The sequence below is a fragment of the Corvus cornix genome, chromosome 2 (assembly GCF_000738735.6).
Source record: "Corvus cornix cornix isolate S_Up_H32 chromosome 2, ASM73873v5, whole genome shotgun sequence".
In the NCBI taxonomy this organism is placed as follows: Eukaryota; Metazoa; Chordata; class Aves; order Passeriformes; family Corvidae; genus Corvus; species Corvus cornix.
The window spans coordinates 119,767,095-120,055,452 of record NC_046333.1 but is presented as its reverse complement, the minus strand read 5'-3'; the positions used below and the strand labels follow the sequence as shown (position 1 = coordinate 120,055,452).

Sequence of the window (288,358 nt, the reverse complement as noted above, 5' to 3'; positions counted from 1 at the left end):
GTCACAAAGGCACACTGTAAGCTCTGCTGTTTAGTCCAGGAATGTACAAACTTTATGCATTTAACATCACATACATACACACAAAACCTATTAAATTTTAATTTCTTTTTCAGATGCTCAATATCTCAATGTTTTGCTAACCATTTCCATCCTCACCTCTAGATATTCTTCCAAAGGTCACTCACCATCTTTCTTGCCATGATCTCACTCCCTCACAGCAAAACCTTGGCTTTATATGCATCACTGGCCAAACTCATATTTTACTGCAGTGGAGCAGGACTTAACTCTTCTAAGTGTGCTCCCTGTGCTGCTTATTGTTCAAGGAGCAGTTTCACAATCAGTTTAAGCTAAACCAAATCTGTGCTGCCACTGGAAGAGTCAGACCCCATGTCCCCCATGTCAGCTGAGTAACTTGTCCCATCCTTATGCCAGCAGCCTTGCTTGTGTGACCCACAGCGAGCAGGGCCAAGGAGCTCATCTCTCGGAAGGTTCTCTCTTTCTTGCTGCGTTGATTTTGCGCTCAGCTGTGACTCACTCATCAGTATCTTCTCTGATGGTTTTTGCTCAGGCATGGACCCTCTTAAACAGGCAATGAAAAAAGCTGAATTTAAAATACAGCCTAATATTTGTTTTCAACTCAGTGTCTATGGTATAAAACCAGCTACATTAAAACAGGGCAACGGTTTGTTATTTAAGTTAAAATAGAAGATACCACCAGGAAGCATCTTCATAGAAAATAGCAATACTAAATCATCTAAAATATCATTTCTATTTTCCTTGGAATAGGACTGAAATCCTATAGCCTACAATTAGACTAAGTATTTTTTAGATATTAGAAATTAATTTTAGGATTTAATTTTAATTTAGGATTTTAATTTAATTTTTAAATTTTACTTTAACAACTCTTGCTTTGCATTTAGTTTATGCACAAATATTGTATGTATTATCTTGAGATCACTGCAGTAGTAGTTAAGTACAGAGAAACATACAGAAACTGTCAAAACTTTCACAACTCCAAAGCAAAAGGTTAGAACATAAATTTGCTTCAAAAATTGATATTTAGATTAAATCAACACTCCCAACTTCAGGGGGGAAAAAAAAAAAGTGAAATAAGGAAAGGACTCCAAATAGAGTTATGTACAACAGCCTCCGGTGTCTACTTTTACTTTTTACAACTCCATTAACTTCAAATTACTTAATATCAAAGATAACTTGGATCCTTATATTTAAATCTAGCATATTTCCTCTTTCTTTCCTAATCTTTGCCCATGGCCATGCTTTCTTTTAATAGACTTGTTACTTAGTGCATATTCTTATTGTACTTGTCTCTCCCTCACCCTTCTAGTCCTCACTAATTATGCACAGGGTCCAGTAGCTATTTATGATAACTGATGACAGCCCAGCCTTCAGTTGAAATGCTTCTTTAGGTTATTTTTTACTTATTTTCAGCATTCCTATTTTGTGATTTTATAAAGTGATGATTACCCCTGATTTATCTTTTCAGTAATTGTTCTGTTTGTGAATTTCTCATCTCCTGAATTCTTTTTGTCTCCACAGACTTCCAGTCCACCACCTCTCTTGAAGTATAGCCTTCACTACATTTTGCCCTTTCTTCATAATTGTCAAAATGTCCTAGATATAATAACACCTACTGCCAGTATATTCACATACAAAGAACGACGGCTTCATGAATGCTGGGTCATTAAAGAAAATGGTAACAGCACTACCTTTGATGTTAGCAGGTGCAGTGCAGTTACTACAGTGAACTTGCAAACCCAAAGTATTGTGTACCACAGCGACCCTGTGAAACGCAGCAAAGGCTAATGAGATTCTTGGTCTGCTCAAAAAGGCCTACACTTACAAAAGGTGGCACTGGTAGTGGTATCTGACTTGGAGTGTTTGAAACTATCCTTTTCTTGCAGGGCTTTTACTGCAGTACTCATAATTTTACCTGATGGAAGTTCAATCATGTAATTTCTTAAGGCAGCAATCAAAGAAGATAAATGGAATACTTGAAATTTTAGGTGGACTGAAGACCTGTGTTGAAATGCTGTTATTCACTTCTTTGTTTTCAATCTCACTCTCTGCTAATTTTTATCAAGGCTCTTCAAATTGCATTTTGAGCTCTGAAAATATCAGAGGAGCTCCCATGTGGAAAACCCACATTTGCTCCTTTTGTACTTAGCTATAAATAACCTCTTACTTCACTCTGTTCTTTCCTCTCCATGTTTATTCTTCCTCTGTCCTCTTTTTTTGATTTCAGCAATTACAACCAGTATTCCACTCCCATTTAATTTTACAAAATAGAACACTCTCAGAAGCTCTTCACATGCAATACACTATAAAAAGAATGTCTGGCCAAGCAACAGCCTTTTAGTATAAGTTTAATATCCTGTTTCCAAGTAAGAACAGGTAATTTAACAAGTTTGCATTCTCCCATGTTATTCACTGCTTTACATATTATTTGCTGATTGCAGCATTTACAATTACATTTATCTTCTAAATTTTTAATTCAGGATTGCATTTGGTATCATGTACAATGGTAAAAGCACACATCTTGCAACATACAATAAAATTAAAATTCAGCCTGGTAAGGAAATTAAAACACACAAGAAAGGTAGAGTTAGTTACTCTGTAAGCCGCAAACCTAATGCATCCTGAATTCTCAGGGATTTGTGTTACATCTCAATAATTCCTTCATGCTAATATCAGCTGTTTCTCTCCATATTTCTTAGAGTATCCCCTCTCTAGTAATTCTACCCACCTTTCTTCTTTTCCTCTTCTACATTAACTCAAACAGCTTGTCCCAAAATGCTTCAGCAAGCCAGCAGACGCTTTGTTTGTCTCAGAGCCATAATAGTGATCAATCTGCAGTAGTAACTCTTTACATTGTACTGAAGCTTCAGGATGGTACTAATGAGATTGTCTTCTAGGCAGATACCAACTTCCAGGGAATTGGAGGAAATTTCCTGGATTAGAAAACTGTCAGTTTCAGTTGAAAATTGACAGTAGATTTAAAAGGGCTAGAACTCAAAGACTGAGGGGCATGCCTTACAAAATCATCTAAGTCCACACAAAACCAACCTCACTGGAAAACAGGGGCTGAAAACTTACAGGGTGAAAAACAATATACAGGCGATATCACTATTGAGTTACATCACGCTAAAATCACTTGTGTTTCTGTGAACATTTTCCTCACTGAAATAAACCCCGGGTAAAACAAACATTTCCTTTTTTATCAGCTTTCAGTAGTTAGTAGTAAGCTTTAGTCCTTGAAATATTGTATACGTAAGGTCTCTGGCAGACTCACCCTGCCTGAAGTTGCTACCAGGAGAAAGCATCTTTCCCTCCTCTGCCAGACAGTGCTACTCTCCTAGGCAGAAAGAGCTCTCCTTAATGCACTGGGCTGAAAACAACAGTGATTCACAAGTTGATTTACAAGCAGATCAGATGTCTCTGCCTTGAGGGCTTCCATATCTATTAAACGTGCAGGGCAAGGCAGATGGCTGAGGGTGGCAACAACTCCAGCCAACAATCTCCTGCGGCAAGTCTGTCAGAAGCCAAGTAAGAATCAATTTATACTCACTAATGATTTTGCATGCCCTTTTTCATTCCTGCTCTAAACTGCTATCTATAAAACTCTCCAACTTCTGTCTGTCTTCAGTCATTTCCCTCTCACATCTTCCAATGTCCTTCCCTTCTGCTGCATCTGCTCTGAGGGTGCCTAGAACAGAGAGGCTTTATACCAAACTGGGATGAGGATAGCTCACTGGATACACACAGGAACAACTGAAAGACACAGGAAAGCAGGATATCCAGTGTAGACAGTGTTATTATTTTGACCTAACAGGATGGGTCAAAGGTATCTGGCTCCTTTTATGTTCACAGCTGTTCTGGGCCTGCAAACATATCATCACAACCATTCATTTTAATTTAGTTGTCTGAAGACTGTAGCAGTAGGACAAATCATTCTTTCTAATCTGTTCATGGACATTTCTCAATCACAAAAGACACCTAATATAATATTGTTAATTTTTAGAAAATTCTTCACTTGTTTTTGGCCCTGACCATCTTGGATATTTTAGTGTAATGTAATAAATATCACCTCACTTATCATGTACCTCCCATTAAACTGTAACATTCTAATATATTAGAATATTTAACTTACTGCTACTGGATTGCTAAAATAATAAATATTAAAATGCATCATGTATTTATTAATTATTATTATTTTGCCACATGGGCAGATATTAATCCATGACAGCACTTCATTTTTTGCTTTATGACTACTTTATCTCCTTAGTATCCTTTTGTTTGAGGTTATGGCAAAAGTTTGTTATGAAAGTCCAAGTCATCCCTACTAGTACGTAGTAGCCAATATTTTGCCAACACCTTCATGAATCATAAATACACACACTCAAAAAGGAAAAGATCGTTGCACTCAAGCCTAGTCACTAGAAACATCCCCTTTTGGTGGCTTTCTAAGGAGAAAAAATTGACATTACTATGAACATACACCTTTCAAAAGCAGAGAAAAATCTCTTATACTCAAATGGTTGGTTTACCAAATATTGAGAGAAAGAGAAGCAATAAGTAAATGTTTAGTATTTGAGACCAACATTAGCCTCAGAAGCAATGTTACAGCTCACATCCTAACAACATATTTCTTATGAGAAGTTGTGAAATATTTATATGGAAACTCCTCTGATGTCTTCTTTCTCAGAACTGAACCTATTAAGCAGCTAACTAAAAATTAACCAGACTGCAAAGGTAAATTCATACAAAAACTTAAATACAATTTTTTAAAGTTGGTCATACTCTGAAACAAATTTTGTAATAAATTCAATTGGTTTTAGTTTTAATGCAAAATAAGCACTTACTTTAGAAAAGGTTATTTTCTATTTTCACTACACAGGATGCTGGTTAATAAACGAGTACTGGGCTCCACAATTTTCCAAATAAAGATATTTGTTCAAAGATATTCAGTGTGAATTAATGACACTGGGACATTACATACCAGCTGACACAAAACTGTTATTTTACCTATCACCAAAGTGATGCCAGTAACACTAAGGAAAACACTTTTCATGACTATTCTTTGAATGGCAGGGTGTAAAATAATGGTTCTGATACACAGTGACAAATTTTTTTAATCAGGGGAGCTCAATCAGCCAACAAAATAGAATTCAACTATTCACTATGAAACACTGAACATGATTATATGTTCTTGAATTCTGCTAATCATGATCATAACTAATCTTGATATAGAAGTTACTTGAAATGCTGCATAAATGCAACATTACACCAATAAGGGTCAAAGTGTAACTTCCAAGCTCTCACAAATTTTGTACTGTGGCAAAAATTATAGTAAAGAAATGTGGGTTTGCCTTGCCTTTGCAATTGTGTCAGAACCATTCCATGTATTAAATGGTTTTGTAAATGCTGGCAACTTCCCCTTTCACGCAGCCTGGTTACACCAAGAAAACATTATCTATTTCACAGCCAAGAACCGTTCATTTGGTATTGGGCTGACGGCTTTTAAGAAATTATACAATGCCTAGGGGGTAGAAGCACTATTTATTCCCTAAATTTCAGCTCATTTTGTTAGCCAAGCATGCAAAAGGACAATAGCTCAGAGCCCATCCTGTTAAAATATGTAACACCAGAGACAGAAGTATTTGCCATACTGTTAGTTAAGCAATGCCTCTCTAGAGGTAAAAAGAGCACAAGCTTTTTCAGAACTGCACAACTGTTCTGGACCACTGAAAACAGAAATGTACTTTGATGATCACCAACAGTATTTCAGATGCTCATTTCCTCTTTTAGGAAAAACAACTCTGAGCTGACAAAGATAACTTTGGTGTTACCTGCTCTGTATTTCAAGCATGATTCATGCTAGTATCTTTTCTAGCTGAACATCACCAAATATATTTCAGCAACAACTGTCTTCACACAAACAGTGGAAGACTGATGTTCAGATGTCCGTGTCTCAGCTATATTCAAAAGTACTACGTCATTAAGTTGAAGCATATTTAATTCAAAACAGTACCAGGTTTTCTATATTTCTACCCAGTACAGCACAGGTTTATACCAGCTTTTTTACCCAGCAGCAAAGATTTTGGCAGGAAATCCTCAGAGATGGTGTTGCTGGAACCTACACTGTTGCTATCACACCAGCCTGAGAAAGCCTACTGGGCAGCAGTCAGCATCTGCTCTCAGAGTACAAGGGCTGGGAATTTCGAAGGAGTTGGAAGCCTGCAGTTTAAAGAAGCTAGAGTTCTAACCAAAGATCAGGTTTACATGCTGCACGTTGAAGTCAACATGGCATAATAACCCTGTCCCTTAACTGTAGATTTGGACATACACCATGCTTGTAAATTCTGAGCCATTATAGCCCCGGCCTGTAATTGCACAACTCACAGAGGGGCTGCCCCTGAGCCACAGATCTTGCAGGTCCCAGCAGCTCCTCTGTGAAAATTACATTCTTGTTTTTCCACCACTAACAGTAGCTGAGAAAGTGTTAAGAATGCCATTTTCAGCAGCCTGCAGCAGCGGAATCAGGCATCTTCACAAAAAGAGATTTACAAATTCCTTACTTGGAACAGAATATTTAAAGAAAATACTAAAAACAATGTCTGCTTTTCGGTCCACCTTAATATTCACACTTTTTCTTTGAGGTGTGTCTAAATAGGCATATAATTCAAAAATGTCAAAATTTCAAACCTTAATTGCAATTTAAAAATACTCTGCCAGTTTCAGTGATCCCCATGGTACAGGAAAACATAGAAGAAAGATGTCAGTGCTTCTCACAGGAAATGCCCTACCCTTTTATTGGCAACAAACTATGGGAATGCTGCAACATCCATACTCAGACTGCAATTCTTGACTTCAAATCTGTAATATCATGACAATATTCATGTTCATGGCAATGAATTAATAATACCCTATTATTTGTAACAAAAAGAAGCAAAATCCAGTAGTCACAGAAAAAACCCAAATATTAGGCTAAAAAAATTGTGATTGCTCAGTCTGAAAAAGAGAAGGCTTCAGGGTGACCTAATTGTTCCAATACGTGAAGGGAGCCTACAAGAAAGATGGAGAGGGACTGTTTACAAGAACATGTAGTGACAGGATGAGGGGAAATACATTCAAAGTGAAAGAGTGTATATTTAGATTGGGTATTAGGAAGAAATTCTTAACTGTAAGGGTGGTGATGCACTGGAACAGGTTGCCTGAAGAAGGTGTGGCTGCCCCATTCCTGGCAGTGTTCAAGGCCAGGTTGGATGGAGCTCTGAGCAACCTGATCTAGTGGAAGGTGTCCCTGCCCATGGCATGGGGATTGGAACTAGATTATATTTAAGTTCCCTTCCAACTCAAATCATTCTATGATTCTATGATTATATATACATACATATATTTGTGCATCACAGACTTTTGCTGGAGATTACTTGAGGTCATTCACATATGTACTAAACTTCAGCTGGAAAAACTGACATTTATTTTCTGAAAAATAAAGAACATGATTCTGCAGATTACTTAATCTGATTCTGTAGATTTACTTCACCCATCACCCTGAAAAAGTTACTTAAGACAAAGATGCTTTTGAGAAGTAAACCTTCAACTCTTGAACAACAGTACAACTGTTTTTCAGTTTCTTAGAATAATGATAAATATTTGCAATTTCATCTTGTTTTTTTCCTAACTTCTTGTACATCTCAAAAGATTTACAAGAAAATATTACTGAGTTCATTGGTTTTATCATTTCTAAGCGTAAAGAACACAGAAGAACGTCTGCCCATGTTAAGACAATTAAGCATCTATTTTACCAAGGAGTTCTTAGACTTCAGACACTGAGGCAGGAATCCAAAACTCATGAGAACTTCATAACTATCAAACATCTTATTGACACTTCTGTGGAAAACCTGGTCAATGCAGCCTCCTTTTAAAAGTCTTAAAACTTCAAATTTATCCAAATTTAGTAAAAGCTTTTAGGGCTAGGAGTTTATTCTGCCTACCATATAGGGATAATGACAGGTGTATCCTACCTGGTGAATATCCTACCTCGACATCATACATTCCTTTCAAAGGCTCCAGTATTGGATAGCTGCTCATTGTTTGTTCTGCTGGACACTTGCCAGCATTGTTTCACCAAGCAGCAGAAATGATGGAATGCATTGCAAATGGAGAGAAAAGTGAAGGATGGACTTGGTTGGAAACAAGCACAGAGAACAAGCGAAAATGTAATCATATATTGAAAAATGACATTCTAAGCATATATTCTAACAAGGAGTTCAAATGACATACGCAATAGAACCCTAAGTCTAGTATTTCTCAAGCTGTGATTAAACATCCTGCCATTTTAGGTCTGTTCACACTTAAAAAAAAAAAATTAGTCCTATGTTTGATAACCCACTTAGTGAAGATAGAGCTTACTAAGGGACTGCTCCTTGAAACTCTTCTGGAGTTTTAGTTTTGTCACAAAGTAAATCCCTATAAATTCACTTTATTTTTTTGCCAGCTAAGTTACAATTATGCCATTCTTTTATCTTGCACTCTTTTCCTGCTCGTTGTAACTCACTTCAGTTAATGTATGACATACCCCAACAAAATAATTCACACTATTCTCCATTCTGCGTTCTTATCTCCCAGGAATTACAGTTGAACTGCATCACAGATTCAGGTAAATACTCTCTAGAGTAAAGTTTAAGTTGAGCTAGTGATGGTTTTCAGTAACTGTATCTGTGCAAGCCTACATCTGTTTATAATGATCATCATAACCTATTAGATATGATCTCTCTGAAGGGAATATGAACAATACCGATGCTCTAGAAATAGATATTATTTAGAAGCATCTTTTGAATAGTATTAGCTTGTTTTTTCCCCTAATCTTCTGCGTGGAAGTGATCACTCACACACACACACAAGAATCTATCAGCACTGTCTTTTGCCTTACAGACTTTTGAGCCTTTCATTTTCACAGAGCAAGGACTTCTATTAATATTTTATAGCAAGAACCCCTTAAAAAGTAGGTGATTATATCTCAATGCCCTGTTTCCTTTTACAAAACAATTTCCAAAACTAATCGTTTTTTCCCTTATAAGATAAAGAAAAGTATTAGGGGTTTTCTTTATTTAAACCACAAGTTCTCCCTTCTTTCAACAGACTTAACTCAGTCAATTACTTGAGATAGGTTTTTGTATAAACAAATCAAATAATAAAAAATTCAAATCACTATAATAGTCAGACATTAAACAACTTGCCAGAAAAATAGTGTCAGGATTAGAACCATTTAAAATTCAACTTTCCCACACAATTCTAAAAAAGTAACAGGTGTGCTACAAACTAAAAGTACGAATTAAAGTTTGAAAAGAGAAAGCAATACATACACAATGAAAAATATTCTTTGCTGGCGAGAAGGAAACCTTTTAAACCCATTTAACCTACAACGTCTTAGAAGAAAACAAATTCTAAATTAAGTTCAGTAGGAGGGGTTTGACAGGAGCTGTATCACTAACTTCTTATTTTCTAGAGTAATCAACATATACTTCACAAATTAATTGCAAAACCTTCATGTACTTTTAATCAAAATTTAAAACAATCAAATAGTCCCTATTATCCCAATGCAAAGTCTTTTGAACACACCAGCTGAGAAGAAGTTATGTTAAAAGCAAAACTCATTTTATCTTAAAGCGAAAGTATCAAATTGGTTAAAATTCTAAACAACTGAAGCTGGAGATGCTGATCCCATTTTTTAAGTTCTATACATTTATTTAAAGTTTATTTTAAGTTCTATACATTTATTTAGAGTTTATTTTTCTGGTCTGTACATACAAGCTATTTTTTAACCTTATTTATGATAAACATTTTATAGAAATAATATCAATGTTATACTGAGGAAAAGGATATCATAATTACTGCAACAAAACAAGGAATAATTCTATTAATTTTGAGGCAGGAGGATGAATGAAAGATGACCATTTTGATGACTACTATGGGTTTCACATACATTTTGTTCCACACTAATTAGTTGTTTTAGCCTGATACAAGTGACTGTAGTTTTGTGCATATGTTCGATTAAGCACATGTTATATCATATACTATGTCATGCTCTTGATCTGTAAATCATTTTCCAGCACTATTTAAATGTCAGCATTAGTAAGTCTAGCATTAACTACATGCTAAGTTAATTACAAATGTAATAAAACTAAATGAAGTTCAAATTCATCACAACAACAACCTTTGTTCTTACAAAAATATAACTCAGCAGCTGCCTTAGCTGAACATCAGCAGTTCTTCTCCTTCTTACACATTTATTCCCTCCCCATACCTAAATAACTGCTTTGCCAGCAAACCTACAAAAATTGGCATAAAAATACGTATACAAGAGAACAGCAGTGGCAGTCTTTATGAGCAACAATTTTTGATATGATTCTGCCACATTTGACAAGTGTTGCTCTCTGAGTTCACTTGCTTCTACATTAATCAAGACGACACAAACCAGATATTCACAATTTGTACAATTAAATGAATGATGCAACAGGCTTATAGGACCACTAACCTAGACTGAAAAATTGGGCAAAACCCCCCACATTTTGTTAAAAAGGACGTATTTGTGCAGTTTCAGATAGCCACTATAATGCAGGCTAAATGGAGGCCTGTAAAGCCTAATTTTTTGCTGCACATTTCAGAATTTCTTGATTATACAGAATAAGATGTTTGCTTTCTTCTACAAAAATGTTACTTTTTAATTCAAGGAGTAAAAATTAAATCTGATTCTCATTTCTTCTGTGTGTTACTTTTATTTGATGCATATTTCTATGATAGTCTTAAAATCCACGTTCATCATGGAAAAAAAAAAATAAAAAGCCAAAAAAGTTTCTGTGGACCACATAACATTAATTAAAAATTGCTTATCAGTTCTTGCAGTCATATGCAGTCTTCAATATAAATTTCCATACAACTCTTAATAAAATAAAGCACCTATTTTGTTTTGATAACCTTTAAATGGAAAAATAACACTAAGCTGTTCCTTTTATTCCCCCATTTTCATGCCCATACGGTATTCCTCTCCTGCAACCTGAAGCACTTTGTTCGCCTTTTAAACAGATTAAATCTCATCTAGTTTTAGATTAATCAACGCTTAAGGAAAAGCGCCAGCGCCCCCTGGTGGGCACGGCTGCCCTCTGATAACACCGGCGTCACTCCAAAACCTCACCTCAGAAGAGCGACATTTCATCGCCTTCCTACCCGTTCACGCTTTCTAATTATCCACTAGGCTGCGGAACTAGGCCTGCAAACTGGAGAAGCACTCTCTTGTTTGCTCAAAACACTCACTTTTGGATCCTTATTTTTACTATAAAATAGATGGAAACAGGTTTATGAGGAATAGAACCTCCAAGCTCTTTACTTCGGCTGCTTCTTTCGCAAAGTAATTAGTACTAGTAAATCACATTTATTATGTTGGCTTGTTATCTTAAAATAAATTGAAAGCTGTTGTAAACTCAAAATAAAACAGAGGACAAAGAATGGCAGGCTGAACCTGAATGGTCCAATCCTAGTGCAAATGGACATAATAGGTGATAAAATGTACGTGAGTAAAAATGCACTGAGGAAGTCTCTTTTAGTGAAGCTGCTTGCAGGGCAAAGTCTAAGTTTGCTCCCAGCGCCATTCACAGTTTTGCACAATGTTTAACATTGCAGATTCCTATAAAGTCTAAAGTTACCATACAGAAGTCCCACCTGAACATAATTCCCATTATATAATTGGAATTTCAGGGTAAAGAGCAATCACAGTACCCCAGTTATAAAGTCTTCAGAGTATAAATATTTGGTGTAGAATAAAGACAGTGAAGCACCAATGAGAAACAGAGTCCCAAATGCAGAGCAGTATCTGGAACCATTGTGCCAAAAGCAGTAAACTCAGGAGCCTCTCAGTCCACTTCTGGAATTGTGTTCATCTCTGTAGGCAGAAAGCGTCTGAGGTCCCATCTCAGGGTTTTCACTGAGGCATATGCCAGGTCATTGTACCTACTATTTCCAGTGTATTACAGGAAACACTTCCTTTCTGGAAATGGAAATAAACTCTTCCAGGCTGTCACAAGCGACAGAGGCATTAGACTGAGTCAGTGCTGAGGAGCACTGCAGAAGATGAAGCCTATACCAGTCATTCTCATAGAAAACCGTGACTTTTTGAGCAACTATTTTGTCTATGTCCAAATACTTGTGGTAGGGTGATACTCAAGATATGAGGTAACTTTACGTCCAAACAAAAACCTTTAAACAAGGTTCCACTGAATTCATTGTACTGTATGAAATGAATGGGGACCTGTTTTTGTAAGAAATCAGTATAAAGCAATCAAAAATCTTAAGATTAGGTCAATACTGAAATAGCAGATTCCTTTATTGTCCCCTGCTTGTTCATCATTGATTTAAAGGAAAATATTGCTTATCCATCAAAAGTTTCTTTTGCCTTTGGATTATTTTCTTAAACACTATTAATCTCATCAAATTGAAAGAAAAAAATTAAATGTTTGCAAAGTATCTTTCCATTTTTTTAAAAGAATCTAAATAAATGAAAATAAGCCCTAGCAATATTGCAACAACATACATGAATTTTGAAGACAACATAAACTGAGGCAGAGGCTTCAAAGTATCCTGACTAGCTGTGCAGCAGTGGAAAGGGACTAGATGTTTTTGCCTCAGGCTCCCACATGCTCTTCCTAGCACTAGGCTTACCCAGTTCTGTAGCTTCCTCTCCTCACTTCCCAAGATGTCAATGCTGTAGTTTCTCTGCAGACTGCAGCAGTGAGCAGTGTGACTCTGCATCTCTCTGTAAGATACTACTAAGACACCATCTCTCACCTGGTCAATAACCAGGACTGCTTTGTTTGGGTCACAACAATACCTCACTTTAAATTATTATATTCATTGCATTTTAAATAACACTGCCTCCTCACCTGTGTCATAGTTAAATGCAGTATCCATAGTCTCTGTCAGGGATTTTGGAGACGTGAGGGTGTTGCTGATTGTCTGTAGAGATTCTATCTATCTGCCTTCATGTGCAATTTTCTGATGCTTCCTTGCATTGAATATACCCATATTTTGTCACCTCATATTCTACCAGATAAGTTGTACCTAAATAAATTCAGATACTCTCTATTGACTATTCACTTTTTTTTTTCTTCTTAATTTTCCATTAGGATTGTTCTATCTGTAGCCCACTGGTTAATACTAAACTTTCACCTAACCTGTAGGAACTGTTTCTTTCTTCTACCTAAATACGGGTCTCTATCACACAGCCTGGGATGCCTCCAGCTTTGTACTCGGAGGACTCATTTTTCCATCTATCTTGTCATTCTCCTATTCCACAAAAGAAGTGTTATTTAAGTGTGTTTTCAGAGCGAAATGGGCCACATTTATTACTTCTACTAACTTTTACTCATAGCATTTCACCTCCTCATTTTAACTTCCTGTTACTGCCCTCACAGCTGCTAAGCTACTTATCCACCTTTAAAGCCTGCTACCATTTTTCTAAAATTACTTGTTCTGAAGAGAAAGCAAAAATTGGAAGCCATTCACTACCACTTATTTAGATAATTTCAGGCAGGCATTTCAGTCCACTTCAAAGGCTCAGGAAAGGTAAACAACTGTAATGGGCTGTAATTACTTGTCTAGGTCATTTTATATTAACTTTTTATCTGTGTAATTTTAATATTAACTACTTTGGTGTACCAACTTCTAACACATAGCACAAAAATATATTTACTTCTGAGTGTTTAACTGGACAATACCCTTCAAACCTCCCACCTGGTTTTTTTCCTAAGCAAAATCAACATTTTGGTTTTGAATCAGCCTACTGCTTCTTTTTTACCCCCATGGTTCTGGAGATAACCATGAGGTTTGACAAAATTTTAGCAATACTAGAGGGCTCGTACAATTCTCATCAGTAAATGAATGTCCCTTTTAGATGACTGAACTGGTAATCAGCTTCTGGTTAGTTAGAAGTGCAGCTTGTACCTCTAATAGTTGTTACCATATTTGAAACTGCCTTCTTATGTTAAGTAATACAGATGTGAGAGGAATAAGGAAATACAGCAATCATTCATGCATGTTTGTGTCCTGGGTTGCAGTGTATTCTATTACCATCCCCATCAGCTGTTGAAATCAGGTGGGGCAGTGTTTCCTTGCCTCCTCCCCCCAGACTATCTTTCTGTTAATGGCCCATCATTGTCCTGCCGCCTGACTCAGAGATAACTCCCTCCGGACTATCTTCTGTTAATGAGCCTCATCAACACTTGGCCTCATGACTCATTACCCCATTGTGAGATGCTCCACCCAGAGGGAGGAACCAAGCATCCCATCGTGGATATAATCTGAGGCTGAACACCAGAGACACTGGCTTCCCACTGGATTTCCAGAGGACAGGAGCTACACAGCCACCACTGGACTTCCTGAGGAAGAGCAGACTGTTTTACTACAGGATCACTGCTTCAGAGGACTGCAGCCACCATTCTACCAGACTGCTGCCACCACCCTGCCTAACAGGGTGTCAGGTTGTACCTTGACTCTGTCAGTTTGACAGTGTTTTCTTTTACCCTTTTTTTTCCCCTTTTCTTTAATTTCCATTAAATTGTTATTCTGACTTGGTGCCTCCCACTGGTTTGTTTTCAAACTAGCACAGTTTGCATGACAGATATAATTCTTACACAGTTATCTAAACCATCTAATATTTTAAACCCCTCTGCATGTCTTCTAATCACACAGAAAATATCCTATTTCATTACCTATTTTACTCTCCTGAAGTCTAGATCTAATCCCTTTGCCTCAGCCTCTATGTTTTTTTTGGTAAAACATTTACTGGCACAGCAGCTTACTCAGATATAGATCAACATTAAGTTTCTAATTATCTCATTTTGAGTATATCGCAAGCAGAGTACAACAAAATTACATGTCATGGCCCTCTCTACACTGGCAATTCATTGAATCATTAAGGCTCAGAGGGACCTCAGAATGTCGAGGTCTGTTCTGCTCTAAGTAGGGTCATCCAAGATTCTTAGGGCTTTACCCAACTGAGTCTTGAAATCATCCAAGGTCAGTGAGTCCACAATCTCCCTGGGCAACCTGTTTCAGCAGTTAAGTATCCACATACTGACATTTTTCTCTTCTATATTTTATCAGAATTTAGCCTGTATCAGTTTCTGCCCAGCATCACTCACTCTCCTGCTCTGCACCTCATAGTAATAGGGTGTGGCTCCTCTCAGGAGCCCCCACTTCAGCACTGGAAGGCTGAGTTCCTTCAGCTGCAACCCATAGGCAGGACTCATTTATAAATACTGGACAGTCTTAAAAGGGATGTCCCCTGCTCCTAGCTGCTAGACTTGCTGCAGCATAACTTAGTCAATCTCTTTACTATCACAACTTATATCCTGTATACTACTCCATGCATTTAATTTTTTCTTTTTTTTTTTTTTTCTCACAAAGGATTGTAAGAAAACACAAACAGTGTAAGAACAGTGTAAGAAATGTGAAAGGCATGGAAAAGGCAGCACCTCTACTTCTTTACTATCTGCTTATCTCAAAACTGCTCTATCCCATCATATCAAAGTAAATAGATCTGCTCCAGCAGCTGAAGCTTCAGGAAACCTCAACTTACCATTTAACCCACATTTCTGTTCATGAGGTTTTGCCATTTTTAAAGAATTTTTTTTGAAATAGCCTCAAGGAAAAAGTAGGATAAGGCTCTATTTTTCTATTCATTCTCCTAGCTGTACTATCACTTCTTCTCGAAATCACTTTCTCATATTTCATTATTTTACTCTTAGTAGACAATATTACACATACACAAGGTATCAGATGTACTAGTTTATTATTGTTTCTGCTGGGAATACTAGTTATTTTGAAATATCCCACTTGTGCAGAAGAATGAGTTACTAAAGCTATAATATTATTCCCCCACCCTGTTACAGTACTTGTCAACTCCAATTTCATTTTGTTAAGTTTCATACTAAAAAATGGCAGTTTTACAGTCTGAGAAAAGACCTTACAATCCAGTTCCTTCCTCTCAATAAAATCATACACCTAATTCTCAGTCTCTTTCTCATACTTACAAATCCACATGGCGAATCTGTGAATCTAAACCCAAATAATTAACTATATATTAACAACTAAGTGATCAGTCTTCTGGAGTAACTAACATTGGTAGTGTCCAAAGTAACATAGACATTTCAGTCTGATTTCCAAAGTAATTAACTCACATTCAGCATTCCCCACTTATCTTCTGCCATTCAGAAACTTGTTAGAGTTTATCAGTATCTCTTGAATAGTCCTTCTACTAATTCTGCATCAATAAACCATAGTGACAATTGTGAATTATACCAATTGCTCAACTGGATGTCAAGTCTCAGCACAAGCTAACCTTACAAGTCAAAATTAAAAGGCTTTTAGTAACTGGTTGTATAGATACTACTTGAGTTTGGTTTTTTTCTCCCTGGTAATCCACTAATATTTATTGGGCACTGATTTTTCAGTATAGGCTTTGATGGTGACTGTGTTACTTTATCATATGATTTGCTGCCTAAACATCTTGGAAGATGTAACATCAGCCACCATGTTATCCTGCCACATGGCAAACAACTACCCTGTAGAGGCAAGTTAATTTGAATATCACAAAGCCTTGCCTTGTAACAACGGAAAACCCCATCAAAAGGAAAACGGAGTAGCACACAATTTTTACATCACCTTACCTTTAACTGGAAGTATTTGGGGTAGATGAGGTAGGAAATCCTGAAATCCCAATACGCAGACTGTTGGAATGAGCAAGAAGCAATACCTTTCCTGCCCAGAGAAAAGCCAAAAATATTTGGTGTATTCGTTTAATGAAAGGAGACAAGGAATCAGCCCTCAGGGAATATATTTTAATTTAGCTCTGTGTGATTTTCCCATACTATTGGCAGAACAGGTATAATTAATACAAGAATGAACTCATGAGTGATTTAGTGGCAAACAGGTATGTTAAAGAGTATCACCTAAACTGTAAATATATAAAACACTTTACCTAACTTCAAACAACAGGAGAAATACTTACTGTTTCAAGGGAAAGTACCTAAAACTACTCTGTATGAAGTCCCTAAAATGTAACTAGTACATAGCAACCAAATGCTACATTCCACATCAAAAGACATTTGTTTGAGAGGAGGAGAATGAGATGACAGCAATGTATTAGATACCTGATTTCTCATTACTATGATGGCATGCATGAAATCCTACACACAGCCCCATTCCAGCACTACCAGACTTGGGATCAGCTCCATTACATACTCCACCTGAAACTGAAACAAATTTAACTGACCCACCGAGACACAGAAAGATGTAGAAAACAGTCAAAGCAAAGTATAAAAAAATTGACTCTTTCTACTGTCACTGAGTCTTCTGAGCTGCTTGGGCCTTGCACTGTTTTGAGTACAGGTATGTATTTGAACCACACGTTTAGCTTTCATAATTTAGCTTTCACTTTTAAGTAAGAGGTTCAAGCAGACTGAGCCTTTTCAGGGCTTGTCACCTAAACACTGACTCTTTCTTTGAGACTAGGACACAGTTGTGTGATTCTCAATTTCTGTAACAACTTGAGGATAGTATTTCTCAAAATACTCTTTGTTCCCTTCCAGAATCTATTCACATGTGGTAGCTGACGTTCTCATGTAAGTGATATCTATCTACATTGAGATGGAAGATCAACACACCTTCTCCTCCGCATTTCTACTTTTCTTTAACGGCAGAGGAAGGAGTAGTATGAGCCCTCAGTTTAATGCCTAAGTTTTTAGTTTCTCCCAAAATTGTTCTTTAAAGAGTCATTGTGCACACCATGAGAAGCCTGTAAGCTCATGTCTTGACAAGTGCCAATACAATTACACTAAATCAAGTGAAATTAAGCTTCTAATATTAGGAAGTAACAAAATTATATATTTTGATTATGAATGCTTTCTGGTGATCATTTTGCACGGCATACATTATGAATTCTGGAAATAGAAATAAATAGTTTCAAATCTAACTCTTAATAGAAGCCACTATTATAAATGAACATCAGCAGAAAAGCAGTAATTAAAATATACTTTAATATACTAGTTAGGAATAAACAAATAACCTATGTCTCAAACACATTTGGAGTGCCAAACTCAACTACCAAAACCAAATAAAACAGAAAAAGAAGCAAATACAGTATAAAATATCGAGAAACAATACATAACAAGTTTTGAATCATAATACTTACATAAGTAGACAAGATATTCATAATATTACAATAAAACTGTCTTAGTTTTGGGTCCATCAGATGCAACAAATATTTTTTTTCAGAAATTTCATACACTTTCACTAACTGTACCAGAATGTAAAACATCTATATGCAGTATGAAATGTAAATAAACCCCTATTTTCTGTAAACGACATTAAATTACAGTTTCAACAATTGGAAAGGCGTCACCAACCTGATTAATGCATCAGAAAAACTAAATATGAAAAATATGCTGGGGTGTTCTGCAGCACATGGCAACAGAATCTGTTTTCCTACATGGATTTCCAATACCTTCCTCTCAATAAATTCTGGTTTAGAAAGACAGACAGAAAAGCACATTTTTAAGTATTTCATTCATAGTTTTGGCTTGGTTCATTTTGTTACAAGTCATATTTTGTGTTGTTATATATATCAAATTCTGTCCAATATTATAAACAGCACTATGATTCAGGGTGCAAAACCTAAGAAATACTCCTGCAACAAATATATTTTATTTGGGTTTTTTTAGAATTTATATGTGTGATTTTATATATATAAATAAATCTCTCTGGCCAACCATCAAAAGCCTGCTAAATTTTTACTTCACTGAATGTTCTTACTGGCAGTAATTATCGTGAGCAAATTATCTGTATATAAAATAAAGGACAATTTATTCAGAGAAATGGATACTCTAGCAATTCAGAAAAACATGACACTAATCAGCCACATGTTAACAAGAAAAATACCTTTAAGCTCTGCTGTGTTTGGATATAATTTCTTGCCTTCACATCCTTGCCTTACAATACAAATTAAATTCACAAATGTCTCTTTGAATAAGCCCTCTCCCTATCTATTACTCGGATGAACAATCTCCCCTCAGTAGCTGAAAAGAGCCCCAAAGCCAAGGAATTCACTGAAGCAGTTCAAACACCAGCTGTATGGGGATACCCAAAATCCAGTAATCATAATAACTCTCACTCTGCTGTCACCTCCCTGAATTTTCTGGATAGGTCTAGATCAATCCTGTTCTCCCAGCACAAAGACAGTGATTTCAAATGTGTTTAACTGAATAGTAAAGAACCCTCACCAGAGTTCACAGTGTTCCCATGCTCTCTTCTGAACCTCCAAGTGAAGAAATCCTGTCATTTTTTACTAAATTACAAGTTTGATGGTTGTAACTGACATTTTTCCTACTTGCTTTCCCTGCATGCTCCAAAAAGAGAATGTGATTGCTCAGGAACTGCCAGCAGTGTAGCACACAGACCAATCAATCAAGTGGGCCAGAACTCCCCAACCAGCTTGTGAACTCCAACATTCATATTATGAGCTTCAGTGTAAGCTAAAGAATATATGCGGAGTATATGAGGATGCAATTGCAGATTACTAATACTGGAGAGTCAGCATCCTGACTAAAACAGATCCAGGCACAAAAGCAGTTACATCCATTGCTGGATTTCCTTAGATATATTGCCACAGAATGATTTGTCCAGTATGTCTAAACTAACCTGAGTGTCCTAAAGAAGTACAAAGTAGTTTGGACATCAATTTATCTAGCATCCTAGGGATATCTCGTTCCTAGGGATGATACAAGATCAGGGCAGGTACATAAAGATACTTTATCAATATGCAAATGCGAGAGGTTAGCAAATGTGACACCCATCTACAAGAACAGCCAGAAGCATCTGGTGAACTATAGATTTGTCAGCCTGACCTCAGTGCCAGGGAAGGTCATGGAGCAGATCATCTTGAGTGCCATCATACAGCACATGAATGAAAAAAAACCTCAAGCCCATGGGGATCAGATTCAGCCAGTATGGGTTTATGAAAGGCATAGTGTCTGCTCGACCAACATGATGTCCTTCTATAACAAGGTGACCTACCTACTGAACAAGAGAAATGTTGTGGATGTTGTCCCCTGGACTACAGTAATTGACACCATTACCCCAGTATTCTCCTGGAAAAACTGGCTGCTCACAGCTTGGATAAGTGCACTTGTTCATTAAATGAAAAACTGACTGGATGACTGGGCCAGAGAAAGATGGGGAATGAAGTTACATCCAGCTGGCGGCTGGTCACCAGTTGTGTTCCCCAGGGCACAGTATTGGTGCCAGCCCTGTTTAATATCTTTATCAATAATCTGATGAGGGGATCAGGGGCATCCTCAGTCAGTTTGCAGATGACACCAAATTGGGCAGGAGTGTTGATCTGCCAAAGGAAGGCTCTGCAGAGGGATCTGGACAGGCTGGATCGATAGGCCAAGGCCAGTGGTATGTATGAGGTTCAACAAGGCAAAGTGCCAGGTGCTGCCCTGGGGTCACAACAGCCCCACCTAGTGCTACAGGCTGGGTCAGAGTGGCTGGAAAGTTGCCCAGTGAAAAAGGGATTGGGGGTGCTGGTTGATACATGACTGAACATGAAACAGCTGTGTACCCAAGAAGGCCAATGGCATCCTGTCTTGGATCAAGAATAGAGTGGCCAGCAGGACCAGAGCAGGGATTGTCCCTCTGTACTCAGCACTGGTGAGGCCAGCCTCAAATCCTGTGTTCAGTTTAGGACCCCTCACTAAAAGAAAGACATTAAGGTGCTAGAACATGTCCAGAAAAGGGCAACTGGTGAATGGTCTGGAGCACAAGTCTGATGAGGAGCAGCTGAGGGAAATGTGGTTGTGTAGCCTGGAGAAAAGGAGGCTCAGGGGTGACCTTATCACTTCTACAACTCCCTGAATGGTTGTAGCTAGGTGGGGGTCAGGCTCTTCTCCAATGTAACTGGAGAAGATGTAACAATGTAATGACAGGACAAGGATCCAAGTCATGCTAGGAAAGGCTTAGATTGGGTATTAGGAAAAATTTCTTCATGAAAGGTTTGTCAAGCATTGGAACGGGATGTCCAGGGAAGTGGCTGAGATGTGTAGATCTGATGCATGAGGACATGGTTTAGTAGTGGATATACACCTTCTCCACTCTTGTTTAGATACAGGTTTAAAAACAACTTTGGTTTCTTTTACAAACTATAAATGAATGACATTTTAGGCCTCTGCACATCATTATATTTAGTACACTTCTATTCCTTCATAATTAATCATTCTTTTGAACCTTTTTATTAGCTGATGTAACTTATTTCAACTCAAGAGAAGCTAGTATCTCTAGCTATAATTAAGTTTTCTCTCTCCACTTTCCCTTTAGCAGTATGAAGCACATTCAACCTCACATTCAACCCATTTTATGCTTATCTAACCAGCAGTTGCAACAAGTGTTGCAATATGTGACAAATTAATTTAGTATTTTTTTCTAATATTACAAACACACTATTAACCAAGCAATAGAACTTAGCTTATTTATTATCAGTCTCAAAATTTTATTTAAACATCAAATACCTCTATTATTAAGCACAGTAAAATGCAAGAGCAGGATTCTATTAGGACTTTAAGCACCAAATTCCTCTTCTTCGAATAACAAGTTAGAGCTTTGCCTATTCTCAGATCAACTAAAATATTCTCACAGATATTTCTGTCTCTTAGCAAAGGGCCACAAGATGAACTGAAATCAATGAACTCCATGAATGACATTAAACAGACCTGCGCATCTCTCTTGCTCAGTGACTTTATATATTTGCAGAAAAAAAAGAAAAACTGAATATGGTATTTGCTGAACTTTTACCTCAGAAAGATACCTAAACCCACACTGGATGGAGTCCAAGTGCTCTTCTAGTGGACATCTGTTACACACACTGGCACCAGTGCACTACATCTGCCACCGAAAACTTTTCAGTGTATAGCACAGCCAGTCTCTGCAGGCAGAGGAGGCCTCCTGTCTCCCAGGGGTGTCATTGTCTGTGCGTGCCCTACATGGCACATGCCCACTGGTAGTTTTGCTGATTTCTCAGTAGCTTCCAAAAACAGAAGACCAGCAAAAGGGAACATGAGGAGCAATTCACACATCTTTCTCCCACACAATCATTCTACTTAAATCACAACAAAATAGGTTACAGGCCAGAAAACTGTTCTGAAGATGTAGTACAACTCACATCATCTTTCCCAGGGCTTTGTGGCCTCTTTTCTGAAAAATTATGTATTCTAGTCACATAATGGAGGAGGTTTTGTTCATCTAGGAAGTCAATAAAAAGGAAGAACTTGTTGCTAGTATTAGTATAATTTATCATGCCTAGAGTCAGTTTCCTGCATGTTGTCAAAGACCTTCTGGAACCAAGGAAATCAGGAACGTCTGTCAAACCAGAGGAAATGTACTGAAAGCACTGCAGATTGCATACCCTTTCATTAAAGACTCAAAGACTCATTAGAAAAACAGTATAGATATTTAAAGGGTAGACTACCAGACACTTGAGTTACAATCAAATGAGCTTCAGGCAAATGCAATCTCCACTATATTCTATTTATCTCCTCTTGTTATAAAATGTAAACATATTACCAGATAACCTTTCAAGGGTGTTATAATGATTAAAAAATTAACATTTAAAAAGCTCTTGAAGAAAAAAGAAATTCTAAAGATTAGAAGAAGAGTTATTAAAGCAAACAGAACACATCAGGTACCTCCCATAGCAATAATTGAAAAGTTTATTACTACTTGAAGTACATTTCTATCTTTAAAGATTCTGGTTTGTTACTGTATAGAAGGAATTTACAGATAATAAACATGAGGCAAACAATCACTGAACTTTCACTTAAGATTTACACATTATGGGAAAAAAAGCATTATTTTTGTGAAACAAGCTCCAAAGAAAAGAAGAGATGGTTTTACAAGCCCTGATGCTCCAAACACTTAAGTTCAGCTCAGATATAAGATTATTTGCATTGAAATCAGAGAGGCTTTTCAGAATCATACAGACTGGCATATGCATCAATTGAAGGAAATTGGCTTCAATTATCACCACCTTTCACTTCAACCATGGTTTTGTGAGTCAACTTCCTGGGTACCCTTTGGAGTGGTGCTACAGAGTTAGCTATTCCATAGCATCTGTTAACATATGGTAACGTTTTTAGTACCATGAGCACACATAAAGATTGGACAAAACCAAGAAATTGCTGCTTGAGCATTATGACTAAATATCATGGAATCATAGAATCATTTAAGCTGGAAAAGACCATTAAGATTATGAAGTTCAACCAGTGCCCTAGCACTGCCAAGTCTACCACTAAACCATGTCCTTAAGTGACACCATCTACACATCTTTCAAATACCTCCAGGGCTGGTGACTCAGACACTTCCTTGAGCAGCCTGTTCCAATGCTTGACAAACCTTTCCATGAAGAAATTTTTCCTAATATCTAACCTAAATCTCCCCTGGCATGACTTGTGGCCTTGTCCTATCACATGCAAGAAGACAGAAAACTCCACCTAGTTTCAAAAAGGTGGAGAGTGCAATAAGTTTCCTCTGATCCTCCTTTTCTCCAGGTTAAACAACCTTTGTTCCCTCAGCTGCTCCTCACAGGATTTGTTTTCTATACCATTATTGTGTAAAACAATACAGAATGTCTTTCTTATCTTCCTTACTTGTAAAAACTTTAAGAATGTATATCTAAGTGTGCTACAAAAATCCTTATACTTTTACTCTGTGTATGCTTATGCACAGCAATACACTTAAACAATTATATTCTTAGACTTAAATAATTGATTTTTTAAAACCAAACGAGTCATGCTTTGGTGACCGTACAATCAATATTCACAGCATTTTCAGGGAAAATAACAGTTCAGTCCTCTCCAATGTACATCAGTGAGATACTGAGGGAATAACATAATTTCAAAGTCTCAATAGACTTCAGCCAAATGTGAAAGACAGCTTAAGCACAAACATCATAGAATTCCAAAAGGGCTGCAGAGTTTCTCATAGAACTACTTCAGCTCCTGGTTAGATTTACAAAACACAATATTTGGCATTATGATGTATAAAAAATGAGCCCCTTGATATAATTTTGAGTCCCAGACCTCAACTGCATGATCCTTTAACATTTACAAACACATGCAAATTTACAGTTCTCAGCTTTTTAAAGTCAGGAAGATCCTTTCCACTATGATGTTATCTGTCACTAATCTATTTCAGACACCTGCTCAACTGAACACACTCAGAAAGTCACCAGCATGGGAACAGCCCTCCTACGCATCTTATCTTACACAAAAAGAGTGATAACTAAAATCGGAATATAGCCCTGTAACATTCTTTTCCTTCTTTGCACATACATTTCTTTTGAAATGGATAACAATATAATTGTTTCTTTTATTCGGAATATAAAAGAATTCCAGCTAAAACCTTCATTGGCCCACCTAGACAGATGGGGTTTTTTTAAAGAAAATATGTGAAAAGTCAGCTTCATTCTTTTAATATCTAAATAAATCAACCAAATTCTGAAAAAGACTCTCTTGAACACACAAAAAGATAGACGTTTGTGGTCTCCATTTAAAGTAGTGCACATTTTAAATCATCTGCTCTAAATAGTAGAATTTTTTTTCCCACAATCCTGACTTAGAAGCATGAAGTTTTGTAATTTTTTAAGAAAGGGCTGAATAAACAAAGAATACTAAACTCTACAGAGAACAAATCAAAGAGCTATATGGTACAATGCCCTGGAATTCAGTGACAGCAGAAAGCCATGATTTGAATATAGTTATACTGCATATAAATTGTGTAAAAAGCATCAAAGCAGTTAATGGATTAATGTGGTACATAATAAAAAATAATTAAATCGCAGTATCAAACAGTCACTGACCTGGAAAATATAGCAGTGAAAAATACCTACATTCGCTGATAGAAACTCAAGTTCTTTATGTTATCTTCAAAGGAAAACTAGAACACCTGCCCTATGCAACACAGTCACATCCTTAAATTTTGAACAGTTCTGCAGAACAGAGCCTAACCATTACATCGAATATAACACACATACTGTCAGCAAATTGCAAAGTGAGAATTAAAATAAAAGCCAGTTTCTCCAAAGCACAGCACTTTCAACACCAAGATGTGCATACTGAACTTTCTCTCAGTGGTCGTTACTATAACATGGCGATATTATAATCACTACAAGCATGGCTACTCCTCAAATATGTCAGGATTTTGCCTCAGAATCTCACAATCATTTATAAACACCCCACCCAAAATGGAGGTCCTGTTCGTGAACTTCTTTAGTTTTAAGCTGATTTTGTACAAACTTAGCCAGTTTTGATGAACTGCATGATAGAAAGATATTGGAGGTTTTGCATGGCACGAAACTAGAATGCATGCTTACAATCAAGTACTTATTAAAAAACCCCCAAAACACTAGTCTGTACATAGATCATATTCTACCCAAATGTCAAGACACTAGATAATTCCTTTCTGCTGCCTTCCTGGTTCCAGACACCTTTAGGGAGTCAAGTGTCTGGAAGAAACGACCTATACATCTATTGGATACATTTTTCTCACTGTCTCCACAGATATTAATGTAAGATCCTATCTTATAAGATAAATAGTGAGTGATCCAGTCCATTCTCTTCTTTCTTGTAAAAACAATGTATGTATCAAACGTAAAACTACTGGAAAAGAAAAGGAAATTATTTATTCATTCACAATTATGCAGAATAAATTTTTTTTTTTTTACCATGAGCACAGTTAAGCACTGGAACAGGCTGCTCGGAGATGTTCTAGAATCTCCATTTTGGAGAAAGCCAAAATCCACTCAGAAGAACCCGCTATGGCTTATTTTTTTGAGGAAAAGGTTGGGCTTGATACCTCCAGCAGTCCCCTCCAAACTCAAATACTCTATGTTTCTCTGAAGACTACAGCAAGGACAACAGAAATATAGAAAGCAAAAAGAGCATGTGTTTTCCTGATTTTTAGATTAAGGTCTAACCTGAAAAAAAAAATTACGCCAGAATTCATAAACTCAGAATGCTGAGTTATTCTGATATTGTGAATTTTCCATGCTTTGATCCCACATAAATTTCCATAGAGCAGAAACTGTGAAAAAACATTGAAATCCATGACTACCTTTTAAGCATCATACACTGAAACTTTGAAAAATAGCAGAAAAGAGATTATTAAGTAAAATCAGAACTATTATTAATTAAATACAATTAGTAATTCTAGGAAAGGATGGCAGCAGCGAGCATCGAGCCTTCTAGAGTGCAATTTAAGATACAATACAGTCTAGAGGAAAATTACAATCAAATCCTCTTAAGAGGTTACAAATTCATATTACATAATCTTTGTGTAGCTAGTAAGTCAAAATAAAATCTACTGAAGTTAAAACTGTGATACTGCTAAGAAAAAGAAGAACCAGATGAAAGATGGGGAAGCTGATTTTGTTCCTTGTACAGAAATACATTCTGCAAGTAGAACTTGGAAGGGATTTATGTAGGAAACCAAATTAATTACTTTAAGCACCTGAAGCATTTGATTTAATGGGATTTTGATGCAGCTGGGAGTTTGTTCACACACATTTATGTCTTCCTTACACTTCTCCTGAAAGTTTCACATTAAACCCTATGAACCTTCACACAGCTGCTGAATACTTTAGCTTCAAACATAGGGAGCAGTTTCTGACTAATCTCTGTTTGATTTTTTATAATAAAAAATTTCAGAAAATACACATAATTTTTTGCAGTTACCCAGTAGTTCCATTGCATCATCTTCATTGTCAATGTCTTCTTCGGTTACAGATGGAGCTGTGCTTTGAGCAGAATCAAAGGAGTCCTGAGAAAGCATGGCAGCCAGCAGTTTCTTATGTTGCTGCTGTTGATGTTTTAATCCTTTGGTCTTTGGCTCCATTTTTAAGCTGTGAGGGAGGAAAGCACAACTTTCTCTTACTGGTGCTCTCTTCAAAGTATGTCACTCATTCCCTGATCATTGGATGTTCTAAAATATTTTGTGTTTTCAGTTTCTACCTAAAAATTTGATTGAATTTGGGAAATTTCCCATTGACTTTATGTGCACTAATCAAGTTTAAATAAGCTACACATATAGAAAACAGGATGTCAATTACTAATCAGTATTGCTAAGGCATTGATGCATAGCAAAAAGCTGACAACAAAGAACTGCTCCCTTGAGTGGTTTTGATACCATTACCCCACAGGATTAAGGGCCTTACATTTATAACAATTTTTCTGATTTGCTGAGTTTTGTCTCTGACCTAAATAACAGAGAACTGGAATTGCACAGAAGTTAGAAGGGTCTAAAGTAGGACTTGCTACAGTTTGCCATTTCTGATTCCTTAAAATATCAACATAAAACAGACAGAAGTTTGGTGCCCCACTTGAGGGGCACCTCATGAGTGACACCTCAGACTGTCCTTACAGTGTTGCAGGAAGGCAGAATTGTTGCAAATATATGATTTGTAGTATAATCAACAATCGTTCATTTCTCCAGCAAAGATAAACACTAATAAGACAAAGTGCACCTTGGAGATGAAGAATGGGCTTTGAGTTTAGGACATCAGGTTATGGATGGGGCCTCTGCAAGCTCTAGTTCATTTCACGCTCTAAGAGACAAGAGTATCATAATAAAAAACACTCAAATTCCTCATTATGTACATACATTATCCCTGGAGGAAGATTCCCAAGAGCCTTGCATCTTCTCAAAATTCCTCCAAGAAATTTTTCATGTAGAAAACTACTAACAGTGACTTGGAAATGAGTTTAATCCTATTTTCACGGTGTTCAAATTTCTGAAAGATGAGCTCAGTACCAGCAGGATTGCCATCAGCACTTTTCTATGGTCTCTTATCACTTATTAATACCTTGCCTTCCTTCCTTACAGCAGCAACAGAGAACAGTGCAAAACCAGTGACAAACACAATCTTTCCACTGTAGCAATCCAGAACATCAAGGGCAAAAAGGTGACCCTTCATCCATTTGAAAAGACATCACTAATACAGCTACCTCAGACTGGCCACACTGTCTTTCCCAGTCATAGTAGTGACACCTGTCCTTTCAGCTGCTCTCTTTTTTTTCCTTTTTTTGAGTTACTGGGCCACGCTTTCAAATAAACGACATGTCTGCTTCCGTTGTTCATCATCACAGGAATGCATGTTTTTCAGGAGGAAATGGTGATTCTGTCACATGACACCGATGGCACTTACTCTACCAATGATTTGTCAATGCCTAATCCCCTGGATATTTATATAGTGTTTCATATATGTAGCATTTCCTTATGTTTAGTGACAGGTAGAACAAAACATACTACCTAGGAATAATGGAACAATTACAGTTTTGACTTTCCTGTTCTTATACTTTTACTGCATATTACAATTAGTTCTAAGAGTTTGCCGGCTTATCCCATAAATCCTGATAAATAGTGATCAATAACCTATCAATTTTTATTAGAAATGTTGCTAAATAAAATTTAACAAGATAAAATTGGAAACATTGAATGGGAATTTTTCAAATTGCCCCCCTTCCATTTGCCAGGTAAAAACGTAATTTAATTATTTAAGGCTACATTAACTATGAAATACATAAAAATTCTTTACAACTGATAACTTCACTCTTTTGATAGCAAAACTTATACTCTTCCCACTGTTTTTAGATTTACGAGGCATTTGCTACATTAAAACCAAGTTATCATTACCTAGTACTTGTCTCATGCATTTGGTGGGCGGTCAATTCCAAATTCTGCTAATAGCACTTTAATTCACAGGAACACTGAATCAGACCTTGAAGCAACCACCAGTTATTAGTAAACTGCTATTAAATATTCAGATTAATCTTGATCAACTTCTAAACTTCCATATATAGTTGGCATCAATTTTAGTATCACCACTATCTTGAAGTTCTGCAACTTTATGATTCCTTTGCAAGACTGCAAACATGATTTTTATACATGCCTTACAAAAGCTGATGAAATGCTAATGAAGCAAAGAATTATCCCAGACATAAAATCAGTCAACCAAATGTAAATCCATGTGCTGCATGTAATTTAGTAGTTACTGATTTCTACTGAAAATCAGTACTCCCACTTAACAATACATATTTTTCAATAGGCCTTCAGCACTTACTGCACCTAAAAACAGAGATATCAGTATCCCATGAGTCTTTCCTGGCATAAAGTTCCCTATATTCTCCTTATTCACACACCAGGCAACCTGATTTTGTCATGTTACTCAACAAGATTCCTCAAATACTACTCTCAAAGCCATTCATCACATTTTTTAATTATAGCATTAGCTGTGAGGTTTCTCACAGCTTGCACCACCCTCTACAAAGAGAAGAATGTGCTGCTTTGAATCATCTGTTGCTCAGAACTAGACCTCTTTGCTTCCTTCTGGAAATTAGAGATGCTCATTTCTGCTCCTTTCTATTGACAGAGCGGATACAATATCCTCAATTTGCTCTGCAACATGGAACAGATCTTTATTCAGTGCCTTTACTGGACTGCTGAATAAGGAAAAAGAACCCAGGTCTGCACAATCAAGCTGTAGTGCCAGTTGCTGACTCCATTATTTTCCCAGGAACTGCACTGGAGAGACCCAGAGTCCGAGTTGTGTTGGCTCCTGTCAAAGGTCTGGCTGAGGGATTGTTAACTACACGCTGCTACTTCTTTGAAATAGCAGTACTCACAGGTACCCCCACGATAATTTAATTAAATGAACTACTCATGGATAACAAATATTCCCAAGATGTGAGGAAAGTTAATGAATGCAGTCTGTAAGAGCACATCTAGTCACACATTAGTTTCAGTGTGACAGGGAGTTGAATTCCAACATAGAAAGCACCTGGAAGAATGTGAAGTGAAGGAATACCTTAGACCTTTTCAAAGGGAAAGCAGAGAGTTTTTGCCTTCTAAAAAAAGGAAGAAAAAGGTGTCTGCTGCAGTCAAAGTACTTGTTATAACCAAGGAGAAATGCTACAAGGCTAAGGGAGAAACATAGGTGTTTAAGCCAATTAACAGAGGCAGTGCAGAAGATTTACACTTAAAAAGAAAGACCTGAATCCCTTTTAAAGCAAGGCTGTGAGTACTTAACCTACTGTGATAAACTTATCTTTAAATCATGGAACATGGACTCCTTGTATTATAATCTCATTCATGTAGCTGAAGCACAAACTCTTTCAGTCAAGCACAATAAATCTTCAGAAGTTATTTACTGCAAAGAACAAAATTTTCTCTTCGAGAAAGACTTGTTATTAACATCAAAAAGCTGAGATGTGAAATGAAAATGAATTTAGGAAGTCCTGTTAAAAATAACAAAGATATTGCTTCCCTTGTCTATCTCTCCTTTAAATGAGAAAATCAGATTTATCACTAAAGTGTCAAGAAGAGTAATAAATAGCTACTACCAATCCTGGAAAGAGGGAAGAGTATGAAGTATCTGAATGAAGCTACGCATCACAACATTATTACACAATGGACCCCAACCATGTCAAAATACCTAGCTTTACACATGGGAATAAATCCATAGGATTGCAAATGGGTATTAAGTTAATCATCTGTAAAAGCATGAGAAGAAAAAAGTCACATATTAATGACTTCTATTTATTCTACATGTGCTCACACTATGGCATGGGTATTAAAAAGCCCTGCACTCTGCCCTCAGAAATAGAATTTTTGTAACAAAGACAGCTCTGTTTCACAAAATATACATTTTATAGGCCAGATCAAACACCCACCTTCCTCCAGGACTGCTGCTATCCTCACTGTCCCACTGCTCATTTTTATTTCTTGGTATTGGTGGCTGCAACATCTCAGCAGCCAGAGGATCTGCATCATTCTCTTCACGGCCAATCCATTCTCCAATCACACGAGGTCTGAGAAGGGGGGTGTTGAAACCTGCTGTGTCCTGAAGAGAAATAAAAATTTTTAAAAAGAAACAATGCACTGTTTGGTCTCAAACATAGATGTAAATAGAGAAAGAAAAGAAAAAAAAATTTAAAAGTACAAAACCAATACATTACATTATCATTTCAGAAGGCTACAAAATACCCAGAAACAATAATGGACTAATGAAAAGTTTCCCATTAACAAAATTCCAAGAGATATTTGTGTACCCTGATGCCTCAAATGCCTCTTTTTTTTTAATTGCAACTGTAGAAAAATCACTTTTTTTTTTAATAAATGTACAGCTCTTAAAACCTTCAGTGTATCTGTTCTGCTAAGCAACATTATACATTAATTGGTATAAAAAAAAACCAACCAAAAGACTGTTGTAGATTAATAGCATCACTCTTATTTGCATTATGAATTTATGCAAAACTAATAAATACATCTGCATTTTGCATTTTAAAAATAACCCTGCTGGGCTTTACATAATGTATCTTCCTATTTTGAAAATGGTATTAACATTTGAATAAAATGCATTTCTGAAACTATTTTTAACCACTTACTGGAGGACAATAAGCTGGACAGGATTACAAGAAGCAAGCAAAATGTAACTGACATATTCAAAACAATAGCAATACCTTGCACCATCATATCAGGAATTTAGATTAAAGAAACAAGTTGTCCTTAAAATTATATGAAAAAGCATTCTGATGTAGTGAGTATCTCTGTTTTCAATTTTACTAGAATGGTTGTAGATAAAGGGTCATGTACAACAGTACAGTCAAACTAAAAAAAACATACCTGCATACCAGAAAAAAAAAAAAAAGATATGAAATTATGGGATAGGAAGAATTATTTTTCTTTAATTAAACTCTTCGTAGGCTAGTAAAGACATTTCAAACACAGTGTGCCTAATTAGGAGAGATATATTCCTAACATTTAACGAGTGAAAATTATAGGAAAGCAAATCCTTGGCTGTTACCTTAGTGCCTCAATAAATATTCCTGCCATAAAAGAATGCTTTCCAAACAAAAAGCATCTGGAAAAAGTACAGCACATTGACTACATAGCCTAGAAACCATATTTTCTCTCTTTCCTAAAAACAAACCACTTTTGAAATCTCCTCCTAATTGAAACAGATATGGTTAAAAGCACTGTTTGAAGTAGAGGCCTCTACTGAAATGAAAGAAAGAAAGAAAATAAAACAAAAATAAGGCTGCAAAGTGCTTTCAGTATGAATATATTTACCCTCCTGTGGCTAGATGCTGCGATTTTGCTCAGCACAAGAACCTTTTATTTTGAGAGTCAAATGTAACCCAGGCCCTGGATCTGACTCACTCATCCTTGGTCTTTTTTTCTGCTTTCTGCAATGTGCCAGCAAGTGCTTTACCACACTCTCCACACCTCTGCCCAGAGTTGTCCACCACTTGACTAATTCACTTTCATACAATGTTTGTTTTCTGCAAGGACCACTGAAAATTGAATCTGTGGCTTCAGATGCTTTAGGATACTTAACCACTGGTGTCCATTTTTTAATGTACTTACAAATACATGTTTTGTGCATCTACTTGGAGCTGTGTCATAGCCAGGTAATGTATACTAGATGAGAGTCACCTCTGGGTACTTGACAAGTGTAACTTGTCACAGGTGTGACTACCATCATATGCTTGTCAGCTTAGAAAAAAGATTATTTCACTACCCACAATGCCTTCATTACAAAAGGTGCTTTTATTAGTTTAAATATGAACCACCTGGCCCCTTACGAGGTTTATTCCTATTATTCTAGCTATTTTACCCTTCTCTTTCTCCCTAGAATACTTTCTAATAGTTAATAAAAATTTTTCCTGGAACTAGTTAGTTAGAATAACTTGCAATATCAATCCTGCTAAAAGATTTCAGTCCCTTAAGTGAAAATGCAAAGCACCTAAAAATTTGCCCTTTTTTCTGTACTGTAGGTTTTTCCTGACACTATGAACTGCAAAATCAATGTATGAATAAGTAAAAAATGAATGCTATGACTGTCCTCGCTATGCTTATTTCTTTCATAGGCATTTTAGAGATTAAAGTAGCACTTTCATATACTCTACTAACAAAGATGTAATTTACATTACATAGTTGTAATGTAATGTAATGTACATGCTTTGCCTCACTTTACCACTTGCTTTCCTTTTTGACTCATGTTAGATTAGTACACCACAGTTTCAGTGACCTAATTTATTGTCCTCCTTTTAACTATATAAGCACTCAGTGAAAACACTAAATGGAGAATCAGAGACAGCTCTATTCAGAACCAGGATGTTTATTTGGCACTGTATTTCAAAGCTGCAATAAATTGAGATGAAGTATTCTGTTCTCAAACAACATTTTATAGTTTTGGTTGGGTTTTTTCATATAAACTTTAGAATCTTAATTGATTTCCAATTTACATTCCCCCACAAATAGCAGAAGAGATTGACAGTGACATTAGTGTGCAGTGAAATATTTTCAGTACAGGTAGGCATTTAAATTTGCATTAAAACGAAGAGGACTATTTCATGGTGCAGCCTGAACGTCATCCACTTATCCACATCAGTGGCTACCAATTTGACACACTCAAGCTTCCTTTATGTGGAGACTAGGAAAAGAAGGGAAAGACTGAAGGACAGCTGATTCTCCTCTTCACGTTGCGCTGAGATGTGGTTGCTGGATGCAACCTCTACCCGAGACCACAACATTTGTATATCCATTTATTTACGCATCACTTAAAAAGCTCAGTATTCCTATTTTCTGATATGGATTTTGAGGGAATCTCCATAGTGAGAAATACTTCGGGGTGAGAAGAAATTTGGGGGTTTTTATGACTTAAGAATAGCTATTTCTTCTATTTTATTAACTGTAACATGTTTCCATTGTAGTACACTACATATAAGAAGAAAGTATGTCCTAGACAGCATAGAAAAAAATTTTAATATTGACATTGAGGGTCCAAATCTACTATTAATTTTTAGGTCTTTGCTTGGATCTTACTCTGGATCTCTAATACTTAGGTGTCTCACATTAATATGTTTGAAGTGACTGAAAGATATCATTGGGAATTCCAGACAAATTTCACAGTGCTATGACAGGTCTCACTATTCAATGTTTTTCTCTAGAGTTTTTTTCAGCCTAGAACTCTATGAATATCAAAGAATGGCTAACATCCTAGCTCTTCTTTGTTTACCTTAAACCCTTCACATTATGCATGGAAGTGCGCAGTTTCCTAAAACCCTTCAATAGTTTCTGTTCAGTGGCACGGAGGGTGAGTCAGTTCAGAAATCTGTATTATATTAACTCTGCATTTTAGTTTTAAAATATGTGACTGATAAGGCATCCCTTATTTTCTTTCCTTACATAGTGTACTTGCAGTGCCAGTTTCTGACTTTACATAGCTTCCATGGCCTAGAGACGGAGGCTGAATCATCACAAGAGACAGAACACCAAGCTCTGCAAGCCTGACGTAAATGAAAAAGAAGGGAATCTCTTATAATAAATCTGTTTTAATTGCATTAATTTTAGGAATTTTTTTTGCTTTTTTTGCAAGGCTACCAGTGAACTCAGAAATTTTAGAAGATAGGTCAAACTGAAAGATTCAATTTTGACTGAAAGACCGATCTTGTGTGCCATATTTTCTCTATCCCTGTCTTGCAAAAAAGCTCTAAGTACTGACAAAAAGCTAATATGAGCAGATATTTGACAAGAATCCATTTAAATGAAACACTCTTTCACAAAAGTGATTCAGAGAAAACTGGTTTTCCAAATCCAAATGCTCGAGTAACTAAGCAACTAACTTATTAACTGGATTACTTAGAAGAGGAGTTGCATCAACCAACAATACTGATTAAGTACTCCCCTGACAAAGGAAACTAGAGGTTACCGAAGCCAGAGAGAAATAATTTTTTAAAAACAGACAATCAGAAACAAAAATAAAGAAACATATACATGCATTCTCTGGTTTTTTAAGGTTCATAATTTAAATCACAGATAAAAGAGCATAATTATGGGCTCTGTCATAGTCTTAGTTCCCCAAAATATTCATGATCATCAGGAAAATAAAGCAAGGAAGAGCATACAGAAGAGTTTTATATGTCTCTCATAACATCTACGCGATGCCGATGTTTTAACAGAATCCAATGCCAAGTTTGGCCATGCTGTTCTAGACCCAAGACATGCATCTGATGAGTTAAACTGTTAATCCAAACCAAAGATAACGTGGTTTCAAAAATTATTCAGTGCTGACACAGTTTAGATACGGAAGCTTTAGTAAGAGCATGTATTTCTGAAGAAAGAATTAAACTTGACTACATTTGGACCTGAAAAATAAACATCACCTGTGAACACATTCAGATGAAATAGAACCAAATTCTTCTGAATGTTAAAACAACTATTATCAGGTAGTCTTTGGCTGCTTTTGGCCCAAGACAAATAATACATGTAGAAACAAGACACAGGAACATTTCAGGAATTAGCTTGTGTAAGGGATCATTCCTAGGAGGCAGGATTCCATGAAATAGTCCTGGGCATGCTTAAATTCTTAACACAGACTAGACTTTACATTCATTAAAATTCTTAAAGGGTCAAACAAGAAATAGAAAGTTCACTAAGTTCACTAAGAAAGTCTCACCATGGAGATAAAAAAATCACTCTTTGTGGGGCATACCCCACAACTCTTCATCTCTAAATCTGTGCTAAAGCCTGCTAAGAAATACTGCACAAACAATGTACTCTAAAGAGTTTAATTGTTTGCGGTTTTATTTATTGTACAAACAGCTTTTGACTTCAAGAACATTCAATATAAGAACCAAATGTATATAACTTAATTCCAAGTTTTATTTAAAAAAAACCTACTACCTTCCTATTTCAAATTATAAAAAATAGAGTATATAGTAACAAAAAAACCCTAACTCTTCACTCAAGCTGGATCCTGTGGAAATTCCCCAATTATGTTCTCCATCTCAGTTTTCACACCAAATAATTAAATTCAAAAAACATTAATTTTTTTGAACAATAAGAGATCATAGTTTAAAAAAATCCAAACCAACCAGAAATTGTTTGCTAAAAGTATGTGATACCAGGATCTAGCCTAAACTGTCTTTTTCCTCTCTCAAACAGTATCTTATAGAGTTTTTTTCAACAAAAAAACCAAAAACAAATGGAGTTCTTCATAAGTATTCTTAAAGGTGAGAGTTCTAATGGAAGGACTTTCTAATTGCGTTTTACATCACTTCTGAGCCCAGTTATGGAAAGAGTAGGAAGACTTAGGCCATAGTTTGGAAATGGCAGCCACAGGTGCACTACTGCATGGTAACATTGATCAGTCTTACCTAACCGGCCTTCCTTGGAGAACGCAGTGAAGGTATTTTATATGCACTTGTGTCAGAAAGATTTGTGTCCTCATTTTACCAGCAGAAATAAAAGTTATTTAAAAACAGAAGTGTTCTGTATTAAGCATTATTCCTCTGTCTTATATACCTTTTGATCTTATTTTCCTGACAGCAATGGTTTCTGACACCAAGAACACAATGCAAGTTTCTTGGCACTAGAAGCACACTGCTGTTCACTGCTGAGAATTGGTAAGAAAAATTGGTTCTGTTTCCTTAAGTAATTAAAAAAACCTAGCTTGATTACTCTTTCAACGTAGAATTTATTACAGCTAGAACTAAAATGCATGTTAACTGTGTACAGTATCAAAAATGGCCAGAACAGAAGAGACCATTTTTGCATTCAGCAAGGAGGTAAAGACTGATCTTTATGCCTTGTGCATTCCTCAGTAAACCTGGGAAGTAAAAATAATTTCTAAATATTCTCACAAATCATATCTGGGAACGCAGAATTCAATTTCATGAATAAAAGGTATTCAAGGCTAAATGTTTCCAAAAGTACACAAAGTAATCCAACAGACTATATTAAGCAAAGATGGCGTCAAGATCAAACATATTTCCACGGTCTCATTAAGAGTCTCTTAAACTCACTGAGTTTTTTTTCCATACTAGACAGCCCATCCTGGGTCAAGCTCTTTGTATACCCACATACACTGTACTTACCCATATAGCTTTCCATACCCAAACTTCCTCTGAACCCAACAGAACTGAAGCGTGTATGCCAGGAGAGTGGCATGTGCCTTATCACAATCATGTGTCTCTTTGTACTGTTCATTAGGCATCTTTTATCAATCTTACCTTATCAAGTTCATCAGAAATAGCAATGCCTGAAAACAAAACAGATTATAAAAAAGTATTTAGAAAAACGCTTTCTATAAATGTCTTTTACTACGGCAAGTAAAAGTAAGGTTAAATCTGAAAACTGTACATCCTGTTCTCTGCATGCTGCTGTACCATACAATGTATCATATTTTTTTCCGTTAGTGAAATTGCCTGGAAACAATACACTCTTCATTTTTCTCAGCTCCAATATTATCAAAATGACTTTTCAAAAAACTATGGAAATGAAAATAGCAGATGTGCCAATGAAGTGACAACAAATTTAAGCATACTTCTATCTTCTTTCTAAAATTAAATCAGCAATATCAGATTTACCAATGGACACATTATTATGCAAATCTCACCCTGACCAGCATGCATAACACATTATGCTGCAATTAAGGGCAATATGGACATTTCTCTTCTCTCTTTCTTCACAATGAAATGTAGAAATGATCCTATAAAAATAGGTGGAACTTCAGAGAATAAAGAAAATTTCACAATAGAATACAAAACTTTTTCTAAATCCTCTGAAAAAGAACTTGTATATTTGTTCATCTTTTCTGCAGATGCCTGCCCAAGGCTTCCCTATGCCTGCTTCCATCATGTCATGTTTCAATTATTTCTATTCTGTAGCACATTAAGTACACAGAGTTGGTCTCAGAATTTTTAATTTTTTACGCACATCAGTATATCACAAGGCATAATCAAGTCATCATATATATAATGCTACCATGTTGAAAATTCTGATACATTGGAAGCAAGCATCTCCTAGATTCTTATGAGGTTTAATGAGAAACATTTCCAGATTAGAACTTCAAAAACCAAAGAAAAGCTTCTCCTGGTGGAGGAAAATAAGTGGAGAAGTACCCATAAATAGGGAGAACACACATTTGAAAATTATTTTCTAATTTTTATCATGTTATCAAGACACCTTCTTTGACGGAATGCAAGAGTTGACATTGCAAAATATGTAGTACCAACTGAGTAGATAGTTACTCTTTCTAAAATCACACTAAAGAGTGTAGCCGTATAAGCTAATATATAAGCATATACATATATATAAGTCTATATGATTTGGTATAGCACAACCACATGAATTCTTTGGGGTTTCTTACTGTGCTTTTCATGATTAACTCGATTTGGCTAATTCTCACTTTAGAGGAATTCCTTACAGCAATTTCTGTTTTTAAAAGAACAAAGTGCTACGAGAACTGCAATTATAATTTAAAGACCTCATCAACATATAAGAAATATGGCATGAGTTAACAAAATATTCACAGTAATTCAATAGTACTAAAGTAGATTAAATTGAAAAAGATCTGTTTTGACTGATCCTTCTATCCCTCACTGCAATTAACCAGTTTTTAATAACTTCAGACTATTATTTAGCCCAGACACAACACTAATGCCCAAAGAGCATAATAACCTGGTTATGCACCAGACTATAAGGTGCTATGAATTTCTCCAGTTCCAAATGGACATCTTCTAGAGAGAATATAAGTGCACTCTTGAAGGTAGTAAAAACCTAATTCAAGCTTCTTTTCACCTCATCTTTGAAAACCTGATTACCATCAACCATCACATGAATGCATTTTGCATAACCAAGGTCAATCCATTCTAAAACCACATATATTCTCTCTCTAACCAGTCAAACTACGTTTTCTCAGCCATTTCCCATAATGTTAATACAGTTTATTTTGTTCTGATACAGGTTGATTCCCTTATATTAAAGGTTGGTACCCTTTTCTTCTGCTTTCACATATCTCTATGAATAGGTCTTTGTAACTTGGGAGTGGATGGAAGGGCAATTTTATCTTGTGTTGACTTACCCCTCAAAAATACGAATTTTCAAGTATGGTAAAAGAAAATGCAAAAGGTAATCCTGTCATTTCCAAAACTCTGTTCCAAAAAAATGCCAAATAATTTTTACTACCCAATCGCCTACGTTGCCTATCAAAGATCAGTACTAAAAGTACAAAGTAGCAAATGGAAAAAGCAGTACATACTACTATATGCCTCACTCAAAAAGCTTTACTAACTTCTCTGATTAAATTACATAAAATTTTAAAACATCTATAGTCTAAATGAGTGTGCTTTTAGTAAAATTCTTTGTCTAAGTCCTATTGCTCTCCAGAACTTACTCTGAATTTAGAGAAGAGACTGAACTGAATAATTGAATTGACCAGAATGCCTCAGATTTCTTCTTTACTAAATTGGAAACAGTATCAAGACACTAAAACAAACTGTATTTTTTAGACAAGCATGTAGAGAATTAGCAGCTTCTGAGGACATGTTGCCAAAATAAAATTTTGCAAATTTAGAAATCTTTGATCTTTGCAATCACAGAATTAAACCTGCAAACCCTTTTTAGCTCTCTCTCTCTCTAATGTGGCATCAATAGAAAAGAAAAAGGATTCTGGGGAAGAAACTTTATAAGGAGCTTGTTACAGCAATCTTAGCACAGTGATTCTTGTGGAGGTGGTATTTACCATGTCAGTCACACAGATCTTTTTGTTACGTCTTGAGCCTCATTAATATTAACAGCATTCTTTCAGTTACTGATAACACAACTCCATTAGCAGAGGCTAGGACAAATAACCCCAAAAAACCTTGGATTGTAAAAACACTTACTTCCTTCCAAGACACTACTGCACTATAGTTAGTGTGTGCCCAACTCTTAACAATTTTCTTTGCAGTTGCCAAACTCTCAGAATATCTTGGCTGAATTTGAGAGGAGGGGGATTTGCACCCTGTGTGCAGTAGACAAAAAATCATAACAGCAACATCAATTTTTGGGCACAGATGTCAGGTGGAGCAATATGGACTCCGGTTTTCACAAAACAACTTCTCAAAAAAATTAAAACTCTTGCCTATTTACCATAACATTAAAAAAACAACCCAACCAAAGAAACCTTAATCCCGAGTCCTGAGAACACAACTAGAGATAGTCACCGTTATTGTACAGGAGTATTTAGGATTTCTGTTAATTTCTTCACCCTTAGCAGATTCATGACTTTTCAGTAATCAAATAGGTTACTCAGTTACTTTATTTTCAAGTAATACACTGACAATTTAAAATAGTTGAATTTCTGTGAAGAAATGGTAACAATGGTTGCTATCTCCAGTTCATGTAATTGCTAGTATCCAGACATCAGAATTTTTCAAAAAGAAAACCCTTTTCTCACTTCTTTGCATAGGTGACAGCAAGTAATTGATTATGCTCTCTGTATTTTCTGTAATCATTTTCATTTACTTTTTATATCTTCTAAATAGGAAAACAGCATTATAAAATCACAGAATACTAGAGGCAAAGGGAAAGCCCATTCCATGAAACTACTAAATGGCAACAACGCTTCAGTTTTAGGCAAAACATTCATAGGTATAGCCAAAATGTCCATACACTAAGAAATTTTAACCTGACAATTTAGTTGCTTCTTCAAACGGTAGCCTTTTCCATCTAAACTTAATCCTAATCACAAAAAAACTCTAACACCAGAAAAACTGACACATCTAGTTTATTCAACCTTAAATCCTATGGCTTTGTTAGAATAAAAGTTACTATGAACAACTATTTTTGACTTCCCTCAGCTTAGCGCATTTAAAGCCTGATTCTGCATGATGATGAACATAGAGAATGGAAGTTCTAAAGCTGCATCATCCTTGCCCTGCTGCAAGACACTGAGTAGCAGAAAAGAAGGGAACGGTTAAAACTGCTCACCTGCCTTTGTTGGGAGAGGTCTTCTGATGTCAAAGGTAAATCCTCCAGCAATAAAGGAGTATGCTTTACCTTTTCTCGTATAGCAGCTGTTTCTCACAGACAACGTTTGACACAGTTTTATATCATAATGCGATTGACAACTGTACAACAGACCAACCACTCTTACTAACCATTCCAACTAAAGGGGTGAGAAGTTTGCTTCCATCAGCTAAGGCTCATGGACAAGGTTTATCGTGGTAATTATTTAGGTAGCTAGCTGCCAATTTCATGTCTTTAAAAAATCCTCCCTTTTACAAGTAATTACAGGTGCTAAAATTTGATCAAGTATCACAAGTATCCAGCCCACTCAGTTGTCTGGTGAATTAGGAAGACAAATTCCTTGTTTCCACTTTAGAATGTAACAACCCTCTGTGCTGTAAGGGTGCTGAACAACGAAATAATTGGTATGAACATGCTTCCACAGTCCTTCAGAAATGCTCCACAGCCACAACTACTGCCATCTCTGATCAGCAACAAATCTGGAGAGGGGCTGTTGATGCTAGCACAGCCTCTTTCTACCGGAACACTCATTCTCTCACTAGCTTGGTTTTTGAAGAGGACTGGAAGAACAATGTACTGTCTGATTGCAAGAAAGGTTTGGCATGCTATGATTCAATGAAATATATCTAACAAACAATGTAATAACAATGTAATTTATTAGTACTTATTATACTTTAATTACTATTATCATGTTTATTTTAAGCAGATTGCCTAAAAAGTGTATCTCACGCTGTATTAGCCATTTAACTTAGATTTCTATATTTAAAATACTAAATCAGTAGTTTGTCACGCCTCTTTTAAAATTAGCATGGATTATTAAAACCATTCTTTTCCTGACTATCTTAGATTTCTCTTCCCAGTCTTCTATCCCTATGACAATCTGCAGAAGCACAATAGTAAGTATGGAGAAATAAAGACGATGATCAATACAGCACTACAGCATCTTCTTTGATGTAAGCCACCTCTCAAAACCTTTGCAACATATCTTAATAAAATAAATTCCCTTCTGAGTCTAGAACAAGTATCTTCCACATACAGGCTTTCTGCTTAGGACATTCAGCTTCAATTCTAGATTATCAAGAAATGAACTTTCGTTTTAAAGAAAACTGAACATTGTTAATAACAATTCCATGAGTCTTAAAAATGCCTATCTTTTGCATACGCACTTCTTAGCAGAAGAGTTTTATTTATCCAATACCTAATGTGTCTACACTCAGTGATAATATTTCTCTTTCAAAAACAATTTTTAGACTTTGATGTTTTCAATTCAACAGCATAAAATTAATTTTCAAAACAAAAGGCACCACACAAGTTCAGGTCTTTTTGAAAAAGACCAACTGACATCATCTACATGGACTTGTGCAGGGCACTTGACGCTGTCCTGTATGACATCCTTGTCTCTAATCTGGGGAGATACAGATTTAATGGGTGGATCATTCAGTGGATAATTGCTGGATGGCTACACTTCAAAGAACTTTGGTCAACGGCTCAAAGTGGAAACCAGTGGTGAATGGCATTCCTCGGGGGACGGTATTGGGATGGGTGCTGTTTACTGTCTTTATTAGTAACATGGATAGTGGGGTCGAGTGCACCCTCAGCAAGTCTGCTGATGACACCAAGCTGTGTGGTGCAGTTGACACTCTGGAGAGAAGGGATGCCATCCAGTGGAACCTTGACAGGCTTGAGAGGTGGGGGGCTGTGCAAACCTCATGGAAGTTCAACAAGGCCAAGTGCAAGGTCCTACACCTGCACTGGAGCACTCCCAAGCGCAAGTATGGGCTGGGCAGAGAATGGACTGAGCACAGTCCTGGGTAGAAGGACTTCTGAGTGCTGGTGGATGAGAAGCTTGATATTACCCAGCAATGTACACCTGCAGCCCAGAATGCCCAACCTCACCCTGGGCTGCATCAAAAACAGTGTAGCAAGCCGGCTGAGGGAGGTGATCTCTGTCTCTGCTCTGCTTTTGTGAGACTCCACCTGGAGTACTTTTGTCCAGCTCTAGGGCCTCCAAAAAAAGAAGCGCATGGACCTGCTGGAGCAAGTCCAGAGGAGGGTCATGAAGCTGCTCAGAGGGCTGGAGCACCTCCCCTATAAAGACAGACTGAGAGAGTTGGGGTTGTTCAGCCTGGAGAAGAGACAACTCCAGGGAGACCTTATAGCACCTTCCAGTACCTAAAAACGGGCTACAGAAAGCTGTAGAGGGACTTTTTACAAGGGCATGTAGTGATAGAACAAGGAACAATGGCTTCAAACTGAAAGAGGGTATGTTTAGATTAGATATTAGGAAGAAATTCTTTACTGTGAGGGTGGCAAAACACTGGAACAGGTTGCCCAGAGAAACTGTGGATATCCCATGCCTGGAAGTGTTCCCAGGTTAGCTGGGGCCTGGAGTAACTAGATCTAGTTACTAGATCCCCAGCTCACAGAAAGGGCTGGAACTAGATGATCTTTAAGGTCCCTTCCAATTCAAACCATTCATAATTTATGAAATGGCAAGTCATAAAAAGCCTAACTGCTGCATTATTCCTGATCAGCTTTACAGTAGCTTAAAATTCAGCAATACTTTCATATGTTAAATACACCTGGTGTTCTGGTAAGAATGAAAGTTTTGGAACTTCAGGGATATCTACCATTTTTGCTTTTATGTGTGGTCCTTAAATAATTACAGGAAGAAATAAAACAAAATGAAACAAAATAAAAATTTGTGGAGGAGATTTTTAAAGACTTACATGTTTCTAAAGGCACAATGTACATCTGAGAAGTCTAATGTGCACCCAGTCTTAAGAAAATAAAATACTACTGCTTTAATGTATGCCAGACTACCATTACTTAACTCAATATTCAAGGAAATATATATGCATTTTCCTAAACATCCAGAAGATGGCCACAGAGCTCCCAATAGCCAGTTTTCCTACCTGCCAAACAAAGCTTTCTAGATTTGGCACATGGGTTTTGACATACAAAGTTTAGACATACTACGACAACCTCAACGCAACTCTGACTAACTTGACAGAATTCATTCTCAGGATCAGTCTAGGCCAGGGAACTTCTGGATGGTTGGACTGTCAACCTCATAGTGCATATCACAGGTTCTGTAACAAACTCCAGGACAGAAACAGCATTCTTATTCTACCATTATTAATCCTGCAGCTTTGAGCACAAACACAGGAATATCATATCACGTATCAACTGTCCAGCAGTTCACTGCCCCAATGCATTCTCCAAATCTAAATTCTCACAGAAAGTTTACGTTCTTCTTATTGGTGGGACAGGCCATCTTAAATATACTTGCATTTCCCATGGCAAAACCTTGTGCCATACTGCAGCAGGCAGCATTGTATGTTCTAGTGGCTGTACCTGTTTGAACTGTGTATTGAACACAAGGAAAATTGAAATTGTTTATTTCACACCATCCCTGGATTATAAAGGACATAAAGTGGTTGCTCTGGTTACACCAAACAAAGCATTCCTCCCCCAGAAAAAGAACACAAACCCCAAAAAATCTCACTCATTTCTGTGTAGGAACTTTAAAATACATTTGTCATTGACTGTCATAATAGCCTTTACCTACAGTGAGTCATTTTACCACTTTCAACATTAGACATATTTCCTCCAATAGTAACTCAGAGATTTTCTGTGAAGGCATAGTGAAATGAAACCTCAGAGTTTTTACCAATGAGGGGTGTATGCCCGCGTATTATTAAGCAACTTTAAACTTTTTGTAGTGGTATTCATCTTGAAGGAGGACAGTATTCCTCCCAACACTTGGCCATATTAGAACAAGAGAAACTGTCATCTACAAGGCACCACACATCAACACCGGAGCACACTATACATCTTATAGTTACTATCTAGAAAACATGGATTTAATCCCTCCTCCTCATACTGGCTTTTAAAAAGATTAAAAAAAATTAATCCCTAGCAAAATAATCTCTGCTTCAGACTTGCAGAATTTCTATATCCAAATTTCTGAGTGGCTCCAATGAAGAATACAGGTTTCAGGATTAGGTTTAGTGACTAATGAATTATGCAAACACAGAGAAATAAAAGGCAAAGTACCCAACAAATATTATATCCCAGAAACTCTCCTAGGCCAAGGTCATTTCAGAAGAGAATAATCAAAACTACAGAACTCTTTACGGGAAGGTGTACACTGCAGCAGGTGGGTTAAGATGGGTAGCCCACAGCATCCAGTAGCCAAGGATAGAGTCATAGCTCACATTCTGCTGCCCCACGAATGCCCCTTGTACTAAGAACTAGAAAGTTCCATATCCAAGATGACAGTCACACAAACCCCAGTTCTGCAATAGTATTAGAGAAACTTTTAGCAAGCCAAATAATGTTCCAGAAAAGGGCAAGGTTACTCAAAACAAGACTCTAGTCCTGAAAGTTAGGGTAGGTTGGATCAGAATGGCAAATACCTTCACAAAGGTGATTAAAATTTTAACGTCTGTAGGAAAAAGATACTTAAAACTAAAGTAGCAGTGATTTCCTGGCCATACAAGCCCCAGTTTATAATTGAATAGGAATAATTATGCTCATATTCATCCTGTTTCAATCTCAGAAATATCATTATTTTGTATTATTACTTCTACATCATATTAAAAATAAGTGGGTTTTATGAGCAAAGGCAGTATCAGATAACAGCTGCCATACTGAGATAAATTTATCTTCCCTAAAGGTTTGATTGAGCTTATCTAAAAATGTTGATCTCAAAATAAATCACAAGCATTGATCTCATGCAAGAATAACATAATTTTAAAGTTCAGATTGTAGAGAAGAAGGGAAAAATCCTCTACATGATGACTAGTCCTGTGGTTCAGTTAGCAGAACACATTTAAGACTAGATGATCAACTGATAACAGGGAAGTCATCTTTATAGACTCAAGTCCATTTCAGATCAACTGTATACAATTGAAAAAAAAATACTAACATGTTATGTCTTAAAACAATGCCCCTCATAAGGCAATTGACAAAAGTCTAGTTACGTGTCCTGAAGATGTGCTTTTACAGTTAAATCATCTTCACTAACAGAAATGTCTGGCTTCAATAAATGCAAGTGGCATTCAACTCAAGTTCATCTTCCATAACTGTAATGTAAATCATTAATGGTTTCCTACAGCGTAGAAGCTTCTAAATGAAACCCCATTCTAATGTGTTTTTCACAGACTGCTAAATACATTCAAGTAGTTCATGATGTATATATAAAGCTTCTCACATCCCACATACTCGCAAGTTCATCCACAAAACTGAGGACATGATTTTAGCGGTTTGTTAACATATTGTGATTTTGTTTAGAACTAGTTCTACCCTTGTAGTTATGAGATTTTTACTCCTGTTGCTTATCTTCTTCCCTGTAAAAGATAAACAGAACATATGCTTTTACGTTTTACTATTTTATATTTTTCTTAAAGAGGTAAGATCGTGCTTGCCTTTCTTAACATAAGCATAAACAACATAAACTGATTCTAACATTATGATAAATAACTGTTTGAGATACTCTGGAGGGACTTGGAGGTCTTTTATTCTTGAAGGTATTGAAGAGCCTTGACACGTGGCTCTAGGTGAGCCTGCTTGCGCAGCAGGGATGGACCAGACACCTTCCAGAGGTCCCTTCCAACTTCAACCATTCTGTGATTCTATAATTCATTATGATTTCCAGCAATATTTCCTACTAGATGGAAACCCATGGTCTCCTTATTTACTGATTGTTTATTGATTACTCCCCTTTGAAATTAAGAAACAAAAGAGGATTTTTCTCCTGTTGGTTGTACATAGATATCATTTTTTCTGGGATTCCCCGAAACTGACTTGGATTCATTATCAAATACTTTTGGTTAATGTTAACTAATTACCATTTTTTTACCTTAGAATTTCAATTGAATTCAAAGCATGATAAATTTGTTTCTTCCCCTCTGATCTGAAGAGCACACCTGGCCTGAACAAGTATTCAAACACTACTAACGAAATGTCAGTTATTTTCACTGAAAGGCTATGTGTGATTATGAAAGAGTACCTATCTCACAGCAGAAGACATTTTTTCATCAAATGCAGTTACCGTGTATAAACTGAAACCTTCAATATGCACACATTTTCAATATGCACCCTAATCCTTAACTATTCATATAAAAGATGCAAAGTTTTCATTAAGTATGCAGAGTTCCCCCCTAATTGCAGCAAGATCTCACTGATTTAGTCCTCAATTTTCCCCTGCTCAAAACTCTCATAATTCACTGGTTTCCATATCTTGTTATCTATTTTTCCATCCTCAGAAAATGGGGGAAGGACAAAGTCATATTCATTAGCAAGATCCTTAGCTATACAGATTTTAATTCTGTTTAAAGGCAAACAGGCCAGAAGGTGAAATACAAGAGCATACATTTGAAACAGGATGGAACTTTTCTTCCTTATGATTAGCAGAGGAAGAAGAATGACAACAATAAAGGTAAGAGACCTTGCAATAAAAGAAAATTAAACATGCACAAGGGAAATGAAGTATATTCCTGTAAATTGCTTTATAAACCAAAATCTTCCCTAAATAGATGATTTGATAGTTCCAAATCCACTTCCATGATATACAGCTGATTGAAGAAGCAAACAAAACCCAGTTCTCCCATGTGGGTAAGCCTCTGAAAAACGGTATACTTAAATCAGCAAGCTCCACCACGCTTAGACCATAATTACAACAGTAACCTTCTCCAGACTCTCAAAACTCCTAAGATACTTTTAACTCTGAGTATGAAGTCACTATCAGTTTCTCGGACCTACTGCAGCACAGACGTACACACTCTTGATGGCAGCTGGGAGAAAGGCTCCAAATATAAGCAAGTTCAGTTTTAATGACTAGGACTGAATACAGAAGAGACCAGACATCTAAGTGCCCAAGTCTCACCTTCCAAAGCTTACAGGCAGTTTGAATTTTGCATGAAGTGCACAAGTTTGTCTCAAAGCAGGTATTTAGACTGAAAAGTAAATGAAGCAATAGAAACTAGAATTTAATTCACAGGCTGGGTCAACTGCTTAACAGGCAACTCAAGACTCGAAACTCATGGAAACTCACTAAAAGATCCAAAGCTTATCTTTAAAATGTAAATAAATTGGATCCAGGACTTGATGGAAAATTCATTTAACTTCAAACATTTCATTTCATGTGTCACTCTTCCCTGTTAAAATACTGAAGAACAAAAGAGAGTGCTGTATAAAGCCATTGATAATATATTTTGATCATTTGTGTACTCAGCCCTCTGTTGAGCCCAGTGTCTGTCCCACAACACTTCAAAATAAGATTATTATCAAATGCAGCATTAGAGTAATGGCACACTTGTAGAACCAAAAGCACTAACTAGACAGCCCAAAACAAGCATCACGAGAGGTAGACATGGGAGCTTGTGATGGCTTTCTTAAAATTCACCACATGGGATGTTTATTTGGGTACAGCACAGAATGAGCTTCATGCACCTTATAAAGTCCTAGACCTTCTATTCATTTAAGCCCCCTATTTCCTATGTGCAATGTACATTCTATCTCTGGGAGAACAAAAAAACCCCTCATTTATTTTCAAAATTATACCTTTTCTATTTTTAGAAAAATTTCACATTTTTCATTTTGATTTTTTTATATCATGCTGACATGTAAGAAATAATAGCAAAGAATTTTTTTATTCCTTGAAATTAAATGAATATCAGAAGTACAAAACCTTGGACATATAGCTTAGAATAGAAACAAGGACATATAGCTTAGAATTAATCTGATGCAAGTGTTTAAATGATACAAAAAAAAAAAAGAAAGGTTAAAGTGCAGAGTAACTAACAACTATAAAAGAACATAAAAAGCCATAAGAAAAGATCCTGTAAATACACTAGAAAAGGAGAACAAATTAAAATACAGAACTACTACTTCAAAGAGAAGGAAAGCAAGTAAGAGATGATACAAAGAATTCCCAGTGTTAAATACTTTCACCACTTCAGTCTTTACAAAAAAAAAATCAATTGCAGCCAGATGCTTAACAGTAGTGGTTTTAAGAGGAAAAACTACAAGACAGACAAGGGAAGCTGAGAGATATGCTGGTGATTTAGATACAGTCAAGTATCTTGTGAAATTCACTCCAGAGCATTTAACTAACTAACTGAAGAAACCTCTAATCCATTAGCAACTGTCTTTCAAGAATAGAGAGGACAGAAAAGGGCAAATACGTATCTTTCTTTGAAAAAGAAAAAGAGAAGATGTGGGGAACTACTAACCACCAAGCCTAAATCAGACAACATCAAGAATCATACACAAAACTGCTAAATAAATAATGTATCGACATCTAATGGAATAGAAAGGTGGTAAGAACAAACGGACACGAGTTCATCAAGAATGAATCGCGTCAAATTAGTCTAATTGCATTCTCAACTGGGAAACTTGCTTAGTGGATAAGAGGAAGAAGCAGATGCAAAATACTTCAGCTATAAGACTGTTTACTGTCCTAGATGACACTTCAGTGAAAAAAAATTAGTGAATTACAATCTATGTGAAAACACTGCAAGGAAGATAAACATGTGGTGGGAAAAAACAGACTTACTGAGTAGCTTTCAATAGCTGGTTGTCAGATCTGAAATGGGATCATGAAGAGGTCTGACAATAATTCCATTAATGATCTGGATGAAGAAATAGAGAGCACATTCATGGAAGTGAACTTATTATCAGGCTGCAAGTGATTTAAATCACTTGGGGGGATGGGATTCAAATTCTGTATTATCTTGACAAACGACCAGAAAGCATCAAGTACTAGCAAGAAACAGTGAAGAATGCTTCATTTGTGAAATAACTATGAAAAACAGACTCCAACAATGCTGACCAGGTACATTCACCCAGTCCAAGTGTAGGACCCAGAAGAGCTGCAGAGTTTTACACTCCAGTTATAAAACTGTGAGGAAAAGAGAGGCACAGAATGCTGCAAAATCTATTTTAGGTTTAAGGATGTACAGTTATAGATCTAGGTAAAAGTAGAACCTTCACAATATTCTGAAGGAAAGACAAAGATGTAGGTTTGAAGAGTGGATTTAGGCATTAATTATTGAACTCTCACATCTGATTGGTTTATATCTCCAGAGAGTGAATAAATAACCCCTTCTGAAATTCAAAACAATTGTTTCTGTATCTGTGCATAGAGACTTTGCTACAAGTCTCTAAAGGAGAAAAGCTTGAAAACTACACTCACATCCATCACGGTCAGGCAATAGTAAGGCTGCAAATCAGAGACTCTGACCAGAGTTGGTTTAGCTCCTTACATGCAGATAGATCAATTTACTAGAAAAGTATTTCAAAAAAGCTCTGTAACTATACTACTATAATACAAGTAGGAAAATTTCTCAGAATATAATTGTGGTGATCAACCTAAAACATTTGGGAGAGTGTGATTTGGGCAAACTAGTTTTGGGTATTTGGTGCAATTTGGAAAAATGCTGAACCTCAAAATTCTTCACAAAACAAATCTTCCATTCCTCATTCAGCTCTGTCTCTGATGCCCCTATCTTAAAATTCACCAGTAAATCAAGAACTGCCAGGTATAAAATTTTAAGAGAGAAGAAATAAGCATTTCTCACACAAATATCTCCCAGATCATGCCACACCTAGTTTTCATCTAGCACAGCAAAGAGTACTTGTCATCATTTCATACTTTAAAAACTGTTAGCAGTACTTGCTCCCACAAATGTATTTCAGAATTCTCTTCTACAGGAAAGACAGCAAAAGGAAAAAAAACTAAAACAGAGCAGCTATTTCTGATCATATCCAGTAAACCTCAGAGCTACTCGTTACATGAGTGTTTAAGGGATAATACATTAGGTTTATTATGAAATAACTGGATTTCATGTTTCTGAGTATTTATTTGAGATGCTTTAAAATATTTTAATTTTTTTTGAAAACTAGGAGGTCAAGGAAATGATGGATACAAAATACCTAAATATTTTTCAATAACAGGTCTGAACTCCATCAGTGAGGTTAAGGTTTCACAAAGGTTTATCCTGTTTAACTGCTACCACACAAAGGAGAAACCTCCCTGCTGCATGTTCCCACCATTTTCATTAAACCAGCCTCCTCTGTTGATCTCTTTATTGTTGGGGCCCTCCCCCTGCCATGGAGCCCTGGGAGAGGGGCCCTGAGGGGACACACGGGGTTTCCCTGTCCCTGCTCAGCCTCGTTCCCATTGGTTGGTTTGTGTTCCCCTACACGGGCAGGGACCCTCAGGTCCCGTGATTGCCTCAGTTCCTCGGCAGAGCCCCGGCCATGCGGCTGGAGAAATAAACATCTCTGAAACATCTATCAAGAATCGGTCCATATATATTTCTTTTCCACAGGCATTGTTGTCTGATACGCGTGTTGCAGTACCCCCTGTTCTGTAAAAAATGGTAGAGAATTGCGAGCAGAGCAATCCCCGATCCCTAAGGACAGCAACTGATTTGTGAGTAAACTCTGGATTTCTCTTGTTTTTGTTTTGCTATTCCATCTCTAAATTATGGAGGAACCGTGGAAAGATTCTTGGCTCTCAGAGCCGCATATGGACATTTATCTTAAAACTTGAAAAGATTCTTGAACAACGATTTGTAAATTTTAGCTTAATTCAAGCTCAAAAGGAACGGAAACACTTCCTGGCATGGTTGTTTAAGAACTTTTTCTACGTTTCTTGGGATTTAATTCCTACCAAAGACTTTTGGAAGACCGTTTGGACACAGTTAATTTCTGAGTCAAAATATATGCCGATGGGAGAATATTTTCGTGAATATTATTTAATTACTGACACTGTTGAGCAATGTCAGCTGTGTCTTGGTGAAGGGAAGCCTGCCTCAGAGTCTGTGCGACCCAGGCCACGTGGACCGAGTGCTCTCCGAGCAGCAGCGAAGCAGTTCCCGCATGCGGGTGGAGCGGCGCGAGCTGCAGTGTTGGCAGTGGAGTGAGGCGCAGCAGGAGCAGGGCAACCCGGCGGTGTCCGCCCGGCCCCGTGCAGCGCGTGGTGGAGCGAGCCCCGTGAACGCCCGACTGAGAGGGGCGGCGCGCAGGCGGCAGCTCGCAGCGGTGGAGCGGAGCCGCGCCTAGCCGAGACACACCCTGGAGCAGGGGCCTGGCCAAGACGTGGGTGCGGCCCCAGGCAGCAGCAGTGCAGCTGAGAGCAGAGGCGGCAGCGTGCAGGGAGTGGAACGGCACAGCCCAGCCCGGCCCGGCCGGCACTGCCCTGAATGCAACCCTGCGAAGAGCGCGCAGGCACAAGCAACCCCGACAGCCCCAGCAGCCCTGGCAGCTCCAACGTGGGAGCGAGCGAAAGCGAAAGAGAAAGCAAAAACAGTGAGACAGAAAACAGCAGCCACTCGGAAAAAGGAAAAAATCATCGTAACTAAGGTTTTAGGAAGAGTAAAATGGTATAATGTTAAACAAAATTATGATTTTATAACAAGATGTGACAACCAGGAAGACATATTTGTTCACAGAACTGCTATTAAAAAGAATAACCCTAAAAACTACCTGCAAAGTGTAGGAGATGGGGAAGTTGTACAATTTGATATAGTGCAAGGAAAGAAGGGTTTACAAGCAGCAAATGTTACTGGGCCTGGGGGTATTCCAGTCAAAGGCAGCTGTTATGCAAAAAGTTATAAACAATATCCATCTCAGCAGCTTCCCTAACCACAGCCTACTTTCCCCTTTTACCCTATACGCAATATGAACCCTTTCTTAAGTTTACCCCATCCCCAATTTATCCCTAATCAGTTTTACACCCCATGGTTTCCCTCACAAAATCATGCCTTTACCAATTGTTCCCCCAAAAATCCCTTTCCAGTGCCGAGTGGGGGATGAAGAGGGGGAGGGAAGAAATTAACTATTGTTGTTTAGAGTTCCAACAGGTACAAATGGAAGAAACCCTCTCCTGCCTCCATTTCCCCACAAAGCATGCCCAGAGAGTCCTGTCTCCCTTCTGCCAGCCTTAAGATGTTCCAGAGAATCTGTTTGGACATTTGAAGACTCAGGAGGGTGGCTTGTTTTGTTTTGAAACTGTCCTTGTTATCTCATGTTTATCCAGTTGTTTCCAATGTTCAGTTTTAAATCTCTTTTTGTTCAAAATAAACGGGTGAAATGTTGGGGCCCTCCCCCTGCCATGTAGCCCTGGGAGAGGGGCCCTGAGGGGACACACGGGGTTTCCCTGCCCCTGCTCAGCCTCGTTCCCCATTGGTTGGTTTGTGTTCCCTGCGCGGGCAGAAGGACCCTCGGGTCCCGTGATTGCCTCAGTTCCTCAGCAGAGCCCCGGCCATGTGGCTGGAGAAATAAACATCTCTCTGAAACATCTATCAAGAATCAGTCCATATATATTTCTTTTCCACGGGCCTTGTTGTTTGATACGCATGTTGCAGTATCCCCGCTGTAATACTTTATGAGTTAATCCAGCTCACTAAGCTGGTAGAAAACTAATGTTAAAGAAAAAACCCAGCGTGGTGCAGGGGTAGTAGTTTCAGTCTCCAGGAGAGCTCCTGAATTATCTCAGACATTCTGTAAACCTTATCAACAGGAATGTAACTGCTGATGTCAATGACCTTGGTCTTCATTTAATAGAAGACCACCTTCCTGTTATATACTTCCAAATTACAATTCAGGCTGCATGGTTACATTAAAAAACTAAAATCAATCAACTTACTGCGAGACAGATTCTCAAGGGCTTTTCCAAGCTTTTTGCTCTCTTGAAGAATATGATTTAGTTCATCAAAATCATGGTTCTCCGGTTTTGTCTTCCAATCCCATTTAGGATGCTCTATTGACCTTGGCACTAAATATACACAGATATATAGATGAAGTTTAGATTTGGTACTTCAGACTCCTACAGTAGAAAAAAATCTGCACAGTGAGTTTACAAGCTCAAGTATCTTGAGTGGAAATTACTTAACTATCCTTTTATTTTAACAGCTGGAAATATTTTTTTTGGTCAATGTGAAATAAAAACATCTATGAACAAATGCATACCTAAATGATTCTTGCAACTGAATTAATTGGTAAACAGGATAAATAACACTAATAATTGCAAATAATAAAAAAACTAATGCAACAACAAAAAATATATTGAAACTATTGCACATGATGGTACTTCACTTACAACAAAATACAATTGTGTGGCCTAGGGGTCAGTAAGAAAATATGTCAAAACAAAAATGAGTAACTGGTAGTTTTGGCTTTACTAGTTATTTTATAAAGAAGAAAAAAAATATTTTAGATACAGCTTTTAAAACAATTTTTTTTTTCAAAAATCATAAAGTGTAGATAACACAGGTCATTAAAAACAGTGAAACAAAGTAAGTCTCTATCATTCATGCTGTACAGCCCCTAATCTTCATTTTGCTACTTAAACAAACTCAACCTTTGGGAAGCACAGACCTGAGCTTATAGTCTGATGTTCATTATCTATTACCAAAGCCTTTAATTTTAAAAGAACAGAATCTCATCTGCTGAGCTAAGTTTACCTACAACAAAGAGGAGTGTCTGAGATATGTAGGACGCACAACGAACAGAGCTTCGTTGAACAATGTGAACATCTTGAACAATTTGTAGAAATAACAACAAAAACAATGCTGTTTCTGAAACTGCAGTTTAACATGGTTTTTTTGCCAGTGTTCAGAAGCGAGCTGCTGCTTTTGCCATGAAATGCAATTGTTAGGTTGTCTCCAAACACAGCATTACCATGCTGAGAACTGCACATGCTGGTGTGAAGATGACGATGACTAGTCCACCTTTCCACCAGGAAGGACCAGCTGCACTTTTACCAACTGTCATTTACCAGCTGCTGACCACTCACTTAAAAATAATTCCAAAGAAAAGCCTAAAATGTCCAATATATCCTGGCCAGCTTCAAAATTTTTGTTTACTATTTTGACAGCTGCCAACTAATTTATGCTTATAAACTTCATTTTCACTACATGCTACGAAGGCAACTTACAGACTCCTACAGATTGTGCTAAAAAGGGTTTCATGGTAATTTGGAACTTCAGAGTGCTTTTATGATGGTATGGGGAAATTATGCTCAGATATCAGATCTGGTCGCTATTACAAAACGTGTTAAATAACTTGGTATTGAAATTTGCCTTATCGCTGACTCTGTGTGAATATGGAATCTGCTCCACTTTGGATCAACTTCAACTTTCCCTTGTGGAGTTAAGTCAATAGTCACTTTTCCAGGTAAAGAAATGGGACAAAGTTATGTTGAAGTCCTTCTTTCACAAAGAACATGATTCTACCTTCTGTAGACATAAACCAAGTCATCTTCAAAACAGACATCCAAAGAAACTGACAACCCAGAGTATATCCTGATCTGTAACACCCACTTAGGAACCTGGCTATTAGGGACGTTAATATATTATACTGCAATTACAGACATTCACAAAGACAGAAGACAAAAGAGACACTAAAAAAGACCTACAGAGGTAAGAATAGAAGGAAAGGGACACAAGAACCCTCAATAAGAAGAAGGGAAGAGAGGAGCAAGTTGGAGTGTCAGAGTCTTGTTCTGCTCTGTGTTCAAAAAAGACAAGTAACGTATTTCCTTCTCAGGACAATGGAAATAATGAGCTGTAGTGATTCCCAGTAAATACATAAAGGCTTTAAGGTATTAGGGTATGAGTAGTCTCTACTCAGATGAGCCGTTTGTAATTTTTGTTGATAGTTATAAATTTCAATCACTATTTTAGAATTCCCTGGCTTAAGAACTGCTAAGTCAATTAAAAGTTACAGAAATTCTTGTGTGACAAAATCTGACTCTATTCACAGACCTTATCATATACAAATTAAACAGGACAACTTCAGCATTTCTAATCCTTTTTTTCTTATTTACAGAAAACTTAGTATTTTCTCAAAACTCTTACTAAGTGTAAACAGAAATTTTTAATAAACTAGAAAAAGAATTCTATAAAGAGTTCTCTCTGTTTTCACCCACCTTTGTTTTACATTGAGATCACATGCTCCTTTGGGAGTCTTCTGCAGTCATCTTACCATCACCCTTCCATGTGCCAACACTATACAGCATCACCCACTAGCAGTACAACAGACTTTTTCTTTCCATACACTGAATTTACCATACCAAAAAAAATGTCACAGTACCACCAAAATAAAAACAGGCAACAATTTAATATAGTAAAACCATATAAAAAGAGGACCAAACCTTGGAACTTCCAGGTTGCAGAAAATTTCCACAAGTACCATGTCAGTTTGAAACAAAACACATTTTTCAAAATAAAAAACAACAGAATTTTTGAGAAACCATATGATTTTGAAGCAAAATTTGTCACGGGAGAGAAACTGGATGAAATAAATGTAAGTTCTACTTTACAGCTGTGGAGCTTCCAGGATCAGCAACTACCAAGTACGTGGAACAACTCGCATCAGGAAAAAAGAGTATCAAGACTCTTGCTCTTGAAAAGTAGGGACACTTGCTCAAGACAGTGACCTGGTTACTAATTTCAGAGAAATGTCTCACAAACACAGGAATCTTAGACTGCATCTCCCTAGAGAGATAGTGGGAAATCAGTCAAAACCATGGCGGAAATTTGCTTTGCATGCTAGTGTACAATCAGCTGTGTTTTACTGAACCATTTTGTACTTCAGTGAAAAGGTACCAAAATAGGTATGCTGTCATGAAATATTTCTAAGTTTCAATACAAATTGTTTCAACAATGATTTGGCTCATTCTGAGGAATCAAAACAGAGGGGGAAGTTAAACAGAATTAGAACTTACTGAAATTTTTACTACTTCCAGAGTAGACACAGCTCTTCCTGCTTACCTAGTCTTTTGAACAATGAATGGATATTAAAACAACATCTATTTACTTGCATCATGTGCCATGTGTTTGTCCTTTCAAGTTCATTTTCTGCTTGCTTACAGATTTTTTCAAAATATAAACTTGTATCTTCTCAGCTGTAGGATCAATAAGCACTGGTAATTTTCAAACGAATGGCTTTGTTGGAAGCATTCAGAACTGTACAAATACCATATGACCCTTCTTTAGAATCTCCTCAAATACATGATCCTCCTCAGTATGCATGAAGTCTCATAAATCGTTTACGTGCACGTGTCACTACACACTTAGCAAAATCCTTTCATTATACTCTGACCTTCACCTTTCTTTATTACACTCACTCATTCCACAAAATCATATCAGTAATTTCAAATCCCTCATCACATTACCTACCTCAACCTCATCTTTGTTATTTGAGAGATTTATGTAACACTTCCTCTTGATATTATTTGGCTACAATTCAGAAGATTTATTACATCTACATTGTAGCATTTGTATGGAAAGAGGTAGAGTTACCCTTTATGGAGCTGAGATTTCACCATCTCATCTTAGGAGACTGGACAGACACACTTGCCAGTATTTCTGATTTGCTGGTGGTGTGCTCTGGCCACAAATGCCCATTAGATTAATTCACAATTGTGTTATGAATTCTGCCACAAATCAGCACACCTTTATTTTCTGCTGGATGATGGTACAAGATCAGTACTGGTTTCATCTACCCAATACATGATCTACACACAGAATCAGACCAGTTGCTCATTAAATCCTACATTTCATTAATACATTGTATGACCATCTTACATATCAAAGAACAAAAATATGTATCATTTAATCGAGCATAACATTACTCATGCATTTACATCTTGTAATAGCATTCAGATTAAAGTTCTTTCATAATAAATCCAAACTGGATTACACAGTATCTGGATACTAAAAAGCTAGGAGAATGTTGGCTTACAGCCCAAGACTGACCGAGAGTAGCTAGAAGTACACAACATCATACTTGGAAATGGGATGTGGTGAGAATGCTGAACTGAAGCAGCATGGAATGATAATCTGTGATCTGGTTTAACATAGAGGTGGTGAAGAGATCAACCTATTTTGCCTAGAAGTAGCTAGCTGGGAAGCAAGAAGTCTGTTTTACAAACAATTTTGAAACTTTCAAATTTTTTTTTCTTCAAATACAGAATGTGATCATTTAAACATTTCATTTACATACACACAGCCACCCCTGGCTCCAAGCTTCTTCCTTGCCAGACAACAGCAGCAGCTTCTGCTTAATTCTGGTTTTGCACACACCAAACAGGTGGTTAGATGGCTTAGATATTAACACTTCTTGTTTGTGTGTTTCAGGTGCACCTGAGATCATAACAGGAAGGAGAAGGGAGTGGAGGTATCTTTCCAGTAAAAAAGTTGAAAGCTCAAGGAAGAGAAATTTGTGCAGGAATAACATGCACACTGTAGTCAACGTCACTCTACTGAAGGAAAAAAACATTCCCTAATTAAATAAATCGAATACCCTCATATTTCCAAAGATTCCTATGAAATTACAAGTTCAGGATCATTTGAACAAGACAGTCACAAGACAAAAACTCTGAAACAGATCATACAGCTGATAGACTCCATTAAGTTTTGGGTTGTTTTGGCAGTCGGGGGCAGGGAGCTTTTTAGATTCTTGGGTGTGGGTTTGCTCTTTCCTTTTAAACACAAATCTGAGAATAAATCTTTAGGCCTCAGCAGGTCCAAAACTTTCTGTTTCTCAGATGAGTCCTTGCTACCTCTTTGGAGATGCTTTGGAAAAAAAAAGTACAATGACGTAGAAGCTGAAGACACAAAACAGATGGAATATGGTGTGCACATTTGGATAGAATAATAAATGCCTTTAAACATGCTTGCTTGCTGATCTGTGTAGCTGAAGGAGCACATGGTACCTGCTGATTTTGCCATAAACAAGAAAGAAAGAAATGTCAAAAGAGCATTGATATTAATCTATTTGGCAGAAAATAAGGGAAGCAAGATACGGCAAAAAGGCACATGTCTGAAACCAACCTCTGTGATAGTAACTAAAACAAAATGTAGTTCAAATACACAAAGTATTTTCAAAAAGTTGCAGACACAACTAATTGCAGGTGTAAGTAATGAAAACAATAAGATTAATTAAGGTTTAAATCAGTGTCATGGAAAAAAAAAATGGAAGTGCATAAACTGCAAAGCATGGGAGCAGAGGATAATTAGGCTGGAAAGGACCTCTAGAAGTCTTCTAGCCCAGTCTGCTGCCCTAGACTGGTCCATTCAGGGCAGGTTGCTCAGACTATTCAGTTCAGTTTTGTGTATACCCAATGATGGCAATTTCACAGCCTCTATGGACAACCTGTTCCAGTGTTTGACTACCCTTGCAGTATCATTTTTGTTTCCTCTTGCCCTTTCACAAAACACTCTTGAGAAGAATCTATGTCTTCTCTACCATCCTCCAGCATACTAGTTGATGGTAACAATGAAATCTCCCCTGAGCTTTCATTTCTTCAGTATGACCAAACCAATTTCCTTCAGCTTTTCCTTGTCCATCACATGCTCCAACCCTGTCATCATCTTGGTGGACCTCCACAGGACTTGCTCCAATACATCACTATGTCTCATGATGTGCTCCAGATGCAATCTCAAAAACAAACACTGCTGGCTCTACTCTTGCTACTGCAGCCTGGTATGTAGGTCCCCTTCAGCACCACATGAGCACACAGCCACAGCTGCTTCATATTCCAAGTCCTTGTCCATTAGCATCTCACATCTCTTTCTGCAAAGCTACTTTCCAGACACACATATCCCATTGTCCTGGGATGACTGTATGATACTGTATTCCCTATCATCTGCCCTATGCCAAACATCAATCCTGTGCCTTTCTGTGCCTTTAAGCTGGGTCCAAGAGAAAGGGAGAAAAAAAAAAAAACTGGGACACCCTGTTTACACTATTGCTCAGGGTTATTCCATCCAAGATGCAGGATTTTGCATTTGCCCGTGTTGAACTTCAAGAGGTTCCTCAGCCCATTTCTCGGTCCTCTCCCTCTGAACAGCAGTCCTGCTACCCAGAATACCAACCACTTCCCACAATTTGGTCTCACCTACAAACCTAAGAGAAATTCTATCCCATCATCCAGGGCATTAGGAAATTCTTTTAAACGGCATTGATGTCAGTACCAGTCCCTTGAGCATGCCATTAAAGATAGACTTTTCAACTGGATTTGCATTGCTAGTCACAATCCCTTGAATCCACCAGCTGAGTTAACTTTCCATACATCTTCTTGTCCACTTATTCAGTCCATATCTTATCAACTCAGTTATAAGGATACTATGAGAAGCTGACCAAGGTATCTTTGCTGAAGTCATGGTATGAAACCTTCATTGTTGTTTCTCTAGTTACAGAGCCAGTTATTTCACCTAAGAGGGCAACTGTGTTGATCTGATCAGACATATATGATCTCATAAATCCATGTTTGATGTTCCAAATCACATTTTCCTCCTTGTGACTAGGAACACCTTCCAGGAAAGTTTGCTCAATAGTCTGTGCGGAGGATGAGGTTAGGCTGATCAGATTGCCCTTCCTCAAAATCAATGAGATATTTGCATTTTTCTAATCATCAGGAACATCCCACAATCCTTATGACCTTTCAATGATGACAGAATGGCCTTGCAATGATATTAGTCTCCTCTTTTAGAACACTTAGAATCAATCCCATGTAGTGCCATGTATTTATGAATGTCCAGTTGCATTAAGCATATCCTAATTCTACCTCCTTTGTAGGCAAAGCTGCACTCCCACACACTGCTTCTAGACCTGGGAACTTGGGTAGCTTAAGAATAGTCTTACCAGCTGAAGAGTATTATTAAGTGTCCTTCAGTCTACAAGGACAGATCCTTGACCCCAGTCTTACTATGGATGTATAAAATATTTCCTTGTTTGACATGAGACCTGGTAGCTTCGAATGCCCAGCCTCCTCTTTGTCCCTCTAATGGGACAAGCTAAGGACCAACAAGCACGAAACTTGTAGCAGGCACACAAGTGAGGGGAGTGACGTGATGTCACCCTCTTATCTGGGATAACGACACAGAACTCTAGATCTTTGAGAGATGGCATGAAAGTTATTTGATGCATACCACAAAGTATGAAGAGCAAGCACAGGGCAGAAGAAAGGAACACAGTATGATGAGAGGGACAGCTCACAATACCTTTGGCCACTGTTTCTGACAGTGGATCTCCATAAATTCCTGTTATCCAGCAAATCTGTTCGATTAGACACACATTATGGGTGACTACGAGCATTTATTTGAATGTTGCTATTTATTATTGAAAAGAAATTAAAATCCACATGCTTCTTTTGAACAGACTTAAAAATTCATGTGCCATTTTGAGAGGTACAGTGGAATTGATGATAAAATTTCAGGTTTTTTGAAGCAGGGAATGTGATTCATGAAGAAGAAACAGAGACCAATGCTCCATTTCTAGAAAAAAAAATCCTGAGAAAATCCTGTACAATGGGACACAGCTACCTGTAACAGCTATTTTTGTTGCAGTTATTTATTTTCAGTAAAAAATGTTTCATAACCACACAAGACTGTTAATCACCCAAAAGCACAGTTTTTCTATTGCATAAATTTATCATGATTTATTTTACCCATTGCTGTGTGGTACTTTGACTTAGTGAGGTCACTGGGTAATTTTCCTTTGACTTCTTTGAAGTCTAGGCTTTCCCATCTTGCTTTTAGAGGAAAGAAAACAAACTTTGTATTGCAGCATACTATATCTCTGTTCTCATCTGGTACACTCAGAGTTATTACAAAGACTTGGCTATTAGAAAAATTTCAAAAAGCTACAAGAGTCAACAGAAGAAAATATCGTTTTTCAATTTATTTTGGAGAAAAATCTTGTACAAACCAATCTGTGTGTAACTATATTTTTATATGTATACATATTGTAGATATATTTATTTGGGAAAAAACCAACATTAAGAATCAATCTTAAAAATTAGATTTCTTCAATAGCCAGTACACGGGAAGCACTATATTTCATTAAGGCTTGTTGTCTCCATTTTCACTAATTTTTTACAGACAATATTCTCTTCAGCCGCTCTGTTTCTATTCTGCCTTTTCTTTCAGTGTACATTTAGATTCCTTCAGCAACTCTCAGAACAGTATACCTGTTCTTCTGACACTACTCCCATACCTGGAACAGTATCTGTTCATAATTCAGAGTTTTGCATTGCCTGACCCACAGAAAAAAAACTATTAGGACCAATATCAACAGAACAGATTTTACAAAATGGCAATGCAAACTAACACATCAAACCATGATCAGTATCCGAACATAAAACAGTGCATGACACTCAGATATAAGTCTATTTTTTAATCCATCTATCCAGAATTCTTTTCTATCTACAGATGACAACATAGGGCATTATAAAATACTCATAATTCAAGTGAGATTAAGGCAAGAATCAAACTCTTCTAACATATATATATATAGGCATTTCATCTGCTCACAGTTTGCTTTCCATTTTAAACCTAATTCAAAAGAAAAACATGCTATAGGTTGGAAAGCATGCACAAATTATTAATGTAGTGAAGCTTTCTTACATGACTTGGACTCCGGTGATGGTGGAGAAATGTTGGACACAGCAAGGTCGCTCTTTGACTTTTTAGGCTTTTTTGCATTTACCTGCCAAGGCTTATCATAACTTCTAAAATCTCTTCTTGTTCCTTTATTTTCTGTTAAAAGAATCAAATTAGATAATTATAACATTTGTAGAGTCATTTTTCAAAGACTTAACAAATAATTAATCAAAAAAACCCCAAGGTATATCAATCCAAATTGAAGACAGCACTTTTTTTTCTCCTATTTCTGATTTCTTTTATATTTAATATATTTATTCCACCTCTTAAATATTAAAACTTATAAATTAATAGGTTTTTCATCAAAAACAAGTCTATTTTTTGTTATGAAAAAGTCTTTAATGCCAATGTTATGTACATGTTTTACTGCCTATGTTAAAACTGAGTATTTGATATAAATGGTTGATTTGTCAGTAAATTAATATTTTGACTATCAGCAACTATTTAAGATCTACTATAGTCTGAGACAGATCATTAGTCAACTTTTAAACACAAAACTAATATTGTAATAGCAGCTTGTACCAGAATATGAAAACCAAGACTTCTACTTTACAATCAGAGCAGATACTATTTCAGAATATTATTTTAATGCTTCTGAAGATTTACAATCATAAATTATTCACACTGGAATTCATGAAGTAGCATAGCATCTCCTATTAAAGGTTGGGATGATAAGTATATAAAAATGTGTATTATTAAAGAGAATACCTCAATAGAGGTTAATCTCCGGCACAAATACACCATGGGAGGGAAAAGGAAAACAAAGAAAGAGGACAGCAAGGGAACCTCTCTCATTGAGACTGGAAGTGTTTCCATTCTGTAACTCTGCTCCATACTTACATGATATGCACATAGATCAAGCTGACAGACAGCAATCTATATTAAATTCAGTATCTGCTGGACAAACAGGATATATTCTGCATGCTCAAAACCACAGAGTAGTACCTGTTCAGTAGGTACATGCGCATCCAGGAAATCATGGACGTAAGTGTGGGAAGATCATACTGGAGACCAGCCCTTTCCAGCACACAGAACATACCTGATGTTTCACTCTCTGCCCACAGGGCAGCAGAGCCAGACAATGTTCTCTGAAGCTGACTGCGGTTCCCCTGCTTGGACTGAAGATGATCAATTAGAAATGGGATTGGCTGGTCAGGTGTCTCTGTTATCAGCTTGGTCATCAACTCCTTTAGAAAATTAAACCAAAACATAAAATTAGTGAGATATTGCACCTAAACTAATCTTGTATTTACCAAAACTAAATGAGCATTTATAAAGGAAAGGTCTGTTTTCAAATTTGAAGAAAACAGCTGGAACATCCTCGAACTACTGCTAGCTTTGCCCCATTAAATGCTCGTATCTGAAGTGTTCCCAGCCTATACAGTCTCTTATCCACTGGAACATAGCTTAAAAAACCCAATCCCTGCTACCTGTTTGAATTTACCCCAAACAATAAGAATACTATCCATTTAACCATTCAGAACCAGCATGTCTTCAGAGCGGCAAGTAGCTCTTCTCTGACCAATACGCCCAAGTTTCTTCTCATTGGAAACTGTGAATTTTGTCATCTCATCCAGACATGGAACAATTGTCTGGTTAGAACATGCATTCATATCTGAGAACTCCAAGGTCTGATCAAACAGGTAGACAGTTTTTAAACCAAGTCCTCAAAAATACTATAGTATAGAAATAAGCAAATATTTTATTACACTTTTGGAGACACAGATACAAAGCCAATGTCAACAGCAAAGCATCTTCTATGCCATACATTGATACTATCCAACTGCTGTTCTACACCTTAGCTGTGCAGGACTGCAGAAAAAAAACCACTCTCCATTATTGCTGCTGGGGTTCTTCCTGGCTTCCTAAGCATAAAACACATTAGGAATCCAGAAAGAAGCTGTGGCTCTGCTTTGCACATGTGCTCTGAGAGGAAATGAATGACTCAGGGCAGGTGAGGTGACCCTGAAACCCATGTAGTTCTACAAGAAATCTGTGGCTGCTGCTGCTGCAAAATGAAAAAGCTCCACAGAAGCAAAAAATTACAGGAATGTACAACAAAATGAGAACAAAACCAAAACAAACAAGCAAAAAACATACACACACAAAAAACAAAACCAAAACAACTAAGCTAAGTTACTCAGAGCATATATTTTCTCTTCACCTAGAGCCAAGCATAAATATTAACATAACTTACACACACTTAAGTCTACCTGCTCTTCATCTTTTCCACACATTTTCATTTAACAAAAAATTTTTCAAATGCCAGTAGTTACTTAGCATTACCATCAGTAAAGTGTGTTGGGAAAAGATACTTCAGAGGAAGTATACCAAATAGCAGTAAACATTAATAACTGCACACAGAATTACTAAGGCACAGCAGGTTATCTTTGTCCACACAAAGGAAAAAATATGCCCAATCTCATGTCTTGTGAATACACAATCTGCTGTGATATGATTTTTGATACTTACCCACAGTGAAACGAAAAACCCCGGGTGTCTTTGCTTTTGAACTGGAAATCCACAGGGATAAATTAATCTACTTACTAATCTTAGAATTTTTGAAGCTATGAAGTGTAACTTCATCTAGACTGCCTCTCACCAAGGTAGGAGAAACCCTCCAATACACAACACAGGAAAAAATTCAGAAATTGGAGTAATTCATATTTTAGTTGCTTGGCAACCCTAACAGCAAACCTTTCTTCTTTTCCCTGCCAAAATGCAGAATTAGTGACAATGGAAGGATGTAATCTAGTGCTTGTAATGGACCACAATTGCTGTAGTAATTCCACTGCAGAGGATTCTATTACCAAAGGAAAAGCGCCAATCTGTAACAGCTGACTTGTAATTTAAATAATTTCTCAGAATCATGGTTTGAAAATTATTTTTGTCTTAGATTAATAATACATTGCAAAATTAACATAGTATTAAAAAAGGTAATACAGGAAAATCAAAAATTTTAAAATGCCTACATATCAATGTAAGACAAATGTTACTTGATTGTTGCCATCACTGACTTGCTTGCAACAGGAAGAATGGTTTTTAGGTAACAGAAACACATCTAATAAAATAAAACTGATTAAAGGATTCTTAATCTCTTTTGAGATGTATCAAAAACCTAAAGATCAAGGTGATGTGAAATTAGATCCCATTAAAAAGGACCACTTTTTGTACCTACTGTTATACCGATAAAACCAGAGTGATACAAAGATCTGTGCTGTCCCAGAGAATAATCAGTTTTATTCAGTGACAGCAGTTAGAAAATTTTAAAGAACTGTAGATAGAGGCTATTTTTATCTGGAATAAAAAATGTGTTGTACCAATCCTGTACACCTAAAGTAAAAAAAAAAAGAAAAAAAATATAACATTGCTGAAATCCTCAGAAACTGAAGAGTATGAAGTTCAGGAATAAATCTACTTATTTGTGTAATAAGCCTCAAACTAATTTGCCTCAAGCACTCTCAAAAATGTATTAAAAGTAAATGCAACTTAAAATAGACACAAAGACAACTCAGGTTACAAAATCTGCCATTTAAGGAAGACATAGGTCTTTACTACAAATATTCTACTGCAAAGGGGGGAAAAGAAACTCTGAGGAATCTGCTTCTCAAGCTGCTTCAAGCAAGGTTTGGAAGCAGTTTCCAATTTACCATTTTCCATGGAGTTCCTGAACTCCGGACAATGTGCAGAGAACACCTCCACTCCAATAACAATAGCTTCAGACAATGGGTAAATTCACACTCACATACTGGAGGTGTTATCTCTCTTCCATATCCTTCTGCCTTAGACACTGTCAGACATCCCAGAAATGGGATCACAGCTCCATAAACCTCACTGCCTTTGCCCTTCTACCACCAGTTTCTGCCACCCAGTTCATCAAGGGACCCAACTCCATCTGCTCAGCTCTCAACCTGTGCTCTTCAAGCTCACATTTCCTTTGAGACTTTTGTCATCCCCAGCAAATTGGCAATTACATGGAAATACGTTAGCTGCCTGCATTCAGTTGCTTGGCTATGCCATGAGGTGGAAGGGTTGGAGGGGCAAGAAAAACAAAAATAAAGCCAAACCCAAGTCACGCAATGAAAAAAAAAAAACCAAAAAGCTTCATGCCAACCTTAACTGTACATAGTGAGCACTCACCTAATTTTTAAAGTAAAAACCTATATTTTTCTGAAGGTGAAAAGATGTTACAGATTAGGAATGTCAACTAAAGGGTATTCTCATTCTAGCACCATTCTCTAGCAAAACTAACAAACTTCTGATTAAATCATTGAAAGCTTATTTGATGATCTCATCTGTTGCTCGGGTGACATCTTAGTAGGAATAACATACTACATGGCACTCTAAATAAACTTTCACACATTTGAAATGTTTCAAAAAAAGATGACAAAAGTGAATGCATTAAATAAGAAAAACTAAAGCGTACAGGGTACAAAAATAAAACTCCTTTTTGGTTAGCAGCAGTCTGATCTGACTCACAATGTGCTAAGTAGGCAAGGTTTCACAAGAAAAAGAAAAGGCAAAAGACCAACTAGTCTCACTGAAGACGCCTCTGCATTAACAGCAGAACAAAAATGGCATAAGATCACTGAAACTGAGATTCATTTTTTCATTAACAAATCATCAGATAAGTTTCAACTCTTCATGAAAACAGAAATGCAAGACACTTAAAAACAAATCTCTTAAAAATATTAATTATACTTTTCATATTTCTAGCTCAAAATTCTAATTTTTCTACAATTCAAATAAGGAAAGTTTGTTGTTCTGTGCACAAGGTGCCTTATAAAAACAAATAAAAAGCCATTGCAGATTGGGTCTCCATGCTGCCAAATGAACTGTTCACTACCCATAATCTCTCTCCTCCTATCTTCTTTCCACTGTTATGTCTTCCTTTCACTCTACATCCTTTTATCTTTTCTATCACTGGACTCCACGCAATCTCTTCCTCCCAGCTGTGTACCAAGTGAAGAAGCTGTTCAGAAGTCAGTAATTATGAATTCCCTGTGCACCCTCGAGACACAGTGGAGCACAGAAAAGGGGCCAAAGGAAACTTCCATGGTTACTCCAGACTAGAGCACTCGGGTGAATACATCAGTTTCTGCTGCTTCCCAATTATATTGCCCCAAATTAGGCTCTGCATTGTCTGAAGGCAGAATGAGAAAGAACAGCAAGGTGATACAAGCTCTTTCAGCTAACTGCTTCAAGGATTTTACCTTGCACTGTGCAAACCAGTTCTTCTTTCTTCTGTAAAGGTATCTTCATATGCTCCTACATTCACTAGTTTTATTGAACTATGTTACATAGAGTTTAAAAAAAAAAACATGTAAAAGTTGATTTGCAGATATTTCCAAGAGAGATCCATGCACATGTTAACGAGGCTGCAAAAGATCTTGGGAAAAAACCCCAGGTTTAAAGGAGTGGTTTAATATATGAATTATTTATAAAGAATATACAGAATCTATAAATAATAATTTATAAATAACTCTTTATCTCTTTCACTACTGTGCTATCCTGAGGTCCTCTATTAGTTATTCAGTGAAGGCTCAAATTTTAATTTCCTTGTAACTAACTGTCCATGCATTTAATACAAATGAAACAGTCTTCACAGTCTATTAATCATAGACCCAATTACAAGAAAGTCCTAATTAGCCCTGTCTAAATGTACCTATCAGGTTATTAAGTTAATTAAGAGACATTCTATCTTGCCCTGTAATTGGTAATGGTAACTACACAACAATCACATTTTAACTGTACAGACTTTTATAGACTATGGCACAGTGTGCACAGATTCTGGCTGTGTTACACTCTTTTTTCCAGGGTTTAAATTAGAAGTTTAAATACAATTAAATACAGCAAGTCATCACAGTGATGTCAGTGGTGACTTTGTCAATAAAGAAGTCATGAGGGGCAAGAGGTCTCGCAGCTGAGCAGCCAGAGTATGCCCACTTAAAATAAGAAGAATTGCTCTCCTGGCTCCACTGACTTATTGGAGATATATGCATTGACTACAATGAAGCGTGGACACTTACAGACAGACATCTAAATTTAAACTGGCTAACCCCTTCATACAGGCTGTAAGTGGACAAAGAAGATATAGACTTGTGGAAGGACAGTAGGTTTAAGAAACTTTTTAATGACTGACACTTTTCTGTTAGAATTCCTTTCTGATTACTGCAGTAACAAAGCAAGGAAACAAAAAGAAATAAATTTTTTAAAGTGTATTTTAACATTATTCTTACTGCCTAAATTAAGAGTCTGTAATTCTTAAATGAGAGCACAAAGGTAAATATCACTGCTTCTACCAAAAATACCAGCATCCCTCTTCTGGAAAATAGCCAGGATTTAAATATTCTTGAGCAATTTTTAATTGAAAGTAGTAAAATCACATTATAAACTATGAACAAAATGGACTTCAACATATTTTAAGTGTTCATGATATGATCACCACATCTCCCTATAAAATAAATTACTCAACCCTAAGCAAATTTCCACATAAATACAAGCAACATGCCTGTACCATACTATTTGCTTTAAACTAACCATGGTAGAGTAACAGTTGAGAACAAATAGTAGTCCTATTCAGCTTGCTTGTCAAAATATTCAGACTTTTACCTGGAATTGACTAAAAAATCTTCAACCTACACTTTCTTTTCTTCAAAACCTCACTGATGCCATTTCAGACAGCTGATCAGCTAAATCTAATATCACATGATTGTAGTACACAGCATGGGAACACAACCCAGAGAAATTACTTTGGACGTAGGAATAAAATGAAAATGCAAAGCTGATATGGTAGCTCTGATGCTTTGGGGCAAACAAAATTCCCCAAAAGGCGGCACTGCCGGGGGAATCTAAGGTATGGGACTAGTGGCACAGGTAACATTTCACAGAACGAGAATAACAGGAGGAATTCTGAAAACAAACATCATTGAATAGCTGTCTTTTAAGTGTTCATCTACTAAACATCTGTACCAATTCAATAAGAGAAGACCAATTTTGGGGGCTATGTTACTAACCATTTTTTTAGGGGGACTCTGGAGAGCAGAACGGAAACAGCAGACTCGTCCCACTACAAACCCGTTGCAGATCATAATATCAGTTTCCTGACTCGGATGAACTAGGCCTATCTGAAATCGAACTCATGTATATAATACTTAATAAAATATGCATCACTGATCTTATTTGGGAATGGATGGGGTCTGGTGGACAATTCCAAAGTTTCACTTAGCAAGTTCATGACATTCTATCAAACTCCACTACACACATATCTATATGCAATATCTATCTGAACCTCTTGCTGCATTTTTTCACTTATTAATCCTTTGAGGTTTTTTCCTGTCTTAATCTTAGCATTTCAAATATCATTGTCCCAAATCTATTTTACCACTCCCAAGTTCACAAAATAACTTCAATCCTTTAATCTGTGGCTTTACTGAAATATTTCCTTTCTCCCATTCAAGCATTCCAAGAATGCTGTCAAAAGAGAAGTCACTGCTACTAGGTTACTCTAAAACATTCACTAATTCTCAGTAGAAGAAGAAAAGATTAACATGCTCTCAGATATGCCAATCATGGCAAGAGTTATCAAATTTTCTCTCATAGGTTAGTTTTCAAATCACAAAGATTTCCTATGATATAATTTCTGCAATCCTGTATCTCTGCACAACACTCACACTTGTGGAATTATGCCTACCATATCACTATCTGAACTCACCAAGTATTTATCAAATAAGGGTAGTTCGTGCTATTGCAGAAACACTGTAAGGTTTCCCTGAAGCGTAATTCAGAAGCCTTCCTCAGTTTCCATCCATTCTATCAACCCCTGGAAATTCTGCCCTCAAGGCATGCACTTCACAGTTCAGCCAAAGTAAATGAAAACTGCTGGTTTTCTGAAAGGTCTGTAGGATTTACATCAAAAGGAATACTCATAGATAAAGACTAGGAAAGACTATTACAACCTGGACTTAAATTACAGCCATAAAACAACACTGACTGCACATCACTGCCTTACCTAAAAGCTAACTCAACAGGCTGCAGCTGATCTTTCTCTGATCAGCTGAAGTAATCTTATTTCAATTTCAAGGTCTAAGTTGAAATCACTTGTTCCACCATGTGCAGTGATTCATTACTGCAACTGTTAAAAAAAAATCTCATCATATTTCCAGTTTAAGCTTCAGTGACTTAGCTTCAACCTGTCTGACACGATTTTTTTTGAGGAAGGGTAATGCTAGGAACTAAAGTAGCAGGCATTTTTGTGGCTACCTCTGGTAGGCTGACCCCAACCAGCAGCTAAGCACACACCAGCCACTTATTCATTTCCACCCCCAGAGTGGGATGGGGAAGAAAATCAAAAGAGCAAAACCAAGAAAACTTCATGGGTCAAGATAAAGACAGCTTAATAACCACAGGAAAGAGAGAAAAAAACCCAACCAAAATCAAAGAACGAGTACCAAGGCAATCACTCACCATCTCCCACTGCCTTGCCAGTCCCCAAGCAACAGTTACTTCAGAAAATTTACTTCCCAGGTTTAATTGCTGAGCATGACATTATATGGCAAGGAATACCTCTTTGCCCAGGTTGAGTCAGTTGTTCCAGTTGTGTCCCCTCCCAGCCATCCCCACCCCAGGCCTGCTTTCTGGTAGACAGAGAGAAGAACAGAGAAAGCCTTGAACCTGTGCAATCACTGCCCAGCAATAGCTAAAAGACTGGTGTACTAACACTGTTTCAGTCACAAATTTGAAATACACCAACATACAGGCTTGCTCTGAAGAAAATCCAGTCCCAGTACAGTACCACTATAGAAATAGTTATTAAGGGTTTATGAGTGCTGGTCAGGAGAAGGCCATATATGAAAAAAACAATTGGTATATTAAGGAGTTGACTCAGCAAGGCACTTAGGCTTAGATATCCTTTATGCCTGAGACGTAAATAATTACCAAGCCATGGACATGCTTAAAATGCCTTGATGAATTAGATCACTGCCCTGTGACTGCAGAATTACAAACACTTCCTTCCTTCTTTCTGGAAGCCTACCAAAGGAAAAAGAAAAGGTAAACGAATGTTTTGAAGATTGATGGAAATCATTTCAATTGCATCCCATGGAAAACTTGAAGAATACACATTCTAAGTGTGAAAAATGTGTGCAGCAACCATTACACTTTCTAGGTGTTTTTCTTTCTCCTCCCAAAACACTCCCCCAAGTAATTTTGCATTACTACACCATTAGATTTACTCAAGTTATACTTTACTCAGAAAGATAAATGAGAAATGATGTTTTAAGAAATTCTACTGCCAAGTGTGTATAGCCAAAGTTATTAAATATTCTGTGTAAGTTCTATGCATTAAAATTATTATAAAAATTGCTTTCATATTTTTTAATCTTGACCAATAATTTTTTAACTGTTCACATGGAACTTCAAATAATAACCCGGAATTACAGTGACACAAAATGGAGAATGTGAGTTACCAGAGTCCAGGGTGAGGAAGTTCTAACACATGACTTTAGTTGCCTACATAAATTAACCCTAAGTTTGCTCCAGTAATGATCACTGAGCAAATGTCAAAGAAGTTAACATATGCTCCCTGATCATTAGAATTTACTTAAATCCTGTCATCTGGAAGTGTTCCTTTAGTATAGCAACTAAACAACTGTGGGCAATATGCAGTCTAATTACAAGTTTTATTCATACACTTTGAATATATTAATATCTATTCAGATACACATCTTAATTTCCTGTTATTTACCTGTGAGAGATTGACTTGGTCTCATAAGACTTCATACCAATGTTGTAATCAGCTTTTTAAATAGACCTAATGTTTAATATGCAACAATACAACAGAGATTTCTGAACTGGAAAGGTCAGAATTTATTGCCATAGAAAAATCTGAAAATTAATTTTTACCACAGCAAAATGCAAAGAGGTTTTTTATATTTGTAGAATTTATATACTGCAATTGTGCCTGGAACTCCTTAAATATTACTAACAAGTGGTTTTTATATAGCATTTTAAGAAGACAAAGAGGTTATTTCACATGTAAGCAGTTGCTTGATTGACCTAAAGCTACTTGTATCCTATTTTCCCCACAGGACATGTCACACTGATTTGCCTGTCACAGGTAACACAAGATGTGCAGTACCTTGTCAGAATAACCACCACTGCAGACTCTCTGCAAGATCTCAAATACTTTTGAGAAAACTTAGTCATGCTCAGTTTTGTTCAACACTGCTTATTCTCAGTGCTTCCCTAATTGCAACTGGAAACGATAAAAATCTTTTTACTATTACAACACTTTTATATTAACAGCTATTTCAACCTGTGTCCATTTAAGTATAGATGCAGCTTTTGCTTAATTAGGCATACACTTGAACTTTGCCGTTTGAGAAAAAAGCAAAACCCACAACGAAATTTGAAAGGAAGAATTGGTCTCTTTAAACGCAAGAATACAGGATTCTTTTGCCATGCAGAAGCCATCAGTCCACAGACATAACAAAATTTGATTATAATAATATTAATGATATTCTAGGAATAATATTAATTTATATTAATAATATTCTAGGAAATATCTAAATAACCATGTTAACTAATAAAAAAGAAATATTGACTAATTTGTTTTTATACTCTAGAAATCTTCCTCCATTTTGTGTACTATCATCTATTAAATACTACCACATAATACTGGCAACTATTTTATTTCTAGTAGATAACAGTGTACCTGAATCTATCTTCAGCCCCAACTGGGAAGACACCTTAATAATTCCAGTTCAATTGAAAGCAAAATCCACCTCTGATAGCTTCTATATGGATTTTTATCATCCATCAGTTAAGGCAAAATTACTTCTATGATTTTCCTCATCAGCAAACAAAATTACAAAGAAAATGCTTTAATGTTTTTTTTTTCTCTTAACATTTTTTGCAAAGTTCTGGCAGATTTCTAGCTTTCTCTGCCTTCATGGATTATCTCCTTATTTCAAGTCAAATTAAAATAGATATTTCTGCTGCTTAAGGCAAAGAAACTTCTGAGAGTGATGATCCCATCATAGTCAGACTTTAAAAAAAAAAAAAATTGAAGATTAGAAACACATAGGGAAAAAGACATGCAGGTGTCCATTTTGGTCTAAACAGGGCAGCAGGCTTGAAGTATTCAGGTTTAGAATGCAATACGAACTGTGAAGAATCAGGTAGGAGAGACACAGTGGCAAAAATACAAGGGAAAGGAAATGTTACCACTGAGTGCAGAGGTACCCATGTTCTACATATCTCCAGCCACTTTCCAGAGTTCCCAAACTGCTTCCCACTGGCACTACCAGGTTCATTGCTCTGCCTCAGCCCTGAGAAGTTATAGTCACTGCCTGTCTCCATCTAAAAACGGCTGTGACTTGGGGAAGCACTCCCAGGCTGCCATCTGGGATTCTCCCAAAAAGCAGGCCCTTGAGGTCTGAGCCCAGCAGGTGATACTGCCTTCTGAAGATGAACCCCACACTGCCCAGCTGGCTGCTCCTATGACAGACAACCTGTGCTTGCAAAGCTGGCTCCAAGATTACCCCGCTGAAAATGCATGGTCCAACATCCTCTCCACAGACTTACTTCACCTCCTTTACTGGCTGTGTGCTGCCTTGGAATAAAGACTCAAAACTCATCAAGCAGCTCTCTTTTGCAACATGCCTGGACAATTTCTGCCACAATAGGGTTCCTTTTCCTTGCTACAGCCAGCAGATGAAATTATAATATGAAGATAATAGAGATTTGCAGCAGACAATTGATTTAACTACATAGGAAGGACAATATTTTACATTCTGTTTGAACATCTTCAAATGTACCCTGAAAAAACAACACAACCGTATTCCCCAGAAAGCATGGAAAGACATAAAATGTCAGGCATACAAACATGTAGTCATATTCAGAAGAGCACAGATTCCTAAATAATATTTAGCTCTGTTCATTTAAGAAATACTATATTTTATTTTAATCCTGCAGTATGTAATGTCAAAAATTCAATCTAAACACTTGTATCAGGATTGTATCGGTCCTGCATTAACTTATTTACACAACCAAGAATCAATTCCCTGTGCCTAGACACAACTACATCATCTTGTGTGGAACTGTTACTTGAATGCTCTTGCTTACACCCAGGTTTGGCTACTAGAGTCACAGAGCAAAAAAAAAAAAAAAAAAAAAATTAGTCTTAACCAGTGCACAAGTGCATTTAGATGACAAGATGACACAACTCAAAGAGAGAGATCTGATCACCATCAGAAGAGACAAAAACCTCTCACTCTACTTCTCTGCTTTCCACAGTTAGCATGTCGAGAAGCACCGTGAGGATGAACACACCCCCATACAACTTCTGCACAGAAAGAGTCACTGGAAAATTTCCTTCAGACAAGACACTTCCTCCTTAGAGGACGGATGTTCTATAATCAGGCCCAAAAAACAATTCTTCAGCAAAAGACAACTGATGAGCAGAAGTGAACAGAGAGTCTGTTGAACTGTATGAGGAAAATTACCGAACTTTGTGGACCACATACAGTAAATATATCATGGATTACATCCAGGCACATGTTTAACAGAAGAGATGGTGTAATGCCATTATTTGCTTCATTACAACTTACTTGCATGCCCAAGTCCTAAAAAAATCCTCACCTAAGGAAGTAATGTGAAAGAACTCACAGTAGCCCTAAAGAGCAGTTGAAAATGGAGAACTGAGTCAATACAGAGCTGCAAAAAAGGCTCTGAAATGAGAGGATGTTGTGCACCACTGTCTGACCTCTGAGGCCAAGTGCATTGGTTGCACAGGCTTAAGGCTGACACTTTTATCATGCCCACAAATAAAGTAGGTCTGAGATAACAGGGACAGCTAAATAAATATTAGCTTACATAAGCAGGATACACTTTCCACTCTGTAAATTATAGATTAGCTAAACTACACATATGATGGCAATATTAAAGCCATTTTTATATAAACCAAAGCATAATTATGAAATAAGAAAAAAAATTATCAGTCTCTGCATACCAAAAAGTACAAGCTAATGAATACATTCTTCCTGAAAGAAAAAGTAGAAAGAAAAAATATTATAAAGACACCAAAATATGAGTACTAATAATTATATCATATGGATCAACTTACTAAAATCACTTTTGAGTCCAAAGAAGGTAACTTTAACACATACATAGAATTCGTATGTTTCTTGGAACTGTCATTTGCACTTTGACTATCTCCTCCAAATAAACTATCACTATGGATTTAGTCACCATGTCCTCACTAGCCTACCAGGGACATGACCTGCAACATCCAGGAGCTGTCCTCTGGCTCAGGTTTTCAAACAAAGGTCTAAAGATCTATATTCTACAAGAAAGCTTGAGCCTTAAATGGATATTTAAAGAGATACTGCTGTACCAACAACTGAAGACTTTCTATGGGTAGCAACAGTAATTCATAAGGACAGATAATTGAATTATACCTAGAACTGGAGTTAGGCCCATCATTTTTCATCAGACACTTCTACCATCAAGACTGCAATGGCTTAAGCAACTAAAAAACACTATTTCTAGAAGCTGCAATCTGGGTTATTTTACAAGATTATAGGGTTTGGGGGCTGTAGAGCTATTTTTAATAACAGCCAAAGCATTATTAATCTGATATTCTAACACTTTTTTATTTAGAAAACAATGTCTGTGAGTCACTGGTGTATGTTTTTGTTTGTTTCTGAGACTGCAAAGTAACTTCCCAACCCTGAAAGCAATTGCCCAATTAAAGCTTCCTGATGATTTGATTGCTATTTATTTAATATTAGACTAAATCTGATTGGTTATGAATGAAGGCCTTCCTCTTTGTAAACAGGGTCTCACCAGCTGCAGCAGGGCTCCCTGTGGGAATACAGCATGCTCACATGGACTACACTGCAGCCTTCAGACTTGTCAGTCCTCTGAATCTCCACACTAAGCAGGGGAGAAGGAGGGAGAAATCAATTTTTTTTTTGATTGTGTGGCACCAATTAATGGGATTAATAGCACTACCAGACACTAAAGCAACACAAAGAAAGAAGAGAAAGCAGAAGGCCCATAATGAGCTCAGGGCCTTGCTGTGAAAACTCCTAAACCATGTGAAGACGGTAGGAGCCAGAGGGGTTTGCAGGCTCTATGCAGACAAACAAGACAAAGGAGGGCGAAACACAAACACAGAATAATACATGATAATGCAGCAGGACAGCATCAGCCAAAGTAGGAACTGTAGCCAGATAACTGACTATCATTTTAGTATCCTAACTACTACGTATTTTATTTCCTCTCCTTACTAGTCAACTTTGTTTTCAGTGTTTAAGTAAATGTTAAGTGGCTCTTCATTTTGGCCAACTATATTTTTCTAATCTTTTTTCTATTATCACAGGGAAACAGAGAACAAAATTAATTTTCTTGAGATTTTTTTCTCCTCTGCTGTCTTTCTCTTTCAGGTATTCCTCCTCCGGGGAATAAGAAATCATGATTAAATCTGTTACACTAGTAATTTAGTCTTCTTTTTTTGTTTATCTCTTCATTGTTCCTTATTGCTAAGTCTTCATCCAGCCTTTGTCTCCAAATAGCTTCACAGTTTTACACTTTTTAGTTGACTACAGGTATTACTATCTAATGGCATTATTCAGAACCATGACATACTTAGGAGTAGCTCTGAAACATCTTTTTTAATTTTTTAACTGGGGTTTCTACATCATGCAAAAGTATTTCCTCAGCACAATTATGGGTGGTGGTTCATATGGCACAGCAGAAGAATTTCTGCATCTGCAAACCTCGGTTTTCTTCTCAGCTTGCATTTCCCTGGACATCTCTTCTTTATCTCATCCCTCATTATGTAGGAAGGACAAGACTCTTCAGAATGCTTAGGAGGATGAACACCCAGGTCACATTGGGTGTACTGAGCGTGTCATGCCCAACTGCAATGGACACGTGCAATTAATACAATGTGTCTGAACAGGAACACACAACACCTGCCGCATTTATATGGGTTCTCTGTCCAGCACACACGGGAGTCTCAGGCCTGTCCCAATGTTTCAGAGTGTCTGTATGCATTTTATAGAACATGCACATGCACACTCACATGTTTCAGTCTGAGAAATCCCAGTACCCCCAGTCATGGAAATTATCCCATCTCTCTTTTCTTCTCCTTCAAAAGAAACAATATCCTTATTCACACAAAACCCCCCAATTCCATCTCGACAAAACTATCACAGAATCTGCATCATAAACCTTTTCTCTTCCTAACTGCACTATACATAATTGCTTCCACAGGTTCTCTTCAAAGGTCACCTACAGCTGAAGCTACCCTTCCTCTTCAATTCTATGAGCCACCTCTCATGTCTTCAGAAGAGACCGCTTCCACCTATTTAGGCTTCTAGGATGAATTCTGTTATCAACAATAAAAAGCAGCTTTTCTGCACTAGTGCACCGAAAGAAACATGGAACTTATGATCATTCAGAATTCCTTTCTTTGATATAGATACCTGAGTATTATTTCACAGAGTAATATTTCACAATCTGTTTACCTCTCCACTCATACAAATGTCAGCAAGGGCACAATGCCTGTCAAACTGGAGTGCAACTCCTTCTTAATGAAGGAGTTCATGGCACAGCAGCCAGTGTTAATAGTGGTGCTAAGGACACCTTTAATTCTCTGGCAAATCCATGCCTAAGTAATATATCCAAGATCAAGTACTAGAAGACACTGCAAAACATACATACTCTTTACATAATAAGTTATATTTTCTTGTATTTGCCCTTTCTCATTCTTTGGTTATACTCTTAGCAACCACCAGCACTAGAACCTTTCTTTAAAAAAGATTCCAGGTAACCATTTGACTGTAGGGACTAAGATTATAAAAGAAAAAATAATAGAAAAGGAAAAGAACATGCTGGCAATGTGGCATTAATATTTGTCATCCCACCCCCTCCCATTTCCTATCCTTTCTCACTTTCACATTCAGTGTATTCATATGGTCTGTTTCTTCCTAATTCATTCAGCCATCCTCCTGAATTATTCAATTCCCTCTTCTGCTCCTTCACAGAATCAACTGGGCTCCACGACATTCTCCCAACACATGGGGAACTGGACCTTTAAAAGGTAAGATCCATATGAAGCTAACTTAAGCACACAAGCCTTGCAGATCTCTTATGCCCACCTAGTAGCTTGCTACTAGAACAAAGCAGTTGCTCCCTTCATCCTCAGGCCAGCTACATTTTCTCTCCCAGTTAATGCCACATTCCTCATTAGACTACATGGTGATACACTGAGCTCAGCCTACTGAACAATTTTCACTTCTTTGTAGACTTCATTTTCTTCTATTTCATATTCCCAAACTGGGTAACTGTAACATGACACAAAGACCAGTTCTGGAACAAGGACAGCAGGAATGTGCAGCCAGAAATGAAGATGAACAGGACCTGCAGCAACTGGCTATTAAATCAGCCTCACAGCCCATAGTCCCGAATACTAAACCATCAGAGTGTCTGGAGTAAAATAAACTATGAGAGGAGGAAAGATTCAATTCAAAAGGCTCCAACACAGTTGAAAGACCCAAACTCTCATGATTCCTGCCCCTGAAAGCAGCTCCTCCAAAAGCCAACAAAAGAGCTATTATATAGTAAGTATATTGTACCAGACACTATAGAGAAATACGGTTTATGAATAGAATTATTTCATTTATTGAATATTGAAGGGAGCTGGAAAATGAAGAAGGAGAAAGGGTGTTTCACGTAAATACACAAATAACAGTTTTCACTCTCTGTATGAACAGAAATTGTGTAAGAGGTGGCTAATGTAAAATAGCCTTCTACTTATCAAGGGTAATGAACATGCATTCTTCATTTTGTATGGGCATTCCTCATAACTGTAACACATCTCCTCATAGTGCTACGTATACTATATATATGGCAAAATCTGAGGCGTTTCACTGGAAAAGCCATGTTTAAGGCAAAAATAATACTTGAAGTTTATGTCAATAAGGGAAAAAACTGCTCAAATCAACAGAAGAGCAAAACCAGAGGGGCATCATAACTACGGCCAAACAACTCTATCTGAATATTTATAGATGGAACTGAAAATACGTATTCAGTGAAACTGAGTAGCCAAAGGAGAACTGATGCAGCACAGCATATGGGACCTGACATAAAAGTTAAGGCCATCAAAACCATGTCTGTTGCAAGCTTTTAAAAGGATCTTAACCTCCATACTAAGTGCAGATTTAGAAGTTGGGTTGTCTTAGCCATGGCATAGGGGTGCATTTCAAGTGATCATGCTCTTTACCTGTGTTGAGGATTAAACTCTGTAATCCTTGTTTCTCCTACGAGCTGTGTGCTGCTTTTCATTGCCTTTAGCAATGTGTGAAACAGCCCACTACCTTAGTCAGGAGGCCAAGGGTTTCCTAACAATTGTATCTGAAAATGTTCTTGCTTTCACTGGTTTTTAACCATGTCTTATGGTTTCAGGCACGGAAAATTCTTAACACAGAACATATCCTTCTGTCATCCTTCACAGCTAGTATGACATTTCTTAGGAGAATAAGTGTGCATCCGTGCAAGGGGGATAATACCCAATACAGGAAATAACACCTCATTTTTATCTGAGTTATTACAGACATTAAAGTGTTTGGGTAGTCTTTGTTCCAAAAGCTGGTGAACATAAAAATGCTTCAAGCCATATCTTATAGTCCAGAGGTTAAAAACTATCTCCATCCCCCCCCCCACTCATACAAAAGTACATATGCTTTCCCAGAAAAATAAAATATCACAAGATATTTAAAAATGTATTAAAATCACTGTACCAAAAATCCCAAATAATCACTAGACAATTGAAAATGAGAAATCATTAGTCCCCACATCTTCATTTGCATCAAGACAAATGGAAAGAATAAAAGACGTTGGGAAAAAAAGTATATTGATTAGGTATTCAAAATTAGAGGCAAATTGTAAAAGAAGCTGATGTTGAAATGCTCTTAAATATTATGTTTCTAACTCAAATATTATGTTTCTAGCTTTCATTTACTAAGTAACACTTTTAAAAGAAAGAACACTAATAACAGGTGTCTGTCTAGGTGTTACTTTTTAGTCAATACAACAATAAAGAAGCTAATTATGAAACCCATTTGCTCCAGAACAGTAAAATAGCACATCACATGTGGCAGAAATGCTAGTTAAGGTACTAGCTGCTTCCCTCCCAGACACTCCTAAACAAACAGAAGGCTGAAACTGTGCTGACTCTGGAGTGTGGATAGTATCTAGCCCGCTTGGAAAAGCATAGATCAGTAACAGTAAAGAACATGTTAGAAAAAATTATAGGCTGAGTTAAAACCATCAAAGTATTTTACTTTATATTTGCCACTTAACATTGATCTGTTGTACCAAAAGACGGGATTAATCAAAACAAACAAAGCAATTGAAGAAATTACTTCAGATAATTAACACTGTTAATATAATCCAAAAGTTTGAAGATACTACATAATGTGATAAAAGACAAAGAAATAAGACCAGTAGTAATGGGCTTATTTTGATCCAGACTGATTAATTATAAGAGGGGTTGCCAGACAAAAATTTAGTATCATACCTGTTAGCTTTATGCCTTACCATTGAGCAGCCAGGCTTTGCTGGTACATGATGGTGAGAGCAACTCAATTGAGAACTACATTTCATTTTTCCAGGTATTTTTTGATGCAAGACAGTTATGCCTTCTGCTCCCCCTCTCAAGAAACAAAGTAATTGTCATTTTGAGAGTTTAAAAACATTAAAAGTTCATGTAACAAAAGGATTTTATTATGATACTTTCACCTTATCATTCCGTATTTTAGATGCAATTCTTCCAATTTAACTACTACTTTGATTTGTATTTATTTCTGTGTCTTTTGCCACGGATTTTTTTTTTTTTTAAAGCAATTAAGAGAGCCCACATTTCCATTTCAAGCAACTAATGTTTTTGCCATTATGGAAACAAGGTTTATGTGATTACTATGTTTGTGACCACACAAGTGCATACCTGTATCTATGATCTCTTCCACTGTCTTTTTCCAATATGCTTTTAAAGTCTTAGACTAACTTCAGACAAATTCCCAGAGGAGTAAACACCAGAAAAATGCAACTCCTTTCAAATGTTCAGAGATTAACTAGGTAGCAAGACAATGTGATTTTCCTCACTCAGGAACATTTTTTTTCTTAATCTCAGATTACACAGGAGAGTAGAATTATGAGTGTCTCAACTACAAGGAAATTTCTGACAGTTGCATCTTGCTGGTCACCACAAAAGCCAAGTAATAAGGATAAAGTCACTGCTCATGGAACTGTTTGTTAATGAAAAAGGGTGTGTCTGTAGTTTTAATTAGGGTCTTTCAATTGTTTTCCCTTAAAGTTATCTAAGGCAACTATGAGAATATATGATGAACTCTCCAAAAAGCAAAGGACATCTCTACACCATTTTTCCCTCTGACTTACATTCCCCTTAAATAGGTCTTTACTTGCGTGCACATTAAGGCTACAATAACGTCCTACTGTAACAACAAAAATAAAAATTAGAACTCAACTATGACTCTCAACCCTCTACTGCGTAAGACTGCAGCCTTTCTTGATCACTGCTGGTTTCCACACATCCTTTGAAAAACAGCAAATACTGGCTCCCCTGCAACAGGAACTGCCAGGCTGAAACGATGTCACTGGGTAATCAGTTGGTGCCTAAAATGATCCTTGTGATGTCTAAGTATTGAAAATCCCGGCTTTTCAAAGGCTCCATCTAGCTGCTTGAAATTAAATGTTTCACTAAGAATCTAACCCATTAAGTACAATAGCAATATAAAATAAAATATTATCTGAGCAACCTCAAAAGAAAACAATTCTTTGAGGACATCTCTATCGTTCAAATTGCAGATGTTGCAGCTTAAAACAAAATTTTATAGTGTGAGAAATGGTACTCTGGTTAATTAGACATTCAAGTTGACAGTGTCTACCTTTGTGTATTTAAGAACCAAGGGTAAACATTGCTTCAAAAGACATTCCAAACTCCAAAATTCATCCCCAAACTTTGACTAAGTCAGTCATAAGATGCACTATAGATAGTGTTCATCACCAAATAGCCTACGGTTTAAGTGAAAAGCACAGTTATTTTATTTAAATAATGGACATCACTACTTAATATACACCAATAATGTTATTTCATTTAGGGAAAGAAAAAACATCATAGATTTTAAAAAAAAATAAAGTTTCCCATTGTATTTGCTTCAGTAACTATGTCTACTAAACAAAAACAAAAACAGACAAACAAAAAAAAAAAGCTAAGGGTGGTATTATGAAGCCTTTATGTTGTTTGAAATACAAATTACAGTTCTAACTCCACATTACTTGTAGAAAAAAAATCTTAGGTAACCAGGGTTTTGGCATGTTTATTTTGAGAAGAGTTATTTTGGCTTTTTATAACTCAAAGAAATTACAGTTCTTGGGTTTGCATAACAACAGTGTACCTGCTGGGTGCTTTTTAGCTGCAGTTCTAGAAATAAAAAAATTCCAAAACACTAAATTTATCTCAGAGCTCTTGAAGATTTATTGCAATCTGTTCTTAAGAGTGCTGATCTAGCTTTCAAATTCACAGAAACTAACTGTCAGGTTGTCCAAATGAAAACACAACTGGATGCTAAAGAGATACAGTCGTACAGAAGAATAGACGTATGGACACAGGCAGCAGGATTATTCATTGAGATTATTAGCACACAAAAAGAACTTGCTGGATTGGATGCTTGAAATGCAAAGTGGGTCAATACTTCACTCAGACAGAAATGAGTGGGAGCTGATTCTGAATATTCTGTCCCAGCCAATTTTAGGCACATACCTCCTGTTCACATTTTAGAAAGATGGAAAAAAAAAACCAACAGTGAAGCTTCATCACAGAAATAATTCATATTTAGACTTCTTGTTACATTCCAAGTTAATGTGAAAAAGAAAGAATCTAAAAAAATCAGGTAGTGCCATGGTATGTGTTACCACGAAAATCCCAGAAAAGAGGCATTTCTAAAGGGCATTCCTCAAATCTAAACTCGTTGTCTAACCACAGTATTCTCAGATAGCAACAGTCTCTTACAGGAAGATGTCTAAGCTTTCAAAAGCAAAAGAAAAGAAAACCACAACACACAAAACCTACACAGAACAGGATAAGGATGCTTATGAAATGTGACAGAATATAAAGGGTTAACTTAAGACCTTACTGTCACCACTAACACCACCTGCATGCCCTGAGGCATTTAGAAGCTGACTTATAGATTCACAGGGATCTCACCTGCAAAAATCCTGGGCACCTGAAAGATGAAATGGCAGAGAAGTAACGGTTTTGAAAAGCCATGACTTGGGGACCTACATTCAAAAGGGAAAATAAGGCTGCAGTATCAAAGTTGGTTTGCAACCTGTCTTAAGTCTCAAAATTGACACAGTCTCAGATGTACAAAGTAATTCCTGTCCACCTTCCTTCCCACCTCTAACCCATAAATAAGAATTTACCTTGTAAAAACGTTTGGGAGCAAGTGAATCTGTGCTGACTAACCATTCATAGCTGAGTGGATAGGGCTTCCTACTATGCATTAACAGATACTGGTAGTAGGTAGAAGACTACTGCCTGCTCAGTCAGCTTAAGCTCATTAATTCTTTCTCCAGGAGGTTACCCCTCATGTTTCTTTATAGAGAAGGAAACAACTTTCTAACCGAGGGAGAGCCTAAGGTCTTCCTGCATCTCGTGTGTCAGTACTTCTCCTTAAACGCTTCCCTTTCACACAACTTACGAAGATAATTCAAGTGTCAAACCACACAAAACTTTAGCAAAGATGTTCTTAAGTAGATACTGCTGGTTAATGAAGTACAAAAATCCCTAACCACTGTAACAGAAGGCCACAAATACAGGACAGAACGGAGAAAAGAGACACGACCAGGATAACTGCAAGCAACTGGAACACAATGACCAACTAGCAACAGCAAATACTGCTCCTAACTGTAATGCAGGGGAATTGTAGTTCACCTTCAGTACACCTCCAACTGTTACATCCATCAGCATTCTGTGCCTGTGTAATTGTCTAAAATCTATGGTGTAAAGTCCTCCTGATCACTGACTATTCATTACTCAAGTATGAAATACAATCTGTTTATGCATCACTATCCCTGACTTCATGTCAGAAAGCTTGCAGGTCCTCTCTCCATGTTCTTCTTTCCTGTGACTGGCCTCAGTTACCCAGTATTACTTTATGCACTCCCTAAAATGTTGACTTGAAGTATATATTGAGCAATTACAGTCACAACCTGCTCAGCAAATAACACTGGAGAAAACTGAATCCAAGTCCACTCTGTTCTGAATTGATATTAGAAAATTAGTACTCAGTGAAAAAAAGATGGCTGTCATCCATGACAAGTGATGATTAATTAGCATCCAAACCAGAGGTGGTATAAGAAAATGCTAGCTGTTCCTGGATGAAAGATGAAGCACAGGTATCCTTTTGCAATGTGTCAGAACTTTTAGACACATGAAAAACTGACACGTTAGTGACTATATCTGACTGTGAACACATGGTATTCTTGAAACACCACAAAGCACGTATTATAGGAATACTAGCATAGAGTACAAGATTCATCCCATGCATAGTCTGATCAATTCCCATCAACTTCAAATACATGTCTTCCTTTTTCTAAGGACGGCAAGATCAAGCACAGGTTGCAGATCTTCAATAAACTGTTGAGAACAAAAAGTAAATTAAAAAATTAAATATGCAAGTAGATTTTAAATGGCTAATCAGGAAGTAGAGGAGATAAGAATTATGATCTTCTTCCTCCCAGTGTAATGTAAACAGCTGCGGGAATGCTATACCTCTAGATCTTAAAACCAGTTGCTAGTATTTCAGTGTAAGTGGATTTCACACCAAAAAGTCTTCCTGGTATACAAGAGTGCACTAAGAACCTGTAGACAGCCTGCACGGTTATGCAAAGAGTCTTTCACAGATTCTTTCTATCGCAATGAAATTCCTACATTACAATGATTAGTGAAATATGTAGTGATATATGAAATGCTGAAACAAATACAACTTCCTAATCTTTCTCTCCACTATTGATAACTAAAACGCCCTACAAGAATCCAAACAATAGAGACAAGCATCTTATACTACAGAGAAACTAAGTTAAAACACAGTGACTCAGAACAGTGATGTCCAGAAGTTTGCTTGAATTTTAATGTGTAAACCAGTGGGTTAAGGAAATTTAGAAGAAAATGAGAGCTGTCAAGGGCCTAATTCTTGAGCAACCCCAAAGCACTGAATTCCCATTGAAATAAACAAGAGTCAGTTACATACATAGACCTAGCAACACTGCCAATTGAACAGAATTTTATTCAGGAATTGAACCACACAAATGTTTCCATTTTTATGAATTCCTTAACTAGAAAAATCACCTGCTGTTCCCTAGTACCCAGTTACTGTTCCATCAAATGAGGCTTTATTTATTGCAAAATAAAAAGATCTAACACCGCTAGCACTGAACCAGCACAGCCTAAGCACACAAAAAATATAAAAACAGACCATTCGTGAACGATTTTCAGACAAAATTTGAACCTTTCTTATGGGGGGTGGCAAATGCTACCCAAAAGATACACTGAAGACAAGGCATCCACCACTACAGAATTAAAACGATTTCATACATAGTAAGCTTGATTGAGAACAAGTTAAATACTGAAAAAGGGAGACTTGTGCCTTGTGATAATACAGAGTGCAGTGCATAATATATGTGCATTTAGATGTTTAAAACTGCATGAGAAACAGGATGATAAAATGGTAATGATCAGGATTGCTCTAGTACCCTTTCAAATTCTAAGTATTCACAGCTTATGTACTGAAATAGTAAAATATGCACATCTGTGCATGTACAAATCCCTGCAAGTGCGTCGTCGTAAGAAAACAGAAAATCTAAAGCAAAAACACGGTGTGTGACTGCAGATAAAAATTTCAGAAAACACCATCGACACGGACTTTTAGCAGGACAGACTTCTTTCCGAGTACCCGGTCCAGAGGGTGTGTTTCCCGGTGGGAGGCATCCACCTGTCCCTCACCACTGGCCGGTCGCGGAGGGGCAGCGCCTCGGGGCTCGCCGCGAGCCGTGCGGCGCCCGGTGCCCGCTGCTCGGTGCTCAGCGCTGCCGCCCTGGAGACCGGGGGGGTTTGGAAGCGCCGCCTCCCCTCGCAGCGCGCGGCGGGTGCGCGGTCGGTCCGCGGCTCCCCGGGGCCGGACGGCGGGGCCGGGCCGCTGTCCCGCGGCCGCCGGGGCGAGGCGGCAGCGCCGCGGGGGCGGCCCCGGGGACTCGGGCCGCGGGCGGGAGGGCGGAGGGGCACCTGTTTGACGACCCGCGCGGGATCGTGCGAAGCAGAGGGCGGCACGTCCGTGGCGGGGCGAAGAAGCGGGGCATATCCTCGGATAGCCGGGAAGAGAGGGCTGCGCGGAGCTCCAGCACTCGGAGGGGCGTGGAGGAGGACACAAGGGCACACGCGTGGTACGGGGCGGCAGGGCAGGGCGAGGGGTGCCGGCACTGCCGAAGCAGCGCCTCAAACTCATCCTCGCCCCTGCGTTCACCTGGGCTGCGCGGGGGGCCGCGGCCATCGTGGGGACACCCCCGCCCCCACCGCTGCCCGCCGCGGAGGAGCCGGGTGGCAAGAGCGCACCTTACCTCGAAGAGGGGACCGATCTTATTCTTCTCCAGGTAGGCTTGGATCCTTGTCTGCTGATGAGACGCCATGAAGAGCTCCGGGGGCGGGGGCTTGAGCTCGTCTCCCCCGGCGGCGGCTGCAGTCCCTCCGGCTGCGGGCGGCTCACTCCCCCGCCGCACAAGGGCTGCCACAGCGGGAGAGGGCGGAGGCGCTGCGAAAGTCCCCGGGACGGAGCTAACTCAGGTAACTGGGGGCGGGGGGGAGAGAGCCGGGTGCCAGTCGCCCGCTTAGCTGGGCGCGGGGCTGGCTGCCCTTAGGGAGCAGCGGGCGGGCGCTGCCTAGAGCGGAGCATGGTGCAGGGAGGAGAGGAGCTGCAAAGGCGGCCCCCGAGCCCGCGCCGCTCCGCGCTGCGTGTGTCTGTCAGTCCGTCTCTGTCTGTGTTTCTGTGCCAAGCAGCGCCGTGGTGACGGGCGCTGCCGTGCTCGCCACAGCGCCGCTGCCGAGGCCGATAGCCGCGGGCTCCTGTCAGCTCCACGGCCGCCGGCGCCCGTTGACGCCCGGGCTCGGCGCACAAAAGGCGGGAGCGGGAGAAGGGGGAGGAGAGCGGGCGGGAGGCGGGGGCTGCTCTGCCTACGCCGCTCCCCTGCCCGCCCGGTGACGGGCTTGCCCCCGGGGGAGCCGCGGTCCCCCCACACCACCTCCCCGCCGGCGTTTGCGGACCTCCCGCCTGCCTCCGGTCCCCCGGGCGGGGGTGAGCGCCGCAGGCCGCCCGGCGTGAGGCACCTGAGCGGCAAGCGAAAACTTCAGCTGGGGGAGGGTCGCGGAGGAGTTATAAGAGTCGCGCTGCCAGCAGGGAAGGGGAATGTAAGGACCAGAGCCAGCGCTTTTCCTTAATTTCTGTTTAAATTATCTTTAAATCTTAAAGTGCTACGTTTCTTATGATGCCAGTGAAATTCCCTATTAGCGACAATGAACATTTTAATGGAATAATTGGAGTAGCTATGCAGGTGCATCCTGGTCGCAGGTTGTGTTGAGTTCCAGCAAGCAGCCAAGGGCGCTCGGCCAAAATGCGATGGAGTAAATGAGAAATATTCAGCTGGCTTCAGAGAGTAGTGAGTTAATGAGTACATTAAAGAATCAGTATTTATTCTGTCTTCAAGTAATTAGTATCTCACCATTTCTGGAAGCAGGATCATAACCAGCTTCTTTTTTTTTTTCTTTCTCTCTCTGTTTAGAGAAGAACAAACCCAAACATGCTTCTTGGGGTTTGACACTTCTGCAATAACTGATTCTGCTGTACTAACATTAACCTGTTTGGTTAAAAAAAATAATTTTTTTCTTTTAATAAGAATTTTTTTAAAGACACAAAACAGCTTTGAAGACTATTGGGAACATTCAGCGCATCTGCTGAATCAGGCTGCCTGTTCCCAATCAAGCAGTGTTCTGCAAATGCAAGAGTACAAGCGTCTCCTGATGCAGAAACCACTAAAGAAAAGGATGAATTTTGTCAGGAGTCAAAAGATCCAGAGTTCCATTCCCATAGCCACTCACTGTTTGACTTCAAAAGTCCTCCTTACTGACCTAAACCTCAAGCTTCTACCTAGAAGGAGGTCAGGTGTAAGTGTATTATAAAGAGCTTGCAGTGCACCCTGTAGTGTAAGAAATAGCCTCTAGAATTCTTTAATGGTTTTGCTGGAATGAGCTCATCCCAGTCTTGCTGAGGCAGTGTTTGTTTCCATAGTAGTCACTTAAAAATGGCACATTTTTTTATTTGGATTCTTAGTGTGTTGGTACTCTTCTAAAATTCATATCAGCTCAGCATTTTAACGTATCTTCTTCAGCAAAGTACTGTCTGGTGCCACTTAAATAATAAGGTACTAAGCTAATCAGCCTAATGAGGATCATACAATCATAAGGGTAATTGCCAGTGATGCAGGTTCTCTACAGTTGCTCTAATGATTCCCATCAGATGAGGATGTTTGTAAAATTTCGTAAATCTCACCAGAACCCATACTGCTCCAATAAATAAAAGTTTCCCACTTTGTAAAATGATGCCCCCTCCCATGATGCAAAAATGAGAACATATGTTTCTATAGCCCTACACAGCCTGACTTCTCAAAGTTAGCAGCACTTCCAGACCTGCTGGGACCTGACTACATTAGGACCTGCAAACTGCCACTGCTCCATGTAAACCAGGAGGAGGACTGAAGAAAAGAAACAAGACTATCAGCAATACGAATACAAAAGAGAACTTATTAAAGGAGGTTTTAAAGATAGCATAACTGTCTACAGTTGCATATTGTGCAAATAGCTAGATCCCAAGATGTCACTGTTAAAACCTCAGAGTTTTGAGGAGTTTTGTGCTTTGGTTTGTTTGGTTTTTCTTTCCTCCCCCTGAATCGCAGAATGGTTGAGGTTGGAAGGGACTGGTCCAAGCCCCCTGATACAGCAGACTCACTTAGAACTCGTTGCCCAGCACTATGTCCAGATAACTTTTGAGAATCTACCATGGATGCTGGATTTTTTTGGTATCCATTGTTGTTTTTGCTTCCTTTTTCCCTAGACAATTTTTCCTTGTCTTAATTCTCACCCAGACATATAATCTAGGTTTTACTGTTGGCTTGGGAGACACAGTAGCAGTCCTGCTGTGGCTGGGAAAGTTTCCAAGGCCAAATGCAGAATGAGCTTTCTGAACAGACATGTCTTGTAACCCCCACAGCTCCCATGAGACTTAAGTGACAGGTTATCTTTGATATGGATTAGGCACTTTAGGGAGACATGAACACAGACAGTTCCTTACCAAGAGATTTTGCTACAGTTTCCTGGTTGAAGGTCTTCAGCAGTTCCCTGACAGTAAAGCCTTCTGAGTGCTAAAATATGGGAATTCAGGTATCTCCCGCAGAGAGCATAGGCTGAGTGGCATGGTATAATAGGAAAGGAACTTCACTGATAGCACTCTTTTCTCTTTTTTTCCAGGAAAGCACAAAAACTGTTGCTAGATCTAAAACAAGCCACACCAAAATAGCAGTCAATAAATACATATGATTTGCAAATAAGCACAGAAAACTGGACATGTCCCTACTGTCCTCTTAGTTGTTAGGAGAAAAACATTTTCAAAATTTAATTAATATATTCTAAGTTTTTAAGCCAGTATTAATACAGTCTGTTAAAGTTAACTTTCATCTTAATACCAAAGGAAAAAATCTCTTGGATTAAAATTACTGGTTTAGGCATGGCTGAATTTTTATTACTTTCAGCACCCTTTTTGTATGAGCAAATGAACACTAAATTACTTAACAACCCAAGTAATAAAAGATGGTCTCTGTATTGTTCTTTGCTATGGTCCTGGTTTCATTTCACGGATATTTTTCTTTCAAGAGTAGTATACAGCATGGGCATCTACATAACACTCAGCAGTGAACTGCAAGAACAGAAATGACTGAAAGAATTTGCACACGGGCATAAAAAAATGAAAAGTATCCCAATTTAAAAATATATTCACCTCACAAAACAATAAGGTTCCCAAAAAACAAGGAGGATGAGTCAAAAGAACAAAAGCTAATTTTAAGATGCTTGTGACCACACTCAATTCAGTTCTTATCTTGTGTCTGTGCCTGCGATATCTGAGCTCTGTGCTTCTTACCATCGTATGTTGGTGGGTTTCACACCCTTCACTCTTCAAGAGAGCAGTGTGCATGTTTTGATAGGTTGTTTATGGTTTGACTTAGTTCAAGGGCTTCACTAGAGTAGGGACCCATTAAATAATTCCGTAGTATTCTACATCATTTCAGTCCTGTCATCCATTTTTCAGGAATAAGTTAGCTGCAGTTCCAGTGCTGAGCACTGAATTTTTGAAGTTACAGTCAGTTGCAGTACCCATTCATCATTGCCAGAGTTAAGTTACTCAGGCTTCATATGCAAAAGTGTTCTTCAGTAGTCAGAGCTGCCACTGCCTAGCAGAAAGGGAAACTGATGATTTGGCTGGCTGTAAAGGTATTCCGTGGGTCACAAATACTAAGTGCCAAGTCAACAATCTTTTCCCTTCTGGCTAAAATTTGATCCATATGCTCTGTAGGAAGTTCATTTTTTGAGATGGCATCTGGAGTACAAAAGAGACATTACGATCGAAGAGAAATATAGCAGCAATATATATGAATTTATTACAGACCTTTAAATGGCTTTCTAGCTCCCATTAAGTGCTTTGTATTTCAGCTATCAAAAATCATCAGAAATTCTTTAACAAACCTTTCTAAAACAATTACAGAAAAAAGAAAAACTAGCAGGCACATCAAAATTCATCAAAACCTGGTGATGTTTTCCTTACAAAGCTTTCAGTTTTGTCAATGTTTCCTTTCATGTAATAACTCTATAACAAAGAATTCTTCTTCCATTACTGTGAATGTTTTTGTTGAGTTTGATATTCTATGCAAAGTCATTATCTACTTCATGAAGAGCTAAGAGCCGTTAGTCAACAGTCTTAAAGTGTGCTTGTACTTTAAAAAAAAATGGAATTGAAGTTACATGCAGGAGAATAAAATCCCTGAGTTCCTGCACTTTATAAATGAGGCATTATTTTTTATTGCCAAAGCACAGCCTTGGAACATTACAAACCCCTGTTGTAAAATTTTCTAAAAAAGCACACATGCACACACACACTGGCTAAATATTGCAGTGCTCCAAGCTGTTTAAAATAATGAAGGTCTAGCAGTTCATGACCTAGAAAGCTGCCATCTTGCTTTTTATTTAGTATTCTCCTAAAAATGGATCTGTTCAGATGACATGTTCTCAAAAGAAATGGAAGCATCTTACTGTATTATACTGAAATATCCAATTTACCTTTTATCCCATATCAAGTTAACTGACAGAACTGAGAATAACATCACTGGAGGGCTGATTTAGTACACTTAATTTTATTTGATGGGGTTTTTTTAAATGTACTCAATAAAGGATAATATACCCACAAGCTTTAGCTTAAGCAACCTCAAATAGCCTTTGTATGGTTTTCTATTCGCACCAAGATAAGAGCCATGCAACTTCAAAATCTGGACTAGACCGAAACTTGTTTTAAAGAGCAAGGATTTCTTTGCATCCTCATTTTCATTGAGAATTCAGCCTGTGTTTTGGATGCTTTGTCCTTTACACATTGTGATCTTGACCACAAACACTTAGCCTCTGTGGTAAAAAATTTCATATTCTCTGCAGGGCAGGAGCCCTTGGGAACTTAAAAGCTTGCATTATCCTCAGGCTCTCAATAAGGACAAGAACAAATCACTGGAAAATCCAAGATTCATAAACCCCCACTGTGCTTAAGGAGGATGAGTGTCTACCTCTTTGACTCCTCTTATTCTCAGATGTATTCTGTAATTTGTTTTCATGCACCATGTTCACTTCCCTGCTTCCAGTCATTTGTTTGGGAATACTCTCATCCTATTCAGAAAAAAAAATTTCCATCTGAACTTGAAAAACTTAGCTCATATCATATTACCAATCCAACCATTAATAGAAATCGTTACTCTTTCAAGACTTTAGTGCAGCTTATATCCATTTTTAGCACTTTTATAGTTGTTTTCTTTCTGTTTGGCTACACATTAACATAGTACATTAGTAAAAGTAGCAGTACTTACGAGAACATTGGGAATAGAGTTGGCTGTATATATTAAATACATTTCAATGACAAATACGCTCTTAGAATTTACTGCTTTTATGTTCAGTATGGAAGACTGCAGACAGGCTTTATTCAGAAGCCAGCTGCTGCAAAGCAGAACTCTTAGTACGCTCCTGGAGGTGGTTCGGCCAGGTTCATATTCAGCTTCACTGACACCCAGGGACTAAAGTAATTAAATAAAAGACTTGCAACCCTAAGTGACAGTTACATTCCTCTTCCTTTCTGAGGGATAAAACTAATAAATTAATTACTTGGTAGTGACTAAGAACATAAAACTTCAACTCTTCAAAAACTGTTCCTTTCCCCTCCTTCAGTATCACTGCCAGAGCACAGACCATTTTTCTGTGCACTGTTGGCATTCTGGTAGTGGGAATGGCAGCGGGGACTGAACCAAAACCTTTTGGCATGTCCTGCTGTCCCGGGAGTCTGGTCTAGTTCTAGCCCTCGCCTAGTAACTAATACTACGCAGACCAGCCGCTAGAGGGGAATAAAGAGTCATACTGTTCTAACATGGGTTACTGCATCGCGAACTGCTTTGCAGGGACGCCTCAAGCATGGCCGTGAACAAGTGCTGTATCTGACTCAGCTGGCAATGCTGCTTCATGCTGCAGCCATTACATTTGCATTCAGACAGCAAGTTTACTTAAGGGTCTTTAAACCTATAATATGTTTGTACACTCACTGCATAATTATTATAAATGTTTGTACTGCTTCCTGTATCCTAATTACTTGCACTGGTAAAGTTATGTAGGCTCTGAACCACCAAGCATTTCACCATGTTTTTTTAGCTAAAAGCATACATCCAAGTTAGGTTTTTCAGGTGCTAAAGATAAACATATTCAAAGTGTTTTGCCAGATGATGACATTTTCAAGGGCAGGGAGGTGTGGCCAACAGAGATCAGTCGCAGCTAACTAGCCTAGGAGGGCTGTCAAGCCTTAGATGCCCGTAAGACCCTCATTTAGGAGGCTACTAAAAGCAAGTAATGGTACTAAAGCAGCTGAAGAGTGAGTGAACCAGTGCACAGGCCAATCTAGATAGTTGAAGTTTAGGACAATTGATTTTCAGATGGTTGAGTTAGCTTTTGTTTACACAGCTTTGACTTCTCTGCTCTTAACAATGCAAGTTAAGACTAGTCAAGGATTCTCCTTACCCATCAGGAATCCCCAAAATGTACAGGAGGCTGTTTTGCAGGTTGGTTTTTATTACCAGAACCTACCTAAGAATGAACAGGATTATGGTAAATGAGCATACCAGTAATGTCATCTTCCAACATTTAAAAACAAACCAAAAAAAAAGCAGTTCTAATCCAAAATCAGCAAGAGATACCTTGAAATGTATTTTAAACCTTTAAATTTCACAGTTTCAAGGCCTCTGAGCACCCCTCCTCTCTTGCCTGCTCTCCTGAAACAAAGTTGTGATCTCTAGTAACTCTTTTTTTTAATAACAAAGGCGAAGATTCTGCAGTAGCCATTTGATTGCAGGAAGTAGAGTCAGAAAAAAAAACAACACAAAAAAAAGCAGTGGTAAAAAATATATGAGTTGGCAATGCCACTGTATCTTCTTTTCCAGGTTTAATAGAGCTGGATTTGAAGACAATATCCAGGGACAAGGGCTTAAAAATGGAAAATTTGCTAACCTAAAGTCTTATCTTTGCACAAAACTCCAAGCAAAGATGTATGTATTGCTTTTTAGTAAGAGGGAGGCTAGCAATGATCCCATTTAATTTCCTGTAGTAGGAAGCTTAGCAACTATTTAGTAATAATGTCTCCTTAGGTGACTACTCCTTATACTTGGAGGGATGTAAAATTAGAGGAAGTCCTTGAAATATTAATGCCAATGCCCATTACAGTCCTTGGAGAGGAAGACAAGGACATTGGACTGAATGTGCCATTGAATGCTTGCCCTTGGCAGTGTTTCAACCATCACACACACATCTGATTCTTTCTAAAGTGGAAGAATTCTTGGCTTGGGACCCATCCCCTTGGGTTGTTTCTCATGGAAAATACTGGACATGGGGTTACTTCATCATGGCTGATTTGCTTAATTGGAAAGAGAGTGATATTTCTGCTGTGAAAGTAATTGGTGTTTAACATTTTTGCATCTAACTGCTCTCAGAAAGTTTCAACTGATTTTCCTAAAGCAGTTTGTGCACAGGTCTTCACAGGCTGATGCCCTGATAATGAGTTGTATTTCCACCTGATACATGAAATCTTAGCAATACAACTGTCTCCCACGAGCAATTATGAACTTGAAACATTTGAAATAATATGCATTACAATAAGAACATAAATCAGACAATTAGCAGAAATGTAATTGAATTTGTCTCCTGTCTGAAAATAGAGGGAAAAGGTTGGCTTGTTATTAGTAACATGACATCCCTAATAACATTTTAAAATGTATTTTTAATCTAGGATTAATTTTCCAGCACTTGATTAAGCAATTTAAATTTCATAAGCTTCATTGTCCTAAACATTTTTGAAATAAAGGATTATCTGCAGCAAAATTGAAAGACTCATTTGGAGACTATATTACTGACGTGCCTAAGCTTTTTTATGAAAATCTGTAGACAGTTATTTTGCTGGAAACTTTTTTCATGCAAATAGAGGGATGTATTGTCTATTTCACAGAAATATTTTAGCTTGAGTCATGTTCTTATCAGGCAACTTAAATTCCAGACTGTATGTATAAAAAATACTATGTGGGTTGGTACCAACTTTCCCTCGAAAGAATAAAGCATGAAAATATAGATCACATATAGAGATACTAATTCAATGCTTATAGGCAATACTACAATTAACTATTAACTGTATTTTTTAAGTGTGAGTCAAGATTTTATTTTTTTGGTAATCATTGGCAGATCTGCTTTAAATCTTCTTACTAGAGGGTTAACATGAATTGGACCACAGCTCTATTCTGGTTGGATTTGTGAAGTCAGTCTTGAATGTTTTGTTTCAAATATTCATGCCGACTGACCAATGTAGAATTAATGTGGGGTTTTCATAATATGCTATAGAAATTTAGCATAGTGGCTTTCTTTACAACAAAAACTATTTCATAATTATTAGGTAAGCATTTGTACATGATTTACAAAACTGTAGTTTAGGAACTTCAATACATTATCAAGGATAAGCGTCAGAAATTTGTCACAATTTTTCTGGCTTTCAAGGCTTTTCAGCAAATTGTGTAGAGGAGGGATTTTTAAAAAAGAAACAGGGATACTCCCAACTGTGAATTTACATAATGACTTTTTGATGATGTCTAAATGATGGCATGGAAGCCGAAAGGACGTAGAGAGAAGCAAAAAGACTAATGGATAGGGAAACCACTAAGGGAAGTAATTGTGTGAGTATCTACAGAACTACCATAAACAGAGTGCATGAGAAAAGTACTAGAATCATACATTCTACCACATTAATTCGCCGGAGGATGTGGAAAGGTTTGTACACCAGGTATGATGGTTCATTAGAAAAAGATACCTGTCAAGCTTGTTGTACTATGCTGTTAATGACAGTTTAGTCAAAATGACAAAGTGAACAACACATTTATCTACTTGTACCTAAGAAGAGAAGAAAACGTTCCAAGAGATTTGGAATCACACCTGCAAGACAGAGACTAGGCATCTAAATCTAGTGTCAGGTCCACAGTAAAGATAAAGGGTAAAAAGAACAGAAAACATGAAGCTTCGAAAGGAATTTTTAAAGTTATGTTTCTGCCAGATTTGTTTGCACAGCCTTTTTTTTTAAGTAGCAATATGCTGCACTTGAGGGGGGAAATAAAAAAAGGCATGAATGAACAGTCTGTTCAAACCAGAGAAAACGTAAGAAAGAAACAGTATAGTCAGTATCACCAACATATTGTGATCATGTACACAAGTTGCTATTACTCAACTTTAGAAAATGATATTTGGAACATTTCAAAAGGTTTGGAGAATCAATTCAGATAGTTATCTGAACTGTTACAGAGATGGAGGTGGTGGTGAACATTCTGCTAAACAATTTATCCAAAAGCCCATTCAGGAATGCAGTACCCATCTTACTCATGTTTTTTGTATTTCTTTTCCCCTTGTTCACTTCCTATTTAGAATTTATGACTGCTATCAAGAGCTACTCAGAATAGATGAGTACATTTTCTATCAGAGTAGATGTGTGCATTATATACTTCTTTATTGTTTATTAGTAAGGATGCTGTTCAAATTCTATCTGAATGTGGGGGCAAAAAAGAAACAAAGCTCACTCATTTTTGGAACCTAAGCACATCATACAAAACAATCCAGATGTTCACTGACAATGCATTTTCCTACAGTAAAATCAGCATCTCTCGCTCTTTTCCTACTTTCCACTGAGTTTCCTGTCTAGTCAGTAAAGACTTCTTACATAACCAACTATCTCTTCTACCCCCTTTTTTTTTTTGCCTATATGAAGCATTCCTGCCACTGAAAAAGTTCTGTATCCCAGGATCTACCCTAATTACTCTCAATTCATACACTAACATGGGTTCCAAGGATAGGAATCTCAGTTTTAGTTACTTTAGGCTTTTGTTATGTCCTTCTCATCACTTTATGCTGAAACATTTGTAGTAAAGATACTTCTGCTATCTTTAAAGAAGTATCTTTAAAGATACTTCTGTTCTGTTTAGCACTTTCTGCAAATGTGATTTCTCAGTTCAATTATAAAGAAGTTAATGAACTTCAGTACAACTTTGTTCCAATGACATTAGGAGATATTTCCTCAGGATTTAGTCTTCTGTCTCCACCACTGGTAAAGTTTCAGGGAATCACCATTTCTGCCTTTCTACTTAAGGTCCTTAAGTCAGAAAAATAATTATTTGTCCAATAGCAGCTCTACAGAAAGAATTAATGTATTTTAAGTGTCCACCTCCATCATGAAGTTCCATTCACTTCTGCACTAATACTGAAGTTGCACTGATGTTCAAATCCTTCAACTGTCCTTTTCTTCACCCTTCTTGACTACAACTTTTCAATCTCAGTCATTGCACTTATTCCCTCTTTGTGTCCTCTTTTACCTGTTCCCTAGTCTGCAACGATGAAAAGTTTATATTCTGCCTCATTTATTGGAATATTAATATTTGGGGTATTTCTCCAAATCATTTATTTGCTAGCATCACAACAAAATGTTTACTTATTTTTAGTTTACAAATGAATGCCCAGTTGTTTCATTATGCACGACCATAATGACATTATGTAGACATATATTTTCTTTATAGAGTTATGACTGATTGGTCCAAATTGATGAGTTGTTTTCTACTGCAGTGCATTTTAACAGGGATTCCAATCTTACATACACCAGCACGAGTTAACAAGTTACAATCCATTTCATGACGAAACTAAATCTCATGTAAACAAAATTTTCTTCTTAGTTTAAAAGTAAATTAGCAATAAGAAATATTAACCTTCTAGTTAATGTTTCTTGCTATCTGAATAAACTGCTGTTTCAAATATCCCCTTTCCTCTATAACCCCCATTTTATACATTCCAGTCAAAAGCTGGATAGCATATGGACATCTTCTCCAGATTTTGTTTCAATATATCAAAACAAACAAACAAACAAAAAACCACAACATAATGTTTCAAAATTATCTGGTTCCCATTCCTGAAAGACATTGGAATCACTTCTACCTCCTGTGAGGATAATATCTAAAGAGAGCAGGAGAGAAACTGCCACCTGGGAATTTTTTTTAAAACATTTTTAATGTATCTTGAAGTATTTGTAAAGTAGTTTTAAATGTTCACTGAAAGCAGTGCATTGAAAAGGAAGGAAATGGAAATACTAGAAGACATTTTCCTTACAAATACAAAACAGACTGTAATTTAATTTCAGTTCACATTCAAGAAGCTTGAAAAACAACGTATCAAAAATGCAAATGTATACAATATGTTTAAAGACAAATATAATGCAATTGGTCTGTGTAGTAACTAAATAAGGAAATTGACTGTAATTGTAATTTATTTTATGAGAACATAATATAATTACAAGACTGTTGAAAGAGAAGCTTATATACATCAAAATTACTGGATTAAGACATAATGTTCTTATGTGAAATTCTGCCCTCAGTCTCTGAGGCAAAGGATAAAGTGGTAGAGTGTGGTAACAGAGTTAAGAGCCCCACAGAGCATTAAAGAAAGCCATACTGCCAGCAGTGCTCAGCAGGGGTGCAAGGAAGGAATCAGAGTATCATTTGAGAATGAATTGACAGGAGAACATGGGATGAAGAAACTACTTGGACCCTAAAACACACCCTTTCTTTTTACAGGCTTGAAATTAGCCTTGCCCTATGCCCACACAGAAAGAAAGTCAAGAGTATGAGGACACATGCAGCCTAGACTGGAGGATAAAGTTCCCAATGGACAAAATGATCTCCCAACTGATTTGGAGATGGAAAAAATAAGGGTTTTTTCTTAGTGCTCAACAATTGCAGAAAATCAGATTTGCCATTAGCACTGATCACTGAGGGCAGGAGAAGCAGTGCTTGTAGATTGCTTGGACATAAAAGTGACCTGTAAAGGAATTAGTTCATAAGTCCTACAGAACTTAAATTAAATGTGTAGAGCAAGTGAAATAAAAATTATGACTAAAAAAACTTATGTGGAATACAATTGTAGCAATGAGCTGAGGGATAAGATCAGTTGTGCTTTCTCAGATGAGCTACTGGAAAATAAGATCAGAGACTATTTTGGATATAGTCCAAGGTGCATGCCAAGCAGAGCAAAAAGATTACGAGCTGAAGGAACATTAAGAAATGAGTGATTACAATAAAGTCAGATATTAAATGTGTGCAAAATGCATGCTGCAAGAAGAGCTAGTATGCTTTTAATAAGTGGAGTGGAACTGGGGTTTGGGAAGATATAAATTGCAGTGGTTGAGCTATCCTAATGACAAAAGTAATGTCAATTTGGACAAAATAAAAATGAAAAATTGGGACATATAGATACAAAATTCTCTAGTGGCAGACTAGGAATCAAATAGGTTTCATATACATTCTATACAATGAACTGTGATTATAATTTGCAGTCTGATATTAATGTGCCACCCAAAAGATTCTTAAAATGCTACCCAACACTTTGGCAAAGTGACAGCCACAGCATAATCACATTTAAAACATTTGTGAAACCTTTCAAAAGTGTGATCCTGCTGAAAAAAAATTGCTACTTGTAACAAAGACATTTCTATGGTGCTGTTTTTTCTATCAGCACTTTGCATATGTTCACCTGAACTTCACTCCTAGATAATACAGGAGAGCTTTTCAGTTTTTCAGAAATTTCAAATTTCTTGAGTCAGGATTTTAGAAAGAACAATTTTCCTGTTCTGTGTTAGACTAGGCCATAAGACTGCCAGGCCTGACTTTTCTGTATAAAAGTGTTACTTTCTAGCAGCATTGGAAAAAGGCATTACCTTTTCCAGTTAGGAATTTCTAACGTGCAAAGTAGAAATCTTCCAATAAGTTACAATGTGTTGAGGGGTAGTAAAGATCTTTGTGAAACAAAAATGTAGAGTGGTACAGCTTAATACATTACAAAGGAGCGTTGTGAACTTTCCACTCACCCCAATGTTTTATCCCTTTTTATAAGTTAATATAGAGTAAACAACTACTAAAACTACAACAACTATGTAGACTTGGGAAAGATACAGATTGCTTGGATTGGCCTTGTCTTACCCAGTTCTGCGATGGAGACACACATTTATATTTGCAATAGGAATATGCAAAACCCCTTAAAGTTTCAATTAAAGAAGACCTAAAATCTAAGAGTATTCAGTCAGCACCTTTAGCAATAACTCTTCTTGTCTATGCATGAGGGCATTTATCTTCTCATTCCCCAGAGTGTGGCAGAAGCTAGCCAGGAGGGAAGAAAGTGTTTGGCTTTCACGGGTGTAACTGTCACTGCAAAAAAAAAATTTCTCCACCCTATGTCTCCCTCTTCTCTTTCTTCCCTCTGGCTGTCAGCATGAACTTTCAGATTCACAGTGAACATCTACTGTCATAGTTTTCTACTACAAATAAGTATTTCATTTTGCAACTTTTAGCTACTGAGATGGTATTATGCATATGTTAATATTTAATTATTTAATGTAATTAGCAAGTCCTTATGGCTTTCCTTTGTATATAGTCTCTGTATTTTTTACATGATGGCAGAAATGAACCGTAGTTCTCATTGCTTTGTAATCTCATCATCTCTAATTTAGATCAGGCTGCACCAGGTTTGGATGCTCATCCAAAATCCTTAAAGGGACTTCAGAAGATTTGCATCTTAAGAAATAATCTGCCATGATTTAATGCCAAATCATCTAGAAGGTACTAGATTGCTGCACAAAGTCTTTGTGAGGTGAAGAGTGGATTCCAGCTCCTGACCAAATTCAGCTTCCTTCCTCAGAAGGGTTTTATCTAAGTAATATTATTATCACTCACACATATAATAAAAATTTACACTCACACATATATTAAGGATTCCTGTGGACAAAGATGCTATCTGAGGTGAATAAAGGTAGGAATTTGAGGAGTATGACAGAGAATACAGTGTACACCTAACAGCAAAACAATGACTAGCTTATGGAGTTTTTATGAAGATTATTGATAAAAGATCAGAACTGGAAAGGTGAATCATAAGACAAATCTTAAAAAAAAGATTTTCCTGTCAAGTGGAATTAAAACTTCTAGCACAATACCTATGAAGAAGTTTCAGTGTCTCATTTGGGTAACTATTTCAAGAGATAACATGGACAAAATTTGTAACTACTTATACCTTCAACTTCATTGGTCATGTATACATTTCCTCTAATGTGCCTATAAGTTAATTTAAAAATCTCTAAAATCTTTTAAGGCAAGTGCTCACTATGAAAGGAAAACGCATTATTAAAGACATATAAATGTACATATATATCATGTTTCAACAGAACTAATGCTTTTAGTGGCAGTTAGATTTTGCTTTGGTGGGTCTGTTATATAGCAAACCCAAACAAATTCTGTGTTTGGAGAACAAGTAATACTTTGGAAAAAACCATCTGACATCACATAATATATGAAACATCCTAAACATTTATACAACTGAGAAGGAAAACTCAGCAATTAGAAAGTGATGACAAATGGAACAAATTTTCGTGGTCAGGAAAAGATTCACTGCATAATTCAGAATGGTTAGAAGCTCCTAGATAAAGACACACAAGGCACAGAGATAGAAATTGCCTGCCAAAATTCAGTGGCAATCAAATTACATGTAAAGCATAGTATTTCCAATATCTAATAAGGGAGCCAGGGCCAGTAGGATCACATAGGCAATTAGGTTAGCCTTGTAGTAATAGAAGTCCTAGAAACTGGAAAATTAAATAGAAGTAATATCCAGATGTTTACATTTAGGTACCTAGAGACAACCAAGTCCTTGTTCCTTGGAAGTATTTATATATGTGCTAAACTTTACAGAACTTACAGCTTCATGAGCACAGAGTCATCAGGAACTGAGTGGTCTGCATCTCCAGAAACGTGAAGCCAGACTACAGAGACAAACAGGACAAATGGAAAAGAAAAAAAAGCCAAATTCAAAACAAAAGATCGTATTTAAATATGTGCATATATACATACACACATATAAACACATATATTTATGTACGTGTGTATATATGTACAAATATGTCTATATGTGTCTATATATATGGCTGTCTTTATGATGCCTGAGGAATGAAAAAGAAGATTAAAAAAAAAATACAAGATTCCATGTCTGATTATAAGTATAAATAACAGCAAAGCACAGTTAATTTGAGAAGTCTCCATATTTCACAGGCTAGGCCAACTATTATTAATATTTACAAGAGAGTGTGAGTAAGACCTTTCTGGTTCCTTTTGTTTCCAATTACAGCTTTCATACAAGGTAAACCTTCCATACCTTTTTTCCCCCTAATCTGTATTTGTTTGTATTTAGACCTTATATACTACACAATTTATGCAAAATCCTGGTAGGCAAGACAGCAAGAATCTTCCCAAAAGCCATGGCAGATAATTTTTACTCCTGCAATGCACACATGGTTGTGTAGCAAAGCGCTTAAGATGAGAGAACATTTTGGAGCAGACAGAAATGGTTTAATTGATTTTGATAATACCATTCTTATATATAGCAGATAAAAGTTTCTGTCTTCATGCTTAACTTGTATTTTGCATAACTTTAAGACACACTAAAATGAAACAAAATAACTACACTCAAGACTAAAATAACACTTCTGTGGTAATGGTTGCTTTTGAAGTAACTTTATGTTTGTTCTAAATGACCAGATACTGTCAGTTCCAAAATAGAACTTTGAACATTCAAAGTAAAGAATGAGCTTTTCTTTTCTGTTGATGCCAGCAGATGTGCAAACCTCCAAGTGATACAACGTTAACATTGACTGTATTTCATCATCAGGCTGTGGGTCAGGGCAAGCTCAGGTTCATGCTAGAATGTCATAAAAACTTTGAAAATTAGGGCGAAAAAGGGTTTTGAGACATCCTTTAAGCCATTCTGTGGTCCAAAGGCAAACTCAGCCATATCTGTAACATATAAAATATATTCCTTAAGATTTGCAGTGTGAAAGGCTGCACAAAAAAAAACCTTAAAAACACACACCAAAAAAACCCCAAACAAACAAGCAAACAAAAAAGAAGTTACTTGGTTTGTGGTTGAAAAAAAGATTTAACAGAAAATTGTAGAATAAACCAACTTTTTTTTTTTTTTAAGTACTTTTTTCTTTAGAATATTTAGACAGTTAAGAAAACAATGCTTATTCTTGGCTCTCTAAGTTTCATTGAATCATTGTGTTGTCACTGGTTGCTATATTGTTTGGATGAAACCATGTATACTTTATCATCCCTATCTCAGTCACCTATTGAAAAATTAATAATAGAATACAAAGACCCTTCCAAAAAGGGAGGAAGCAGAGTCTTCCAGTCCTCATGAGAAGGCTATGTTTTAGCCAGATTTCCATCTCTGGATTCCCTTGAGGAATCCTGTTAACTATTTTTACTGGTAGCAAAGAAAAAAAGTTTTCAAATACTTTTTATATTTATATGCATACCTTATCTTGTTTCAAAGCTCTTTTTTAGAATTCTGTTCTCCCTCTCTTATTGAGACCTAAAACTTAGAAGATTTGTTACAGCCTTTTTCTTTGTATGTTCTTGGTTTGAAACTTTTTTTATAGTAAAGATCTTCTGACTTCTTAGTCAAAAAAAACATGCTATATTCATCATTCAGGTGGGGAACTATTTGATGGTCCTTGACTATAGTTAATAGTCTGGAATGCCCTGTTCCTCCTATTTTTGCTCTTTTTTATGCTTTTTCTAAGTGCATGTACTACAGAAAATGAAATCTGTCAACTCCCATGTAGGTGTCAAGGATATTTGGGAAGGCCTGAAAATGTGGTATTTGTTTCAAAATGACATTCACCTTTCTACTTTATTTGTCATGTAATAAATAATGAAAAATCTAGTTTTATCCAGAAATGATTATATTAATCTTTTTTTTTTTTTGCCTTTCGTCTGACAGTTAAATGAAATTGCTGACACATTCACCACACATTTGAAGTCAATAGTAATAATTGGATAGGTGGCATGTATTCACATTCTTGGCATGGAAAAAACCATAAATATGTGTCTCCGTTATCTCTAAGCATAAAAGGGCAAAGAGCCCAACTACTTACGGGGAGGTCAAGTTCAAGACCAGATCTTTGTTGAGCACCCTGGCTTCATGCACTCTGCCAAGCAGCTGCAGCGCAGCTTGGCACACTCCTTACCTTGCATCTCTTCACACCTGCACAGAGGCCGCTCATGTGACACCTGTAAAGCATCGGATAATCAGCACAGCCAAGAGGTATCCAGAGCTGCCAGCTGAAGTGCAGCAGTAAAGTGAACTGCTGCCTGCTCCTGCCTCTCTTCCTCCTCCTGCTCAAGAGTCTGTGCCATTTGAAGTCTATCTGGCTTTCCTGAGCCTCCACCATTGCAGAGGATGAGCCACTGCTTTGTAGACAGTAAACTTTCTGCAAGAACTGGTGTTTCAAACCCAGGTATCCAACCACTGGACAGTCTGACACCATTCTAGCCAGGCTTCCCATTACAAAGATGAAGTTGGAATCCAGAGGATTGTTGAATACTCCTGGTGCAATGCTCCTAGCAAGAGTTTTCAGAGGCAGACATATTTGAGACTGTGGCTCACTACATCCAGCACCTGCAGGGAGCTTGTGGAGTCTACAAGCCACAGCTTACACTGATCAGCTGGACACCAGTGTGGGGTCAGTGTGACTGGAAGGAACATGCTGGTGGCTGAGGGCTTCATCTAGTGGCAATTGATTCAGCAGCCAGAGTAATTTAGGTCAGAGGGGACATAAAAGCCATGCTGCCTTCAAAGTTAGATCAGATTGCTTAGGGTTTTCCAGCTGAGTGTTGAGAATCTCCAGGTTTTTACAGCCTGTATGGGGCAAAATGTGCTGGGGTTAAGGTGATGCATGTTTTTTCCCATAACACTACTCATGCTGCATTTCCCGTATTTTATCTTGTTCCCATATTTTAGCTTCAACTCTGAACTTATCAGAATAATCTGGCTTTTTTTCTGCAATCTCCTCCTCACATGGCTAAGTGCCCATCCTTCAGCCTCACCTTGTCTGCCATGTGCTCCAGCCCTGTCTTCCTCTGCTGTACTTTCTACAGTTTGTAGACTTGCCTTGACTCCCATCACTTAGCAATGATCTGAAGTCAGGCAAAGTTTGAAAATGCTAAAATATTTAAAAAGAAAATCCCAAGTAAAGCAAAACACATTACAAAAGTATTTTAATTGTTTTAAAGTTTGACAGAGACAACTTTCATCCTAGTTTGATTCTGTCCCATTGTTGACTTCAAATGTATAAGGTGGCACCTTTCTTCATGAAAGGCTTTGGACTCAGTTTCGCAATATATAGGAGAAAAATGTTAGGGCTGATATTTTGCACAATGCACTGTTCTCTATAGAACTGTCCTTTACAGAAATCAACACAATAACAACCTAATGAGGCTTGTTCTAGAAAAATCTTATTTTGGAGGAAAGGATGCATTTCTGTTATTTCTTGATAAAAAACTTTATTATTTGAGTTTATTCTTCTGTTGCAATTCTTTACATTTTAAACTGTTTAATTACATTATTTCTTGTACCAATTGAATTTGGAAGTCTCTATATGCCTTATATCTTCATGTTCAGTTTTTCACCAGGATGGAACTGTCTGCTGTAGGGATACTGATGAAATCAGTGGAAATTCTCTTTATCAGTACTCCTCAAAATTTTATCCTGAGCATATGCTGCTGTCATGTAAGATTTCTGGAGTATATGGAATTGCTCCATAAAAGAGTATCACCCATAAAAAAACCTGCATAAGCACTTTTCTGTTCTATTACTATGTGTATTTTCTAGAAAATGAAGCTTTTTCTCAAATACAAAATATAAACCTCCTTCTTCTCGATGTGACAAATCTAAAAAAATACTAGAGTATCAAAGAAAATGCTACCTTCTGTCTGCAAAAAAGCTTTTACAGTAAGAGCATTCAAAATGTTGTTACTTTATGCATATCAGAACACAGATACAAGATGTGATATTGACGGTGACTCATTTTACCAGAAAAACCTGGCAGACATAGTTGTAGCTTGGTTTTATGTTCACAGCCATGATGCTACAAAAAGCCTTTCCTCAAGAAGCTTTTTTGCTATAGGCCTAAATATGAAAGCTTATGGTAAAATACTCTGGGCTCCTTAAAACTCAGCCCTGCAGAGACCCACGAACTCAGCTGATATGGTCTGTTTTCAGAAATAAAAGCATTCAGGGGCCTAAATCTCATTCCTTTTCACCCAAGGCTTAAGCAGCTTTTGATTGAGTGCTCCATTTAGATATGCAAAGTACTTCTGCATCCAGTAAGAGGCCATGGACCATACTGAAATCCAGATTCCGTTCTGTTATAAATTCCATCCAAAACAAACATCTTGACATTCTGGATAAGTGCCATGACTAGTATTTCAACAAGGTGTAATAAAATTGGAGTTACTTGAGACATTAATGAGTCAGAGCCAAGCACACCTACTCTTTAAACTAACTACCCCTTCCTCCAGTGTTTCAATACAGCCAAGTAGAAATAGCCTTGCTAACACTTACACTGCACAAAAGGCAAATCCATAGAAGGATGGTGTGTATGCCTCTGGAACCTCTGGGACAGCAAACTCCCTAGTTTATTGAGGCTCTTTCCTTTCCAGAGGCAGTAACAGCAATCTAATTCAGATGTGTGTAGCTGTCTCTAAAGAACAAAGCTCTGGTATTCATTAGCCAGTGTTAAGCTCAAGGAGTCACTCCTGAATAGAGTCTGAAAAACTGAAATGATTGATGCAGTTTCCATCATACAGCTTTATTCAAATGCTTAGCAAGTATGCTCAAATGACAAGTTACAATGATTTTTCAACCTGTTCACAGTGTCTGTCAGTCTTGAGTTTTTTTCTGAGATAGGTAGCAAGAAACTTAAACTAATACCACTTATTTGAATATAGATGCCTTCAAATTCCTCTAGGGATAACAAGATGTGACAGCTCAGCTGCTTCCATTAGTATTACTTCCTTTTGCAACTATTGAAATAAAAACAAAGGTAAGAAGTAGATTTTTATTCATGTGTTTTTTTTCATTTAAGCTTGAGGTTTGAGCCAGGAAACTTCATTCAGGGAGTAGAATCTGTAGGAGAAGACATGTCTGAGAATTTTGAAAATACTGTGCAATAATGAAAAAGTATCTTTATGTTTTTTTCTAGAAGGGGTGACCCTTGATATTTTAAGTGCTTCACTAAAAATATAGGAATGCACTTCAAATGAACAATGCTAGTCATATGTACAGTTTTGGTAATTTCAATCCCAGATAGTTAGTCACTCAAATGTTTCAGTAGTCAATAATCCTTGTCTCATAAGGAGATTCTCAATATCTTCTTTATCACGGAAAATAAAAAAGTTGTTGGATTTTTTTTTCCAGCAGATAAAGTTATTTGATGTTAAACAAATTTATTGGGGAAAAAAAACCAACACATAAGCAAAGCAGACCCACCCCCCCCCGAATTAAAGTTTTACTTAGTACACAAAACGTCCTCTTCTTCACATTTCTTTGTTCCGTCATTAGCTTTTGCATTTGTAATCTGACCATACTGAAATTTCTATCTAAGTTTTGGTTGGGTTTGCAGAATTAGAAAACTACAGTTTATAAAATTTACACAGCCCAAGTCATAATACAAAGCTATTGTCTGAACAAATTTGTTGAAGAAAAAATCACCCTAAATGCAATCCAAACCCTATTAGAATAAATTTTTTCCTGAATATGCAATGCTCTGTGTACTTGCTCAGGCTCCAACCCCCATGAAATGTAAGAACTCAACTTGGAAATGTTTTATACTGCCATTCTGATCATTCTTGTTTCATTTGTCATCTTCTCATTCAAGTGAAGGCTCATTTAGAGGCACCAGAAGCCAAAAGAGGTTTTGCCATTGGAGCTGAGTTTTGAGCATGGCCTCTGTCTAAAGACCTTACTCATCTTACCAGCTTACTTACCTCTCCCCTCCCCTTCTCCTCAGCTGCTCTCTTCTTCCTTATCAAGTTAGGTAGTTTGGAGGTCCTTGAGAAAAATAAAGATTTTGTATGCTTAGAGAATGAGACCATGATAAATAATTAGTACAATGATGTAAAACTTTACTTCTCTTACTCACTATGTAGACAGAATACAGAAATATTGCTGAACATTATTTTTTTTGCACCTGACCCATTTGTTAGAACATTTAGGGCAAAGCAGAGCCAATTATCACCAGCAGAATTATAGACTCAGCAAATTGCATAGCTTCTCCTTTGATAGCTTCACAATAAATACTAACCTAGTAGCCTGAAGCGTATTGACAAATGCCTGACTTGGCAGGTCTGGTTCATTAAAGCCCTTATTATAAGAATAATCTATAGTTATGTGGTGAAATAATTGGGGCTCGGCTGTTCCTAGAAAAAGAATCAGTTCCTCTGCCTAAAGAACTGAGTGATTCATTACTGCATCCCCCCTCTCAGCTGGTGCTTTTGAAAAGTTATTGATTCTCCAGAAAGTCCAGAGATCTTCCTCTTGCACTTTCATGGAACTGTATATAGTGCTTTACTCTAGTAAAATCAACACACACATGTGGGCTGGATTCCCTGGAGGGATCTGGCTATACTACCTCAATCTCAAGGTTGTGTGTGAGCTCTGATCTGACATTTGTATTCTGACAAAGCTCCTGCTAATGAAATATGCAGGAGAATGTCTACTTCATGTTTTTAAAGAGTTTAAATAGATCACTAGATTATGGTAGAGACTTGCATAGTCTTGGACATGCCCCAAAGCAGGCAGGCAGTTGACTACAGAAGTTTACTAGTGTAAATATCATTAATTCAAATGTTGGTTGGCATAAAGAGCATCAAAAACTTGGCTAGAGATGCTTGTAAGCTGCATTTGAATGCTTTTATTTAGAAAAAGAGAAAACCTTAAAGGTTAAAGGAATAGTATTATTCATGTTTTACAGATGTTGAAGCAGAACAGATTCCATGGATTAGGGATTTACCCTAAGTAAATACTTAAGTGCATGTTAGTGACTAGAAACTGGTCCAAAAAAGGCCTCTTAATTCCTTTATAGTAATGAACTATACTACTTTCCTAACTTAGGTACAACCCTGCAACAGGATAAGGAGAATATATGTGGTATTTTCAGGTGGATCTAAGAATGATGTGGTACTTAAAGGACTGAAGAACATAAATATGACAACCGTCTAGCAATACTTTCAGATTATTCTGGTGCATTTCATTATCCTCAAGGAAAACTAATTGGGGATTTGTTCTAGCTCTAATGTTTCAGCAAATAACTGACTTGAGTTCTGATCTTCCAGATTATGCACAGTTTTTAAAAATCTTTGGATAGTTGATGAGTCTGGAAAGCTGTGGTAGTACAAATGCAGCATGAATAATAAGGTTCACAGTGAGTGGGAGCTGGTCAGAGAGCCTGTCATTAGGTGTTTAGCTGAGACATTTATGTATTCAAGGACATTTTTAAAAGAAAGAGAGAGGAAGCTCTGAATATAAACCAGAATCTCTGAATAACTGATGATTTTGCCAGTAAGCATTTAAATATAACTTGCCTTACACTGGGATTGGCAGCTAAGGGGAAAGGTCTCTCAACAATGACTCAAGCCAAATTAGACAAATACATAGTGAATGGAGTGACGAATGAAAGGCTGTTGCTTTGACAATATTAAATACTGGAATTTCATGTGAGTATGAAAAATGTGCATACATAAAAAATTTAAGTGAAAGATCAATAAGTAAAAGATCAAGCTTGTTTATAAGAACTGGTATTTCACTTCTATTCTGAAGGTAGTTAATGAACCATGAATATTATCTCATTCATCTTACATTTTTTAGTCATCTAGATGAGGTTCTTTAAGCTACTTCTTTAGAAATGGTACAGATAGCCTGGTAGGATTTTTAAAAGCATTTTGATGCCTAATTACCATGGAAATATTTTGGAATAAGCTTCAGAAATTTTAACAAGTGTTTGTGTTTATGATTACGTAACAAAATACAAAGGCCTCATAAAAAGGATTTAAGACTATTCTTGCAATAAATCAGAAGAACTTCAGTGTTCACTGTAAAATTATTGGAGTGGGCTAATGGACAGGAGTATTATCTTTGTTCTCATAGTGCCTGATATATCTGGACACTTAGCATTTGTTGACACCAATACCTAAATGAGGAAAAGACAGGTTGCAAATCAGAATCCGAGTCCAGAGTTTTGATTCGTATCTTAACACCAGTTAAATATATATGTATATATATATATGTATAAACTCTGATAACCCAGGCCTGAGTCACCTCTGAAAAATATGACACAATTCCTGATTTTACTTTTAGATAACTACAAATTCAGTACCTATACCATAATGTGAATATTGCTCAAAATGGCTTGTGAGTCTGTCCTAAAAATCTCCAGATGCCTCCCTTCTGACTGAAAAAAAAATCGTGAGTGACTGTAGCTCTGCTCCAGGTACACCTAGGGCTGATAGACAAATAGATTGCAGTCTAACTCTCATCTGAATTGCTTGTGGAATCTGAAACACAGGCCTTGATCCCAAGCACATACATTTATAACATCTAACACAAATGAGGGTATAAAAATCTTCTTAGAGTTTCTGGCCTAGCAATTGAAATTTTATAGTCCAAACTAAACAACAGGCCCTCCTATGAACGTGGTTATCCCATCACTGCATCCCAGTGGCCTGATGGTGCTCTAGAAAAAGGAGCAATTCTTTATCTCTCTTGCTGTAGCTATACAGGATATATACATATCTACAGCAGTGGACTAACAAGAATGCAAGGCAGAACCACCTCAGCATCTCCTCTGGTCTGTCCTACCACACCTCCATGCTACTCTGCAGTAGCTGAAACACTACACAGCTGTCACTGCAGGATGCAGAAAGCAAATTATTTTTCAGTAGACAGACTTAAAATCTAGATTGAGAAAAAGTCTCATTTCCCATAGAAGCATAGTTAAACAGTCCTGTATGGGAGGCAAACAGCAAATTTCACAAGAAGGGTAAAAGGGAAGCACATTTCTTCCATTTCACCCCATCTTATTCAAAGCAGACCTGGCTTTCATGTATCACAACTTTAAAAAACCTGGCAGAGCTTTGTATTTCCGCACTGCACTGACAGCCCTGCTCTGTAACGTGCTTCAGACCAACTCTGAATGAAACAGAAAATGGTTGTGGTTCAGCATATTTGAAAAGCCCTCAGCATCTGTGATTTTCTTTCCTTTGAACATGAGCAGAGTCCATTTTCCATGCTGGTTTATTCTTTGTCCTCCCCACTGAGTCTGTTTTAATGAAGGTTCACAGGGATTATTAACATTTTGAAACACGGAAATAGAACTCAGTAGAAGAACAGTAGAAGGACTTCCCCATTTTATATCAGATTTTCTACTTCTTTGGAGAAAATTTTGAACTGCTTTGAAATATTCTGAAATCCTGATTATCATGAGGGGTATGTCCCCATTATTTTGATAAAAAGTGGCCTAAGGCAAATATAAATGTTGAAGATACCTGGGGAGAAGGTAGGAATTTCCACTGTTTTTTCTGCCCTTCTCATTTCTAAAACACAGTATAAGGAGTTGTCCCACTTGTATTCTAGCTGGTACAGAATATCTATTTCCTGTTCTTCTAGCAGTCAGATATATGAAAGACTATCAGGAAGGCTCATATTCTACTTTCACTACACTGAACTGAGTTTTTTGTTATAAGGTCATTTAGGTCATAGAACTTAAAACACTAATATGCACGGAGTGCATTTTTACCACAGTCTCAACAGGAAGCACTTCAGTCATGCCTCCATCTTGAGAGTCCTCTCTTTGCCTGACTGCTCACCACTAGGAAAAGTTCTCATGCAGGGAGCTCCAAACATACTGTGGCCTTCAAGAGAGGTGTTGAAGGCACAACAAGCCCATATGATCAGTGTGACTGGAATATTAGCTTCTACTAAGCTAATATTCTAAAAGGCACCTCACCTGGCAGAATAAATGAGTTTATTGAATGAAAAAAAAAAGAAGGAAAATTTCTTAAAATCCCATTTAATATGTTGTTTTGTTACTGAACACAGTAGAGAGACATTGATTATTTCTCACATTAGATATAAAAATAGGAGTTATGATTAGGTAGCGGATTTGTGTTTCTTTAAAGATAAGGCCTAAGACTAAATGAGATTCTCTTTCTCCTCATGACTGCTGTGTGGTGAATACCCAGGTAACGTAATTTAGTCCTATGCTACAGTTTCAAATATTAATGCCTTTTGTCAAAGTCATGGGAATTAGTCCAGAAATGAAAGCCCACTGTCTGTTCTGTCTGTATCAGGACCACAAATGTCCTTTAAAATTGGCACATGATTGTAATTATTTCCCTGTTTCCCAAACTACTAATCTTCCAGGGCGTGCTGTCAAAATTCCAAACACCTACTCAACTTCTTAATGTATAAAAGCTTTATGTATTTTCCTATTTTGGAACAGCATCTAATATACTGCTAAGCATTCAATCAAGCTTCACTTTGTCTTGACTTTGAATTCAGCTGCCACTCAACATATTTTGAAATGTATCACAATATGAGTGGCACTGATTAGCATCAGACATTATTTCCGTCTTAATTTGGGTGATACTTTGTCATTAAGTTTTGTGATGATGCACTGGCTGTAGATAATACAGTGCTGATGTTCATTTGCTTGCAGTCATGTCCTGTATGGGTTTGATTAGACCTACTCTATGGTTGGTTGATGACAAAACCTCATTGATTACATGTGGTCTGCTTCTCATTTCCAGTCAAGCTTTCTGTCTTGAGACATGAATAGTTTCATTAATTAGGTGAACTAAACATGTTGACAACCATTCAAGCTAGTCTGGATCTGGCATAATAGTGCTAGTATTATAGATTCATTCTCTGCAGTCAATGAAAATTTGGTTATTCATTTAAATGAAAGCAGAATCAAAACCTAATGGTGTTCCTTTCATTTGATTATGCTCCCAGAATATATCCAGTACAATTTCTTCCTAGTTTTAGAGGCTGTTATACTTCACAAGGAAAGACACTGATTCCAGATGTTAAAATCCCTCCTGCCCTGATAAAGAACTATAAATAACTAATGACTAGATAAAACCTAGAGCTTAAAAAAAAGTTCTAGATACATGTTAAAATTCTAACAATTTATACTGAGTCTTCTATAAAGGATGCAGTTGTTTTTAACACATCGACTGTGTTAAATACTTGGAAAAACTGAAGCCAAATCTTCAGGACATTCCATTGCTGTGTTTACACCGCTCAGCACTTGCCTTATCTTACACTCCTCCTCACTGCCCAGTGTCTTTTTCCCCCTCTCCAAACTTGATTACATTCTGGAGATCCATTTTCACATCTTTTTGCCAAATTAGGGATGTAGACATCTTTGTATGCTACCCTTAGTCCCAAGATTAAAATCAATGGAAGAAGCCTCTTCCATGTTGTGACTGGAAGTGGGCATTTCCCCCTTCCCCTCCAACCTCCCCATTAATCTAACTCACTGGTCTGCTTCAAGAATATACAAGCCAGGAGTATGTTACACATGGACAAACCTGTACCAGCACTGGATATTCCTCCTGGGAAGCAGCAAGTGCAGGTCCACTCCCTGAAGGAGGAGAAGCTGGGACTTGTGGGTGAACACAGTTCAGTGGCTTTCCCCTGAAAGGACAAGGAGAACAAAAGACTCTGCTGACAGTCCAGGGATGGTCAGGGCAAAATATCAAAGCTGGTTCAGGGTCCATCCAGAAAGTCCAATCACAAACAGAAGATGGGACTAGGGCCAAAGCTACCCACACTCCAGGTTTCAAGGTTCACCCATGATGTGAGGCTGTTGACAGAAGCTGCCTGAGCCTGAGCTGAAATGCCACCTTGAATCCATGGCCAGTGGGTGCGGGGATGAGGCTGTTTCGGGCAATTAGGGCATTTTAGTGTCCTCAGAACCCTGTCAGCTCCACAGAGCAAAATGTATATGGAAATAATGAAGGGGAGGGGAGGGAGGGGGCAGGGAATCAAGCACTGTCTGGGAAAGTAGTTTCAGAGAATTAAGGTTCTGCAGGCAAGAATGAAGTAACTGTTACCAATTCCACTTCATTAGTATAAGCTAAGTATCAGCTTCATCTGTCCTGTTTCTGCATGACATAATGAGCTATTAAAAAAACCTCCAAAGCAATCAAATACATAGTAAAAGTCAGTCTATGAGTAGCATTTAAAAGGAAGTGTCTTTACTGTCAAAACTTAGCAGACACATACTTTGATGGGAGGCAAAGATATATTATCTTTTTTGAATCATGGACTCACACCGTGCTCATTTGACATGGAAGTGTATCAAGTGCCTTTGCAGACTTCTTGACTTTCAAATCATGATGATAGCAACACTTTCTCATGAAAGATGCAAAATCACTGGACACTCAAGTGCTACCATGGTGTAATTGATTATCTTTCTCAGCAGTTGTTTCAAAGCACTATTTATTTCCATTGTGTACACTGATCAAGAAAAGAATTCTTTGGACTTCATTTCTGAGGTATTCATGGCTCCCCACAGAAATGAGGAGCAGTGAAAAAGAAACCTCACTTGTAATGGTAGAAAAGAAGATCATATTTTAAATACTGTGGTCACTTCTGCTGCTGAATACTTTAAAATGTCATGCTGCCTTCATTCACAAAATTAGGGAGAGGAATACATAGATAGAAGAAAAAAAATAAATCTATCTTTCAAGTCTAGTTATCCAGAAATACTTACATCCTCCTCCTTGATTACATAAGATGGAAAACAAAAGGGATTTTACAAAGTAATTGTAGTTGCTTTTGGTCATGTCTCCACAGTTCCTTTCAGTCTTGAACATCTGTTGATCACAACAACCTTGTAGAAATCAGAACTTACTTCATATAGAGACAAATGCTCTGCAAGGTCTAGTAGTTCATCAGCTTTTGGTCCTACAAAAGAAACAGTGCAATTCCTCAACCCCCTGGCATCCCAAAAGATCCCTCTAAAGGATCAGTCATTTATAGGTGGTTTTTTAGTACAAGGAGTACAACACTCCACACTATGCTTGTCGGCTTACCCTTGTGCACAGCAGTAAGCAAAAAGTCTTCAGACAAAGAAGTGCAGAAATGGTGGATATTTCAGAGCTTCATGGAATAGTGATGGCACCATGGGGCCAGAAAGTTATTTTCATGCGTGTGTCTCTTCCAGCCTTCACAAAGTACAGCTGCTGAAAGCCAGAGGCTACTGCTCATGCAGGGCTCAGTTTTCCAGTGGTGATAAAGATATATTTCAATTACCAGCAATGAGTCTAGGTTGGGCCTGGGTTTGCAGAAGAGATTCTTACTGTAAACATTTATTTCTAGAAGTTTAATTTCTGTTCTCCTGCAGTGGAATTCCTGGGCAGGCACACTGAAAGGGCTAAAGATCCCCAACCCCCTCCCTCCCAACTTATTTCTTGCTTACAAATAAAGAGGTTTGCAGTGGCCATATTATGAATGGTTTTATTGCTGTGTGACATTTTGTAATACATTGTTATGATTCCAGTCTTTACTATGTAACTAAAAAAATAAACCAGAGATCTAAAAGTACACAGTATTAGTTTTACCCATAATCAATATAGTATTGATTCAAAGTATGCTACAGAGGCACTTTACAAAATAAAGGAAAAAGTAATTTAAATCCATGTTCCAAGGATCTTTAATTCCAAAGGTTACTTCCAATAAACTCAACTACCTACAGAACTGCTAGTTTGATCGTTTTCAAACAAAAGCTGACTGAGAAATTCTGTATATGGCTGTACTTACACGTAATATTTCAAAGCAGTAATGGTCTCTTGTGCTTAATGAGATGTTACAAAATATATTCTTAATTTGAAAAATGTGTGCAATACTCAATGCAGAAATTAGGTTCATTTTTAAAGTGTAACACAAGTATAACCAAATACATATACTATGTACAGGGTGTAAAGAAGTTAATAAGGCTGCTTAGTCTTTTAAATCTGGCATATGGTACTGCAGATAGGACACACATACACACACAGATGATGTCATGGATATTCCCACAAAAGTCCAAATCTAAGTACTTGCAGAAATGTCCCAACTACTTTGAACACACTATTGGACTTTCAAACTGAAGTTATTTCTAAAGTAGGTTTCTAGTATGGAGATATTCTTTTTAGAGAAGAACATTAAGAAAAACTCAATTAGCCTCTAGACAATCTGAAATTTCTCACCGGTGTTAACATCTGCATGACTGTGCATGCTGTATATTCATTTATACATACATAACAATAAAACATAAACCCACATCTTCTAGCAGGAAAAGGGAAATATTCATAATAATAAATTTTCTTTAGGAAAACTTGGTTGATATATACAGTATATAAAAATCCCTACACAATTGTCAGCATACAAAAATATGAGTTCAGTATATTTTTATACTTCAAAACCTAATGATGAAAAATCCAGATATCCTGAGTCAGGTATGTACTGCACATCTAATTTACCACTACCAGAGTACTATTGGAGTACAATTAGAAAAGCACTACCTGCATTTATCAACAAGTACAGAGATAAAATACATAAGTCAATGCATTAGCTCTTTTCATAATGTTAAACAAAAATGGTGCAAAATATGCATAAAATGCTGGCAGACATATCCATGAAGGAGCTGTAAAGTAAAGAGTACGGAACAGTATGTAGATATATACTGCATTTACTGATTTTCTCATTTAAATGAAAATAAATGAAAGACACTTTCCTTTTTTGAGCATCATGCTTAACCATGATGTGTATACTCACATTCAGGCAATTGTCTTAAATACATACATACATACATATATATATATATACACACACACATAAACTACATCTGACAATGAATTAATAAAACATGTTTGCTAGTGAATTTCTCTGGCTAAAACCAGATCTATAAAAGTGGTTCATTTTTTTCCATTAAAGGATTCTAACAAATGAAATTAAGTATGACTACCATAAATCATTGTTGACTGAAGTTTAATTTTTTTGGCTCTAAACCAGTAGAAGAGCAGTTCTGACCACTACTGACTGCATTAAAATAAACAGATGCAAACCAATCCAAAAGCCTGATGATTTGCTAAAACCCAGTGAAATCTACCCAAAAAGCTACTAAAGATTCCAACTCTCTCAGTGGACATGAAATTGGTTGGTTTCTTCATCTGACAGCAGGAATATTTACTTTAAAATGGATCTCTAAACACAAAGTTTGACATTGAAAAACTGAACTATATACATTTTTATATTAATTTACATTTACAATCTACAAGGAATATAGGTATTAAAAAATAACTAATTTGGGGAACTAGACTGAATTAATGGCCATTTAATAGACTAAGGACTGTTTAACATCCTATTATTCATAGATAATGGTTACAAAGATAGGCCAAACATCCTCAGCTCTACTTAAATCTATGTTTTCTCCAAGCATGAATGCTATGGCAACTCATGGCAACTCAGCTGTTCCTTGGCCTGTAACCCTCCCTTCCCAGTTGTTAAATCCCCTATATATCACCCACAGACTAGCATTGAATCATGGTAGTATTTGGTAATGTATGCCTCTAGATCCTTGAATTTATTCCCAGAAGAATTATACTTGTCTTGGGTGAAAAAGTAAAAATTACATACAAAATGCTTTCCCTAAACCAGTACAACACACTGTTGTTAAAAAAAGGCTACATAACCTGTTTCTGTCAAAGCAAAGATTTAAGAAGCTATAGGTGATACAATTCTTATAAATCATCACTCTTGGTCATCTCTTCTTGTCACCTGTGAGTTTAAAAATTTGTAAGAGGATAAACATACTGTGATGAGAATGGATTTTTTTTTACGCTGCAAGTGCACCTTGTATAAGGAATAAATACATGCTATATATATACTGAACAAGATAAACAGCTTTAATAATGAACCTATGTAAATTTATATTTTAAGAATGGACTTATTAAAGGTCTATCTAGTGTTATTAGAAGTCAATGTGTTAGAATGTGCAGTGTGCTCTGAAAGCAGAGGGACAAGAAAAGCAGTGTGAAAATGACACAGTGTTCCAGGCTTTGAAAAACATTTTGAGAAATCAAGTCCCCCCCTTTTAAAAGAGAGTGAGTGGGACATTTTTGCCCAATTTCCTCTGAAAATAGGTTGGACTCGATGATCTATAAGTTGGAGTCAACAATCTCAGAGATCTTTTCCAACCTAATTGATTCTGTGATTCTGTGTGTTACTGTGGAATCCTATTTTTATGCTCTATCTGTAAACCCAGAAAACCAGATCTTAAGTTTCTCAGCTCCTTTGACACCAGGCTGAATAGACACTTTACTTTGCAGTATGGGACACCAATAAGCTCATATTGCTGAATAGGTTTTTGAAAACTGTCTCAAGAGGGGGCAAAAAGGAATACAGAACCAGAAGTTAGATACCAAAAGAAGAGGTAAAGATTTCTGATGCACATTCATAAAACAATAGCTAAAGAATTTTGTCCAGTGACTGGCATATAACTATTTGTCTCTTACAATGTCTATTATCCCATGCTTTCAACAACAAAATGAAACAGGAAATTATCTTACTATACAGGGAGACTATTTTGGAGTATTTGCACTCCTACCATTTTCCATGCTATATAAAAAAAGCAATGACTAGTTACAATAATGCATGTGCATGCAACAGACTTTTTCCTCTATGTTATTTTATTGTATACAGGCTCAGCAGCTCCATGCAGCCAACAGCTGACTTCCCTCATAGTAAATCAAACCTCATGTGGAGAAACCTCACAGGAAGATGTGAGCTCAGAGCCGGGCTGACACCGGCACGCCCTTGGCTTGAGGTGCTTATGGCTTCTCTGTACTTCGGGTGTCTGAACAAGCAGAAACTGAAAATACTGGTGCTTTTGCCTGGAGCAGGAATTACTGTAGCCAATTCTGCTGCTCCGAATGAAACACGTCTGAAAGTATGAGATCCTGACTAGAACAGCAGTTATAGAAAACATAACTCTTTCTTACGTATAAGCATTAGGTCATGCTAGACAAAAGTCTTTAAAAGTAAAATTTTCTTTTCTGATTTGGATTTTGGTTTTGGGTATTAAGTTTTTTTAATCAAAAATATCATAGTTCAATAGCTTCCAGTAACTACAAAAGAGAGTAAACTTTAAAGCACAAAGGTTAAGTTGTTACTGGATTCATTACCACGTCTTGTCATAGTTTAAGGCAAACATTCTTTTTTTATGGTAGGACCAGTAATTGATATGACAACATAAATATACATGTATTGAAATGTACGTATATGCACAGACATATGTATCTGTGGATATATAAAAATATTTATTTTCTTAGCAAAGTTAAAGTCTGTGTAAAAACATTTAGAATACTGAAAAAGGTAGGAGCTCTAATTCCTCCTTTGGAGAAAAGTAACAAGTTCCCTAAATATCCTCTATAAAAAAAACCCCACTCTCTTCAAGAGTATAGATCCTTTCGAATTCTCACTTATTTCACTGTAGATTGATAGACTCATAAATACTGAGATCATTGCAAAAATTATGTTGTGAGGTTTGATTGCTACAGCATAACTACAGGCCGCTGTTGTACAAAAAAATAAATTTTATTCAAACAGTATGTGTCTTGCCCTAATGGAATACGTCGCTACTGCTACAAGTAGTACTATTTCAGAATACAGTTTTTGTTTTAATGGGTTCATATATAAATCCTCATTTGGGGGCATTTTCTCTGAAAATTCTTTGGCCAGAAGAACAGCCAAATGCAGATAAATTCTCCCTGGGCTCTCTAAATAGTTAGTACAATTTCAACATAAATCTATAACAATTACCATTTCAAAGAACTGAGATGCTATACAAAACAATTCTGACAAAATGTGGAAAATGGTAGCATAAAACATCAAAACCCCAAACTATGCTTTAACTCAAACCAGTCATTTCCAGTTTAACAATACTGACTCATCTCTGCCTTATGTAGATTTGTTAGTGTAGTGCTATAGATGAATATACACCGCTCTGGAAAACTCTGAAATGCGGAGATGGAATAATGTAAAACATCCACTGGAGTCTGAAATTCAGCGGACCAGTGGATGAAGATCAGACTCATCCTTCTCCTTCGTTATAATGGCAGCTGCAAAAGGGCAAAACTTCACCTTCTATGCCACACCATTAGGTACTCCTAATGCCAGGTAGGTCCTCCTTCCAAAGCAGTGTGACAAGCACTGCTTCAGACATGTCTGAGTTTACCGATTACAAACACACTGTTCAAAGCACCTGCCTGCAGCCATTAAACACAATTCTGAGATGAGTTTTCCATCTTTAAACCTCACTTACATTATATCCTTGAAACAGTAATGTCAAAATTCTGAGAAATTATGATAGTGACAGGAAAAAAAGCTTTATCAAATGCAAAGGGCCCCATATGAAGTGCATGTTAATTATCAAGCCTAGTTTATCTAGGCTTCCACAAGAACACATTCTGCATAGTGTACAAGTGAAGACATTGCCTCTGAACAAGACATTTGTTTTCAAGCTGCTGGCTATACCTATCATGTGGCTGAACAAGACACAACAAATTAATCTGATTCCAGTGTAAAATTCCCAAGGAAGTGTAAGGCTGGAGTGCACAGATTTCAGAAATGCTTTTGGGAAGACATTTTTCAATGCCAGTAGGTAATATTTAGGATATTTCTTTCTTTGTCCTGAGCAAAAGATTTTTTTTTTTTTCTTATTTATCAAAGCTGCAGGGACATATTGCTATAGTGCAGTAGGATTTTCGTTATACAGTCCCAGTATCCTAAAGGCCATTAGTGGATTGTTTTCTGAAGCAGTTCTCCTCATTCTTCTCCAACAGGTGGTGGTGGCTGGCACAGCTTGTACAATCTGACAATGACAAACAAAGCAATTATTCTGAGAGCTTGGTTATTACTATGATGAGTAAATTTAAGGAACACAAACTAAATCTACATCTTTCTGCACTGCAAAACAAAAGGTACTGAATTCAGTTTAATACTATCAAAGTAAAATTAATAAAATCTTCTTTGTGAACATTATTGTTTACATTGAAAGTGGAATCATTAAAACACATAGATAGATATAAGCAGTCTTACAAACACATTTCAATATAGAAAATATTTCATTTTTCTGCACTGAAGATCCCTTCATTAATCCAATTATCAGTTGTTGCCCTGGATTTCTCAGTTGGAAAAGCTGCTTGGTGAATGTCATTGCCTCCAATTCTGTTTTGTCTTGGCCAAGTCAAACCTCACTCTAAAAACAGCTCCCTGAAAAACAGATGCTGTTTGAAGCACCTAAGACAGGTGTCAGATAAGTGACAATAGCATGCAGATTTTAAACTCTCTCCCCTCTGTTTCTTCATGGATGAAGTCAACAGCAGTAAGATTCGGTTCAAATGACTACCTCAGTACAGACTGAAATAGCCACTGCTTTTATTAAGGCTTTTGGACTTCGATTAACCCCTTCTGCAGGGACTTGGTCATTAACAGGTGTTTGAAACTTTAGCCTAATGATAGAAATACTGAAAATAAAAGGCAATCATTCTGACCTCACACCCCTTGTTCTGTATTCCTGTCCAGCATACGGTATTTCCTCTGAAACCACAGAAATTAGAACTAGCAAGACATGATCTCATTTGGAGATTACACATACTTCTCTGGGAAAATGTATCACTGAAGGAATAACAAAGAGAAATCTCCACCATAATGTGTTCTGAAGATCACTGGGCTCTTCAACACAGTCATATGGCAGATTCAGAAACACAGTCTTTTAAGATCACATTGTGCAGACACCAAAACATCTGTTAGGAGCCATATATAAGGCAATAGAAGGTCTGATCTTTATACAGACAAGGAGGCAGAGAAGAATAAACGGGTTAAATTATTTGATTCTGCTGGCATAATAAAGCAGTAATATTCGAAGCTGAAAGACAGATAAAATTACATCTCATTAAATCTCATCCAAGCAATTGCAGTGGGGTTAATACTTGATGATGTTTTAGCAATATCTAATTTCTGTGGAGCAAAGTGCAGAAAACCTCAGCCCCAAGTACCAAGGTCTGTGTATTCTTCAGGTTAAAGCAGTAATCAGTAAGATTGTCTTCAGAGCAAGTGGTATAAAGGAATTCTGAAGCAAACTAATAATAAGGCTGCACAAACCCCTAAGGATCTAAAGTTGATGAAGATGCTATAGAGCAGAAATAGCCTGTTCTGGGTCAATATATATGGAGCAACTATTTGAGTTGGTACAAACAGATCAGCTAAGAAAACACAGAGATAGTGGCAGCTGCAGAGAACAAGAGAACCCTGTCAAGTGATGTTAAATGAAACCAAATATAAAATTGTTTTCAAAGTAGAGAACTGAGAACCCATAGTATTGTTTAGCTATACATCAAAAGTATCCTGCTGATTACTATCCTGACTTGGGCATCTAATGCCTCGACCACTGAGGTCTGGGATATTCTGGGATATTGCTATTGATGCTGACTGGCAAGCATACGGGGTACATCTGCCTATTCTATGTTCTCATAATTCTTCTTCAGCTTTTCTGTGCTACATTGTAGGAGTTTCATCTGGAAAGAGGCAGTCTTTTTTCCACATATGCAAAGCCAAAAAATCTCATTGCTAAGTTTCTATTTTTGAGAACTTAGATTTTTCCTTTATCACAAAAGCTCTGAATCTAGATAAATGCGCTGTCATGTTGGAATGGGAAAAGTTTGGGTTGCAAGAATTCTTTGGCTGTCTCCAGAATTATGTCATGAAGGAGTTCATTTAAGGCACAAATCATACTGTTCAAAATATGAAAATTTTTCTCCCAGTAATGCTTTAATTGCTTTTAATGTAACAAAATGCTACTTTATTGCCATGGACTCCCACAAGGCAAGACAGCTGATCAGGGATCTTTGGTCCCGGACTGCCTAAGCTAATCACATTCACATGGTCATCTCTATCAGGTTTTACTAATTCCATGTTTCCTTACTGAAATTTAAACACCACAGTGGATATGTTACGTATTTCACTTATGTGTCTAGCTCATTCAATGTGTTCTCATTTGTCAACAAAAACATTACGTTTAAATTGGTAAAACCCAGTTTAAATTAGTTCTGGATTACTAAAACCATTTTAAGATCATATTAAGAACATGGTTGTTTGGTTATTTTTATTTATAAGTATTGTGCTTTTAAAGAAACATTTCAGGTACCTGAAATCCATCACAACATTAAAAAGCTGGATAAATATAGAACAAGTCATTTTTCATTGTAATGCATGTTTCAGAAAGAGACAAAGAAAGACTACATCATCCCCAAACGCAACTAGAACATGATTTTGCTGAGATACTGCAGTACAATATTTCATTAAAATGGGGTTATGGATCTAGTTAAACCCACTAAATAGTACAAGTGATTAAGTACTTACCCCAGTGTTTTCATAATTAACATGAACTAGGTTTCATTTTTCAAAAATGGGCATGTTTTGAAGTGCTACATAGCCTGGACTTCTGCAACTAATCACTTGAAGTAAAATTGTATGGCTACGAATGCAACTGATTTTATGTACATTAAGAGCCAAATCTTACCAACTAGAGCATAATATAGTCAATGGTTACTGTTAGCTTTTGAGCAGCTGGGACTGAATTTGGCACAAAGTAGAAAAAATCATGGTCTAGGACACAAAGAATCAAGTTACCTTGGCACAGACTGTGGTGTTCGATCCCTCACTCCTAAATTCTTGGCGGTGTTTTGTACTCTCGCACCCTGTGGAAGAAATACAACAATTTTGCTTCATTTATCCCACAACAAATTAGGAAATTTTCTGAGCTTTGTAGATGAACATAAGTATTGATTATAATTAATTAACACATACGTTTAATCTCCCAAAACAACTACTGTCTTCTAAGGTGAGGAACAAGTTAAAGAAATAAAGGAACAAAAATCTTGCCACTTTGTCACTAAATAAATGCATACGTATACATCTTGCTAATATAAAAGAGATTCATTAAAATATTAACACTTAAGGTTTAAAACAATCCAAACACATCTCATTTCAATTTGTTTGATTTTTGTCACCATTCCGCGTAGAAGTCATGGATAAAGCTGGTTTCTGAAATGTCACCTATTTCCTATGAACTTTTGAACAAACAAATATTACAGGTAATTTCCCATGAAAATACTAATAAAACTACAAAAATGGCCTAAATTGAGGAAATAAATAAGGATTAGACAATGGAAGTCCTGAACTTCCTTTATAATCACAGAATCACAAAAAATCCCAAAACAAATAGGCAAGAACCTCCTGAGATTGTTTAGTCTAACATCCCTGCTTAAAGCAGGGTCAAAAGAAAACTTGGTCTCTCTCTACTTCAGTTGATCCTTTCAAAAACAATAATGAAAGTACTTTTGTCTCACTGACTCATCCAGTAAGTAGGAAGTGGATAAAACATGCACAATGTTCATATACCATGAACTGTTGTGAAAAACACCCTCTTCTGCAAACATACCAGCTTACACATACCAAAGAACTTAGTAAAGTTTTTGAATTATGAGGTCTGGCTTTTAAAGTGCAGTTTTATTGATGTAAAGTAGTCATAATAAAGAAATATCCATTAGACTTACTAGGTTTTCTATCGTTTTAAAGGAGATGGAAACTACTTGTTCTGTCAATAATAAATACACTGACTCTCCATTTGTTTCTCCTTCTGTGCTACCTAAATTCAGGACAAAATAACAGAATTCTGTATAACCTCAGAATTCTTACAGTGTAATTTAGGTTGATGTGAAGCATTAAAGATAATTTACATTTCTAACAGAGCTGCAGTGCCAGATGCACATGATGTAAAAGAGGTATAATAATTGGTTCAAGACTGACTAGATCTTTCATTTGACTGAAATCAGGTGCACAGGTAATTGAGAAGGTATTAATTCACTGTCATGGGCTCAAACAAAATATGAAAAAGGCTGGCTGTTTACACTCAGATAGGCTCTCAGATTGTATGTAAATCAACATGCGCCACAAAAAAATACTGTGTCTTTACATTTCTTTAAGGAAAAAAAAAAATGGTGATAAAGATAGAAAAAATAACTAGAGTACCTATAAAACTTAAGGCAGAATATAAAGTTATTTTACTAGAGCTGCATCTATCTCAGGAAGATTGTCTCCAAAAATTGCAAAGGCACATAACTACCAACCATGACAAACATACATCTTTCTCCAGAAACTCCTCCAGAATTCAGTCATTAGTCATTGAATACTTCCTCTCTTCTTCAACAAGTATGTATTTAATCAACTTTAGTGATTCTCTTTTCTTTCCCATCTCATCTTGTACCCAGTAATAAATTCACATCACTAACCTTCTTGTCAAAGATCCACATCTTTGGTACAATCTTGGCTTGTTACATCAAGAATCAGAGAATGGTTTGGGTTCCTAAAATCTCAGAGATCATCTAGTTTCAACCTCCCACCATAGGCAAGGACACCTTGCACTAGACCAGGCTGCTCAAAGCCCCATTAATCCTGTCCCCAAATATTTCCAGGGATGGGGCATCTACAGTTTCTCTGGGCAGCCTGTTCCAGTGCCTTACCACCCTCACAGTAAAGGCTTTTTTCTAAACCTAATGTCTAAAATTTATTCTAAAATGAAGAATCAGTCTAAGCCCACTCTCATTTTAAAGCCATTACCCCTTGCCTATGTAAAAAGTCCCTCTACAGCTTTCCGCTCTTTTAATTTTGTTTTAATCTGACAATTTCATTTGATGCCTTTAGTCCTTCACTGGTGAGAACAATGGTCAGTCCCTACCTGTGACACACGTTCTTTAGAAGTCTGTTTCCCCCTTCATGAAGCTTAACAGTCCTACATTATTTTGTCTTTCTGTCTGTTCTGTCTATAAAGCTTTCCCAACCATTGCTAAGTTTTTTTCTGACCTTCTCTGAATCTTTTCCATTATGCTATATCCTTATGGAAGGGATAAGAGCATCAGATAATTCAAAATTCAGGGTCATGACAGCATGATTTCTACTTTGGCATCTATCCCTGCCTAAACCATTATAACTTCTGCTTTACTGATAACTACTGCAAATTGAGCTGATGTTTTCTCCTCGTATCCTGAGGTCTTGAACATGAAATGGAATGGCAAGCTCACAGTCAATTATTTTGAATGTGAATTTAGGGTTTGTTTTTTCCCCAGTGTCCTTCACTTAAGAGTAATTTACATTGATTTTCATCTAGTATGTTATTGCTCAATCACAAACTCCTGCAAGATTATTTGTAATTCTTCAGAGTTACTTCTCATCTTTAATAAAATAATTGAAAAGAGTTCAGTGGAGAATAGGGAGAATGATTAGTTGAGGAAACACAACAGAAAAATGACAGATGAGATGAACTGATTTCTTCCATGTACACAAGTGATGGCTTATCGGGGAAATGATAATCAAGTTTGGGACAGACTTTTTAGCAGGAGCTGTAGCAATAGGACAAGGGGTAATGGTTTTAAACTAAATGAAGGTAGATTCAGAATAGATATAAGGAAGAAATATTTTATGATGAGGGTAGTAACACAGGAACAGGTTGGCCATAGTATGCCAGATGCCCCATTTCTGGAAACAATTGAAATGCTAAAAGTCTACTGCTAAATAGGGAAGAAAATCCGGTCACTAAGTCTATGGTATATTGGACAGAAAATGGGAATTGTAGGGGAAAAAAAATAGAAGAAAAAAGCCACTTAAATGAGGCACAAAGTAAAGCATCCCAATGAAAAGGTTTAGAAAATTATGGAACAGACCACATGGGAAGCACTGCGCAGGAGTCCCCACTACTGGAGGTTTAAGAACAGATACAGCAAATGTCTGCCAGGAATGACATAGGGATAGCTGTTGGTTACACTCAGACATGTTGAGTCCAGACCTTCAGCACCTACAGTGGCCTTTTCTTGGTGCCATTTTCTAAAATTTTATCATAATAAAGAAATCTCACCATGACAGACTTCTGAGACTGGCACACGATTAACAGCAGTGAGAGCCAGAATATACATATACTTGCAAAAACTATCTAAATTAATCACAGGCTGATCCTGGACGTCAGTGCTGTGACTACCTCTGAGAACAAAACAAGCCTATTTTTACTTGCATCACTCGCTAGACAAACTAATTTTAGTATCTTGCTCACATAATAAATCAAATGCATTGATTTAAAAAGGAGTCTAGCTTTATATAATCATGTAATTTATTGTTTAGTTGGGGCACAAATTAAACCTTACTTGAAACCACCACATTCTTATTTCTTTTAAGGAAAAGCCTCCAAGAATTACTAGCAACTTGCTTGTCACCACTGAGCATCATTATACCATTTCTCTTTCAATATACTGCTGATTTATACTTCTTCAATTCTATTCTTAATTATCACTGTTTGTCTCATGGGTTTGTCTCATAAGGGAGAGCTGTGCTACATGACTCTAGACTGCTACCCTCTGCATACCAGTACTGCCAGAACAATGGTGAAAGATGATGGCAGGTCTAAAACACCATCAATCTGCACTCTTCTATATGAATTAGTATTCTCATTGCCACGTTTAAAAATTATAGGTTTGATTTCAAGCTACACATTAATTTAAGGATAGCAAGACCCAGTCACATAAAAAACACAGATTCTCTTTATGACCTGTTCAAAAAGCTCTAAATCAGTACAGTACTTATAAGAATTATTCAAAATATTGTGCTGTTATTTTACTTTAAAAAAGGCATGAAAACATGATTACTCACTTAAAAGTCAACATAAATTCTCTTCTGGCCTTTTCTATTTATCAGCCTTTTAGTCATATTTTTTCCTCAGACCTCTTTGCCCTCCTGCAGCTCCTTTCCTAGGCCTCTGTCCTCTCCACTCCTTGCTGCATCCCTAAGTCACACTGTCAGGATGCTTTACACAGTATTTTATCTGTGCAGATGCTTGCAGGAGTATATACACAAGATAAGAAGTTACCAAAAGATAGTTGGGATGTTTTGACTAATTTTTTATTTTATAAATAAATCAAAACCACTTAACTAAAGCCATCCCACAGACCCAAGGTCATACCCATCCTCACAAGTTGGTCTCTCTTCTTCAGTTCTCACAGACCAGGTGCTTGTTCTCTTATTATAACTGACAGGACAATTACTTTGAACATTGTTCCAACAATACAGTTGGAGCTATTATTAGTCTTGTTCAACATGATCTTGACCTCATTCAATTAAGAAAACAAAAAAATTATTCCTGATGTCATCCATTCAATCAGGTGCGCCAGTTATTCAGTACTGATGCACCAAGTTAGAAAACGTATCAGCTTTGAATAGAGATAATTTCCTCTTGTGGAAAGCTGATACTGATAGGAGTTAATGCTGCTGAGGAACAGATGGAATAGATGTCCTTTGACTTGCACCTCCCTGTGGCTAATATCTTTATTCCACAAAAGGTTTAGTGTGTAAATGGGATAACAAATTTGTTTGTTTGTTTGTTTGATGTGAAAAAGGCACATGTATTGCCCTTAACTAAATGATCTGCATTAAGCCCCGAGAAGACTTTTTATTATTTTTTCTTCCAAGTTTTATGGCCTGCATTATGATTCTGACAGTTAAATCCTACAGATAATTTAAACATTAAATCCGAACAGGTTTCTAGAAAATGCCATAGTGTATTGTTGAAATTACTCCAAAGCATTTAGAATTTAATGGAGGGTTATATTTCTACTACACAACTCCAAGACTAATTTAAAATTACAACAAAAGATTATTACTCCATTAAATGCCATAGTGGTTTCCTGCAAGAGAAAGAATGTGTGAAAAAAGTCTAGATAGACTAGCACACTTTTCTGCGGTGTCTGTGTGTGGTATTGAGATTTTGGCATCTTTAACAGCTATTGATGACCTGCTGTTTTACTTCAAAGAATGTGGCCTAACCGAAAGGCCTTTTTTCACATCTGTATTTGAGCAAGTACAGCTACAGCTGCTGAAAACCATGTGAGGTTCTTTCATTTCGTCTTTCATTTTCATTAAATAAACTGCAGAAGATCCAAAAATGAATCAGCATTTTTTTAAAATGGCCTGGACCTGTATTTTGAAAATGTACACTTTGACAGAACGCATCCTACAAGTAGATTTATGCAAACCCCTGCAACCATGTTTTTTGATTGCAAAATATGCAGATCTGTCTTTTGTCTAGAACTTCAGGAGCAGACATACCAACCTATACATGCAAGTTTATCCATATAAAGCAGTAGCTTTCAAGTCAACTTAAAGCTGTAATTCCTGAGCAGATGTACATGACCTGATTCAAGAACCTCAAGGGTGTTTATTCATCACAGAAACTTAATTTATGCACCAAAAGAAGTGAAAGCCCAATATAAAAAGGAATGAAACTAAATACTCTGACGTACCCATGCTCAGCAGCAACACTTACATACAACTGATGCGAATCTGTGGTTTGAGACTATCCACAAAACTGCTTTAACAGACTAAAGGTCACACCTAGCATATGCATATTTTTCTCTATAGCAAGTTAGAAATAAAGCACAGCTGCTTAATCATTCTGATAACTGTGATTGTTGCGCAAAATATGTAGCAAAATTAATGAAAATAATAAATTAGATGTCATCTAAAACGCAGAAAATATGAACCTTGTCTTATCTGTGATTAATTGTTACAATACTTAATTATGGGTTTTTTCCACTTCAAGATTGAGTGTATCCTGTATCTTGCTTATGATTTTGTTGTGGGGTTGAAAGCTACCACAGGCTGGGATATATGTTCCATACGCATGCAGAATGATTAAGTCCCCCCTCAACCTCTCTTTCATCAACTGAACAGGCTGAGCTCTTTAATCTTCAGTTTGTAAGCTTTGTCTAACAACCACTGGACCATTCATGTTCCTCCTCTGAATTCCTTCCAAGATACATCCTTTTGAAAGTATTTTCTGATAACAAGATATTCTAGAAAATGTTGTGCCAATACAGTAACGTGTATCCCCCATTTTCAGTTGATATTACTTTTTAATCTAGTATTTTTGGCATACCTTAGCACCAAGAGTTCATGTTGAGGTGGTAATCTATCAACAAAACAGCCTCTAAATCCTAATATCTAAATCTAGCCTCAAAATTCTAATATCCTATTATGACCAAAGAGTGAAAAACACTATTTTGTCATAAGGACATTGTCCTCAGGAATCTTGCCTGGAAAATTAAAAACAATAGTATTTCTTTCTCTCCTTCCCTTCCACACATCCCCTTAATTCAGCATGAGTCACTTTCTATTGACAACAGTTAATAATCTGAAGTTATTTTTGTGGATCATATGTATTAAAATAAAGATTGTCTTACTCAACAGACTATTCTGATGTAAGGTGAAACCAAGGCAGGATGGAGGCTAAAAAATGCTTGGTCAAGTCATTCCTGTTTGATGACTGCACGTCTTGTTTGGAAGCGTGCAGCTCGTCCCCGCAGTGAGCACCTCACCTGTTTGCGCATGACGTCCGTCGCTTGCATGATGTAGCGAGGGGGCAGCCCATGGCTCCGGGCCAGCGTGATCGCCTGCTCCAGGGTGACACTCAGAGTGCAGCTGCAATGGGGGACAGAGGTCAGCTATCTGCTAGAGGAGATCTCCTTAAAATAACTGCTTTTAAATCAATTATCTTTAAAAAAAAAGTTATAAATAAAATAAAAAGATTACATAGTAAACCTGCCCTGTATGCCTCCCTCACCCATGCAGGCATTAGCCTGAACAGTATAACGTTTCTAAGATTTTGAGTGTAACAAGTGTTCCTGCTGACTTACAATCAAATGCATTTGTCTTGTTTTGTTGTTAAGAAAAAAGCCCCGAACAACCAAGCCCAACCTCCCAAAAAAACCCAAAACCAACACACAAACCCCACACTAAAAACTATGGCTTGGCAAGTGCACAACTTGGAGAGTAACAACCCAAGAAAAAAAATTTTTGTAATTGAATAAATCCCTTTTTAGGTGGTTTCTGCATGTTACATCTCACCCTCCCCTCTTAAAGCTGACCAAGGCTTTGGTACCAGGATCCCAATCTCTTACAATTAATTTAGCTTGGTTTTTCCCTTGGCACATCAGTGCAGTGCAAAATTAAGAGACATTTACCCTTTTCAAAAAAGAAAATAGATGAAAACTGCATTCCTTCAAATGAACTGTCCTGTGCCGCTTTGCCAATCTTTTTCAAATAAACACTTGAGGACAAAAACTGATTGTGATAGCTCATCTAATAGAAAGGCTGTCACTGTTGTGTCAGAGCAACCAGAAAAGTTTCAGAGCTGAAGATCGTGTTGTAGGACAGACAACCTGCCAGCACACCAGGCAAGAAGTAGTAGGGAAAGTCATTTTGGACATGCCATTTGATTTTCCTTGTCATGGTGAGGACAAGAACAAATGCTTGGCTTCTCATGAAACCAAGACCAAAGCCATAGAAAACTCATGGATAAAAATAAAAAACCGGAGTAAAACAGGTACTTTTTAGAAAGAACATGTTTGAGGGCTGCTATCACCCAAGAGGTGAGAGTGGCTCTATTCTGCACCAGAAACCTGCTTGATGATTTTCTCTTCACAATCAAAGTACTGCAATCATCAAATCTCTTCAACCAGAAAGACAGGTTGTACAGAAAAGGCTTCAACCTCAGCAGAACCTGACAAAAGCTATAATTTTCAAGTTCAAATAATAAAACTAAGACACAGTATTAATATATAATTTTGAGCATGCTTTTGGCAAAATCCTGACCAAAGTATTCTGCATAGTTTATAATATGCACGCGGAACAGACAATATGTTTCAATCAAACACTCATCTTGCTGAGCAGAAGATCTGTAGGAGGAAAAATGTGTCTACTTATTTTCGTACTGAAAAAATCCAAAACCCCGACACATTTTAAATACTGCTTAAGTTAATTTCTGGACAGCAAAAAGTTTCACAGAAGTGAGTGTAGAAGATACTAAATTTGATCTGTAGCTTTATTAATGGCCTTTCATTAAAAATTTACAAGCTAAGTGATTTTCCTTGGTAATGAGATAGTTTTCATTCCCCAGTTTCTTGTATACACTGACCTCAGAATTAACTTGAGGCAAAAGTGTATTGATCTTTTCTGTTATGTGTTTGATTAAGGTGTAAGATAGCTAAATATTAGATTAGAAATTCTAAACATGAGTCTAAATGTGTTTTTGTCTTGTCTTTGCAGAGTGAAATACTGTACAAAGTACATGCTCATAATATTTGCCAGCACCAAAATTTAAACATGCAACCTTCAAGAGCAGACTGCAAAGGAGTCTTTGTTCTACTGACAATGGAGACAAGCAAAAGTATCTGAAATGTCTTTGACGGGTATAATCTAAACCAAACAAAAACGGCAAAAAGTTTCTCAGTAGGTGTCATATGGGCGCAATGCACAGCTCTCAAGCAAGCAATTCCTGAGCCAAGTTTCCCATAAATCCCATCTTCTGGAACCCTTAAGAGTGACCAAAAAATTAGATTCTGCACACATGAATCAAAACTAACAAAAGAACCTTCTAAATGAAGGTCATCTTGAAGAATTAAGTGCAATTTTGTGATTGAAAAAGACTGCCAGGCTGCTCCCTATCCAAAACCTGATGAAATGCTTGGCGATCATGGGTATTATGAGGCCTCTCCATTTGGACAATACCAACCATGATTCAGAAATAAGGCTGCCAAGTGTGTAGATAAAGACAACCAGAGTGGGAAAAGCAGAGACAGAGCAAAACAGCGTAATAAAGATTACTTCAAGAGGCTGCTTTGGAGGTAGGCAACAACTACAGTACAATTCTGAAACACATACACTAAAATTAAAGATCTCACTTCATGGCAAGTAAGAATAGTGATTCTATGGGTAAGATTTTTAACATATCCTATGAAATTAGTAGCAAAGACACTTATGATGACAGCAGTGATGATGTTAATTATTATAACACCTCTTCAATAGAACATTTTATGTTTGAGGTGTAATCCTAGAGTAATGCTTGTTAGATACATCTGTTTTCTCTTTTAAAAAACCTTATTCATTAACAGATGTTAAAAATTGTTAAAATAGCATCAGAGACATGATTGCATTTGCATATACTGTTTCACTGAGGTGCAATTTAGTATCACCAGCATTCGTGTTCCTCCTAATTATATTTATTTATATATATATTTTTTTTTTTAATATAAATTTATATAGTTTGTATTTTACTCTGCCATTCATCAGACCTTTCATGTGGCATAAAAGGTCTGATGAATGGCAGAGTTAAATATAAATTATAGATTATGGCTTTTGTCCTGTGATTATGAAATAAGGTTACTATTTTCTAAATTAAAAAAACCCAACAACAACACTCAGTGTCAGTTTAGCTGAACACCAGACCAGCGAGATAGAATCTTCTAATAAAGCTGATCATATTAACCTTCCATGAGACTATACTGAAGTGACTCACACTTTTCTACATACTGGTGCTTTCTCCCAGCTCTTCAAATAGTTTTTTAATTAGTACATATCCCTTTTCACATATCAAACTGCCCTGGACACCAGCTGTGAAAGAAAAAAATGCACACACAAAACATCACATGGTAACATGGAAAAGTCATAACTGGAAGTACCTCAGCAATAGGGCTGCCAAGCATGGAGAGATCAAGCAAATGCAAATTTAAACCAATGTAACTTCTAAAATTTTATTAAACAATATGAAATCTGGTTATTCTCCATCTTGTAAGATTCTTCTGGTGGCCTGAGCAAAGTTCAATATCAAGGACTGTTAGCAAATGTGTGCAGTGTGTAATAATCCAGTTTTCTCCCGCATTTTGAGATCTGATAAACAGATGGTATTAAAGTTTACAAAGCAATGTGGAAGCAGTTCTGACCTCTGAAAGTATCTGGTCATTTGGATGCAATCAGCCCAGACAAGCCAAACAAGGAAATTATTTGGGGAAAAACCCTCATAACATTCTGTTATGGGAAGCATAAAGCCCAAGTCCATAGATTATAAAGTGTAAACAAATCAAAATCTGTTCTGACTCCCTCTCTTTTCCTCTCACCCCTTTTTTTTATGCGAGAAAAACAAAAGACCCAAATTCATCATCTCAGAATTTATGTCAGTTAGAATGATAAATTCCCTGCCTTGACAGATTACAACAGCAAGGCAGAGACATTTGGATTTCCCAGGACAACTGGGCTGAGAATTCCTCATTTCATCCATTTGGTTTCCAAGAAACAGAAGGGGCTGCAGCTGCTCCCAGCTCCTGCCTGCTATCCCCAGTCTCCCATCAGTCATGACAGTATTGATGTGAAGATTAAACACAAACTTTCAAACAACTTCTGGATCAAACCATTCTGAATATGACTGAAAAAGTAATAATTTTCTATCACCAATAGTCCATTTGTTTCTGACTGGATGTGATTTTCACTTAAGGGCTGCAAATCAGCTGGACAGATGCACATCTGTACTGAAAAATGGAGTTGTAAAATATGAATACAGACTGAAATTTTCTGGGAAACTGATTATTTCACAACAGCTTGTCTAATGTCACTTGAAAGGAAAAACAATTTGAGTTTATGTTCACTACCAACAGACGTGCCACGCAGCAAAGTGTGTATCAATGTTACCAGAGTAAAAAGAATCTAAACCATACAATTCATTCTCAGGTTTCAATTAGGCTTTCAGCCATTCTACATCCAAAAATGCACCAAAGCATCCCTTAGAAAAATGCCCTGAGTAGAAAAGATGAGGTGAAACAAATTGGTTTAGTAGTTACTACAATCAGAGATGTCAAAATGAATTATGTTCCAACTATGTGAATAGGAAAAAATACTAAAAGGGTGTATGTATGCTTAGTCTAATCAAAATCTAAGGCTTATATTCAACATGTAATTTAATGCCATTATTATTATCTTAATTACTTTTCTTCCTGTACATCATAAGCTAATCATATCTATGATGGTATGGTTTGACCACCTTTTAGACCAATTACACGGTAAGAATTCTTTTTATTTTCTGCTGTCATTTAAATTAATGTGTATAGACCAAATATTATTTAAGTCAAGGCATGCAGCAATTAAAAACTTAGTGTTAAAGTTAATCACTTTGGGGTAAACATTTTTCGGGACATTTGTCTATAATTAATAGCGATGTGGGTAATATGCACTGATTCTGATGGGCAACCCAAGGAAGAAAATAGACACAAAAAAACTAAAAAGGAGGACAAATGTTGTTCAGGACTATAAGAAATAGGCATACGAAGTATAGGCAGGCCTACTTCAAGATTCTCCCATAAGTTCTAAGCTGTTCTCCTTGTGAGAATGTCTTCATGCAAGTAAAGCTGAAGCTTGCATTCTCTGTGCCCATACCCTGAAACTTTGCTGAACAGAATTTCTTTTCAGTAGAGGTAAATTTGGCCAGCCATTAAGTATTAGAGAGAAAATGAGCATGAAGTTCATACATTACTAAACTACAATCCTGTATTTCACAATTACAGTGAACTCTGCTGGAGTTCAGGACTAGGTTAGTCCTAGGTTACCTAACTAGTTAGGTTTAGTCCTTTTATGAATCTTTGTGAAGCTGAGATGTTGCCAGTGTGGAAAGGCCACCACTTTAAAATCAGTGTTGGACGGAACCCATCCACTGAAGACTAGTCCAACATACAGAAAGCCATCATTATTATGCCCATCAAGTGTATTTATTCCACTCTGAATCAAAAACAACACTTCAAAAGTAACTGTGGAACATACATCATCACCGAACAGAATGGGCATGTGCAGTCCATGTTAAAGGGATTTTCTGCCTTTTATCCATTAAGCATCAGCATGCAGGGGTTTCGTTCACAAAAGGCACCATTGTGATTACATAGTTGTGCGAACCTCAGAATAAAGGTATCCCAACTCACTTTATCAGGCATACATCCACCATCCTGTGACAGGATAATCAAACCCAGCTCTACCAGCTTTCTTAAGACGCAAACTACCAACAGATTTCTGACTTGCTGAAGTAGATGGCATAAATTTATCAAGACAGAGAATCAGTCTTGGGAGGTAAGTATCTATTAGTCATATATCAGACTTAACCTTGGTTAATGAATTCCTTTGTAGGTTACAAACATATTTTTATCAGGAGTATTTGGTTCAATATTAGTAATTTTTAATAATGAAGTATGAAACATGAAGGAGGTAATGTTGATTTTTTTCCTGTAGCTTGAACGATTATTGTCATCCAATCTATTTCCAGAAATAAATGTAACTATTCTAACTCTTTAAAACAGAGAGATTTTCAAAGAAAAATTAAGAAGTAAAAAACGGCACTTCTTTTCACTACACATCATCTGTCAGTGTTAAAAAACAGCAGGGAGCATCTTTTCACAATCATTTTTCCTGTAAGATCTTACCACCTCTAATCAGCTGGAAATGTTGCAAGGAAGCATTTTCACTACTAAATACTCTTTGCTTGATGAAAGAACAGCATTTCCAAAAATTAGAAGTATTCCATGCCTTTTATTTACTCATTTTCAGTCATACTTGCAAAAACGAACAAAATCTAAAGGCATCTGAAACCCCAGCTTTGGCCATTCTCTCTCATTCTGTGCAGCAAGTCTTTCCATTAAAGGTTTCTTCCTCTGTAAACAGGCAAGTAAATCTGGTAGGAAATTGCAATTTACTTCCTGTCTTGTAATAATTCAAGCTATTCACTTACCTCTCTTCATGCCAAAATTAAAGAAGACCTGGTTAAATTTTTTAATTTCCGATTGTTCAAGAGGTCCTGTTTTACTTTTATTGTAACATGGAAGACTTTGCAGAAAAACACCAGTTTCAAAGACCTGGACTGCCAATTAGGCAATAGTGCAGGAACTGAAGCATAGAAGGATGGTTCTACAGAGCACAGTAATAGTGTTGTGTGGCAGCCCTGCTACTAAACATCCATAATGTTAAAAGAAGACCAAGTCAAGAAAAAGCACACCTTGAAATCCATACTAGTAATGACTTCTATCCATCTTATCTTACTGCATTTTATGCACTTCTCTTCATTTTCAGATTGCATTTTAAACAAAACAGTGTCTCAGAATTTAAAACATGCATGAGAACAGTAAGACTATAATCCATCCAGTATATGTATTAGATATTATAAAGATGACAAAGCAAAAATGTACCAGCTTGCCCATGAAAGGCAAATATAGATCAAAATTAAAACAATTACTACTGTAGAAACAGTATAGTACTATTTGTGCTAAGACACTATTTGTTTTAAGACAAATTCTCACATATTTAAAAATTATTTAACTGTTTTTAGGTAGTAACCAGTGCAGAATGTAATACTCTATTATCCTAAATAATTTTACACAAAGAAGTTTGTTTATGGCTCAGTGGGTATGGTATCATAAAAATACACTAATTGTAGGCAGACATAACAGAACTACATAACATAGACATAACAGATGTAAAAAATAGAAGAGCATCTTGACTAAATGGGAAGGTAGCAGGACTAAATGCCCAGCTGAGGCCAGATGGCTGGAGAAGGGTATGGATTAGATTTCAGTCTGTGCTAACCTGTCTCCTGAAAGTAGTCCCATCGATCTCCGAAAGCTTTCTTACTGTGGAGTTGATAGCCTAAATACAGCTGCAAAACTCCAAGGATTTTCCTTGTAGCATGCACTCGCTGGGCTCAGAACTAAATTCTTACAGGAAAACTTCTGAATCTAAAAGGAAGAATTCTTATCATAGAATGTCAAAAATACAAATCCAGAACACCTATTTTTCGCCTTGTTTCATTTGATTCACAGAAAGGCAGCTGGCCATGGTGGACAGCTTATGGTGCTACTCTGCTTTGCAATGTGGAAGATGAAGCAGGTTTTAGCTGGATTGCAGGACCACTGCCAGCTACAGGAGACAGCATAATCAACCCTTGGCAAAACCTGCCTCATCGTTCAGCCAAGTGTCTGCCAGCCAGAACCCCACTGCTTGAAGGATGGTAACACTAAGGAGAGTATTTCTGGAGGGGAAATTAAAATTCAGAAAAGGAAATAAGACAGTGATTTTTCTGGGGTTGATCAAGATTATAGAAGATTTTTCTCTTGCTCCTCCAGGAAATGCAAAATTTAAATAAACTTGGGGTTTGTTTCATTTGGGTGCTTTAAATGATTCCTTTGAGCCTGTAAGGCCTATGGTCCCTGAACAGATTTCTGCAGCTACTGCACCTAATTTCGTTTTGGCAAACAGAGGCTAGGACCTGTCTGTGCAGTGCAGTCTTGCTCTTCTCCCTCAAGCAGGAACTAGAATCATGATTCAATAAAATTTAAAAGTGCCTTTCATCACCTGCATTTGTACCGATTGATTTCAACTTCAAACAGAATGAACAAAAGTAAAGAAAGCAGAGCATTGTTTACAGGGTGACAGCTGGCTGGCAGGCAGAAATATAATTATGAATGTTAAAAAAGGTAAAATAAAAATGCAAACTATTGATTTCTTGAACTAGTTTGGATCTCTGCTCCTCTTGTTGATCAACAAGGCATGTTCGCTTATGATAATCCAAGAGGGGTTTGTAGCACTCACACATCACTTAGGACAGTGAAGGTTAAAGAGACTTATTTTACCCTGTCCTTGGTTTTCTGGTGCTCAAAATGTATTTGAAAAGAACTGCTGTCTGAAATAGATATAGGATTGCAGGCTGTAATGTAAATTGGTAAACATATTGTCGTAATAAAAATCAAAGCAAAGCAATCACCAGCAACTCAAAATCCCCAGCATTATCTTGGATACAGGGATGAAAGTATGAACTCTGTCAAGCTGTTTTAGCCTAGTGCAGCGTAAAAAGCAATTTAATATGGATCACAGAGAAGTCAGAAACCAAGACACTGCTGATCCAGAGATCAGCAATCACTGTCAAAGCAGACAAAGCTGCTGTTTCCTAGTTCTTGGCCTCTTCTGCATTGGACTGTCACCCAGGGCCTCCCTCACAAGCTATCTGGGACTTGCTTCTGGTGAGTAGGAGCGGTGGCAGAACCTCCCCCTGCCCCCTGTCAACCCATGACACCAAAAGTGAGAGAACACAGAAAGGGCTCTCCAGTAAGTTCAGTAAGAGATGGATAAATTGAGTGAGGGAAGGTATATATATACATATATGTGTATATGTATGCGTATATATATTTATGTATATATCTATATTTTAAAATCTATTAAATATATTTAAACTTTTGACAGATTAATGCCTTGCTCAGCTCCCACTCCCCATTAACAAAAGACATTTATGAATAGAGCACCCTGTACTCTTCCACAGACTCTCAGACATTTGATCCCTTGAAGACCAATCATAGAAACTGGGCTAAAATGAAGGCTTTTAAAAAGAAAATATGGGGGACCCTTGCTCCAAGTTGAGCTTCATTTTTAAGCTGTAAAGACTGACAAATGAGTAGATTTTCAAAATTTAATATGCAAGAACAATTCACATCTTTATCTAGTAGCATCTGTAGATAATACCAGTTTTCAACTCATTTATTATCCATGGCCTAGTTTTAAAAACCAGTCATGAGCCACTGATTTTGGCCTACAAAATGTGAAGTTCTGCAACTGATTGCAATCACGGACTTCACAGTGTTTTGCTTCTAAGAACACAGAAAGCCAGATACACTGCTGAATACAACCAGAGATAAATATCCCCTCTAACTGAAAATTAGTAGCTTGAACTCTAAAGAACTACCTTACAAGCTAAGAAGCACTATTTTGCAAAATGATCTGCCCTGATTAAATACTACTCCAACAAACAGAAAAATTTAGCCTTCAAGATTGCAGGCATAAAGCAAAATCTTCTGGGTCTATGGGACTTGGTCATACCCAGCATCTTATTCTTTCCTCTTCTGTCCTCCTCACAGAATTTCATGTTGCTGCAAGACTGTTTCACTCTTGAGAGCAACAAGGGGAGTAGGTTCACAAAAACACTGCAGAATTTACCACTAGAAATCCTGGGCACAAAAATCATTGAGCAAACCTACAAGCTGGAAACAAAGCAAGCTTTCTGTCTGGGCAAAGGCAATTTCAGAATGCCACAAAGCAAAGCCCACATAGTACTGGGCTGTAGAGATTTGGCCTAGGGAGACCAGAAAGAGAAAACAGTACATGAAGTGACTTTATATGACTCCAAACGCTAAGGAAAAGCTTCTTCATCCATCCAGTTTGCATGTGCCACAGTAATTTCAGGAAACTGTTATTACAAAACTTTCTCAGCTTTTACCACTTAAAGGGACTTATTTTCCCTTAGAAGAGCAAATTATTCCCTTCTAGTCTCTAAATACATGAGTTTTCTTCTGAACTTCCAGGTACAAACCCCTGAGTACCTATAAAAATTTTTAACTAGTCCATTCCTTTTCCTGGAGGGCCTATCTTGGAATATCTCTGATAATGCCAAGAGTTGATGTTTTTTTCTCTGAACAGATGGTAGTCACAAAGGCAGTATTAATGCACAAATGAAGTAGCAGTATCTTGTACCAAAACTCAAATGGACTCACTGTAAAGTAGAACTACTCATGCTTTAGAGAAAAGCATCTTGCACCTTTACTTTATGTAAATAGATGATGATGAATCCTTTAACATCCAGAAGGAAACCCACACATAACACTTTTAAATCCCATTCCCATGCTCATAATATAGTCTTTAAAACCAATATATTGGTTTTCTAATTTTTTGTGTGTTTAAAATACACTTAAATAGACATTTAAGAGTTTATACCTTTGAATTAGCCCCAGTTTTGAGCAGAAATTTGATGACTAATTTATTTTTATCTTAGAAAAACTTATGCTCAGATTTAAGCAAACCATATCTTACTCAGTCACCAAATTATTCTGAATAATTTGTGACCCACACACCGGAGGGTAGTAATTTATTTGGGCTGTTAAAGTTATTCTGACTATAGTCTTAAACAATCAGAATTTCTGGCACAAATGTACTGACAAATTCATGAAATGGTGATGAAACCCAGAGGCAGTCTTTTTCAGCTTAAAAAAACCTGTCAGAATTATGTCCAAAGTCTCTTCTGATCACGTAAGACATGAAACTGAAAGCAAGACAAAGAGAAAAGCTGTCTAGATTCATGGTCTTCTGAAACAACAGTGTCATGACAGCCCATGCTATACAGTATTTCCATCTTCGTCTGATATATTGACTAGTGTTACATAACAAAGCTTTTTCCTACTTTTCCCTAAAGTTAAGTACAGTACACAGTATGTTATACACACTTCTATCATTGACAGAGAGTAATACAAATAGTCTGTTGCCAACTCTCAAATGGCATACACTGTCTCTACACAACTGAATTGTTTTGGCTGTATATGAAGCTTTTCCTTTTTTCATGCCTGATAATCTGCGTTGCAGCTTGTACTGCAATGGCCTTTTTTCTTCTCCTCTCCTCAAGGCTCCTTTGAAGAAAGCATATTACTTAAAAGGAGGAGAAAGTAATGTTCATTCTAACACAAGGTATTGGTAACAAAGTCTGCCAAAGTAAGGACTTGCACAGATCAGAAGCTAAGCAGCATTTTTAACATACTGCTACCCCTGATCTACAGCTTGGAATTCTTATGAAAAGAGCATATTTTTAGCTCAGACTATTTGTTATGTTAGTTCTTTTGTTTGTCAGGGTTTTTCCCCCTCTCCAATTGTAGTCTTTGCTTTTTTGATACAATGTACCAAAAAATTGTAATCTGCCCAGTTGGAGCATAAATGTATTGCTGCCTGTGACAAATATATTAAGTGCTAGAAAGCTCTGTGATGGCGCTATTGTCATAAATATGTTTGTCTATTAAAATCTCTTAGGGTTGATGATCAAGTTCAGTTCACTATAGGTCAGTCTATATTTTGGTATTGTGTTAAACACATCAACTGCTCTACAGGCTGAACCTCTCCTTATGATAAAGTATACCTGCAAAAATGCATATGTCCTATGTTTCATCTTTTTTCCTTGAAACAAGCTCTACTATTACTCCCCGTACCATACAAAGCAAATACAAATTTCAGCATTTCTTGCCTGTGTTAAGAGTTCAATATAGTACGTATTATTCATCTAGGTAACACTCCTCTTTCTACTTTAGCAATTAAGATTTCTGCCTTTTACTGACTGACCTGAATGAGGAACAATCTCACTACAACTGCACAAACCAAAAAAATTGTACTGCTCATTTCTGTCAGTCGCTGCAAATACAATTCTAGAATTTCACAAATCTTCTAAGTGTGTTTGCTATTTTGTGTAAGATATTAGATATTTAGTATAAGCTCCATCTCTAAAAGAGCGGCAGTCTCCAACCTGCAATGATGGAATGACTGACTGCAACAAAAGGAGGAAAAAAAATGGTCCTACCGGTGAACTCCGCTGTTGCACATGATGATGTGACAAGCTCCAAGCCTGCTACAGAGTTCAGATGACACCGAAAGCAATCCCACTCCGGAAGCGCTGCATGCGGTGTACGCACAGGCAGCCGTGCGCTTGGATCGGATAAAGGACCCTATGAGTCGGTAAAGTTCATCCAAGCAATTGAGAGGCCTCATCAGCTGCAAAAGAGGGAGAGAGAGATTTAAATATTTGCTCCTGAAAGCACATGAGATACTCTAACAGAGAAGGTCATCACAGATACAGGTAGAACACTGGGTCTAGCTGAGAAAGCCAAAGCCAAACTCCATGACATAAATACAAAACACAGAGTCTTCTGTTACACAACCTATGACCACATTGCTTTTCAGTTCCTCCCATCACTGACGGTTCCATTCCCAGTCCTGCCTACAGCAGTGTTTTTCACTTCAATAGACTCAATTGACCCACGAGTGCTGTATCCGTTAATGGACTGGGAAAAGAAGGGAAGCCATAAATAGGCAACCTACAACCGTACACATATACAGGAAGATACCAAGACTCATTAATTGACTTGCTGAGAAAATCAGCTTACAGTTATGACAACACTGTCCTTTATCAAATGTCTAGTTCCTAATACTCACTAACAACATCAAAAAATAAAAATTAACAGATATGACAAAACCATACTGCAAAGCAAGAACAGTTAACTTTGTAGCAAGACTTAAAAGAACCCCAGCATTACTGTACTAAGAATGAATGAACTAAAGAAGGCAGCTTTCAAGTGCAAAGCTTGAGTCAGAAGAGGAGCCTTCAAAAGTGGTCTAGCAATGAAAACCAGTATATCAGGGTGCTTTGCGTAAATGAGGTGTTCACAATCCAAACTTGCAGATCACATAACTCCAAATTCCCACTTCTCTTTATTCCAGAAACACTTAAAGATTCCAACAAACCCCCATGCTACTCAAAGAATTAATCTTTTGAAAGACAGATTAATTCCCTAAAGACAATTTTAACTAGTTAGAGAAATGGCAGCCTCACTTGCTCCTGTGATAGTTACTTCACTTACAAAGCATAGAGATCAAGTAAATCAGCTATAAAAACCAGCATATCTAAACTGGGGTACAAACAGATTTAACTTGGTTTAAGTCCTACTGGTTTAACTTGCATCCGTCTAAATTGATTTTAGCTGGTGTCATCTACTAATGCAGAGCTATGGACAATAAAGTGAAAGGTGCAGCCAAAAATGGATGATGCACTCACTCTTGGCTTGCTCCAGTTGCAAAATAAATGCATTGGCTTAACCTAGCATCCCTTGGTCAGATGTGGATTAGGAGATGCTTTTCTCTTGCCCTTGAACTTTTTGCTTAAATAAATAGGGAACAGGTTTAGGGATAACAAGCACTTCCCTCACAGCTAAACATCCCCTGCTGCACCTGTGACTGCTAGGCAGGTTGCTGACACCCTAGGGAAGGAGTGGCAAACATCCTTCTTCCTTCCTGTGCAGTCCTGCATGGATCCAAGAAACAGGAACTAATCAGTCTGTTAACACCAGTGCTGGATGATACTGATGTAAAATTTTAGTCTGTCATTGGGCTCAGCTGATGAGCACTGTTATTTCTCAAGCCACAGTAGCTCAATCACTTTTGTAGGCAAGACCCCAGGAACTTCTTTATTCCCCCTACTAGGCTGCAATATAGGAATTAACTCTCCAACAGGAGAAGAGAGCATTAAATGAATTTTCATAGCCCCTGGGATCTTTCAGCCACAGAGGTTTAAAGACAGATGAAAGCATTTGAAGAAAGGCTAAATGAGAAGATTCAGAAGAAAGCCTTCTGAGCAGGATGCTGAAGGAGTATTTAATTTGGAAAAGCGCTTCCAGCTTTCAGAACAAAGAATTTCTGCCTGCACCTGTCCTCCCCCATCCTACCCCACATGCTCCTAGAGCAGTTGCATTGCTCTGAAAGTACACTGAAAAAGGAAAGTAATGATTCCTCTTCTCAAACACAGATACCCTCCTGCCACACCTTTTAATACAGAACCACATGGCACCACCTACCCCAAAAACACAGGCAGGACAAAATGCTGCAAGAGAGCTTCTCCTTTTCCTGCCCCTCACCCCCTGGATTTAAATAATTCAATTTTTGATAGAATAAAGAAAGCCTCAGTAACACAGTGTGTAACACGCAGAATTTAATTAGGCACTTAACATTTTTATTTACCTTATCTATATAAGCTGCTTTAGATGTTGAATTTGGAGGCAAGTTTGACTTGTCCAGGTAGAATGCCCTGAAAGAACAAACAGATAAGTAAGGCAAAAACTAATTGTTTCAACTCCTGAAAAAAATTTCTACAAGTGACTATTCTTAGACACCATCTGAAGGTTGGAGTTTTCTTTACCTTATGGTAAGAGAGGGTCAAGGAGTAATACAATAATAAACAGGCACTGTCACTCCTTCTTTTAAAGTAATAGGGAAAATTTTTTGTTCTGGAGACAAAAACTGTCCCTCTGCCCTTTGACAAAATTTTGCCCCAGTGCAAAATTTGAAAGTCTAGTTATCAGAAAAAAATGGGATCTGAAAGTGATTTTCAGCAAAGATACCCATGAAAACATCTGTGGCAACTATATAGATTTTAAGAATGACTTTGGGAAAACTGGCACAAACAGTGCCTGAGCTTCACACACTACAGGTTTTTTTATATTTGCTGTATAGAAGTGCAGTAACATAAGAACACAATCCTCAACATGAAACACAGTACTGAAAGAGGAAACATGTACATGTTCACAATATAAAAAGAAACAAAAAACCAAAAACCTTACAAGGGACACATATACATCATACCAGCAAAATGGCACTTGCAATGTGTGCAGACATGCACACATGTACAAATAAAAAAACCCCTGCCTTTCTTTCCAATTTCCATACTTCTCTGTGTTCTGGTTTGGCCAAATTTAGAAATATATCCTCTGAGGGAAGGCACCCCTCCCCCACCAGGTTTGGGAAAAAATAAATTTTCCTCGAAGGAAAGTGAAGGAGATAAAACTATTTATTTAACAAACACACGGGAAAAGGAAAATAAAGCTGAATAATAAAATCTCTCGCTGTGGAGAAAAAACCTGGGAAAATGTCAGAGCCCTCCCTTTGGTCTCCTCGGAGCTGGGGCTTGGCCCAGGGCCAGGCCCTCTGTGCCCGGTGGAAAGTCCTCCTGATGTGTTCTAATATTGTAGCAGTCCAGTGGAAAAAGGAGAAAATCCGAAATTCCAGGGAAGAAAAAAAATTCAACTCTCAGTCTCTCTCTGGAGAAAAAGAAACAGAACTACTGGCCAAAAGCTGACTGAAAAAAACCCAGCAAGCCGGGTGCCTCCTCCCTCCCCTGCTGCAGATGGAAAAAAAAAAAGTCGCTATCTCTGTGTGACCTTGAACAAGCTGCAAACTGCTTTGAAAAAGTTTTGCTCAGTTTTTTCCTTCCCCCTCTCAGGCTCAGTTTAGAGGCATAGAAAGGCACAAAAATTAATTTCTGGGCATAGGCAGTGATATGGGATACACATCATAAGGTCACCCCAAGATACTTTGAAAATGAATTAGCGCATGAAAGGAAAAACCAAAGAAAACTCATTTACCTGCAGAACACAAAAGTGATGAAGAAAGCATACTTAACTGTATGAGGTTTATCTACTGTGTATCAACCCATATTCTCACAGTTCCTGCTACAACCTTTCACTTAACAATGAACAGTCCCAGAAAAAGTTTATATAAAATGGACAAGTGCAACATATGCTGTCTTCAAATGCAAAGCTGATGAATTTCTGTGTGGCACAAAGGAGGCTGATATTTTTCTACCCTATAACAAAACACCCTTCTACTTCCTCTACACCAAAAAAGGAAGAGCTTCAGCAAAGAGCACACAGGAAGCATGGGGCTCTTCTCTCCTGTCCTCTTCAACTCAGGAACCCTAGAGGAATTTTTGTTTTAACTTTTCAACTTATAAGTAACTTAACTGCTCACTGCAGAGGAGCATAAACATCTCATAGGCAGAGGAAATATCCTACATATATCTTTGTGATCACAGGTTTTATTGCCTCTGCAGCAACACTTTAAAGAAGCCTGTCCCGGCCCGCAGCAGTGAAGTTGGACCAGATGATCTGTAAAGGTCCTGTCTAACCCAAACCATTCCATATTTCTCTGATCACAAAACTCATTCTGCTGGTTGTAAAGCTCCTAAAACTTCCTGTGGCAGCTGAAAATAGAAACATTTGACAGGCCTCCCTACCTACCAGTCAGAACCAGGCAACAGCTACCACGGCAGCAACTCTGGGCAACATTTAAATGAAGCAAACAAGAGAAACCCCACTGAATTATGGAACATATATAGGAAAAAGAGAGAGATTCACCAGTGACAACCTCAAGGTATCACTGTGATCTAGCTCCACTGTGTGTGCTCAAGGCATAGACCTGACTAAAGGTCAAAACTGAGCCACAACTCAGGCTGGAACTATGGAGTTTGGTAACCAAATTTCAGTTGCTTTAAAATATGGAAAAAAAAAAAAACCACTCAAAAAAATTGCATCCTTGCATCCTAACTCTCAAACAAGAGGATCAGCTGGATCCTCCAGTCATTAAAGCACTGATTCATGTAGCACACAAGGTTAAAAATCACTCGCCCTCTTATTTTATGGTTTTATCTAGGAGAGAAGTTACATTGTTGTACATTTGGTGGACAGGAGTGCAGACTGCAGATCTGAATACCTGTTACTCTTCAATAATCTGGAATAATTGAGTTGATTAAAAAATCCATCCACCTTTTATGCTAGTAGACTTTGCTTCCAGTAGTTTGTAGTTTTGAAAAACAACTTCCAAATTTAAGGTTTGAATTAACTCCCTCAGAAAGCACAGCAAAGTTAATCTAGTTCTGTTATTCCATTAAACCTGTTGCATGATCCACATTGTACTCTGTGTCAAAGGAAGCTGGACACTATTGAAAGGAAAAGAGGTTTGTAGAGAAAATTACTCATAAATCACTTTGAGTGGCCACAGCACATAAAAGCTACCTCAGCAGCAACAGACCAACCTTTTCTCTTTGTTAGCAAAGCTAAAAAACAGCCTCACCCTGCTTTCCACTGAACATTATCAGACTGAAAGCCTATACTGCTTTTTCCTGCCATACAATAGGAAAATCTCCTTCATTCAGAGACTGTTCAGCAATCCCATCTCTTTGGACTGTTATTCCAGAAAATTCAGATGCATTAAATGAAACCAGAATCCAAATATAGAACAGTACACTAATTAATGGAGTACATGGAAAATAATTAACTCAGGGTATAAAATGAAGCAATATGGACACTACAATGGGATATATGATTATACAAATTACTCCATCAATTCAGCCAATTATTCATTAACCTAAAAAAAACAAACAGAAAATCAACTATATATAACATTCGTTTTAAGTATCAAAATATCCTGTTACAAGTGAAACTATTCCTTCCCCATCAGATAACACTCCCAGATGTTTCTCAAGTGCTTTATTTTTATTGCTTTTCATAAAAACTGTCTTCAGTGTTTTACAGTACATGACAACCTGTGGACAGCATATAAATTTCCAAAGCACTTCACTTAATTACTAAATGCTTGTTAAGGTCCTTAATCATATTTTATGGGAAAAGTTAATGGCAATCTTGGCATGGTGCCCAATTTGGAAAAAAATTTCTAATCCATTTGAAATGAACCAGAATGAAATCATAGTTCTTTGTCTCCAAATGTGATGTTAGTTTAGCTTTTAAAGCTTTGCAATTTCTCTAAGATCTAGCAGAAAAGCCTTTCTTTAAAAGAAAAAAAAAGGTAGATAATCCAATACACAATGAATCTACTGGGGATTATTGCTGTGTTCGACTTTTGTAAGATATCCCCTATGCAGCAATGCCAAATAATGGGGACAAGTATCTCAGGGAAAACTAATGCTGGGATAAGGTAACAAACATCTTAAGAGTTCAAAAAGAAAAGTCTCTCACAGGATAAATGCTTTCCCAAGATGTCTTCCCAGAACTTAAGTACAAAAGATATGCAGAAGTACTTATGTTTTCTTAGTGAAGCATTTTACAGGGTACCCTCCAAAACTGACACAGACATGTATAAAGTCCTGAAAAGTTGAAATTTTGTAAATAGAGCCCTAAGAAGGTTTCAGACACACATTCCTGAGTAACTTTGAAGAGATAGATGAATCAAGCAAATTCAAATGTTTAGTCTTATTCTCAATTTCTTGTGCCAGTAAGCACGTAGGGTTATCCTAGGTATTGTGAATCTTTTCTTCAAAATACAAGGGTAGTAAAGAAATAACTGAAGAGGCGGAGGTAACTGGGTTGTGGCATTAAATACCACCAAGTTGATGGTTCTTCTCTATAAAGGTTTTGCTTTAGTGTTGTAGAACAGAAGAATTTAGTATTTTATTTCCACATCACTGTGGCAAACATAAATTAATTCATACTGTCCTCAACAGAAGGATGGAAATGGATCTTAATTCTAGTAGATTTTTTTATCCCTCAGTTACAAGATATTCATGACCTTGTAGAAAAGTACAGTCAGCAACCTGAGAACTGTTCACATCAGAACAGAGGAGTGGAGTAGGGAGGTGTTGGAGTCCCTAATTATTTTCTTCAGCTCTAACCAAACGGTACATTTTTATGACACAGATAAACAGTATCTCTCTGGTTTTGCATCTATGTGCATGCATATTTTTGTATTTCTTTAATAACAATTCTGTGTTCTGCCCTCTAGTTTTTAACTATACAGGTCAGAGTGTGTATAACATTCTTGTTACATATATGTGTGTGTATATATATTTATACACATACATTTGTAAATGCATTTATGTACACATAACATATGTAAAAATTCAATTTTTTCTGTAGTAAATGTATCCATTTTCTGTTATAACAAATTGTTTCATGCATTCTTTCTGCTAAATGGCAAACCTCAATAAATGATAAATCACCAAGTATAATTACCTTCTCAACCCATGCTGAGACTCAGCAATTTTCAATCATGTCTCCTAGCATCTGTCAGTAATACCATCCTGTGTACAGTGCCACCAGCATCCTTAGTAGTTACAGAAACGTTTAATTATAACAACTGAAAAGCTTCCTGACAGTACCATGATTTTAAATTCTCAAAGAGCACATACAGTAATATTTTCACCTTTCACAACTATTATGCAAACTGAAATGGAGAATGGAAAACTTTAATACCATGTGACTCTAATCATGTGTAACTTACATTTCATGTCTAAGCAACTCAGTAAGCCCTACCCTTTGTCTTAACACCCTTGTACTCGGCACTCATGAGGCCACACCTCAAATCCTATGCTCAGTTTTGGGCCCCTCACTACAAGGAAGACCCTGAGGTGCTGCAGTGTGTCCAGAGAAGGGCAATGAAGATGGAGAAAGGCCTAGAGCACAAGTCTTAGAAGAAGCAGCTGAGGGAGCTGGGGTTGCTTAGCCTTAAGAAAAGGAGGCTCAGGGGAGACCTTATCATTCTTGTTGTTGTAATGAGGTGGGGGTTGGCCTCTTCTCCCACGTAACAAATGAAAGAACAAGAGGAGATGGCCTCAAGCTGTGCCAGGAGAGGATTAGACTGGCTATTAGGAGAAGCTGCTGTACTGAAAGGGTTGTCAAGCACTGCAAAAGGTTGCCCAGAGATATGGTTGAGTCACTATCCCTGAGGTATTCAGGTCATGTGTAGATATGGGACTCAGGGCCTGATTTAGTGGTGGACTTGGCAGTGCTGGGTTAACAGTTGAACTCAATCTTAAAGGTCTTTTCCAAACCTAAATAATCATATGACTCCTGGCTTACCCACAGCACAAAGTGACAAACCAGCTTTTGTCAGTCTCTACTGAAGTTATGGTTTAGGAATGGTATTCTCCAATTTAGTCTTCCCTCTGAAACCAGTCCAAGCTATGTACCATTGCTTGCTCTCCCTTCCCCTGCAGCAGGCTGGAGAGGAGAACTGGAGGCACAAAAGGTAAAGATCACAGGTTGAAATAAGAACAATTTACTAGAAACAGCAATGGGACAAGAAAACAAACAATAAGAGCAACAATATTAATGGTAAAAGTGTACAAAAGAGAAAGTGATTCCCACACAAAAATGCTCTCTGTGGAGTCCACAATCTGACTGCAGCCACGCCCCCCTGACTGCTCCCTCTGGCTCAGGACCAGCACCACATTTACTCCACCACTTCTCCTTGGAAGATATTCCTTTCCCCTGCCCCCAGTAATGATGTGAGGTGGTATAGAATAATCTCCTTCTATGAGCCATGTCCCTCCTGGCTACTGCAAAAATTAATCATGTCCTGGCCAGAACCAGGACAGCTATTATTCCCCTCTACAATGGGAAATAGTGCCCCTTTTGGTAAAGAGGATGTGACTATATGGTGAGACAAGAAAAATACGTAGAGAGAAAAATTATCAGGTTTAATAATGCTTTTAAATACTTACAAGTGGGGAGTGGTGTTAAGAAAACTTCAAGAAATGAAACTTAAGGACTTCCTTGGCAACTGCCTGCTTTAGTGGAGTAGACGAAGTATAGCAGGGACACAGATTTTCAGCTCTTGAAAACCAAATTCCCAAGAAACTAGACTCTTGAACTAAGGGGAGAAGTCTTCATACTGCTCCTCATTTTCTTGCAAGACTGCAGCATCTGGCTAAATTACTGGTCTCCCATCAATTTAAAGTCTCTTCAGCCTACAGAGATATGCTGAGCAATTGGCACTAGAATGAGTACAAGTATCTGAGGTGCAGAGGAGGATGCTTGCAAAGCAACAGTCCTGCTATCAAAGCAGGCCTTTCACAGCCCTACTCCTAAACCTTTATAAACATCAAAGGAGGGGATTAAATAAATGTGAGAATAGAAATGTGAAGACAGAATGTCATGGATGACAAAAAAAAAACAGGAAAAAAAGATCCAATTTGCTCTATGTAACACTGCCCACTTTTCACATGCAACCTGTTATCCAGAATTTAGTCTCTAGCATCTCTACCTATGTCCAAGAGTGCTTGAAACCATCCTATTTGTGATGTGAAAAGGAAGTTCTTTGACCGCAGACCAGTTACAGCAGCCCCTTCTGCTTCTCCCATCATTATCCAAACAGCCAAATCCATACTGAACCAAATGATGCTATGTAATCTCTTCTACATTTCTCTTTCATACAGTGGATGTCTCCTTTTTAGCTCCTGATATTCCAGACATGGAATACACTTTGAAAGGGACAACATGCCAAATACTAATCATGTGGTTAGGCTTTTGACTACTGCAGGCTTGGGCTGGATTCCTATCAGGGACCAGGAGTGAAAGAAAAGGCTCCACCTTTGATAACTGCAGATACACATTCTCTGTGCTTGCAGAGGATAAAGAAAGCAGGATGGACCTGATGTCCACCTCAGTGAGCAAAGAGTCAGTACATATAATCTACCAAGACACATGATTTATATTACAGAACACTACCGATAACAAATACTGATCACACTCTGTCAACAAGTCTAAAGAAACAATTAATTTACATTTGCAGAATGAGTGCAGCACTGAAAAAGGAAAAAAATCCCAAAGCTAAATTTCAGCCATCTGGTAATATCTTTTAGACCAACCAGACAAATTTAATTTACCTTTCCCAGGATCTCTCTATTCTCTCTCTGGTCTTGCTTCACTTAGATGCAATGAATCTTAATTTCTGTTCTATCTAAAATAATTTTCACTAAGTTCATCAGGAGAAAAACTTAGCTATTATTTCCTTGTGATATCCTTCAGAGTGAATGCCTGATTTTCAATTTCTCCTTCATAAAAGCTCTGCATTTAGAGAGAGTTATGCCACAAATTTCTAGACATTTGGAACCACATCTTAAAAATCTAAGAGTCATTAGGTTTCCAATGTTTATAGTCATACAAAATACATGATAAATCTGTCCATGTAGTATTGCAGTCCAGCTTTAGTGCTGCTGTTTTGAACACAAAGCTGTGTATCAAATAGGCAGTACCGAATACAGGAAAACAGTTTTTCCACCTGATTTAGAAATATCTCACTGTAACAAAAAGAAAATCTTATCACAGAATCACTCCCTGAAACCCATAACTCTCCTCACATCACTTTTCTGAATTTGATGGCAATGACAAAAACTGTTAGTTGCTCATTAATGCTCACTGAAGTGAGCAGACATGAAGGAAAGACTCATCACAGGACAAGAGTGGCACATGGACAAACAAAATAAACTTCTTGACCACATGAGCATTTGCTTTGGAAAAGCTTTCCACTGGAAACAGTGGGGCAAGGAATCTGTCAGATTTAAGGTGGATTTTAATGTATTTACTACAGGAATTGATATACAACCTGGTCTTTTTGCTAATGCAGGTATTGCCTTGAGGCTTTATCATGTTGTTTCCGAGACAAACCAGTTCTTTCTTTCATAGTAATTAACTACCTTTAAGTGGATAGGTCCTTTATGTCATTGTAACTCATTTATAGCAAAGTAACTATAAGAGAATTTTAGTTCAGCCTGAAGCCATGAGTGCCATCACATCTATTTTCTGCCTTGACTAAATTATACAGGATACAGCAAACCTCATCCTGCCAAGAAGCCTGCAGCTTGAGAGGCTGTTGTGCGTGTATATGTGCGTGTATAAATAAAAAAGATGTTACATTCCTCAGACAGATTTTCTTACATGTTTGCATGTTCTAGGGGCAGAAATAGTTTTCTTATCTTTCTGAAAATTAAAAGAAACAAGAAAACCCAACAACACGAAAACCTCATGAATTGTAACATCCCTGAATAAAGAATTTAATTAAATATGCCATTGCTCTGTGGAGGACTACTTATGACATAAAATAAATACAGGAGGCTTCAGACAGAGAAATTGTTTGAAGTTACATTGTAAATGAAACTCTTTAAAATGACAAATATTACGTTCAGTGTAATCAGATGTTCAATATAATGAGGGTAGTTAGCTAAATCATTTGTCATTAGATTCACTGATTATAATTGCTTCCTTAGCATAACAGACTTGCATTTACCTCCTAAAATGATATCCAAGAAAGCAACAACATAGGGAGAAAAACCCAACAAAAACCCAAGAAAACTCAAAAAAATCCACAATTTTTTCCCCCTTTACTGCTTGCTTTAATTTTTCTTCTATTATAGCTGTACAACAGGCTACAGAAGTAGCTGCCAATAACCCTGGACACAGCTGACTTCAAAGAATAGTTCCAAATCACACAGAATGGTAGGCAGGAAGGAAGGAACATTTTTTCCAGACTTTCATTCTCTATTGATGTACAGGCGAGTTAATTACTACACAGTGGTAATTAGCACCCACACCAGTTATGGGGACGTACAGCAACCCTCAGCTGTCTTTCCCACAGCATGATCCTATCTTTGGAGGAAAGAACTGGGTCATCACGTAATCAGGGGTGTCACAAGAAAGTGCCATGCTGAGGATAAGAGAAAATTAATGGAAAAGCAGAGCTCTCCTGACCTCATCTTCATCTATTATTTTTCTCATTTCCTCTGTACATTCCCAGTCCTAGACACCATAACATCAGAAAACAAATTTTAAAGGTGTTTAGATGTCTAAATGCAAGCACAGCTTTCTGCAGAAGCATTAAAAATGCTCACATATCTAAAAGCCATTGATTTCTCTAATTTCTTATTAGCTAAATATTATCTGCTCAGACAGTTTTGGAATCCAAGCACGTATATTGATGTGCAGTTTTCAGCACCTATAGACCACCACAGTTTGCTCTTGCAGTCAACAATGAAAGCAAAGCACACTGCAGAGACACAGAAGCTGGAAGCAGGCTTGGTACAGCCGCAGCCCTGCACCCTGCTGAATGACCTGTGCCCTGAACATCCTCTCTGCCTATGTGATACATCCCTTATATGCCCAGACACATCCAGGAAAAAACCTCTTAAAGCACAGATGTGCCTGAACTTTTCTGATTAAGCAGCTACCCAGAAGCACCTGTAGAAAACTGCATTTTAACAGAATGTCATAGGAGGGACACAGCTTTTACCCAGAACGAGAATTCACACTACAAAAAAAAAAAAAAACACCCCCACCAGCACCAGGAAAAAAAAAAAAGAAAAAAAAAGAAAAAAAAAAAAAGTTAATCTGATAAAGTGTTAAATAACAGGAAGCCTGAAAGAGAAAGCTTCCTATTGCACACTCCAAGTCCCATCCTGGGCCAGCAAGTCCAAACCTCTGATGACTTGGACAAACATTACAGAAATTTTCATTCCTACGCTAAAAGCCCATTTTTAAGAATGGCTTACTTTTTGCAGGAAGCTAACCCCGAACCCTACTTCTGTAAGGATAAAAACTGTTCTTGTATCCAACTAAATATTTTACTTTGAAGTCACTGTTCAGTCCAAAGATTGGCTGAGTTGTGGCCATGCAGCTAACCTGTCTGTCAGGGTCTGTCCCAGCTTCCAGCAGGCTTGCATCACAACCAATCTGACCATCACAGCAAGGACCAGAAGATTTATTTCTATGCAATAGAGTAATAGCTAGCATATTGAACCTTACTGCAGGAAATAGACCTTTACCACCTATAAAGACCATATTCAAAGGACAGAATGTATTTTAAATAAATAATTCTTAAATTGCAGTTTCCAAGCATTACTGCTTTAAGTTTACCCTCATGTTTTTACAATTACATGACTCAAGACTTTGAAGATAGTACTTAAATCACCCAAGCAGTCTGAGTAAATACAGGGCATTTGAGATTTTGTTATTACTATCATCATTTGTAGTAGTTATGGATTTGAACACCATTGTGCCCTGCACTGTTGAAACAAAATAATGTCTGGTATCTGTAACAGCAAAAGCACTGGTTCAGGATGAAAAAAGCCTGGTTGAAAGTCAAAGAGTACCAAAGGAGGAAGATAAGGACAAGTGGGAGGAGGAATGAGAATGCAGAAAGGGCTCACTTAACATTAACCTCCATAGAGGTCAAATACATAGGTTCTTTTTAGTCCACTTCTAAATTAGAAGACAACTGCTGAGCTATCAAACACATAGTAATAAAGATTTTGAAAATCTCTGCTGACCTAATTACTTTCACTTGGATGTACTGAATGTTTCTCATTAGCAAACAATTTGATCAGGTTCAATTTACATTGCTAGCAACTACTAGCACCAGCTCAGTTCTCAAACAGAATTTGAACATAACTTTATTTTCCTTATCAGCGTCACAGAAACAGAATTGGTGAACTATAAATGTAAGTGCAATTCAAAAAAAAATCCAGCATGATTAAGAATATTTGTGGGTTAGATGCTGAAAATTTCTCAGCAGATTCAGAAATTTCATAAACTACGTATTGGTTTTTTTGTTGGTTTTCTTTAAATAACATCTTTATTTCAATAATTCACTTCCTACATACTGCTGTTGTAAATGATGTTGCCTCAGGAATTGTAGAACTCAACTTGAGCTGATCTTAGAATAAAAGTTCCCTTACATTACTAATAAGATTCAAATAGCTAGGGTTAAGTCCATTACAGAGGATGGAGGGACATTTCCTCCATTCCACATAAGCATGAAATTCTATAACCAATTTTCAACTTTCATGCATTCTCATAAAAATGATAATTTTATCAATGACTATTTCATAGCTGAGATAGTATTTGCAAAAGCCCCAAAGCAGGAACCATGAATGACAGAAGATCTTATGATGCTGAAATCAGTCTCAAGGACAGTTTTGCACCTGGATTTATTGCATCAGTTCTGATACTGTGGAAAAGCTGGTCAGAGTTCCGTAATTATGAATGACCTCTGCAATAAAATCAAAGGTTCAAGGTCTGCAATAAAAGCAAAGGTACATCTTCTTGACTTATAGCTATCCTTCCTGAAATCCACAAAAAATTTCCTAATATATCTTCTAATTCATTCAAATAAATAGTCTGCAAATTAATTCTTTTAAACCACACATCAGGATGAGATTCGCCACCCAAAAATATTATATGTACTCAAACTTTAACAAGACTTTATTACAAGAAATTAAGAGGTAGCTGAGCAAAGGTAGTACTCATTTTTTTAATTTACTCTTCTGCTTGGGTACACACCAAGCTAGGCCAACAACTCTGTTTGTAAATGGGACCATACACAACGAAGGGGTCTCTTCTATTTCACATTATTATAGGAGCATTATTAACTCAATGCATCAGGAGTGAGAGAAGATGAAATTGTTTCCTGAGTTCTCATCAATGGATGCTTTGGGCTGCAGTGTCACTTCCTTCCCATAGTCCCCATCCTCTTCTCTCACTATTTTTTCCATAGCTGCTGATCCTATTTGTTTTTGGCTGCTGTTGTGATGGAGAGATTATAAAATGGTCATCAGATGGTAATCTCACAAGCAAGGAACATGTCCCTTTTCTATGGAGAAAGAATGGCTTAGGGGTTTTGTCTCAAATGACTTTTTTTATTACTGATTAAGAGGTGCTGCACAGAGGATTTCTTCCATGTGAAGCATTTTAGCAATATTGCACTTGAGTATGTTTCCAGGGAATATTCATATAATTTTTTTGTTCTTCTTTAGAGCAATTACCCAAATGTTAGTATCTTTTGCTGCTGTAGTTACTTCATTAGATACTCCTGGCCAAACACCTACACAGGCTAGCAAACAGCAGAACAAGAATGAAGCATCTGCTTTTCTGTTTTTCCCCTTCACATTTTATCAGTTATTTCCTGAAGCTGTTTTTGCTGCACTTAAGAAATGGGTAAAGTTCACCAGAAAGCAAACAAATAAATTACTGAATGTTCTAGTCAGACATTAGAGAGCTGAAAAAAACAATAGAATTTTTCCTGTTCTTCTGACTTGCCAGAGATACCCATGGTAGTTTTTGTTAATGATAACTTTTTCATAGTAACTTCTTGCAAAACTAGGCTGGAGCTTAGCAACTCAACAGAGCTGTGAGAGTCACAACACTGTAAAGAGGAATGCCCCTCATTATAGCTACAGAATGAATGGAGGACCTAACACATGAGGTAAGCAAGATCAAGGAACACTAGAGCATAGAGTCAGGAAGAATTTATTTTAAGGATTTTCATGGGAGGTTAAATTGGTCCTATTCATAGGAAAAAAACAACACAAAAAGTCTTGCCTGGTCTAACTGATAGAATCTCTTTCTGACATTACCTGACTTCATCTAGGCCAAATACTGGCATGACCAAAGTTCCCTGTAAAACTGATTTACAACATAAGCCTTGTCACATAAATACCCAGGAGGCACTTTTTTCCCCAAGTAAGAAGTGCAAATGTAAGAAGGTGGAAAACAGACTAAATAAATACATTTGTCATTGACATACAAGAGCACTGAGATGTCACACAAAAAAATTAAATATATCATATTCACTTAATAAAATTGGCTTTAAAATCACTTTTGCTATAGCAATACTTAGATTAAAACAGAATCTAGAAATCCCACTCCTTAAATAACAAATTAGAGAAATAGTTTTGCAAGATCCATGAAGAAAATCTTCCAGAAAGAGGACCAACAGGTGAAGGAATTGCAGTAAGACCCTCATTTATCTTCTTCCCCCTTCCCCACTTTCCTTGAGTTTTCTTAACTCCTGTTCCACTGTCCTTGAGTTTTTTTAACTCCTGTTCTCTGCTGCTTTTATAAACTGCCTAATCCTTCTAGTGAAATGATAGCATTTCCATCTGATTAAAGAATTTTAGAAGTGAATACATGTGATTTTACCACAGTCCTTTGCACTCTTCAACTCACGTGGCAAGTAAGAATACTCAAACAGGTGTTTTTCAACAGACACAGTAAGACACAAGAGTGATCTATGTACCCATTTTCCTTACTTCACTTCATAACTAATAGATTATTTTGTGTAATAGAAATTCTGTCTTTATGTGCAACTCCTTAATGAAATATTTAACAAAATACACAGCTGCGTAATTTCTACATATACTGGCAAGTATGCACTCTGTAATCCATAGCCAATGCTGATGCAGGTATCCAAATATGTTTGTATTCCCATTAGTATGGTGGGGTGTGGGGTGAAAGAGCTGGAAAAGAACATTATTTTTCAAGTTCTATTCTGTAGAAATTAGGTAAATATGGTCTGTGAAATCAGATCATAATGTGTAGCAATTCTGATACTCCTCCTATGATCAAGTAGAGATTCCCTTTTTTCTATGCGTTAGTACAACAACCTGGAGGCAATTACAGCTAAAGCTTTCAGGAGAAAACAATTTCCTAAAAAGTAACTTAACAGTTTAGAAATCAGAAAAGTCAGAATTATGAATCTTGGACCTTATTCAATCATGAACCAAAATCAAACCACCATATAACACATTTCAGTTTAAAGATGTGTCACAGAAACTGAATTGAAAAGCAGAACTTGGTAAGCTAATTTCAGGAATGTTGGTTTATTACCCACCGTAGTTTCTGGTTATACTGCTTGACCTTTTCTAGTGAGGCAGCATTAATCTGAGCTTGAAATTCTTCCACTGAGACACTGTCTCTGTAATAATATCCTTCCATGCTCTCCAATGCTGTGAAAAGAGAAAGGAGAATGGAAAAGAGAAAGATCAGTATTAAACATTTAGTAATTGCCTTCTTTGTAGTTTTGTTCACACACAAGTGAATTACTCTTTAACCTTGAGGCCGTGACCCTACTGTGAATTGCTGAGCTGTTTCCATATGTCATCAAATTCGTACAGATCTCTCTTTAAGATTTCATTTACAAGAAAAATTTTATTTCTTGCCCTGTGGAAAATATAAAGGAGAGAACTAATGTGAGTTCCTTTTCTCTAATTAAAGTATTCCTGCCTTGTGAATGCAAATGTGGGTTTTAATTCTGATAAATCCTGGAAGAAAACAGTAGAATGAGCTGGGGTAGAGGAAATAAAGGATCAATGTAACAGCTACTTTCACAGAGGGAGACCTAATAACTTTTCAAGAAGCCTCATTTTGGGAGATGTGGAGCACCTTACTTAGAGGTTCCTCTAGTTATACCCACTGATAATGTAAGTACCTTCTTCTACATCAAGTAAAGCAAATTTCACCGGATCTCTGAAAATGACCTAGAAGTTCCTTTTCAAGGATCAGGTAAGTGAAGTCAAATACTTGTCTGTGGTGTGTCCACCTTTGCTGTATTCATTTCACCAAACCAAGGATGAATATTGCTACAAGAACTCAGAAACCAAACAAAAACTTAAAGGATTCTTATGAAAATTTGGACTGGAAATATAAAGATCTTCACATTAAGAGGTCAACCACATTATAACATAAACCCCAATTTTTGGTGAAATAAGATTTTTTGTGGAGAAGCAAGAAAGACTTTACAATTAGGAACACTGCCACTTTAGTAATCCAAACACATTCTAAGAATTCATCACTCCATCAGAAAATGCAAGCCATAAGCAGAGTTTTCATGGAAACATGCTGCCGCCTTACAGCTTCAGCTGCACACAGAATATTAATTCTGCTTGTACTGCTTAATATGACCAGTTAATAAATAATTCATTCATTGTGAAAGAACATGCAAATTGCACTCCCCTTCTGTGCTTTCACAGTTTGTACTTCTACTTCTGTGTGAAAAATATTAAGTTTCAACAGTCAGAATTAATTCTTCTTTGGTTCTAAGTCACACGAGAAAGCTCAGACAAAAATATCCACTGAACTCCATTCACAACAGCATGTTAACACAAATAGAATTGATAATCCCTACTGTTTATTCTGCTGGCATGAAGTTGGTTTTATCCAATTAGAGTATCCAACCAGGAAACTCGGTCATCTGTGAGGACTGGGAGGAGCACGCAGTTCTGCCTCTGTGGGGCCATGCTCACAGGTGCAGGCAGGGACTCGCATGCTGTGTGCTTTGTCCCTGTCCTCTCTGAAGGGTTTAACATTTTTCTACCCAATATATTAGAAAGTTCTTTTGTAAGGAAGCTTTCCTTACAAACATGTCTTCTATGGTATTCTTTGATCCAAGATAGGATATTATGGTCTGAAGACATAGAATAACTGATTGGGAAAGCAACCTGGAAGAGAGGGTAGACTCAAATGGTAGTAGCTAATGGACATGGTTTGCCCAGGGGCCCACTACAAGCAGAGCATCACAGGTATCTCTACTGTTCAGTGTGTTTATCACTAATATGCAGGAGGTAAGACAGGTTTTCAGCTAATACCAAACTGGGACAAGCAGTGGATACACCCAAGTGCAGGGCCACATAAAGAGCCAGGCTCTTCACAACAGTACAAGCTGGCATAACAAGACTATCAACATAAATTGAAACAAGACACGTTTCATCTCAACAGAAAGAAAAACTTTTTCCTTTTTCACCTTTAGGGCAGTTAAACAGAGTAACAGGCTACCCAAGAGGTTGCACAGTTTCTGTCCCTGGGTGCTTGCAAGGTCCTACTTTTTAGACACCCAAGCAACCTGATTTCATGTCACAGATGTTGCTGCTAGGAGTGGGAAGTTGGAATAGAGATCTCCTGAGGTCCCCCCCAATTGGAATTATTCTAAGACTCTATGAAAAACTAAAAAAAATTTTAAAACATACATAATTAAGATACTAAGTAGCAATTTTTAAAAAATAGAATTTTAATTTTAAATAGTGTCATTAAATTCATGGCCAAGATCTTAAGCCTAATGTCGGAGATAGAGAAATCTAAATGCCAATAGCAGTATCTTAACATCCTCAGCCACAGTCCTGCAAACCAGCTTCCTTTTGAATGCATACACACTTGGGTATGTGGTTGAACAAAACTGGTTTTCACAAATGGAGGGATAGATAATGTAGCCTGGGCAAACAACAAAAAAACTTCAAAAAAAATTTTAGTGCCAATCCTGTAAACATGTATACTTACAATTTTAGGCATGGAGCTATGTCACTCAGAATAGAGAAACACAGAGATAAACAGACTGATGTGCACTGACCCATGCCTTGACAAAGTATTCCAAAACCATGATTTTCTAAATGTTCCATTTGAAAATATCATAAGCCATTGTATTTTAGGCAGGAAACGATTTACCTATGCTTAGATTCGGGAGCAAAAATTCACTTCATGGAGAAACTTAAATAAGATTTCTACATTTGTAGCTAATAAATTTCAGTTACAGATGGGAATCTAGTGAGTTAGTTTGATGGCAGCTCAGCCAAACCTCACTGGAAAGAAGTAAAAAGTAGAATCCCAATCCACTCATTAATGAGGTAAAAACCCCTTAAAATAATGATTTAAACACTAGGATTTAAATTCTTATCCAGGACTTCTTATTCTTGGAGTCCAATGGACTATTTTAGAGGACGATCCTTGAAAATTGAAGAAATTTGATAAGATAAAGAAAGAAGAAAGTTTCCATTCTACTGAAAAATATTAAGTGGATGTAAATGCTTGAATGGATCCTTGCCCTTTTCCTTCAGCTGACTACAAAGATGCTTATCTTAAGAATCAAATATTTTGGACTTTTGGAAACAGAAGTGGAAAAAATTTTCCAAAATAAATCCCGTAGCACACCAAATGCCCTTCTCAATCTCAAAAAAATAGTATTTCCAGGAATTCAGCTGAACCAAGGTACTTTCTGTTCTCTCTCAAGCGCTTCTTTTGTCTATTGTACTGAAACATGCCTCCTGCTTAGTGTTCTCATTTTTCCCTATGACTCAAATCAATCTGTTCAAAAGAAATCCTCTGAAGTCTTTATTAGTTTGCTTAAAAATCAGACTTCAAGGACCTTATTTTTTATAAAAATTGTGTGCTTTACCTTTATAGTAAGTTCAGCTATTTATTTATGTTTCTGTGCCCTATTTCCTTTTACATTCTCCTGGTCTGTCAAAGACCAAGCTCCCCTCTAAAACTTCATTTGTATGCCTGGCTTCTGCCTATTCCACACAGACCCTGGAAGCCTTTCACAAGGTATGGAGTATTTTCAGCTCCCTGTGAAATCAAAGGCAGCTCAAGGCAATCAGCAGCTCACATTCACCATTTCATCACGCTCCTGATGACTGTAATGACACTGCAGCTAATGCAGACTGCCTGTAATTCATGAACAGTCTGAGCATCAGTGCCACCATTCCTCACTTTGTAATGTTTGCAGAGCAATAACCACATAAGTCTGAAAATGTTATTTAACTCTTCATAACATTTTCAAGAGACAGAATTCTCAGGGGGATAACAATTTAGTCCTCAAATATGAAGTAATGAGAAACGATTACGATAGCATTTGAAAAGCAAAATGCTATTAAGGGCAAATTGCATGGTCTGACTATTGTCCATTAATGTCTAAAAAGAACAAAAATGAAGATTCACTCTTTGCTTTTGGAATCCTGTAACTGGCATAAACTTAGAAATTTATACCCATGCCTCTATTTTTTATTAGAGACATCATAATTTCTTCAATTTACATTTTAATTCAAAGTTCTCAATAAATGCCCACATTAAACAATACTTAAATATAGGCATTGTACCCTTAAAGCTACAGACTATTTAAATCAGAGTAAATAAGTGGGAGTTTAAAGGGAGTTAGCTATGATGTGAAAAAAGCAGAGCAGGGGGAATTTAGCCTCAAGTTACCTTGTGAAAAAAGTACTGGATGGATTTTAAATCCTCCTCCATTCTTCAGCCTTTGTGGAAGCTGTTCAAAATGGTAGCCATCAAGGTAGAAGTAAACCTTCAGTGTTTGCCGGCTTCCTTCTGCTTGGTATGTGATTGGTAAATCTAAAAATACAGTCAGAGTTACAATTTGATTGTAAACAACAACACGTTCTTTTCCAGAAACTCTTGCACCCAAAATTCATGCAGTTAGATAAAACAATCACTGCAGACACACTATTCAGTATTTTTCATTACACATTGTTTCCACAGATAAGTCTCCAAGTTGAAAACAGTAACAACAAGACACAGTGACTTGCATTAGTATTATTATTACATAGGGGTTTTTACTGTCTGCATAAATTACATTGTACCTAAATGGTAAAGATTCCAAAGGAACATTTTTCACTACTTATGGTAATAAGAAAAAGACTTCTTTTGTCTTATTAATTATGCAGAATCATAACTGAAAAAATAATTTTCTAGTTCTTGACTACTGTAAGCATCGTCAGTGACTGTGGTGGCAGCATTTAAACCAAAAGAAAATGCAGAATTCATTACAATCCTTGAACACACAGACTTCCTGTGTATTAGCACAGACACCTCAGTTGAAAGCTCCTGCAATATGAACAGTTCATGACATAGGTACAGCATTAACTCCCCATTAGGAGGCCCTCCTGTAACTGCATTTCCATGGTGTTACCCAGTGTAGCAGGGCTTCTTTTTAAAACACTCTGAGCAGGGGCCTTACTTGAACCAAACCAAAATAACTACAGCCTTACACAAGCTAAATCCTACCTATCAGCCCTGTGCTACTGAATTCTCCCAAGCACAGGCAGCTTTGTGGAGTAGCTTTGTGTCTTCTGGTTTTGGTTATTGCAGCAGTTGTCTCCCGTGTGGTCTTAATCCAGCAAAGGAATTGTTTCAGAAGGGCTTGATGTGAAGCAGACATGCTTTCCTCCCTTCCCAGGGGACTTACGAGACAGGAAAAAAATGAGGCCTTTTTGCTCACTAAACAAAGTTCACTTCAGGAAAATATCTACTGGCTGAACACATATTAATAAAGGAATGGCTGAAAATGAGCAAAGGGTATGAACAGCAGACCACAAAGACAGTCCTTTCTTGCTGAGTTGGGCGAGTTTTGGGAGGAAGGGTTCAGGACCCTGACAATCTGCAGCAGCAGGTCTCAGAGCCAGCTTCTTGCCCACTTTAAAGCCATCCTCATAGCGTCTGCCATGCCCTTTCAACGAACTCTTCAAAGAGTTATTTATTTTTCACACGACAAAATGAAATGGGGTTTATGCTTCTCCATCTCATATCGGTGCATTTCTCTACCAAGACCTTCAAGCTATTTTTACACGTTTCTTCAATAACAGCTGGGTCTTTCAGGGACTTTCCTGATGCAGTCACATACTCCCAATGGAAAGTTCAGCTAAGCAAACAATTTTGCCCCCAAGGTTACCGACATTGTCAGATAATGATCCTGCATTGTCATCAGTGATACCTGTATTTTAGGACATCTAAGAATATCAGGAGAGCTATACATTAACTTAGTCTCCATAATTCCAAATTATGCAAGATTTCCCTGTGGGAGGTGATGTTCTAGGAATAAAAAATGTTACAAAACCAGTAAAGCCCAGATATTAATTACTCACTTGCAACTAGTGGTTCTGGCTCTGATTGTCTGAAATAGAAAGTAACTTTTTCCAAGTCAAACAATGCAACCAATGTATCTTCTAGCATAGCTTGCTCATCAGCCTAAAAAAGGCAAAATAAAAATTGGAAAGGTCATTTCAGCCAGATGTTTTCCCTACCAGAAATAATACAAGAGAGCAGGACATAAAATTAACTACAGAATGTTGCACAACATTTCACTGCTGCAGTGCATAACCTATTTAACTCCTAGATGAGGTAAATATCTTCATTTCTATTGGCACTTTCCCTTTCATTACTAGTTAATGATTATCAAAATTCATGCTATCACTTCACACAGTAAATTAACAGGTAATTTATAGCTACCATTATTTCTCATGTCTTTTAATCAAATAATTCTGTCATTATTCTGTAAGACACCAGAGTTTAGCACCTTGTCTAGCTCATAAAGCAACAGAAGGGAAATGTGAAAACTAGATTCTTCTTTTTAGCAATTTTCTTCTAAAAATTCCATAACTTTAGGACTTCACTTACGAGCAACATATAACAATTTATTGTGTCCACTCTAAGCACCAATAATTGAACCAGAAGCTCAGAGAAAGTACAGCTCAGGGTGACTTGCACCTGCAACTACGAAACTCTAGACACAAATCAAGTACATAGATGTGCCAATAGTCTGATTTTCACCTACAGCTCACTTTGCGTGCCCCTGAGCTAACGAGATAGTTAAAGAGATCCAGGATTTCTCAAGACACTTAAGTGAATCTTTAAAAAGGAAAATAGTAATCTAAAATTATGGTTGAGTTAGATATGCAGAGCAATTACAGCCAAAATCAATAATCACTTAAAGTAATTCTATTCTTTACAAAGCCCTCGCCTGGCACTTTAGATTAGCAAGAGCCAAAAGGAAATCTGAGGCATGTATTTTTCCCCCCTCTAAGAACTGAAACAGTAGGATGGCAAAGAATAATAAAGAGCTGCCCATAAATTGACCATAAATTATACTTCACAGAATGATAGAACAGAACAAAAAAAACCCATGATTTTCCCTGATCTATATGGTGAAATAGCATCCCCCCTTGTACTTATGAAAAAGCAAATCTGCTAGAAATATCTTGTCTCCTGGTTCAATTCATAAAGTCTATGGACAGAGTGATTTTGTCAGCAGAATAGTCTGAATACCATAGGAGCAGCGTGGGAAACCCTTGCACAACTGCTCATTCTTTACTGAACTCTGGCCATAATGAGTGTAACTTCCTTCAAATATCCTTGTTTAAAATAACATGGATCATTTGTAAGCCAAATAGTGCTGAGAAGGTATTGAAAAAGCTGCCTTTAAATACATTTCCCTTGGTTAAGAACTTTTAGACAGAAAAGACTGAACTTTATTTTCAATTGGACAACGCATACTGCTGATATCTGATAATGTGGAAATAGGTACGTAGCACACATTTTCACTACAAAGGAAATCACTACAATCTTGAAAGAAAATATATAATTATTCAGTGCTGTAAAGACAACAGTTGCTTTGTGATAACATGACCACAAAGCACATGGAAAAACATAAGGCAGGCACCAATGGAATTAACTCTTGTACTCTAAGTATTGCACCACCCAAACATGTTGGTGCTACACATTGTCAAAAAGCATTAAGACTGAGTCCAAGCTTCCTGGATAGTGCCTTCTTCACATGCTCCTCGTGTGGATAAACAGTTCCCCTGTTTCTCTGAGGCCCTGATTTTATCTGTTTGTAAGCTGCACACACTGTCCTGACAGGCCCATGCAAACCCATGTACCTCAACTGCCTGTGAGGTAGTTGGTCACACTGGCTTAAGGCAGTGCTCTCCAACAATAGCACAGACTAAGACTTTATGATTGTAATTTAGAAATACATTTCTTTTTATTGGTTTCTTCTGCTTCTAAAGTTTCTTATGTCAACTTGTCAGCATCTTGCTGCTGAGACAGACAAGGAGAGGAAAGAACACCTCTGATACTAAGAACATCACCTGTTATTTACATGGAGTTTTATTTTTACTGAACAGCTCCAGAGGTAAAGACTGTCATGGAGCAGGCTATGCAGACTGTTTAACGGTTCCTCTGGTCAGCAGGAACCAGTCTAGTGTGAGAAGCATCTTAAATAGCTAAAGAAGCACTTTGGATAACTGAGGATTAAGGGACTACAAAGCCATGTCCCATTTTTAATTGTTTCTTAAGCCATGGCTCTTTGCCAAAGCCTTGTGAAGAAACAGGCGATTTCCAATTACTCTGAAAGGCTACAAGGATTTTCCATATGACAGGAGCAAAACAGACCAGCGTGTTTATTCCTTCAACTACTACAGACCTATAGTTTTTTAGGGGGAAGGGTGATAAAATTAACTAAACCAGGTGTTTTACTTATCGTGTATTGTTGCTTATTGCAAAATGAAGCTCTGCTTATCACCTAATACTATATTCAATCCCCGGGAACAGCTACAATAGCAATGGGGAGTCAAGGCTAAACTCACTATCTGCTAACTCCAAGCCAACAGAATACTTTATGGACAACATATTTCCCAAATCATAACCAAGCATTTCCCAAACCTGTAATTATCTGAATTGCACCTTTTCCAAACAGCAGGTAACTAAGTACCAAGCTAAGCGCAAAGGTCACAGGAAATCAGATTTACATCTAAGACTGTTTAATCACATCCCTGGTTCAGGGAATGAAAAGTGGCTGCGACCAGGCATGACACATGAGGAGTCTTACCAGGTTTGGAGAGAGCAGGGACTGGAAATGAAGAAGAAGACCCGCACTGGCTATCTGCTCCAACCACCTTCTGCTGGCCTCCAGAGTCTCCATTTCATACTCTTTGTTGTTGTCAAACATCTGATTTAAAGCCACCATTAGCTGCTCTGAAAACGCGCAGACTGTGGCCACCAGGCTCTGACAGAAGACCATGTCTCGCCTCAGTTGTATCTCGCTATCTGTGATGTGCAAAAGCCAAAAGAGAAAAAGCAAAATTAAGCAGATTAGTTAACAGCAAAGAAATTAGTCTGGAATTTTTTTCTTTGTCTAAAACCCACGTCATTTTAATGTCAAGCAGATTAAAAGTTTACAGTTTAATGTTATCCCTAGTTAACAGTACTCCACCAAATCTGGCATTTTCCTCTTTAAAATATTATGTTCTAATACTAAAATTACATATTTATACATAATTAAAATCTGGAATTTAAAGTATTTCTTCATAAACAATGTACATTTCTCTCATAGATTTTAATGTACATGGCAGAAATTCTATGTACTTTTGATGTCACAGGACAATGGATGCGAGTCAGATCTCTTTGCTGCAATGTGAGAGCAAGCTGGGCCCACAAAATTTACCTTCCACTAGAAAGCAAGGCTAGTCAGAAGCTCTTAACATGACTGCGTCATCTGGTCGACTCCACAGCTACCAGCTGGGGAGGGCAGATGAAGACTGCTGGAAAGCACAATATTGCTCCCAGAACACTATCCAAATAAAATATATATGAATATGAATCTATAAAATAAGTACAGAACAGCATCACATATCCAGGAAACAGCAGAGATTTATGGTGTCAGGAAAGTCCACAACTGGTCTGTAGGTAGATGGCTATGGAACATTAGCAGCTCATTTAAATTAGGGACTAGCTAACCTGCCATTTTATTCTGAAGGGCACAAGCATTAGATTAGCTAAAGGTCAAAAGAATTAGAAAGGGAAACATATTCTCAAAAAAGAACAAAACTGTGACAATAAATATTCAGTGCTTCCTTCTTCTCTTTTCTAAAGGTCTTCAACTAATTTTATCATTATAAGCTGTTAAGCAAACATCAGTCACAATGGTACAGGTAGACTTAATCTTTCTCAGAGCAAGAGAAGCAGATCAGGTGATACAGAGGTCTTTCCAAAGCCTAAAATATTTGTCTTTGCTACTAGATTCCTCTGCCTCTAAGAGGCTTAGGTCTTTTTCCAACTTTTCTATGGAGCTGACAAGAATTCTGATGACTGGATATGTCAGCAGAAATTATTCGGTACTCACAAAGTTATTACCAAATTTTAAAATGTGCTTTTTTGGACTCCAAATATTTCTCAAAGTAACCTCATTCTGTCTATTTTCCTCTGAGATCTTCTTCAGTCTTCTCCTCAGCTATTGATAATAGTGAACACTCTTTTGCTATCATATCTATTCTATTTGCCAGTTTCTCAGAACCTTGGGAATATTTTCCATAAATGGTCAAATCACTATTATTTATGCACTGTGACTCAACGTGGGTTTTTGTTTTTTTTTTGACTATTCAAATCAACCTCTCTGTCTTTTTGAAGTTGTGCAAATCCAGTACAGACAGAATTTTCGTCTCTAAAAACTACACGCATCTCCAGCTTCAAAAATCCCACTGGCTTCTCCATGGTCAAAAATTTTCCAGTGTTACAGCAGTGCTCAGGATTTAAGCCCAACACACATTGTTTCCTCACTTTGCTGAACTTTATCTCTTTCTCTCTAACAGCAGCTGACTTCCTCTGTATTTCCTGCTTCTGAAGCAGCCCTCTATTGTCTCAAACACATTTCTAAATCTCATTTAATACTACTTGAATATCAGATACTGAATACAAGAGCACTTTGGGGTCCATTTACAAAAATATTTTTATACAAAATAAACTAGAGAATATACCAACTTACAAAACAACATAAATAGGGAAAACTGCTTCTAAAAAATCAAGTCTAGGATATTTTCTCAACTCATTCCTTATTTTAGGATAACTGAGGAATTACCAAAAACTTTTCTAATATTTTGAAGAAATCTGACAAAAGAAAGGTTATATTCCCCTTTATAAAATTGTTCTTGTGTGTCATAACAAAAATAATGAAATAATGCATTCATGTAGTGCTGCAAGATTGTTAAAATAATGAGCTGCCTACTTGAACACATACAAACTGTAGGGAAACTCGTGCCATAGATACTATTTCTTAGATACCGATTCACTGACATTTATTTCGCAGACACATGCCCCTATTTCATGCCTTTGAAGCTGTATGCTATATGGCATGATAGTAGAATACAGAGAAAAATCAGAGTCCTTCCAGAAACGAGGAATTTAAATATTCTCTAAAAAGAGATAACAGAAACACATGGGTTAAAATAGCAACATAAATCTGGAAGCAGATGGGAATAAAAAGAAAAACAGCAAATAAGAAAATGCCCAAAGAAGAAAGGCAGCTGAGACACTGTGCAAAAGCTGAGTCTTTAGTACTTACTTCATCTGCCAAGATCTAGAGTAAATGACCAGCTAAGGTATTTTGCATTAAGAAAGAAGAAAAAAAAAAAAAAAAAAAAAGTGCAGTGTTTGTTAAAAATATCTGGAATTGTGTTCTTCAGGAATCCTTACTATAAACAGTGGGATGAAGTTGCGGATTATCAGGTTTTACCATATCTGAGGTTTTTCTCCTTAATGTAAACACAGTATTTCTGTTCAAAAGCAAAAATGATCTTAAACCATCCACATTCAGTTCTCTCCCTCCCAAAGCAAGCAAAATTACCTGTATATTCTAGAAGTGCCAAGAGTATTCGTGCCTTCACCTCTTAAAGAAAAAGAAGAAAATATTTTGAGGTCATGGTTAAAAGTGTTTTCATCAACATAATGCATTTGCAGTTTCTCATTTTATACCAGCTTAACTCCAACTTCTTGTAGGCAGTCCTGATTCATACCTACAAAACAACTCAACTCATACCTACAAAACAAGTCTCAACTTCAACTTTAATTGTACATACAACTTGATAAAAATTGATAATAATCAAAAGCACCATCACTGAAAAAGACACATGAAAAGGCAACTACTATCTCAGAGTACCTGTGTACCAGCTGGTCAGAGCAAGAATTCCAGTCTCAAAACTTTGAAAAACAAGACCAGCTTTCATTGATTCCCACACTACCCCAATTCTTTCTTCTACCTTTCTTGTACTCTTTTGTTCATACTGAAAAATCTCAAATTATCCTCATTTTAATGTAAGCCAAAGTATTTAGGCAAAACACAACAACATTTTCACTTTACTCCCAGCCTTCAGGGTTTTATTTTGCTTCAAAAATTTATTTTCATTTAACAATCTATGAAGTAAAAAAGTACGAATTTTTTTTTTAAATCTTAATTTACACTGGCAAGCATGTGGGTTTGTATCTCTTTACACTTCCCCCCCCCCCACCTTTTATGTTTTTCTTGGAGGGGGCTGCTTTCCAGAGGCTGCAAGGCAGGCTGAAGGAAATGCATTTCATGTACCAGAGCACAAATTTAAACGTGTTAACCAGTGCTGCAGGCACTGCAGGTTAAAAATCTCCCATAACCTTAGAGAGTGCCAAATATTTAGCACATCAGTTGTCCTACAGGTACTGCCTGGAGGAACACAACACTACTCCACATGCCTTCACATCTTTCCAAACCTTCTTTCACACCCCCAAGTTTCTCTGCAGTCCTATTCAAAGCCCTGCTCAGTGCCCAAGCAGAGCTGAAATTGGCTATATGAACAATATGATAATTTGATGTGTTTCCCTCTACACTGCTACTGCCACATTGTCTCAAATACAAACACCCAGACATTTTAAATTACTAGTTATTCCTGAAAATTCCTGGTGCTAGGTCTTTGCCTTAGCCTTCTGTCTTTTGAAAAAAAAACCACAACAACTTAGAGAGATTAGTAACTTGGCATCTTGGAGTCCAAACATAACTTGGTAAGTGAAAATACAGTGTAGGGAAATGCAGCTTTTCTCTGAATAACTTAGATACAACGAGGCTATTACTTGCAGCTTGTTTTACGTAAGATTTGTTGGATCTCTGAATTTAAAAGAATTTGAGGTATCTATAAATAATGATTTCCTGCTTATGGGGAAATCACAGGACACTGCAACTCTCTTTTATCACTGCTATAAGTATTTTCTGCTTCAAAATATACCCACAGGCAAAAGACTGTTTTTAGATTATTTGTCTACTTACCTGGGGTTAGATGTGAACCTTGGATGTCAATCACTTGCTTTTCAACAAATAAAAAATGCTATGGAAGTTCTCACTCCTTCTTGCTACATGTTGTATGGAAAAGAATAATTCCCTAGCAATTTCTCTTAGATTCTGATTTGTAATGCAAGATGCTTTCAGGTTCTTTTATTTTTAAACATTCTTTTGTACTTTATTAAAAAAAAACACGTTATTCTGCTATTCTGATATTTGCCATGAAAGGCTAGATTTTAGTTTTGTTTTGTTTTTCACATCTGAAAATATTTCAAAAAGACTGAGGTTTTGCACTGCATGGTTTATGATTTAAATTGACATACTTTTTTTATACCTTCAGTAACTGAAAGGCTCCTTCAGACCTCACTCCTAATTTAAATTAAAATACATGCGAACTTTCTCAATTGCATCATATGTCCTGTTTAAACTTAAAATCACAGTGCTAGAAGAACAACTGCAGTTCCTCATGTAGTTACATGACTAGCTGGCTGGAAATCTGGCTTTCTCCACAACATCTCTTCTTTTGATCAAAAATCTTACCTATTTTTCCTTTGGGAAAAAGCAACGACAGAAATGTCTCCTTCTCTTTGTTTACACCCTTCTATTGTTGAGTCCCTTTCTTTCCATCCATCTCGTTCATTTTTCTGGTTCCTGCTCCAGTCTTTTCCTCCTGTGCTTTCTGATTCTCATGTTATATATCCCACACAGACTCACAATCACGTACCTACATTATTCTTCCTCTATTTGGTGGCTGTCCAACTCCTGCCCTGACTACTGCCCTCTCCACCAAAATCAGGTACTTCACCTTCAAAGATCTGCCTGTGCCAGCAACTTATCTTTAGCTTTACTGGGTTAACAATTTATTAGGCCCAGTCAATCCAAGAAGTAACTTCATTCTTTTCTTAATTACTTAGCTCCAGATAAATCCTCCTAGAACCTGCATACTACTTCAGAAAATTTCAATTCTAGCAACTAGATTAGCCTTCTAGGGCTGCCCTTTACCATAACCATTGAAATTTTTTCTTTAATGATCTGGTAAGGCAAATGAAATGAGACAAAGCAATCTCTGGCTATATTTCAATTTTACTGTAAAGGAAGGTTTGGTTATGTTTTTTTCTGGGGTTTTTTTTTGTGTTTCTTTTTTAATCTGTGCAAAGCTTCATGGATTTTTTTAATAGTACTCCCAATTCCAACACTAATAAACAGAAAACTGACAGACTACAGCAGTCATCCTCAAGGCATTCTGAGTTTTCCCATTTCTTCATATTTATTAAACAAAGTAAATAAAAGTAATCTTAGTATCTAGGACTTAAAACATCTCATCTTTATGAGGCTGCCATGTCTCCTGCTTTAATGCACTAATCAATCTAATCTAACAGATTCTGCAATGCAACAGAACAATGAATAAAAAATTACAATATCCTGTGACACTTTTATAAAAAGAAAAATGAGTCATTTTTCAGTAAGGAGATGAATTTATTGTATTCATCCTTACTTTACCATTGAGCAATAAAGTTTAAGTATGTTTATAACAACTGGAGGTTTTTAATTACACTTCCCCCCCCCCCCCACCCCACAGTGAGTGAAGTTGAATCCGTGGTCTCCTTTGACTACTTCCTCTTAGAAGAGAAAAATATATCTGCTTTCCTCAATTACTGAAATACTGCCTTTCACTTAAAAAAACCCAGGAAGATTCTTCTAAAACCCCACAACATTTCTCAACTTGTTCCCGTAAGCCCAACTAAAGAGTCATATTAGGTGGCGTCTTTTGGGTTTTTTCCTAAATCAGGTGAATAAGAGAAGAAATGGGGACATGACTCTCTGTACCATGTGTTAGGTTTTCAGCCATAAATAGCTCGGGGCAGTACTAGTGGTTCTCCTAGATATCCAGACCAGCTGTCAACACAGTGTATGATGGCAAGACAGGAAGGAAGAAACCAAGAAATGAAGATGCAAAGGCAAAATTTAGCTGTTAAAAACATTATTAACTCTGCTTCTTGTTCATCTGATTTCAGTAAAATCCAGCTGCTGGTTGCGTCTCAATACTGAGCTGAGTATAGTAAAAAATAATTTTTATATTACAGAGAGCCAGCAAGTCATTTGGACCTTGATGAACTCTCCCACAAAACTTTGAATAATCTCAGCTCAGTATTGAGGGTACATGACCAATGTTAAAATGGGTTAGGTCTGCTAATTCTCTTCTTGGGCAAACAAGTTACGTGAAAATGGTCTGGTAAGCTTAGCTTCTGAAAAGGGGTAAGGAAGGACTGTTCAAGACACATTTCCATTCCTCCTCAACTTTGAAAGAAACACTGATTAATATTTGAAACTGATTTGGTTTAGGCTGAAGAAGGACCTGTAGAAAAAAAAGGATTCAAAACTATTTATTAATTTTTCACTCAGTGACAGCCACCGTTAAACTAAAATAAGTATTCTTAGTATTGGAGAGTCAACCCACCCTGTTTGACTCCAAGAAGGAGATATTTATGTTGTTGTTTTTATAATTTTCTAACCCAGGGTCTGAAAATACGAAGTATCTCAATTCAGAAATGCCAATTCAGAAAGGGAGGAGTTTGTTTGCTTTGGCTGTCTGGTTTTTGAAAGTTCATCATAATAAAACTTATCACAGAGTTCTTTCCCACTGATCTGATATTTAACAGTTTCTTTAAGGGACATCGTGGACATTAGCCCACAAACAGAAGAAGCTAAACACACACACATGAATCATTTAAAGCTAGACCTAAGTTTTTGTTCCCACGTAGACTCCTAGTACAAGCATTTTTTTAGAAATAATCTTACTCATTATTTCTGTTTCTTTATCAAGCAGCACAGGAAATAAAGCAGAAATTACAGGCAAGATACTCTGAAGGGGAAAGGCTAGTTAACTTTCTTATGAAGAAGGGGGGAAAGCATAAAACCTCAGCTCACATTGTCACTTGGTGGTGAAGAGGAGCAGAGTACTTGGTAACTTCTATACAGTGGTGGAAGGGAGGCAGAGGAGGAGGAGTGATAGCATCAGCTGGGATGGATTAAGTGAAAACCATGGCTTTATAGCAGAAGGAGGCATAATGACTCCAGAAAAGCACAGAGAAGACCAAGATACAGAACAAAAGCCGCAGAGTCTTCATCTTTCCAGTTAAGACAGTGAAAAAAAAAATAGTTTAATTTCAATAAAAGCCTCATTTTGGTGTATCAGTCCCATGAACTTCTGTGACAAATCAGTCAAGCCCACTGGACTTCAGTAGCAACTGAAATAACCTATCACATACAACACATGGTTCCTTTGTTTTCAGTTGTCAGAAGACTATTTTCTCTGCAGCATCTAAAGCCAATAGGGTAAGCACAAGACAGCTGAGATAAACTCCACTAACCTTGTTACTAGGAGTACAAAAAAGTCCTGTAGACTACACTGTCTTCCACAGATCTTGCCTAGAAGCAGCAGGAAGCAGTTGTATCTCTCCCCTTCCCTCTGTATCATTAATGAAGTGCTTATTTATGAACATGTTGTTCTTACTAACCTTCAACAAATTTTCTGATATTCTGGGCAAGGCTCCGGACACTGCTGGGGAGGTTCCAAGGGTCTTGCTTGATGTGGAGTCGTAGCCTCTTTGGACAGTTGAGCTTTGGTTCCATCTCTTGCTGAAACTCTAAGCAGGGACAAAAATAGTATTTTTTTGCTTAAGCCTCCTAAGAAAGCCACAGTAAGACATTGTTTTTTCCTAAATGTTTTCACTGATCAAGGAACTGGCAACTTAACTCTAGTTAAAGCTACGGTGACAGGTCTAACAGTCATAAGCTCCCTACTTAAGTCTAAGGAGAGCATGAGTGTGAGAGTGTGAGGAGAGAAACGTGATTCTTTCTGAACCGGGTACATAACACAGAAAGTGCATGGCAAGTGGGACCCTGGAACTTTTACAGGCAAAATTGTTTCAGTCATAAAATTAAATTTAAACTGAAATTACTCACTGAAAACAAAACAAAACAACCCAAAACAAACTAAAAAAATCCACAAAAAAAAGGAAGGGAAATAAAAGACAAAAAAAAAAAGAAAAAAACTCTTTCATGAAAATTCACTTAGCTGGTAGTAATTCAGGCTTCATAAAACCTCTTAATTGGGATAAAAACCACCCTCTGGCCACCTAAAATCTGTATTCTTTGCCAAAAGGTATGTGTAGGATCAATATATCTTGCCATTGTTATTAATAAAACATTCTGTTTCCCATTTAACTTTTTTCTTTTTTTAAACTCAGTCTACTGAAAGAAGTCCTTTCTATTTTTTATCACATATGACTACCACCAGATGCCTATATATACCCTTAGACTTAAGCAAACATACAAGTGATAGTAGAGTGTCTGAATTTACATACAGGATATTTGTTTTTAAGCAATCAGTAATACTTACATAATTATATATTTGGCATAAATATTGCTTTGACTATAAGTCACAAATTATAAATCAACTTGAAACATTATGTAACTACAAAAATAATAAAAATCTGGTATTAGTCATAAACTAGATCAGGAATGGCTTCAGTAGTTGTTACAAAATGTACTAAAACCACCTGAAATATAAAAAAACCTGCTTCTTGCTTCAAAAACCTCAGCAATACAATAGTCAATTCAGAGTTTTCAATTTAGTTGACTTTGAAATTTTTTCCTACATTATGCAATAAAATGCAAGAAGCCAGTTTTCAACTAAGAATTAAGATCTATTTAACACGAACTTCAACAATCAGTTATTGCAGAATATACCCAGATTAAGCAAAATCAGTTCTTTAACACCAGCTCAAGGAGTGGACAGCCATTTCCATGTACCCTTCAGGCTGCCTTTCCATCCTCATAGCTAGAATTAAATGCTACCTTGGAGGCCTCGTCCCGGTGTGAAGTATTTCGTCTGCTCAAAGGCCCTCATCACAGCTGGTCCTTTCAAAAGATTGACGATTGAATCGACCTGTTGGGATCGAGGTTCTGTGAGAAAGATGTTTTCTACAGCAACAATTAGAAATTCTTTCTGTAAGAAATGTGGGCTACTGACAAGGGACTTTGGATTCTTTCTTACCTAATGGCTCTAGTTAAAGTAACAAACTAGAGAACTTTGGACTAAACTTAAGGACCTGTTTAATTTGCAGTTTTGGATTATTTACAGAAAACTGAGGGAAAATGAGTAAATACATGCCATCCCAGTAAACAGTGGGACGCAAAATTAAAAAGAAGTATTTTCTAAAGACATCTTAGCTCAAACACAGACATCCGTATCAAAGCCAAAAAAAATAATCTCATACTTGACCAAAAAGATGCTCCAAGCAGCTATGGAGCTTGTCCTGTTTATCATGGGAGATTCGAACACTTATGGGAAGCTCATCACCTGAAAAATATTTTAAAATGACAAACTGTTTAGAAGCTTCAGCATGTTTTCCAAAACCTTTGCATCTTAGCTAATCTGCTTTGCACACAGACTGATGCTTACACTGTCAGGACTATAGTAACTGCTCTCCCTACATATTTTGCATTTATTACTCATTTGATAATACAGAAATAGCTCTTAAAGAAAGGACCATATTCAAAACCCGACTGGTCATGGTTCTGGAAGACCTACTCTAGATGAGCCTGCTTGAGGAGGGGACTAGACCAGATCATCCCAAAAGGTCCCTTCAAACCTCAACCATTCTGTGACCAGAACACACAATTCTTCTCTTCTGGAGAACATACTAAACTCCAGACTAAATGGGTAAGTAGTGTAAACTCAATGCAGCAGACCACAAAGTCACCAAAATGCATTCACCGTAAAGTTTTTACAAGGACCGTACAGATAAATCACAGTCTTAATGTTCTTACTAGTTACACGGTTCTGAGATTTTAGTAATTCAGCAAAAATACAGCATCCAAATCCTGTATTTGATATGAAGCTTTCAGTAGCACATACCACATCATTTCCTAGGAAAAGTGCAAAGGAGAAGGACTCTCTTAGGTCACTGCCCAGACACTTGCTCTCTCAGACAACACCACGAACTTTCAAAAATATTGAAATAACTGAGCTTAAAAATGGTTCTCCTCCTTGAGGCTGAAGGGACAAACAAGCAGTAGCCACTTGATAATTTATAATCCAAATTTATTCAAGGTTAATCTAGACTCATTTTTCTTATGTCAGTGAAACGCTTTAACAGCACTTTTCCTTCATCTATTTTTTTTAGCTCCTTTAGATGTCCTTACAACCATTATACCTCTTCACAGGATTTTAACTGCCACAGAGCACAGCGCCCAAGAGCCCTGAACTGGAGCTAGCCAGGTTAACTTTGAAACCAGGTGAAAATTAAGTCACCAGAGAGTGTGAGTTTCACTGAGCAGCAGTATTTGTCATCTAAAGCACTGTATCTGTGCTTGGCTAGCAAAGACATACTCTTTAGGCACCTCAGCTGGTACTTCAGCTTGATGCTGCACAAGAGTATATCAGCTCATTTTTATCTGACGATACAGACCCTGGGTCTCCTCTTTTATTAACAATTCACTATGTTCTTCATTGTTTACTCTGTCTTTGCTTAGCTCTATAAGAATGTATCATTTCTGGAAATGAATTCTGTCTTATTCACATTACTCTTCATTATTCACAAGGTATCTCAGATACCTTGCATAATGTCTTAATACTTTTGTGTTCCAACATAAAATATCTCTCCTGGTACAACAAGCAATAAAAGTTTGCCTTCTCTATGGTCAATCCTCGCTGGTGGGTCATATTCATGCTCAGATTTTTCTTTTCCTAAATCATCCCCAAATGATAAACTCCCAGCTTAGAGCAAGTATTTTTTATTACAAGTCCCTGAGTATATGACCTCCTTCTCCATGCAGTTAAATTCCATCCCATTCCTATTAGCAGCTGCATTTACTTAAATCCAATTTGTCATGGCACAAACAAGAATGTGCTTCTATGTGGTCTCACATTCCTTCCTACAAACATACACAGCCATATCCTGCTGTCTAGCTGCTGACACAGGCTAGGAGAGCATTTCACACTCACCTAAAATGCTCCTTACCCTGTGCAACACAATGCACTGTCAAGACATGAAAGACATGGAAAGCAGTGACTCCAGGAGCTCTAATACAGTCTATTCACAGAGATAATGGAATGTTGGCTGTCTTTTACAGAAGGATTCTTAAGTGCAGCACTAGCTAGGCAGAAGCAAAATTACGCACTTCTATTACTATGGAGGATGCAATTTTTAAAGCAAAAACAATAAAACTGCCAGGCAAATGAAAAGAATAAAATTGAATAAAAGGAAGAGATGACAGGTGACAGATAAATGAATTTTCTAAACATACCTGAATCCATTTCATCACTGTGAAAATAAGAACTGCACTGACTGCTACAAATGCTGGTGAAAGAGGCAATGGAGTTCCTATTGCTGTTGCAGTCACTTAAAAATAAAACACAAAATAAAAAAATAAATAAAGCTATGTCCTTTAACACAGGCTCTGTAAAAAAAAGTTATGGAAATTCTTTCCCTTTTCCCATTCTAAATTTAATGATGATGTGGAATTCTTTATACACAATAAAGATCCTTGTGCTTAGGCTTTCATTTAATTTGCAATCCTGGTAGGACTCAGAAGACTGGATTCCTAAAGTAGATGCTTCAATTATCTCCTTTCACCTTACCTGTGAAAAAGTATTTCCAGAATAGTAATACAGACTTTCAATGCAAAACAACCAACTTTTCTTACATGAGTGGCAGTTTTGAATCTGTGGCCTCAAATGTTTTAGCTACTTCCCATTTTCTCCTGGTCCATAGCTAATACAAACATTGAGTCTTTACAACTTGCATAATAGAGTCTTACAATGGGTTTACAAGAGATTTGATTCATTTGAGTAACACCAAAACTCAAATTACAAACTATTTTCCTTGTCAGCCAAAATAGTTCATGATCCCATCTCTTACAGCTGTTCATTTTTTTAGAGATGCATAGACATTTACATCTGTAGCTTCAGTCAAAACTTCTATGCATACGAAATTTCACCCACATTGGTCTAATAAGGAGGTTTTGGATTTAAATTTGTATTTTTTTTCTGCTCTTTTCTCTCAAAAGCGATTTGTTCTGTACGGAAAATACATGAAGAAATATACCTCCTCCTGCAACAAAACAAGAGTAAAACAGATTTTTGTACTAAAAATCCTATGAAGACCTACTCGAATTCAAAGTCTTCGGAGTTATTTAGCCATATGAAAATCATTTTGTTTCAATGCCGGAAATGCTTAAGAAATTATCCAGCAGAGGGAGTCTTAAAAACCCAAGCGAATGCAAGATAATGTAAAAGTGTACCTAAGGGATGCTTACACATAATGATATGGTCTTGTTTTATGATTTGGGTGTACCCATTCACCAAGATTAACATATCCATTCTTAAAATAACACTGCAGTTACACATGTGCTCCTTATTTGTTTTCTTTATTTGTGTAGATACAGAAGTGACTTTTCACTAATTTAGGCAGAGTGATTTTCCTGGCTAAGATACATGTTTTGCACCTGCAGTCAACGAGGTAAGTGAATGAGTTAAACTTTTAAATGAAGCAATATGACATAATTACTATCATAACCATTAAGTAGATGAAAAGACATCAGTAACATCATGTTCCTAATAGGGGGTGAACAGTCCCAAGGAGTATTAAAAATTTCTGGCTGGATATTAAGAAATGTGTTCTAACTAACTCTATTCACTTATTAAAGTCTCCAAAGGGGAGATCAAGGTTAATTAAAACTGGGTTGTGCAAAGCATGAGAAAATAAAACAAAGGAAAATGAGAAACAGATTAGATGTATTTGCTGTATCATTCTGCATTATTGTGTTGTATTGTAAAGTTTAGAAGAAGAACCTACACAAAACGAGAGCATTATTATGGCTGAAATTAGCCAAACAGTTCCAGTAATAGCCACTGCGGCATTATGAGAGCTGGAGATTTTAAGTATTGACTAATATAATTATTTAAGCAAAGAAACAAAACATTCTAGTCTCACTCCAACACTTGTCCTTAATGCAAAAGTTATATGATTATTCTGCATATGGAACCATAGGTTTTATTATTCCTACACAGCCAGAATGGACTATAAATGACTGGAATCAGAATAAAGAAAATGTTTTAACAAAGAGACGCTCATGTCCCGCGTCACACCTTCTTTCTCCATATACAAATCCTGTGCCAACTGGGAAACCTCCCAACAGGGGCAAGCACACATCAGAGGAGCAGCTCCTGAACAGTCAGTTTGACACATCATGAACATGCAGGAAACTCTAAATGCACTTCTGCTGGAACAAGAACTTTGCTTGTGTGTCCACCATGGTAAGAACAAGATGAACTTAATTTGTGCAAATTATCTCTGCATTTATATCTGTATGGTTCTCTTTCTACTCTGATGAAGAGTTCATATCTACCAGGCTGCAAGAATCAAATACAGCTTAGGAAAGAGATCTCATCAACACAGGGTTCTGTAGAAAAATGATGAACCTACTGAGATTCTAATTCCTGAGCACAATAATGAACTATGATACTGAACAAATAATGAACCCTCATTTTACTTGCAGCTAAAATTTAAATTTAGTTTTTATACCATATGTAGTTAACCAATTCTCTCTCAGTAAGGCAGTATAATCTATATAAGAACTATACTTGCTATAATTACTCCTTCCTTTTCAAAATTCTTCGTATTCTCATTCACAGTAAACATGATGCATTACAAATTCTAGAGGTGAGTTGATGATACAGCATTTAGAGTGAAAGCAGGTGAGGAATATATGTTGATAAACAGTATATTTTTCTTTAGATCAGGAAGAATGGTGGCTCTATCATCTTGCTTTCCATGGTAGATGTTTGGTTTGTTGTTGGAGACATAATATGAGAAGTTATTTCTGGTTTTTATAAGACAGGTAATCTAAAGTAAAATTTTACATCTCTGGTTGTGATATCCTATGCAAGTTTGGGCAATCGATCTAATAACTAATCTGTACTCATAAGACTTTATTTTACACATCTTGAGGCTAGTCATTCCTCCATTACTAATATCAGAATCATCATATACTAACAGTCTTCATAACCACTTGATAGTCTACAAACTTCCATATTTGATTCAGTTGAAAAATAAAAATATTATTAATAAAGTTACCTGTAAGAATCCCTGTTACTGATGGTATCATGGCCAGAATCTTCTTGTTCATCACCTGTTACACTGAAACAGACTTTCTTCCCATTCCTTTCACCCTTTTCATTATCACTGTCTGCTGGTATTAAAGGCTCAGGCGTTTTACGTTCTGATTTGGGAGAATATGTTATTGAAGAAAGAAGGCTGTGAAACAAAAATAAAAGGCAAATTCATGTTTTTCGAAAGTGAGCTAGCAACAGGATAACATTTCTCATCACTATCCTCCAACTATTATTATATAGTATGTGAAGGGAATATCTTAATTCAGTCAATATCTATTTGAAACAAGGAAAGGAAGTGACACATTCTGTTGTTAAATAGTCTAACAGTGAAACCCATTAACCTTACCAAATACTCAATCATGTATGAAAGCAATGATTCCTGCTGGAGAAGAATTACAGCACATTCTTGGACACTTGGGGTCAAACTGCATATTAACATAACTATTTTTACACATGAATCCTGTACTTCTCAGCACAAATCAAGAAAACAAACCAAAGAAACTGTATGTCTGTGAAAAGCATGTATTTTCCCAGTTACTGCTGTACAAGACATGCCAGTGTGCATCACAAAGTATTCTACTAGGGCATTTTAAAGATCTTTATTAACATCTCTGTGTACTTCCTGACATTCAAAGTGTCTACGCCATTGTCACTAGTAAAACTGATGATTAATATACAAACGTCTGTGATGAGCACAAAAGTGACATCCAGCCAAGAAGAGAGAACAGTGCAGATTGCTACTTTTAGAACATGCACAAATACTGGCAGCAAAAATTTCCTATTCTTGGGTGATTAATTCATACTGAGATGTTCTAATTTATTTTCAAGATCAGAACAGAAATAATGGGCAATTGTCCTTTAATTCCTATTGCTCAAACAGTCCATTAAAATCACATTTTCAAATTAGGATTTGGATTTCAAAAGCAGCATTTTTCTTGCAAAAACTACCTGCTAATTACCTGAAATCAGGATCCTGAGACTGAACTAAGCTTTTTTCCCCCCTTAAACTAGTTAGATATAGTAGCAGGGTTTATTGAAGGAGCTGTCAGAATGATCAACTGGCAAACTTTCTACCAAGTACATGGTAGGATTCAAACACGTTAGATCTTCTTGTTACACAAAATTCTTACTACTGAAGGGAATAAACAGATTTATCCCATGTATAGTTAAAGATACTGATCTGAACTGCAACTAGAATATAGAAAAATTATACTAAAGGTATAATTTCACTGGAATTTAAACCCACCCATCCACTAGACTGACATCTTTTAGACTACATGATGCCTTAGCACTTCTTATCAGTAGGAAATCACAACTGAGTTCTTTCCAATCATTTAAGTCACTGGTAAGCATGATTCCATGAGCACAGGAAGAGATAGGGCCCATATTTTACATTAGTGTTCAGTGTTGATCTCGAGCTACAGCATATGTGGTTTTGAACTTGTCCTAAAATAAATGTGTTATGGAAGTGGAAACCTTAGGAAATCAGTTCTTCATACCTGTAAAACTTATTTTCTGAATAAAAAGTATGTAAGGGGTTCAAAAAAGGATTAGACAAATTCATGGCAGATCATTCTAACAATGCTCTTAAACCAAAATGTCCATTCCAAGACCACCGTGTAGCTCTGGCTGCTGAAAGATGAGATAAGGACAAGGATTAAATCTACATTTTTGGTTGTTCTTGTGTTCCCGCTATCATCCACTTAAAAATAAAAATGGGAGGTTCATTGTAGTAACTTCTTGGGGATTTTGTTGTTGCAAGAAAATAATCAAGAGTAAGAAACAAGCATAATGAACTGCAATTTCAGCTCCTGAAAATATCTTCCCCTGAGCAATTATTTGTCAAGACACAGACAGACTATTATATCCTCTTCTTTTATGTGACTGTTTACTCACTGCTGCCAAGAGCTCAGTAAAAGACTGATTAAGGTAGCTGGATCTTTTCCTAAGGGGGCTTTTCCATTTCTCTCAGCAGGCAGGCTCTTTTTCTAAGGAAAATTTTTTTGCTGAATTACCATGAACGAAAGATGGAACTTTGGATTACCAAGTTCTGGAGCTGGTAGTTACTGAGGTCACTGACGTGCTCTTAAAAACTCAGACCAGGGAGTTTAAAATACACAACTCAAAACCTGGATGCATTCCCTCCCCAATAATCATGCTTAAATATTCTTTGTTTTTTTCTTCTTAAACACAACACATGCACAATACATCTTCTCTGGAGATGGACCTACCCCCAAACAAAATTACCTTACATGTCTAGCTCTCAAAGGAGAAACACAAGTGAATACAAACCAACAGAGAGAGAGTCTCTATGAAGAATATTTCCATGAAACAGGGAAATTTAAATCTCAAAAAATCCTGTGGAATTACTCTTATGTGCAACCCAAGTCAACACAACCGTAACATGGTTGACTAGCATGTTGACTAACATGCTATGGTTAGTCAAAGAATTAAAAATGATAGTCACAAGCAGTAACAAAAATTCTTCTGCAGCCTCTGAGCTGCTCTGCCTTTTCCGCACTCCACAGAGGCTTGAAAAAAGTTCAAGCTTCTTGTATGCTCCCAACAGACATCTTTCCAAAAAACAGTGAGAACACTGAGTGCATGAGAACCAAGAACACAGCAGAATCACAGTATAGAAAACAACTTGACAAAGGACTTATTTCTGTGTAACACCTTCCAGTAACACGGGGTATCTGCAGCACCACTAAAGAACTACTGAGATACTGTTAAACTATTTGAATGTGTATACAGTGGAGCCTTGAGGGGCTGTGGGAAGGGGATACATGTTCTCTGTGTATTTCTCTCTATCAGTACTATATCACTTATCCAACCAAACCTTATCAGCAAACCATCCCATAAGGTCTTACGCAGTCAATGCTAGGAGAACAAAATCTTCTCTTAAATGTTCCCTTGCCACAATCCATAGGCTCTCACAGACCTGCTCTTCAGATGAAACACTTATTTTTCAATTCACTAACAGAGAGCAGAGGTTGAGCAGATAACACTGCCCCAGGATGATGTGAGCTGAGAGACCAATACTGACTTCAACAGATAGCAGAGACCTCTAGTAACATGAATGAGGAAGTTTTTCAACAATAGTTATAAAGGATACCAAGAGTCATTCAGTAGTCCAATTTTTCTGTCATACAATATCGACGTAAATCAAAAATTGTGATACCGTGTTCATATTATCTGTCCTGAGAATACTAAAATAATGAGGATTGCTTATGATAATAAACAATTCAGTAAAAAAAGACATCAATTTTACTGTAACTATGTCACAACAGAAACAGAACTACTGTCTTTATAAAAAATACAGAAGTATGTTCAAACATTTTCTCCCATCTTAAGGGAGTACAGAAATTTCAAATTAAAGCACAGCTGTTGCATTATCTATTGTGTCACTCTATCTTTTGTTTCTTACGTTCTAAATCTCAAGAGTTAATTAGTACCTGTAACTATGTTCTAATATACCACATACTTTTGAACTGCTCGCTCTTCCCAGTTCAGCATTTTTAAGTAGGTCTCTTGGTTATCCCTGTTTCCTCTCTAGAACTGCTTTCCTCTACAGTAATTACTCACTGGCAGTCCACTCAATGTCCACGAAGAATAAAGCATGAAAAGTCTCAGTCTTACAAACAGCCAAAGGTAAAATTTGCTAAATACGTCTGTGTACCTTATACAAGACCTGCTACAAGGTCAGTGTAAAGAAAATTTAGGAATGAAACAAGTGAACCCTTGTGTTTACTGTCACAACTGCATGACTCTTAAAATGAATATATGTATAAATATATATATATTGCTGTACACACAATTTATCTGGGTGTGTGTATTTATATATACATTTATACAAAAGAAAGGCTCAGAATTTCCTGTGCTTTTGTATCACAGGCTCAAGGGAATGGAAAGGAAAGGTGTGGCATACTGGCAAATGGAACTTCCTGAAATATTGACTAAAATTCCATATATAATTTTCTGACTTCCATGAGGAGGAGTGACAACACAGGTTTTACAGACAGTTGCTTTTAAGTGCACCCAAGCACTGAAATGATAATGAATTTAATTAATTGACTTCAGCATGGTAATTAGCAGAACTGTGTAAAGGCACAGAAAACAACAGCTTCTTAAAAATACTGAGTCAACTCTTGCTTTCATTTCCACTGCAGTATGTGATACATTACGATTACTTATTACTACATAACCACTACAATTACTATGAGAACAGTGAAAAAAAAAGGAATTCCATTCTTAAGTACCCATGAAAGGACAAATCACACTACAGTTTTCAAGATAACAGGAGAAACAATGATACACCACTTCTCCAAACTGGAGATCATGACAGATTGTATTTTAAACTCAAAAAATTTTACCATTTTGATTTCCAAAATTAATTTCTGACATTTGTATTACATATGGGATCTTTCAAAACTGAAATACTCCTTACCCTTCTTCATCCTTATCCCAAGACAGCAAGGATGCTAGTAGTCAACCCACCAACTTTGCAAATGAAAAAACAAGGTACAAATCTTTATCCTGAATTAGGACTCTGATGAGACTCTTGAGTCTCCCACATTCAAGACAAATGTTCTAATCACTCAAGGGTGGCTCCCCCTAAATCCATAGCTCTTCCTTAAGGTCAATTCAGTTTTGAAAAATGTCTAACAAACTAATGCTCTCCCAATAGGTGAATAATGCCTTACCCAAAAATTCATCTGTGGGACTATTCAGCAATACCTGAAGAGTTCAACAAAAGCCATTTTTATACCTCTGCCCTTTGTTTCCATTCTTAGTGAAATTGTAGGTGACATTGTGTGCCTCATATTTTCCTCACTTCAAATTAATTAACTTTGCCACATTCTAAAGAAAAACTACAAACTGGAAAAAAACTACAAACTGTGGGGGAAAATGTCAGGCATGCTGGGAAAAAGATCAAAATACAACATTACCTGCACTTAAATTCTTTACCTTATTTCAATTCTATCTGAAGCCAGCATTGATTCTTATGCTACACAAAAGCATTGCCCAGATTTATCATTATCTTAAATGGAAAAATTAAAGGCAAGTCCAGATGGTAACATTTACTTACTCATCTATTTGGCAGACACATGTTTCCACCTCTTTCAGTGCAGCTTGCAATTTGAACAGCAATTTTTGATAGACGTCTTGAGTTTCTAAATCTTCTTCTTTTAAGAGGTACCTCAGACCATGGCCCTCTTGCTGGCCAAGAGACTGTCCTGAAGGGGCAGCCATTGTAGTAATGGTATGTTGGACATAAATCATGGGATTCAGTTTACCTGGGAATAATCCAAAGGGATTACATCATTATCTTTTTTTTCAACATATATTTTGAAGTTAGTAAAATACCTAACAGACATTGAAATATTTTTCTGTTTAAAAATTCATGCTCTTATTTAATTTTGCATTTTATTTGCATTTCAAAGTCAAGCTATTTAGGAAAAAGTTATTGTGAAATTATGACTACCCGTTATTATGCTTTAAAATAAGCCTAAGAAGCAAAAGTAGGGTGATTTAAGAAAGGCTTGTTCTTAATTTTAATATTTGGGCCATAAACCTAAACCTATTACCTTTTAAGACTCTATACCAGAAGCACTAGAAGTACCTCTTTCAAGCTCAATTGACTTACCTTGATCAGTGTTTTTATTTTCCTTTTCATGGGAAGAATGTTTTCTGCTGTCTAGCTGTACACCAAAGGCACTACCCAGGGAAGTTGAGGTCTTCGGGTAAGACACTTCCATCACATTGATATGGCAATTGGTTGGACAGAAATCACTGCTGTGAAGTGGTGAGATCTTTGACTTAGCTTGTTTGAAGGTAGGCCAAGCTCTGTTTTTTAATACTCTTGAAAACTAGAAGTGAGAAAGAAAACCACATTTTGATTAGCAGCTCTTCTTGTGTCCGTGCTTAGCTGACAATACTTGTCTACCTAATTAGAAAACAAAAGCTTAAAATATTTCAGTTATCCTTGACTTAAGGAGTCTTGACCTCTTAATTTCCATCTTTCTCTAAAAGGGAAAGAAAAATATTTTTCATTTTACATTTTTAAGGGGTCATTTTTTGAAGTAAATGATTTTTTAAGAAGTAACTAGCTTTGTAACAGAGAAATAGAATTCGTTTCCCATGGAACATAATAAAAAATTAAGTGTCTTTCTGGGGAGCAAGTCTCAAACTGCTTTATGATCATGTGCTGTACTGCTCATGACATTTATAAACACCTCAAGATGTTTTCAAGTCAGTATTTTCCAAAAATTCACAAAATTTTTGTCTGAAGCTATAATAAAGACAAATCAGAAAGTATGAATTCTGGATTTCATATTCAAGGAGGAGGAAGTCCTCTTTAATTACATCCTATCCTCCTGCATTAGGAGAAGCATTGCCAGGAGGTTGAGGGAGGTGATCCTGTTCCTCTCCTCAGCAGCGGTGAGGCCTCACCTGCAGTACTGGGTCCAAGTCTGGGCTTCACAGAAATAGACATGGGCATATTGGAGAGAGCCCAGTGAAGGTGAGCCCACTGAGATGATGAAGGGACTGGAGCATCTCTCCTGTGAGGAAAGGCTGAAAGAGCTGGGACCCTTCAGCCTGGAGAAGAGAAAGCTCAGGGGAAAACAAGTCAATGTGTATGAATACCTGAAGGAACGGTGCAAAGAGGACAGAGCCAAGCTGTTTTCAGTGGTGCCCAATACCAGGAGCAGAGGCAATGGGCCCAGACTTAAACACAGGAGTTTCCTCTGAACATCAGGAAACACTTTTGCACTGTGAGGGTGATTGAGCACTGGCACAAGTTGTGCAGAGAGGTTCAGGGAAGAGAGGTCAGATCTCTCTCCTCAAAGATGGTCCTGGGCAACCATCTCCAGGTGGCCCTGATTAAGCAGGATTGGCTGGACAAGCCCTGCAGAGGTCCATTCCAACCTCAAATATTTTTCTATTTTGAGTGGCATTAGGAAGCTGATAAACAGTAGTACATAAAAACTGCAAACACCGCATTTTACAGACTTTCCTACACCACCACCTCTTTCTTCTCCCCCCTACATATCAGCTCAGCAATGAGGAATATTTTTTATGGTCTAATTTTAATATAGTGCTTAGCCACATTTCCCTCACTCCAACATCTGAAATTTTGTGCAGTCTTGAATAGACTTAGAGTTATTTGGTTTTTAAGATGAGAAGATGTCAACCCAAAATGGTGAAGACTAACTGGACACTCAGAAACTACATCTACTTCAGAATAAAAAAAGTCATGCGATCAAGCTCTTCCAATGGAAGTCACAAGCTGGATTTTTGTCAATATGTGTCATTTCCAGTGCAGTTTGTTGTTAGGGAAGAGTTTTTTCTGGCAAGATGTAATCAGTGTTTTAATCATAGTATCTCTCCAGTCAAAATATTACACAGACCTACTTCAGCTACGAACCACAGCTCATGCATAAGAATATTTTCAGAGTTAACTTGCAAACTTTCTTCCCTAATAAATGTCAGTAAAAATTCAAATCAATTCAAAATCAACACTTCAGTTGAATTAAGACACATCCCTTCTGCAAAGTAAGATGTTTCTGTGCCGGGATTTAAATTTCTGTTTATTTTGGGGTCATATTACTTCAGCTAGATGAACACTTGTTGGGTTAATTACATTTAAATCATTAGATCACAACAAGATCTGGAGGGTTACAAGAAACCCAATTATGGAATTGTTCAAAGGCTGAAGAATGTACAAATGGTTAAGAAGGGCATTAAGGACATTCAACGATGAAAATGTTTCTGCAGACAGTACATATTTCACATCTCAATCTCCCACACATCCGGCTCCAGAGAGACCAAATGCTGGCTATGATTTAATCAGGTCATAAGTCAGGACCAAAATTCTTCTCATATATCTGTTGAGAAACATCTGGGACTCATGGCACTGGAATCGAAGTCTATTAGGAGCAAAATGTTCTGATAATAATAATAGTAGGAACTGCAGAAATCTACAAGGCTTATATTTATAGAATTCGAACTTTCACAGTGAAACCAGGAGCCAAGCTGGGCTCAGGCACTCCAAAAGTCTCCTGTAACTATGGTTACCTTTACCTTGCCAAGAAAGTGACACATCTATTCCTGAAATCCACTGCATTACTAATTGTCATTAAAAGCTGTAACTGTGAAACTACTGATTTTTGAGCAGATGAGATTTAAAGAGCAGTCTGTATCAGCAATATCTGCTTCTAGACAGTGTAAGAACAACGAAAACTTCCCTGAGGCTGTTTGTTTCACATCCAGCAAACGCAACAAAATTTGATTTACTGTCTTGGCCTCCTCCGTAGAGACTGTATATCATAGTCAAAATTTTCAGCCACAGAAAATGTATAAATCACCTGCAGGTTACTCAAACTGTAACTATTAGTATGAAAACCATTGACTTTTGTTTTTAAAAAGGGTATTTTGAATTTTAATCAAATTGGAAACATGGAGGTTTGTAATTCTGCAAACAATGGAGAGATCAGATGTTTGCTAATGCAGCATCAGGATTCTTTTGATGCCTACATTGATGCAACTCAGTTTATTACATTTCTTTTTGGAGCGCATCCTGAAAAGTCTGACAAGCTGCTTTTTGGCCTTCATCCTACTAAAGCTACAGGTATTCCTAGCAGTTCTCCCTACAATTCCTTTGAAAACCAAAAAAATTATCCACTCTTTTGAATGCAGCTTCTAGAAATATGTAAAGCTCCTGCACTCAACTTGCTATTCCTTTCCTGTTTTTTTTTTTTTTTCTTTTCAATTTTTCATGCATTAACTCTCAGAACAGACCAGTTTGTAAATGCCACAACTCAGATCCCCAAAAGAGGTAAGACAGGGCAGACCCACTTTTTTTGAGCCATTTTGAGTCTACATCAAAGTAATTCACCCCCCCACAATTAAGTTCCATGAGAGAGGAACTAGGAGTCTGGATGAGAAAAAGAGTTTGCATTAAAAAAATGGCAAATGGTTGATTCATTTACGCCCTGCTTGGTTGAACAACTATAGCGAAATGCACTGACAGCAGCTAGAGGTCATAGTCTGGGGTATTTATTCATTCACATATCATTAATTTAGATCTCAAGCATATGAAAGTCAGCACCTTCTCCATTTTTCCATGCTATTATGTTTTATTAACCCAAGTGAAGCTAATAATTTACAGAAATGTTACTATTAACAGTTATGCTAGACCCTAAAAGATGAATAAAAGGGTTACAATTTGGTATTTAAGTAGTGCACTAGAAAGAAAAAAACCAATTCTGTTGTTATTGCTTCATTTTTGGTTAACATCTGCAAATTCACTAGAGTATTGGTTTTTAAAGCATTTACAAGAATGATGGCCCTTTTGCAGAAATATGCAGTTGATTGTGTCTATAACTGAACACAGCAAACAAGGAAGGATACAAACTACCCAATGTCTAAAAAAAGGGATAATAAAGAGAATGGTTTGAAAACAATTGATGCAATTACTCAATTAAGGCATTTACAGCTGAACTTTCAGACACATTTTTGTCATTGCCATAGACACTGAAGTTATTCAAACTGTACAACATTCCCCTGTTGTTCCCTTAAAAGACAAATATAATCAAGCTTAGGACATGCAGGTCATACCTTTTTGTAACTAGAGATTCTTCTGTAGATATGCTCAATTTTCTCGCTGCAAATGGCACTGAATTTACTTTGAAGTTCAGCGGGGATCACGTCATTTAAGGAATTGAGGCTGTTGCAATTCTGCACAAAATGTTCATCGCTTTTTGCCAGTGCTTCAAGAATCTAAGATAATAAAAACACGAGAAGTAGTTATGAAATTAAGTTGACTAAAATTTCCCCTTACTAATCATCTCTTATAACTAAAGCTGAAAAGCCTGATAACATTACAGGCAATGGTGCACAACAACGAATGAAATGTGGGCTGTAAAGAGGTTTTCTTAAATCTATTCCCTGCTAAGTTATACCCTAAGTATTTTTGCTTGGCTTCTCATGACATTGTCTGATAATGGATTTACTACTAATTTCCTACTAATGTAACCACTATTGCTCCTCTAAAATACATTATCTGCTGTATTTACTTGATGAGCACATATTATGCAAAGCTGCTGAATTAATTCGTTCATTACTTCTAGAAAACCTCTGGTTTGGCAGAATACTAACACACTGAAAAAGCATAAAAGAAAAGTTCGTGTTATCCTCTTGTATATTCTGCACAAAAAGGCCAGGAAATAGGGCACAGAATAAGCTGTACTGCCTAGCAAAAACTGAAGCCTTGCCACGATGGTGAGAGAAAACTAAGTAAAAGGCATGTTGAAGAGATGAGGGTAGTACATAGCCTTTGTAGACATTTCAGTCAATCTTTGACTTTCTTTCGAGTTTTATTTGGCAATTAAGAAATAAGGGAGAGGGGCAGGAGGAATGGAAGACTTTGCAGATCGTTTAACATTTTTTTTAAATTTAAAGGCTCAATTTATAATGATAACATAACTCATTTTGCTTCCTGAGTCCACAATCATCCTCCAAAACATCCAAGAGATAAAGGCAATCGATTATAAGGTATTAAACGAAAGACGTAGAATCATAAGACTTTTAAAAAGATACATGTTGCTCCATTGGTATTAAACACAATAAGCATTAACATACAAAAAAATGCTTCATACCTTTGCAGTCAAACTGAAAAATCCCTTTGGTTCAACCATTTTTTCCAAGACATGGCACTTAATTCCAGCTGTGCTGTCATACTCATAAACCACGCCATACTCCAGGTGAACATTGTCAACAGTCAAACTCACATGATCTTTCTTCCCATCAATTATTGCCATAGTGTTAAATTTGTCAATTACCTCTAGAATAAATAAAGTAACACAAATCATTTGACAAGTCCTGGTCATTAAATGAACTAAAAATGACATAGGCAAACATTCTAGAAACAGGTATGTTCTAATCATTCTATTTAAAACCATTCATTAAAAAACCTGGCTGAACTATTTAAAAATCAGAACACCAGTAGATTTATAGATGCTAAAATACTGGACTGCAAAACAGACAGCCTCTTTCTTTACAAACAGTTATTGAAGGGGGCTAATTCCATTTAATTTACAATCCAGAGACATTAAGAAAGACCCAAAAATGGGAAAACAGAATTTCTAAATAAAGTAGAAGAAGATGACTATGAAAACTTTCAACATTCAGAAATGAAACCACAATATCTGCATTTATGAAGAGAACATAAATACAGTTCATATGTTAACTCTCTTTAATTACAAGATGCATATGAATGCAATTTTATCTAAATGTTAATTGACTGAAAATAATTAAGGATATGAAGGTATGAAGGATAGCTGTTTTGTTATTTCCCATGCAGTAATGACTAATGTATCTAGTCTGTCATAAATTATTACTAGTGGTGAAAATAAATCAGGTAATGCCTAGGATTATGTTTCTTACAAATGAAAATGAACAGATTTCCCCCAAAGTGTTCACAGAAGTATTTTCTCTAAATGGGAAAGATAGTAATTTTCAAAGAACAGCATGTTAAATTTATATATTCAGAATACATAAGAAAGCAAATCCTTATGTAAAACACATCTTATGATCTGCTCAAAATTTCCTCTCTGCAAACAAACCCACTGCCTACATTTACCTTGCGTTGTAATAACATTCTCAGCAACAACAAAATCAAACAATCATCACATACCTTCCACTTTACAGTCAAAGGCATCGCCTCCTTCATCTCCAGAGGGTTTGGTGTTTGTTTTCTGAAGATCTTCCTGTGCACTTTCAATGCTGTTGTAAACCCACTGTATAGAATCTTGCTAGAAAAACAACAAAAAATAGACAGCTAGAAAAAGCTTTGCAAGTGCAACTGATAGCAACTATTTCACTATTTTTAAGGTCTAAGTTAAAAAAAAAAGAAAATTACAGAGAATTTTGGCATTGTATAAAACCATCTGAAGAATTTTGGCAAGTTATTTTTTATTTCATCATATATTGTCATGAGACAGTATGAAGTCTGTGACAGCATGACATCCATCAGTTTCATGTCTCTGTCAAAAATAATTTAGGACATTTCAAATCAAATTGAAGATTGAAAATTATTTTTCCCCAAGAAATCATGGGGAAAAAAAAAAGAACCTATTTTTTCTTTGCTAAATCTGCTGTGCATCCACAAATCTGGTGGCAAATGTTGTGGAATATCAACCAAAGACAGAGAATGTCCAGCTAACCTATCACCCAGGTGTCACTGGCACAAAGAACCACACTACAGCCTTCATGACTTGTATTTGTCTTTACTACACTTATTTTACTAGTGTAGTAATAAATGGTTTTTATTTTTTCCCAGAGATTAGAGCCCCCCTGCACTACCCCCCACCCCCCAAAAGAAAAGAATCACAGGCTCCAAAAATCCACCATCTTCTGTGGCTGAGTGACACACAAGGACAGGAATTGTGACTTGCATGGGTCATACAACCTTTAAAGAAGCCATGTATATGTCTTATATCTTGTTCTATCCAGTCTGTAACTCAGCCACATGTCCATCAGACCCTTGTGGAAGGCCCTGTCAAGCATGGCATCTCCAGACTATTCTTTGTCCCTTACACTTCAAAACAAGCTCGACAGTCAGCTAATCACAGCTACAGCAGAATGATTATGTCAAATCTGAATTCAAAAAGAAGTTCATGGAAGAATTCAAAGTTAAGCAAGAATAACAAACATTTAGGCTGAATGTTAAAATCTTCATGCCAAGAGCAAAATACATCCGGTTATCCTCTGCTAAAATACAACATTCAGCTTCTCTCTTTATCCCATCGATACGGTTTCTCTAGGTTTCACAGATTCATCTATGCCTTGCTTTTCACTCAGTGGCATGAAATATTTTAATAAGCTTAACTTTCAGAGCTCTGTGTTGATTGCTGGAAGACACCTGTGCAGAAGCTGATCAACAGGAATGCTTCTGAAATCCACGCTTCTTTGCAGGTTCACCTCAAAGCTTGATGCTGAGTTACGGATTCTTACAGGCTTGCTTGGCAGCATGAAGACTGCCATGCCAATCTCTAATAGGAAATACTAACTACTTAAACAGAAGACCCTTCTCCAAAAGTTAACAACCAATCTAATGCAATATGACTTGGAGCAATGTTCTTCAAAATCATTACAGGAGAACAAACTAAGCATAAATCTGTCACATCATGATTAGTATCACTGCAAAGAAATTGTAATTCCAAGAAGTAAAATCTGGTTTCAATTTTCTTTATTCAGACAAGACAGAAGATAAACATTATCCAGCAGAAGTTATACAGTAATTCACTGAAAGAATCTGAAATGAAGCTTCATGCTCCAGGCGACTAGGAAGATTCCTTACCGTGAGAAATAGAAGATAGAAGAAACAGAAAAAGATTCCCTTTCAATTATGCAATTGGCAACCACAGGAGAGACTACAATATTCCTGGTAATTAAATGATAGGCTAATGCACTGTACTTACAAAATAGGAGAAATCCATAGTCATTTTCCAAATAATAAAAAAAACCCCAACCAAATTTCTTAATAGGAAATTAAATTTTAGCTGTTTTGGCATCAGTGGGAATACTACCATTTACTTCAGTCTAGACAATTCTCCCATAGTTTTTGATAACACTGCATCCTAAATGACATTTTTCTTGTCACTCTGGGGAATTTCAATTATCTGTGATTTGCTGAATTATGATCAGTTACTTTTTAAAATTGAAATAAATACTATGTGTAGGAAAAAACTTCAAGTTATTATACAAGTGGATTGAAAAACCTGAAGTCATTCTTCATGTCAAAGCATTCTCACCAGCCAGCATTAAGCAACCCTTTTTGGATGTCACTTATATCCATAGGAAGTCTACAGTTACACACAGAGAGAACAAAACTGCTATAAAGAATTTAATTTATCTTTTATTCTAGCCAGTTTTGCTACTAGTGCACAAGATGGTCTCTCTTTACTAGAGTGCATCTTCCTTTACAGAATAGGTGGGCTTGATCTTGATATACCATGTAATAATTTCAATTCTGTATTATCACTTAAACACAAACATCCCGAGAAAATTTTCATAAAGGCTGTATTTATATGACACAGTTCTAACCATATAATTCTTATAACTATGCAGTAGGTGTGGGAGAAGGATTTAAGTCTTGATTTTAATTGGATTTTTCTCCTCAGTAAACACGTACTTGAAGAGTTTGTGAGGTTAATTAATGATATTGGTTCACAGTTTATGAAAAATTTGCAGGGAATTGGAAGATTACGTTATAGAATCCAGATTGGTTTGTTTTTCTTCCTTAAATTTGTGTCTTGGAAGCCTGAGATTTTTGCCTCAACGAATATGAAAAAGATAAGAAAATTTGCATGCATTAAAAAAAATGAAAATTTGAGTCCTTGAATCTATGCTTATTCTGAAGATTGGAATGCAATGGGAACTCAGACTTTCTGGATGGAATATATGCACTCTGCTCTCTGTGTACTGAAGCGTAACAAAATTCTGGAAGAAGATCCGTTTTATGCATTTCATTCCCCTGCTGCTGAGCAGGCAGCAAGCTGTGTGATTCCCTCTCCATCAAGATGAGAATATACCTCATAATGCTTTCTGCATAGGACTGCAGAAATGTTTGAAATAACCCTTTAAAAAGACCATATAAAAATTATCTCTGGTACTTATTTCAGTGCAGAAATTAAGCAGATCTTTAATATCACCAATATATTGAGCAATCTTCAGCTTTTATATTTCAGTTGGCTTCCCTTCAGTTTTATTCACCCCTCCTTTCCTCCCATCCCACTCAAACACAACAGCTATGTACCCAGAGATAAACACCACACTGTTTACTTTGACCAAAAAGAGAAAGCTAGAAGAAAGTGTGCAAGGGCACCAAATGAGACATACCTGCATTGGCCGCCTGTACTTTCTGCAGGCTGTGACATGAGCAATAACACTTGCATGAGTCTCTTTGCTGACATTAATTCCATTCACTTTGATTATGCACTGGCCAGGGTGGAGACCTGCCGCAGCTGCCACTGTTCCTATCAATAAAAACCCACATAGTCAGCAGACTTTTTTTTCTAAACATCTCGTTTCAAGCTTACAGTCCAAAAAACCTTTTTTTTTTTTTAAATCAGAACCTGGTCTGACTGATCCTTACATACTTCCCCTGACCACAGAGTACTTCTGTGGACCAGCTGGATGCCAAGAAAATTGAGTTCGCCAGCAGAAGAGACCAGACAACTTTCTAAAGACAAAACAACAAACATTTACTAGCAATATGAAAATGTAGAAAATTCACCTCAAAGGAAAGGACTTTAAAAGGATAAAATGGCTCTAGCTTGAAAGTCGCTAATTATAACTTAGTCTACTTTTATATGACCCAAGTTATGAGTTTCTTGTTTAATTCAGGTGTTTCAATTTTACATACAAAACAGAAGCTTTCTGGCAATACATAAAGAAGTATAAAAGCATACTAGAGTATCATGTTAAACATGAAGTGAAATATCTCAATTCCAAAGACATTTCCAAAGATCTTTTGCTTATCTTCATATTCTCTACCAACACAATTACAGAAGAGGACCTTACAGCTTTAAATCAAAATACTCAAAGATAAATAAGTAGAATATCTCAAATTAAATTATCAGAGGGTGGGACAGGGGGATACATGCAAGATGACACCTAAAAAACCCATTCTCTTTAAGCAATATAAAATATTTTGTTCAGCAACTTATTTTCACAATGGAATAACCACCTTAGGAAAATCTAGTGACTGAATAGGCACTACAAAAATAGCAGTTGTCTCCAGGTCCTTTCAGTGTGATTCAAACTCACTCCTGAAAGACAGTCTGCTGGAGTATGACCTTAATTCCAGCTACCTGAACATTCGCCTCCTTACATCTCTCTTGATACTGCCACAGAGGTGCCAAGGAAGTAAAAATCTATTGTCTAGAGACTGCCAGACCGGAGTGCAGAAGCTAGGGGCTATGAAAGAAAAGGCTAGACTGAATTTGCAGGGCTGAAAAATAGAAAAGCTTGTCACGACTTCATGACTTGTCAGTTGAGCATATTTGACAAGGAAATAACTTACAGAATATACGAGCTTCCCTCATTTTAAGAATTATCACTATTAGATTAAAGCTGCATTTAAAATCTAATATAAAGTCATCAGAAATTACACTATTACCAGATATCGCAATCTCCCTTCCCCCCAAAAAGACTTTAAAATAAACATATAAGTAGATCTTATCAAATATCTCTCTCAAGAAAAAAATCCCCAAATCTCTCTTCAGAAAACCCCAAGGTCCCAATTCAGCAAAGTATGTAAGCATATGCTTAAAATCTGCCAGGTTTAGCAAACCACACAAGCAAGCACTTGCATATTGTTGAGGCTAATTGGAATAAAGCATGTGCTTAATGAATAATGATAGGCAGTTGCATTGAGATCCAGGTGCAGAAATAATTATCACATCAGCTACTAAGTCTGTAGTTTATTAGTCTTTCTTTTGAAAATCTAATTTCTGGCACCAGAGTCTAGGAAAAAAGTCATCAAGCTCTGTTCAAATCTGGCTGCTCTGCAGATCAGTTCACTTTTAATTCCTCAGTTACAAAGGCAGGAGCAGGGGAAGAGACACAACTGTCCCACAGTAGCTGAAAATACAGTTTGCTCTACCATAAACAACATGAGACAGTAAGAAAAAATGCTCCAACCTCTTTTACCGCAAGTGCACTGGTAGAAAATATTGAGTTAGGATAGTAAGCAGCTGAAAATCACATCCCAAGATAGTATTTACATGAAACATCTGCAATTACTAAGACAAAGTCACTAATGCTCTTGAGAAGAATTGTAAAAGGCATATTTTTTTGTAAAATGTTTTCAGAACATTGCAGAACCACACAGCCATCTAACAAATTAACACACAGGTTCCCAACAGCCATTCACTGGACAAAGTGATATTGCATCCTTCAGCTATTCCTTAATCTGTAAAGAATGCACAGCTTTAATTTAACTTTCCTACATTGGTATAGCTACATTTAAAAGAAAAGTTGGAAGATGTATCCAAAGCTTACAGAGCATAAGTACAAAAAATAATTTTATTTGGGTTTATTTAATATGGTTTTTTACTTTGGGGAAAATAAAAATCTAAGATGGATTACTGGACCTAATTTTGATTTATCTCAACCAAGTCATTGAGATGTTAAATGTATATTTACCAGTACCATTGACAGTTCTTACAGCTTACCTCTCCCAACAGCATGGACAACGGATGGGCCAAAGCCCCGGATTTGGAATCCAAGTCCATCTGCAGAGTCAGGAATCTTCACTGTCCTGATATAAGCAAAGATTCAATATGAATGTAGCAAAAGGTAGCATTTCGTTATTCAGCAGTATGTAGGTTACAAGGGTATAAAACTCCATACTTCTATTCAAATCAGTTTCAGATTTTGCACCATTCATATTCCAGATACCGTGCACCACTGACGTCAGAAGAGCAAGCTGAGACAGCAGAAGCAATCTATTCCACGGGGAAATTCAATATGCTGATTATAATCAAAACACCACTGTAGCTTTAAAATTCCTCCCAAAAGGACTAAGGCTAAGTTGCCACAGCACAGCAACACTGAAAGCCCTGGGAAGGCAGGCAGTCTCTCCCAGCCGAAAGGACAGAGTGTGGGGACCAGAGATCACAGCAGCCCTGATCAGACAAGCGGCAGAAGACTGCAGAGCCTAGACCCATATTACAATTTAACAGAATCACAGAATATGTGGAATTGGAAGGGACCCACAAGGATCATCGAAGTCCAACTCCTGGCCCTGCACAGGTACCCTAAGAGCCACACCATGTGCCCAAGTGCATTGTCCAAACACTTTTTGAACTCTGTCAGGCTTGGTACTGTGACGTCTTCTCTGGGGAGCCCGCTCCAATGCCCAACCACCCTCTGGGTGAAGAACCTTTTTATAACATTCAACCTAAACTTCCCCTGACAGAATTACAGGCCTTTCCCTTGGGTTGTGTCACTGGTCACCACAGAGAAGAGATCAGTGCCTGCCCCTCCTTTTCTGCTCCAGAGGAAGTTGCAGACTGCAGTGAGTTACCCTGTCATAAAAGGAGATAGGATTTGATAAGCAGGACTTTCCTCGCACGAAGCCATGCTGGCTGTGACCAATGACTGCGTTGTCTCTCAGGTGTTTTTCAATACCTCCCAGAATAATCTTCTCCATAATTTCACCAGGCACAGAAGTGAGACTGACAGGCCTGTACCTTCTCAGGTCCTCTTCCTCGCCCTTCTTGAAAATTGGGACAATGTATGCCAGCTTCCAGTCAGCTGGGACCTCTTCAGATTCCCAAGACAACTCAAAATCATCAAGAGAAGCTTTACAATGACTAGCTCTTTGTGGATTCTTGGATGAATACCATCAGGCCCCATAGATTTGTAGGGATCCAGCTGAAGCAGCAGATCTCACACAATTTCAGGGTTGGCTGGGAGTCGACCATTCTCGCACTCATGGTCCTCTAGCTCAGGGCATTGAGACCCCCTTTGGTCCATCACCCATGTTGAAGATGGAGGTGAAGAATAAATTAAACACCTCTGCATTGTCCCTGTCCCCGTTTGTGAGGTAACCATCCTCATCCTGTAACAGGCTAACCTTATTTTTACATTACCTGTTGCCATTAATATACTTGAAAAAACTCTTTTTATTTTCCCCCACATTTCTGGCCACCTTCAACTCCAGTTGACCTTTGGCCAGGTGAATTTTCTCCCTGCAGTGGTGAGCAGCATCTCTGTATTCTTCCCATTTAACTTGACCTTGCTTGCATTGAGCATATACCTTCCTTTTTCATCTTATTTCCAAGAGGAGAGTCCTGTTCAACCAAGCTGGCCTTCTGCCTTCCCTACTTGACTTACAACATTTGGGAATTGCCTGCTCCTGTGCCCTCAGGAGGTGATGTTTAAAAAGTGACCAGCACTGATGGATCCCAGCACCTGCAAAAACATTTTCACTCCGAAATAATGAATCCTGTCAGGCGTCAGCAGACAAGCCGTTGAGTAGATCATCCCATGATCAACAAACACAAAATTTTTCTGCTTTTTCTGACACCAACCTTGGAGCCACGCATTGACCTGATGGATCTGCCTACTCCTATCAAAATTATTCCTTGTTACTGGAAGTATCAATGAAATCAACTACTGTGCTCCTGCTCTCTCAACCAATTGTCCCTGGACACTGATGTCTTTTTGGATTGCCCTCAGACTTCTCTTTTTTATTTCACTGCTGCCAGTTTCAAAAATCAGTAGCAGAGAGTAATTAGAGGGTATTAGTAGACTAGAGAGTTTTCCAGTAATGTCCCTTATCCAAGCCCCTGGGAGACAGAAAACTCTCTGTGGGTTGGGTCTGGTCTGCATGTCGGACCCTCCTTAGAAGGGAGTCTCCTATTACAGCTACCCTTCTTTTCCTGTTAGCAGAGGAGGTCTTGATGCAGGGTGCAGGTGGTGTTGTCTCAGGAGGCCTCACCACCCCAGCATATCTTTGCCCACCTCATCAGTTGTTTGGCCTTCTAGATCCAGAGCCCCATGCCTGTTGTAAAAGGTACCAGTCATACTTGTCAAATTCAGAGAAGGAGGAACATTCTTCTTGGTACGTGCTGTGATGTGCCTCCAGCCTTCATCTTCAACAGACCCTTGGCTAACAGTCCTTTGGCTAATTACCCTGCAGGGTTCTGAGTCCATCTGCTTCTTCACCACAGCAGAGGTTCCAGACTCCTGCGAGTCTGAGACTGTAGTGTTGCTGAAAAGAATTGGTCTGTCTTTTGCTCGTTCACTCAAATACTGCAGAGCCTGTTCACCTCTTCCTGTAGCTCCTTCACCTGGCAACACAGCTCCTCAAACACAGCTCACCTTCTGCAAAAAAACTCTTTGTCATCCCAACCTTGCAAAGAGGCATCAGGCACTCCCAGCAACCTGTGCCTCTTCTTGCTGAGTCTTCTTGAAATAATGTTTTATTGCAGTTTTTCTGAGCAGCTACAGAAAGCACTGAGTTTTGTAAAGCAAGAATCATCTACTGCTGTTTGTATGACTTGTAAGCACATTGTGCTGTGCTCCTCCTTGGTCTAAGAACAAGAGTAATAAACATACTGACAAACCTAACCAACAGAAACAATTCTGAGAATCAAAATTCACATCTACTCCTTAAAATTAAGCTCTGAGCTCGCCCAAAGTAAGCTAACATCCCCTCATGATATCAGCTCACAGTCTACAAAGAGCAACACAGCTGCATTAGCCCTTATCAGAGCTAGTTAGGTCATGCATAACAGTACACTGATTTAACTTTGCAGCCTTTCCATCCAGAGCCAGCTCTGTTATTATTTCAGGGATCTTTGCCCCGAGCTCCATTTCCCATTGCAAAAGCAAACAAATTCAAATTGATGCTGGAAATTGATTTTAAAATACATTTGAACTATAACAAACTTGATTTACAGGCAGTTTTGAATAACAGAATTGCATCATTTCTTGTACTTCTTATTTTCTAGTATACATAAAGCATTTGGAGATGATTATCATGAGAGGTGAGATCCAAAAGTCACTGAAGTCTTTAATTCTTTTAAAATATTTTACTTTAAATATTTTTGTAAGTATAACATCATTTAATGTACTCATATATTAACTATTGATACCATTTATATGGTTGCATTCTGAAACCACCTTGAGAACACGTTAACGAACAATGAAAGACCATCACTGGCAGTTTAGGCTAAGAATTCAGGAGAGAACTGTCTTCTGTCAACTCAGCTGCACTAGCAGCAGCTCCTGACAAAAAGCAGGGAACACTGAGAAACAAATTTGTCTCCTGTGAACTCTTCATTCACTAGAACATCTCTGTCAACCTTGAAATTCACCCACAAGTTGAGTCAGAAATTAAACCAAGATTTGCATTGAAGAAAAGCCAAGACATGCCTTTTAGGCTTTCTACAACCCTGTGGTCTGGGGGATTCTTTAATAGTTATTTTTGTTTGCTTAGGGTGGGAGCAGGTGTTGGAGTATCAGTCCAGATAAGCATCTTTATGCCCTATTTATTTTTTTCCTCTTTTGCCAGTTGTGGGTGCCATTTTACTTCTCAAGACACCTTTGCTTATTAAGAGGAGAAACAGATCTTCAAGCTACCACATAACCAGAGCCATTTCTGAGCAAGGCACTCACGTATGCTATATGGTAATAGAGGATGGCACGTCTTTATTCTGCAAATTTTGATCAAAATTACTCCCGACAAGTTTTCTTAGTCTCCTTGTTATGCATAACCTAGCAAAAACTGCAATAACTTTTCTAATATACTTTTGCTCATTTACATATTTACTGAATCCACCCATTAGGCCTCACTTTGTATTTCTTTTACATAACAAAAGTGTGTTTAGGTAGGAATGGTCAAAACTGTACAGAAATGCATCTGTTACGTAAAGATGAGGAACTGTTTATTTTCTCCTGCTGTTTACACCACCAACACACAAGCTGAAGGGGCCCATGAGACCACAGAGTCTGACTATGCCAAACCAGCAACTAATCCCCAGACACAGGAATTTAATATACACAGCAAGAGATAAGTGATCAAAACTGTCCATATAATCAAGGAAACTTCATTTAAACTTGCAGTACCTGCATGTATTTAAAGCTGCAGAGCTGAAGATCTAAAGTACTCGTGATTCTTTTGCTGACTCACAAATATAATAAAACGAAATCAGGGCAAATCAAATTGCTTGACTTGGCAAAGTCAGATCAGATACAGCATTTAAAATAACTTTAGAGTAGTGCTCTCTGAAGTTCCACTGGTCTTAAAATTCACTTCAATTGTTGTTTGTAAAATTTCCCCCAAGGAATGATAACTTACTCCCGAGGTTTAGTGCTCACAAGAACCCGCAGGGGCTTTCTGCTGTTTAAACAGGCTTTCAGGAAGCAATCCACTTCACTGAAGGGTCGCAGAAAAACCAGGTCACCGTTAATGGCAAAGATTTTCTTCCCAACTTCCAAGCCTGCCATCTAGAAAATAAAAACAGCTATGTACATGTTTGCTTCATTATGTTTTTTTTCTGCTGGCATGCAACCCCAATAGAAAAAATGATGTTCACACTTCCACGTTTTGCATTCTTTATGACTCCTTCACATACCACACACTTATACCACAAAATGCTTCTAAAACCAGTTAAATTCGTGTGAAGGGTAAACACTCATTCTGAAGAGAGCTAAATACAAGACCTAGTCTTCATCAAGATTTTTTGACAGTATTACAATATCAGTTAATTTTTTAGTAATTAACACAACAGCTTTAATTGAGCCTTTTATTTTCTGACAGTACTTAATTTGTTCATCCACCATTTTCCAAAGGAACTAAAGCTTCCTTTCATAAAGAAAGACACAATTAATATTTTAGTAAGTGAATATTTGTTAAGTTCCAAAACGAAAGAGTTTTTAAACTTTGGTCTAACAATAAAGGCACCCTAACAGTTGAACTACAGGAGTACAAAGAGTGGCTCACAGTACAGGCAAAGCCTTAGTGCTTAGTGCCATAGGAGATCCTGGCAGAACCTGACCGCTGGAAATCACCCTATTTAGCTCTGTGGCTGTATTATATTATTCATTTGCTGTGTCTACTTATAATTTAAATTTGTATTCCACTGTGAGATTTAGAAAGCCTTGAAATCTAATTTTTTTCTCTCATGAAAGAGCCTGTACCTTATCTTTACATATATAGAGACACCCATGCTGCTCAGTAGAATATGAATTAACACAAAGAAAATCTAAAGCAATACTACCAAACAGGAAGGTTGTAATTTTTTCATTCAGATTCTCAAATTCCAGACTTTATCTAAAGCTTGATACATCCTTTACTATAAAATACGTCAACTGCAACTCACAGACTATCTCTATACCCATTTCATATTCTACCAATCATGTTTATTCCAATTATGATTAGTGTCATTACTGGCATATTATAAAATACATAAAAATAAAATGGTGACTTTTATATCATCACTCAATATGACAGGTTAGCTGAGCAGAAAATAAGTATTAGATAATGGTCAAAGCAATGTTTTAAAAAAAAAAATTAAAAAAAAATCCAAACAAAACAACAAAACAAAGCAAACAAATAAGAAAAAAAAAACGAAAAAAAAAAACCCAAACCAAACCCAAAACACCAAAAACCAACCAAAAACCCAAAGGATAAAAGGGAAAAAGATTCATAGGCACAGCTTTCTTGGTAAGTGTTCACTGCCACGTTCTACTACTGTAGACTTTTCTGCATTATGTACAAAACATACACCAGCAATCAAGTAAATAAAGCAGGGAAGATAATTTAAAATATTCGATACCTCAGCATTTGATCCTTTCTCTACCACTTTAATAATTGGCACCTTATTTTTATCTTCTAAACCGAAACCATAGGTTCCTTCATTAGATTTAATCTGTAAAATAAAATTTTTTAAATATTGTTCAGAAAGGCATTTTAAAAAATGAAGTATCTCTTCATTAAATAACAATAAACTGTCCTAATATATTGTCACTATGACCAATTTTTTACTCATCAAAGCACACACTGATGGTGTTTCACTCACCAGTAATGATTTGGCTATGACATTTTCCACTACTTTCAGATCATGTTTCATGAGTCTGTGCTTCATATTTGATCCTTCCATTTCTTCATCCGCATAAAAACGGAACAGCAGTGGTTCATCTTTAAATTCACTTTTCTCTAACACTGTATGACAGAAACCAACACATCATAATGTTTATTTTCTTTTGAACTCTTGAATATCATGTCTTTCATGAACCATAAAATACTGAACTAGCATACACATACTGAATGCTAGCAAAATATTTGTGTGTGTATGGATCTAGTGAAATCTTTATTAACATACACAACAATTTTTATTTGGATGTATTATAGAGGGATAGGCATGACTAAGCTCATTTTTCAACTACATCATCTGGATTCCACCAAGTTGGGAAAGATATATTAGCCTAAAATGGTTTTAGTGAAAGGTTTTAGGTAGGTTAAATGGTTTTAGGAACGTTTCTTCCTAAAAGGTATTTCAAAACATGGTTTTGAAAATTTCTGCTGGGCAGCTGCTGAAGATGCTCACCATCAAGTTCTGGCACTCTCCAGATGGTGAAGCATGCCGGGTTCAGACTTAGAAACAGGTTTGGTGGGGATGAGGAAGCAAGCAGAACAGCCAATGGATGCAGTTTGTGTGTTCAAAAACCAAAGAAAAAATAATGAACAATACCAGAGAGAATGTTCTCACCCCTTGTCTAAACAAGCTGATAAAAAAAGAATTTCTTCCTCTTTTCATTTCAGTAAGTGACCTACTACTTCAAACATTTCACTGAAATTTTTCCTCTGATGGTATTAAATGGGACCTCATTCACCTTATTTGGTGCTGCACGTATCTCTGGTCTCCTCTCCCTTTTTTGTTCTTTGCTATCCTTATTATTTTCTCATTTTTCTCCAATCCACTTACTCCCATTGTCACCACTTCACTTTTTTGAAGTCACACTCCTCCATACTTTATTCATTCCCCCTAATATCTCACATTTCTTTCCTACGTAATTTTTTATTGCCTCATCAGTGCCAACATGCATTACTTTCTCAAGACATTTCTTGCAAAGTGACTAATAAAACTGCCCCCACTAAATCCTGTAAAGGATTAATTCCTCAGCACGTGCTATAAAATTTGATATAATTTTCAGAGTATACAACAGCTATTTTTTTCCTTGAAGATTGTAGCATCAGTCTCTTTAGTGATAAAATAGAAGAACTTTCCATCTGTTCTGTAATATCTTTATCAGCCCCTGCATTTCCTTCCAACTGTGCAGATAACATGAAACAGAAAGTAAGCACAGCTTGTACAGAATGTATTTACTTACCATGGTGCATAAACCCATTATCACAAAGAGCTACACCAAATATCATAGCTTCCTCCCTTGTCCGGCAATCCCCCTGTTAAAAAACAGTACTTTTTAATATATATTAAAATGTATTTTAATTAATTCCATTTATAAAATGGAAACTGTGCACAATGGCGTAATCTCACAGGGATAGCAACTGCTGTAGATTACATTTACCACCACCATCTTTATGTATACATTTCTAGCATACATATATATATATATAAAAATCAGTATATACATGTTTATCATAGAATCAGAGAGTAGTCTGGGTTATATGCTGTAACACTTTATAATTACAAATAAATAGGAAAATACTTCAGTATGACTACATTCTCCATAAAAATAGAACATAATAGAATCCATAACCATCGGAAAATAAAAGTTTTAAACTTTTATTTTATGGAACTAGTGCATGTTGACAGAGGGAACAGGATACCATGTTGTTTTTTCTTGTTCATTTAAAATGAAGCAAAATTGGTGGCAGCAAATTGGTACTGACTTTTGCTCATCTAGTTAGCAATTTAGAGTTTCTCACTGTATTTCATTTTAAGCCATGGACAGCGTTCTATGCTGAATCAGAAAGCTAAGTGTCATTAAAACAGTTCAATTCAATTTCAAATAAGGAAGATAAGCACAATAGGGATGAACAGCACAGCTGATGACAGCTGATTTCTGTTACTTTACTAATTTAAGAGGCTTATACTTACATACACTGTTCTAATAACCCCTACAGAAAGTGTTTGCACATTTTTCTTCTTGATATTATCAGTAGCTTTCAAATTAGAATTTAAATGCAAAACATACATAAATCCAAAGGTGTCTACTTGCCTGGGCAATCAACCAATCTATGAATTTGTTAGCCATAACCACAGATTTGTAGGTTCTCAAGTGATAGTCTTTATCCCTGTTCAAAATAACACAGAACAATTTTTAAAGATCAAACAAAAGCTTAGAAGAAAGAGAAAAATACTTGTAGTCTATGAACAAGTTACTCCAAGCATGAATTGAGCACTTAATAATGGTTGAGAAGTTTTCTTGGGAGGAAAAAAAAAGAGCAAATTAAGTCCTTCTTGTAGACAGAAAGGAGGAGTCTGGTCACATCTTATTTGGATGTTATTGTCACTGGAGTATAAAGGCAGGTGTGTTGTTACAGTTGGGACTCTTCAAACAAGGCAATGGTGTGTTGGTAAAGGAGTGTACTAATATATACAGTAAGCATATAAGCATATCCATCAGGACCTAGGAGGCTCCAGAAGTCCACTAAAAAAAGTTATATTGAACAGAGTTGGCAGCCATTTAGTGGTTCAGTTACGCTTTTTGTCTGGATAGCCTTTCAATCTTATCTGATTACTCTCAAAAGACCAGTCTTGAAAGGATGGGTTAGGTTCCTACATTCAAACACAGCATCTCCAGATCATGTACTTCTTCCAAATGACTCCCTCAGGATTTCCCAGTTGGACTCACCTAATTACTGGGGTAAAGAGACTGTGAAGGCGACAGTACAGTCGTACACCCTGTGAAAGAGGAAGAGGCAGTGAGTTAACCACACATTCACATCACAGACAAGAGGCAGGGACACAGTAAGGAAGACTGTACGTTCTCAATGGATTTCACTTACGTAGCAAAAAGGTCTGTTCAAATTTCTATGTATTTTCATGTGCCAAAACAATGTTTCCAGATAACAATATAGATGAATAAATTATGAGAAGGAAAATATTTCCAATGTAACCTAAGCTTACTGAGACATACGCAAAAAAGGATTAGCTTTAAGGTAGCATTAAAAAATTCTGAAAGTTTGAAATACTTTGAAAGAAAAGCACACAAAAAATAAAGCAATGTTTCCATGCATTAAGGTTGTCCCAAACAGCGGTTGCTATTCTACACACAACTGAGTAATTAAAGTAAAAACCACTGCATTTCATTATATGCATCAATATTTTGTTTACAAATTAGAATTATAACTAATCAATTTTAAAAATGCAAAAAAGATTTAGAGATTAGAAATGCTTTTTATTAAAAACAAACAAATTATACATCTGGATTAGTTTAAGAAACTACCATCAGAAAATTGTATTTAAAAAAAGAAAACACATTAGTATTACTTAGCAAACATCAAAACCCAATTATGTTTACAATATGCATGAAGAACAATGTATAATGATTAAAAGTTGTGTCAAATTAGATTCCATCCTACTTTGCTCTGCCTGGGAGTTCAGTATTGCAGATTCCTCTAGATGAACCTTACATTAACAAGTGGAGCAAAAAACTAAATTATACTGCAGTGTAATACCCAAACGCAGACATTTTCTACTGACTCAAAATCATGACAAATTTGAATATTAATGACTCTAAAGGCAACTTTGATCAATCTTTTCATTATTCTCAGTAGCATAGATGGGTAGGACTACCTATTACATTTAAACATCTATGTGACTATAGATTTACTGCCTTGTTAGGGCGCTAATGAAGGACACTCAGATTTCAGAGAAACTTAAAAACTGTTTCCTACATATATCTTCATATCTATGAAAAGGGACTGAAAAATACAATAGACTGAACCTCAGCTTCAGGATCACCCAGAAACACAGGCAATGCATCCTGCATATGAAACCATTTAATAGCAATTATAACTACATAATAGTAAACTTTCATTTTTGTATTTAAAATTTGTAACAACTAGCCAAAAGCTTACAAATGGAAAGCTAAATTTGATTCACGTAAATATAGAGTGGCAACTCTGAGGGGATCTTGTTTATCCCAGCATATCTTACATTACTTTTTAAGCAGAATCTCAGTTTCTGATGTGTTCTTCCTAATAATAGCAACTATTTTATTCTGTACCTTGGAGATCACATCCTGCATCTCATTTCTGGGGTAGTACGTTCCATCATCATATCGGAATCTGTACAGCATGTGCTCAGGTTTGAACTGGTGCTTATCTGTAACTAAATTTTTAAAAAAAGTATTGTTAGATGACTTTCTGAAGAAACCAACGAGAGAGAGGAAGCTCAGCATCATTTCTTCTAATAACAGCCCACTCCACAGCCATAGGTAGATTTCAGACAGGGAGGGCAGGAAGCCCAGTTAGATCATCTGCCCTAAGCTCCTTTATGCCACTGGTAACTTCTTACAACATTTCAGTAGTACAGAAGAAAACAAACAATTTCAAATCACAGGGCAAATAATAAGGAAGACAAACAGGCAGGGGACAGCATGAAAAATTAGGCATTCAAGTCTCTTTAGTCTTCAGTGCTTTTGCAAAGTTTATCAAGCAAGTAGCCAAGTAAGACTCATTTTACAACTATTCCTATTATTCTTCCACATTATTTTCTGTCCTCATTCTTGATGAGGCCAATCTCAGATGATTCAGTAAATTACAAACACTTCATAACATGTTTGACCAGTCTTGCAGTGGAAACAAAAGAGAGAGAGGAACGTCTTCCTCTATATATACCCATCCAAAGGTCATAAGTGCAAGACATTGGCAGTCATTATGAAGATGTTGATAATCTATTTCCCCAAAGACCTGGGAAAAAGGATCTTTACAGGTGGACTTCCGGAGATTCACAGGATTCCAGCAACAAACCTCACGACTTCAAATGCTTTGTCAAAACAGTCATATCGTAGGATACAAACCTTCTCCTAGAAACTGTACTGCTGCAAATCTTTCTGAAAAAAAGCTGATCCATTTGATGGCTGAGGACAGCATTAGGCATTATCACCATCCTAAGATAACTACTTTATTAATTAGAGCTTTGCTTGCAGTTGTAAGCTTTCATTTTGAAAGTCAATTTACATGTCATCAACTGATAAAGGAGGGTACTGTAATGTCCTCATTTATCAGAATAACACACCTGACAGAGTTAGGTAATTCTGTGCATGCCTTCCTACACCAAGTGATTAAGCCATCATACATAATTCCCTTCCAAAAATTTAGTTAGGCACCATAAACTTGTATAGTAAGGTGCCTTCTGTCTGTGTCATTTTTCATGCCCCTTCAAGCTCCTCAGTATTTCCACCCATCATCTGATACACAGACATAAAAACTGAACTGCATATATTAAGCGGTTTCACCAGTGTCATGTGCAAGAGCAAAACAGGCTCTCTACCTGCATGTGATATATCTACTAATAGTAAAACCCAGGACACTACTCCAATTGCCTTGAACCGATGGTTCATGCTACGATGATTATCCAAAATAATTCCTAAGCTCTTTTACATATCATTGCTTCTAAATAAATGAGATACAGACGATGAAATTTTCACATATAATGCCTAATGTAAGTATCTAAGTGAATTTTAATGGATTGTGACCATTTTACTAAGAAAAAAAGATCTAGCACTATAATTAAAAAACATGCCTACTGTTAAAGAAAAATAACCTATTCCAATAGATTAACATATACGAAGACTTTTTTTATAACCAGCAAGTTCCGAAAATAAAAAAACCACCATCAAAACAATTTTGCCTAAAGTCAAATTATTCCTCACTCTTACAGGGATGCGCTGGGAGGGTACGAGGCTTACAAAGCACCTTTCCTTTCTTGCGTGCCCATGACAAACAGAGCAAGCTATGCCCTCTGAAAAACACAAGTACCACTCTGTCTCTGCAGTTCCAACTTACCACAGTGCACCAGAAACTAAGGGAGTGGTTCCACTGAGCTGGAACATGCTGGGTTTCAAACACTTAAGCTCACAAAAAGCTGCATTACCACTCAAATAAGAAAGCCCAAGTAGTTTTGTGTTTCATTTCCAACGCTATACTCACATTTATGCTGGGATAGGTATTTATATGGCATACGCTAAGAAAAGGGAACTGATCGAGGCTTAAACTAGTCTTTTAATTTTTTTGCCAAGGAAATTTAAATCAGATCATTACATCAGTCCAAGAAACTGCACAGCCACATAAATACCTATTCATTTTAAAACTATCTGATATTCAGTTTATTTTTGTAACTATAAAGCTCCTTAATCCATTGAGACAAAGCTTCCATCTCTAATCAGCTGCAGCAAGTGAGTGGACAAAGTGTCTCACTCCATTGACTGGTATCGGTCATTTCAGAAATCAGAGAATTCCACCACGTAGATTTAAAAAAGCAGCATACAAACAGGTTTTTCCCCTTATATAGAAGTGGAGGGGGAAAAAAAAGGAAAAACTATAACTTTTCTACTCGCTAGAGTTCACACACCAGGAAGTAAAACAATGTCCATCACAACATGGTTCTGTCATTGCTAGAATGAACTCCAGCACAGTGACAATAATGGACAGCCTAGTGAATATGCAAACTCTCAACAAAGGCCTCTACAATATTTGCAATGTAAATAACAGCCCAACTTTCTTCCTCCCTTGCTCCGTCTGTGAAAACAGATGGTTCATTCAACTTTATTTTAGGAATGCTATTTTCAGTGAACCACAGCTGGATTCACTATTCAAAGTAGCATGTCTGGCTCACATTTCTATGCTCTAATATAATTACCCTTTTATCTCATGAAATTACACAATATTCATTTAACTCTGCATTGAGAAAATCTATGCATGTATTTAGGATATAAATTACAAGATCAGGAGAAGAATCTTTGGCAACAGAATCATTTCATTGAAAACAATTCAGTGTGTGTAGTAAACATAATAGCATCTGACATTTGAATGATGGTGGAGGAAAATCATGTAGACTGACATTAAAGAAATAAAGACTACATGACTACTGATGAATAACCTTAACATTTTTCCTCCAACTCCACGGATGTTTAAAACACACACAACTAAGTGGCACTATGTTTCTCCCACTTTCTTTCCAGTCAAGGACACTAAAATCATTGCAAATAAATTAAGTATTCAATTGCTGGCTGGAGTATAGACATATTAAAATGTATATTTTCAAAGATTCCATCTAAATTTACACCCTAGATCTATGATGGAACAGTAACTAACTTGACAGCTTTGTTTTGACTGACTGTATCTATCGTATATGGTTCCGTAAAATATGGCTTCAAAACCAGAAGTTTCTCCAGTTTGCTTATATGGTCCTGTTAGACTATACCTTGTAATAATGACAGAGATGAGCACGTGTTCTGGTAAGAGAAAAATGTTGCCAATGCAAATTACCTGCAGAAATCAAACTTCTGTATTGGCTAAAAAAATGAACCATTTCAGTGATACTTCTCTCCACAATGAGCTAAATGCAGAGATTTGGCTGCAAATTTCGGCAGAAAAATATCAATTTTAGTAACTATACATTGTAGTGAAAAGAAGGTCTTAAAATTCAAAAGATTAAACTGTTGGGTTACAGATTCATGAGCTCCACTTGTAACATCTAACAGGTGAGTAGGCACATTTATCAAAACAGCCAGCTGTGACTCACTCTCTTGTAAAGTTCTTAGTTGAACGCCTATTCCTAAAATGCCTGGCCTTAAATCCTGGAAAATCCTTACAAGCAGTGTGTTATTCTATGTTCCCCCAGAATTTCTTTTTGCTTACAAGAGAACAGCAATTTTTCTCTAGGTCCCCTTTTCCAGTGTTGTGATCCCAACAGCATAGAGGAACTGATTAAATCAGTGGAGCCTTTCCCACTAAATCTGCTATGGACATGGACAGTGGCTCCATGAGGCCCTGCAAGGATATAATGCAGATTCAACAAGCTGTCTTGTGTCAACAAGACCATCTTTTTGTCAAACAAAATTAAGTCCGTTCTAGTAACAACAATTATCTTGAAAATAAGTAAGTTTAAATTAACTAAATTTACCATGATGAATAATGCCATTCTCTAGCAAAGCCTGGCCAAGATGAACACCTTCTTCAGATTTGTGTATCTCTCCAATTTCCAGCAGCCAGGACACAAATTCACTGAAAAACAGATGCAGAAAACAAACTTTACATCTCATACCACCAGATCTACTGCATTTCTCTCTCCATTACTAATATTTTTTACTAGTCTCGTAAATGATTTTTTTAGCCAAATGATCCTCAAAACATGACACCACCTCTAAAAAAACCCTCACTCTTTACAGCTTTTCTATTATTTTGACATAACCACATACGGTTTCCCACGAGATGTCTTTTCTGCTCATAAGTTTTCCATGCATTAAGTTAACCTGGCACACAGTGAAGATCTTCCAAGTTTTCTGGGATGCCCTTAACTAGCAGAGCCACACTTGACCAGACAGACCAACATAAGGCAATCCCAGGCATTCCTACTGCGCTGCCCAGGGTAGATATGCCATGATGACAGAACAGTAGGCTTGTTACTTGCAAGGTGTGTCAAACATATTGACATCCTGAGTATATACACCTATTATATACTTCATGTGCAGGAAATGCCTGGCTTGTATCAAAATAAAGCTGATGCAGTTCAGAGACATCAGATCTAGAGCACATAAAATGTGCATGTTACAAATCAAAAGAGAAGTGTAATGAGGTAATGTAACCTTCAAATTCATGGGTTTTAACTGGTGACCCTGGGACCAGCAGAAGCATTCTTCAAATCGGTCCACTCCAAAAACAGCACAGAAAAGCAGCTATTTGATGGTAGGTTTAAATGGCTCCTCACCCATGAGCATGTTCTTCACCTGCATCCAACAACTTCACTGAGGAAACATGATTCAACCATAGCTTAATCATTCATCTTAATCCTATCCTGGTTTCAATTCTCTTCAACTATGTCACTTCTGACAGCACAAAAAAATCTCCCAAGTTTCTTTTCCCCTTTTGACCCCCCATGGTATCTTCTCAACAACTTATTTGTGCAAAACAGTCTCTATTTTATAAAAATGCTTTTCATACTTAACTTACGGCCCTAAGTTTTCATACTTATCTTATGGCCAAATGAAATAAGTGATAACCCTTCAGTCTCCCAAATGATTTTTTTTCGTGTACACATTTTTAGAGTATCTATTTCTCTTTCAGTCTTCTCAAGCCGTAGGCGTAATATGGCATTATAAAGATCCTCCTGATAATTTAAGCATGTAAACCTTATTTAGTAACTCTGTTCCTGACCTTCAAGCAAGAGGAGGACAGCAGCTGTCTTAAGAGACAAAGATTACTTAGGTGGAATAAATGAAATTTTACACTCCAAACTAGTCATTACAGAGACAAAATCCATTAAACAAGTTAGGAATTATTTCTTGAGAGAAACTAATTCACTTGATGCATTTCCGTATTTTCGTCATGCCCTTTGCAAGCCTTGTCTCTTCAGCAGAACTACTTTGCAAAACAAGTACACATTCATAAATTTCAGGCAGACCATTTTACATGGTCTCACATTTACTGGCTAAATTCTGTGAGGCAAATAGGTCTAACAGACATTACAAATGAAGCACGGTTTCTACAGAACCTCAAAGAAGATTTAAAATGTGAGTTTAGATGGTGAGAATTCATACTGTCAAATGTATATAATACCTTCCAAGAAAGCATTTGGGGAACGTGGTTAATTTCCTCTTCCTGTCTTTGATGAGATTCCCTTGTTTGCACATCATTTTGTATAACCTTTCTCCTTGCTCAGAGATCATCACCCAAGTGTCCTGTTCCATGCCCAATTTTAAACCTGCCAAAAATGCATTAACATTTTATGAAGTGATAGTGCCATTGTATTTCAGTATCCTCCCTGAAACGAAGAAGCAATACCAACATTTTACATATAAAAAAAAGTAAAGGAACTGTTTTTCATTATTTTCTAAACAATAAAGTTAAACCATGAACATCTGATCTTCATAAAGCATAACCAAAAGATATTTTCCTCACAGGGCAGTTAAATTGTTACTCTATTGACATCACCATTTATTTTGTAGTAATAACAGGCTTCAGTATACGAACATTTGCAAGGGAGTAGTCCTATCTTCACAAGTTTAAAATAAAAAGCTTTGGTTTTGCTCTTACCATGTGATAATAAAAGGATCTTCACTTAAAGGAATATTTTTCAAATGTCCAATTAATAGTAGTAACAATTATCTGCTATACATATGCTAGTTTCACATAGATAATTCACCCCTTTTCCACAAAAGCATTCAGGCTCGGCAGGGGAGGTGGAACTAGAAGATCTTTATGGTCCCCTTTGACCCAAGTCATTCTATGATACTCCATCTGAGTAAGAGTCTGGTACTTCTTTAGTAATGAAAATACAGCCTGAAGAAAAGTGTCTGTCATGAGAAAAAGCTAACAGTGGTACTGGGCACAGAATAAGGAGTGTCTCTCATTATCCATGAACCAGATAGTGGTAATGTAACAAACAAAATCTGAAGTACCTCAGGGAAAAGAAAATTTAATTAATATACTACTTCTGGAGCTTATGGAACATTGACATTTTTATTTGTATTGACTTTTTGAATCAGGTCATCACAGCATCATCAGTCTAAAGATGATCATCTTTTAAATAAATTTCTAACTTGCTGAATGCCTCAGGTGTTTACAGGAAAGCTGCCAAATTGACAAAAAATTTCTGCAAGAAGTTTCCAATACATCTTGATTTCCCCTAGCAAGCAAATACAATCTATGAAGTGGCCCTAGTTCATAATTTGATTACAAAAACTGAAAACTCTGCTAAATTACTTAATTCAGGGCATTCTCTCCTTTTTCTTCAGCTTCTGCTACATGGATTCCAAATATAAGTACAGATTTAGTTTCTCTCAGTCCATTGACTCTCTGAGTCTTCCAACTCATTTGGTTTTTGATGATTCTGTGTTGCAATCTGAACCTATGTGTGCCTCATCTCCTCTTCCTTTCATGGTTGTCTCCTTGGTGGCAAATCCACTGAGAACATCAGGAGGTGAAAGTTTTCACAAATCATAGGATGCTAAAATCCTAATACATGCCTTGGCTTTGGGATGGCTACCTCAGACCTCCAGCTTGCCAAAGTTTAGCTCAAACTCATTTCTACTACCAGCTGCTCAATTGATTAGTGTGAAATACAGAGAATTCATCAACACAAAATACTCCTACTTACTCTTTGTATTTCTTATGTAAAGCATCAAGAGCCTAAGGGGGACATGAAACTTAACAGAGAACTGAGATTTACTGAAAACTTTTTACTCAGTTCTACACAAGATCCTATACAGAACCAGACAAACCTGGGGTTTTATGCATTTGACACCATGTCTACCACATCGCTTTTTCATTTTTAGAATATTTTTCGTATTTTCAAATATGAGTGTTTAGACCTCTAAAGCATCTTTTTAGCTTTTCTGCTATTAATTCAAGATGACACTACTGATTAGCCAGTGCTGAGACACCCTACTTGAAACTCCGGTCCTACAACAGATATTCTAGAAGCATCCAGTAATCAACTTTAAAAGACCAAAGAAAATATTGTTAGTGTACATTTACAACAGAGGCACAAACCAACAGTTACTGCAACAGGCGACAGAAATTCTACACAAATCAGGAAAAGAATCACAGATCTAAATACAAGGTCATATTTTCTTTCAATATCAAGGCTCCAAACAACAATACTAATTAGGATATTTGAGCTTGCAAATGAAATTAGCTCCAGAAAATGATGATGTGTCATCTTTCCCTGCTTCTACTTTGTGCTGGGTTCACCTTGAACACATGAAGTTATTCGTGGTCATATTTGAGATTAGGATTATATTTCATCCAAGTATTCTTCTTCCTTAATTCAGTTACTCAGAAACATAGTGGTTTTCCAATAGTGATTGGAAATTGTGATTACTTTCTTGGGTAGGAGAAAATACATCCAAGATGGAATTATGAGTGTGTTCTGTACCATTTCATTTGGATCATCTGCATTAAGATCCAACACAGAAAGCCTGCTTGTTTCAGTGATTCAAATGGCCAGTCACAAAGGGAATCAGTCCATAAAATCCCACAAGACATTTAGGATAGACTCTCAGATACCACAAACCATGATAATACACAAGCCTCAATGAATTTACGGCAATTTATACTGGTTGAGGATAAGTTGTAAAATCACAGATAAATCATCTCCCTATTTCCCAAACAGCATTCACTACCAGCATGTATGATTCAAGACATTATGCCCTTCCCAGTACAAGTTTGATTTATTTTTCCTACACTGGTATTCATAAATCCTCAGCTGAACGTGACACCACAAGTTTGCCTACCAGCTGGTTTTGCTTTATATCTCAACATAAAAATACAGTATGGCTTTCTGGCAAAGCAACACAAAGAAGTTTATTAACCTACCTTTTCTTCTCTCTCGTTCTTTCAAAATAGCTTCCAGCCATTCTTGCTTCTCTTCAGGGGTTTTTGCCATGCATACAAACCATTTATTCTTTGCTGTGTTGTGGATCTTCCAGCCATTAATAACAGTGTGGCCACTGCTGTGGTAGTCAGCTGGGAATAGATAAAATTGATTAAAGAGCACCAACTCTTAAAAAAAGCAATAGCGATATGTGTCACAATAACTAAAAACTCTTATCACTACACATAAAAGCCCATACAATACAGAGGAATAAAAATTAATTTAGAGTTATCTGTGCCGCTTGTGAACTGTGTTAAAACTTAATAAACTGTAGTTTTAATTTTAGTAAATAATGCCTTTTTTAAAACATAACAGAGAACTGCCTAGCATATGGAAGAAAGTATAAATTCAACATTAAAGCAGGCCAAGTCCTATTAAAAGAAAAGAAAACAGTACTTGAAGTACTTTTGGGTTAAACTGTAATGAATAATTCCTTAAACAAGCAGCATTGTGCTTTTGCCCCTTAAATTGCACAAAGTTGCTGTGCTGTTTGACTGATTTACTATTAAGTGTAAAAAAGGACTAAATACACAGAGGGAAAAAATACAATTTCAATTTCACAGGTAATCAAAGCACAGATATTTGGTGTATCTTTACTGGCTACCTGAATAAGCAAATATCTACCCTTACTAGTTTAAACAAACTGAAATATAATAAAGATGTTTCTGATCTAAAACCAAATGCATACTTTCTGAAATATGTTCCTAACAGTCTTGTGTTCAGTGTGCACATTACAAGAGAGGTAAGGGCTGCTGATGTTCTTAGATAACTCGAACTCCCAACACTTAACATGTAAAAATACCTATGCTATAGAAATCAAATTATTTACTACTTATTACTCTATATTTACTTCTATAGCACTGGATTTTACCATGCTAGTCCATAAATCTCATTCAGAAATTTCAAAACTAACACTCCTATCCTTCACTAGGATTACATGCATTTCCTAGGGGAAAATTTGTGAGGTGTAAATGTCTTATGATAAGAAATAATCTTTTTTTCATAAAATACAGACTAAAAAACTACAGCTAGCAACTACAATACAAAACATTAAGAAAATCAAAGGTCAGTATTTTCTCACCACAAACTTTCATTAAGAGGAAAAAAAGTCCTAAGGCCAACCCTGAACTAGTGCAATAACTACACAGCTTTTTCTTTAGTAAATACTTTTTCAGCCCTATTTTTTATTATGAGATTTTCGGAAAACGAAACCATTGCTGAAATGCGTGCTAAGATTTATCATAAATCTCAGCAGACATGCTAGTATCCTTTCAATAATGTTGCATTTTAATTAGATGGAAAGCAGCCAAGCTTTGTGTACTGGACTGGGAGATGTCAGGAACTACTCGAAAATCATGAGACTGATGGCTAATTTCTAAACCAACAAAACTTTCTAGTACTCAAAGCACGTAAAAAAGTGCAAGCAAGTCTATGACAGGGGAGAAAATCAAGGTTTTTTTCCAACACCATGTTTATGCCACTTACCTATTTATCATACTTTTATTTGCATAGCCTATACATAATATCCTTTGTCTCTTTAAAAACATTATTTCTTGAAAATTACCCATCATACTATTTATTCACTCCTAGAAAATCAGACTCAAAAGTCAAGGACAGGAAATAAGAATTGGACAGGAGCTCTCAACTGACAGACAGCACATCCTCGGAGACCAGAGACAGAAGCACTACTGAAGGAAGTAAAGTTAAGGTTCGTTTTTTTATTTATTAAGTTAGAGGTGAATACATATAAAACTACAGGGTCATAATTTTCCTGTGGTCTTTGTTACTGTATGTCTATCATCACAAGACACATGTAGGGAAATGATTACTGGTGCACTGAACCATAGCAGTTAAAATTGTGGCCAAAAAAAAAATATCAAAAATGAGGGCTCAGACTCACAAATGGATTTAGATCCCCCCACTCTGAACAAAAATTTGGTGTTTAATTAGTAGCTTAATTCAGGAAAAAAATGGTGTGCCCAGACACCTGAATTTCTCAATGTAGAGATGACTTTTTAAATATGCAGCTTCCTTCGCATTTGAGGATTTGTAACTGCAGGGCCAGGAGCACCCTGGCTGTTTGACCACACTCACCTCATTCCACCACAAACTCACTGAATTCTGTGAAAAGCTCAATCACCAAGCTAGGTACTATCATTGCTTAATGTATACAGAGGACACCGAGCTCAGGAGGAGGAAAATGCGTAGCTGTTGTCCAGTTTTACTATAGTAACACACTGCTGTGATGCCCACTTTGACTTCAGCCTCTGTCTTTTCTGCTTTTTCTTTTGCTCTTCATGCTTCCCATGAAGGGAAGCAATGCCTACAATCCTCCAAGGCTCCCATGAGCAATTTGTTCTCCCCAATCCACCCATGTCCATAGTGAAGAGCATTTCAGCATTAAACTGTCAACCCATATAAACTCCTTCCTTCTTTGGACTGGCTATTGCGCAAAATCTGGTCAAGAGCTGCTGGCCAGCCAGGAGGTTCACGTGACCTGACTGCCCAGCTGCCCTGCACATATGCACACTCTTCACATCAATGCAATCACAGTCAGGCTAAATAAATAATCTGCAAACCTGACATAATGGTTACAGAAGGAAGAAGAGCACAACACTGCAGTTTGCTCCATGCAAAGTCTGAACAAGCATGATCAACAAATCATTAAACCTACAACTTTCCTAGGAAAGGTGATGAAAGATGACACCATCTTTTATTGTGACTTGGTAATACATTAAAGCTTGTAATTTGAGCTGCAATATATTGTTCAAAATACAAGACTCGTATCTTTGAGTGATGCATAAGAAGCTATTTGTTGCATCCATATACAACAGAATTTTCTTCTTCCCTTGAAAAAAATAAACAGAAGTCTCTGTATTGAAGTACTTTTAAGTTTCTCAGACTTAGAGATTCTTAGAAGCAGCAAGGAAATAATTGCTGCACAATATCAACTACCATCCTCCAAGTATACTTTTTGATACAGTTTCTAGTTACTTTTATCATGTTGTGGTTTTTTCTGTATCACGCCTCATTTCAGGACTAGAGGGGACAGAACTACTATACTAGAGGCAAACATAAATCTGATATTTCCTAAGTCTCGAGTCCTTTTCTTCATAAACTAAATACCATTCATTTAATGGCCTTTAGAAATGTATTTTTCTCTCAAAACTGGATTTTAAAAACTGCTACAGAAAAAAGAATACCATTACCACAAAACCACCTTTCTCATATTTGCAAGTGGTTATGCAGCCACATTATTTTAAGATCAGAAATAGTCTGCCCTGATAAGTAATACACATTCCACTTTAATCAGTGCAATCAAGAAAAAACAGAGTGTTTCATGGTGCTGAAACAAAAAAAAGAAAGCTTACACCAACTGTACTGCTCAGACAAGGCCTAATTTCATCAAAGAAAAATTGCTTTTCAGAAAAAGCTTTGTTAATTTCTGTAGGCATGTCATTAGCATGATAATAAACCACACTGGGAATCTGTTTTACTATTTCTATGCTTCTACTCACAAACAATGAAGACTACATTCCTAAATCTATCAATGTTGAGAGCAAACACTCTCATTTGGTCCTGTTCCCTGGAGCTCCATGTTTCCTTACATAAAGTGAGCAGGGGATACCAAAGTCTACAGTAAGGAACTGTGGAAAGTATCATCTAGACTCAACACTCTTTAATGTTTATAAAGAGATCCATCTGGAGTGCATGACAAAGAGTCCTGCACAGATATGAAAATATAAGCACTCTGAACCCAGAGCTTCCACTCTAAATTAGGAATTACAGAAATTGATGGGTAATAGATGATTACAGAGAATAAAATAATACATTACCAAAATAAGCACATGCAAACCTAATGTGGGTGACACTAGGACAACCATATTACTCCTCCTGGGAATGCTATGAGACAAAAAGAAAGCAGCAGAATACTCCTGGGTTACAGTTCAAACACAGATGACTACAGGGGATGAGAAACAAGACACCTGGGTGTAACAAATGAGAACAGTAAAGAAAGCAGAATAGAGTAAGGTTAAAGAAGGACATCATGATCTGAGTGAAAGAAAAAGCATCTGTGTGAGGAGAGGGAATACAGAAGTCTCACAAGGAAGGAAAACAGCGGGTAGAATTAAATAAAAAAAAAGAAGAGGGTGACAAGAAAAGGGCAGAAAGGTGTCACAGGCCACAGAACTAACACAGGCATTTCCATATTGCAAAGAGAACCACAGAAAAGAGGAATGAAATAGCAGTAATTACAAGGAAAAATACATTTTAAGATATTGCATAAACTGAAATGGAAAAAGCAGAAAATGTGGTGATAAGGAAAAAAAGCAGGAAAGAAGAATCATAGAATGGTTTGGGTTGGAAGGGCCCTTAGAAATCACCTACGATGATCAGGGACATCTTCAGCTAGATCAGGTTGCTCAGAGCTCCATCCAACCTGACCTCAAATGCTTCCAAGGATTGAACATCCACCAACTGTAACAAGTTAGAAATCAAAGTAACCAAACTATTAATGATGTTCCAGAACTGTGGAAAGGAGTATGGATTTTTGAAACTATGTGTATATAAAAGTGACAAGATTTGATATGGCTCAGGAGAGCAAGGGGGAAGGAAGTCCCCCCAGGACTGGGCGCAAGGCTATAGGAAATGGGCACAGTAGCAGAACTTCCTTTGGCTAAAGGAAATCAGACAGCTGGTGTCTGGACATAGAGGAAGACCATTTGTGCTTAGCCACATTATAATTGAAGATTCATTGAGGACGAAAACAAACAGGCAGAAAGGAAAATGAACATTGTAAAAAAAGACCAAGGACTGAATAGCTAGAAAAAGTAAATGAAGAAAGGTAGGAGAGATAGAGGATCAAAGAAACATTTTCTGAAGCCAACACTAAATGCATGGCAGTATGTGGGGAAGAATCAGTTAAAGATAATAGCTACAGAATTCTTGGAATATACATCAAGTAAACGATGGTGGGCATAATCCTCTGGACACAGTAATGTTAACACTTACAAGCAAAGAGATGCTGTCTTAGAAAATGACATGATGCAAACAGGTAAACTGCCTTTTATTTCTAAAGCATATTTAGGAAGATGAAAGAAAATAAATGAAAGGGATTCAAACAGTACATGACAGGAAAGACTGAAATAATCAACTCTCTTTTTTGCATAAACAAAACACTGGGATTTTATGCAAATAAACCTAAAAGTTGGGCAGGGATACAGGCTGGAAAAGGGGAATAGCAGGGTAAAGAATATTGAATGAAATATATTCAACTCAAACAGGCTTGAAGAAATTCACTACAGTGTACCCATAGATAGCTTGAAGTCACTAACTAAATCAGTGGGCCTGGTGAAGGACATCACCCAAAACAGATGTCAAGGAGCTCTTACAAAAAATGTCTGGTAAGCAAAGACAATTAATCAAGTGTGACACCATAGTGCTCCGCCTTATGTTCAGCATTTTTCACCATATTTATCAATAGCTTAAATGGTTCAGTGGTAACATTGTTCATGGAACCAAGTCAAGAAGCATTGCAGGAGCCTTGGGAAACAAGATGTGAATTCTGAATGCTTAACAAATTGTAGAAATGGTAAGATAAAATTCAGTACAGAAAAGAAAGTAATTATCAGTCCTACTCTCAGACATTAACACAATATAAAATATAATGAGAGAGGCACCAGTACTGCACAAAACTCTCTGCTCTAGTATTCTGGAACACAAATGAAAAGACTGAAAAATAATGCTCTGAGAAAAGCCAAACAATCCTGGTATTAGTAGCAGGCATCCCACATTGCAGCACTACAGTAATTATTCTGTCCTACCTGGCACCAGTAAGATTTCAGCTCTAGACACTTCAGTTATGAATTCCAAGCATTTATTAATATAATTTCTTTATAAAACTGAATGTGAATGACAAAAGATGGAAGCAAACTGATGAAAAAAAAAAATCCAAAGGACAAAAATAAAATTATAAAATAAGAAATAATAAAATAAAAACACAACACATGAAAAAAGGTTGAAAGACTTTAAAATATGACACGAAGGAAAGAGACAACAGTCTTCCAACAAACTAATTTGTTGCAATAAGAACAATAGTCAACGTGTTCTCCAAGTCAGTTCTACTGTACCCTGTAAAACGAGAAGCAAGAAAACTATTTTGAACACAAGGAACTCAAGAATAGAAAAAAAACAACCTTCATTTTAAAGAAATATTCAATTCCTATGAAGCTTACTTAGAAGTAAAATCATTGTTATTAATGTTCAATTTTAGAACAAAATTACATTAAGAAATGCTTGGAATCCATAGTAGAGGACAAACCTTACACTATTTTAAAATATCAGGAGAAGTAATATATAACTCCCAGAAATTCCCTCCAGACTTACATATTTGCAATGGCATTGCAAGTTTCACATGCCACTATTTTTTTAGCTTTACATTAAAAAAGCCCAAAATATTTTAATTGCAAGAAAGAGTAATTATTGTGAAGCTCAATCTCAAGTTTCTAAAACAAAAACTGACGTGTATAGGAATACCTTGGGTTTTTACTTTACTAATGTTTGTCAGGAAAATTTCAAGTAATCTTATGGGATTATATCCCCTAAGGATATTTTTTAAAAAACCTTCCTTGTGCAACAATTTCGGCATTTATAGTGTTTCATCCCAACAGAGGGGGGCTTTCCACTTGCTGTTATAAATATACCATGTACCTAGGGATAAGTTCTTTAAGAGTGCTGGAATGCTGTAAAGTGAAGTTAAATATGCAATTTCAGTTGAGCAGTAAATGTCACCTTCTTTTATTACTCTGTTCACGTAAGCATAAAGTAGTCGTCTGTGGCTGCCCAGCTAATAATGGATGAAAGCAATGATGTGTCACAGAAGCAGAATTTTGATACAAATAGATAGTGCTTTTAAAGCAGCATCTTATGGTTTCTTTCTAAATATAAGGAGCACCCTCCATTCTCAAAGAAATTACGAAGCTGCTTTTGATTCAGCACCTCAAAAGATGGCTCTGTAAATGAGCCACACAAATATACTCACCGGTTCCATCATCTACATTCTCTACTTCCATCACTTCTGTATTTATCCTGCCCCGGAAAAGGTAACGGTGGCCATCTGTAGATGCTTTGCTGTTCTTCAATCTCCTGAAAGAAGAAAGAGCAGATGAGCACGTCATCCACTCCCTTCTTCTATGTTTCTGCACTGCTACCTGTGCATGTGGCATTTAGAGACCACTGTAAGGATCCCAACACATTTATACCTGCTAATAGAACTGTGGAAACTGCTGCTGAACGGGATGCTGCTGATGGCAATGCAAAGATGCTACAGCTAGTAAGAGTAAGCTGCAAATTCCTGCCTGATTGAGAGTTCATCAGGAAAGTCTCACTCTGTAAAAGCTCTGTTCCAACACTCCGGTACCTGTGTGCCATTGTCTGCCATCAGAGACAAAATACTGCATTGGGAGAGCCTTTCCTCCTAACTGACATGGTCTCCCTATGTTAGTCTAGACACTCAGCACAGAGGTAGTGTGACTGGAAAAAATTAAACGAGAACATCTTTGGATACAAATCTTGACCTACATACCTTAGCATCATAAATGGGATTTATGTATGGAAGAATGAAGACATTTTTCCTTCCTAACATACAGGTTAACCGGGAATTGTAATTAAGGATTGCTGAAGTTCTGTGGCATATTCCAAAGTACTTTGCATTGCTGTAACTGTTCCCAGTGAAGTCAACGCCTTTTGAGAACCCCAGTTCTAGACAGCTTTTCACACCTCAGCTAAGACAGTGATTATTCTCCATCCATTTTTGCCTAGGATAATTAATACTGTATATCAAACAAAGGTCAGTTTCTAAGAATTAAGGATCTCCTGAATTTTGGCCTTCATTCACTCCAAAAAGGTACTAATTTTCAGAAAATTACCTACCTCTCAATCGTTACTTCATTACTGTCTGATGAGTAACTCTACTATACCATAAATTTATTATTCAAAATTTGAGTAATATATTGGAAAAACAAAGACAGCAAAAAAGCAAAACCACCATAAAGCAAAAAGTTTGTGTACAAACTTTTTTTGTGTTTTTTCTTTCCAAAGTGAGTAAATCCAATAGCTCCACTGAGTTTTATAACTGTAAACCCAAATATGGCATTCCATGTTTACACAACTCTGCCACAAAGGCATCATTATAAATTACACAAAGTACCTCACACCATAAAGGTAGGGCAATTTTTGTAAAATTACCAAAATACAAACCTTCTCTCTTTACATACTTGCCAATCAATACTCGAAGTATCTTGCTGGTAATAATCAATTATTTCCCATCTTAAACTTTGCAATTATATTCTAAATTGAGTTACTCCTATGTCTGCAGAGATGTCACCATGGTACCAGCCAAGAACATCATTGCTCAAAACTAAGGAAACCACAGATGACTTTTCATGCATTTTGACGTTTTCATCCAATAGTGCATTTTAGCAAGAATATGGCTACAAAAATATACAACTTAGTGGAGGACAACTGAAAAGATACTATGGAACCAGCAGCTCATTTGTAACTGCTGGACAATAAACTATAACAAATATTAGAAATTTTCAAAAGAAGATGTATCATGTATCCAGGAATCTATCAAATATCTACACAGTAATTTGTATTTAGTGGCTACTCCAAAACAACTTCTGGATTAAAGAGACAAACTTGAGCGTCAAGAGGGATATCTGTACATAGGAGAACCCTTACTTCTCAGAACATTATCTACAGAATCTTGTTGCTGAACTAAGGAATTGCTCTTTGGAATGCAGCAAGAAGCAGCTTTCTGACTGTTTTCTCTGATTACAAATAGAAGGCATGAAGCTCTTGAATCTGTAGAGACTTATTTTACTGTGCAAGCTAAAATACCAATTTGTTTGAACTAAAAATTCAGACTGTTTACACTTCCTAGAAGAGAGTGAGGCCATCACATATAACCTGCTATGGAAAGCTGACTGTTTCTCCCCACACTTCACCACTAGGATTCTGTATCCATATAATTTTTCCCAATTGCTTGAATTAAATACACTGCTCTTTGGTTGGTAAGTTTCCTCTAAAAATGCTAACTTTTATACTGTGGTTCTTACAGAACAGCATACTCATGATTAGCTCTACTGTGAGAAAAAAACATTATTTTTGAAAGTAATCATTTACCTGTGCTTTTTTTTGCAGTAGACCAGAAGATTATCAAAAAGAAAAAATATTCTCTCTTGGATATTTCCTGCTGAAATTTTCAGTAGTAGTCCACTTCGCAGCATTTCTGTGCATGTGTCTGTGATGTTGGACCCCTAAAATTGAGTGGAAAGAGATTAATCTTTTAGTGAGAACTGAAGCACTTTGCATCCAGTAAGGAAAAGTTTCTTATAGAAACTCACAAGTATAACGATTCTCTGGAAAGACTAAAAATACAAATCATGGTAATTTATTGCATTGTAATTATGTAATAATCTGTAATGATGCTTAATACCAGCTTTGTGAATAGATACGGTTTAATCACGAAAGTTTCCAGATTATATTACTTTCATGCAGAGACCTCTCCTGAAAATCAAGCCAACTTTATCCAGTAAGTCTTATCCTCAGCAACTTTATTCAGACATGTGTGAAAATCGGGTTTCACAAGACATAATCTATGCCATGATGAAATTGGAAGCTGAAGCAACCTGGGACTTGAACATCATTAAGGGTATATACTTCTACACTAGATTAAGCTAAACACAAAAATCAAAAAAGGAGCAAGATACAAAATTTGGGCAAAGCTAACAGTGGCATGTGCAGCTAGGACTGTCTAGTATACTTCCTCCTAACCTACTCCAAAGGTGTCAGAATTTTGGTAAGGTTTAGATGTTTGGGATGAAACTTCCCATGCCTCATTTTTGCTTCAAGATAGATCATTCGTGTGCAAAGGCAGCAGGCATTTTCATAAAAGTTGATGAAAGAGAAGTAACTTTAACAAAGAAAAATATTTATATGAAAAATTCATGGCAGTTCTATGTCTTGTAATGAGCAGTTTACCACCCAAGAAAGCCTACCTTGAATTCCGAGGTGTATTTTGCTAGTCTGAAAAATCATGCTCCTGTAGGACAGAGCTGCTGTCCCTGTGCTATATGCATCCAGACACACAATCCTATTGATAATTTTATTTTATATTGTGCTGCCTGCATCAAGCATACACCATGGGTTTGAAGAGTTTCCTGCTTGAAGAAATCAAATCAGCTTGGAAAACCTGCAGAAGCCAAGACTCTCCTGTCCTCTACACATGTTCTGAATGGTTTACACATGTGATAGCTGCAGTTACTTCCTGTTCTTGATTTAACCACAGTAGTCCAAAGAAAAATGGATTCAATTAAGAGCCAAGAAGCGATCACGCATTCTGCTCTCACAGTTCTTCATCCTACTTTTCATCCTTTGTATGTCACAGCTGTGAATATTGAGCAATAGCTCAGACTGTCCTAAGGAGAATGCAGTCTGTTTACAGAGATAAGTGAGATTGCACAACCATCACACTGCAACACAATTCAGGTCTCTAAGTAAAGCCACTTCGGGATCTACATTAACTAACCACTCCTGCTTCCACTCAGGATCAAGTGATCAAACAAGCCAAGATGAATGTCATCTATAGCCACTACAGCATATTTCCCTTCCTAAGACAGCATTGGCACCAGCATGATAATTTTACAGTTTTTTTCAAAATCACACACTTAAACATCTTAAAAGCACACTTGGTGATATAATTTAGGCAAATGCTTGTTGACCACAATTACAGAAAAGCAGGTAACTTTTTTCTATTCCATTTCATTGCTTTCGTGTATTAAAACGAGTAAACAGTATCTTATTCTGTGTTTCAAATTTGCTGGTATAGTACTTACTAAGAATTAGCATTTTAAAAGGTTGGATAATCTTAAAGGGTCTTGGTTTGTTTTTACAGAAAACTTCAACTTTGCAGAGAAATGTTATCTTTTTGTAAGGATGCCCAAAAAAATCAGCTTAAGGCTTCAAAATTGTACTAGAAGTTTCAGGTTTCTACAAAAGGATGGGGTTTTTTAATAGAAAGGGTTTTATAAAAAAATTTTGTCTTTTCTTATTGAAGAATTTCATTTTCAGTATAGAAAAATACAACCCTTCCCAACAGTCCTAACAAGATCTGCTACTGTGCCAGCATCATGTCAAAAAATAACACATTTACTATATATTTTAAGTATCTATAAATCAGGCTACCTAACTTATTTACAATTGCTTCATTCATGATTCAAGCTCAATGTGACAGTATGGCAGTCACGGCCACCTGTATCACATTACTACTACTTTCCTAATGTTATCCTCCTAATTTTCTTCACTTTCTAGTATAAACTGCTAGGTGATGAAAACAACGTTCTAGAGATACTTTTTTCCCTTGGAGACATTTCATCCAAAGAGTGAACAGTGTTAGTGTCACTTATCAGATACCTTCTGACAAGATCACAACCCATGCTGGTGAGACCGCAGGTCAGTGAATTTTGTTAGTGCTGTTTTATTGGCTGAAGTCCAAGGGAATAAGAAAACAGGATCAGAAGTCACATCTTGCTGTCCTACATAACACTGCTAGTGCAGAAAAATCTCATCACTCCCTTGCCTGTGTAATACTTAGGGTTTGCCTGTTCCTAGACTTTGGATGGGCACAGAGCTGAAATGGAGAAAAAAAAGAAGGGCATACTAGGGGAAAGCACTGCTGTTTCTACATCTGGGGTGAGCACTGCTCTCCACCACACCCCTTCGATACGAAAAACATGCCTGAAGAAGGATGAAGCAGAGAGCACACACAAGCACTGCCACTGTCCACCAAGGGGACAACCATATTAAGCTCTCATGAAAGATGAAGCTACACCTTAAACCCTCCCATGGGTTCTCAGCAGGAACACCAAGCTACAGTTGATATCCAGCCCAGCAGGACAATTCACTTATCCAGCTCCAAGCTGTCCCTCTCATGGGGGAAGGCTCAATGCTGCAGTAGCATACGAGGGGTCATCCTTGTCCCAGAAGCAGGTGAGGCTTTCTGCTGCACAGCTAAAACTGAACTACACTACCTACAATATTGTTGGGACAAGTATTATCAAAACTTTCTGACACAAACACGTTTTCATTAAGTGTTTGCACTGAAACTACCACAGGAATTTCCAATATGAGCAACTTGAACCTGAAATGCAATTTGCTATTTCAAAGATTTCACAGACACTTATACTCAGTGCTTGTAAGAGAAGATGATAGCGTTGTGTTGGGATCCCTCCCCCCGCCATGGAGCCCTGGGAGAGGGGCCCTGAGGGGACACACGGGGTTTCCCTGTCCCTGCTCAGCCTCGTTCCCATTGGTTGGTTTGTGTTCCCTGCGCGGGCAGAAGGACCCTCGGGTCCCGTGATTGCCTCAGTTCCTCAGCAGAGCCCCGGCCATGCGGCTGGGGAAATAAACATCTCTGAAACATCTATCAAGAATCGGTCCATATATATTTCTTTTCCACTGGCCTCGTTGTCTGATACGTGTGTTGCAACATCCCCACTTTAACAGAGTTGCTCAACCTAAATGTAAAATCACTACTACTATGCTATTCATGCTTCTATACATTTAAAGTACCTGCAAGTAGAAATCATGGGCTATTTTCAGTGAAACCAGTGTTTTTGTAATCTGTCAATTTGAAAATGCCCTGTATTGTAGAAACAAACCTATTTTAATCATCTTCCAAGAAATTATATAAATAATTCAGTTGGGGAAAAAATGACCTGCAAAGCAGGCTTATACTGTGAATCTAGACTAGTTTTGCCTCCCTGTATCCTACTGGGTCGCTAAAGACTGTACAGCAATCCTCTCCTGTGGGTAACACCAGGACCAAAGACTCTGAGCCTTTTGAAGATCGCTGGTGTGGAAATTAAAAGCCCATAAAATCTTGGAGCCTGCAGGCTATTTAGGTATAACTGGCTTCTGATAACCTTTGGCTGCCAGTCAGACACCTATCATTCCAACTACAGAAGCAGTTGAGGCGAGTGGTCTGAAATGTGGGCTACCATGACCATATCGAAAAATAAAAGCACAGCAAGGAGAGAGACTATACACAAGAAATTTAAAACAAAACCTCCTTCATCCTCATTTCATTAAATATCCCTCTTTGATATTAAAAAATTATTTTTATTACCTTGACATGAAAAGCAGCATTGGTTGGTATTTTTTCTTACAAAAAAAGGTACTTATCAGTATATTCTGGGCAAATTTCCATCAAATAGAGAGGTTTGACTATACTGAGTCAGTGGCAAGCATGTTAATAGTGGTAAGTCAGAAATTACAGACTAATACTAACTTACTCTTCTGTACTTGCACATGGACATAGGAAACAAATAAAACGTGAAAGTGCTAGAAATTCCAGAGTTTAAAACAGAAATCTCCAGTAAAATATTACTTGGTGATATGTTGGAATGGAAAAGCACAGAATACCCCATGCTACTGTCACTAAATTGGCCTATGACTCAGATTGGGTTGTTCAGCTTGCAGCTTACAACAAATGCAACAATTTTACTTTTTCTTCTCTCGCTGAAACATCCACACAAATTTTACTGAAAGACTCCTTCAGCTGCTGAGCCATTCTCCAGCTGAGACAGCCACCTACACAAGTTCTGAACTCAGGCCAATAAATTTAACCACTGAGGAAATTAAGCGAGAAAGTAATTATATTGAAAATCATCTTTCTTGAAACAGATGTTCCATTTTTTCCATGAATCTGTATTTTTATCATAATAAACACAAGCTTCATTTTATGACACTTAAGTACAGGAATTCAAGTCATGCTTTGATCAAATTCTAAAAATAGTCTTTATTTTTTTCCCTTTCCTTCCAGTTGTGGCCAAGCAATGTGCTAAGCATTTCCTTCTGGAAGGAAATCTCCAACAAGTTTGCCTCTTTATTTTCAGCAATGCAGAAAACCAGATGTTTATTTAATTAAATCCTCTCTCAAACATTGCATTCAGGAACTTTTTTTTTTTTTTTTTTTTTTTGTAGTTGTTGTTGGGAATCATTCAAAATACTGTTAGCTCTAACACATGCTATGGAATTCTTACCATTTCAAGGACTAACCTTATACTATGTCTGAAAAAGATGCGTATATTAAGATCAAGGCAATTTTGCCAGATTGTGAACCCTGTGGTTGCCATATGATATCAAACCCGATCAGCTAAAATACAATAAACACCATGTAACTCTACTGGAAACATCCGATTCTAAGACAATGGCACTCTTTCAGAGTTCAAGCACAGGTGAAATCCTGAAATGAAATCTAGGAAGAGGGGAGGTGAAAAAAAAGCCAAAAAAACAACCCACCAAGGTTGGTAGGAAATTACTTAGTTACAGTGTAGAGAATACATTCTGAGCACAGAGAGAATAAGTCTGTTTCAAAGGCTTATGTCCATACTGTTATCATTCCTTCTTTATTTTTACCTCTTCTCATTAACACATTTCCAAAAGCAACCATATTTCCTACCAGATGTTTTCCCAAGAATTCAGAAGAAACAATGCAGGAAAGTGGATTCCCTGTTCAGAGGTAGGTTTGAGAACAGTAAGTTCTTAACCAACTTATATGACTAATAATGCATTGAGTTAATAATACTGTAACTTTATACTTGAGTGTGTTCATTAAGATGGATTTGACAAATATCTATGCCTCAGACATTGGAAGCAAGTAGAAGAATTTTGATCACTGTAGCGCAGCAGAAAATTTAATTGAAAAGTTTAAAATAATAGAAGGAGTAAAATGGTGATAGGCAATAAGGGTTATTTAGCAAATTTCCTTGCCATGTATTTAGCAACATAAGCATTTAACTTGCTATTGCTTCTATCATGAGGTTATCACACAAGCATTTCCAATGCATTTAAATGTTCAGATACACTAACCTTTCCAAGTTACTGCTGATGACAGCAACTTCAAGCTAATTACAAGAAGAAAGACATTTTCACCTAGTCTAAAGAAACAGCTGTTAAGTGATGTCAACTAGACCTCCTCTCAATTCCAACATTTAGAAGTTTACTTTGTATTAGTCCTTTCTTTTTAAAAATCCTACAAACAATACAATGGCATTTGCTTTGAATTTTTTTATTTTATTTTATTTCAGACTGAGAGTTAAAAATAAGGGCAAAGTTTTGTCTGAATGTGGACCAGCAATTATATCACTTTTCTACTGGCTAAAATTCCTTCTCATGAGCACAGTGAATTTCAGTAGAATTTCATAGTGACCATCCTGTACTAAAAGATTACAATGCACTGAGCTCCAGCATGAGATGATTTGCCAGAAATGGAAAAGCAGTTCTTGAAAATGCTGCTAAACAAGGAAAGAATACCTGAAGTGAAACATTTCAAATCACACAATGCACTGAAGAAAGGAAGAATTTTGATTAAAGTAAAACTAGTCACTTAATCCACATTTAGAATGAACCAAATCTTCCCACACTACTCAATTAACAACAAACCAAAGGTCTGCAAAAGTCCACTGATCAGGAGATTTCACATGGAGCATACAGGAAATAATTATGTGGTGTCATGGGTAGTATTTAGGGGGGTCTTTGTTCAGATCTATGCTCCTTTCAAATAATGGCTTGTTCTGCTGAATCATACTGGAGGGCAGGGGAAAGCTAAATCCACTACTGCAGAACCAGAGCATATCCTTAGGCACAGCAAGTTCAAGAAACAGCAGGTACAGCAGAATCAGGAGGTGAAGGGAGGGAACAGAGCCATGCAGAAACTATTTCTTACTTCTGCTTTTTTATCTATTACTACAAATATTTACTTAAAAGTTGTCTGTTCTAGTCAACATTCTAATTGTTATTTGTCAGACATCGTGGGGAACTCTGTCAGTTAAAGTTCAGACAGGTCTGTCTCAAGGCTTTCTCTGCTTCAGTGTCCCATCAGTGTCCCCAACCCTTTCCTTCCTCAGCACCATACAAAGGAAATTTCCCACTATATAGTCTGAGACATGATCTTTCAGCTACCAGACTAACATACAGCAAATACATTTTTCCTGCTACATCTCCCAGTCTGCAAGCCTTCCACAAAGCTTAAAGAGATGAAACCTCTTCCTCTAGTTCTTATGCAGATTTCTCAGGAAGAGTAGCAGCATATTTGAGCAAAGTATTCAAAAAAGCAAAGAACAACTTCCATGTTGAAATCTGCCTCTTAAAAAAAACTGTGTTGGGTTTTTTTGAAGTCAGTTTTGAATATGTTTACACTGTTTGCTTTTTATGTCTTTCATTGAAACTTCCACCCCAGTGCACACAGCTCAGACATGTCAATACAAAACACTTAAGGCAATTTAAAGATACACTCTTATCTGCACCTATCTTTCCATATGAACTAATTATAGTGCTCAAGGTAATTCAAAAGGAAGATTTTGCTGCTACAACTACTTGATCTTGTTGTTTTCTTGAGAAAAGGGTGGCTCTTCTGGTTACTACTTAAAACTCTAACTCAGAACTAGATCTATGGTTACTTCATAAAACTTGGAGCATTAAAGCTCTTCCATTTGCAAACTATTAAAAAGCCCCACAACTCTCACACAGATTCCATTGCATATGTTTACATTAGTTCAGGTCACCCAATATTAAGAGACTACCTACAAGCTGACAAAAACTTACAGACTCAATGCTAAGCCAATAATAAACAATAAACAAATTTTTTCCAGACAAAGTGCTGCTAGGCCAGCATAAGACAGCAGTAAAATCAAATCAGCATTTAAATTAGGATTTTTAGATGTGTATGTGTGCACAGATATATGTTAATACAAACACTAAATAAAAATCCTTCTTCCTTGAAGTCTGCTATTTTATACAGCACCGCTCAGTCATGGACAACATAATTTACAGAGTAGATCTCAAAAGCTGTGATTTCACAAAACCGAGGACTTGATAGAACCTCAGGATCTCAAAAACATACTTATTGAAAACTATTACCCCCTCCTCAACATAGAAAGCAACAAATCCTATGACAGTACCTCCCATCCTTCAACATGAGACTGCCATTCTTCCAAAAACTCTAATTTTTCCATTTGTCTCTTGGCCTCATTTATGTTGGAACAGACAGCTTTCATGGCCTGGAGAGCTTCCATTAGGGCTGCATAGTCACTGTGCTTCCTTGGAGTCCGCTTCAGTAATTCCTATTTAGACATAGAAAAGGAAAAAATAAATGGAAAAAAAAGAAAAGAAAATAAAAGGAAAAAACAAACTAGTCTTTGATCTCTAAAGGTTCATTATAGGAGACTTAAACAAAACCAGCATACAAAAAGAAAGTAGCCAGTGTTTTACTAAGTAGAAAAGTAGTAACCCCTCTAGCATTGTGTCCTAGTAGAACACTAAAACTCAAGAGTAATTAATTTCTAGCAATAAATAACCATCATGACTTAGGAAGAAGTTTGCACTTCAGCCACTTTCTCCCCCAACAATGTTTCTTCATGTTAAGCTTTGGGGTTTGGGTTTGTTTGTTTGTTTGTTTTTTATATTCTGCAGGATGCAACTGTTCAAGAGCAAGAATAACAATTCTGCTTAAAAATACACCAGTTCACCCATGTCAAAATTAACACCTGCCTTTCCACAACTCAGGGCAGAAATCACAGGTTCCTTTAGTTCCACACTATTGTTTGAACCCATGCAATGCAGCAAAGCACTGAACAATAGCTCAGGTGACTCACTGATTTCAGATGGTGCTGGCAGCCGTGCTGATAAACGAAAGTGGAGTCACCAGCATTTGTTTGAGATTTCCCATCTCAAACTACCAACTACCCATTTACAGCTGGGCTGGCTGAGAACAGCCCTCAGTGAATACCCTGCAAAACCCTAACCCTGCTGCCACCACACCCTGTATTTAAATTTACTTAATGTACTCCTTTCATTACTCTACAGTAATTCATTAGTCATTTTTCCCTGTTTTAGCTGTATGTCTTTCAAAAAATAGAATAGAAAAATAATTTCAAAATAGACCAAGGGAACTGTAAAGCCACAGCTATCTGGGATGACTCATACCTCATTGTAATGATTATATTTTTAATTTGCTTTAAAAACTTTTATTCTAATGTATTTCTTTTTAGATTTTTTATGTCATATGCCTCACAACTAGCAATCTTGCAGATCAAAGCTCACACATGCATTGTGAAAATTACTGTCCAATAATTGTGCTTCAGGTAGCTTTTAGAGCAGAGTCTGCTCTGGCTTTCCTCTCACAATTTAGAACTATAAGCAATACTAGACCTTAATTTGTTAAGCAAAAATTTGCTTAAAATATTTACTTTCTTGTATTTTATTTCCTAACATGGTAAATTACAAATTCAGAGGTTTAAATATCTAACATTTATCACCACATTTAACATTTTTCATTGATTTAAGGTGTCACAATATGATAAGAATAAACATATAAATGTACATAAAAACATTTACAGCACTTTACTGTTACTCTACAGCTTTTCTTATGAAAAAAAAATCATTAATATTTTTCATTTTCAGTTTGTTGATGATAAATTAACACCATCAAAGTATGTCACCAACAAACTCTGCTATCCCAAGCATTTTAAGCAAAGACATGGTCAAACCCAGCTGAAATTAGGCTCATTAAACTCTCCCAAATGGCTCACTTCTGTCCAACAATGGACAGGCAACCTTACAACTAGAAGCAGAACAGAGCTAATCATCTCAATCCAGCCAAGATCCTCAGTTCTTTTAATACTGATGTCAGAAGGCTTGCCACCAGCTTTAATGAGAGCAAGTCTGGGCGCAATACCTTAATAAAGAGATAATTCACTGTGTAGAAAGATTTTTTTTGGAGTTCGGACACATGCTTAGCAACCAGTCTTACATAGGAAGCAGTAAGCCCTCAATAAAAATCTTGTAAGTACCTTCAAAAGAAGGGGATACTTGCATATTCTCTGTATTGGCGTTACTAGATATCCCTCCAAGGGTACATCTGTGTTCTTGCGTCCTCCAAGGAGCATGCAATTCTGGAGTGGGAACAGGTTCACAAATTATTGAAAAATCCCAAGAAAATTATCAGAAATAAAGACAAGGGCATAGGTATACAGCAATGTTTGGATAAAGTATACATAGACTATGCAAATACATATATACATAAAAGGAGGGAGGTTTGCAAGACTGTCAAAAGAACACATACACAGGCAAGGAAATCATGCACATGACAAGGAAGTCATCATGCAGGCCTCTCGCCTAAGCACCTTCTTCATCCAGTCTGATGAAGAAAAGGACTTTTTCCTAAAGTTTGAAACTAAAAGACAGTAAATAAAATTCTCAGAATATGCTTTCAGACGTCAACAAACAAAAATAAAAATATTTCAGGGTGACCACTATAGCTGTTGTTTCTAAAATGTGTTTTTAGTATTAAGTAGTATCAAAGATGGTTTGAATCTTTGAGCATGGCCATCCTAATACACACCTCAAAAAAAACCTGTTCTTTTTTCATGCTTCTATATTTAAATTTGATGTGCAATGAATAAAATATCCTTAAGTCATGGGCAAAAGGCTATTAAATAGCTTCAACAAGACATCCAATTCAGAAGTAGAGAGTAAATTCAATATTGGGTAGAAGTACCCAATAAAAGCAGCTGAGAGAGAGAAAAGAATATGGGCTTTTGGGGATAAGAAAACATGCAAAGGACATCACAGCAAATATTTGGAATTGCTGGAATTAAGTGTTAGTACATAAAGACCTAAAGTAATGATGACAATTATTTTATGGAGACATCAGAGGGAATTGTGATGCAATGGTATGAGATAATCTCAGCTTCAAAGAACAAGTTGTCTAAACTGAGGACACTAAACAAAAGTTGTTTAAGGCAGCCAGATGGGATGTCGACACAGGCCACAGATCTGGATGTGGACTGTTGATGGAACAGAGGCTATACAACTGGGTGGCCACCCAACACACATATAACCAGTGCTGCTATGGGGATCTCCACATCCACCCTGTACTCATGGTTAACCAACTTCTGTCTTATCCTAAAGGATACTTTATCCTAAAGGATCTCACTTAACCTGTCAACACAAAAGCTTTACTGATAAAGACCAAGTAAGATAATGGCAATGCAGATATAGTTACTATAACAACTGTCTCTATACTCAAAGGCTCAAAAGTCTGGTTTCGGCTCCCAGTTATTGATAGATAACCACAATTCTAATGACCTGGACCCTTTGGTATGCCCAGAAGGCTTTGACTGTGCTTTCAAATCATACAGTCAGATGTCTTGTTCTCTACATTAGACTGCTGCCACTTAATCCTACAAATCTATGAGGAACCCAAACCAGATGTGAAAGCCTTCTGCATGTGCCCGTGAGTATGTAACACTGACACATCATGAACTGCCACAACTGCACGCTTGGCTTCCTTTCTCACAAAACAAGCTCTTTGCAATCTTTCTCCAGAGTATTTTGCTTTTTGTCTCTGTAGTCAGCATTCACCCTTCCTTTTTGAGTCTGGCCTTGCTGCTCCCAATACAAGGACCACGTGTATGAAGCTCCTCAGTCTGGGACAAGGTGAAGGATACTGTGTCAACCACCAAGGAAAAATAGGACAACTTTGAAGCAGTTTTTAACTATGAATATACATTTCTGAATACGAGATTCTTAGCAAAAAGGCAGATGGTGCCTCATGTTACCCAGTATCTCCCACAATAACAATATTCCCACACTGCTCATTAACTTGGCTGTAAGTAAGTGCAGCTGGAGAGTCAGATCTGGTATCTTTCAAAACATCTGGGAGCCGCAACAGGACAACTTCCCCAAGAACTCTGTCCAGCAGTAGTGAAACCCTACTGCATGCTAAAAATAATAATGAAATTTTAAAAAGCCTTTTTATACTGTCAGCGTTGGCAGAATCTTTTTCTCTCAAACACATCTGTGATGCTTTGCTGATAGGGTAATTTGCTCTCCAGTCCCAAAACGTAATGATCAAATCTGATCACTCCAAAATTTGATAGCATATCCATGGACACCTCCTCAGGTATTTAAGTTCCAATATAGTAGGCTACATATTTCAAAGCTGACCTTTTTACCACAGGACACCATGGAGGAAACACAAAAATCATTCCATACTGAATCCTTCTTTTAACAACTAATGTCAACTATTAGCAAGCTCAACATTAACACGGAAATTGGTTTTGCTGTTGAAAAACCATAAGGACTATCATACTTAACATTTTCAAACCCCTGCTTACTTGTCTTATAAAGTGAAAGATTACTTGTGGGGCTACTCCTTTCAACCTTAGATTAAGTCAGTATCTAAGTTTAAGATGGCTGCTCTATGATCCTTAACAAAAGATTTTTGTCTGCAACAGCTCTGGCTACAGTACCAGAACGTGAGCCTTACCTTCAGAGGTTCTGCTGAGTCCTTCAGCTGCTTTCTGTAATTCCTTTCCCTATCCCTCCTCATCTACTTAATCCTGTTCTTTGTCCTTTCTAGAGATTCACACCCTTGTCTCCCAGCCAGCATGTTCAAGGCACACTGCCTAATGCTGTATTATCCACAGATCCAGGTGCAGCCATGAAAATACCATTTACACACCCCCTTCCTCTGGAAAAACCACCCCCAGCTAAAACTGTCTGCTAACCACTTGCAGGTGTGCCTGTACTTGTTACATGGTGGAGGTGACAGTGCTAACAATTCACTAGCCCATCAAAAAATACAAAGTTAGAACACCAGTTCAAAGTTTATTTACCAAAAGAAACGTCCGCACTGTTCTTATTTTGTTCAGGTCGAGAAGAACCTTCTGTGCCTTCTCGTGGTTACTACAGTATTCATCATAGATACGGAATTTCTCTTTCTGCAGAAACAAAAAGAGACACTGTTTTCCACTTGTCATTTTGATTTTCTTTTAATTAATAAAACATGGAATTAACACTTTGCGAAGCTGAATAGCTAATACAGCCTTCATTCTAGAAAGTCAGCTCTTCTTCATACATTTATTATTTGAGGTCTAGCCTCAAATTATGAACAGTCTGGAAGCACCACTTGGGAATTTCAAACATAGATTCATAGAATAGAAGGTTGAAGGGGATCCCCAAGGATCATCTGGTCCAACCTTTCTTGGCAAAAGCACAGTCTAGACAAGATGACCCAGAACCCTGTCCAGTCTCATCTTGAGTGAGCCCAATGTTGACAAATCCACCACTTCCCTGGGGAGATTATTCCAATGGCTGATTGTTCTCACTGTGAAATTTTTTTCTCTTGTGTCCAACTGGAATTTCCCCAGGAGAAACTTGTGCCCATTACCCCTCATATCATCCATGTGACTCTGTAAAATGGGAGTCTCCATCTTTGTAGACACCCTTTAAATACTGGAACATAGTGATAAAGTCTCCAGTAAGCCTTTTTTTCTCAAGTCTGAACAAATCCAGTTCTCTCAGGCGGCCACAGGCTCTTCTCTTAACCCTGTCCAGACTGTCCACATCTCTTTTGTATAGCAGGGACCGCAACTGAACACAGAATTCCAGCGGTGGCCTAACAAGCGCTGAGCAGACAATGATAATGATTTCTTTATCTCTGCTGGTGATGCCCTTGCTGATGCAACCCATCATCCCCTTGGCTTTATTTTTTTTTGTCACAGCAGCCCACTGTTCACTCATATTGAGCTGGTGGTCCACCAGGACACTGAGGTCCCTTCCCACAGAGCTGATCCCCAGCTAGGTAGATCCCAGCCTGTGATGCACTCCTGGATTATGTTCTCCCAGGTGCAAGACCTCATATTTGTCTTTGTTGAAATTCATAAGGTTTAGCTGAAATATTTCTACCACAGAGCTACCATAAACACACAGGATAAAAACATACATGAAGAAAATGCAAAACGAGTGGCTAATTTGCTGACATTATTAACCAATTTGTCTGCAAACAGTTATTTTCAAATATGATCCATTTTTCTGCAGAGCTAAAAACTGATGTTACTCAACTTCTGTGAATTGTTTCCACTAACCCTTAATAGATTTTTCCTCCCACAATGAATAGTCAAAGATTTAACAAACAAACAAATGGGACTCTAACCACAGATAACAGTGAAACCTAGACTTTTTGTTAGGTCTACAACTGAAAGTAAACTAATTTATTCTCATTTTGTAAATCTCTGTAACAGTAACATCCTTGTTTTGCTCCAACAGGAAAAAATAATACTCCTAGAAACCAATTACTACAGGACACAAAATAGCTTCACAATCCAGAACCATGGAGGTATTTTATCCAGTATATGCAACTCTTTATTAAATATTCACATTTTTCCGTAGCTCTAAGGGGGAATAAAAGGATAGTACTACTTTTGTTGTTGCGTGCAACCTTGTACCTCCATCTAATGCATAGGCACAGCTTCACCCAAGTTGCAGGGCTCAGTTTGCCAGCCTGAGCTAATTTGGTGAATATAGAAATGATGAAACAACAAAAGTTTGTCATTTAATATGTTCTTTCTTCACTCTCCTCCCATCTACTTTTTGGGGGTTTTTTTGACATGATGGTAACCAAGAGATGAACTTCAAAGTACTCTTCATTATGCAATCAAGTCATATTTAGTCTTCATGACTAGGTACACTTATCACCATGACAGTAATTAATAAAGGAGAAAAATAAAAGAAAGACATGAGAAAAAGGCTGAAATAAAAGATAGCATACATAATTCAGAAAGCAGGTTCCAACTTCATGCTGTGCATTAGGTTCTGGCTGTAAACAATCCTCCACAAGGGACAGGAAGTTTTTGTGAACTGCAAGAATATCTTCAATATTTGAAAACAACATCTGCAAAAGAATAAAACATACATAAGTGAAACATCAGATACAAAACAGAAGAAAAATGTAATCAGGAGACTAACCTTAACTGTCTCTTCTGTGACATTTTTATCCACTTTGGCTGCAGCACATTGGATCATTCGGTGAAGAAAAGCCTGCATGAAACAAGACAAATGAGGAAACATTTCAGGAAGACTTGAACAACTTTTGCCATGTTATGCTTTAATTTGTTTCCCAAACTGGATATAGAGCCACATCAGAATATTATTCAGAACCCAAAACAAGCATTTATAAAGCATTTAGTAGTCGTGTTGTTCTAACATGATAGAAAAACCTATCTACATAGTGGTAAAAAGAGTAAAATATTAATGAAGCTGAGAAACTGAACATTCTCTTGAAGTACCACTTCCACCCTGCACTCATATTACAATCAAGCAAGAGGGAAATGTATTAATTTTCAAAATCTCACTCCATTACTTTACAAATTGAGTATAAGACAAGCCAAAATAAGCTGCTAATTTCCAAATTAAACTAATCAGGAGATACTATCATGTCATGTAACTTCTACCATAGCAACCAAAAGTCAGATTTCAGATGTATTATTAATCAAATTTATTTTAAAGTAAATTGGCTTAGAGAACAGTCAGCTGCACCTGGTTTTGCTTAATGAAAACTCTTCCTTCTTCCCTCCCCAAGAACCTAAACTCCAGGGATCAAATGAGAAGTTAGTAATACCACCAATGAAATACCAAAACGGTAAGTTTTCTTTTAGCTTACATTCAAGGACTGGAGACAAAAAGAATTAAGTAATAAATAATAAAGTAATAAATTAAGTAAAAAAAGGAATAAGTAATTCCTAAAGAAACAAATATCTCAAAATGTACAAAGAACAGAATTAATTTTTATTAATTCATCTCATTACAAAGATATTGGTATGTTCTAAAAAATGTCTACACACTGTAGACTAAAATCGTACAGTGATAATTCTTGACACAGACATGCATATTCTTCAGTCATTAAAACCTGGCACCACAAGTGCACAAATGTCATGTCTTTCATAACCATTTAGCTCTGAGTAACTGTGCATTGTACACTGTACATGAGCTCATCTAAATTCTGGCGTGGTGCAAATTCCATAAAAGAGGCAATAAATAACCCCTGTGTGGAAAGACAGCAGTCACAGCAACCCTTTTTGCCCTCTGCTGGGACTTAAACATTTTCATTCCCAAGCAGTGCTCCTTTCTCTGCTGAAGAGGACTCTGTAACTAGCATTACACATTTTTATTACTTAAGAGTCAAATCTAGTTATCCAGGACATAAACCGAATTAAGTTTGGAATACTGCCAGAACACTGTATGTTTCCTATCGCTCTCTACAATGATGTAGATTTTCTAGTTCATTAAACCTGTCTTTTTCCTGACTATTTCTGCTTTCTTTTTAATGTTTTACTGGTGATAAAAAAATGTGATTAACTCATTTGCAGCAGTTAACTGATGGTGGACGACAGCCCTTTATATCATTCCTTGCTATGAATATCCCCAGGGGTTATGGCAAATTTGCTGTGTGCATTATCTGTACAACCAATCACACAAAGAGTGAAAGCCTGCATGACTCTTAGTTAAATTTTGGAAGTTTACCCTAAGCCATGCAACACCATTAAATATGCTTTAGAATCAAAGAGGAAAAAAGAATTATAAGACCTCTGAAACTCACATCTATTTTTACCATCTGTAACTTCTCTTTGCTCACATTATTTCCCCATAGACCAAACATACTGCTCATCTGCACTCATCTCAGAAGATCTTCATTTCCTGTAATTGTGAAGGAAGGTGAACATTAAGCTGGCTGATGGTGAAACTGAGAAGGAATTGAGAGATGAGGCATTAGTTATTCCCAAGTGATTCAAGACACTAGATGGGAGTTATGAGGTCAAGAAGAGAATATATCAGCTGCAATAAACAGTTGTCCAAGCAGCACTGTCCCAGACATCACAACTGCAGAGGTTATCAGAAAATAAATCCAGGAAAATCCAAACTTCTGCAGAACCCAGACACAAACCACTAATTAGGCCTGGGACAACTTCAGTCCCTTCCTGCAACTTTGTGCAAGCCCATGCAATATTTTGCTGTACTCTTTCTGCAGGAGTAGTGTAATCATGAGGCCAGTTTTTCTCTAAGATTTGTCACCTGTTCATAGAATCATAGAATGACCTGGGTTGGAAGGGACCTTAAAGACCATCTGGTCCCAGTCCCCCTGCCATGGACAGGGACACCTCCCTAGATCAGGTTGCTCAGAGTTCCATTGTTGTCTCTATCAATGCAGATTTGCTTCCTGAAAAAAACCGTAACACCATGTCTCAAAAATCAATGCATGTGACAATTTGAATTTTTCAAGCGCTTACATGAAGTTCTACAAAGCTGCACATACTGCAAAATAATTGGAATAATCTCACATTTTCTAGAAGAGTAGTGTTAAGAGAATTCAGGGGAGTGCAGGTAGGGATGGAGGTCTCTACCTCCATTCATGTGCCACCAAGACCAATCTCCGGCAGACTTCCCCTGCTGTGGAGTGAGTAATGCAAAGCACTGATGAAACCCAGGTTTCCAAGATGTAAATCCCCTTAGCAGCTCCCTTCCTGGAGCACAGAGTCACCACAGGCTCCACAAACATAACACCTCTGCACTAGTACTTTGCTAGGGAGAATGGACAACCATCATCAGGCAGGAGGATGGAGAATTAACTGCTTTTTTTACAGTGTAAAATAACCTCAATCCAGCACTGCAACTATGAAAAGACTAATGTCCCTGAACTTGCATGAACATACAGGTCTCAGAGAGGGCTGACTACTCAAAAAATCTCCAGAATTACTTAAGCATCAACCGAGGACAACCATGAGCATTTCTGCAAAAATTAGTAAACAGAGAAAAAGCAGGTAATTTGCAGACACAACAGTAAGGAGATCCCCAGCACAGAAATTACAGACTTTAAAAGTAAAATATATAAGGATGGGCAGAAACTAAAAAAATTATATAAGCTTTTGAAGATACACTGAATGAACTATTATTAACCATAGAAAATAATATACCTGTTAAATAAAAGTAGAATGGAAATCTCAGCCAATTTACAATTCACTAAGGAACTGGACTCACACAAAAAAATAAAAACACTGAACCAAGAAGTCAGAAACTCCTCTAAAATAACACTGAGTTGCTTCTAAAACTTCTACCATTACTTCAAGTATGAGACCTCAAGTCCAGACTCATTACTGAGCACCACATTATATGAAGGAGCAAAGCAATTGCAAACTGCAAGGACGCAGTGGAATAGATCCTGCTCCTGGACTGAACAAACAGCTATAGGAATCAATTGTTATACATGATTCCCATGCTTACAAAAAAACAACAAAAATCACCAAACTGAAAAATCAGTTCAAACTTAATACAATTTCATCAAACATACATGTCAGTAAATCATGACTCATCTTTGTTTACTGGAGTATACATTACATCTTGCTGAGGTTACTTCAATATTCATCTACATTAGTGTAGAAGCTTCATAGCACTACGACACAGAGAATAACAAACATCTCAGCGCACTCCAGGATCCCAGACCAATGGCACCTAGACAAGGATCCTCAACTTTCTCAAAACTTTTCAAGTGGATTCCAGAGTCTCCCTTAGCTTCCTTTCAGTTCTTAGTTTTCTCAAGTAACAGGAAAGACATTTGGCAAAAACAGAATGTAATTCTCCAGATTTTCACCTTGTGCCACCAGCATTCTATCCACCTTGCTATAGTATAGGGATTCAACCCTGCAGCACAGCAAATGGCGATTCCTGGCACTCTCTGCCAGCTGGACTTTTGATAATTTCTCTTTTAAGAGAGCTCCACGCAACATTTCAGAGCAGCAACTTGGCTGGGTGCCATAAAGAGCAGCCTAAATTTTAAAGATCAAATGAAGAGCAAATATAGAAGAGGATGTTTGTTACCTATATTAAAAAACCCATCCAGTTTTGTTTGCCAATTTTTAGAACTGTTTATGGAAAACTCTGTCACTCCAGGACTATCCTTGAGTCACTCAGAGTGCCACAGTCCCTGCCTCCACGAAGTTTGGCTTTCAAACTACAAACCTAAACTTTCTAAAGCATCCTTCTGGAAACTTCGTTAACACAAAATGGCATCTGCGTGACCTGCTTTGGAGAAGAAATGTCTCAAAATGCTGATAAAATTCTAAATATGAAGAATCACCTTGTAAGAAATTTTATGATCTTTACAAGTCTGACAAACTTGCAAACCAGAACATGGTGTTCCAACTAAGTCCTTTGAACAGGGGAGCAACTACATATGAAATACATAAGATAACAGCTTAGTGCTGAAGTTTTCTGCCTCCATTCAGCTCCTATTGGGAACATAAATGCCTCTATTTTTGGCTATGACTCAGGGTCCCTGTACCGTGGTGGTACAGAGAACAGTAATTCACCTCTACCTTTGAGAAATGTGATAAAGAATCATATGGAGATGATTCCATGCTAATAATATCAATGAAGATTATTACACGTTTTTCATATTACCTGCAAACTGTTACATACTTTCTGTACTATTCCCTGTTCTAATTCTTTTACCCTTTGCCTGACATTGCAGTAATACAATAGAGAAAGCAATGGGCGTGAAAATTAAAACATAAAGCATTGAAAATCCAAATTCAAAGAATTATAAAAGAATTTTTTCATTATAACAGATAAGTACTAATGTTTTTGCCTGTCTGCTGATCAGCTGCCATTTTGTGAGGCAGCATTTTTTTACAGAGAACATACACTAGGTTCCTGTTATGGGGATTTTGACTTCTGGTCTTATCAAAATAAGAGTACCATTGTTTGTTGTTTGGTGGCGGTTTTTTTCTTGATGGTTGCTCTGTGTGTTGTTGAAAAAAATCAAAACAAAAACCTACCACTGCTAGAGATAGCACAAGGAGCTGCCAACAGCACAAATGACTTCTCTGACATCTGGAATGAAATCAGGGAAAACAAAGAACTCTGCCTGCAGAAGACTCCAGGGCACAAAGATTTTTTTGCCTTCTTTACAGATAAAAAGTCCAGAAATTATGTCAAAGCTCCTGGATCACAAAATATATGTAAACTAGCTTTCTGAAAGCAATAATCCGACTTAGTATTAAGCCTAAAAATAAATATTGGGTTTTATCTGAAAAAAAGAATTTTTAAATAGTTACTTATTTATCCCCTCAGAATTCTTTTAACAGTGTTTCTACCCTTAAATCTACACTGTCATAAACAAAACCAAGGTGGACTGCAAAAAACATACGTGTTTTTAATAAGGTGATTTCCTGCACATTTTTACTTCAGGAAAACTAGTTCAACTGAAGTGCCCAACTTATCATAAAGACTGCTGAATAAAGCTAGCTAGCTGTTATGCACATTAAAATTGAATAGAATTTGATTTTGCACAGTGTAAAGATAAAATCCTATAAAATAAGCCCCAATAAGGAAATGTTCATATTTTTACACAAACTTTTTGTGTCTATGATAATAGCCTCATCTTCACAAATTTAGAAACACAAATCTAAAATACTTGTAGCGTCTTTTTTCTCTCTTTACATTTTCAGTGTAACTATAGGCATCTGGATGATGGAAAATATTTTGGTCTTTTCACAATATTCCAAATGATCCTAGAGAGAACATGGAGATCTATCCTTGGGAAGAAAACTGCTATCATAGCTGACTAGCCTATAGTGGCTAATTCAGCTCACAGGCATCAAGGTAGTATTTAGCACAGCAGTTTTGCACACTCGAATTAATGCACATCAGGTTCCAAGTCCCAGAAGAACACCAAGCCAGTTTTGTTGAAACACTTTTCTTTGATTTTGACACAAGGAGGCAAAACAAAAAAATCAATAGAGAAGACTCCAGCAGCAATAGCAGCTGTGGCAAACACTGTGTTCTTACCCTCCTCTTCCCATTAACCTGTGCCAGCAGCAGTGCCAGTAGCTGCTCAGGCTGGCTTCTGCTACTGAACAAAAGACTCTTCTTCTCTCTCCAGTGATTCACCAGCTGAGGCACCACCTGTTTCTCCCATCTTGCCTGCAGGACTGGATGAATCATAACCAGCAGCGAGAGCATCAGCCAAGGTCAGATACATTCCTTCTCCCTGCTGCACCTAGAGCTACTTTCAAAGCTGGCTTCATATTCTGATGCCTGTAAGTACAGGGGAATTGATGGACAACATCTGCAATGTTTTCCATTCTAGTGGTAATTTCTTTTCACAACTTACCAAACAATCCACTTCTCCATTCATCTGATCCTAAGGGGCATCAGTCTGCCTGAAACAGTATCCCTGACTTCTTTCCTTAAAGTAAACACGAATTCATAAGTACACACACACATACAGAAATGACTGCTTTGAAGAAATATATATCTTCATAATCTTCTCATACATGATGAATATGATGACACATTTTGGGATAATCTTAACCCACACTCCATCATGTATAATTTTTTTTTTTTTTCCTCTATCATATCAGAAAGCTTATTCTAAGAGTAGAGCAAAAAAACCCTTCCTCATCCTCTTCTGTATCTCAATCACCATTTCTGCATTTCGTGGTCACTGAAAATATTTTTCAACTTTTTACTGCGCATCTTGCTCTTTCTTTCATGCCCTGTGAGACTTCTAAGTCAGTTCCCTCCTTTGATGAGGAAATGCCCCCTAAACTCATGTTCCCCACCTCTAAAATCACCTGAGCTTTCACTTTTGATCCCTTCCTTCCTTTCAGCTCCACTACAGATGAAAGTAAGAGATTTATAGTTAAAGTCCAGTTCCACACAGCCAGGCAGGAAGTCCAATGTCTCCACCCTCTTCCTTGTACTGAAGCCATTCTCAAATAGATTTAGTACAACCTTTTCCTGGCCCAGTTCAGAAGACACCTATTCATTTTCTTCCCTGATGTCAAGAATCCTGTCACCCATATCTAGTATCCTTATTTTGGGAACCTGTTCTTCTGAGGACTAGCTAAACTCTTTCTGGTCCACAGAAGTTTGGTTGATGAGTAACGATGGAGGCACTCGCACGCTCGCTAAGATCATTCCAAATCTCACCAAGCCAGAGGCCAGATGTCTGGCTGGTTCACACACGCTGCTGTGATCTGATGCCACACGCAGAAAACTGCTAGAAGATCACCTACATTTTTGCTTAATTAAAATACAGTTGAACCAGAGCTTTAGCAAAAGGCCATACACTGGCATAAGTAATGTATCCCCACCTGCAAGATGAGCAGAAGGCAGTATGTCTAATATTTTTTGCCAAATATTTTATGTAACATGGGTTGCTGCTTACCAAGACTTTATCCCATTAAAAACACAAACAGGTTAGATTCCATTCTCAGCATCATCAAGAGAGGTTCTGGAAGGCAAAAAAAGGGATTTGCCTGACCCCTGTGAATTTCTGAACAGTCTGCTGGGATTGCAACAAACAAACTAACCAAACAAGAGGCATGCATATCAATAAACAAAATACTTCCAGCATGCCAAGACTCCTCTTAACTGTATTTTGAAGAATTTTTGAAGGAAATGATACTCTGTATTAAAAAACATTCACATGTATGTGGAATTCCCTGTGGCAATACATCATATGGTCCTGTTGATGCATGTTATTAAGTGAATAATGTACTGCTAATCACACAACTGATCCTGTATCATTCAAGTTGGAATGGAAAAGAAATGACGTCCACCATTACAGCTTGCCTCTCATAAAAGTCAGCAGTTTCCTGAACTTACAGAACACTAGGTTCTCATTAGGAAATCTCAGTGATTTCAGCTCTGTCAACTATCACCAAACCAAAACAAGAATCTAGGAAACCTCAGAACAAATGTACATCTGGAAGTAACAGTATGTTCCCACTATATTGCAATCATAATTAGAAAAGAATTCATATGTTTGAAACCTTTATACTTCATACTATAGTTTCTACTTCTTTTATGCAAACATATCTTCTTATTCTATTCAATTTGGAAAAAATCTTGAATTTTCATTTAATTTTGATCCACAAACTAATTATTTTCCCTTTTTGCTTTAGTTGGAGAACACCAATTAAGAAGAATTCAACATTTCCAAAATATTTTTGAGACAACTCTTTAATTCTACACATCAAATTTTATTTCTATTAGCAAATCAGTAATTTCAGAAAGTGTGAAAGATGAGAAACACATGGAAGGACAAGATGAGAAACACATTTGTCACCAGTCGCCGCTCCAAAAAATTTTTTTAGATTTTCTGATTCAATTTGAGAAATAATAGGTAGAAATCTAAAAAAATATTGCAAGAAAGTCCTCTGTTCGTTGTCTATATCTTTCTAAAGTACATTAACATGTTTGAAGAAAAGTTTGAATCAAAAATACCCACCAGAATAAAGAGAGCCATAATCTTTATCACTCATTATGAGGAGGAAACCTGAAATAACATATCACATCTCCACTTTCAGAATTTAAATTTAAATATTAATTCCTATTGCATCTGAATAAGGGAGGAAAGTTGACTCAGCACCAATGAAAACAAATTATTTGGTCCTTCATTATTAAGGTAGCTTATTAAAAAAAAAAAAACAACAAACAAACAAACAATTTTACCTATAAACTGAGAAAACTTGAAACTACTGACAGGCAATCATAATGGAAGCCCACCAACCCCTTTTTACATGCTCAGTTTTCAACACAGCAAATACTTTTTTTTTTCTAACATTGGAATGCACAGTCCTTAATTATGAATTTGTTTAATTTTTAATATGGCTAGATGCTAATTAGGAATTAGAATGCTTGAGAGTTCTACAATTTTTATTTTCAGAGTTGTATAAATAAAATGTACTCTCAAATACCATTCAGTGCCAATTCTGGCTGCCATTTGTACTTGCACACTGGTGCCAAGAAAAACACGATGGAGGGAAGAATATGAAACAGCAGTTTTCTTACTCAATTTCAATTCTTTGCAAAGCCTGCAGGGAAGCTGTGGTGAGTACAGAACTTCTATAAAGTGCTCTCTCCTGATCACAGAAGGAAAAGCTGAAACATCCCATTTAAGGTCTTTCCCAATCAGTAGCAATCAGAATGCTTCCCTACATAAGGAAACTTATATCTCAGATAATTCCTATTGCTATTGCTTTAAATAATTCCTATTATCTAAATTTAAACATTTAGATAGACTCACACGCAACAATGCCTCAGTTCATGCAACCATCATTTAATAAACACTGCAGTATGTTTTAAGTATTTCATGTTTTTCAGTTTGAACCAGAACTTTTATTTATTATACAAATAATAAAATAAATAAAGGAGAAAACTACTCGTTTCTGAAAATTAGATGTAAATATTAGTTGTCTTCATTCAAAAAAGAATACAATAACAAAAATTTAAATTATTTAACACACAGCTTCATAAAAACAAAAGCTTGCTATATGTCTCTATTGCCTGCCCTGAACTGGTCTCATGAATTTCCATCTGCCTATATGGTTTTGAGTCAATTTCCATGGAAAAGCAATCATTAATAATATTTTTTTAGACTGTATTTGATTCACAGGATGCTACAACTGTGCAAATTCAAAGAATAGTTCATCTTTTATTTTTTTATTGGCTTGATATGGTAAAAAAAATTAGCTAAAAATTAGCTCTCTTTTTTATTTATGCTCTACATAAAGGAAATATCTACACATCTACATCTGTACATCCACTGAACATTAATTACACCACAGGATATTTACATGCTAATCACCATTTACATCCATCGAAGAGGTTCCATATCTTGAAGGATACAATGATCACCAAGGACATGATATTAGAAAACTAAACAGAGCATCTTAACATCCAGAAGAGACCTGTAGGTGTAAAGCCAAAACATTTGAACTTATCCACATTAGCTGGATTGCCTTACTGTCAAAAAAAATTCCTAATTCCAAGAAATATGGACCAGGATTCTACATGAATGCTAGGGAGAAATAACCCCTCACTCACAGGTTATCCTTCTCTCACTGATCCTTTCTTTTCCTCTTTTGCTAGTCAAGCACAGGCTCCTTCTTTTGTCTTATGTAGGTCTGCGCCCTGTCTTTGGCTTTGATGAGTTCCCAGCATAATTGCACAACACACTTCTCTGTCTGTGAAGCATGTGTTCCTCAGGAACTCAGACTGCATGTCTGTTCTTGCCCTTTTCATTAGTTTTTATAGGGAAACAGAAGACAAAACCTGATTAAAATATCATTTTCTTTGCCTTCTTAATGACATTTTTTGTTCAAATGCTGGGACCCTAAGATGAGACCGCTCATTATTACCTTTACCTGAAATAAGAGCCTCATTGTTTTAGGCTGTAATCAAAAGCTTTAAATAATCTTCTGGTTGAAGCTGAGAGAATCAGGGATTTTTTTTAGATATAAACCTGTAAAAATAGCACAAGAAGACTGTCACTCTCAGTCAGTCCATGGGGACAGCCTGTAGGGCCACTGTTTAAATTAAAAAGAGAATATTCAGCAGTCACAGCATCATGGAAATCACCCTCCTCACCAAACCACCTGCACCATAACTGCAGACAAGCACAAACAGAGCACACTGGTGGCAGATGCCATCTGTTAATACTCAACCAGAGTTTGACAGCACTGAATACCACTCATACCAGGACACACTGCTGTTTACCAAAACACCCACGTTGATTCCACAGACTGAAGTCTCACTGAGTCTTTCCACATAAGGTTACACAAGGATCTGGAACATTTTTTTTATTAATAATTTTTATTTCATTCATGAATTTGCTGTGAGCAACATACTTTCAGTTCCTATTCTCCAAAGTAAAAAAAGAATTGTCTAAACAATTCAAAGTTCCAGATACCAGATTTCTAAGAACAACACAAAGGAACAATGGTGTTAGTGGTACTGGGAAATCAAGAAACCATAAATAAATACCAAGTATTGTTTTCCAGCATCTTTAGTAGTTCTGGATCGTACAGTCTATGCTTCCTCTGGATGAGGAAATGACGCCTCTGCAGGTTTTCCTTGTGTCCATAATAGACTGCTATAACTTGCCATATGGGGGCCAGCCAAAGTCATTGCACTTGCAGACAGTGAGCCATGCAGAGGCTCATCTGTTGGGCAATGATAAAAGCTACTGCGATCACAGACTCATTTCTTGACTACAAGATGCTGCCTCTCCACTAGGAAGCCTGATTTACCCTTTTTAAGGAACAGGTTATGGGTGGCACAACCCATCTTAGCCGTGGCAGTACATGAATGTACTGGTAGAGATGGCTTGGAAATGAAGGCAAAATAGCTTCAGGAGCAGATCCACGGCTATGGAGTAGCTTTAGGAAGAGACCCAACATCAAGATCAAGTTTGAAAGTCTTCAGTCTCTACATGTTTCTATCAGGAGATAGAAGCATCTTCATCTTTCTTCTTCCCTTAGATCCTGCTTGTAGGAATGATCAGCAGCAGGGAGGAAAGCAAGCAGTGAGGTCAGTGCAAGATGCTCTCGACTAACACTATTCCAGATGTTCAGTTTTCACAATTATATCAAAACATAAGGAAGAAAAACTTGCAGGAAGATAGGTTCACTTTAAATTATGAAGCACAAGCCTAGAAGAGTAATTAATACTTCACACATACAGATGAAGCAGACACTACACTAACAGGATGAAATTTTATCAGAAGGAAGAAAAAAGAAAAGCAGATTGCTTGGTCTTTCAGGCTTTATCTTACTTTCACCAAACTGCCTGTTAAAAATTACTAATTGCTAAACTTTGATTTTTTCCAGCAGCATGTGAAAGAAACTGGGATAAGAACAGAGGGAGGTTGCCAAATACACAGTTAGAAACTTTCCACAGGCTTTTTTTAGAAGAAAGGGAGTTTCATTTCAAAATATTTTTCTAGCCTTTTCTACTGTGAAGACTGCAGTGCAATAATTTACAGAATGGATGCTATCTCTATAGATAAACAAAACCATCATTCACAAGGGATTTGACCTTAACCTTCTGTCCTAAAATAGTATGGCCAATTACATAGCAGCAGCAGCCCACATCCTTAAAATATCTTTGACTGAATTATGGAACTAAGTGCTAGTCTTGACTTTTCAAGTTTGCTACAGACTGCAACTAACTAAAATAATAAATATACAACTAAAACAGACAGCTACATTTGTCAGAAAATAAATTCCAGCAACTAAATGGTGAAGCAGAAGTATGTACTGTTGAATTCACTGCTCTTGTTAAAAAGAAGAGCTCGAAAAAATGCACAACTGGACTTATCAACTTACATCAACCTGAGCAATAAACTAAAACCTTCCAGGAAGTTTATCATCCTGTTTGCTGACTATAATTTGGCTTGTTTTGTTTTGATACTGTTTTCCTGTTCCTTCCACTCATGTCCTCCAAATCACTGGAAGCACTGCGAAAGCACTGGAACCTCACTGCCCACACTCCAAACACTTATCCAGCCCATACGCTTAATGTTATGGGCAGAAACAGCTTCCTATCTTCCCGCAAATCTGAAAGAAAGAGCAAAACTGTGGTTCATTTGGCTAGAGAGAGGTAACAAAAACATATGTCAAAAAGTATCCTAAATATATTGGGCATTTACTGAGCAAACCCAGTGCAAACATTTAGGTAACAGTCTGATACATTTTCATTTAAAGAGAAAATCACTTTGGGTCCAACAAACAAAAAGATTTAATGTTTATAAGAAGACCACCATTTGTCAGGTGTTATGATATATTTTAATCCTACTTTTAGCATTATTTTTATGGAATTTCCTTTCCATTAATACTCCACCAGAATTGCCAGCAACAAATGTGCAGAACAGCACAAATCCAAAATACAGTGTCAGCACTAATATTGTCACTATCATTTCTGTGACAAATATAACTCATCAATGACCAACACGGGATACTGCTCACTACATAGTTGATATTTTCCTATTATTTACGTGGTTTTTGAAAAATCTGTTCTAAGTCTGGAATAGTGGGGTTATATCTATCACACAAAAACTACAGAAAAACTTAAATCTTGCCCGTGATTTTATAAGCCCTCTCTCAATGACCAGTTCAAAGCAGCAGCTTTTGAAATACAAGTCATCAAAAAAAACTGAGCTCCCTTTTGTAATAGATAAATCAGCTGAACAACACAAGCTCAAACATTAGCATGAGAGAAACTAATTTGGTATTAGGGAACATCTTTTCTCCTTGGTAGTCTCTGTCATTATCTACAAAGCACAATAAGCACACATCATATTTTACTCTCTGTGTAAGGAAACTCAGCATCCAGGACTATTATGAGTAAACAGAAGTTTGACAACATGCAAATATTGCACACTATCCTTCTGATCCCTGAGTGGACAGGCATCCATATAAAACAGAAATACAACATCCATTGCAAAAGGAAAGCCTTCTAGACGTGCCTCCATTCAGTGTTAATGACAGTATGACAAGGCCTTAGTGCACAGAACTGTCACACCTGAGGGTGGAAACTTCCAGATGCAAAAAGTTCCAAGGAGGAATACAGGACACAGGATCCCTTCTGGAAGCACCATAAAGCTTGTCTCATTTTCCAAAGGGATGGCTGACATCCAGATATTGTTTTTCAACTATTCTTTCAGACAGCAAGGACACTTCTTTTTCACTGTCAGTCAAACCAAAGGAAAAGAGCACAATTTCCTGTCTCTTTTTAAAAATCAGAGTTCACCTAAGAAACAAAGGTGGGTGGAGGCCCCAGCACTACTGAGTCCTTCTGGACAAGAGTAAGTGCATGGAAGTAGGAAAGATTTAGAGCAACGAGATCACATTCAAATAAATAAGCCTGACAAGGAAAAAAAAAAAAAGGAAAAAAGAAAAAAAAAGTCTCCCTGTGCAGAAAAGGTGGGCCAAACTGAAGCCAAATCCCAGTGAAGATAGAGCTGCTCTTGGCTGAGCTATGCCTTAGCAACTCAATACATCAACACACTTTGCAAGGCCAATGCAAGGAGTATTTGGAGGATTTAAGGGCCAAAGGGGTTTTCCTGGTGTCCTGGGTTGCAGTGTATTCTATTACCATCCTCATGAGCTGTTGAAACCAGGTGGGGCAGTGTTTCCTTGCCTCCTCCCCCAGACTGTCTTTCTGTTAATTGCCCATCATTGTCCTGCCGCCTGACTCAGAGATAACTCCCTCCGGACTATCTTCTGTTAATGAGCCTCATCAACACTTGGCCTCATGACTCATTACCCCATTGTGAGATGCTCCACCCAGAGGGAGGAACCAAGCATCCCATCAGATATAATCTGAGACTCTGAACATCAGAGACAACCCTTCCCACTGGATTTCCAGAGGACAGGAGCTACACAGCCACCACTGGACCTTCTGAGGAAGAGCAGACCTTTTTTTCTACAGGATCACTGCTTCAGAGGACTGCAGCCACCATTCTACCAGACTGCTACCACCACCCTGCCTAACAGGGACTCAGGTTGTATCTTGACTCTGTCAGTTTGAACCAGTGTTTTCTTTTAGGGTTTTTTTTTTTTCCTTTTCTTTAATTTCCCCATTAAATTTTTATTCTGACTTGGTGATTCCCACTGGTTTGTTTTCAAACTAGTACACCTGGTCATGTTGTGTTATCAAGTATTGGTGTATTTTCCAACAGAAAGGGGTCTTAGCCATGACCCTTTTTCACAAGCTCAAACATGAAAAGGATCAGATCAGCAGCAAGGTCAGACTAAGCAGTCAACTAGAAATACACATCCTGTCTGTCACACAGCCTGCATGTGGATAACACACAGCCCGCAAATGGGTAACAGCGAATGGCATGGCTTTATACCTACCTATGCAACAAACCATGTTCGAGGAAGCAGGACTAAGTCATTCTCTAAATGCGTCACAGTAATCTGTATTTTTCTCTTCCCAAACCAGACATCAATTTGAAAAGACTTCATAACACGCTCCCTTTCAGCAAATGCATAAGTATATTATAACTACACAGTGTCTCTTGTCAAATTTCTTCTTCACATGAAAAACTCCTGCAGCAAAATTCTGGATTACAGCATAATGCGAAACCAGAAGGATTTCTGAATGTACCTTGCACAAGTCTCAATGCAGTATTGCTCATCTGGCAGCCATCCCAAAATCTACTTGACATTTTTCATTTAAGCAGCATGCAAAAATCTGGAAATTTCTCAAACTAAAGAACAAGCAAAGTTGTCAATAGACCTGAGTCTCCCGCTCCCACAAAACCAGATTCTTACATGGTCACTCCAGACCATCATATCAGGGAATCACATGAGAACAAACAATAAAACAAATCTCTCTTCTTCCTGAAGTGTTCAGCAGTTACTGGAACTGAATGTGTCCTTCTCTTCCCTTCATAGCAAAGGAGAAAAAAAAAAAAAAAAGACCTGATTGGTTATTGCATTTGCCCTGTTCTGTTCATGTCCTCATTAATGTAGGAACTGAGGGGAAGTTTTGCTCTTGCGTCTGAAAGAGCAAGAATTTCATGATCTAGATCTAACTCAAAGCTCACATCTTGTGTCCCACAGCCTCCTTCTTTTAGGAACAAACCAGACTACTCTTTTTTCCATGGAATCACACAATATAGTACAGGATAGGCATATTTGGCATATTATGTAAGGTCCAAACCCTCTTCTGTATTCAGAAGGAAGTCATTACATAGGGCTGCTCCTGATAACTTGTAGATTGTGAGCTTACTGAGCTATGGGCTATTCAAAACTTTTTTAGACTAGGCAGTAGAATTTTGTAATTCTGATAAATTAAGGGAGTCTGAATGAGCTTGACCCACAGTACTGAACCAGTGGCTTCAATGTTCATGTGAAAGATCCTGTGATCTCTGGAAGAAATCTTACCAGCATGCTGTTCCTTCAGGCTATTCAGTCTCAAAAGTTCCAGTGCTATAAAATCTGCCCAAAGGTCTGATGCGTCTAGTTTTTGAGATTCCTGAGCACTAGAGACAAGCCAAGTAGACACAATCCTTCCAGCTCCTATGTTTAGACTATGTATGTGCTTTTCAATCCCCATGAATGCCAGTGGATTAATTTCTGACCACAGGAAAACATCCGCAGCTTTACTGTTTGTGTCTGGTTGGAGGGAGTGCTGCAACAGCTTTGACAGGCAGAAGGACCTACATGTCTGCTTTTGCTTTACTTCCATGAAGCACGTCTTGCTCTCAGAAAGGAACTACATGCCTAGTCACCAATTTTGGCAAAAAAACTGACTTTGAAAAGACAGTTATCAGTTTGCAATGTTTATCCTGCAACAAATTTTGTTTATCGACCACTTTATGAATAAATCAAATCAGATTTTGCTACAGCTGACTTTTCACTGTGTGTATGCATAGAGGATTACCACTGCAAAGTGCTTTGTTAGCAGTCTTCACACTCACAGGAGCTGATAAAGAGTCAAATACATTGACTTTTATCAGATCCACAACCATAGTAAATAAAATCAACACTCTTTACAAAATAACAATGGGATTTCTAGCAACTTAAAAGTAACCTGGAACATCCAAGAAAGACAAATACCTGGGTAACAACAACAAAGACTTCCGAAGTGCAGAGCAGATTTCATACCTAGTCAGATACTTAAATCTAAGAAATAATAATCATTAAACACTTTCTTCAGAATTCCTTTATATAACATATAAAGACTTCTTCATCAATCAGTTTGAATAAGCTTTCCAAAGAAGCAAATAGTACAAGGGGGCAGGAAAAAGGCTGGTGGATGGGTCATCAGCATAATACCCTCTGTTACAAAACCCCAAATACCAAAATTCAAAAACTCAAATATTTTCTCACTAAAGCTAGCCTATATGGAGGCTAGATTGCCAGATTATACAGATTACAAATGCACTGGCTCAAATGAGGAGGCCCTATAGGTAAAACTAGTCAGGCTATGATTCAACTGATGCATAATTAGGAGTGTATTTTGTTCCAGGTTTTTGATTTTGTAGTACTGTCACTATAGTATTTAACAGGTTTGTTCCCCTGTTTGGCCTTTCCAACATATTACATATTACATATGCCATCTGCATGGTCTAGTCCTACTCATGCTATCAAATGAACCTCAGGTGAAAATAACTGAATTCAGCCACATATTCTCAATAAATGTCACGTTAGCCATTTAAAGCATGCTATCTGTATGATGTTACACCAGACTATTGTAAACAAAGAGTAAAGTAAAATGTCAGTGCTAGATTTTGTCAGAATATTGGGACTCCATCACATACAAACTGAATAGTAATGCTTTTCTGGAGTTTGGTTTAGATGGCTACAATAATTTTATAACATATTTTAAAGTTCCCTTACATGATTCCAAGGATCTGGCTGGGTTCTTACTCGGCTTGAACTTCATGATCAAGCTACTTTACTAATTTGGTATACTGGTCATTCACTTCTGGAAAGGATAGAAACTCTTACTGAAATACATTCTGCAAACATTAACTGTCAGCCAAGTTTGCAAGGCAAAATCCAGCATCAACATTTTACTCTTTTTCCTTGTCTACAGGACTGTATGCCAGAGATATCAGATTAGAGTCTCAAAAGCTCATAAAAGTGCTGGTTAATTACATATTTGGGATGCACAAAGAACTGTTTTTTCCATATAATTGAATGTAGTATTCTGGAAATATAGTAATCCTCAGTAGAGTATATTAATCTAACGCAATCACTGGCATGTTCCTACCTCTTTTTTCCCCATCACTTTAGATTGTATGAACTTTCAAGGTCCAACACTTTCTTCTACACTCTATAAACCCTGACAAATTTTTCACTCAATTTCACAGACAGAGTTAACAAAAAACCAGAAAGAGCTGGAGAAAGCAGCCAGAACAATAAGGATGTGCTGATGCAAGCAGGAACTCAGCTCCTTTTTTCCATGTTAGAAGAACAAGAACACTCCTCTCAAAGACGCATTAGGTCAGAGACCTCAGAAGCAAGAGGCTGGTAGCTAACAGTCCTGGCTGAAACAATGTCAAGGACCTACTAGAGCACACCCATTGCTTGTGATGCAATGTCAGGGAATTAGTATTTCTATCCCCTTTCATGCATTAGTCAATTATGTTAGCAGTTTAAAAAAAAAAAAAAAAAAGTAGAGTTCTAGATTAAATTATAAAGATTATCCAGGTTACATCTTAAAAGTACAATCCTAAATCACGGGCAAAAAAGAAAAAAACAATCTTACAAGCTGTGCTTTTAGAAGCATGTGCAAAGCCCCAGGGGGCTAAACTTTGGAAGGTGCTTTTCCTGGTTTCTGCTCACCCCTCCTTTTTTTGGTTTTTTGGGGGGGTTGCTTGTTTTGGGGTTTGTTTTTGTAAGTTCATTGACAATACAAGTGCAAAAACCATGAGCTTCTAAATAGCTGGAGTCCAATAATTATGCCCCTCATCCACGTGTATGGAAGCACACTAATAACAACACAATGATCTTCCACAAATTATTTGAAACACTCAGTAACTTCTTCTAATATTGTAGCTGTAGAAGCTAGAAGTGAAAAAGGGGTGCTACCACACATTTTCAAAAAAGGCACAACTATATATGTAAAATTGATTGGCTTTCTTTGCTAAGAAAACTGAGTTCTGCAAAGACACAATTAAAAGGCTTAATTTTCCATGAAGTACAATCAAAGCTGAGAAGACTAAAGCCACAAAATCATTAAATCCACTTATGTGGACTTATGTTCATCTGGAATACTTATTAAGGCCCATTTTCCCATAACAGATCCACAAAAAATGTAAATATACTCTGCTATGAAGCCCTTGGTGCCTAATAATTCCAGTTTGTGCAGAACACAGACACAGATCTGCAGCAAAATAAACTTATATTATAATATATATAATATATTTATATTATATATAAACTTGTATTCACCTTCTCTACAGAATTTGAATATGGCTTCACAAAATCACACAGACAGCACCCTGATGATGTAACAGATTATTAAACTTCAGCGCAATGGCTACGTTGGACATTTCTGCTCCCTAGGCTCCACACAGCCCTCTGCAAGTAATGATCTTATAAATTCATTTAAAAAAAAAAAAAAGCCAAAACATAACAAACAAAGAAAAAATCCTACTGCATAGTGAGTGGTGGTACAAGAAGCATTTCCTGATGTTCTTACAGGAAATAAGGCACATTGCTGTCTTGGCTACCTTCCGCCTCAAGTGCGGAACACATTCCTTTGATTTTGTCATTCTGTAACAAAAACAAAGCAAAAAGAGTATTTACACAAAACAAAACAACCAAAAAAAATAAACAAAACAAACAAACAAAACCCATAGCCCTCCTGAAAAAAAACCTCAACTACCTGTGGTTTTCCCCTCCTGCAGAAAAGATCAAAAACCGTATGACAACTGTTAGTCATATTGCTTAGTATGTGAATGGAAGAAAATCATCATAATGTCCACAATGCGAGAGTTTACTTGGGGCTGGAAACTTGACAGCACTCTTACTATCCTAGATGAATATTTTTTAGCAAACAGTTTTAAAACCAATGCACAATTGAATTTCCATTGGTGTCCAAGTTTTTCAGAAACATACAACTTGGAAACCTTCTTTTTACACTTGTGTTTTAGTGTGCCTGCATTAAGTGCAGGAAAAAGCCCCTTTTGGAAATCCCTTAATTCTTGCATTGGAATTAAGTTAATTGTATGCATTTTACAAAATTTGCAGCAAGTCTGAACTGCAGAATTTGCCATTCTGCTTCTTACCAATTGTAACGTTTTTCCTTTAAACTGCATAAAATACACAAAACATAACACATTTCTCATAGAAACTTCTGTGAGGTTTTGAAGTCAATTTTATATGGTGGTTTTTTTCCTTTAGAAATTAAGAGATCATTAAGCAATGTTTTAAGATACGGCAATTCTTACATCATTAATTTGGAAATATCATGGGTTTCCTTTTTTTCTTTTATAACTACTAAGAATTTACAATATAAAACAGGTCACAGAGTCATAAACCTTTATCATAGTACCAATTAACTGCTTCCATAGAACTGTGGGAGGACTGGCTAGAATGGTTGGCCATTCCTAAATTTACAGATCACAATCCTATAGACACCAGACCTCTGTGGGTTACATTTAACATATGGATATGGCAGAAAGAGATGCTCTATAAATCTAAAAAGAAAATAACCATGGTAATAATTTTCTCCCAGTTATAACACAGACTCATAGAATCATAAGCATTGGAAAAGAACTCCCAGGTCATCAAGAACAACCTTTGATCAAACATCACCATGTAAACTAAACCACTGCACTGAGTGCCACATCCAGCTGTTTCTTGAACACTTCCAGGGATACTGACTCCACCACTTACCTAAGCAACTCACTTCAATGTTTAACCACTCCTTCAGTGATGAAATTTTTCTTGAATTTCTTCCGGGAAAAACATATTTGATGTAACAAGGTACATAATTTCCTCCCATTTTTCTCTATCTGTTCCTAGTCTCAAGAAGTAAGGATAAATAAGGCTGTGAAATACGCTTTTTTGGTGATGATAACTGTGAGAAGCCATTCTGAGACTACTGCTGAATCTTACTCTCTTTCTAAGAACAATTCACTCAAAATCTCCAGGAAAAATATCACCTATTGCAATAGCAAATGAAATTCAGATGTGAAGGTTTTCTTCAAGACAGTCAAAAATTCAAATAAAACAGAGTGTATCTATTCACCCTAAAAACAACACCCCAGGTAAGAACATATGGGAAAGAGCTGCCTTTGCAACGTGAAGATTCACCATTTGCATTCTCCACACAATAGAGGAATTCAATGCCCTGAGAGGAAAGCGCAGTTTAGGCTTGAAATCACCACTCACAGCAGCACTATGGTCATATCTAGGGACCAGGCATCAGGTCAGACTCACAATTTATATAAAAATCAGGGGAACTCCACAGTGGATTAGTATTGGTTGTATTTTTTTATTTTGCTTCCGAAACATCAGTATGAATGAAATGAGATTTCTTCAAAAGGACTTGCATTCTATGACCTTCTCAAGCAATAAAAAGCTGTACTTCTAAGAGAAGTGTCAAATGATGACTAGAATCATCTGTCCTATAAAGGGCCAGTATTTGAGAATTCTGTCAATCTGTTTCACAAAAGATTTCTGACCCGCATACACCAATCCCTTCAACAGGGGCTAAGGAACCAGCTAAAATGGTGGATAGCTTATTGAAGATGATCTCTCAAGTCTGAAACTAACAGCAAATACTGTGTGTTTTCCCAAGAGCAGCACAGCCAGTATCCATCTTTGACTTTTTATACCATTTATTAATACATTCTCAAGTACTAATAGTTCCTATTTCCTTCTGATAATAACATGATCTCTTGCTAGATGGTATTATCTCACATATCCTCCTTTGTAGGAGAACTCACTGGTTGACACAGGAAAACAGTGCTGCCAAGAGATATGGATAGATAGATAGATAGATAGATAGATAGATAGATAGATAGATAGATAGATAGACACACGTTTTTGTGAAGGGGAATTGGTATAGCAAATGAAGGAGTTGAAGGTATATTACTGTTGCTTGCTTATAATATCAGTAAGAGAAGTTGCAACTACTTTCTTTATAAAGCAATCATTTTTATGCTCCCTTGCAAGCTAAAGAAGAAAAATCATTATAAATTATTACCACCTCAGAACCAAGAGAATTTGTAGCAGATTTGTTAAAAGAGCACTTTTATCCATATCTATTATGCAGATATCTTATTTCCTAAGGTCACCATCATCTGCAATATCTACAGTTAATTGTTAATTAGCAAGCACATACTAACCAGAAATTTCAGAGTTAGAAATGTATTGCACATTCCTAGAAACATGTTCTATCAATAAGCAAATCACTCAATTTAATGAACTATGTGGAGGAATTTACCCACTGAGCAATATATTTAAGAGTACTTTTAGTCAAAAAGACTAAGAGAAATTACAGAAAGATTGGCAGAGGAAATATATACTTACATATGCTAATAATCTGCCTATGGACCAAATTTCAAAGACATTAAGTTTAAGCATAAATTTGGACTTCCTTCAGTTACTGTAGCATGAACTGTATCCCAGCCCTCTAAGGTTTGGCGCTTGCAAAGAGCATGATGATCAGGAACAGAGAGCTTTCCTCATTACCTGCAGAGCACAGGACCTCTGTGCTGGAGATACTTGTTAACAGCTTTCTTTGGATAAGACACATACACCTGAAAGGCTGTCTGTTAGCAATGCCTGGCACATATGGGTCTTATCTCTAATTCACACTGAATTTTAATGGAATAGTCTTCAGACTTTCTGGACCAGTTTAAAAAACCCAAGGCTTCATTCAAAAGCAATGAAACTAACTTTGGGGAATTAAAGTATTCCTTTTATGAAATTGTGTCATCATCAAGAATAAGCAATATATGCTTTCTCTCAAGTTCTTTCAGAGGTTGAAAAACTTCATAAATTCGAAACTAGATAATTTTGTTCCCCAACCTATACGTACAAAACCAGGTAATCCGTGTAGTACTGCAAGGAGTTACAACTTTTTGAAGCATCACTAGGAAAAAAATGTTGCTTCAGAATTTGTCTCTTACTTTACATTTATAACCATCAAATCATGCAGAAATTAAATAAAGAAAATAAAAAATTCTTCAACTGTAATGAGGCAGGAGAAAAAAAAATCCCCACACAGTTCTGGGTGTATAGAGCCTAATTTTTTGAAAATGCAAAAAACTGGTAAAATTCTGTAACAGTCTTTGGATTTTGTGGGAATAAAGAATTCAGGTAATTTTACTATCACACTGAGCTTTGTAAGTTAATGTATATAGTTCCAAAAATCTCTAACCTTCAATTCAACACTCATGGCATGTGAGGTGCAACGCATTGCATTTCAAATATATTAACATTTTTGAGACATCTTTAATACATCCCATCTGGGGAAAAAACTCAACCAACCTAACAAAAAAAAACCTCCTAAACTCCAACTCATATCCTAAACTTTAAGGGGGAGCATGGAGAACCACTACAGCCCAAACTGTATCAGAAAGGAAAATGCCAGAGCATCATTATTTTTAATTGGGTTCCACTAACAATGAGAACACTTCTTAGCACTCGAAAAACCACAAAAATAATACTCTAATCATCATTATTCAGGGCACTGTCATAAGCACCGTTTTGTTGTCATACACTTTTTGGGGTCCTTTTTCCTAAGTATCTTTTCTATTGGATGCAAACAATTTAAATACCACCTCTCGATTGTGCTTTAGTACAGTTGAGTATATTCAAGTACTAAACAAAACAGCTACACAAATATTTTAATTATGAAGACTTGTTTCCATTTTTAAGCATCATAAGAAACTGCAGACAGCTTAGTGCAACAGAGGGGAAGAAGAATGTCCTCAGACGGCAATAATAAACAAAAACCCTTTTATTCTGGTCAGACCTAGTAACGATTGGGCACGACAGTACTTAGCTCATCCTATGAATTTAGATCACTAAGATCTTTTATTCTAATTCATCATCGTCTTTAATTCCTTGAAATACTTAATTTTTTCTCATGCACCGAACCCATAACTGTATCATCTCTTGAATGTTTCCGACTGCAATTTGGAAGAATTTTTAGGACCCTTTACCTACCAGCCAGTGGGATGTCCAGGCTCAGAAGACAAAAAATTAATCTGTTGTGGCTTTAATTTCATTTTACAAAACAACTGAGACCTAAATTAACCCAAAATTTGACTGTATACATTAGAGTGATCACGCAGAACAAGCCACAATACTAGAGAAAAGCTTCAAAAGCAACTCAGGCACCTAAGCAACATTAGAGAAAAAATCTGCTCACTTTCCTACCTCTACAAAACCTATTCAAATCCAGCAGGGCAATGACAGTAGAGGAGAGGATTATTTGCTCCACATATATAAAGAGCTAGTAAGCAAATTCATTTTCTAAGTCATACAGATTACTTTCATCTTTAGAGCATTAATAGCTAGTAAGTGGGAAGTCCTTTTGTAATATTTTCAACTACCCACAGAACTCTTTCCTTACTGGAAACAGTTGTCTTCCAATTAAGTTTTCAGTAATTAACATAATTCGGAGTGGGGTAAAACAGCCAGCCCACAAATTAAAAATGGCACAGTTCTAATTAGGGATGGACACAAAAATGTTACATGTGAAAACAGGTATGGATAGTTTTCAAGGTTAAAAAAACCTTGACAACAAGCTGATTACTGTCACGCCAATCATTACAGCTTTATTCCAAACTCTCCACAGTTTTTTCTTCACAGAAACAACAGCGACACAGCCCATGCTTCAAACTGAAATCACATTAATTAGCTAGGCAGCGAAGTTTCAAAGCATACCAAATGCTTACTAGAGCCCACTCTGCTATTGTGTTTTACTTTGAAAACAAGTCATGATGAGGGAAATCTACATGATAAGCATACTTCAGCTACAGAGAAAAGGTTTTAATCTGCCTAGAAATTGGCAACCGCTGGCTGTGTTTTCTATACTTTATGTTATGTTTCTCTGCTCGCTGGAACGAATTGGCTGCTATGAATGAAAAGAAACTTTGCATCTAATCAGTGGCATGAATTTAGACTGAAAGCTGCTGTGCAGGACTTCTATGAAGAGTCTGGGCCCTCTGCCATCCTTGCGCTTGTGAATGAAACGGCGTGAGCCACATGCCCTACTCCTCCTCCCCCCCAGCTGGGGCCTTCGCCTTTCCCTTTGCTGGGGGGACTGGGGAACCAACCCTTCACTGGTGAAACGACCATGACCCAGAAAGGCATTCAGTGCCATCAATGCACTGCTTGAGAGATCTCAGCTGTGCTTTCCATCCTGCTGCTTTCACTCCTGGTTTCTAAATCAACTCATGAACCAATGGTGAGGGAGCCCCCTGTGCTCATTCCCTTGATAAATGGGCCCCTAAACTGATCTCTGACCTCCCTGCATACTTTTCCTAAGTTACTGCTGACCCCAGAGACTCTGCAGCCCATTGTCCTTAAAGGTTTGACTTTGGTTTTGTGTCAGGACATACTGATCAAGAAGAAAAAACAAATCCACAACTTTATTACCATACAATTACTCCAACAGCAAAATCCCTATTCTTCTCTTCACCCATAACGACTACCATATGCTTTTGATTAAAGTACTACATTCAGTGAGTTTTCAGGAGATACAAAACAATACAAAATCTATTAAGGTTAATAAAATCTCACATTTTCTTCAAAATTAGTGATAGATGTTTCACTTAACAAAAAAAAAGTTCATAACACACTAAATTTTAAATATTAAATATTGCTGAATATGGAAAAAGAACCAGCTGCTATTAAGTAACTCATTTAATTAACTTCAGAGCTGAGTCAGACTTGGAATACTTGCTATTAAAAATTTCAAAGAACAATGACAATGTCTGTTTCAGATGTGTATTTGTTTAGTTCTCTTCTACAGTCTTTATGTTCAAATAGTGCTTAGATCCACTTCAGTAATGCATCTCTCAAAACAGTTTTAAATATATATTTAAAAGAGTAGAACTGCAAAATAACGTATTTTTCTGTGGAATACTATATTAATGGTTTTCTTCCATTTAAAACATTAATATACTAAGCTGCCTAGCACATAATTCAAGCTTATCACTTCAGTTTTCAGTAACTTCTCTATATAATATCCAAGTTTTCCCACTCCAGAACTGTTCTTTTTATATGTCTACACAAAGAATTTATCCAGATATGTTTCCATTCAAACTGTAAACATTATTAAATGCCTGGGCTTTTACATTTTTCATTAATGAACATTTCTCCTTTGCTAAATTGCTTTAAAAAGCATCCCATTTTACCAAAAAAGTATACTGCAGTGAATCTCAAGTAACCTAAAGTTACATGAAAATCTCAACAGATCAAACCCAAACTGTGAATGAAACTTCTGACTTTGAGCTGCTGGAAGGTTACTGTCTGCACTTCATACAAGGAACGTTTCCCAAGCTTGGGATTAGTAGGACTTCATAAGACGCTTCCCCTCATCACCTCTCTCCATCCTACACATAAGGCATCTCTTTGCCCCGTAGCCAAAGATGCATCAGACAGCAAAACTACAGATGAAGTGTGAAGTGCTTTGCCAAAAGCTGAGAGAGAGGTTACACTGTAAAAGCAATGGACTTCCAGTGATCATTCCCATTCCACATCACATGACAGATCCTCAGTAAAACATATACCCTGGCTGTGGCAAAAAAATGGGGTTGGTCAAGCAAAGAGACAACCGTGGCAGGAAGCAGAGTAAGGATTAGTATATTGGTTAACTGAAAGAACAGTCACTGGCCACGTTGTCCCTGATCTCTTAACACTGTTGCACAAATTATGTCTTTATCTACAACACTGAGTAGATACTCTACAGTGAAAAAATGCTGTACATGTAACAACAATGAAATCACCCACGAGGAGTAACAGAGTTAGCAGAAGTTCAACAGATACCAGGCCCTGGCACTGCAATGAAGACTAATCTTTCCCTGCCCTTCTCTGTCCAACTCATTTAACATGAGCAGCGAACTACAGCTCCAGTAATTGTGTTTAAGCTGAAAAACATACATTCTGACATGTAAACTGATACTCACCTCTGCATAAGTCATTAGCCTTTACATTCAGAGCAGAAGTCTCTACTGCTTCAGAAGACCAGCTGGTAATAGTAATAAATTAAGCAAACCTCCGAGTTTACCAGAGCCTAGTGTTTCATGACTATTTCTAAATAACCAGGAACAAACAAGAAGACCTAGGAACTCAGAATTACGGTCCAAGCTTTTTATGCAGAGTGCACTCAAGTGTTTTTATGTATTGATTTCTGCTTACAATTTATTGGCTTTTTTTGCCTGTCCTCACTTGCTCACCATTTCCACTGCTATCATCCACTCCCAGTTCATAATTCTGTTGATTTTTGCTATTATGTCCTTTTTTGCCTGATCCTGCATTTATGACCATATTCATTGTGTGGGAAAAGAGCCAAATTCTTTCCCAATCCAACTTTAAGGTTTGGTACTGAAAGGGTGCAGGCTATCAGAGATGCAACTGCTTGGAAAATCCTGCTCAAGCCAGTGGCTCTGGACTGGAACAGGCTCAGCGGCTGTAGAAAGGTGGCAGATGAAGAGTGAAATCAGTGCAGCGGTGTGCAGAGTGCCAAGAACACTGAGTGCAAACAGATTCTGTGGGCAGTGATGGTGGAGGCTTCTAATTAGCCTCCAGTGAGCGCTTCCGAGCTTTTCACTTGGTTGAGCTGACTGGATTCACACACAAGAGTAAAAGTCTATTCTCTGATACCAGGAAAACAGCCCCACCTCATCCTCCACTTTGCCTGTCCCTCATGTTTAATAAAATTCTACGAAATATGAAGGTGTCAGTTTTCTGACCAAACACACAGAAAACTCTATTCTTGCATCTTACCTGTTGATTAAAATCAAATGTACTGTGCTTTACTGACTTGGCCATAAAACAGTAAAAATAAGCATTTCATTTGTGCTAAGCGCTTAAATACATGCAAAACGATGCTACCACTCAGTGTGCTGCACAAAATCAGCATTACCATATTACCTTAACATTATAAAATTATTGAAATATAGAACTTTAAAAATCACTTTTCGCCTAAAAAACTTTAAATACTACACCATGAGACCAAATGAGTGGGATTTTTATAGATTAAATCTATAAAGCATTGTCTAGGTACCCCTCACTAACAGAGAGCACATGCATATCACTGAAAGGCACCAGTTTATATTTAAAATATTGTTAACACCTGAAACACTGTGTCTTCTCTTATCACATTGTTGTTTTTTCCCTGCAATAACTTAAAATTAACCAGCACTCTCCTTTATCTGTTTCAAAAAACAATTATCTCCTCCAGGTCTACAAAGCCTGCTCCTCTTTCTCCCCCCATCAGTACTGATAGCTACCCTCTCATAACAGTGATCCTGCTCAACAGGATGGTGGAGCAGCCTTTTACATCAAGTTTTCTTGCACTTGAGCAATCTGTGTTAGAAAGAACTAGCAGAGATTCAGACATGGTAGCAGGAGACAGTTAAATTCACCCTTCATGCTAGTTCCCCAACCAAATCCAGGAGACCCATCAAAAGCCTCCGGCATTCATAGGTACACATTCACACTTTGTTACCCATAGTTTTTAAAACACTTGGGCCAAGAAAATAAAATTCCAGACACTCAAGTCTCTTATTTTGCAATTTGTTATTGGCAGGGCTAGCAGTTTCTGTAGCATTCCTCTGTCTCTGCTCCCTCCCATCTTTCATTCAGCAATGACTCCAGATGCCAGTTGTCAGAATATGCACCCTGCAGCAAGTGGCACCTCTGACAGGAACAGCATGGATGGAGTTCCAGTTGTTCAAATAACGGAAGTCTGAATGCACCATAAACAACAGGCACATCTCAGAATAACTCTGGCATTTTGAGAACGCTTATCCATTATGTGTTATCCAGCACTACTATCAGAATACACAATCTACAACACACATTAAGAGTCTTCTTAGCTAATGTAAATTTGGACATTCAAAGTAAATATTTATTTAAACTAAGACAAAGCACTTCCACTATGACACTAGAGTTCCAGGATAATGTTAACTTCTTTTTGCTTTTTTGAGCTACAAGTATGTACAGTAGCTCCTAAAAGCCTTTACAAACACAGACATTAAGTACGCTTCTGGAAACAAGTATTTTATTCATGGTCACTTAATGCATTCATTTTTTGGTTACCAAAGAGAGGTGACAAAAGCTGTCATCTTTTATTCATACTAGAGGCAGGCTGAAAGTAAAAAAAATGAATATGAATAAAGGAATTCTTCACGGCAAAAGGAACAGTTTTCAATGGAAATCTAAAGCTGAAAATGTATACATAAATCTGATGGAAATCATCTGAAGTAACAGGAAACCAGGAAAGAATGCCAGAAGGCCTGCCATGGATGAACGAGGAGTCCCCGGACAAACTTAAACACAAACAGGCAGCTTAAAGAGGGTGGAAGCAAGTAAAAGTAGCCCAAGAAGAACACAGAGAAATTGTCCAAACATCCAGGGAGATGGTTAGGAAAGTTAAAGTAGTAGCAGAAGTAAATAATCTGGCCAAGGAATCAATGTTAACAAAACACGCTCCCTTAGGTACACCAACAACAGAAGACTAGGGAAAACGTGGGTCCACTCAGGAAAGATACTGGCAACCTGGTTGCCAGGACACGGAGAAGGCTGAAGCACTCAATGCCATTTTTTGCTTCTGTCTTCACCAGCAAGTATCCAAGCCATATTACTCAAGCTGCAAAAGGTGAAAGCAGGAACTGGGAGAATGAAGAACTACTACTCACTGTAGGAGAAGACTGGGTTTGAGAAGATCTAACAAACTTAGCACTGGAAGAGGTTACCCAGAGAGGTTGTGGATTCCACATACCAGAAAGTGTTGAAGGCAGGCTGGACGTGGCTTTTGAGCAACCTGATCTAGTGTTAGGTTCCCTCCCCATCGCAGGGGGCTTGGACATAGATGATTTTTAAGACTCCTTCCAATCCAAACCATTCCATGATAACACCAATAAAGAAACAATGGACAAATCTACTGGTTATTTTAGGAAGGGTATTTAACTTAATTCTATCCAAAGTACTCTCAATTTGTCCTTGAGGCAATTTGTCTTCACCCATTAACTACCTAGATAAACAATTCCTAAAGTAAGCATCTCTAGTACAGCTCTAGTCCTCAGGCTAGGACAGACCCCCATCCACATATGCTTACATATTTATTGCACAGCCGTAATTATTTTATTATTCATATTTAGCACAGCTTTATTTGCCTCTAAAACAAACCTGAAAAGAAAATTGGTATTAGGATGGCATCAGCAGCTCATTCCTTACCACACCTTAAAATCTAAGGAAACTCGGTTTTCCAAAATTTCCAGTTAAATGGACATGCATAAGTATGAGCATACAAATTTAGAAGTCTGTTGTGTAAAAGTTTGCTTACAGAAAACTGGGGACAATCTAAATATATTTTCATTCTTCAGTTATCAAAGTACTTATCACTGAAGACATTCTCTCTCATTAAGGGAAAAACCAGACATGGACATTTTAATTAAAAAAATCAAAGCGTCTGTTGGGCAGGACCAGCAGTATCTAATTCCCCAAGGCCAGGTGGCAAAGTCCTGAGTAGCAGTTATTAAAAGAGCAGTAAAAAAAGTGTAAGATTATCGAGTCAAAGTACACACAGAGGCTGAGACAAAGCATCTTGCCTAAGTCCTGTCCCCAGGTGAATAGCTGGGAGTAGCAGAGTGCTGGCAGCTGAACTGATTTCACTCTGCACCAGAAGCACTGGAGATTTGAGGAGAATCTGAGATTTAACCAGCAATCTAGTTCCTCAGGTCTTTGTCTTAGCCTGGGCACAGAGTCAGGCTACCTCATAATTTATATTAACCATATTCACATCTTAGGTCTGGTCATGACTCATCATGGCTTTAAAATCCATGTTAGATTTGGGGTATGCATGTAAATCAGAGTTCAAAACACACTAAGAACTAAGATACAGCTGTATATGACAATTTACTGAAGTAGAAACTAATTTATAAAGTGATGTGACAAGTCTTTACATAGAAAGTCAGTATTTGATAGCGCCTGTGGTATCCACTTTTCCTAACTGCAAAAATTCATGAAAACACTAGTCCCCTAAAATATCAGGGTTTATTGTAATAGCAGAGGCTTTTTAAAGGCCAAAAATATTATTTTAAGATGCTTCATTTTCTCTCAAAACCTTAGAAGTGGAACGTGGTTGCATGCGGTAAATCTGAAGTTAATGTACATTTTTCATTAACCAAGAAACTTCCTCAAATCTTTCACTGTACAAGACTTCATACCACAGTAAGAATATTCAATAGGCATATATTTGCTTCCCATCTGCAGTGCAGAGTAAAGCTACAGGTACCCTAGTGACAATGAATGTTGCACCTATCTCAAGTCAAGTTATCGATCAGTAACACCACCATCTCCTACAAGAAAAAACCAAGTAGATAAACTTGCAGAAATGGAAGAATAAAGGGTCAGCAACCAGAATTGCTGTGATATACTGGTAAATTCCTTTTGGAAGTCTGTGGCATAACTGTAGTAAATGCTTTATTCGTTACCATGAGTCAGACTATGAGAAACATTTACTCTGTGAAATTAAAAGTTTTATAAATAAATAGGGAAGTCAGAGCAATGTATTATCCCAGAGCTGTTTGGTGGCTGGAAAACAACAGGAAAAGGACTGGAATAGCCATTATAGCCTTTACTGCCATGGTACATTAAGAAAGACAACAGCACACAAAGAACAAACATTTTAGACACAAAATAACATTTTGCCAAAACCCTGTTTTACATCTAACAGTTCCTGCAGTCAAAAGCCAAACTGCACTTGGCAAGTAAATACGGGGAAATTTTCATTACAAAGATATGCAATATGCAAATGCATAATGGTCATCATGGTGGGCATATTTTAATATTTTATTTTTTCCTATTGTAATATAATTTGGTCCAAACACCACACTTTTTTATTAGCAAAAGCTACAAGTGCAAAAATTGCTACTTTCTGTGCTGGATGCTGCTGAATAGAGATGAAAAATAATTAATCCAGTGTATTTCCAGTACACATTTCTCACAGGATGCCCAAATAAACTTCATTTGGTCCTTCATTTTTAATGATACAGCAATTGCCAGCATCACTTGCTCACACATACCCTATAGCAATCTACATAAAGTTAGTTTAAATGTCAGGACAACTGAGTATTTTATGTAATACTGCATTGATAACCATTTTAAAGTGGCATTTCTCTGCCAAATAAGTTTGGCAGAGAAACAAGAGAAGCTTTGGAAGATGAAAGGCAATTCCTTTTTACCAATTCACCTGAAAATTTTGACTCAGACCCAAAAAAGTGTGTGAAGGAACCCCATTATCAAAAATATTCCTCAGTGAAGAAGTATCCTGCAAATAAATTTGGAAAACCTGTGTTTCACTGGATTGTATGTATTGAAAAGTGCATTACAAAGTCAAAGTTAAGAACTCAATGAGATTGAGTCGTAACTAGTCAACTTAATTACTTAAAAATTGATAGTATAAATAGATGATAAACTACTGTAACTATAAAACACAATTTTACTTTTTAATAAAACATTTTTTAACTTGGAAGAAGTTTCTTCACTCGGTCTACTGAATGAAATTATGAAGTAATTCTACCAGTACCAGCTCCTGTTAAACCTTTTATCTTCATGTATTCCAATTAAAATAATCTTTAATCATGGCTGATGGTCATCTCTCACAACTCATGGGAATGTTCTGTAACACATCTACGCAAAATTTAAAGATAAGAAATCTCTTTTGAACTTAAAGGCTGAATATTGACTAAAAAGATTTTCACAGTATTTTTCTGTGGGGCCAGTCAGATTCTTTGTCTTTCCTTACCTATGGAAAACCACAGCTTACATTGTAGCAGTATCAGCATAATTTATGCTCAGCTTCACATGAAAATTTCATCAGTGTATTTGACAAGACACTGATTTACCAGCCCCAATTTTGTCCTGGCACAGTAGACTAAAAACGAAGTATGATTCATTTTTGCAGTTCAAAACCTTACTATTATGAAAAGCTTCCAAATCTACTATATTTGTATTCTCCTCTGCTTTCCTTTTGAGGATATCAGTCATGCCCAAACTTTATTTCATCACCTATCCAAAACTATTTTAAACACAGCATAATATATCTGAGTGTTTATAAAGAGGCAACGTTAAGCATTCCCTGCTGTCAATTTGCTATTTCTAAGTGCAAATACTGAGATGTAATCAAGACAAGTAGAACAGACAGTAAATTGCCTTAAAACAGTTAAGAGAGTGAAGCACTGCTTTTCAAGAGAGATCACAGCATCTTCACACAGTAATGACAGTCAGTTCTCTGTGCAGTCACACTTGGACTGAAGATCTTCCTTGGTAAGGGTCAAAGACCTCTTCAGTATCTGCAGAAAACAGGAAACTTTCCTTCCGACTGTTTCTGTCCGGTCTGACTATTGTAACAGTTCAGTAAACCTAAACATGGGAAAAAGTCCCTTTATTTCCTGTGAGGACAACCTCATAGCATATGGGAAGAAATTAACACACTCATACAGAATATAACTGCCAACTTCCAGGCATTATTCTTAATAAACAAGATCTCATGCAGTGTCAAAGAGATAAATGAATCTTTAAGCAAATGAAAAGTTATTGCCATCAGCTCTTCACTCTTCTGCCCCTGACCACATAAAGAATCCTTCCAGGTATATTACAAGGTATTTAAATGTGGTCTACAACCAATTAATTTTGTAATTTCCATTCATTAATTCGAGTATTATTATTATAAATGGTATTTATGTGTTGCACCGTGTAACTAAACTACAGAGCCAACTCAATAGAAAATGAACCTTTCCACTTAGAGAAGACAACAGATACAATCCTTCTACTTAATATGTCTCTGCTGTAACTCTAAGCCACAGAAAGATCTCAGCTCTGCCAAAAATATTTCCAACATTAAGGAAGCAAGCTAGAACTTAGCACTTTTGAAATGTTCAGTCAGTCACACCATTCTGAAAATGCAGAGGTCTCTTTTACTGATAAAAGAGATTAACTAAAGACAGCTCACATGCTGCTCTCTCCAATAAAAAAATCCTCAATTATCTCTTGATAATTATTCCAATTTCCTATTTTATCATAAAAGAAAATTAGCACACAATAACCAAATTCAAAGATAATGGTATTTTCACACCTCAAGCTGACTGTATTTGAAGATGTCTAAGAACCACTGCATTTCTACCTTACTGCTCCACACTCACAGCAAACATACAATAACGTACTTAACTTCTGGGACCATGAGCAGCATCTAATTTAATGCTGCAAGAGCCAGTGATGCCTGTCCTATTAACACATATACTATGGGATGAGGAAGTCTCACCACATACTTGCCATGTTTCAAAGGGGATTTTTGTGCGAGTTTTCAGTTTTAGAACTAGTAACCCTTCCCTCTTCCTTTTCTATCTTGCTAGTGTATTTTTCCTTAATATTTTCTCCTTCCTATTTCCAGAGCACAGAAAAGTAATCTCATAGCACTCACTGTTCATATTCATTCCTGCTTTTGGCTACTTAATTCTTCACTGAGACCTCTTTCTACATCTTTTACCCATTCACAGAGCAAACAGAATGGTAAGAAGTGAATGGCAGCTACAAGTCACACTTCAAGCATCTTGTCTAATCTCTAAAAATACTACTTTTGATATTCAAAGTAAGAAGAGAAAAAAAGGACTTAAGCAAAATTCTAAGTACTCTTTGCAGAAGAAGGATAAACAGAATTCTAACACCTCTCGCTACAAGAAAAGTCATAATTCAGTACCTCAGACATCTATTACACATATTTGGGGATATTTGGTTTTGCCCTCTGAAAACCGTATGCAAAAGACTAAGAATGAGACCATCTAGAAGACCAATGATACTGACACCAGAAGAATCAATCACAAAATCACATTTGAAAGAGGCTTGAAAGTATGAAAGGGGTTTCATGAAAAGAATACTTAGATTTCCAACAAGAAAAACTGTGATGCAAGTACTTAGCAAATTTTGTAGACAGGGTATTTAACATTCTGTAACATTCAGAAGTTAGAGATGCCAAAAAAATACACAAATACAAAAATAAAGTAATCAAACTCAGAAATCACTTAGTTTGCAACCAGGTACTACACCTGCAGTCTTCAGGAGAGACAACCCCCAATCATGAAGCTCAAGTAGCAATGCTACTACCTACAACTATAAAAAAAATTACTGTGTGCTGTAGTTTAGGAATGGTATTCCCAATTTAGTGCTCCCACTGAAACCACACATCACTCGCCCACTCAGCCCCTGCTCCCCCTTCCCCTGTGGTGGGCTGGACAGGAGAATTTGAGGTACAAAAGGTAAAGATCACAGGCTGCGATAACAACAATTTACTGGAAACAGTAATGAGATAAGAAAACTAAGTGAGTAAGAAAGAGGCAAATGATTCAGATGGAAACAATACCTGACCACTGCCTCCATCATGCCACCCTGAAGGGACTCCTTTCTCCCAGAAAAAGACTGCCTTCCCCTGCCAATGGTGTGAGATGGTATAGAATAATCTCCAAGTCCTAGCCATGTGCCCTCCTATCTACTCCAAAAATTAACCCTGTCCTGGCTAGAACCAGGAAACTGGGATAGACCTTTTCTTAAATCTGTCACAGCAATTCACAGGCTCCTTCCAACACCTCTCATTTTAGGTCTTTATCATATCCTGCAAGTCCATTTTTAAGTAGTATTTTATCATACCTTTCATGAACAAAAACCAACAGACACTAAAAGGAAGGAAGTAGCTCTCATTATAAATGTAGGTTTGCCATTTTCACAAAGGCATTATATGAATCAGGACTTATTTATCGCCTTCCTGCTTCCTATGACTTCTGCAAAATGGCTCTCCCTCCCAGACAACAAAAAGATAAATACAAACTATTCAACCACATTTTACAAGTGATACAACATTAACTCTACAGGTGTGTACCACTTTTTCTTTCCTCTACCTTGTCAGGCTGTGGTATCTTTTTAATGAAAGCAGTGCTTATATGCTGCAGAGCTTCAGTTGCTGCCAACATCTGTTTAACTCTCAAATGCCTCTGTGACTCTTAGAGCAAAGACCACACTCACATGACAGTCAGGGGATGGTGTCTCAAAGCATCCTGTTGCATGCTATTTCTTCTAGGAATCCAGATACACCATTTGCTTCAATGCCTTGGGTAAAGTAACTTAACACATACTAAGCAATAAAATGAAGTGGTTTTCCAGCCTTGTAGCACAAATTCATATCATCCCAGACATCAATCACTCTGTCACAACATATTTGATTTAGGCATAAAGAGACTGGGATTGTTAAGTCAACACACAGGATCACATTCATCCCTCATTCTAGGAATGACTCCTTTTAAATAGCCTTAGAAAATTAAGAGTTTATTTCACAGGTCTAATTACAAAACACTTTTTTAATGTAAATTCACCATCATTTTAATTGATACGGGTCACTTGCTCTGGTTATTATAATAGGCAAAAATGTATTTAGAAAGTAAATATACCAATACATATAATGTATTTAAAATTCAGGCACAAGTGTCAGCACCCGCAGACAAGTTTCATTTTGAAGTGAGAATTCATATAAAACTTCCCTAGGAAGGGCAAGGATTACATTATTTATTCTACTCCACTCAGCAAGGTATTATCAATTTGTCAAGGGGCCTGCATCACACAAATTACACTGAAATGGAGAAAGCCACCTTACTACAACGCATTGCTGTTTTTTCCTGTACTCTCTTCAGTTCTATCTGTTTCTCCTACACATTCCCTTCATGTTCTTTAGCCTTGAACTTGAAAGCTCATCAGGGATGCCAGATGACTTGGCAGCCAGACTGCCAAAAGCACAAAGGACAATCTGGAGGTTTCATGGGACCTAAAATAAGTGTCAACCCCTGCTTTCTCAGCTCTGGCCCTACAACAGGATAAATTCAGCTGTGAGTAGCCTATGAGATAATTGTAGGAGCAATCAAGCTTGCACAAAATGAAGCTGGCTTTGAACAGCTATCCTTGCAGTTTCTCAGACATTTTAAGTAGATAATCATTCTTTTAGCATCAATTATGTATGAAGAGAAAGGGCTTCTTTGCTGTCAGAGTACTGAACTGGGAATCAAGACATCAGATTATATTTCTGGTTCTGGCACAAACTTCCACTGGGACCCAAAAATCAAAATCTGTCTCTAAGTTTCCCATTTGTAGAACTACACAGGTTTGATTTATTAATGAAAGCAAAGCACTGAGACATCTCTGAATAGAAAACAGTACAAAAGTGCCAGATTATCTGTTTCCTGAGCAAATATAATACAGTTCAAATTTAAAAAAAAACCCTAAAACTGTGTACCTGAGTTTCCTCTTTAATTTTGAATAATTGTTTGCTGAACAGTACAGCCTGGCCATTTGCTCTGCAATTTCAGAGTATAGAGGAAACAAAGCAGAGATGCAACCCTGAAAATTCTGTTCTCCTGAAACTTCAAGACAGTCTGCCTTTTTTTCTGTCGTAGCAATAAATTGCAAATTGATGAGTCATGGAGGTTGGAAAGGAGGTCGTCTAGCCCAAATGCTTGAACAGAGCAGTGTCAACCAGAACAGGTAGTCCAGTCATGCCTAGGTGATCTTTAAACAAAATAAAAAATAGCCTCTGGGCAACTTGTACCAGTTTTTGACCAGTTTTATTGTAAGCAATATTTTTTCCCTTCACATCGAGTTGGAATTTCCATCTTCCATGGACACTCCTTCTTCTACTATGCACCTCTGAGAGGAATATGGCTGCATCTTGCCAACATCTACCCATCAGGGAATTGTAGACAATAATAATAATTCCACCGAGCCTTCTCAAGGCCAGAGAAACCTTGGTCTCTCAGCCTCTTTGCAGCAATGTTCTCCCAGCCCCTCCTCACCTTACTGGTCCGTCCCAGCACCAGACTTGTGTCAGTAGGTAAAATTATTTCTTCAATTAGGGAGCCAAAAGTTTGACTGTCAGAAGTCTCACAGATGTAGAGGGTAAAGGATCACCTCTCTTCACCTACTGGCGGCACCCTTTCAAGAAGAGTCCCAGGATGCTGATTCTTTTCTGCACTGCAAGGGTGCAATGCTGACTCATGTTTCAGCTCTTGTCCACAGGTACTCCAGGAGGCATCTCTGTAAAGCTGCTTTCTAGCCCCAGCCTGTACAGGTGAACAGGGTTATTCCATCCCAGGTGCAGGACTCTACCCCTAAAATATATCACCCAGTCACCTCTTGAACACCTCCAGGGATGGTGACTCCACTTTGCTATCTTCATTCTTGCATTCCTCCTGAGTAGCCAGTCCCACACCAGTCCACATGCTCACCAAAGACAGAGATAATCCTGCTCAATCCCAAGCAGAAAACCAAATAATATGCATGTAGTTGAGTCCTAAAGCAAAAACAGTTAAGCAAAATTTCTGAAAAAGAATATGCATGACTATGTAAGTATACAAAGGTATTCAAGATACTTGTATAAAAGGGTAGAGTCTTAAATAAAATTTATTATCTTGCTCAAGCCTATATTTCATTCATGGGTAATCCAATGCCTTTCTGAACAGGGACATATACTTTACATAGAGATACATGGTTACAACCTTCTACAGATGAGTAAATCATGCCAAGCAGTATCTTAGGTCAACTACAGCCAGTTTGGATTTATTTTGGCCAAAATACAGTTCCTTTTGGTTTCCAACATAAAGAACTTTTCAGTTCCTCATGTGGTGTAATACTGTTACAATGACTTCGTCTAATTGACAAAATTGCTCTTCATGATAACCATACCAAATAAATACAAACCAACCTTGGAATGCATAGTTTTAAAGTTTGGTGTTTATAAAACGGTGACAAAAATAACTACCGAAGGGGGTTGAAAAATACGTCTCCATAAATATTTGAAATCACTGCAAACAGCATACTATTAACAGCATTAGGCTGCATGGAATAACTTAGACCTGGACATTTTGATGGATGGTCCCCTCCAAGTAGTCTCTTCTAAATTAGCAGCTCATACTATAAATTTGTGAAATATATGTGTCAGGAGAGTTAGGACTGAGCTATAAGGCAGAGCAAAGGAATAACTGGAACACTGCAAATATGATATTATTTATAAACACAGATAAATCATGAGGTTGTACACCACCTCTAAGCATATTATAGTCTTCAGAAAATTAAGTCTTAGTCTACAATAAGTCTTAAGAACAGAAAAGTTTCTTAAATGCTATGAAACAAAGATTTCTCCCTTCAGTATTCTAAACTTTTCACTGAACAGCTAAACAAACCACCTTTCTTCCTAAAGAAGAGTTCTTCACAATATAATCTAAGTGCATCTGAGAGCAGTAAGTGGAAATCCATTGAAAAGTATGAAGTATTTGTCTATTGTCCAGCATAAATATCACCATTTCCAAACAAGATAACATATGTACTTAAAAATTCTTCAGAAAAAACCTCTTCTTTTTGCCATTGTCATACATTGCATGAACTCTGTGCTCAGCTAATAAAGACAGAAAAAAATATCTTTCCTGCTAATCCACTCCATAAAGCAGAGTATTCAACCTTAGGTGCAGGGATTACAAAGAAATAAACAGCTTTTACGCAGTTACCCTTACTCTGATGGGCACCACAGGTGGTGCCATTGATATAGACAAGCAAAGTCAAATAAAAATAGAATACCATGCTTAGATTTTTTGTTAGCACTTAAGCAAGTTAAAAACAGCAGAAATTGGAAGTGAATGGAAAAGATATTGACTTTCTATGGTAATTGTGTTTGCACTTCCTTTTGACTTTTTCTGATGAAGTAGCCACAGAATGCCGTTTTTCTTTTCCTGAAGAGAAAGGAAATCACATAACCTTATCAAAAAATGCAGCCAGCTAAAACCCTTCCCTTCCATTCATTTAAATCCCTTTATAAAATATAAATGCAATTATGAAAAGCACTATGAAGTCACTAATCATCACTGTAATTGAGATATACATATAACACATTCAGTGAGGGGGACTAGATGATCTTTATGGGACCCTTCCAATTTAAGGTATTCTATGATATATAGACATGCACACAGAAACAACACACAGAGACACATTGTTTTGGTACCAAACTACAGCCATAAAAGATCATTTATAAATTGTTCTTTTTTGTAGAAAGCCCAACATCTAACCTTATTATAAAGCATAACTATTTGAGGAGTTTTCATTGGTAACACAAATCCTCTATTGCTAGGGTTAGTAACACTGAATTTGACTATGAAAGTTACCTGAAGTCCTAATTACTATAATCACTTCTCCAACTAATTAGTCTACTCAACAATCAGAGAAATATGTATGGAGCCAAGAGACAGGGAAGGTTCAGCAGGGGAATACAGATCCTGAAGAGTCACACAGACACTGAGAAGGCTGAGCAATAAGCCTTATAAACAATATCTCTTTATACGCATTGAAAAGCAAGGATTCAGCTTCCTTTAACAAGGCACACACATTTAAAGAAAACTAACCACTTTTTCACTGTAGTGCAAGCAGAAGATAGTATAGGATGTAATGAAATCAAAATGATACTTAAGAGTTAACTGGCAGAAACATATATATATTCTCTGAGACTGTAAACCATACTGTAGTCTACATAATAAACTAGCTTTGTTTTTTTCCCCCAGCTGCTTCAAGATCTAACTAGCCACCCCAGCTGAGGCCATGGGGAAGGCTTACAGGAGTGCCAACATCTGCTTCTATTCCCATCAATGTCAAATTTGTCAGAACACGAAACTGCGCCAGAGAAACAATCTCTGCCATAGAAAAATAAACTACACTTCCATGGATATCCCCTGCAGTACCAAGTATAGCAGATCAATTACATTGCCAATTTCTATTCCAAAATAAAGTTTCTTTCCAAAAAATATATATGTACATTTTTTATATGTTTATACATATATGTATATATACATACGTATACGTACATGCATCCTAAAATTCTTTGTGGCCCGGTCTGCTTTACTGGCCAGTCAGTCAGTGTAAATCACAACCATAAGAACCAAGCCTTATGCCAAATAACAATGTTACAAATTAAACTAGCCACTTTTTACCAACTCCTTACTATTAAATGCTTTTTAATGTCTCATCAACTTCTACCCACATCTTTACTGGTCTCTTTACTACTGCTGTGTTTAGGATTCAACTGAGAACCCTGATCACACAGTAAATGAAACCTTGCATGAAAACATTCAGCAAATTACAAAAAAAACCCCAACTATTTCTTTAAAATGTTCATTAAAATTATATATTCCCCAGCATAAAATCATGGACCAATGAGAATCTTAGAAAAGTTTATGTAGTTTTCCTCTAGTTAGCTAGTCATAGAATAGAATTGTTAGTGTTGGAAAAACCTCCAAGGTCATCAAGTTCAACCAGTAACCCAGCACTGCCATGTTCACCACTAAACCATGTCCCCAGGTGCCACATCTACATGTTTTTTGAACAGCTCCAGGGATGGCAATTCCACCACTTCCCTGGGCAGCCTGTTCCAATGCCTGAACACCCATTCAGTGAATAAATTTTTCCTAAAATCCAATCTACACCTCCCCTAGCACAGCCTAGGGCCATTTCCTCTTGTCCTGTCACTTTTTAGCTGGAGAAAAGAGACTGATTCTTACCTCACTACTACTCCCTTGCAGGTACTTGTAAAGAGTGATAAAGTTTTCCCTCAGTCTCCTTTTCCCCAGGTTAACTGTGCTTATAAGGCAACAAAGGAAATTTTCATTATATTTATGTAGATCACAGTAAGCATACACATTTGGTCATTTGCTGTAAAGAAGGAAATAGATAAGGTATATATCGATAAGGTCACAATTTTTTTAAAAAAGCATCTTTACTATAAGTATTCAAGGTAATAATTATCCAGTTACACGGTCGGATGACACGGAATTATTTTAGACATAGCAAATATTCACCAACTGTTGCCTTCTGCTCCTTCCAGAAAGTTCATTTTGCTAAGAAAGATTTTCCTCTATCCTTGCAAGTACAGCTTCTCTTTCATTGAAAAGATTTTGTCACAGGAAGATGGTATGATCACCAGCAAGAACATTCAGAAGCAGAAAAATCCCAATTGCTAATTTAGCCAGTAAAGTATCAATTGTTCATAGCAGAAACTTAATATTGTAGCTTATTAAAAAAAAAAAAAGGTGCATCTACAGATACAGTTTTAACAGGCATTTTAGTGTCTTAAGTAAATTCTTCCATCACTTGTTTCTTCTAAGAAATGCTAAAGAGTACAAAAACTCTGGTATTGCAATGACACTCTAAATGTTATAATGAAATGTCTGAAGAAAAAGTATAAGCATTTATTCATAATTTCCTGTGCATGCCTCCTCTCTCCAACATTGCCGCAACTACTGGGCAACTTAAGTTTATCCACCTCACATATGTTTACATACCTCACTGCAATTGGCCCGAAATTGTTATTGCTCTGTATCACTGAAGTCTCAACAGACTACACTACTACAGTTTATTACTGGAAGATTCAGGAGATACGAAAGAATAATATTAATACAACCAGACCTTTCCACTCAGATTTGTTTTGTGATGAGTGCAGACATAAAACAATATACTGTATTTATACAGCATAAAGCCAAAAAAGAAGAGGTGAATGAACTCACATGGGAATGACTACTCAGCTACTCCTATCTAATAAAGTAACAAATATATCAAATCTTCTGCTCTGCACCTTAAGTGTTACAGACTCTTGACAGAACATACAAACCCAAGCTACTTCTCACTACACTGATGATAAGTGGAGGATGAGCAATCATAGAGGAGTAGGGAAACAAAAATACTTTATATAACCAACCAGAAATTTGTTCTCAGCAAGACTCTAACTCCGCCATAAACAAAAGAACCTAAATAAATCTAGCATATAATAGATATGTTTCCAGTGTAGGGAAACCAGCAAAGCATTTCCCATGTTGACACACTCCAGCAAGTCACTTCCTCCTTATAACCTCTTCATTCTCTAGCCATGCACAGGGTTTTTTTCATTTATCTAAGAGAATACCCTATTTCCTATTAACTACAGTGAAAACTACAGGTACTCTGAGCAAACTCTTAGGGAGACTATAAATGGCTTCTGCTTCTCAGTCATAAAGGAAACGTGGTTTCCACCACAATGAGCTCTACTGGCGACACTGAGGTGACCTGGAAGCCTAACCCTTAACTTTGACTGGAACATCAACCCCTCACACAATGATGGTTTTGATGGCTTACGTAAAATCAACGCCATGGTCTCCATACTGGGCCTAGTCCATAAATCCACCACCACAGTTGCTCTCAACAGCAGTCCTAGCAGGTAGACCAAAGGCAAGCTCAGAAGTTGTTTCCTCAAACAAAACTGAGGTATAGTAAAAATATGTGACATTTCCCTCTGAAGGACTTACATCTCTGAACTGTCACTTGAACCCTGCCCACAATCATTAATGAATCTGATTAGATTCATTACAATCTCACATTCATGTGACATGCACACATGAATCTGATCTGAAAAGCTGATGTAGAACCAAGTGTTTAATACCAACACTTCTCCCTTTCTCCATATGATTTATTTAGATCATCTTGATCCAAATTGCAAAAAAACTTATTACTGAATTCAGTGTCTGGATAGAACCTGAAACACATACAAATTCTGATCCTTGGGAGAATTGGAACACTTACTGTTTGAACACAAATATCCTATGTCTAAAACCTTAGAACTCGCAATTAAAGATATTACAAATTCTTCAAATTTGCTGAAATAATCCAAGACTGGCAGACACCAAATTTGGGGCGTAAGGTAAAATATGGAAGAACATTGCCTTAGAATAGTTGTGGTTTTTTTTTTTTTTAATAGATGAAACCTGATCATTAAATGGAAGCAAATACAAAAATCACACAGTCTCTTTTTCAAATATTCATCCTAAACTTAAAAAAAACCCAAACACATTGGACCATTTACCATTTTTCATGGTTCTGCTGAGGATAAACATATGGAGAAAATAAGCTACTCTGTAGATCTTGTTTCACTCCAATGTCTGTGCTTTTTATTCTCCCTGTCACAGCCAACTTAAGAATTTCCTCCTTCATGGTAATAAGCAGAAAGTCCACAATTCTCAAGGCAGCAAAGCAGGAAGTTTGCAGTTGGAAGGATTTCCCCTCTTCAATGGGACAGGAGTAGAGAAAAGTACGATGGGGCTACTGTGGAAACTTTTGCAATCTGAAGCAGCTGATTTGGACATATTTATCACATCAGAGCCCTAAAGTGATGCTACCAAGATCAGGCACAAATAAAACACTGCCCGCATCTGTTCTGCAATAATTTGTTACTTTGGCTTTTTGAGAGAGAACTCCTGCCTTTCTGACTAGGGTATTACCTGGCACCAATAATAATCCTATCAACAGTGACAGTCAAATGTAGACGGAAGTTAAAACTGCCACAGCACAGCTCAGCAGAACGCGCTACCTTCGCAGCTGACCCTGTATCACAAGACAGGAGTGAATGCCACATGTGGCTTTAATGCCAAGCAGCTGCTGCACGCCAGCACCCCCTCTGTCCTGGCTCCCTCCCCCCTGCACCGCTGGGTTTCCAGGACTATCGCAAGTAGTAGAACTGCGGCGCCCTGAAATGAACACAAGCCCCCACACCCGCTGGGTTTGGGGGAACCCAAACGCATCACTCCTCCGCTTCCACGCGCGGAGATGCGAGATCATCAGTGCCAGAGTGCGGCCGGGGGATGGCGGAGGGAAACGCACAACCCCTCTTCGGCTATTTCAAAACCTGTTACTCTCCCTCCTTTTTAAGCGAAAGCTCGGGGTAAAGCCCTTTCCCGGCCGGGAGTCCCGCGGTGCCGCGGCCGCCCCGCTCCCCCCGCGCCGGGCGCCGCCTGCCCCGCCAGCTGCGGGAGGAGCGGCCGCGGGGCCCCAGCCCCGCCGCTCACCGACACCAGGAACTCCAGCGTGCCCACGTAGTCCCGCTCCGTCTTGAGCAGCTCGTTGAGGACGCACACGCGTAAGCGAAGCTGCTTCTCCAAGTCCTTCCCGCTTTCCCCCTTGCCTTCCCCTTTGCTTTCTTCTGTCATGGTGTAGCGACGAGGATCGGTGCTCCCAGCCCGGCGCCTTCCCCCGAGCGCCCCGGCACTGCGCTGCGGACAAGGACAACAAAAGACCCCGCCAAGTTACACAGCGGGGCCGGGCTCCGGCCGGTCCCCAGGCACGCTGCAGCCGCAGCCCCCGCTCACCCCGCTCCCGCGGCGGCCCGAGGTCCGGAGGCGACGAGCCACCCCAGTGCGCGCTCCTTTCCCGTCAGGAAGGGGACACAGCCTGGAGGAAACGAGCGGTCACTGGTTCCCAGCTCGCCCTGCTAGCTGAGAGGTTGGAAAGCCTCCGCAGCGGCACAGACTTGGACATTAATCAAAAGCTTTGTATCCATGTGACTCCAACCCCTTCCCCCCCTTCGCTAAATCTCAGGAAAAAGGAAAGGAAACAACTTCAGGGAGGATGGCGTGCCAGCAGCTGCCTGTTTCACACACAAGCTGCGAGCTCCAGTTTGAGGCTAATTGGAGTCCTCCAACAACAGAGTAAAAGAATTATAAAAATGTCCCAGCAAGCTGGCTGCCCAGGGAATCGGCAGTTGTTTTTGTTTTGATTTTATCATCAGCAAAGAGCCATTTCAACTTCCCCTTCCACACCTTCCCACGAGATGTGTATTACAACGTGTACTATAAATACGAGCTGTGATATTCTCCCGAACAAACATACACAGCTAAGCATGTGCTGAGCAGGTACCAAGAAGTTCTTTGAAGATAGTGGGGGGGTTTAGGTTGGCTGATTTGTTTGTTTATTGAAACAAAGTGCTATAAACTCTCCACATTATACAGTTTTCCTATCTGCCTGTCAGATTTGCATGATACATTAAAGGGATAAAAAATAATTCAGTAGGTATTTCAAACAGTTAGCAAAAAGTATACAGCTATTTTAGACAAGAGGAACTGATTTCTTGAAGACTGAAATATGTCAGGACACTACAATGTGAATTTTAAGACCACTGATGGAAGCAGAAGTTTCCTCTGGCTAGCTCTTCAGTTTGTGACTGGAAAGAAAATACAGGTCTTCAAACTTACATATTCCATATCAACTATTTTTCTAAACCTGCAACATCCTAAAGGGAGAGAAGAAAGTGAAAAGCTGAGTGTAAAACTCTTCTACAGCTGCAGAACGAGTTGAGCCAGTGAGAGGAGTCCTTTAGTGGGAGAGAATAAGAACATTTGTGTTCTGATAACTAGACATCATCTAGCTCTCTACCTCAGACAATTTTTGGGAAACAGGATACACTTCCCACAAGAAGTTTCGAGAAGAGAAAGAAAGAGAGGAGAAAGAAAGAGAGGAGAAAGAAAGAGAGGAGAAAGAAAGAGAGGAGAAAGAAAGAGAGGAGAAAGAAAGAGAGGAGAAAGAAAGAGAGGAGAAAGAAAGAGAGGAGAAAGAAAGAGAGGAGAAAGAAAGAGAGGAGAAAGAAAGAGAGGAGAAAGAAAGAGAGGAGAAAGAAAGAGAGGAGAAAGAGCCTATTTCTTTGCATGTGACCTACTTGCTTGCATTCTCCCCTTCCCAAACACAAACAGCTCCTGCGCATAATGCCAAGGCAA

General features: G+C 37.3%; 2 protein-coding genes and 1 long non-coding RNA gene across 10 annotated transcripts in view; 1 reads left to right on the top strand and 2 right to left on the bottom strand.

Annotated features, from left to right (window-relative positions):
• The window catches only part of C2H8orf34 (chromosome 2 C8orf34 homolog), a 152,865-nt gene extending 65,188 nt beyond the window's left edge, over positions 1-87,677 (bottom strand). For 2 of the 5 annotated variants that reach the window (XM_039549110.1, XM_039549112.1), the window contains exons 1-7: positions 87,144-87,677; positions 63,478-63,625; positions 62,403-62,534; positions 53,636-53,764; positions 37,194-37,222; positions 30,849-31,018; positions 26,856-27,022 (exon numbers count right to left, since the gene is read on the bottom strand). In XM_039549110.1, coding sequence (XP_039405044.1) covers positions 26,856-27,022; positions 30,849-31,018; positions 37,194-37,222; positions 53,636-53,764; positions 62,403-62,534; positions 63,478-63,625; positions 87,144-87,212 — 844 coding nt within the window. In that variant the 5' untranslated portion in view covers positions 87,213-87,677. Of the gene's footprint in view, positions 1-26,855; positions 27,023-30,848; positions 31,019-37,193; positions 37,223-53,635; positions 53,765-62,402; positions 62,535-63,477; positions 63,626-87,138 lie in introns of all 5 variants that reach the window. The other 3 variants (XM_039549111.1, XM_039549113.1, XM_039549114.1) reach the window with 3 other exon arrangements.
• A 28,193-nt stretch (positions 87,678-115,870) lies between these two features.
• On the bottom strand, positions 115,871-287,138 carry PREX2 (phosphatidylinositol-3,4,5-trisphosphate dependent Rac exchange factor 2). 3 transcript variants are annotated; one of them, XM_010405115.4, is made up of 41 exons: positions 286,958-287,138; positions 286,658-286,861; positions 242,188-242,259; positions 241,991-242,113; positions 240,057-240,161; positions 237,228-237,329; positions 235,338-235,499; positions 227,500-227,633; positions 225,356-225,459; positions 218,256-218,405; positions 215,496-215,640; positions 213,844-213,944; positions 209,942-210,045; positions 208,565-208,614; positions 207,929-208,004; positions 207,077-207,149; positions 205,765-205,907; positions 205,522-205,614; positions 204,042-204,190; positions 199,405-199,490; positions 197,066-197,202; positions 193,860-193,977; positions 192,823-193,007; positions 191,783-191,944; positions 187,809-188,031; positions 187,251-187,458; positions 182,124-182,303; positions 179,293-179,387; positions 177,261-177,343; positions 176,839-176,929; positions 175,497-175,625; positions 170,521-170,562; positions 167,731-167,948; positions 164,987-165,089; positions 163,314-163,457; positions 159,175-159,289; positions 144,964-145,030; positions 142,754-142,944; positions 130,890-130,992; positions 124,105-124,172; positions 115,871-121,285 (listed from the first exon to the last, which is right to left on the bottom strand). In XM_010405115.4, the coding sequence occupies exons 2-41, from the start codon at positions 286,796-286,798 to the stop codon at positions 121,240-121,242; spliced, it is 4,821 nt and encodes a 1,606-aa protein (XP_010403417.1). In that variant the 5' UTR covers positions 286,799-286,861; positions 286,958-287,138; the 3' UTR covers positions 115,871-121,239. The 3 variants fall into 3 exon arrangements, with proteins under 3 accessions (XP_010403417.1, XP_010403418.1, XP_039404257.1); XM_010405116.4 differs by lacking the exon at positions 286,958-287,138 and adding an exon at positions 243,818-243,915 and having other exon boundaries at positions 286,658-286,738; XM_039548323.1 differs by lacking the exon at positions 286,958-287,138 and having other exon boundaries at positions 286,658-286,869.
• Positions 121,242-142,616, top strand: LOC104692828. Of its 2 annotated transcripts, none has more exons than XR_002046732.3 (2): positions 121,242-121,394; positions 132,619-142,616. It is a non-coding gene; the product is annotated as an uncharacterized LOC104692828 (long non-coding RNA). The 2 variants fall into 2 exon arrangements; XR_752420.4 differs by lacking the exon at positions 121,242-121,394 and adding an exon at positions 130,922-131,010.
• Positions 287,139-288,358: the final 1,220 nt, after the last annotated feature.

Excerpts from the sequence above, each read along its gene's own strand:
- PREX2 (XM_010405115.4), bottom strand. The coding sequence starts at position 286,798 with ATGACAGAAGAAAGCAAAGGGGAAGGCAAGGGGGAAAGCGGGAAGGAC. Across the intron at positions 227,634-235,337 it reads CTCATGTTGAAGGATGGGAG|GGGTCCAACATCACAGACAC; the intron begins GTACTGTCATAG and ends ACTCAATTTTAG. Across the intron at positions 170,563-175,496 it reads TATCAGAAAATTTGTTGAAG|AGGTGAAGGCACGAATACTC; the intron begins GTTAGTAAGAAC and ends TTTTTCTTTAAG.